The 243,793-nt window shown below is 37.3% G+C and overlaps 1 protein-coding gene and 2 long non-coding RNA genes across 4 annotated transcripts; 1 reads left to right on the top strand and 2 right to left on the bottom strand.

The window, feature by feature from the left end:
- Nucleotides 1-9,439: 9,439 nt before the first annotated feature.
- On the bottom strand, nucleotides 9,440-12,098 carry LOC122447053. Its single transcript, XR_006271117.1, has 2 exons — nucleotides 11,718-12,098; nucleotides 9,440-11,365 (listed from the first exon to the last, which is right to left on the bottom strand). It is a non-coding gene; the product is annotated as an uncharacterized LOC122447053 (long non-coding RNA).
- A 22-nt stretch (nucleotides 12,099-12,120) lies between these two features.
- On the top strand, nucleotides 12,121-216,280 carry TDRD3 (tudor domain containing 3). 2 transcript variants are annotated; one of them, XM_043477357.1, is made up of 14 exons: nucleotides 12,853-13,039; nucleotides 71,611-71,695; nucleotides 76,142-76,207; nucleotides 105,362-105,522; nucleotides 110,306-110,447; nucleotides 116,997-117,068; nucleotides 119,723-119,872; nucleotides 137,402-137,542; nucleotides 141,619-141,775; nucleotides 142,535-142,660; nucleotides 164,007-164,857; nucleotides 171,710-171,835; nucleotides 208,702-208,827; nucleotides 216,024-216,280. In XM_043477357.1, exons 1-13 carry the CDS (start codon nucleotides 12,999-13,001, stop codon nucleotides 208,816-208,818), a joined length of 2,235 nt encoding a protein of 744 aa, XP_043333292.1. In that variant the 5' UTR covers nucleotides 12,853-12,998; the 3' UTR covers nucleotides 208,819-208,827; nucleotides 216,024-216,280. The 2 variants fall into 2 exon arrangements, with proteins under 2 accessions (XP_043333293.1, XP_043333292.1); XM_043477358.1 differs by lacking the exons at nucleotides 71,611-71,695; nucleotides 76,142-76,207 and having other exon boundaries at nucleotides 12,121-13,039.
- LOC122447054 lies at nucleotides 52,583-63,967 on the bottom strand. The gene is made up of 3 exons (XR_006271118.1): nucleotides 63,957-63,967; nucleotides 55,863-55,870; nucleotides 52,583-52,708 (listed from the first exon to the last, which is right to left on the bottom strand). It is a non-coding gene; the product is annotated as an uncharacterized LOC122447054 (long non-coding RNA).
- Nucleotides 216,281-243,793: the final 27,513 nt, after the last annotated feature.

Below are 243,793 nucleotides of genomic sequence, written 5' to 3'. Positions count from 1 at the left end.
CAGCCATTCTGGCTGGCGTGAAATGGTACCTCATTGTGGTTTTGATTTGCGTTTCTCTGATAATGAGAGATGTTGAGAATCTTTTCATGTGTTTGTTAGCCATCTGTATGTCTTCTTTGGAGAAATGTCTGTTTAGTTCTTTGGCCCATTATTTGATTGGGTCGTTTATTGTTCTGGAATTGAGCTGCAGGAGTTGCTTGTATATTTTTGAGATTAATTCTTTGTCAGTTGCTTCGTTTGCTATTATTTTCTCCCATTCTGAAGGCTGTCTTTTCACCTTGCTTATAGTTTCCTTTGTTGTGCAAAAGCTTTTAAGTTTAATTCGGTCCCATTTGTTTATTTTTGCTTTTATTTCCAATACTCTGGGAGGTGGGTCATAGAGGATCCTGCTGCGATTTATGTTGGAGAGTGTTTTGCCTATGTTTTCCTCTAGGAGTTTTATAGTTTCTGGTCTTATGTTTAGATCTTTAATCCATTTTGAGTTTATTTTTGTGTCCGGTGTTAGAAAGTGTTCTAGGTTCATTCTTTTACAAGTGGTTGACCAGTTTTCCCAGCACCATTTGTTAAAGAGATTGTCTTTTCTCCATTGTATATTCTTGCCTCCTTTGTCAAAGATAAGCTGTCCACAGGTGCGTGGATTTATCTCTGGGCTTTCTATCCTGTTCCATTTATCTATATTTCTGTCTTTGTGCCAGTACCATACTGTCTTGATGACTATGGCTTTGTAGTAGAGCCTGAAGTCAGGCAGGTTGATTCCTCCAGTTCCATTCTTATTTCTCAAAATGGTTTTGGCTATTTGAGGTTTTTTGTATTTCCATACAAATTGTGAAATTATTTGTTCTAGTTCTTTGAAAAATGCTGTTAGTAGCTTGATAAGGATTGCATTGAATCTATAGGTTGCTTTGGGTAGCATACTCATTTTCACTATATTGATTCTTCCAATCCATGAACACGGTATATTTCTCAATCTATTTGTGTACTCTTTGATTTCTTTCATCAGTGTCTTATAGTTTTCTATATATAAGTCTTTTGCTGGCCTCATAGAATGAGTTTGGAAGTTTATCTTCTGCAATTTTCTGGAAGAGTTTGAGTAGAATAGGTGTTAGCGCTTCTCTAAATTTTTGGGGGTATTCAGCTGTGAAGCCATCTTGTCCTGGGGTTTGTTTGCTGGAAGATTTCTGATTGCAGTGTCAATTTCCGTGCTTGTGATGGGTCTGTGAAGATCTTCTATTTCTTCCTGGTTCAGTTTTGGAAAGTTGTACTTTTCTAAGAATTTCTCCATTTCTTCCAAGTTGTCCATTTTATTGGCATATAGTTGCTGGTAGTAGTCTCTTATGATCCTTTGTATTTCTGTGTTGTCTGTTGTGATCTCTCCATTTTCATTTCGAATTCTGTTGATTTGATTCTTCTCCCTTTGTTTCTTGATGACTCTGGCAAATGGTTTTTCAATTTTATCTTCTCAAAGAACCAACTTTTAGCTTTGTTGATTTTTGCTATGATCTCTTTTGTTTCTTTTGCATTTATTTCTGCCCTAATTTTTAAGATTTCTTTCCTTCTACTAACCCTGGGGTTCTTCATTTCTTCCTTTTCTAGTTGCTTTAGGTGTAGAGTTAGGTTACTTATTTGACTTTTTTTCTTGTTTCTTGAGGTAAGCCTGTATTGCAAGGAACCTTCCCCTTAGCACTGCTTTTACAGTGTCCCATAGGTTTCGGGTTGTTGTGTTTTCATTTTCATTCGTTTCTATGCATATTTTGATTTCTTTTTGATTTCTTCTGTGATTTGTTGGTTATTCAGCAGCGTGTTGTTCAGCCTCCACATGTTGGAATTTTTAATAGTTTTTCTCCTGTAATTGACATCTAGTCTTACTGTGCTGAGGTCAGAAAAGATTCTTGGAATGATTTCAAGTTTTTTTGAATTTACCAAGGCTAGATTAATGGCCTAGGATGTGATCTATCCTGGAGAAGGTTCCATGTGCACTTGAGAAAAAGGTGAAATTGATTGATTTTGGGTGAAATGTCCTATAGATATCAATTAGGTCTAGCTGGTCCATTGTGTCATTTAAAGTTTGTGTTTCCTTTTTCATTTTCTGTTTAGTTGATCTATCCATGGGTGTGAGTGGGGTATTAAAGTCTCCCATTATTATTGTGTTATTGTTAATTTCCCCTTTCATACTTTTTAGCATTTGCCTTACATATTGCAGTGCTCCTATGTTGAGTGCATATGTATATTTATAGTTGTTATATCTTCTTCTTGGGTTCATCCTTTGATCATTATGTAGTGTCCTTCTTTGTCTCTTTTCACAGCCTTTATTTTAAAGTCTATTTTATCTGATATGAGTATTGCTACTCCTGCTTTTTTTTTTTTTTTGGTCTCTATTTGCATAGAGTATCTTTTTTCCAGCCCTTCACTTTCAATCTGTATGTGTCCCTTGTTTCGAGGTGGGTTTCTTGTAGACAACATATTTAGGGGTCTTGTTTTTGTATGCATTCAGCCACTCTTTGTCTTTTGGTTGGGGCATTCAACCCATTTACATTTAAGGTAATTATTGATAAGTATGATCCCGTTGCCATTTACTTTGTTGTTTTGGGTTCAAGTTTATACACCCTTTCTGTGTTTCCTGTCTAGAGAATATCCCCTAGCATTTGTTGGAGAGCTGGTTTGGTGGTGCTGGATTCTCTCAGCTTTTGCCTGTCTGTTAAGCTTTTAATTTCTCCTTCATATTTGAATGAGATCCTTGGTGGGTACAGCAATCTGGGTTGTAGGTTTTTCTCTTTCATCACTTTAAGTATGTCCTGCCATTCCCTTCTGGCCTGAAGAGTTTCTACTGAAAGATCAGCTGTTATCCTTATGGGAATCCCTCTGTATGTTATTTGTTGTTTTTCCCTTTCTGCTTTTAGTATTTGTTTTTTGTGTTTGATCTTTGTCAATTTGATTAATATGTGTCTTGGTGTGTTTTGCCTTGGGTTTATCCTGTTTGGGACTCTCTGGGTTTCTTGGGTTTGGGTGACTATTTCCTTCCCCATTTTAGGGAAGTTTTCAACTATTATCTCCTCAAGTATTTTCTCACAGTCTTTCTTTTTGTCTTCTTCTTCTGGGACTCCTATGATTTGAATGCTGGGACATTTAACATTGTCCCAGAGGTCTCTGAGGTTGTCCTCATTTCTTTTTATTCTTTTTTCTTTTTTCCTTTCTTCTTTTTTTCTTTTCTGTTTCATTTATTTCCACCATTCTATCTTCTACCTCATTTATCCTATCTTCTGCCTCCATTATTCTAGTGTTGGTTCCCGCCAGAGTGTTTGTGATCTCATTCATTGCATGATTCATTACATATTGACTCTCTTTTATTTCTTCTAGGTCCTTGTTAATCATTTCTTGCATCTTCTCAATCCTTCTCTCCAGGCTATTTATCTGTAACTCCACTTTGTTTTCAATATTTTGGATCATTTTTATTATCCTTATTCTAAATTCTTTTTCAGGTCGACTCCCTATCTCCTCTTCTTTTGTTTGGTTTGGCGGGCATTCGTCATGTTCCTTTACCTGTTGAGTATTTCTCTGCCTTTTCATCTTGTTTATATTACTGTGCTTGGGGTGGCCTGTCTGTATTCTGGCAGTTTGTGGTTCCTCTTTATTGTGGAGGTTCCTCACTGTGGGTGGGGTTGGATAGGTGGCTTGTCATGGTTTCCTGGTTAGGGAAGCTTGTATCGGTGTTCTGGTGTGTGGAGCTGAATTTCTTCTCTCTGGAGTGCAATGAGGTGTCCAGTAGTGAGTTCTGAGATGTCTATCGGCTTGATGTGACTTTGGGCAGCCTGTATATTGATGCTCAGGGCTATGTTTCTGCATTGCTGGAGAATTTGCATGGTATGTCTTGCTCTGGAACTTATTGGCTGTTGGCCGGTGCTTAGTTTCAGTGTAGGCATGGAGGCTTTTGAATGATCTCTTGTCAGTTAATGTTCCCCAGAGTCAGGAGTTCTGTGTTCTCAGGTTTTCGGCTTACGCCTCCTGCCTCTGGTTTTCAGCCTTATTCTTACAGTAGCCTCAAGACTTCTCCATTCACAGATAACTGATAATAAAACTTCCAGGTTAGTGGTGAAAAGATTCTCCACAGTGAGGGACACCCAGAGAGCTTCACCAGGTTACATGGAGAAGAGAAGAGGGAGGAGGGAGATAGAGGTGACCAGGAGGAGAAGAGGGGGAATCAAAAGGGGAGAGAGCAATCTAGCCAGTAAACAATTTCCTATGTGTTCTCCACAGTCTGGAACCTTCATAGAGGTTCACGGAGTTACATAGAGAAGAGAAGAGGGAGGAAGGAGATAGAGGTGAGCAGGAGGAGAAAAGGGGGAATCAAGAGGAGAGAGACAGATCTAGGCAGTACTCTGTTCCCTAAGTGTTCTCTGCAGCCCAGAACACCCACAGAGATTCACATAATTGGGTTGAGAAGAGAAGAGGGAGGGAGGATATAGAGGTGACCTGGGAGAGAAAAAGGAGAGTCAAAAGGGGGAGAGAGTAATCAAGCCAGTAATCACACTCCTGAGTAAAAATGGGTATGACGATTGGATTCTTAAATGCACAAAATTGATATCAAATACTATAAAACAAAGATTAAAAATCTAGGGTAGAGGTTACACTCTTAAAAATACAATATTAAAAAAAAAACAAAATCACAAAAAGTATAAGAAATACATAAAGTTTGTTTTAAAAATAGGGTCTTTTTTATTTTTATTTTTGCAGGGTAATAGTGAGTTATAAAAATGAAAATTAGAAGAATTACAGAGGACTTAAAAAATAAAAAAATTTAAAAAATGATAACAGTAAAAATATATCTAGGAATTTCTCTGGAGCTATTGTGGGCAGTGTGGTGTCCATTCAGTTTCAGATAGTTCCTTGTTCCAGCTTATACTTTGCATATCTATAGGCCCTTTTCTATGTAGTCAGTGCTAACTACAGGGTTTTAATCTGTTGCACTTGTCACTTCCAAAGCGGTTCCCTTTGTTTATTTGGCTTCTGTTTGCAGGTCCCTTCAGTGTCTAATTTCCGCCCTGACACAAGGGGGTGTGGTGGTCACTTGTTTAGGTTCACTTGTTCAGTCGTGCTGTGGGGAGGGAGGAGCACTGCAAACAAATATCACTGGCCTGTGTGGGGAGCACTCGCAGTGTTCCAGCCACTCTGGGTTTGCCCCTGCTCACGGCATGTGCGCTCTCCCAGTCTACACTGCTCAGGCTCCAAGTTGCTCTGCAGGGAGCGGGCTCTGAGTTGTGTGCACATCCCAGATCTAAGCCGCTCAGGTTCAGGTTCTTGGGTACTCCACAAAGGCGCAGACTTGGTTGGGCTTGCGTTTTGTGCCTTCCCCGGCTCCAGCAGCTCAGGCGACCATCTGCTTGGCGAGCACACTCTCTTCAGGTGCATTGAGTCTTATCACCTCCCTGGTCCCAGCCACTCGGTTTCCTGGTGCACCCGACTCTGGTGTGCCGTGTGTCTCTTCTGGGGAGCTTATCTCTGGCTGTGATCCTCCTGGCGGATGTCAACCATCCAGAATCTCAGGAAGTCTTTGGTTAGAAACTGGAAGCCTGTTTGCAGTTTGGCAGGGGATGCCCTCTATGGGGCCGAGTTTGCCCCTTTCCGGCTCTGGCTGGCACACTCCTGCCCCCTGTGACCGGCAGGGGATGGGCCATTCCACAGCTGGCTAGCTCTTCTCTGGTATTGCTCAGTCCCTTGTTCTGTGAGTGGGCCGGCACTGCCTTAGTTTAGGGCTTTTCGCGGGATAATTCTCTCTCTCTGGCTATCCCACAGTTTAAGTTGTTATCTCACATTAGCTCCCTAAGATTGCCCTCAGGGCATTCAGGTCTGGTCCTTACCTTAAGCAATGTCACCCGCTCCTCTCCATTCAGCCCTCACTTGCTGGTGGCGGATGTGAGCGTCTAGGGCACTTCTCTCCTGGGACTTGCCTTTAGGCACATAATCTGTGGGGTTTATTTATTTATTTTTCCTCCCGGTTATGTTGCCCTCCGAGATTCTAGCACTTCCCCCAGACACGCCGGTGAGACGGTTTCCTGGTGTTTGGAAACTTCTCCTCTATTAAGACTCCCTTCCTGGGATGGATCTCCATCCCTAAATCTTTTGTCTCCTTTTTATCTTTTATATTTTGTCCTATGTCCTTTCGAAGACAATGGGTTGCTTTTCTGGGTGTCTGATGTCCTCTGCCAGCATTCAGGAGTTGTTTTGTGGAGTTTGCTCAGTGTTCAAATGTTCTTTAGATGAATTTGTGGGGTGAAAGTGGTCTCCCCATCCTAGTCCTCCACCATCTTAGGATCACCTCATGAAGATTAAATTATCTAATTTGTTTTTAAAATTGTGCTTGGTTGCCATTATCTATTGCCTAACCCATTGTCGTGAAGATTTGCTTTAACATTTTGAGTATTATATTTTTAGCCTTTGCATTTAGACCTATAATCAGTTTTGAGTTAATTTTTACATATGATGTTAAACGGGGTCCAACTTTTTTCTTCTGCATGGGAATACAGAGTTGTCCCAGCACCATTTGTTGAAAATACATATTCCCTTTTTAAGGGAATGAAATTCCCTTTTTAAGACTGAAAATATTTTTTTCTTGTTTACAGGCATGTAGCACATTTCTTGATGTGCTCAGCAGTTCATCAGAGCTCCCTGGCACTGGCTCATCTAAGTCATTCAGAGGTTATTCTAGTATTCTTTGGAATACAAACCGTTTAAGGTCAAAGATTTAATGTGCCTCAGAGGGGCTATAATATCATTTTTTTTTTATTGTGGTTTTTACCTCCTTATCCAAAGCCTTCTATCATTTTCAATCTGAGAAACTTTTCTTTCACTGAAATGAAACAGTTGAATGGATTTTCAGTCTTTCTTCTCTTAACTTATCCCATTGATTCCAAATACATTTAATTCCTCCTTTTTGTCTTCTTATACCTAACACCCTCCTCCAACAACACAAGAACAGACTCTACACATGGACATCACCAGATGATCAACACCGAAATCAGATTGATTATATTCTTTGCAGCCAAAGATGGAGAGGCTCTATAGAGTCAGCAAAAAAAAAGACGGGGAGCTGACTATGACTCACATCATGAACTCCTTATTGCCAAATTCAGACTTAAATTGAAGAAAGTGGGGAAAACCACTAGACCATTCAGGTATGACCTAAGTCAATCCCTTATGACTATACAGTGGAAGTGAGAAATAGATTTAAGGGACTAGATCTGATAGACAGAGTGCCTGATGAACTATGGGTGGAGGTTCGTGACATTGTACAGGAGACAGGGATCAAGACCATCCCCAAGAAAAAGAAATGCAAAAAGGCAAAGTGGCTGTCTGAGGAGGCCTTACAAATAGCTGTGAAAAGAATAAAAGCAAAAAGCAAAGGAGAAAAGGAAAGATATACCCATGAATGCAGAGTTTCAAAGAATAGCAAGGAGAGAAAAGAAAGCCTTCCTCAGCGATCAATGCAAAGAAATAGAGGAAAACAACAGAATGGGAAAGACTAGAGATCTCTTCAAGAAAATTAGAGATACCAAGGGAATATTTCATGCAGAGATGGGCTCAATAAAGGACAGAAATAGTAGGGACCTAACAGAAGCAGAAGATATTAAGAAGAGGTGGCAAGAATACACAGAAGAACTGTACAAAAAAGATCTTCATGACCCAGATAATCATGATGGTGTGATCACTCACCTAGAGCCAGACATCCTGGAATGTGAAATCAAGTGGGCCTTAGGAAGCATCACTACGAACAAAGCTGGTGGAGGTGATGGAATTCCAGTTGAGCTATTTCAGATCCTAAAAGATGATGCTGTGAAAGGGCTGCACTCAATACGTCAGAAAATTTGGAAAACTCAGCAGTAGCCACAGAACTGGAAAAGGTCAGTTTTTATTCCAATCCCAAAGAAATGCAATGCCAAAGAATGCTCCAACTACCACAAAATTGCACTCATATCACACGCTAGTAAAGCAACGCTCAAAATTCTCCAAGCCAGCATTCAGCAATATGTGAACCGTGAACTTCCAGATGTTCAAGGTGGTTTTAGTAAAGGCAGAGGAACCAGAGATCAAATTGCCAACATCTGCTGGATCATTGAAAAAGCAAGAGAGTTCCAGAGAAACATCTATTTCTACTTTATTGACTATGCCAAAGCCTTTGACTCTGTGGATCACAATAGATTGTGGAAAATTCTGAAAGAGATGGGAATACCAGACCACCTGACCCGCTTCTTGAGAAACCTGTATGCAGGTCAGGGAGCAACAGTTAGAACTGGACACGGAACAACAGACTGGTTCCAAATAGGAAAAGGAGTACGTCAAGGGTGTATTTTGTCAGCCTGCTTATTTAACTGATATACAGAGTACATCATGAAAAACGCTGGGCTGGAAGAAGCACAAGCTGGCATCAAGATTGCCGGGAGAAATACCAATAACCTCAGATATGCAGATGACACCACCCTTATGGCAGAAAGTGAAGAACTAAAGAACCTCCTGAGGAAAGTGAAAGAGAAGAGTGAAAACGTTGGCTTAAAGTTCAGCATTCAGAAAACTAAGATCATGGCACCCGGTCCCATCACTTCATGGCAAATAGATGGGGAAACAGCGGAAACAGTGTCAGACTTTATTTTTTTGGGCTCCAAAATCACTGCAGATGGTGACTGCAGCCATTACATTAAAAGATGCTTACTCCTTGGAAGGAAAGTTATGACCAACCTAGACAGCATATTAAAAAGCAGAGACGTTACTTTGTCAACAAAGGTCCGTCTAGTCAAGGATATGGTTTTTCCAGTGGTCATGTATGGATGCGAGTGTTGGACTATAAAGAAAGCTGAGTGCCGAAGAATTGATGCTTTTGAACTGTGGTGTTGGAGAAGACTCTTGAGAGTCCCTTGGACTGCTAGGAGATCCAAACAGTCCACCCTAAAGGAGATTAGTCCTGAGTGTTCATTGGAATGACTGATGTTGAAGCTGAAACTTCAATACTTTGGCCACCTGATGGGAAAAGTTGACTCATTTGAAAAGACCCTGATGCTGGGAAAGATTGGGGGCAGGAGGAGAAGGGGACCACAGAGGATGAGATGGTTGGATGGCATCACTGACTCAATGGACATGGGTTTGGGTGGACTCTGGGAGCTGGTGATGGACAGGGAGGCCTGGCATGCTGTGGTTCATAGGGTTGCAAAGAGTTGGACCCGACTGAGCGACAGAACTGAACTGATACCTAACACAGCTCTGTGTGTTCTTTATGCTCTTGCCCAGCTTTCAGCTCATTGTAGACTTTATATTTTCTTTAATTCAATGATTCATCTTATTAAAAATGGTAATCTAATTTTTTGTCTAGTCAGCTCCTACCATATCACATGGCATTAACTTATGTACATAGAGCATAATCCTAATTCTTGATGTGAAAGAAATTAGTATATTCCATGCTTTTCCCTTCAATTTTTATTTTGAAAAGTTTTAAACTTAGACAAAAATTTTTAAAAATATATAATGAACACTGGACCCTCCAATTAGATTCCCTGTTAAACATTTTGCCACAGTTACCTTCTTTCATAAGCACACACACACATAGTTATAAACACCACAGCTCTTCAGCCATAAATATTTCACATAAAATTTGTAATATTAAGGACTACTATCACATCTAAGAAAACTATAATTCCATTATACTATCCAATATCTAGTCCATATTGAAATTGGTGCATTTGGCCACAAAAACCTCTCCTTCTGTTCCTTCCCCTATTCTTTTTGAATCCATGATTGCATATTGTTGTCATGTCTTTTTATTACTTTTAACCTGGAAGAATTCTTTTTCAAAAAAATTAATTTTTACAAATGTAAAATTTAAATTACATTTGTACAATCCATGCCAGGTTTTTTGTAGAAAATGCCAGATTCCAGATTTATCTGCCTGTTTCCTTATGTTTTACCTGTTAAATTCCCTATGTATCTCAGGCTTGGCACTACTGACATCTTGGACAGGTAGCTATCTTGTGTGTTGCAGGATGTTTACTATTTCCCCGTTCCCACCAGATTATAACCAAAACGTCTCCACACATGCCCAAAAGTGCCCAGGGGCCAGGCGTGGTTAGGGTAGGGAACTAGAAGTTCACTCAAATTCAGGGGAAACAACTTTATCAAGAATATTTGTCATATGACGCTTATTTCTAATTGTATCAGTAAGCACATAACATCCGATTGTCCCATTATTGATTAGCCTTGATCACTTATTTAAGGCAGTCCCTTTTTTTATTTTTTAAAGATAAAGGTATGTTGTTCCCTTTTATAATAAGCAAGGGAAAAACAGACTTTTAATACTTTAACATCTTGATACCTTGATACCAAGTGAACATCCTGTACTCCTACTATCTTTCACCCAGCGACTTTTGGCATTCTCTAGTCCGAATCAATTGTGACTGATTTGCAAAATGGTGATTTTCTAATTCTATTATTTGTTGTACATTTATTCTCTGGCATTTCTATGAAAGAAAAGTTTTCATCCATCCCTTTATTTATTTCTACTGGCACTTTTAAATTCATGCATTTTCTTTACCCAATTTTTAAATTCAATTATTCCAATTACTCTCTTTGAGGCTTATATTATCCCAAACTCCTCCAGTGGAAATCTTCAATCCATTCTTTAAGCATTTCTTACCATAAGATAATTTAATGTTTCATGGAGAATTTTAATAAAGTTATCGTTAAGTATCGTTAAGTAATAAAGTATCATTAATAATGGTAAATTCTTATTGTATACACTGTATATGAAACCATATGTGTAAGGCCTTATATTTAGCCAGTCAAGAATTCTGATTGGGACAACATATTACTTTCACACTTTGACTACTTGATGGAAGAGCAGACTCAGTGGAAAAGACTCTGATGCTGTGAAAGACTGAGGGCAAAAGAGGGCAAAAGAAGGCAGCAGAGCATGAGATCATTAGACAGCTTCACAAACTCAACAGGACATTAATTTGAGCAAACTCCCCGAGACAGTGAAGGACAGGGAAGCCTGATGTGCTGCAGTCCATAGGGCTGCAAAGAGTTAAGGACAGGACTCAGCGACTGAACAACAGAAAATTCTGTTTCACAACCAACAAAAATTATCAGCCATTTAATTGTGATTCATCTACGTGAAAGTGAAAGTCGCTCAGTTCTGTCCCACTCTTTGCGATCCCATGGACTATACAGTCCGTGGAATTCGCCAGGCCAGAATACTGGAGTGGGTAGCCTTTCCCTTCTCCAGGGTTTCTTCCCAACCCAGGGATCAAACCCAGGTCTCCGGCATTGCAGTTGGATTCTTTACCAGCTGAGCCACGAGGGACGCCATAAGGGATATTTTGAATGGTACCTATAAATAAAAATAAACATATAATACGTATCGCCTAAACATTGTATACAATTCTAAAAGTGCTTCAAAATATGTTTCATTAAAATCAGTAACTAAGCAATGTCCTTGGGCACACATTTCAACAGCACCCCAGTTAAGCAACATATCAATTTTAAAACTATGACTTTTGGGAAGTCCAAACGAAATACGCCAGTTAAAATGAAAACAAAATTAAGGAATTTTAGCTTCACTCTGTAATTATCCCCCTCTTTCTGTGAGAGTCGGTTTCCTCCTCAGTCTCAGGTGCGGCTCTGCCCAGTTTCACAGACTCTGCTCTAAGTCCGTGTTGGTGATGATGAAGCAGATGAGGTACCTCCGGTTATAGTGCTGAAGGTTTTAACAGTCTCCCTGCCGGACTTCGCAGCTTGGACCAGCGCCACTCGGAAGAACCTTTCTCCTCAGCGGCCGCAGGAAAGGACGACGGTGGAGGGTAGGGACAACTCTGAGGGAGTGTCCCCCGGTCTCACTTCCCCTTCCGACTGCTCCTTCGATTGGCTGGTGTGAGTCTCGGCCGCCCAATCCCGTTGGAGCGTCTCCCGCGCCCCTCGGCGCCGCCGCGGCGCATGCGCATTCCGGACCCGCCCCTCTGCTTCAGCCCGAGAGGTGGAGCAGGGCACCTACCCGGTGTGGGCGGGAACTAGGCCTGGCAGTACCCGCGCTAACGTCAGAGGGCAGCGCCGGGGCCTGCCCGGGCCGGGTGGGAAGACGGCGTGAGAGACAAGCACGACATAGCTCCCCGAGTTCCTACATCCCTTAGGTGCAGGTCTTCTTGGGTGGACTCATTCACTTTCATTGTAGCGCGCGGGACCTGGACAGTCCGATTTGACTCTGGGGAGTCGGAAAGATTCGATTATATTCTTTTTTCTGCACCCGGGCAGGTTTAAAAGGGGAAGGAATCGTTACAAGAAAGCAGCTTTTCTCCCGTGTTGAGTGGGCTGGGAACACCGTCCATTTGAGCTTCGCTGTCGGAAACGCGGCCGCCTCAGGGCCTAGCTGGCAGCACCTTCCCGCCGCCAAGCGCCTCAGCTCTGCCCTCGGGAGGCGGCCGCTTGTGCGCGCTGGGAACGCAGGCTTCCTTTCTGCCGCACAGAGGACCGCCCCACGGGTCTCCACGGCTTGAGGCTCGGGAAAGTGACCCCGGCGACGCGCAGCCGGCCCTCAGCCTCCGCCGCTAGGCTGCGCTGACAGACCGGCCCTCAGCTTCAGCCGCGAGGCCGCGCTGACAGACCGGCCCTCAGTCTCAGCCGCGAGGCCGCGCTGACAGACCGACCCTCAGCCTCAGCTGCGAGTCCGCGCTGACAGACCGGCCTCGAGCGGCCGGCCCCGGCCCGTCCTCCTCGCACCGCCGCCCCCGGAGAGCGACTGTCTCGCAGCCGCACGCCGGGCCGGCCCCCGCGGCCGCTCGGAAAACGCGGCGAGCGGAACCCGCACGCGGAAGCGCCCGCCGCACTGAGCATGCCCAGTCGCAGAGCCGACCGGAGGAGTTTTTTTCTTTTCTTTTTCCTTTTTCTTTCTTTTTTTTGGGGGTCTCAAGTGGCAGGCCTCCCCCAGCCCCCTAGCCGAGCCCCCCAGCACCCCGGCCTAAGCAGCTACCATGGCCGAGGCTCCCGGAGCGGCGCTGTCCCGGGCGGGTTGGTAAGTGGCGGTCTCCCAGCCGCGGGTGCGGGCCGGGCCCGAGGAGGCCGGGGCCGGGCCCGGGGCCGGGGGCTCCTGGTGCGTGTCGGGGTAGGCGGAGGCCGCCGCCCTCCCCGGCCTCTCCCGGGGTCCCCCGGCCGGCTCCGCCCCCGGCGCCGCGCGGAACCGAGCGAGTCCCCCGGCTCCCTGCGAGGCAGCGGCGCGGCCTGGGCCCCGGGAGGCGGGCGGCGGGCCGCAGGGAGGCCGGGGCCGCGGGGCGGGCGGCGGTACAGACCCGGGGGCTCCCACGGCGCCGCCGCGGCGGGACGAGAGGAGGCGAGGGCTGGGGAAACCGAGCGCCGCCGAGTGGGGCGAGCGCCGGGTCCGAGCCCGCGCCCTCTCATTCCCAAGTACAGCACGGAGCAGGGGAAGCCATCCTCTGCGGCGCACACAACTTCTGAGGCGGAGAATGCCCATACTGGAGACTCGGGTGGATGCTCTCTAGAACTTTTCTTGAAAGGATGATGGTGTTCTGATTTTTAAGGAGGCTTCATGTCAATATTTTAGGATGAAAAACAAAATAAACGAAAGTAAGCAGTTCCTGGAACTTCGGCCATGAGGGTTATAAACATATAGCTTAATTTCCTAACGCTTTTCCAGGCCTGCATAGGCACAGTCTGGGATGAAAGGTGGCAAGGAGGTTGGAAAAAGATTTGCCCCTGATCGCTGTCTTAGCGCTAAGAGAAGAAGGCGTTAAAACAGCGAACACACAAACAGGGGGAATTGTGGTCAACTGTACAGAGGTGCAGGCAAATGTGGTATGGAATTGCAGAGGAAGGAAAGTTAATTTCCTAGAGAAGTGGACTTGGAAGGCTGGTGAGGAAAAGGCTTTCTGGATACAGAACCGCTGGAGATAAGGCAAGGAGGTAGGAAAGAGCTTATTGGCTTACAGTACTGACATTAAATCCCTATGGTTCCTGGAAGTAGAAGGGTGTCCAATGAAGAGTAAGACTTTAAAAGTTTGTGGCCAGATTGTGCAGCCTACGAGTGTCTGAAGGGTGGACTTGATTTTATGAATAAAATTTTTGTTTAGAGTACTGTAACACCTGTGTTTTGAAGACGCTGCTCCTGGCCCCACAGATACCTCATTTTAGAGGTGTACAGATTGAAGCAGAGAATTGTTAAGTAACTTAAAAAAAAAATTGACATAACTGGAAAGTGATAGAGTTGAATGCTGAGGACAGGGGTCTGGTTCCAGCTGTGATGCTTTTAACTCTTCCTGTTCTTGCAGCTTTTGCATAAAACACTGTTACCAACAAACTGTAACTTTAAAAAGTCATCTTTTTTTTTTTTCAGTTTTACTTTTTTCTTCTAACTTTATACATTCATATTCTTCACCTCACAGTGTTGTCTTGAATAATCTTGTATCACTCTTCTATTTGAGTTGTCCCCCATTCTTAGTGAGCCTTAGTTCTTCAACTAGTTGAATGGATTCATTTACAGTCTTTAGTCTGCTATCCAGCATGATGATTCCACCCGTGTCAGAAAGACTAGTGTCCTTATTTTGGTTCCAAACACACACTAAATTGTTGTTTGGACTCCGAAGATTCTTAAATGTGGTTAAACACCATCTTATGTTTCTGTATGTCTGGAATGGTGGGAAACATTGTAGTTTCTTAGTAAAATTGGGTAAAATTGACCTTGGATGACAGTGCTCCTACCAATCAAAATTCTCCAACCAGGGTCTCTACCCCAGCTTAGCATTTTTCTTGTCTTTATTATAATTTCTCAGTAATGTTATTTTGTGACATTTGCCACTTTATGTTACAAATTTTCTCTTTACATGTTTCTTAGTCCAAACTGCTGCTTTTGAATGGCAGGGATTCATAAAGGCAGAAGTAATAGGTGAGGCTAATAAGACTATCTTCCTACGAGTTTGGGGGTGATTCCTGATGAGTTTTGAACTCACAGTACTTGTGAAGAAGACAGGAGGATGTCCTAGGCTATAGTTGGCATGTGTTAGATCTTATATTTAAGTAGAGATTTATTATGTTAATATACAGAATCTCAAATGTATATGTAGAGAAGAGTACTGGAAGGAGAATTTCTGACCATAGAGCTGCTTTGACCAACTCATTCCAGTTCTGACATCTTGAGTTTCCTATGACTCTTGGGCTTCTCTGTTATTGTCACTGACAAAACCTTTTTTTTTTTTTTTTAGTACTCAGTCTATTCACTTAATTACTTGTAGGACCTCAAAAGAAGTAGATGCTAAAACACTTCAACTATTATTATCTATTCTGCCAGCCTCATCTGAAATAGTAGGTTTGAGAAGTGTTTAGTGCTGAGTAGTTTATGTTTCTGAAATTGTGATCTTCAGGAGGTGTAGATGGTCTGTATAGACTGGTCTGTTATTCTAGTTTATATTATTTTTTTTAGCACATTTTTTTAAGCCCTTAATCTTCATTATAATTCCCACAAAAAGCCAGTATTTTAAAATATAATTCCCAATAGCAGCCATTCTGGCAGACTACAGTAATTTTTTTTTCCCCTTAGTGGCCAGTAGCATAGAAAATGCTAGGTTTTGCTGATTTGAACGTAAAAGTTCCAGGAACTACTCCATTATAGTGACTATGTTTAAATATTGCATGAAATTGTAACTTAAGTTGATTTAAGTCACTCAGTCATGTCCGACTCTTTGGGACCCCATGGACTGCAGCACATCAAGCTTCCCTGTCCATCACCAACTCCCAGAGCTTGCTCAAGCTCATGTTCATCCAGTCGGTGATGCTGTACAACGATGTCATCCTCTGCCATCTCCTTCTCCTGTCTTCAGTCTTTCCCAGCATCAGGGTGTTTTCCAGTTAGTCCACTCTTCACATCAGGTGGCCAAAGTACTGGAGTTTCAGCTTCAGCATCAGTCCTTACAATGCATATTCAGGATTGATTTCCTTTAGGATTGACTGGTTGGATCTCCTTGCAGTCCAAGGGACTCTCAAGAGTCTTTTCCAACACCACAGTTCAGAAGCATCAGTTCTTTGGTGCGCAGCTTTCTTTATGGTCCAAATCTCAAATCCATACATGACTACTGGAAAAACCATAGCTTTGCCTAGACGGACCTTTGTTGGTTAAGTAATGTCTCTGCTTTTTAATATGCTGTCTAGGTAGGTCATAGCTTTTCTTCCAAGGAGCAAGTGTCTTTTAATTTCATGACTGCAGTCACCATTTGCAGTCATTTTGGAGCCCCCCAAAATAAAGTCTGTCACTGTTTCCATTGTTTCCCCATCTATTTTCCATGAAGTGATGGGACTGGATGCCATGATCTTAGTTTTTGAGTGTTGAGTTTTAAGCCAGCTTTTTCACTCTCCTCTTTCACTTTCAAAAAGAGGCTGTTTAGTTCTTCTTTGCTTTCTGCCATAGGAGTGGTGTCATCTGCATATCTGAGGTTATTGATACTTCTCCCTGCAATCTTGATTCCAGCTTGTGCTTCATCCAGCCCAGCATTTTGCATGATGTACTCTGCATATAAGTTAAATAAGTGGGGTTACAATATACAGCCTTGACATACTTCTTCCCAGTTTGGAACCGATCTGTTGTTCCATGTCTGGTTCTAACTGTTGTTTCTTGACGAGCATACAGATTTCTCAGGAGGCAGGTAAGGTGGTCTGGTATTCCCATCTCTTTAAGAATTTTCCACAGTTTGTTGTGATCCACACAGCCAAAGGCTTTAGTGTAGGCAAAGAAGTAGAAGTAGATGTTTCCTGGAACTCTCTTGCTTTTTCTATGATCCAACGGATGTTGGCAATTTGATCTCTGGTTCCTCTGCCTTTTCTAAGCCCAGGTTGAACATCTGAAAGTTCATGGCTCACCTGCTGTTGAAGCCTGGCTTGGAGAATTTTGAGCATTACTTTGCTAATGTGTAAGCGGAGTGCAATTGTGCGGTAGTTTGAACATTCTTTAGCATTGCCTTTCTTTGGGATTGGAGTGAAAACTGACTTTTCCAGTCCTGTGGCCACTGCTGAGTTTTCCAAATTTGCCGGCATATTGAGTGCAGCAGTTTCACAGAATTGCCTTTTAGGATTTGAAATAGCTCAACTGGAATTCCATCACCTCCACTAGCTTTGTTCATAGTGATGCTTCCTAAGGCCCAATTGACTTCGCATTCCAGGATGTCTGGCTCTAGGTGAGTGATCACACCATCTGATTATCTGGGTCATGAAGATCTTTTTTGTACAGTTCTTCTTTGTATTCTTGCCACCTCTTCTTAATATCTTCTGCTTCTGTTAGGTCCATACCATTTCTGTCATTTATTGTGCCCATCTTTGCATGGAATGTTCCCTTGGTATCTCTAACTTTCTGGAAGAGATGTCTAGTCTTTACCATTCTGTTATTTTCCTCTATTTCTTTGTGTTGATCACTGAGGAAAGCTTTCTTGTCTCTCCTGGCTATTCTTTGGAACTCTACATTCAGATGGGTATGTCTTTTCTTTTCTCCTTGCCTTTAGCTTCTCTTCTTTTCTCAGCTATTTATTTGTAAGGCCTTCTCAGACAACCATTTTGCCTTTTTGCATTTCTTTATATTGGGGATTGTCTTGATCACTGCCTTGGTCCATAGTTGTTCAGGCACTCTATCAGATCTAATCCCTTGAATCTATTTGTCACTTCCACTATATAACCATAAGGGATTTGATTTAGATCATACCTGAATGGTCTAGTGGTTTTCCCTACCTAAGTCTGAAGTTTGCAATAAGGAATTCATGATCTGAGCCACAGTCAGCTTTCGGTCTTGTTTTTGCTGACTCTATAGAGCATCTTCATTTTTGGCTGCAAAGAATATAATCAGTCTGGTTTAGTTATTCACCTTCTGGTCATGTCCACGTGTAGCATAGTCTCTTGTGTTGTTGGAAGGGGGTGTGTGCTATGACCAGTGCATTCCCTTGGCTAACTCTGTTAGGCTTTGCCCTGCTTCATTCTGTATCCAAGGCCAAATTTGCCTGTTACTCCAGGTATGTCTTCCTACTTTAGCATTCCAGTCCCCTATGATGAAAAGGATATCTTTTTTTGTTATTAGTTCAGAAGGTCTTGTAGTTCATCATAGAACTGTTCAGTTTCTTCAGCGTTAGTGGTTGGGGCATAGACTTGCAGTACTGTGAGATTGTACCTTGGTGTTGCGTGATGCTTACTTATATGCATAGAATAAGTACTGAGAGAAGATATTTGACTAACTTTGTCTGAATGGACAGATTTACGTCTCTTTGTTTCTCTTGAGATTTCTTTAAGGGGGAATTATGCACTCCTACCTACCTTTTATGGTAGGTATGTTATGGGCTTCCCTGATAGCTCAGTTGGTGAAGAATCCACCTGCAATGCAGGAGACCCTGGTTCAAGTCCTATGTCGGGAAGATATGCTGGAGAAAGGATAGACTACCCATGCCAGTATTCTTGGGCTTCCCTTGTGACTCAGCTGGTAAAGAATCCACCCACAATGTGGGAGACCTGGGTCCGATCCCTGGGTTGGGAAGATCCCCTGGAGAAGGGAAAGGCTACCCACTCTAGTATTCTTGGGCTTCCCTTGTGGCTCAGTTGGTAAAGAATCTGCCCACAATGTGGGAGACCTGGGTTCGATCCCTGGGTTGGGAAGATCCCCTGGAGAAGGGAAAGGCTACCCACTCCAGTATTCTGGACTGTTAGTTCATGGGTTTGCAAAGAGTCAGTCATGACTTAGCGACTTTCACTTTCACCTAACTTTTGACTTTTTTAAAAGAGAGAATCAGCCTTTCAGATTTTTCTTTTTTTTTTTTTTTAAATTAACAGAGTAATGTATTAATTGGGGGCAAAAAAAAAACAAATTGAACTGTATAAAGTGAGAAAAGTTGAAAAAGTCCGCTCAGGATCACAAAGCTAAACCTTAAAGTGAAAACTAGAACCCAAGTCTTCTCATTCATGAGAACTTTTTTTTTTTTTAAATAGAAACATGTTAAGGGAATATAATCATCTGTATTTATTTTGGAAAAAGGTATTTTTTCTTTTTATATAGAATTGGTGATTGTATAGCTTAACTCCCTCAGTGTTCAGATCAGGAAGCTGAAACACTGGCATCAATAATTTGCTCAGAGATATAAGGGACAGAATGAAGAATAGAGCCCAAATATCTTGAATAAATACTCAGTACTGATTTTCATTAAGTCCTGGTGAGCACAATTAATTTAAATTGTTGATCAAATAGAACACATTTTAAAATTGAGAATTGGATTTAGCCATTTTTTGGTATGTAAATTTGCTTTCTTCTCTGGGAAGGATTGATGCTTATTCTGAGGAATGATGCTGTTGAAGTCAAAGAAACCTTTACCTTTTGGTGGTTCACCTAATTACTTAGGTTGGACTTATGTAAAAATATGGTGAATTCTGTATTTTGGAATCTAAGAATATCTGAAAGAGTAAGGCACTATTTTCGTATATTTGACGTATCCAGCAGTTTTTGAGTTCAAAACAAAACCATAAATAATCATTAGAAATAATGTGTTTCCATTTTATTCTTGAAAAAAGTGTATTTTCTTAGAAACCCCAGGTTTCTAACATCTGAAGTTTAACTTGGTTGTGCTTTGAGGTGTTTTGTTTGGGTAGGGCAGAGTTGGAGGGAAAAGAGAGGATGAATACAAAGGTCATCTTCTTATCTTTACCCCCTTGAATTTCACTTCCTTTTGGAGTTCTCTCTCCTTGGTTACTGGTGCTACCTCCAAACTGATATCCTCTGGCCCAAGGGTATACCAGACTTCATTCCCTTGATTTCACCTTTGAATAAGAAAGGCTACAAGTATAAATGTCTTTGCCAAGACAGTACTAGAGGAGAGTATTTATGAGTTAACTATTATTTATGGGATAAGCAGAGGAAAAAAAGCACAATGTCAGTATAGATTATAAAGTAAAGGCTCTCTTGTGCTGAGAAGCCTGCTCTATTATTCGTTGTGTTGCTTTGAGATAGCTGCTCGAAAGAGCAAAGAGGTGGGACAATTTCAGGACATTTTGCTGGAATTTGGAATTCCTAGCTTTTGACCTATCCACAGATAGAGAGCTTCCTTTTACATCCTATCACTTAGGAACTTCCTCCAAAGCATATCAAGACCAAAGAAGTCAGATTCTTGTTCAGTAGCCACCCTTGCATTTTTCTCTTGCTTTTTTTTTTTTCTTCCTGAGAGACACACCTATTTCCCAGGAGATTGCTGGTGAATAAGCTCAATTTTCAAGTCAGGAATGATCTTTGTAGCATCATAAAAATAACTATGCCTGCATATAATATACTCTTGGTAATAGTCAAGCATAAGAGTTGACGCAAAGGGTATCATAAGTTTTGGTCCCTCATGCTTCCTTGGTGGCTCAGATGGTAAAGAATTCGTCTGCAAAGTGGGAGACCTGGGTTCCATCCCTGGGTTGGGAAGATCCCCTGGAGGAGGGCATGGCAACCCATTCCAGTATTCTTGCCTGGAGAATCCCATGGACAGAGGAGCCTGGCAGGCTACAGTCCATGGGATTGCAAAGAGTTGGACAAGCCTGAGCGACTAAGCACAACACAGCATTGTTCCAGCATAGCTCTTAGACATAGGTGTCTTTGTGAAGAATTTTGATAGTTCTTTATAAGGTTGTATGCTTAGTGCAGGATTTCTTTTATTTTCTAAAATTTTAAAATACTTCATCATTACCATTTTTTAAATCTGTATAAAATGTCGTTTTTTAAAAAGATGAATATTTTTAATGATAGGTACCATTCACATAGGAGGTAGACATCATAAACCATTAGACATCTTAATAATGAAGATACATAAAGCAAAAATCAAATAGATGTAAGGCAGAAAAGTATATAATCATAGACATATTAGCATTTCTCTGAGAATATTTTGTCAAATGCAGAAAAAATAAGAATAGGAGCATCTTGAATGGTGTCATTAATAATTTACATTTAATAGATTTATATCAGTCATATCCTACACAAATATATTAAAAAAATTTCCATCTCATATGTTGTTATTAGAGGTCCATAGGACATTTAGAAAAACTGGCATAAAGATAAACATTACTAAATTTCAAAAGTAGGATTCTTTTTTTTGTGTGTGATTTATTTATACATATACACATGTTACTTTTGCAGTTATTTTCCACTATAAATTTTTTATAAAATATCAACTATAGTTCCCAGAGCGATACAGTAAATCTTTGTTTCTTGTTGAATATCTGTTTTGTTAAATTAGAAATCTAGCATTCTATTCATATTAAGTAAAATAAGTGGAATCAAAATGTACATTTTTTAGTTAGGCAAAAATTCATAAGTTTTCTAAAATATGCATATTATATATATATATATATATATATATATATATATATATACATACACATACACATATATGTGTGTGTGTGTGTGTATAGATGTGAGAGTTGGACTGTGAAGAAAGCTGATCACCGAAGAATTGATGCTTTTGAACTGTGGTGTTGGAGAAAACTCTTGAGAGTCCCTTGGACTGCAAGGAGATCCAACCAGTCCATCCTAAAGGAGATTGGTCCTGGGTGTTCATTGGAAGGACTGATGCTGAAGCTGAAACTCCAATACTTTGGCCACCTCTTGTGAAGAGTTGACTCATTGGAAAAGACCCTGATGCAGGGAGGGATTGGGGGCAGGAGGAGAAGGGGACGACAGAGGATGAGATGGCTGGATGGCATCACTGACTTGATGGACATGGGTTTGAGTAAACTCCAGGAGTTGGTGATGGACAGGGAGGCCTGGTGTGCTGTGATTCATGGGGTTGCAAGGAGTTGGACATGACTGAGCAACTGAACTGAACTGAACTGATGTATATATGCAAAAGCTTTTCTAGTGTGCTTGATAAAGACTTGGGAAAGAACCTCAAAAAAAAAAAAAAAAAAGTAGATGGAGAAACTAGAAAATATAAACTGAATGAAATGGAAACACTGAATATGAAATAGATAAAGTGAAACAAACTAGATAAAAGTAAAAGATCCTCATATAGTCCAGTTGTTTTTAAACATGGCTGCTCATTAGAAATATATCTGGAGCTCTGATGGGGAAAAAAATAAAAGCAATATCTGGACATTTGTATTTTTCAAAAAGTTCCAAGATAATTCTGATATGCATCTGGATTTTAAAGAGTGATTACAGGTTTTTCTATTAAATGGTAGTTTTGGTGATACAGAATTCTATAATTTTCCTGTTAACCAATCATGATACAGTGGTATTAAGTGAGTAATACTTATGTAATCACAATAGTGAAGTGAAGTGTTAGTTGCTCAGTCATGCCTGACTCTTTGCAACCCCATGGACTGCAGCCCACCAGGGTCCTCTGTCCATGGAATTTTCCAGGCAAGAGTACTGGAGTGGGTTGCCATTTCCTTCTCCAGGAGATCTTTCCGACCCAGGGATCTAATCTGGTTCTTCCATATTGCAGGCAGACACTTTACCATCTGAGCCTCCAGGGAAGCCCACAATCAATAGCCAGACAAAAAATAAAAGATTATTACTGTCAGGAGAGTGTATGCTCCTTGGTTCTGTTTCATTACAACAGAGATTTGGAGTGACGGACATTAAAGCCCTCGGTGTGTCACAGCTGTCGGGTCTTGGACAGACCGTGTTATAGCTCTTAGACAAATCAATGTTACAACTCTATCTTATTTCGAAAATAGCAGGAAAATCCATCCTCAAGGTGTGAGGGCATGCCGACCCAAAGACGCGAAGAGAAGAGAGTGGGGGAGCATGGCAGTGCACGGGAGAGAGAGAGAGCTCTTTGGCTCCTCTTTTTATATGTTTTTTTTAATGTTTTTTCCTCCCCCTGGGCCTGCTCTAAATGAATTGGGCCAGCCAGGAGTGCTGTTTCTTCTACCTGAGGTCTTCACTCCGGTCCTCGGACCTTCCTTTGACCTTCCTTTATTCTATTTTCGAGGGCTTTTCCCTTCCTTATCTTTTAGCCACTGCCGTTCTGGACTCCTGTTTTCTATTTTAACTACCTAACATTACCATTATTGGAGAAGGAAATGGCAACCCACTCCAGTGTTCTTGCCTGGAGAATCCCAGGGATGGACAGCGGAGCCTGGTGGGCTGCCGTCTATGGGGTCGCACAGAGTCGGACACGACTGAAGCGACTTCGCAGCAGCAGCAGCGATATTACCATTGCTAGCCATAATGGAAATGTGATTAACCTAATGATATAAAATAATTACATACAATTTGGAGGGTTAAGCAGCATACATGCCCATGTTTTCATTTGCTCAGCCAGTCTGTGTTTTTTGGTTGGTGCATTTAATCCATTTACATTTAAGGTAATTATCAATATGTATGATCCTATGTTCCCTGATGCTGGGAAGGATTGAAGGCTGGAGGAGAAGGGAACAACAGAGGATGAGATGGTTGGATGGTATCACCGACTCAATGGACATGAGTTTGAGTAAGCTCTGGCAGTTGGTGATGGACAGGGAGGCCTGGCATGCTGGAGTCCATGGGGTTGCAAAGAGTTGGACATGACTGAGTGACTGAACTGACCTGAACTGATGATCTTATTGCTATTTTCTTAATTGTTTTGGGTTTATTTTCTGTAGGTAGGGCTTTTCTGATAACTCAGTTGGTAAAGAATCTGCCTGCAATACAGGAGACCTTGATTTGATTCCTGGTTTGGGAAGATCTGCTGGAGAAAGGATAGGCTACCCACGCCAATATTCTTGGGCTTCCTGTGTGGCTTAGCTGGTAAAGAATCTGCCTGCAATTCGGGAGCCCTGGGTTTGATCCCTGGGGTTGGGAAAATTCCCTGGAGAAGGGAAAGGCTACCCACTCCAGTATCCTGGCCTGGAGAATTCTGTGGACTATATAGTCCATGGGGTCGCAAAGAGACATGACTTAGTGACTTTCACTTCACTCTGTAGGTTGGGCTTTTCCCTGTCTTGTTTTCTACCTAGAGAAGTTCCTTTAGCATTTGTTATAAAACTGGTTTGGTGGCGCCAAATTCTGTTAAACTTCTGCTTGTCTAGAAAGCTTTTGATTTCTCCATCAAATCTGAAGGAGAGTCTTGCTGGGTAGAGTATTCTTGATTGTAGGTTCTTCCCTCTCATCACTTTAAATATGTCATGCCATTCCCTTCTGACTTGGAGAGAATCCACTGATAGCCTGATGGGAGTTCCCTTGTATGTTATTTGTCATTTTTCCCTTGTTACTTTTAATGTTTTATCCCTGTCTTTAATTTTTATCAGCTTCAATACTCTGTGTCTTGGTGTGTTCTTCCTTGGGTTTATCCTTCCTGGGACTCTTTGTGCTTCCTAGACTTTGTTGATTATTTTCTTTCCCATGTTAGGGAATTTTTCAGCTATTATCTCCTTAAACATTTTCTCAGGTCCTTTCTCTCTCTCTTCTCCTCCTGGGACCCCTGTAATGTGAACGTTCATGCATTTAATGTTGTCTGAGAGGTCTCTTAGGCTGTCTTCATCTCTTTTCATTCTTTTTTTCTATATTCTGTTCTGTGGCAGTGATTTTCACCAGTCTGTCCTCTGGGTTGTTTATCTGTGCTTCTGCCTCAGTTATTCTGCTGTGAATTCCTTCTAGTGTATTATTCATCTCTGTTCTTTAGTTCTTGTAGGCCTTGGTAAACATTTCTTGCATTGTCTCAATTTTTGCTTTCTTTCTTTTTCGGAGACCATAAATCATATTCACTATCATTATTCTGAATTCTTTTTCTGGAAGGTTGCCTGTCTCCACTTCATTAAGTTGTTTTTCTGGGGTTTTATCTTGTTCTTTCATCTGGGAAGCCCTGATAGCTCTGTTGGTAAAGAATCCGCCTGCAGTGCAGGAGACTCAGGTTTGATTCCTGGATCAGGAAGATGCGCTGGCGAAGGGATAGGCTACCAACTCCAGTATTCTTGGGCTTTCCTTGTGGCTCAGCTGGTAAAGAATCTGCCTGCAATATGGGAGACCTGGGTTCGATACCTGGGGTTGGGAAGATCCCCTGGAGAAGGGAAAGGCTACCCTCTCCAGTATTCTGGCTTGGAGAATTCCATGGACTATACAGTCGCAAACAGTGAAACATGATTGAGTGACTTTGACTTTACATCATCTGGGGTGTAACTTTCTGCTTTTTCATGCTGATTAATTTTCTGTAATGGGGTTTTGTTTCAGTCCCTGTGGGATTGTGGTTCTTCTTGCTTTTTCTGTCTGCTCTCTGATGGAGGAGGCTCAGAGGCTTGTGTAAGCTTCCTGATGGGAGGGACAGGTGGTGGGAAAAACTGGGTCTTGCTTTGATGGATAGGACCTTGATCAGTAAAGCTTTAATCCAGTTATCTCCTGATAGGTGTGGTTGGGCTCCCTCTTTGGTAGTTTTTTGGCCTGAGGTGACCCAGCCTTCAGGTCTCTGGGCTCCATGGTCCGGTTAATTGCGGCCTCCAAGAAATTTTATGCCAAAGGGGAACTTTCCAGACAGCTGCTGTCAGTCCCTCCGTCCCTCCTGTGGTAAGCCCTGCCAATCCACGCCTCCGCAGGAGACTGTCTAACACTAGCAGGTAGTTTTGGCTCCTGTGGAGTCACTGCTCCTTTCCTGTGAGTCTTGGTGCATGCAAGGTTTTATTTGTGCCCTCCAAGACTGGAATCTTTGTTTTCCCCAGTCCTGTGGAAGTCTTATGATCAAATTCTGCTGGCCTTCAAGGTCAGATTCCTTGGGGATTCCCAGTTCCTTTGTCAGGTCCCCAGGCCGGGAATCCTGGTGAGGTTCTGAATATTTAGAACAGTGGGAGAACATCTTTGGTATTATTCTACAGTTTGTGGGTCACCCACCTGATGGGTATGAGATTTGATTTTACTGTGATTGTGCCTCTCCATCATCTTGCTTCAGCTTCTTCTTTGTCTTTGGACGTGGGCTATATTTTTTCCGGTAGCTTCCAGTGTCCTCCTGTCAATGGTTGTTCAACAGCTTGTTGTGATTTTGGTGCTCTCACAGAAAAAGATGAGCACACATCCTTCTACTCTGCCATCTTGAACCAGAAGCCGTATCTTACCACTTTGATGTACATGCATGCTTGTACTATATTTTGGAAAGTATCAAAACAATTAAGACACTTTTTAGGTGAAATAGAATAACAGATTATGCTGAAGAACTCTAGTAGAAACCAAATAGTTTATATTTGGTTTTCAGGAGAGCTTATTGGAGACATCTTCCCATTTTGAAATATTTCTTGTTTGTTTAATGCACATTTGTTACTGTGTCTTTGGTTTATGTTGTTTGTTAAATTATAATGTTGAAATGTAATAAGTATTGTTGACCTTCTGTCTCAAAATATGTATTACCATGTATTACCTGGTTGCTTCTGTTGATACTGTAAAGTGCCAAAAATGACTGTGTATTCTGTTAAATTACTTAAGTTTTCAGGTTTGAAGGTGCTACTTGCAGTAATTTTTTTGGTGAATAACCTATAAATCTAGTTTCAACTGCCTGTAGACTTGACTGCCTCAAGCATAAAGGGGGTATAAAAAGAAACTTGCTACCTCAGCAAGTTGAAAATAATTTTCTCCTCATGCAGCAGTATTTGCTAGATCGAGTAAAAATTGCATAGTAACATTTAAGAACCATAAAAATATAACTATATCTTTTTTTGGCTTATGCCTTCTCTTTTTGACAAAAGAAGAATATTGGCATCTTGACTTATCATGTTAAGTCCTGTCTGTCTAGAAATTCTGACTTTTTGAAAGGTATAGGATCTGGAACTAGCTGAAGAACAGTTTACTTCTGTATAATTTTTAGAATAGGCAGACTGCACATTTAGCAATGCAAAATTTTTCACGTAAAGTTTGAGAACATTTGTGAAGTCATAAAATGACAAAAGCAGAGAAGAGAGCAGGAGAAGTGTGTGGTGATAAAATAATAAAGTAAATCAAAGATACTCAGAGCAGAAAAGTAGCACATTGGTCATGTAGAGAAAGAACCACATTATGCTCTAGGGCTGGACAGAGCCTACATGTGCCTTAGTACTGTAACCCCTGCATGGATTACACCCGTGCTCGTGGGTGTGACATATGTGAGCACTGCTCATGCATTTTTCAGTTTTACACCCTTTTATGTGGAGACAGTAGCTACTTTAATCTCAGTATAGTGCTTTTGAAGGTATGACATTTTTATGGAAGTGAAGTCGCTCAGTTGTGTCCTACTCGTTGCAACCTCATGAACTGTAGTCTACCAGGCTCCTCCATCTATGGGATTTTCCAGGCAAGAACACTGGAGTGGGTTGCCATTTCCTTCTGCAGGAGATCTTCCCAACCCAGAGATTGAACCTGGGTCTCCCACATTGTAGATGGATGCTTTGCCATCTGAGCCACCAGGGAAGTCCTGACATCTTTATAACAAGAAGTAAATTTATGCATTAATTCGGGGAGATATGTAACCCTGTAGTATTGTGTTGGAAAAGGAAATGGCAACCCACTCCAGTGTTCTTGCCTGGGAAATCCCATGGACAGAGGAGCCTGGTATGTTGCAGTCCCTGAGGCTGCAAAAGAGTCAGGCATGACTTAGCGACTAAACAACAATACTAATGTGTATACTGAAATACAAGTAGTAAATATTTATGCCTCTTCTACAACAAGGCACTGTGTTTGTTGTTAGAATGATGTACTGGACAGAATTTGAACATGTTATACCCTGGTATTTTGCTTCCAGGGTGTTGTTGAGAACAGTTAACCCGCATTTAGAAAGTCTAGAAGGTTTTCCGGAACTAGTGATGTATAAGGAGGGTATGTTATATATGCCAACTCAATTATGGTATCTAGTCTTTGGGAACACAAAAAGGCAGATTCCTTGATGTACACATTTAACAAATAATTATTGAACATCTTGTTGTGGCAGGCACTTTCCTGTAATAGTATAGTCAGATGTAGTTTTATGGGAAGAAATCCATTAACTGCATATTTAAACATATTGAATCTGTAGAATATACTGGAGAGGAGAAAGGACATGACTCCATAAAAGTGAAATTTGATGTCTTCATGGTGATCAGAGCATGCTTCCCTGAGACCTGATAGGTGGGAATTTGACCAAGTTCACTTCCTGGCAAATAGATGGGCAAACAATGGAAACAGTGACAGACTTTATTTTCTTGGGCTCCAAAATCACTGCAGATAGTGACCACAGCCATGAAATTAAAAGACACTTGCTCCTTGGAAGAAAAGCTATGACCTACCTAGACAGCATATTCAAAAGCAGAGACATTACTTTGCTGACAGAGGTCCATCTAGTCAAAGCTATGGTTTTCCAGTAGTAATGTATGGACGTGAGAGTTTGACCATAAAGAAGGCTGAGCGCTGAGGAATTGATGCTTTTGAACTGTGGTGCTGGAGAAGACTCTAGAGAGTCCCTTGGATAGCAAGGAGATTCAACCAGTCCATCCTAAAGAAGATCAGTCCTGAATATTCATTGGAAGGACTGATGCTGAAGCTGAAACTCCAATACGTTGGCCACCTGATAAGAAGAACTGACTCACTGGAAAAGACCCTGATGCTGGGAAAGACTGAAGGCAGGAGGAGAAGGGGACGACAGAGGATGAGATGGTTGGATGGCATCACCAACTCAATGGACATGAGTTTGAGCAAGCTGTGGGAGTTGGTGATGGACAGGAAGGCCTAGCATGCGGCAGTCGATGGGGTTGCGAAGAGTTGGACACGACTGACTGACTGAACTGAACTGAAAGGGAAAGCAGCATAGGCAAAGATTATATGATAGTAGGGAGTATGATTTAGTACCAAGGAATGAGGTACCGGTATTAGTGGGGGTGAAACAGAGAGGCGGTGTAGTGACATGGGGTGGGAGATACCTAGGGACTAGATCATGTATTTTGGGCCTCATAGGTCACAGTAAGTTCTGTTTTTATTTTTAAGCAACAGAAATCAGTTGAAAAGTTTTATTAGATGAAGGGAAGGTTGAAGTAGGAACCATATCTTCATTATGTTTTGAGGTATCCTTGCATTGAAAAAAATGGATTGGAGCTAGGCAGGAGTAAATAGATAGAATGGTGGTGATGACTGAGATAGAGAGCAGTAGATTAATTTGAGAGATATTTACGGGGTAAAATGAATAGAACTTTTTGATGAATTGGATATGGGAGTGAGAGAAAAGGAAGTGTCAAGGGTTTGATTTCTTGATTTCTGGCTTGTATACCTGAGTTGAATACAGTACAGTTAGATAGGAACTGTTAGAAGAGGACCACATTTTTGAGGGATGAATCATGAATTGAAGGTGGACGTTATTTGAGTGTGAGGTGCCTTTGAATCATCTAAAATAAGATGCCAGTTGGACATTAGGAAATACTAATCTTGAACTCAGAAGAGAAGACTGAGTTAAAGGTATACATTTGTGGTCATCTGAGTATAGTTCCTGGTGAAGCAGTGCATGGATGGTTCCAGGCTGCACTGTCCAATATAGCAGACACTAGCCATGCGTGGCTGCTGAACACTTGAAATGGGTCTAGTCCAAATTTAGATGTGATGTGAAGATAAAATACACACTGAGTTTGAAAGCCAGTACAAAAATGGAATATAAATATCTCCAATATTTATATTGTTTGCATATTGAAATAATATTTTCAATATATTGTGTTAAATATATTAATATTAATATTAATTTTACCTATTTCTCCTTTTTAAAATGTGGTTACTAGAAAATTTCAAATTACGTATGTGACTTGCATTATATTTCTGTGAGACAGCAGTGATCTATGATTTAAAGACCAATCTTTGAGAAGGAAGAGGCTAGTTTCAAGCAGTGAGGAATTTCAGCATTTTTAGAAAATAAGCCTTTAAGGAACAACCAGAGGGGGGGAAAAGCATATGAAGTCATTGACTTTTCTAAGAAGATAAAACGGATATAATCTCTAAGAGTTCTGTGACAAGATTATTTGACTGGGTTAGCATTAGTTTATTGACTTGCTGATATTATAGTTTTAGAGCAGTTTTTAAGACATACTTTATAAATTGAAGTTATCTGAAGGTCGTTTAAAAAAATTCTTCCCAAATCTCCCAGAACTCATTTAAATATAAGATGCAAATAAAACTCAGTTGCAGCTTTTCAGAAGACAATCTATCATGAATATAAAGTGAAGATGTTAAGGAAAATCATTTTTATTTTGCTAAATTTCTGAGCAGGACCTTGAGAAATTTGAAAAATATCTAATACGAAATAGCAAACTTGAATATTGATGGGAAAAGTTGCTAAATAAATTTACCCAACATTTTATAATGAATATTGGAATTGATTCTGTTCAAGTATTGTTTTGAGAGAGAGATAGTCATGATAAAGTTAATGGAATAATTTTACCTTTTTCTCTTAAATATATTCTGGTTTTAGAGTCAAACTAAATGAATATTTGGCTTTTCTAATCAGTTGAAATAGTTTGAGTTGTTGTTTTGTAAGCTCCTGTGAGGTGAGGATCAAGTCTATTCATATTTCTGTAGTATTCCTAGCACTTAGCAGGGTGTAAGGTATACAGTGGGAGAAGGCAATGGCACCCCACTCCAGTACTCTTGCCTGGAAAATCCCATGGACGGAGGAGCCTGGTAGGCTGCAGTCCATGGGGTCGCTAAGAGTCGGACACGACTGAGTGACTTCGCTTTCACTTCTCACTTTCATGCATTGGAGAAGGAAATGGCAACCCACTCCACTGTTCTTGCCTGGAGAATCCCAGGGACGGGGGAGCCTGGTGGGCTGTTGTCTATTGGGTTGCACAGAGTCGGACACGATTGAGGCAACTTGGCAGCAGCAGCAAGGTATATAAGTAGGCACTTAAATGCTTGTGGAATGAATGTCAGCACAACCTTAACTATTCTTGATATCTTTCATCATATTATGTTTGTGTTTTCCAGGGACATTAGATTTCTTCAAGCTTTTGTAGAATAGGAAATTGTAATTTCTGAAATGAATGTTGTAAAATGAAAAAAACAGCCCTAGCAGTTTTATGACAAATATAATCTCCACAGCAATACAGGCAATGATCTGTTACACAAATATTTCTCTATTGATACTTATTTCTAAATGAATATAAAAATGTATACTTACAAGTATGTATTTGTACTTAGTTAGATGTAAAGTTTGAAATATGTTGATAAAATTTCTTTGCTTGGGGTGACCAACTTTTTCTGTAGAGGCTTTGAAATCTTCTCTTTCAAAGTAATATTAATAGAAACTGTTTTTAGAAGCTCATTAAGTTAGTATATGTTTGTCCTAGGTCCTAATTATTTCCTCATACATTAAATAATTTCTGAGATATGTTATTAATGTTTATTTCTCTTTTTGATATTTTAGAATTAGTTGTTAGCTCCAGGTCCCTGGTTAGCAAGGTGTTAGGATGACGAGATTGTAATTTATTCTAAGGCCTTTGATGAGGCAAAGAAGTATGCATTTAGGCACTTAACCTAATAAGGACTGGCGTAGGCTCCCAGTCCACCAAGCACACGTTGCTCCTTTATTATTTAAATTATGAACATGGAAAAGGACTATGTCTATGTTACTAGTTAGAACGCAAAGCACATAAAATAGGTTCCTTGTCAGTATCCTGTTTCAGTGGCCCTTCCTGCCTGAGCTGGGAGCCTGAGTTGGTATAAAGGGACTCCTAGTTCTTAGCAGCAGCAGCAGCAGTCCTATGGGTTTACCATGATCTTTTTTCCGTTGCCTGCTGATTCCTCAGTCTGTGCCACTCTCAATTATGAGTAATAATGAGATTTCTTCAGGGTTGTGTTTATTTGACTTCTTTGCTCAATTGAGCTTTTGGAGGAGGGTTGGGGTAAGCTTCCCTGGTGGCTCAGACAGTAAAGCGTCTGCCTACAATGCAGGAGACCCGGGTTTGATCCCTGTGTCGGGAAGATCTCCTGGAGGAGGAAATGGCAACCCACTCCAGTATTCCTGCCTGGAAAATCCCTTGGATGGAGGAAGCTACAGTCCATGGGGTTGTACAGAGTCCGACACAACTTCACTTTCACTTTTGGGTAGACTAGTACCCAGGCCTCATCAGAATCCTCTTTCCTTGCTACATTTTGAAGTTTTACAGGATTGGCATGTACTATTTCCTTATTTTGGTTGCCCTGATGAATTTTTTGTCTTGATTTTTCTGGTTGTGGTTATTTTCTTTGTTTTTTACTTTTTTTCCCCCATGTTCATGTAATTAGTTACACATATACCAGCAGTCCTTATGAGCATATATATTAACTAGGTGTTTCTTCAGTAATTAAAAATTGATAAATAATAAAAGTATTATATATATCTAGTTAATTGCTATACCAGTACTGTGAAATTTCAGTGCTCTTGTTTGTCTTTCTTTACATCCTTGTTGTTACAAAGTGATCACCTAATGTAACTCTTAACTTTGTTGGTAAACATACCTAGCTGCTTTTTGCTGCACTTACACTCATTCAGTTTTCTACCAAAGACAAAATTATATTTGCTTATGAAAGGGTATTGTAAGCCTTCCTGGTTTAATCATGTTGCTAATACCTAATGTGGCATGTCAAAGAAGGATGATCATGTTTGTTATGAAATACCTTTCAAATGTATTCTGTAACTTTCTTATACTTTTATTTATCAACTAATATGAACTAATATTAGTTTACAGTTTGTTATGAGACTTACCTATGTCATTATCATATTAGCTAACATTGCTTGACATGGTTTGAATTATTCTTGCCTCAACATGTTTTTATGAAAAATAAAATTGAATTGGACTGTTGGTGTTCTTTTACATTGTTTTACCTTATCACAGTAATGTTCATGTGTAAATTGAATTATATATAGTTATTGGTAATGCTTAATGCTTTAGGCAAGAGTATATTTAAAAAATGTATGAGTGTATATTTTTATGTATTGAAGACGCTTACTGTTAAAGTGGAAAATAGCCTAATGTTTGACTAAATGTTTTGTTATATTCAGCATGCTTGTTGTTGTTTTGACCTGCCTTGTATTGCCCTGTGGCACCAATTTTTCCTCTCTAAGTACCTTAAATTAATAGGTCAACAGAAAGTCTGAATTGTGAAAATACTGCCTAGGTACATGTTTGCAAGCTTGAACCAATTTATGTTTGAAACTGAGATGAATAAATTACATGGTTTTGAATAGTTAAAAGTTTATATTAGAATTATTAGTTACTAGAATTAATTAGAATTACATCACAAAACTGGATTATCATGAGGAATTACAGAGGAAACAAAGTTATAAAAACACTACTGTGTACTCTTGATCTTCAGTTAGATTTAAAATTTTTTTTTGGCTGCACTGCATGGCTCGTGGGATCTTAGTTTCCCAACAAGGGATTGAACTCTCAGTTCCTTGGCAGTGAAGTGGTATGGTTGGTGTTTAAGAGCATGGGTTCTGAAGTCGTAGTCTCTTGAGGCAGGGTGTGTCTTGTTTCTGCCACTGAGTAGCTGTATTCTTGATCAACTGCTTGCTGCCTCAATTTCCTCATCTGTTAAATGGTGCCAGTTGTGGCACTGACCCCATAGCATAATTATGAGGACTGGTGAGTGAATACACACACAGTTTTAAAGAACATTGCTTGTTGTATTATGAATGCTCGATGAATACTTGCAGTTAGGATTGATTCGTTTGCTCTCCTTGCAGTCCAAGGGACTCTCAAGAGTCTTCTCCAGCACCATAGTTCAAAAGTGTTAATTCTTTGGCATTCAGCCTTCTTTATGGTCCAATTTTCACACCTGTTCTTGACTACTGGGAAAACCGTAACTTTTACTAGGTAGACCTTTGTCAGCAAAGTGACGTCTCTGCCTTTTAATATGCTATCTAGGTAGGTCATAGTGTTTCTTCCAAGGAGCAAGCATCTTTTAATTTCATGGCTACAGTTACCATCTGCAGTGATTTTGGAGCTCTAGAAAATAAAATCTGTCACTGTTTCCATTTTTTCCCCATCTGGTTGCCAGGAAGTGATGGGACCAGATGCCATGATCTTAGTTCTTTGAATGTTGAGTTTTAAGCCAGCTTTTTCACTCTCCTCTTTCGTCTTCATTGAGAAGCTCTTTAGTTCCTCTTCACTTTCTGCCACTAGGGTGCTGTCATCTGCGTATCTGAGGTTATTGATATTTCTCCCTGCAATCTTGATTCCAGTTTGTAATTCATCCAGCCCAGCATTTCACATGATGTTGTGTTACTTTCAGGAAAAATTGTTTTATTTTAGAATACCATACATAATCTCTAAAAGGGTTCCTTTGATAAAGACAAAAATCTTTATGTCTTAAGGATTTTTAATTTCATAATAAAGTATATTTTTATCATTTGGCAATTTTATAATATTAGTGTTTAAAGATAAAAGATACAGTGGTACAGATAGAGTATTTCATGTAATATTAATTATTTCACCTATAAAGGAAGAATAGATGTTTGAGAGAGGAGATTGTCAATATGCAGTCTTTTATTATGGATATGAATTTAGTAGGTGGCTCAGCAGTAAAAAAATCTGCCTGCAATGAAGGAGACATGGGTGCAATCCTTGGGTTGGGAAGATCCCCTGGAGGAGGAAATGGTAACCCACCCCAGTATTTTTGCCTGGAGAATCCTATGGACAGAGGAGCCTGATGGGCTGGAGTTGGACATCACTGAGTGACTGAACAATAATAGCTCAACAATAAGTCAGCAATAGCAATTTGCCTTATATTTTTGTAAATAAGGATTTCATTTAAGGGAAAGTGGGAGTCCTCAAAAGTGAAATGTTTGGATCCAGCTATGTAATATGTAAATTTATGGGACAATGTAAGTGCTCAAAATTCTCCAAGCCAGGCTTCGGTCTGTGAACTGTTAACTTCCAGATGTGCAAGCTGGATTTAGAAAAGATAGAGGAACCAGAGATCAAATTGCCAACATCTGTTGGATCATAGAAAAAGCAAGAGAATACCAGAAAAAACATCTACTTCTGCTTTATTATTTACACCAAAACCTTTGACTGTGTAGATTACAGCAAACTGTGGAAAATTCTTCAAGAGATGGGAATACCAGACCACCTGACCTGCCTCCTGAGAAATCTGTATCAAGGTCAAGAAGCAACAGTTAGAACCAGGCATGGAACAACAGACTGGTTCCAAGTCAGAAAAGGAGAATGTCAAGCCTGTATATTGTCACCCTGCTTATTTAACTTATATGCAGAGTACATCATGAGAAACGCTGGGCTGGATGAAGCACAAGCTGGAATCAAGATTGCCGGGAGAAATATCAATAACCTCAGATATGCAGATGACACCAACCTTGTGGCAGAAAGTGAAGAAGAACTAAAGAGCCTCTTAATGAAAGTGAAAGAGGAGAGTGAAAAATTTGGCTTAAAATTCAACATTCAGAAAACTAAGATCATGGCGTCTGATCTCATCACTTCATGGTAAATAGATGGGGAAACAATGGAAACAGTGAGAGACTTTATTTTCTTGGGCTCTAAAATCACTGCAAATGGTGACTGCAGCCATGAAATTAAAAGACACTTGCTCCTTGGAAGAAAAGTCACGACCAACCTAGACAGCATATTTAAAAGCAGAGATGTTATTCTACCAACAAAGGTCCATATAGTCAAAGCTATGTTTTTTCCAGTAGTCATGCATGGATGTGAGAGTTGGACTATAAAGAAAGCTGAGCACTGAAAAATTGATGCTTTTGAACTGTGGTGTTGAAGAAGAATCTCGAGAGTCCCTTGGACTGCAAGGAGATCTGATCAGTCCATCCTAAAGGAGATCAGTCCTAAATATTCATTAGGAGGACTGATGCTGAAGCTGAAACTCCAATACTTTGTTCACCTGATGTGAAGAGCTGACTCACTGGAAAAGACCCTGAAGCTGGGAAAGATTGAAGGTGGGAAAAGAAGGTGACAACAGAGGATGAGATGGTTGAATGGCATCACTGACTTGATGGACATGAGTTTGAGTAAGCTTTGCGAGTGGGTGATGAACAGGGAAGCCTGGTGTGCTGCAGTCCATGGGGTCACAAAGAGTCAAACATGACTGAGTGACTGAACTGAACTGATAATTGTTTAAGATTAAATACATTTTGAGAGAGGTGTCTTCTGAGTCTAGTTTTGAGGAAAGGTTAAAAAACTTTACCCTAAGTAGAAGGTTGGTAAACTATGTCCCACGGGCCAAATTTGACTTGCTGCTTGTTTTTATAAAACTTTTTGAAACACGCCAGACCATGCTTTTATACAATGAGGTAGATTTGAGTAGATATGATAGGGATCATATGGCCTGAGAAACCTACAGTTTTTACTATATGACTTTTCATAGAAAGTTTGCTGATGTCTGCTCTAAGTAATTAGTGAAATAGATTAGTACATTATTAGAAAACACTGAAGTTTAAACAAGTAGTACATATTATCTCCCCAGTATTTGTCAGCAATAACTTTGCAAAACAATGACAGTTGTTCTTGTCCTCACTCCCAATGATTGGTGTGGTTTTTCCAGTAGTCATGCATGGATGTGAGAGTTGAAAGGACTGATGCTGAAGCTGAAACTCCAGTACTTTGTCCACCTGATGTGAAGAACTGACTCATTAGAAAAGTCCCTGATGCTGGGAAAGACTGAAGGTGGGAGGACATGAGTTTGAGTAAGCTCCGGGAGATGGTGATGGACAGGGAAGACTGGTCCATGGGGCTGGGAAGAGCTGGACATGACTGAGTGACTGGACTGAACTGAACTGAACCTATAATAGGCAAATGACATTAATAAGAAAACCAGGCCTTGCATTTTAGCTATGTTGAATAGACCAAGGCAATCTTTATAGCTCATCCACACACTTATATAATATAATAATTTTGAACAATGCATAGTTTTTCTGTAAAAATTATGATTAATTTTGCATATCAAATTGTGAGATTTAAACAAATAAAAATTGCTTCCTTTTTTAAAATACCCAAGCTTTGTATGGATGACTTGATGAATTTCCTGGGAACCACCCTGGCCTAGAAACCCATTGAAAGTTTTAAATCAGGGCAATGAAAAGAACAGATTTGCTGGGTTTAAAAAGATGTCTCTGGATTTTATTTCAAGCATGGCTTAATTGTTACACAGGGACAGTTTAAAGAAAAAGATTTTTTAGAGGTAAATGTCATCAGTGAATTTATTCCTCCTAATTCCCTTAAGAAGGAAATGGAAAACTCTGGTTGACTGTCAGTGTCCTTGGCTTGTCTCTCCACCCTAGTCTGCCCCAGTTAAAAAAATCAGTTAATTCTGTTTAATCTGTAAGTGTTAGTGCAGGTTGTTTCTTGGTGTCCTTTTATAAGAGTTTCATTAGTTTGTTGGATGCTGAAAAATTGTGCTTTGTAACTTCATAAGTAGCGATGTAAGATTTAACATGTTAAATCATAGTAAAAATGACCTGCTTTATTTCAGTTGATCCCTTCAATAAATAAGGTATTTTTCTTAAGTGCAAAGGAAGATGAGGAGGTCCATAATATGGTTTTTAGATCTAAATTTCTGAAAAGAAGTAGGTCCATTATTTTTCTTAACTGGATCAACCACTAATTCCATTCTTACTTTAGTGCTATTTCCAGTTGAATTATGTGAGAGAGACTGTATATAAAACATTCATTTGATAAGTAGATATTTATTAATAAGCAAGACATTTTTCTTTCAAGATCTGAATTGCCTTTTAAAGAAATTATCTTGTGACTGTCTTTTCTGGTATTTTTCTTTGGTTTGAAAGTTGCTATTTTAATGTTGAGCACATGTATGATTGTGTTCATATGTAGAATTCTTTGAATCAGTCTTTATATTACTTTCTACCTCTTTACCTTTACCTCCTGTTGCATTTGTTGTCTGCTGCAGTCTGGCTTGTGCTTCTTCCACGCCATTGAAATGCATTTGCTGAGGTTAAAAATGACCTTCCAGGGAAGTACATTTCAACATGGGATGGTATTGGTCAACCTACTTCTTGAAATTCACTGTTTCTTGTATTCCCTAATGCTACAGAATTCTTGCTCTCTTCATCCATTTCTGATCATCCACTTACTGGCTTTTATGGTATTCTTGTCCTACCCTTCTCTGCCTTTTCTTACCTGTCCTGTTGGTACTACCAAAATTACATTGTTTCACTTTCTCATTCTTTTTACTTCAACTGATAAACCTCATTTGAATTCATATTTAAACTAATTTATATATGTTAATGATTCCTAAATTTGCCTAGACCTTTATTTGAAAAGGCACCCTTGTATAGGAAGAAAGTAGGGAAAACCACTAGACTATTCAGGTATGACCTAAATCAAAACCCTTATGATTATACAGTGGAAGTGACAAATAGATTCAAGGGATTAGATCTGATAGAGTGCCTGAAGAAGAATGGATGGAGGTTCCTGACATTGTAGAGGAGGCAGTGATCAAGACCATTCCCAAGAAAAAGAAATGCAAAAAGGCAAAATGGTTGTCTGAGGAGGCCTTACAAATAGCTGAGAAAAGAAGAAAAGCAAAAGGCAAAGGAGAAAAGGAAAGATATACCCATTTGAATGCAGAGTTCCAAAGAATAGCAAGGAGGGATAGGAAAGTGTTCCTCAGTGATCAATGCAAAGAAACAGAGGAAGACAATAGAATGGGAAAGACTAGAGATCTCTTCAAGAAAATTAGAGATACCAAGGGAATATTTCATGCAAAGTTTGGCACAATAAAGGACAGATATGGTATGGACCTATCAGAAGCATAAGATATTAAGAGGTGGCAAGAATACACAGAACTATACAAAAAAGTTCCCAGATAACCATGATAGTGTGATCACTCATCTAGAGCCAGACATCCTGAAATGCAAAGTCAAGTGGGCATTAGGAAGCATCGCTACTAACAAAGCTAGTGGAAGTGATAGAATTCTAGTTGAGCTACTTCCAATCCTAAAAGACGATGCTGTGAAAGTGCTGCACTCAATATGCCAGCAAATTTGGAAAACTCAGCAGTGGCCACAGGACTGGAAAAGGTCAGTTTTCATTCCAATCCCAAAGAAAGGCAATGCCGAACAATGTTCAAACTAGCACACAATTACACTTATCTCACATGCTCGCAAGGTAGTGCTCAAAATTCTCCAAGCCAGGCTTCAACAGTACGTGAACCGAGAACTTTTCAGATGTACAAGCTGGTTTTAGAAAAGACAGAGGAAACAGAGGTCAAATTGCCAACATCCGCTGGATCATTGGAAAAGCAAGAGAATTCCAGAAAAACATCTGCTTTATCGATTTTGCCAAAGCCTTTGACTGTGTGGATCACAACAAACTGTCACAAATTCTCAAAAAAATGGAATACCAGACCACCTTACCTGCCTCCTGAGAAATCTGTATCAAGTCCAGAAGCAATAGTTAGAACTGGACATGGAACAACAGACTGGTTCCAAATAGGGAAAGGAGTACATGAAGGCTGTATATTGTCACCCTGCTTATTTAACTTATATGCAGAGTACATCATGCAAAATGCCGGGCTGGATGAAGCACAAGCTAGAATCAATTTTGCTGGGAGAAATATCAATAACCTCAGATAGGCAGATGACACAACCCTTATGGTAGAAAGCGAAGAACTAAAGAGCCTCTTGATGGAAGTGAAAGAGGAGAGTGAAAAAGTTGGCTTAAAACTCAACATTCAGAAATCTAAGATTGTGGCATCTGGTCCTATTACTTCATAGTAAATAGATGGGGAAACAATGGAAACAGTGTCAAACTTTATTTTTTGGGGCTCCAAAATCACTGTAAATGGTGACTGCAGCCATGAAATTAAAAGATGCTTGCTCCTTGGAAGAAAAGTTTTGACCAACCTAGACAGCATATTAAAAAGCAGAGACATTTCTTTGCCAACAAAGGTCCATCTAGTAAAAACTGTGGTTTTTCCAGTAGTCATGTATGGTGTGAAAATTGGGCTATAAAGCTGAGTGCCAAAGAATTGATGCTTTTGAACTGTGGTGTTGGAGAAGACTCTTGAGAGTCCCTTGGACTGCAAGGATATCCAACCAGTCCATCCTAAAGGAAATTGGTCCTGAATATTCATTAGAAGGACTGATGCTGAAGCTGAGACTCCAGTACTTTGGCCACTGACTCGTTAGAAAAGAACTGACTCATTAGAAAAGACCCTGATGCTAGGTAAGGTTGAGGGCAGGAGGAGAAGGGGACGATAGAGGATGAGATGGTTGGATGGCATCACTGACTGGATGGACATGAGTTTGAGGAAGCTTTGGGAGTTGGTGATGGACAGGGAGGCCTGGCGTGCTACAGTCCATGGTACAGTCCATGGTACAGTTGCAAAGAATTGTACATGACTGAGCGACTGAACTGAACTGTATGTGAAACACTTGCTACATAATTTGAACTAGTTATCACAGAGGCACCTCACATTCCCCATTCCTGAGACAGTGCTTGTCTTTCCCACTTCTCTTTATACTTGGTCTTAGTTGGTGGCATATTCATCAGTCATGTTAGAGTCAGTTTTTGACTTATACCATTTTGTTGTATTTAAATTAGGTGTTGGTCCTGCCAGTCATGCTTGTAACTACTTTTCCACTTCAGTCTTTCATTCTTGGGAACATCATTATTGGGAACATTCTTGGGAACCAGTAGCCTCCTCACTGGTTTTCTTGTATCCTCTTTTAAATTCATCTTTTCTATGGCTATTAGAATGAGTTGTCTAAAATAGTCGTCTAACCTTTAGATCTTTTGTTACCTATGGAATGAACACTGTCTTCCTTACACATGTTTGTATGGCTTCTTATTGTTCTTTCTCTGGCCTTCTTTCTTGCTCCTATCTTCCTATAGTATGTGCTCTAACATCAACCTGCTTGTAAATCTTTTGTGTATGTGGTATATTGTGTCCTTCATTGTACCATTTCTCATAATCCTTTCTTCATTTGAGTCCATTCTTGCCTATAATTTTAAGCTGTCACCTGTTACTGGACTTCTTTTCTGATGGGACGTCCTTCCTCTGAACTCCTGTAACATTCTAGCTCTAGCTCATTGGGTTATAATTGTTTATATGTCTGTCTTTTCAGGTCAACTAAACATCACTGGAACTGAACGTATTTGAGGTCAATGACTGTGTTCCTTTCATCTTTAAATTCCAAGGACTAGCACAGTGTCACAGGATAGGCAGTCAAGAAATGTTTATTGAATAAAGTGACTGGACTTATATCAAGTGATATCGCTTTTATGTGGAATCTAACAAATGGTTCAAATGAACATATTTGCAAAACAGAATTGGAGTCACAGATATAGAAAACAACTTACGGTTAGCAGGGAGGAAAGGGGTGGGGAAGGGTAAATTGAGAGACTGACATTGATACGTATGCACTATGATATGTAAAAGAGATGATATAGGTCTGTAATATAGATAGGTAATCAGGACCCACTGTACAGCATGGGGAACTCTTGTCACTGCTGTGAAGTGACCTCGATGGGAAAGAGTCTAAAACAGAGCAGATATATACATACATGTATACATGCAGTATAGTTTACTGCAGCATATAAACTATACTGCAGTAAAAAATAAAGTGATTGGCTTTTTCTTTTTAAATTTCAGCATGATTAACAAACATTAGGGTATGCAGCTTTTAAGTGTTTAGTGTGGTAGATTTTAATAGTTGTTTACATTTAATGCAACCACCATCCTAAACAACAGACAAAACATTTCCATCACTCAAGAAAGCTTTCTTATGCTCTGTCCCTTCCACTGACCTGTGGCCCCAGGTCATCTTTGACATCTGTCATCCTGAATTAATTTTTTCTGTAATTGCACATCATAAAAATGAAATAATTTTTGTCTGACTTCTTAGAAGCTTAACAATGTTTTTGAGATTCATTCATGTTGTCACCTGTAGCAGTAGTTTATTATTTTTTATTATTGAGTAATATTTTTTACATGGTTGAGTATAGCATAATTTTTAAGTCTTTTTCCTGTTGGTAGACATCCTGGGTTGTTTCTGATTTCCAGTTATGAAGAAGACTTTTCTTGTACAAATTTTTTTTGTGGGCATGTATTTCATTTGTTGTGGATAAAATGTCTAGACGTGGGATTAGTTGGCCATATGGTAGATTTATGTTTACCTTTATTTCTGAAGTGGTTGTGACGTTTATACTCCAGCCAACAATCTGAGAGATTGATTTGTCTAGTTCCTCACCAGCATTTTCAGTCCTTTTAATTTTAGCCCTTCATGCTTGTGTGAGATGGTATTGCATTGCAGTTTTAATGTGCATTTGCTTGGTGACTAAAGATGTTGAGTACCTTTCCATGTGCTTATTGGTCATTTGCATATATTCTTTTAAAAAATTTTATTGAAGTATAATTGATTCATAATGTGTTAATTTCTGCTGTACCAAAGTGATTCAGTTAAACATGTGTATATATTCTTTCACATATTCTTTTCCATTTTGATTTGTGCAGGATATTGAATATAGTTCCCTATCCTATACAATAGGACCTTATTGTTTATCCATCCTGTATATACTAGTTTGCATTTGCTAATCCCAAAGTCTCAATCCTTCCCTCTCCTGTCCACCTCCCCCTTGGCACCTGCAAGTCTATCCTCTGTCTCTGAGTCTGTTTCTTAGATATGTGTTTATCTTCTTTTATGAAGTATCTATTTGAGTCTTTTGCCCGTTTCCTGGATTGCTGAACTTTTTCTATTGATTTATAGAAATTGTTTATATGTTCTGGATACAAATCTTTTGATAGATGCATATACTATGAATACTTTTCCACCTATGGTTTTTCAATTTATTTTACTAATGTTATTTTTTGATATTAGAAATGTTTAGTTTTGGTGAAGATCAACTTTATCAGTTTTTTTTTTTTAATGAATATTGCTTTTATGTCCTGTCCAAGAATTGTTGCCTATCTCGTCTGTGAAAATGCTCTAATGTTTGCTTCCAGAAGCTTTATGGTTATATTTTGGTATGTGACCAGATTAATTTTTGTGTGTAGAGTAGGAAGGAGGCTGAGTTTTATTTAATTTTTTATACACTTATTCAGTTTTTTCAGTAACATTTGTTAAAAAGATTTTGTTTCGCTATTGGATTGACTTAGCATTTTGTTGAAGATCTGTTGACCATATTTTATTCATCTGTATTTAGATTCTTTTCTGTGTCTTTGTTCTGTCTGTCTTCATGCCAGTATCACAGTTTCTTAATTAATGGAACTTTATCAATTAGAGTAAGTACTGATATCAATTAGTGTAAGTTCTCATCTCTCTTTTAAGTATAATCTGTCCTTGTTCCTTTGCATTTCCATATGAATTTTAGAATCAGTTTACCTATTTATTGAACAAAGCATACTGGCATACATGATAGTTAGAAAATGATGGTAGTGTGGTAAACAACCTCCAAAATTGCCTCTCAACCTATATTTATGACAATTCTATGTGAAAACATACTCTCAACTTATATGAAGATGAAGAATGCTAACATTGTCAAATAGCTGGGGGTGGAAAAACGTTAACAAACAATGGTACCATGGTTTCACACACTCCCCCCTCAGACTGTTCCATTATGGGGCTGGATGATTCAGGACCATAGGAAAAGCAGAGGAGAGATGCTTGGGGCTTGAGGGGGAACCAGGAAGGTGAAATCTAGTCTAAAGTTGAAAATTTTAAAGTAGCTTGATGTATCAGAAAGGTATTTCAAATTATGCATATCTTTAAGGGACGCTTTCCAAGTCAAGGACCAGGTGGAAGATTTAAAGAGATAGTTGTTGTCCAGTTGGTCAGGCATGAAATTTAAAGAGAGAGATGGTTATATAAAGGAACAAGTATGTGATTTAAAAGGATAGACTTGTACTTCCCTGGTGGTTCATTGGTTAAGAATCTGCCTGCCAATGCAGGGAACACAAGTCCAATCCCTGGTCTGGGAGGATTCCATATGTCTTGGAACAACCAAGCCCATGTACCACAACTACCGAGCGCACACTCCAGAGCCCACAGGCTGCAACTACTGAAGCCTGCACACCCTAGGGTCCATGCTCCACAAGGAGAAGACACCACAGTGAGACCCATGCACTGTGGCTAGAGTGTAGCCCCTACTTGGTGCCATAGAGAAAGCCTGTGTAGCAGCGAAGACCTAGCATAGTAAAAATAAACAAATAAATAGAGCTGATAAAAATAAATAAAGTTATAAAAGAGAGAGACTCTATTTAAAAGATTAAGACTGATTTCAAAGAGCAGGCATTATTTGCAGGCATAAGTTTCCAAATGCATAGCTTCTGGGAGAGAAAAAAGGCAAAAGGGTAGCAAGTAGTTTTCTTTGGCATTTGGATGTGAAGAGGAAAAAAATAAGAGAAAAGATAGAATCTTACAAGGCAGTTGAATCGCAAGTTGGGGGATTCACAAAACTATTTCTGCTCGTCTGCCTTAAGGGAACAGACCAACCAACCACCCCATTAAAGTACCTGGCTGGTATTGATAAGATAGGGTGACATTAGACTAGAAATACTATAAAATGGATCAACAGCACAAAATAAAAAAAAAGGTTTCTGAATCAGGAAACAATTTCCTGCACAAATTAACTGAGAACCCCCACTCCCACCTTAATACACACTGTGAAGTTAGGACAACTGTAAATTGATACTCCAAACAGAATTAAATTAACAAGAATTTGACAATATGAAAAATCTCTTTAATCAGAAATTAAAAATCTGAACACAGAAATGGACAACAAATGGGGAAATTAAAAAACGAATTGATGAAGTTCATAAAATAGAAGAAAGTGTCAAAATTATCCCAGAAATGAAGACTATATTACAGGGCTCCAAAGGGATAATAGACTAATATGAAAATTTAATAAGAGCATCAAAAAAAAAAAAAAAAAGGGCAAGAGAATAACTATGAGAATTAAAATGACATAGAGAAGTAAAAAATGTCACAGAAAAAAATAGTGGAAATGGAAGACAGTCAAGGAAGGAATAATATTTGTCTTCTTGGAATCTCTGAAGAAGAGAACCAAAACAACTGAAAAGAGCTAATATCTGAAACTGTAATTGAAGGAAACTTTCCAGATAGAACCTGAATCCACACTGAAAGTATATCAAGAACCTGGAAAAATTAATTCATAATATATATATATATATATATAATTACTAGTATATATCTTAGTAAAATTTTATTTCAAAGATAATAAAATCCTTAAGACTCCATGCAAAAAACCCAAATAACTTAGAAAGACAAAATAATTATACAGTTAACCTTTGAGCAATGTGGATGTTAAGGGTACTGACTCTACACACAGTTGAAAATCCACAAGTAACTCATAGTACTCTATATCCACAATTTTGGCATCTGCAGATTAAACTAACCACAGATTGTATAGTATTATTGTAGTATTTATTGAAAAAAAAACAAACAAACAGTGTATACCTGTGTATAAGCAACAACCTGTATTGTTCAAGGGACAACTATACTAGCATCAAACTTTAAAACCAACATGTAAAACAAGGTAAAATGGAACAGCATTTTAAAAACTCAATAAAAAAAAGGATTCTGGATTTTATATACAGTGAAGGTGGTTTTTAAATACGAAGATTATGTAAACATAGTTTTTAGCATACCAGAACTTAGAGGAATGTTTACCTCTCAGTACTTGAGAAATCTAGACGATGAGCTTCATCCAACCAGATGATTGGAAAAACTTCAACAGGAGAACTGATGTTGAACATCTTAAAATTTGTAAGTATACATCTAACACTAAAAAAAGATGGGTGTGAGGATGAAATGCTAATATAAAAGTATTACATATTTTGACAGCACTGGAAAATAGGAGGAGAATGGAGAAGAAAAAGGGAAAATGGTGCATTAGGTATTTAAGAATATCAACAGTACATGGTAAATCATACATTAAAAAGTTAAATGAGAAAACAAGACTCAAGGGGATTTAAAAAGAATTATAAGTACAGAAGGCACCACAGAAACAAAAATACATTTGTAAAACCAAAAAATGCCTTTAAAATATCCTGTGGATAAAGAAACATGCTGAAAATAACAAAATACACAATTTTTAGAATATGATGATGAAATTGAGACCAGTGATCACTGTGAATGGGCTTTCCTCAAAAATGAAAACGAAATTTGGTTGATGTAACAGAACCCAATATGCTATTTACAAAAGACTTAGTTAATGTGATTCAGAATAGCTGAGAATAGAAGGATGGAGAAAAGTATACCAGACAAATGGAAATAGTATGAGAGCAGGGACAGTGATAGATAGAGCATATCTATCAGATATGTTAGAATTCAAGCCCAAGAACATTAAATGTGACAGAGAAGGTTAATGCTAAAACCCACATCCCACAATTAAAATGTTATACTTATGAATATTTATATTTATCAACCACCTTTCAGAAATAAAACCCACAGGAGATACATGGACACATAAATAAGAAGCATACCAATAATAGGAGACTGTAATATACTACTTTCATTATTAGATAGGTGAAGTGGACAAATACTAAAAGGAGATAGATGATATAAATAACAGTAGGATTGCTCTTCAGTGCAAACTGAGTGCTACAGTTTGAAAATAAAGAATACATGTTTCTATTGAGTGCCCGTAACACATTGACAAAGTTGGTTATATATTAAGTCTCAAAGAAAACAATAATTGCCATAAAGTAGACATATTACACAAAACACTGATTACAATGCAGAACATAACTAGGTTTTACTACCAAAAGCAAAAACAGCTTCTTTTGCCTGGAAATTAAAAAATTGATTGAACAGCTTCTTGGTAAAAGGGGAAATAGAAAATCCAGAATTAGACCCCATAACAGTGGAAACATAGTATATGGCAAAGGTAATGTATCAGTCTGGTTCCAATAAGAAGAGAGAACCCAACATAGCAACTTGAACAGAGGAAATTTAGTATAAAAATTATGAACTACAGCAGGAGATCGGAATAATGAGGACTTATAAGGAGCAAAGAGAATTTCAAAATATATAGGATTAGAAGATACAGGGAACAGCTGCTATGCCTAAGGAGAAATTTCCCTTATCCTTAGGTCTGAGTGAGAGTCATTCCTTATTGAAGAGGGTACTGAATAAGAGAGAAATTGCTGTGGTCCTGCTCTGGCAGAACTTGCTGTAAATCACTCCTTTGGAACTTCTAAGTGGAACTTCTAAATCTACCTTCTAAAGTGTCAACGAAGGCTGGTCACAGGAAAAAGTTACTGTGATTCTTACTGGAGTCACTCGACCATGCAACCACTGAGGGATGGTGCTGGGTGATGCTATTGGCCATGGTGCCCTGCTGCTTGGATCCTGTTGAGCAAGTGCACTGGAACCTGGAAGCCAAACTCTATCATCACGGAGTCCCTGATGCCCTCTACTGGCAAAGTTTAACAGGGTACCAGTTGGCAAAGAGAAAAAATTTAAAAGGCTCAGATTGAATATCATAATTCAGCAATCAAAAGGTGGATTTGGAGCTGAAAGACAGTAAACTGATAATGGTCCTAGGCAACATCTCAAAGCACTACAAAGAAGACATATTTTTAAAGGCAGTGATACTGGGACAATTTAGTAGCCATTTGGAGAAAGGTAAAATTACATCCATGTTTTAAACCATCCATTGTATAATCTCTAAATGGATTACTATCTACTTGTTATTCTATCCATGTAGTAGAAGAAACATGGATGACTTCCTCTTCAACCTTAGAGTAGGGAAATGCTTTCTAATTCTGACTCAAATCCAGAGGCAATAAAAGATTGATAAATTTGCCTGCATAAAAATAAAAAGTAGTTTGCACAGTGAAAAATACCATGAACAAAATCAAGGAACAACTGCTAAACTGAAAGACTCAATATATAAAACAGATACAGGGCTACAATTTTTAATACATAAAGAACCCTGGCAAAAGACCAATAGTCTGATAGAAAAATAGAGATTCCCTGGTGGCTCAAACTGTCAAGAATCTGCCTGGAATGCAGGAGAGCCAGGTTCGATCCCTGGGTGAGGAAATCCCCTTGGATTTCCTTGGAGGAGAGAGAGAGTCGATCAGAGGCAATTAGGCTTTCAGGTACAGAATGCTGGGGCCAGAGCAGAGTATCTGAGAGGCACTTTCTGAACACTTTAGGCTTTCAAATGCAAATGATTACTGGCAGGATGCTGGGAAAGAATGAAGGCAGAAGGAGAAGATGGTGTTAGAGGATGAGATGGCTGGATGGCATCACTGATGCAATGGACTTGAACTTGGGCAAACTTTGGGAGATGGTGAGGGACAGGGAGGCCTGGCATGCTGCAGTCGATGGGTCCACAAAGAGTCATACACGACTGGGCGACTGAACAACAATGGGCAGGATAAGAGAGAAGATCTCCCCATACTGTCCTGACTCCTGCATCTTCAGGTACCCTAAGCTTTAAAGTATAGGGGGTGAGTTCGGAGAGCTGAAAGAAACTAATAGAGGCTCTCCAGGCTTTAACAGAAAAAATGGGCATGGCAACCCATCCAGTACTCTTGCCTGGAGAAATCCCGTAGACGGGAACCTGGTGGGCTACAGTCCATGGGGTTGGGAAGAGTCGGACATGACTGAATGACTAACGCTTTCACTTTCTGATGAAAACCCGGGGAAAAACACATGCAAAAAACATAAAAAATGGCCTGCAAACATGCCTTTCTCAGCTGTAATGGTGGCAAAAAATTAAAAAATATATGACAGCACTTTTTGTTGGCAAGGTTGTGATAAAATCAGTTCAGTCAGTTGCTCAGTCACGTCTGACTGTTTGTGACCTCATGGACTGTAGCACGCCAGGTTTCCCTGTCCATCTCCAAATCCTGAAGCTGGTTCAGACTCATGTCCATTGAGTTGGTGATGCCATCCAACCATCTCATCCTCTGTCGTCCCCTTCTCTTGACTTCAATCTTTCCCACCATTAGGGTCTTTTCCAATGAGTTGGTTCTTCGCATTAGGTGGCCAAAGTATTGCAGTTTCAGCTTCAGCATCAGTCCTTCAATGAATATTCAGGACTGATTTCCTTTAGGATTGACTGGTTTGATATCCTTGCAGTCCAAGGGACTCTCAAGAGTCTTCTTCAATACCACAGTTCAAAAGCGTCCATTCTTTGGTGCTCAGCTTTCTTTATAGTCCAGCTCTCACACCATGCATGACTACTGGAAAAACCATAGCTTTGACTAGATGGACCTTTGTTGGCAAAGTAATGTCTCTGCTTTTTAATAAGTTGTCTAGGTAGGCCATAGCTTTTCTTCCAGGGAGCAAGCATCTTTTAATTTCATGGCTGCAGTCACTATCTGCTGTGATTTTGGAGCCCAAGCAAAGAAAATTTGTCACTGTTTCCACTGTTTCTCCATCTGTTTACCATGAAGTGATGGGACCGGATGCCATGATCTTAGTTTTTTGCGTTGCTGAGTTTTAAGTCAACATTTTCACTCTCCTCTTTCACTTTCATCAAGAGGCTCCTCCGTTCCTCTTCACTTTCTTCTGTAAAGGTGGTGTCATCTGCATCTCTAGGTTATTAATATTTCTCCCGGCAATCTTGATTCTAGCTTGTGCTTTATATAGCCCGGCATTTCGCATGATGTACTCTGCATAGAAGTTCAATAAGCAGGGTGACAGTATACAGCCTTGACGTACTACTTTCCCTATTTGGAACTAGTCCTTTGTTACATGTCTGGTTCTAATTGTTGCTTCTTGACCTGCATACAGATTTCTCAGGAGGCAGGTCAGATGGTCTGGTATTTCCATCTCTTTAAGAATCCACACAAAGGCTTTTACTGTGATCCACATAGTCAAAGGCTTTAGTGTAGCCAATAAAGCCAAAGTAGATGTTTTTTGGAACTCTCTTGCTTTTTCTGTTATCCAACAGATGTTGGCAATTTGATCTCTGGTTCCTCTGTTTTTTCTAAATCCAGCTTGAACATCTGGAAGTTCTCAGTTCATGTACTGTTGAAGTCTGGCTTGGAGAATTTTGAGCATTACTTTGCTAGTGTATGAGATGAATGTAATTGTGCGGTAGTTTGAACATTGTTAGGCATTTTGGCATTGCCTTTCTTTTGGACTGGAGTGTAAACTGAACTCTTCCAGTCCTTTAGCCACTGGTGAGTTTTCCAAATTTGCTGGCGTATTGAGTGTAGCACTTTCACAGCATCATCTTTTAAGATTTGAATTAGCTCAGCTGGAATTCATCACTTCCACTAGTGATGCTTCTTAGGGCCCACTTGACTTCACATTTCAGGATGTCTGGCTCTAGGTGAGTGATCACAGTATTGTGGTTTTCTGGGTCATGAAGGTCTTTTTTTTTTTTTTTTTTTTATAGTTCTTCTGTGTATTCTTGCCACCTCTTCTCAATATCTTCTGCTTCTGTTAAGTCCATACCATTTCTGTCCTTTATTGAGCCCATCTTTGCATGACATGTTCCTTTGGTATCTCTAATTTTCTTGAAGAGATCTCTAGTCTTTCCCATTCTATTGTTTTCCTCTGTTTCTTTCGTTGATCCCTGAGGAAGGCTTTCTTATCTTTCCTTGCTATTCTTTGGAACTCTACATTCAGATGGATATATCTTTCCTTTTCTGTTTTGCCTTTAGCTTCGCTTCTTTTCTCAGTTATTTGTAAGGCCTCCTCAGACAACTATTTTGCCTTTTTGCTTTTCTTTTTCATGGAGATGGTCTTGATCACTGCCTCTGTACAATGTCATGAACCTCCGTCCATAGTTATTCAGGCACTCTGTCTATCAGATCTAGTCCCTTGAACCTGTGCCACTTGTGATGAAATAGACACTCCCATAAGTGGATGCAAATTGCTCTTCTGGCCCTGCTGCCTCTCCTGATTCTGCACTGAAGAGGTGGAATGCCTTGGAATGCATTCTCTAGTTTTCTGAGAGCCTTAAGCCTTTGGTGACTGAATGACTTGAGCATTTTAGGGACTCTCTCTCAATTCTCTTGCCTCACTCCCTACTTTTAGTAGTTGACAGCCTAGACAAAAAGAACATTACATAATGATAAAGGGATCAATCCAACAGGAACATACACATTTATAAATATGTATGTAAGCCACATAGATGCATCTGAATAGATAAAACAAATACTAACAAAATAAAAGAAGAAATTGACAGTAACACAATGATTGTAAGGAACTTTAATGCCTCCACTTGCATCAGTAGACAGAGAATCCAGACAAAATTAATAAAGAAACACTAGCTTTAAACAATACATTAGAGAAGATGGGATAAATATTAATGTATAAAATACTTGACCCAAAGGCAGCAGAATAAACATTCTTCTCAGTGCACATGGAACATTTTCCATGATATATCACGTTAGACCACAAAACAAGTCTCAGTAAATTTAAAAATCGTTTTAAGTGTTGTTGTTTTTTTTTTCCCTAACCAATCATATGAGACTACAGATCAACTATAGGAAAAAAAGAATACTTCTAAAAACAGAAACGTGGATTTGATCCCTGGTCAGGGAACTAAGATCTCACATGCCACTTGGCATGGCCAAAAACAAAAGAAAAAACATAAACACGGAGGCTGAACAATATGGTACTAAACAATCAGTGGGTCACTGAAAAAAATCAGAGATGAAATTATAAACAATACCTTGAAATAAAACAGAAGCACAGCAATCCAAACTCTAGGGGACACAGCAAAAGCAATTCTAAGAGTGAAGTTTATAATGATACAAACCTACCTCAGGAAACAAGAGAAAAAAAAGTCTCAAATAAACAACCTAAATTTACATCTAAAGGAAGTAGAAAAAGAACAACAAAGCGCAAAGTTAATAGAAGGAAAGAAATCCTGAAGATTTCTCCTAAATAAGTAAAATAATTAAAATAAAGACCAAACAACAGAAAAGATCAAGGAAACTAAGCGCTGGTTCTTTGAAAAAATAAAATTGATAAACCTTTAGCCAGACTCATCAAGAGATAAAGGAGGTGGCCCAAGTAAATAAAATCAGAAATGAAAGGACAGTGACAACTGGCATGACAGAAATATAATGGATCATTAGAGATTTTTATGAACAATGATGCAACAATAAAATGGACAACCTTGAAGAACTGGATAAATTCCTAGAAATGTGTGATCTTCCAAAACTGAATCAGGAAGAGTAAAAAAATGAACCAGTTACCAGTAATGAAATTGAGTCAGTAATTAGAAAATGCCCAGCAAATGTACAGAGCCAATTGACCTCACAAATGCATTTTACCAAACATTTTAAGAAGATTTAACATTTATCTTCCTCAAACTATTCCACAAAATTGCAGAGGAAGAATACTTTTGAAGTCATTCTGTGAGGCTCACATTATCCTGATACTTTCAAAACCAGTGAAAGATACCACACACAAAAAATTGCAGGTCAGTGTCACTGATGAATGTAGCTGCAAAAATCCTCAACAAAATATTAGCAAACTGAATCAACAATACAATAAAAAGATCATAAACAATGATCAAGTATGATTTATCCCAGGGATGCAAAGATGTTTTAATATCTGCAAATCAAGTAATGTGATATATCACCTTAGCAAATTGAACAATAAAAGTTATATATCATCTCAATAAATGCAGGAAAAGTTTTTTGACAAAATTCAACATCTACTTATTAATAAAAACTCTCAAAAAGTGTATGTAGAGAGAACATATCTCGACATAATAAAGGCTATATGTGACAAGCTCACAGCTAATGTCACACTCAATGGTGAAAAGCTAAAAATGTTTCCTCTAAAGTCAGGAACAAGACAAGGATGCCCACTCTTGTCATTTACTTTTGTTATAGTATTGCAAGTCCTGCAAGTGCTGCAAGTCACAGCAGTTAGAGAAGAAAAGAAAATAAAGGAATTAATATTGGAAAGGAAGAAATAAAATTATCACTACAGATGACATGATAATGTGTATAGAAAATTCTAAAGATATCACCAGAAAACTATTAGAACTCAGTAATAGTGTAGGTTACAAAATTAATATACAAAAATTGGTTGTGCTTCTATACACCAACAACAAACTCTCAGAAAAATTAAGAAAACAATCCCATGCATAATTACATGAGAAAGAATGAAATACCTGGGACTAAATCTAAGTCTAACCAAGGAGGTAAAAGACCTGTACTTGGAAATTTATAAGACATTGATGAAAGAAATTGGAGATGACACAAACAAATGGAAAGATACACCATGCTCATGGGTTGGAAGAATTATTGTTATTAAAATGACTGTATGCCCCAAAGCAATTCATATTCAGTGCATTCCCTATGCATACTACTAATGGCATTTTTTCTTGTTACAAAAATGAAGGAAATAATTTCTAAGGTTTGTATGGAAAAGAAAAGATCCTAAATAGCCAAATCAATCCTGAGCCTGGAGAATAAAACACTAGGTATTACATGCACTGATTTCAAACTATACTTTAAGCTATAGTCACTAAAACAGTATGGTACTGGCACAAAACAAGACACATGGGTCAATGGAACAGAATAAAGGAGCCCAGAAATGAACTGATAGTTATATGGTCAATTAATCTCTGACACAGGATGCAAGAATTGATAGAATGGAGGGAAAAAACTGCCTCTTCAACAGATGATTTTGGGAAAACTGCTTCATGCAGAAGATTCTAACTGGACTACTTTCTCAAAGCATATACAGAAATAAACTCAAAATGAGTTAGAGACATAAATGTAAGACCTGAAACCATAAAACTCCTAGAAGAAAACATAGGCATTATGCTCTTTGACATCAATCTTAACAGTTTTTTTCAGACCAGTCTTCTTAGGCAAGGGAAACAAAACCAGAAATGAAGAAATGGGGCTGCATCAAACTAAATAATTTTTGCACTGTGAAGCAAACTGTCAACAAAATACAAAGCTAGCATACTAAATGGGAGAATGTATTTACAGACATTATATCCAAAACATACAAAGAATTCATACAACTCAACATCCAAAATACAACCTGATTAAAAAAATGAGCAGAGGATCTGAATAGACTTTTTTCCATGGAAGACATCAAGTGGTCAATGGACACATGAAAAGATGCTTAACATCATTAGTCAGGAAATTGCAGATCAAACTGCAATGAGATGTCACCTTACATATTTCAGAATGACTGTTATCCAAAACAGCATTTAAGTATTGCCAAGAATATGGAGATAAGTGTCACCTCATTCACTGTTATTGGGAATGTAAATTGGTACAGCTCCTCTGGAAAAAATATGGAGGTGTCTCAAAAAATTAAAAATAGAACTACCATATGATCCAGCAATTCTACTTATGGGTATTTTTCTGAAGAATAAAAAACACTAATTTGAAAGATATATGCACTCATATGTTCATTGCAGCATTATTTATAGTAGCCACTAGGGAAGGATCCTAAGTGTCCAGCAGTAGATGGGTGAGTAAAGAAGATGTGGTTTATAGGATCAATGGAATATTATTCAACCATAAAAATGAAGAAAGTCTTGTCTTTTGTGATAACATGGATGGGCCCAGTTGGTATTAGGCTAAGTGAAATAATAAGAGAAAGACAAATACCATATGATTTCACTTGTGTAGAATCTAAAAAACAAAACAAATGATGCAAGAGAGAAACATACTCTTAGGTACAGAAAAGAAGCTGGTGGTTGCCGGAGGAGAAGTGTGTAGGTGTTTGGGTAAAGTAGAAGAAATGGGTTGGTAGGTAAAAAACTATAGTTACACAATAAATGAGTGATGCACATGAAATATACAGCATAGGGAATATAGTCAATAATATTGTGATAACTCTGGTGATAGATGGCAACTAGACTTACTTTGTAATGTGTAGAAATAGCAAATCACTGCATTGTGCACTTGGAACCAACATAAAGTAATAGGGGAATTATACCTCAATTAAAAATATAAAGAACACATACAACTCAGTTAAAAAAACAACCTGAGTAAAATACTGGAGTGGGTAGCCTTTTCCTTCTCCAGGGGATCTTCTGAACCCAGGGATTGAACCCAGGTCTCCCACATTGCAGATGGATTCTTTACCAGCTGAGCCTCAAGGGAAGTCCCCAAACTGGGCAGGACAGCTAAATAGACATTTTTCCAAAGAAGGTATACATATGGCTAACAGACATGTGAAAAGGTACTCAATATCACTAATCCAGCTTTCCCACTTTAGGCTATCCAAAGACTATGAAAACAGTAGTTTGAAAAGATATAAGTACACCTCTGTTCCCCATGGCATTATTTACCAAGATAATGGAAATAGCAGAAGTACCCTTCAGTGGGTAGATTGATGGATAAAGAAGGTATGGTATGTTTATACAATGTAATTCTACTCATCCATTAACAAGATGAAATCTTGTGATTTCTGACAATATATGTGGACCTGGAGGATATTATGTTAAGTGAAATATGTCAGATGAAGAAAGACAAGCATCATATAGATTTTATTTCAATGTGGAATATAAAACAACCAAACAAACCCCCCAAATAAAAAAACCAAACCAAAGAAAAACATGAAGATTTAGAGAATAGATTTGTATTTACTGGAGAGGAAGGAGATGAAGGAATAGATGGTATCAAGTTTATGGTGAAGGAAGGAAACTAAATTTTTGGTGGTGAGTATGCTGTAGGGTATACAAAAATGGAAATGTATGTATGAAACGTGTGATGTTATAAGTCAGTGTTATCTCAGTTATTTAAAATTGAGATGTATTAATCTGTAACAGTTCCTAATTTGTATATGTTAGATATTATGAAAAAATGCCTTATTGCTCTTTTAAAATTAAAAGTCATACCAAGGCTTCTTTATGATTAGATTTATGAAGATGCAACTATTAGGTGAGTCATGTGTAATTTCTGGGCCGGTTCACAAGCATCAGAATGAATAAACTGATATAAGTATAAAATCATGAGTTTATACTGACAGTTATATTTGTAAACATTTTATATAAGAGACTTGAACATCTGCTGACTTTGGTTTCTGCAGAGATCTTGGAAACAATCCCCCTCAGATACTAAGGGACAAGCAGCCATTGAATAGAATGGGACTGGGAAATCTATGTTTGAAACGGAAGTTGACTGTGATCTGTTCTTAAATGAAAAGATCTATTGCAGAAACTTTTATGTACCTGAGTCTACTTCTATAAACAAATATTTCCTTCTAAAATCTACCCCAGTTTATGTGTATGTGTATTACAGGGATATACCTAACATTGTTAATAATTTATATTTTTTGGAATAATTGGGAAGGGGCCACTTTCACTTATTATTTATCTGTAAAATTGTATTTTATTATTTATTGACTTAAACTGATCAAGTTCACTGAAGTTGATCATTCAGGGAGAGTTAATGAATCAGGACATTTTAAATTGAATAGAGGTTGTTCTTCATAGATTCTATTGTAAAGGATGACCTTTCAAAAGATAGATTTTTATTTAGTTGAATCAGTACTTTCAAGTGGCTTAAATTTGTAATAGGTGCATCATTTTCCTGTGAATGCTGTACCAAATAACCACAAGCAGAGGGATTAAAACCATAAAAATGTACTCTCTTACAGTTCTGGAGGCTAAAAATCTGAAATCAAGGTGTGTGCAGACAGTCTAGGGGAAAATCAGTTATTTGCTGTGTCCAACTTTCTGGTGGTTGCTGGCATTCCTTGGCTTGAGACCTCATCACTCCAGTTTCTGTGTCCATCTGTGTCTTTTCTGTATGTATGTTTCAAAATTCCCTGGGCCTTTTTCTTATAAGGACACTTGTCATTAGATTTAGGATGCACCTGGATAATTGTTTCATGTCTTTAAGAGATCATTTTTTCCAAATAAAGTAACATTCACTGGTCCCAGAGATTAGTACATGAACATATCTTTTGGGGTACCACCATTCAGACTACTACAAAGAAATGGGTATTTAAATTACATTTTCTAAGCTGGAAAAAGAAAATTCTTAATTTATTTGCAACACTTCAATTTCAAAAACTTCAATACCAAGCATTTTCTATTTAAGGTGTATCTTAAAGAAATGACAATTAGAATTATTAATTCATATTTATCGACTGAGGGGGTATTTTACTCTTTTGCGAAAACTTCATTTTTATTTACTTATTTCATTTAGTATTTCATTCACATGCTAGGAAGATAATGCTCAAAATCTTTCAAGCTAGTCTAAAGTATGTGAACCGAGAACTTCCAGATGTACAAGCTGGATTTAGAAAAAGCAGAGGGACCAAAGATCAAATTGCTAACATCTGTTGGATCGTAGAAAAAGCAAGAGAATTCCAGAAAAACATCTACTTCTGCTTCATTGACTACACTAAAGCCTTTGATTATGTGGATCACAAGAGACTGGAAAATTCTTAAAGAGATGGAAATACCAGACAACCTTACTTACCTCCTGAGAAACCTGTATGCAGGTCAGGAAGCAACAGTTAGAACTGGACATGAAACAACAGACTGGTTCAAATTTGGAAAAGGAGAACATTAAGGCTGTATATTGTCACCCTGCTTATTTAACTTCTGTGCAGAGTATATCATGAGAAATGCCAGGCTGGATGAATCACAAGCTGGAATCAAGATTGCAGGGAGAAATATCAGCAACCTCAGATATGCAAATGACACCATCCTTATGGCAGAAACTGAAGAGGAACTAAAGAGCCTCTTGATGAGGGTGAAAGAGGAGAGTGAAAAAGCTGGCTTAAAACTCAACACTTAAAAAAGGGAGATCATGGCATCTGGTCCCATCACGTCATAGCAAATAGATGGGGAAGCAATGGAAACAGTGAGAGACTGTTTTCTTGGGCTCCAAAATCACTGTGGATGGTAACTGCAGCCACGAAATTAAAAGATGCTTGCTCCTTGGAAGAAAAGCAATGACAAACCTAGACGATGTATTAAGAAACAGAGACACTTTACCAACAGAAGTCTGAATAGTCAAAGCTATGGTTTTCCCACAGTAGTCATGTACAGATGTGAAAGTTGGACCATAAGGAAGGCTGAGCTCTGAAGAATTGATGCCTTCTAATTGTGGTGCTGGAGAAGACTCTTGAGAGTCCCTAGGGCAGCAAGGAGATCCAACCAGTCAATCCTAAAGGAAATCAGTTCTGAATACTCATTGGAAGGACAGAGGCTGAAGCTCCAATACTTTGGCCACCTGATGCAAAGAGCTGTCTTGTTGGAAAAGACCCTGATGCTGGTAAAAACTGAAGGCAGGAGGAGAAAGGGACTGCATGGTTGGATGGCATCACTGACTGATGAACATGAGTTTGAGCAAACTCCGGGAGATGGTAAAGAGCAGGGAAACCTGGCCTGTTGCAGTCTGTGAGGTCACAAAGAGTTGGACACGCCTTAGCAACTGAGCAGCAGCAGCTTAATTTAGTAGCGTATTTTAAGTGACTGCCAGTTTTTATTTTAGGCCTCTTCTATTTTCATTTTAATTTTTGGAGAATTGTTAGGCTGTTAAATGGTAACATGTATGCTTACAGGTGCTAGAAACAAATAGGTATTTGTCATAATGGCCTGTGATAATCGAAGTAGGTTTTCATTTTTAAAGTTTTGAATAAGTGGTATTAATTTAAATAAATTGTGAGTGTAAATCATAAAATATCATTTTAAAACATATTAAAATTGTCATTTTTATTTTTTAAAATTTTGAATTTATTTTTTAACTGAAGGATAGTTGATTTACAGAATTGTGTTGGTTTCTGCCAAACATCAGCATGAATCAGCCATAGGCATACATATGTCCCCTCCCTCTTCTTGCTCTTGAACCTCTCTCCCACCTCCCTCCCCATCCCACCCCTCTAGTTGTTACAGAGCCCTGGTTGAATTCCCTGAGTCATAGAGCAAATTCCCATTGGCTAATTTTAATACAATATAGAATATTAAACTTATTACTTACCAAGTGTTTCTTGACATCATTATTTTAAATTTTGACATAAAATGATGGCAATAAAAAAAAAAAAGAAAAATGATGGCAATGTATTTTGCATTGAAAATTCTCTTTGGGCATAAATAGTTGTACAGTCTTAGGGAGTAAGTTTTTTTCTTATTGTTAAAAACTGTGTTTCCAATATGTACAATTGGAAAATATCAACAAATTAAATAATACAAATCTTTTCATCTTGCCGACATCTTCCTTCATTTCTCAGTGAGCTCCATGTGAGGAGCATGTTGGGAATATGTATCTTAGGGTATTTTGGCTATTAGCTGCAACCTTTGAGGAAATTCCCTTTATTGGTTGGTGAATTTCATTCTTTTCTTCTCTTCTCATAACCCTGAAGACTTTTTTTAAAAAAGTTGAACTATAGTAGATTCACTCATTGTATTAGTTTCAGAAGAAGGCATTTTTAAGGATCATTATCTTTTGGAGATATTTTCCAGAATAGACACAAAGGTTACAGTGTTTTAGAAGGAAAGAATCTAGTATTTATTTAGCATCTAACTTCATACCAAGCACATGATGGGTATTTCATTTATTCTTAGAACAACTCTAAAGATCAGCATTTTGTTAGAACAACTCTGTAGACCTTTTTTTTTTTTTTTTAATTTATTTTAAGTAGGGAAGGCAACTGAGGCACAGGTAGATTGAATTAATCGCTTTGGATCCCACATTGATTAAATGGTGAGGCTGAGATATGCATCTAGTTCTGTCTCACTATGAAGTACTGATCAGACAGCCCAAGCTATTCATAAAATGCCTTCTAGTAGTTGTTACCATAGCTCACATTTTAAAGTAACATTTCTCATGTAAACTTAGAATTCAGTCCCTGGTCTGGTGTTGATCCTGGGAGGCCTGTGGCATGGCCTCTGCCAGCTCTGATGCTGTATCACAATAGTCAGTACATGGGACAGTAGTAGGCTTGCAGTGAGTCTTTCCTACTGATGTATGGTTTCATAGCTATCACCTTTGTGCTGAAGTAGAGATGACAGAAATATCAAATAAACTCATTTATGAGTTATTAAAAACTACTTCAGCTCTGCTTCAGAATTTAAAAATGAAAATGTTGAATTAGAGGAAGGACATAAATTATAACCTTCAATGAAAGTAAAAATATCCAGGCTTTCATTTTATACTTTAAAAATACGTAAGGGCTTGGTTTACAAAAATGAATGATAACATAGTTAGATTTCTTTGCTACTATTCCTTGTAATATATCAATTATGGAATTTCAAAGGAATATTTACAAATTTTTACTTGCTAGGGTGTTATAATAATTGGTGGTGGTTTAGTTGCTAAGTCATGTCTGACTCTTGTATCCCCATGGACTATAAGCCTGCCAGGCCTGTCTGTCTGTGGGATCTCTAGGCAAGAATGCTGGAGTGGGTTGCCAACCCACTTACTTATTAAGTAAGTATAATAATTACTTAATACCAAATAAGCCTTCCAGGACTAATGTCTTCATGGATTGGATTATATATAGGAAAAATATTTAAGATATCTGAAAATGGATCATAAAAAATAGAAGTTTGTGTTTTGTTATCACCTTTCTTCTTATGGTTATTATCTTAAAATACCATGTTTATTTGTTTTGATGTCAGAGAAAAGCAACAGTTGAAATGATGTTGAAAGTACTCTGTAATTATTCCACAACAAAAAAGTATTAGTCTCTAGTAATTTATATGTACTATATATAAATCTGTATTTCCAAAGGATGGACATAGGAGGGCATAAGAGAGAAAATTGTCTTTTGATATGCTTCAGTTTTGTTGTGTGTGTGTAAGAAATCTCTTGAGTGTCTGCTAAATGAGTTTCTTTTTTAAATCCTGAGTGATCTTTATAGCAAGCACAAATTTAGCACTTATAAATAGCTCATTTTATTTTTGATATATCTACTCTCCACCAGAAAAACCCAGTAAATGTTGGAAACATTTATTTTAAAGCCAGTTTAGTACATCTTTGGAGTCTTAGATTTTCCAGTAATAGGCTGATAATATTGTACTTGTAAAGCAAGGTTGTCATCTAGTGGTGTTTTCAAGTAGCACATCCTTCAGAATTAGCTCTCTAATACATCTTAAGCATTTTAAAGGAAATGCTTAACGAAACAATTCTAGGTTTCAATTTTTCAGAATTTAAGCACTTTTAAATATTTTACATTATTTATGACTTTACAAAGGCTTATTCCTAGAAACTTTTTAAAAATCTATATTTTAATCTTTAGTCTTGGGCCAAAAATTTCTTGTCTGGCCACTAAAATGTTGGTTTTTCTTTTTGAGTTTTTTTTTTTTGAAAGTCCCTCAGTCACGTCCGACTCTTTGCTACCCCATGGACTGTAGCATGCCAGGCTCCTCTATCCATGGAATTCTCCAGGCCAGAATACTGGAGTAGGTAGCTGTTCCCTTCTCCAGGGGATCTTCCCACCCCAGGCTTTGAACCCAGGTCTCCCACATTGCAGGCAGATTCTTTACTGTCTAAGCCACCAGGGAAGCCCAAGAACACTAGAGTGCATAGCATAACCCTTTTACAGGGGATCTTCCTGACCCAGGAATCGAACCGGGGTCTCCTGCGTTATAGGTGGATTCTTTACCAGCTGAGCTACCAGGGAAGCTTGAGTAGTACAGATCTTAATCATGATGTATCAAGGCATTTCATAATGCTTCACATCTCTATGGAAATTACTTATTTAGGAAAAAAGATCCTTATGGAGTACTAAGTAGTTTCTTTTTTTTTTTTTTTTTTACCTTTTACATAGCTGTCCTTTCAATTTTTGTGCAGGTTAATTTTATGAAATGTTTGCAAATAAAATTTTAAGGTTGTAACGATGATTCTTTGCTTTTGGTGTTTTTATTTTTGTAATATAAAAATTTTAAAACGTAGCATAGAAGAAATTAAGATAGATTTTCCTGTGTGTAGAAAAAATTTAATGTCACGTATTAGCTAAATGATCGAAATCATATACATTTGTGCATCAAAAGAAATCATACAAACAAAAAACGAATGCATTTTTTTTTTTTTTTTAAAGAAAGAAAAGAAAACATTTATTTTCCAACAGGGCAAGAAAGTCAGACTTTGGAAGAACTGGCTGGCCAAGATATTTAAATTTAAAAGCTGCAAATTACCTAGGCTACCAAGTTTACATTAGTCTGTCCATGAAAGAAAAAACAGTAGCTTTCTCATATGATTCTTGTTTTCCAGAGGTCACACTGTATCTTCAGACACCAACATGGCAAATGCCAAGTATAAAATAGTTTACAGGAAATGTTCAAGGTTTTCCTCAGCAGAGGCCAAACCCAGTCAAAGTGACCTTGTTATTTTTGGTGTATATCAGAGTTACATGTTTTCTTTGACTGTCATGTATGAAGTGCTTAATCATATTGGAAGTGGGGCAGAATGTCACTTTTTGCTTCTTCAGGATCAACATGGAATTTGCAGCCAATGAATTTGACACTGGTATTCAGTCAGTTGGTTGAAATGAGCAGAAGCCTCTGTAGATCTGAGCTGCTCGTGTTTTCCAGCTTCACCATGAAGAAGCTAAGGCAGAGGTGTCCACTGAGAGGTTCAATAGCATATCCCGCTGGGCCACAGTGTGCAGTTGACAGCATGGTTGTCCACTTCTCCAGCCCTTCTGATCGAGATGCATTTTTCAAGATAGTTTATATTTGAATAAAGTCAACCTTGTATTGGAAATAGTTTTCTGCATTGATTAAGATGAACACTAATGACTTATTTCTTAGAGCTACTTTTTTTTTTATGTTTTTATTCATCTGCCCATTTATAGATATATAACTCATAGAGAAAGTTAAATTTAAGCTAGTGTTGACTCAGGTCCTTATCATAATTATTGGAATAAAGATTGTGGTATTCATTTTGGCAGAGTAGATGGCCACTTTATCTAAAGAAGTATAAAGAAACTGGAAGTGACAGAAGGTGGTACTTGTTTTTTAGGGAAGTAAAATGGAAGACTGGTTTTTTGATTTTCTGCCATTTGGTGTCATAGGATTCCCTATTCTGAATTACTTGTAGTAGGATTCTGACCCTTCTTTATGCTGTGCTTACAGATTTAGTTGTGGAATCCCATAAAGTCATTGACCTTAATGCTGATGTGTCAAGTTATCTCTTGTGATTGGTGACTTCCCCCACCCCACTCCCTTAATGTATTTATAAATTGTATTAAGTGTATTGTTTAGTCTACACTGGGTTATTTGAAACAAATTGTGCACAAATTTTTATTAGGTTGACTAATCGGGGTCACGGAGAGTTGGACAACTTGGTGACTGAGAAAACAAATCATTACTCAGTGTGGTGTGGTTCATAAGTAGATGTTCATAAGCCATTTTCCTATGCCATAGAAAAGGGAAACTAATTTATTACTTCAGTGTTTTTGACTATGTACAGCAAAAGCCTATAAGAATAAGCAAAAACAATAATTTTCAGGAGGCATGTTTTATTCCACTTACACTATAGGCCTAGAAACAGGATAAGCAGAGTGAATACAGAGACCTTTACTTGGGTAGTTTTTATAAAAAATATAAATATGAAAAATATTTTTTAATGTTCTGGGAGAATGCAGTAGATTGGCCAAGTCCGTATTTGCTAAGATGAAAGATACCCTTTAATATAAGTATTTTAAAAATTACCTGTTATGTTTTATTCTTTCCTGACTCTGTGTTAGCTTGAGTAATTGGGAGTTATTCAAGCTAATATAGAGACAGAATGGGAATGTATTAGAGATCAATAGAATGGGAAAGATTAGAGATCACTTCAAGGAAGTTAGAGATACCAGGGGAACATTTCACGCAAAGATGAGTACAATAAAAGGCAGAAATGGTATGGACCCAACAGAAGCAGAAGATATTAAGAAGAGGTGGCAAGAATACACAGAAGAACTATATCAAAAAGATCTTCATGACCCAGACAACCACGATGGTGTGATCACTCACCTAGAGCCAGACATCTAGGAGTATGAAGTCAAGTGGGCCTTATTTAGGAAGCATCACTATGAACAGAGCCAATGGAGGTAATGGAATGCCAGCAGAGCGATTTCAAATCCTACAAGATGATGCTGTGAAAGTGCTGCACTTAATGTGTCAGCAAATTTGGAAAACTCAGCAGTGGCCACAGGACTGGAAAAGGTCAGTTTTCATTCCAATCTCAAAGAAAGGCAATGGCAAAGAATGTTCATACCATCGTACAGTTGCACTGATTTCACACTCTAGCAAAGTAATGCTCAAAATTCTTCAAGCTAGGCCTCAGCAGTATGTGAACGAAGAACTGAAATCTTGGTGCCTCGGCAAAGGGACCAGAGATCAAATTGAAAACATTTGTTGGATCATAGAAAAAGCAAGAGAATTCAAGAAAAACATCTGCTTCATTGACAGATAAAGGCTTTGACTGTGTGAATCACCAAAAACTGTGGAAAATTCTTAAAGACTGAAATACCAGACTGCCTTACCTGCCTCCTGATAAATCTGTTTGCAGGTCAAGAAGCAACAGTACAGCCAGACATAGAACAACAGACTGGTTCCAAATTGGGAAAGGAGCACATCAGGGCTGTATATTATCACCTTGCTTATTTGACTTATATGCAGAGTACATCATGCAAAATGCTAGATTGGGGAATGTAGAAGCTGGAATCAAGATTTCAGGGAGAAATATCAATAATAGCATATATGCAGATGACACCACCCTTACGGCAGAAAGTGAAGAGCAGCTAAAGAGCCTCTTGATGAAAGAGAAGAGTGAAAAAGCTGGCTTAAAGCTCAACGTTCAAAAAACGAAGATCATGGCATCCAGTCCCATCATTTCATGGCAAATAGATGGGGAAACAATGGAAACAGTGACAGACTTAATTTTCTTGGACTCCAAAATCACTGCAGACGGTGACTGTAGCTCCTTGAAAGAAAAGCTATGACCAACCTAGATAGCATATTAAAAAGCTGAGACATTGTCAACAAAGGTCTGCATAGTCAAAGCTATGGTTTTTTCAGTAGTCATGTATGGATGTTAGAGTTGATTATAAAGAAAGCTGACTGCTGAAAAATTGATGCTTTTGAACTTTGTTGTTGGAGAAGACTCTCGAGAGTCCCTTGGACTGCCAAAAGATCAAAGCAGTCAATCCTAAAGGAAATCAGTCCTGAATATTCTTTGGAAGGACTGATGCTGAAGCTCCAATGCTTTGTTCAGTTGATGTGAAGAACTGACTCATTGGAAAAGACCTTGATGCTGGGAAAGATTGAAGGCAAAAGGAGAAGGGGATGACAGAGGTTGAGATGGTTGGATGGCATTACCTACTTGATGGACATGAGTTTGAGTAAGTTCTGGGAATTGGTGATGGACAGGGAAGCCTGGTGTGCTGCAGTCCATGGGATCAAAAAGAGTTGGACATTACTTAGTGACTGAACTGAATTGATGTGGACTGGTAGTCTTAATGTGATAGCAAGTAATCATGTATAGATGTATAGATCAGAGACTCCCAAAACCACATGTGGCCATGTAATTTGGATTTTATTCAGAGACAGTTAATACTGTTCTGTATCACTCATTGTGCAGATATGTCCTTTATTTTTGATTGAGTCCCTATCCATTTGGGAATAATATTTTCATTCTTGATTTTTTTTCATTGCCATTTTAAAGAATTTTCATGCATCATCAGCCTAGTTTGTGTTTATGTGCAATAATAGATTCTCTTTTGGATTATCTTACAAATTCAGTTCTCAGTTCAGACTTGAATGGGCATTCATTGCTTGGAATGGTAGAGGTAGGTAGAGGGGAAGAAAACTTCAGTGCACTTTTTCAATTATTTTGGACAATTCAAACATTTTTCCCCTAAGAAATATATGTAAAACATGGAAATAATGAGGTAAAGATGAGTTCTTACATGTGCAGTTTGTAAAGTATTTAGGCCAAAGTAAATGATTTGACGATGGCTCTAGTAAGAACATCGTTTCCATGCATAATTATGTTTATTGCTCTCTAAGAGTCATACAAAGTGACCTAAAATACACAATTGTTTTCCTCGTTTGCTTGAAAAGTGTGTCAGCCATGGGTGATATATCATTTGAGAGACACCTATAGCACAACCCTGCATGTCAAAGACAACTTGAAAGTGTATAGGAGCAAACAGGCAGATATAATTAATATAAACTAATATGATTAGTACAAAATATGTGTGTCACATGCAGACTGAAGTCTGTTTTGTTTGGCTAGACATTTCTTTGCAAAAAACTGAAAGCTAAAAATGAGAATATCTGACAGTAGCTGCTTAACCTGTCTTCATACAGATAGTCACTAATCTGCCGCCTTTCATTCAGTTCAGTCGCTCAGTTGTGTCCGACTCTGCGACCCCATGGACTGCAGCACACCAGGCTTCCCTGTCCATCACCTACTCCTGGAGCTTACTCAAACTCATGTCCGTGGAGTCAGTGATGCCATCCAGCCATCTCATCCTCTGTTGTTCCCGTCTCCTCCCACCTTCAGTCTTTCCCAGCATCAGGGTCTTTTCCAATGAGTCAGTTCTTTGCATCAGGTGGCCAAAATATTGGAGTTTCAGCTTCACCATCAGTCCTTCCAATGAATATTCAGGACTGATTTCCTTTAGGATGGACTGGTTGGATCTCCTTGCAGTCCAAGGGACTTTGAAGACTCTTCTCCAACACCACAGTTCAAAAGCATCAATTCTCCAATACCTCAGTTCAAAAACATCACGTAGCTTTCTTTATAGTCCAACTCTCACATTCATATGTGACTACTGGAAAAACTATAGCTTTGGCTAGATGGACCTTTGTTGGCAAAGTAATGTCTCTGCTTTGCTATCTAGGTTGGTTTTAACTTTTCTTCCAAGGAGCAAGCGTCTTTTAATTTCATGGCTACAATCACCATCTGCAGTGATTTTGGAGCCCCCCAAAATAAAGTCCCTCACTGTTTCCACTGTTTCCCCATCCATTTACCATGAATTGATGGGACCAAAAGCCATGATTTTAGTTTTCTGAATGTTGAGTTTTAAGCCAACTTTTTGACTCTTCTTTTTCACTTTCATCAAGAGGCTCTTTAGTTCTTCTTTGCTTTCTGCCATAAGGGTGGTGTCATCTACATATCTGAGGTTATTGATATTTCTCCTGGCAATCTTGATTCTAGTGTGTGCTTCATCCATCCTAGTGTTTCTCATAATGTACTCTGCATATAAGTTAAATAAGCAGGGTGACAATATACAGCCTTGACAGATTCCTTTTCCTATTTGTAACCAGTCTGTTATTCCATGTCCAGTTCTAACTGTTGCTTCCTGACCTGCATAGAGATTTCCCAAGAGGTAGGTGAGGTGGTCTGGTATCCCCATCTCTTAAGAATTTTTCACAGTTTGTTGTGATCCACACAGTCAAAGGCTTTGGCGTAGTCAATAAAGCAGAAATAGATGTTTTTCTGGAACTCTGTTGCTTTTTTGATGACCCAGTGGATGTTGGCAACTTGATCTCTGGTTCCTCTGCCTTTTCTGAATCCAGCTTGAACATCTGGAAGTTCACAGTTCTCGTACTGTTGAAGCCTGGCTTGGAGAAATTTGAGCATTATTTTACTAGTGTGTGAGATGAGTGCAATTGTGTGGTAGTTTGAGCATTCTTTGGCATTGCCTTTCTTTGGGATTGGAATAAAAACTGTCTTCATAGAGATAGTCACTGGAGCTGCCCCCTTTAGATGGACATATACTGTTCAGCTTGTTGCTGCTCTCATTACATGTACATCATAGTCAGCAGTTAAGTTAAACTCAAGGATTTTACCTACTTTCATAGGAATGGATCAAAGGAAAATTGGTGCTCTTTTCTCTTGCAGTTAGGAATCCACTCACTGGTAATGGTGGCCCACTGTCTGGATCTAATAAGTGATATTAAACAGTAGTATTTGTTCTTATCACACTTTACTGTCAGTTGAGATTCTTGAACTGTAGTTTGGGCATGTCTGTTTTATATGTCCAGGTAACTTCAGAACATGAGGTGAAGATAGTTTTAGTAGTGAGACCAAACTTATTTAAATATATACTCAGTACTTGTAATAGGAAACCACCTCTGCCGCAAATTGGTGGATAATAATTAGTTTTAAAGCTTTTACTTCTGAAGTAACAAGAGTTGCTCAGGATTACAAATTAAATGACTGTGAGAAAGACAGGATTTTACCATCTATTTATGGAAACAAGAAACACTTTCTGAAATCTTTTTAAAAAACTTGAGTGTGTATTAAGCTGTGATTTAAAATGGAATTATTTGAAGGTAAAATTAAGGAGAAATCTTAGTATATTTTGTATTATGCAGAAATTTAGCCCTTTACTGCCTTGCTTGTCAATAAAATTTATTTCGGTGTGTTTTTAGTTCAGAATGGTAATGAGTGGTTTTGCACTAAAATCTCCACCAGAGAAGAAAAAAATATGCTTCTGGGCTGGTTTAGTAAACAGGAGCTCTCCACGGTTTGTTTCATCTTTAAGGTTTTGCCCTTCGGTGAGTTTAGTGTCAGAGATCGCCTATGGAAACTGATGATGAGTCTCTTTCCTTAAGGTCCATGTACAGATGTGCCCAGGGATCAGATCTGGCGTGCCTGCTCTGATTTTCAGTGCCCTTTTCCCTCCCAGTGACCACATTAAGGCTGGTGGTTTTTTTTGTTGTTTTACTCTTCTTTCAGTTACTGTGGTATTGTGGTGCATCTTGAATCTGATTTGGGCCTTACACTTTGCTTTTATCACTTGTTTTATTCACTGATGATACTGGAATCTTTAAATGTTTACAAAAACAAAAAAAGATTAATTTTCCAATCTCAAGTTATGTGAAAATGGCTCATTATTGACAGAAGGATCACCAAGATGTTACTAGGTAGACCTGTGAAAGGGGTCTCCTGTTTCTTGATATTTATAGAGTAAAGATGTAAGGCTCAAATCCTCTTATTTTTGAAAAATATTAAGGGTGAGGAAGGGAGACTTGTAAAACTTGGAAATTGAGACTGAGCTATATTTTATAATTTCTTACATTCAGAAAGTCTACAGCCTTCCCTTTTCATATTTTATAGGATAGGTTATTTTTTCATTGTTGTAACAATTTTTTAACTGTTAGTATTAGATAATATTAGTTTCCTGATTTTTTACCATGAAACTAGATCTATTCTTGTTTAATAAATCAATTCTTTGGAGGCACTGATTTAATTTGCCTAGTTGTGCTTTTTTGTGTGTGTTGATAAAGTGCCTAGTTGATTATGAAATTGGTATGTATAGATGTTGGCTTTTATTTATGAGAACAAAGTTATATTTCTGATATTAGCATTGTTTGTTGATAAATAAAAGCAGTATGATTCCCCTGGAGGAGGAAATGGCAAACTACTCCAGTATTCTCTGGAATATCCCATGGACAGAGGAGCCTGGTGGGCTATATAGTCCATGGGGGTCACAAAGAGTCAGATAAGACTTAGCATGCTCACACAATGAGAAGACTGCTACACTGAGAATCTAGAGGCATTTTTAACTTTACCTTACTTAGAAGTTAGACGTGTTGGTCACTCAGTCATGTCTGACTCTGTCCATGGGGTTCTCCAGGCATGAATACTGGAGTGGGTTGTAATGCCCTTCTCCAGGGGATCTTCCCGACCCAAGGAGCAAACCTGGGTCTCCAACTTTGCAGGCAGATTCTTTACCATCTGAGACATCAGGGTATTTTAGGGTAAAGTTTAGATTAACATCTTTGAGAAAAGAGGTGTCTTTTCTTAATTTAAGCTAAAGAGTTAAACTTTGAATATTTTTTTAAGATTATTTCCAGTTTATCTGACATCCTGTAGTCTTTTAATTCTAAAGAGTTGCCTTTTTAGAAGATGAAGTATTTTATTAGTCATTGTATTTTATTTCCCCACTGTAGGAATTTTGAAAGCTGTGTTTTTTTAACTACTCAGTCAGCATTTAATATAGCACCCATATCCCTCTATATACTTTTGCTTCCTAAAATTGGTCTCAACCTATAGTGACCTCTCATCTCTTCCCCATTTTTCCAATGAGAATGTCCCAGAATGTGTTTTATACTTTTTACTTCGTGGAGGTGCCCTTTCCCTGCATTCTTTTCTATTCCCCAGCCACTTTGAGCTCCTATAACATTTTGTTTATAGTTATTTTGGCCTTGTATGGTAGCTATTTATGTGTTATGTTATGCTTTATATGAGACTGTAAATGCCTTAAAGGAGGATATTTATTTTTCTTCATCTTACTTATTACTGGTTCACACGCATAGTTCTTTTCATATAAATCAGGGGTTAATTAATATTTGTAGAACTAAATTTGTAAGATGGTTAGTGCCAGATACAGTCAGTGGCTGTGGATGGTGAAAAATTATCAGGGTAATCAGGAGTGAACTTACTCATTCTGAATTAAAGCAGTGTTTCAGCCATCTACGCTGCCAGCAAACATTTGTATCCCATAGTCACTCATGTACAGTTTATCCCAGCTTCCTAACCACTTATTCTTAGTGACACATCTAAATACTTAGTGCTTTTTTTCCTCTCTCTGTAACCCACTTAACTCCTGGCCTTCATCCATCATTGTAGTTTAGCACTGCCTTAAGCTTTTAATAGTATCTAATTTTTTAAAACACATTCTTGCTTTGAATTTTATATACTTCCCTTTCTTTTACCTCCTTGATCTTATTCACAGGCTTATCAGCTTTAATTTTCTATTGCTTTTTGTACTCTCCTATTTATATTTCTTTTTGCTTGCTCTTTTACTTTTGAGAAATTCATCCTTTATTTCTTAAAGGCAAGTGTTCTTTGATTACTGTCTTCAGGTAAAGGTGTCTTAGAATCAGCCTAAGGTTGGGAGTTGATGGTGGAAGTGCTGACCATCAACTCTGCAAGAGCCAAAGCTAGCTCCCTCAGACTCTCACTCCTGTGTCTTTTCAGTGGGAGGGTATCTGGTGGCAGCGCCAGCACCAGGGTATCTGATACTGGTTACGGAAGGTGCCAGATGTTAATGGGCATCTTTACAGGTGGACTTTTGTGGGGAGATGATGCGTGGATTGTAGAGTTATCAAAGAATTTCAAAATGGTTGTGTTGGGTGTGGGTGAATTAATTGGTAGAGATGATTCCCACCCAGCCTTTGGATTCAATAAATTTTCACCCTTCAGTTAATTATTGCTACAGATGAATGGTTGGTTTGGACTTAATAAAAGAACAAAGGGCAATAAGACAATGAATAAAAAACTGAAAAGAGACAGGAAAAGTAAAAGATGTAAGGTAAAAAGTTGCCTAACTTTGTGCCACTTGGAATCAATAGTGTTTATTAAAAGATTCTTAGGAACATTATGTTAGACAAAGGGGAGTTGAAAAGATAATGTGAGAAAATATCCGAGAGTAAAGTTTTGTTGGATTAAATTTAAAACTATGCTGTTTTTAGTTCTATTTTTATAGCACATCTCTTAAGAGTTTACTCTGTAACTAAATATTTAAGTTGGATATTGTATTTGTGTAATAGCGTAGAGGAGCTCTTTGATTCCTTAAGAAGCATATTGATGTTTAAATAGCTTTTCTTAGAAAGCATATGGATACTTTTATTAACACAATATCCCTTTAAAGATGTAAAAGAGGAAAAATATGCATTCTCCATCCTGTTCTATCAGAGATGGTAAACAGGGAGTATCCAGGACTCTCTGGTATTTGTAGTAGAAACATTTCATAGTAGAGAACAAAACTACTTGTAGACTTAAGAAAATAATTTTGGTTAACTTTGATTTTAGAAAATATTAAGCCATTTATTTTATTTTAACAGGTATCTTTCAGATGAAGGCATTGAAGCTTGCACAAGTTCTCCTGACAAAGTCAATGTAAATGACATCATCCTGATTGCTCTCAATGTAGGTTTTACTTATTAACTTATAAACATTTAAAATCTGGAAGCTATATTTATGAAAAATATCTCATAGAATAAACTGGATTTTATAAAGTGGAGAACATCTTTCATTTTTATTGTGCATTTTAAGTTGCAGCGATGTTTGTTGAATTTGGTAATCTCATATAAGCCAATTATTAGAAATATATATTTCTTTAATGTCTATTATATGGAATCAGTGAAAAAGGGGAAAGTGCAATTAAAACTTTTTCACCTTGTGATCAATTACAGAATTTCATTACATTTATAGTAGCTATATAATAGCAGTAAAAACTGATCATATTTATAGAAACAAATTGACATTTAATTTACATAGAAACCAGCTAGGTTACAGCTTCTTGACAGTTGTATTTTTTATTTTGAAGTAACTTTTCCTGTTGATAAAAGTAGGATATACTGTGCAGTATGACTACTTCAGAAAATACAGAAAAATAAAATAAGAAAGCCCAATAATTACTGTTAATGTTTTGATGCATTTTTTCCCCCTACTTCTCTCCCTTTACCCATCTGTATAGCATTGTCTTTTTTATAATTGAGATTGACGTTTAGATTTTTTTTGAAGAGTTATAAAAATTGTTTGAAGAACAGATGTGACTAAATGAATATTCTCTTTTCAGTCTTGTGGTTACCCCAGTGGGAACTTTTTTCTTATACCTTTACAATCATAGTCTATTAAACAATGAAATTTACATGCTATGATGTATAATCAATGAAATTCAGAAGAGAATTACTGTCTGACAAATCCATTATGTCACTGCAAAGTAGGTTTAGCATAAAACAGAAAGGGAGGGCAACTGATAACAACATATGAAATATAAATAAATATATAACTTTTTCTTTTTTGATTACTTAAATTTATATTTATATAATTAAATGAATTTAAAATTTATATTTTGAAATTTATCATTTTTTTAGCTGTTTGCAATTTTGTTCAGTAAGACAAACAAGTTTTTTAGAAATTATGTGTGTTATCCATGACTACAAATGGTATTATTTGCTAGACATTTTATCTTTCCTTGACTCGCACCCAAATTAGTGAATTTTATTTTCAAGAAATGTTACAAAGAATCCCAGTTCCTTTCTTTGTTCACTAAAAGCAAAAGACCTAAATAGGAAAAAGGCTTTGTGACAATCTTCTCTTCTTATTGATATTTATATATGTAGGTAAATAGCATTGAACTATCTACAAATTGGGTAAGAAACTAAATAAAATAAGTCAACACAAGATATTTGACCTGGTATACATAAGAGGTACATGATGATTATTATCTTAGTGAATTAACTTGTCTTTATAATTTTCTTTAAAATATATAAATACTCCAGTCCAAAGCTATCATGCCATGTAATAGAATTAAATAAATACTTTTAGAAGGATGAAGTCTATACCAGACAAGTAGTCTAATTTTCAAGTTCGTAAACTTTAAGTAAAATCAGGCACATACAGTATTCCTGTTGAAATTTTTTAGCTTTTGAGTGATTGCAGGATGTTAATCCCTAATTGAGAAAGACTTGCATTATTAATTCTTATATATAACTTATTACATATTGGGAGAATAATCCATGCACAAGCTTTCTTACATTCTCTTCCTCTTGTGGGGAACACACTAAGTTTGTTCTTGTATCTAGCAGTGAACAAAGCAAAATAGTATGTATGTAGAGTGTTTCCTGCCCAGGAAAGTCCAATAGGCTTTTATTGGGCAGTTCAAAAAGGTACTCTTTGCCTAGAATGAAATAAAATTCTAGACTTCTCCCCTCAAGCAGGTGTTTACCATAAATCACATTGTTAATACAAATAATTTAGGCAGTGAACCACATTTTCAGTTAGGGAATGGTTCTGGTACCAAGTTCCCAGATGCCAGCTTAGGGCCAACTTTGTAAGTGGGCCCTTCTAAAGGTAGCAGCCTTAGAGCTGCTATGTAACTCTTTTTAGGATTTTTATGTTGAAAGGAGGGAGGTTTCTTAATTTTTACTCTGTAAAATGAGGAGTAAGGATTTTAAGAATAATACAGAAATTCAGCATGTAGTTTTGAATTCCTGCATTAGTCAGAGCAAAATTGATAGTCTAGTCTTAAATTACTAAATAATGTGTAATAGTAAAAATTTTTAAAGAGTATTTAAAATTTTTCTTTAATATTCTGTATAGTATAAAATGCTTTGCCAAATAGATATTCTGCTGAACTTATTTGAAGAAATATATCAGGAATGTTGTTTTGTGTGTGCACACATGCATCTTATGGGTTAAATATTTCTCCTGAATAATTAGTTACTCACTATAAATGTATTTTTGGACCCAGTTTTTCTAGTGATCCTGATATAATGGCATCAGAATCATAGAATTCACTTTGATTTTAGGATGTTTAAAGATTTTGTAGGTCATTTTCATCTTGCTAAAAGAAACAGTGAAATAATCATCCTTATATGGGTGTATGATACTTTAAAAGTTCTATGAACTTTGAATACATTGTTCCTTTCTGCATGACAACAATTTTGGAAGATAGAATTGTTAATATATTTTTGATCTTACAGAGGAATAAATTACCGGGATTTAGAGAATTTCTGACATGTTATATTAGTTAGTTATAGTATACAGTAAGTTGAAGTTTAGAATTTTAGTCTAGGGTTCATTTCTACAGTACTTTATATAAATGCCTCATTTTATTTTACATTTTATAATTAGTGATAAAACCGGAAATGAAGGACCATGATGTATCATAAAACGTGTATATATTCTTTTTCTTATATGTGTTTAAATATTTCAGCTTTTCTGTGACTTTCAAAATAATGACTTTTTATGAACTGTTAGTTGTATTATTCACTTGTTACATGTATTCAGATAATAACAGTATGCGTGTTTTATACTTACTAAACATTGTAGCTAACATTCATTAAATGCTTATTCTTTGTAAGTCATTGTGTTTAGTGCTTCACATGTATTATTTAAGCTTCAAAACAATGAAATGCCAGTATATGAATTTTCCCCCCATATATTGTTTAGTATTTTCAAAGTAAAAATGTGTGCAACTTGAGGTTTGGTTTATAATTCTTTCAGTCTGTTATTGGGTGGAGACTATACAAAGGATAAATCTGGAACATTGTTACACAAGTATTTGGATATGGGACTTAGTTTGCCTGGCAGTTCCATTCAGTGAATTGTACTTTAGGAATGATCCTTGCATTACATTGAGAAATAAATTAAAAGTCATGGTAGTAAAAAGACTGGAAAGGATCTATGAGGGTTGTATAACATGTATGCTTGTTTCTTTAACTGACTATATATGGATATTTCAAGTGAAATTGTATTATTGTAGGTGTTCAAAGAAGACTATCTTGTTTCTCTATGTGTTATCCTTTTATAAATAATACAGTAATTGTAATCATCTATTGATAACATTTTTGCCTTAAGTCTAACATAAATTTCTCCCTTATAATTTTTGTGATTAAATGCATTCTGATTCTCTTTTCTCCTGCTCTTGAGGCAATGAAGAGCTCTGTTTACTATTATTTAAGGAATTTTTAAAAAGTACAAATTTAGTTATTAAACTAACCTCACTGTCTCAAGCATCAAGATAATTTCTTAGCTTAAATAATTAGGCCTTTTTCATGAGTAGTATTTAGTTTTCTTCTGAATAAATTTCTTACCATTCCTTTAGTTTTCACTTCTTAAAGAAGACAGAATCCTTAAAAATTTTATGTAGACTGTGTGTGTAGTTGAAGTTTTGTTTTTGCATCAGAAATGCTACAGCTTTGTTTATCTTAGTCCTTTTTATGTTTTGCTTTGCTTTGCTGAGTAATATGTACATCTGGATTTTTGTGTAGTAAGTCATTTGTTCATCAGCTTCTATTTCTGAAATTTGTTCAATAAGCAAATGAAATATTTTTACTACAGTACAGTCTTATTGTGACTTCTTGCTTTTGTAGTAAAGAGTATTCTCTGGGATATTTGTATGTTATGTAGCTTTATTTTAGGAGTATCACAGCCTATAGAGTAATGTACTTTCATGTCTCTGCATATCAAAGTTATATAGAATTTAGTTGTCGAAAATATGCTATTTATTTGTTCAAAGTAGTCATTTGGTTTTGGATTGTGACATGAATTTCTTATAGTTTACATAAAATCAAATTTTAGATTTTAATAAAAGGGTACCCAGAGAACTATGACCAGATGTAAGTAAGGCCTTATATATTACTGTTCAGTTTACTGGTATACTTTAAACAGTATATATATGGGACTGAACATGGTTGATTTTTACATATATAGATCTCATAATCAGTTGAAATACAAACTATATTTAACATATAGTTAAATTCAGTTACTCAGACCTTAACTAATTTTATCTTTTGTTTGTGAGTGAGATTAGATTTAGAGTCATTTTTCTCTAATTTTATTTTAATAATAATATTTTTATTTTAGACAGACTTGAGAACAATTGGCAAGAAATTCCTCCCCAGTGACATCAATGGTGGAAAGGTAGAAAAGGTAAAGAAAAATGTTAACTTCCTAAATTTTGTTAAGTACAATAAATATGAACATATACTAAATTACTAGAATTATTTTTTGTCAAGGAAGACTGCAACTTCAAAATATTTTGGAGGGAACAAGTCACAAAGTTTTCATTTTAGTGACTTCCTATACACATGGAAAATTGTTAAAACAAACTTTTAAACTTTTGGTGACTTTTCAACATTTAAAAAATACTTTTGTTTTAGGAATTATAACTGTGACACACTTATTTACATGTTAGACTTATCAGATATTATTGGAACTCAAAGAGGACCTTTTTGTATCTTTTTATTTTAGTATCTGTTACCATGTTTATTTAATGAACTTATTGATATAGGAGTATAAGATTGTGAGAGAATGTTAGCAACAGTTTGGCAAAGCTGTGTATTTGGTTACTGCTGTCATTTTGCATAACATGTGTATTTATGTTATGAATTTTTTCAGTGATTTTTTGAAATACAAGGATACAGTTTTTGGATTTTAGACACCAACTAGTCAGTCTTTTACTTCTTATTCATTTATATTCAATTTCTTCTTTTTATTTGAAAATAATGCAAACTATGTCAATCAAAAATTTTATATATGCTGTTGCTCACTTTTTGAATTATTAATGAACATCTTTATAATTTGAAATACTTTGAATGTGTAATGTTTTGAGTTTGAGTAAGTATTCTTATCATTTTAATACTCATGTATTTAAGATAGTTGCTATACCTTAGATATTTTAAATTTTAGATAATTTCAAAAGATCTATAATGTTATAACATTTTTCACATTTTCTAAATGTTGGTCCTCATATGCAATAGGTAGTAATCATTTAGCTGGAAAGAGAACAAGAGTTTATAATCTGCCCTAGCTTTTGAAGCAGATACTCAGAGAAGAGAGTTCTACAGACTCCTCAGCAATTCATTTTAATGTTTAACAATACTCTGTGTCAGCAAATTTAATTGTGTTTTAATCTAAATTTCTTATGGTGCAACTTCAGTCTGTAATATCCTCTTTATCTTCCCTCAGGGAGATGGAGAGCATCTGGTTACCTTCCCTTGTGAATAATTGCTCATATACTTGAAGTCTTGTAAATGTCACTGCTACAAGTTTCTTTTTGCTAAAACCATCTATCTTGATTCCTCTGTGTATTGTGTCTCCGGCATTCTATTCATCTTCATTGCTCTCCTCAGAGTCCTCTCCAGTTCCTTACATTTCGTTTTCTGGTTGTGGTAGTAGTTCTGACTTGAGTGTGCATCTGAATCAACCTGAGGCCTGGCTACAGCATAGAGTGCCAGCCTCCCACCTCGCCCACTCCCATGTTTCTGACTCCATTGAACTGGGAAAGAGCCTGAGAATTTGTACTTTGAACAGGTTTCTGTGGGATGCTGATTCAGCTAATCTGGGAAACATACTTAGAAAACCTCTAGGGTGTAGAACTCTAAATTAGGCAGCAGTCTTGGACAGGTCTGATGAATGCAACAATTCCTCACAGAAAAAGTAACTAGTATCAAAGCAGTGCCTGCATATCCTTATACTAGTTTATTTAAGAAAACTGGCATTCTGGATTATTGATTTTCCATTTTTTCTTTTTATGTCTTTAAGGATTCTCAGAACCTACCACTGTTAAAAGCTCACAGGGAAAGGTACTGATGAGAGTTTTCTCTGCTTTCTCCAACTTCTCAGAGTATTTTTGCTTCAGAAAATTTTATAAGTAGTCTCTTTAGAATTTCCTTTGAATATAGCTAACAACAATACGATATAACTTATAATATTTGAATCTAGAATTTTCTATACCAAATTTTATCCTTTGAATTATTCTTAATGCTCATGTGGCTTTAGTTTGTACATAAAATGAGAAGATATAAAATAAGCCTTTTTCACATGAAACAGAAATTGAGTGAGCCCTTTTCACATGAAACAAACCTCTGCTCCTCAGATTTGATTATATTTTCCCTTTCATTACCTGCTTCTGATACCAAATATAATTCTCTTCACAGTATTAGTGAAGATGTTTTGAAAATTAATTTTAATAGAAATTTTAGAAGCCAACCCACTGGAGTTACTCATTTGTCTTTGGTTAAAATTTCATATATAAAAATGTAACTCCAATGCTTTGACCACCTGATGTGAAGAACTGGCTCATTAGAAAAGACCCTGATGCTGGGAAGGATTGAAGGCAGGAAGAGAAGGGGACAGCAGAGGATGAGTTGGTTGGATGGCATCACCGACTGAATGGACATGAGTTTGAGCAAGCTCCGGGAGTTGGTGATGGACAGGGAAGCCTGGCGTGCTGCAGTCCATGGGGTCACAGAGTCGGACACAACTGAGCAACTGAACTGAACTGCTTTTAGACAATAATAAATGTTTAAGTAATATATATTTTCGACATGAATTACTTGTGCTCTTTCTCTGTAAAGTAAGACTAATACAGTAAAAGTTACTTTATTTGTGCCTTTATCAGAATGCTTTATTACCCAGCGCTTTAGCATGTTATTGGTGACAGAATCATTAAGACATGGCTCTAGACACTAAATTATGTATAACTGTTGTTTAAAATAAATTTTAAATAAAAATTTTAAAATAAATTTTAATCTGTGTATAAGATAAGCAGAGTATTTGAATAAGTAATTTGCCTGTTCCTTGAGCATGTCAGATTTTGGTATTAAATAATAATATTTTCTAATTTTCTTTTAATAATAATAAAAAAATGAATGAAAGAACTGAATTACCTAGTGATCTTCCAAATAGAATATGCTGGAAACTAATTTTGCAAATACTAATATGAAAATTTAAAGTGTGAGATAGATTAGCTATCTCAGGAAGCAGAGAGAGTTTTGATGAGCTTCAGATACAATGTGGAGAGGGGGAATAAAAAAATTCTGGTAACATACTGAACAGATACAGATTTTAGAATTTTTCAGCTGGACTTAAATCCTTATTCTTCCACTTATTATATTTTTGTGACTTCTGGCAAGTTATTTAATCTTGCCAGATTTTAATTTTCTTATCATTCAAATGTTATCTCCCTTATGACATTGAAGTATTAAATGAAAACCTGTGTGACTACATTGTAAATGTAGTGCAATGTGTATGACGAATATTGAGCATTATGAGACATTTAGGATGGTGTTTTTGTCCTGGACATCTAAGAATGCATGAATATTTATTACGTGACTTGGGTATCTTGTTACTGAGAGATCTCCAAGTGAAAGTGAAAGTCGCTCAGTTGTGTCCAGCTCTTTGTGACCCCCATGGACTATACAGTCCATAGAATTCTCCAGGCCAGAATACTGGAGTGGGTAGCCTTTCCCTTCTCCAGGGGATCTTCCCAACCCAGGAATCAAACTGGGGTCTCCTGCATTGCAGGCGGACAACTGAGCTGTCAGGGAAAAAGGGAATCCAGTAAATGAGGTGAGGTGAGTGGATGCTTCATTATTGACTGTGTGTTGGCCCCAATCCCTAATGCAGAACTTCATTGCTTGAGCTAAGTTGATCTTAGTACAATGGAATCAAAGTAGGCCAAAGTCCTTCTCTGACTATTTCCACTAAGTTTCATGCCTGCCTGTGATATTACTACTTATAAGAGTGAGGAAGCCAAAGGAAAAAGAATTGGAGAGCATTTGCCCCAGCTTTAAGAAGCTAACACTTAATGAGCAAAAGAAGAGAGAAGGCTATCTTTTTACGAGCTACTTCCATTAGTCAGTTGTGGGCCCTTTTAAAGGGCTATAGTCCTGTGTCTTCCAGCCCTCTTGGAAGTGTATTTATTAGGTCCAGGGCTCCATACAGTGTACTAGAGATTCCCCAAGACAGAGGAACAGTAATGCTTTTTAGAGGTAAATTAAAGGAATGTAGAGAAGAGTCTTCAATCTTCCTCTCCTGAGAAGTCAAAAGTAAATGCTTATGATGATGCTGTGTATTGTTATTATCATAATTAATAAGACTTAGATATGGCATTTTCAGCATTTGGAAAGGAGGCATGGAGAAGGCTATGGTTTGATAAGAGAGATGGCAGGACTATAGTAAGGAGAAAGTTAATCCTGGAACAATGAATCGACATCTTTTTTTGCACTTAAACTGGGACCTTCAGAAGGGCATTGTTACCTAGAGTTTGAAACTGAAGTTTTAATTCTGTTAGTTATTACTGATTATTTGGGGAGGAAGTAAGATGGCAAAAATTGCAAGTTAACTTTGTTTTTAATTAATGTAATAGTTTTGTGCACATTCTTTTGTCTTCCCTCCCATTCACTTCTTAATAGTATTTTGCAGTTCACATGTTTTCTCAGTAAGGTTGCTTATAACCTTGATGCAGGGGTTTCAGATAAATTTAGAAAGTGGTGAGAGTGAGAAGATGAAACTTTTCTCCAGGCTTCTAAGTCTACGCTAGATTTTCCTGTAGGCAGTTTGTGTTTAATTTTTAGGCCATAAAATTTTTTTAGCATGGAGCAATATGTGCCAGGGACGCCATATACTGCAATTTTTGAATTTTTCAGGAGAGGCTTTCTAGATATGACAGGGCCCTAGAATATTTAGCTTCTGAGCTAAAAATCATGGAAAAAAGTCATGACAGAAAGGAAGTAAAGCATACACTTCCTATAAAACTGTTTAATATTTTTTGTATTCTTTTCCAAGTTTAATATTTTGCTTGTAGTTATTTTCATAGCTTTGCCTTTGAACCAAGGTGTAGAAGTTAATTTTAAAATATAGGTTAATGTAAAAATGCTTTATCACCAGTTCAGGTATGTGAGGACTTTTATGCTTTATTGTGGAACCCTAACAGGAAAGACTTTTCAGATCTGTGGGGTTTTTTTTCATCTAGGTTCTAGGACTGACAGTTTCTATGTGCATTTTTAAAGACCTAATTTTGGGGGTAAAAGTGACCTTCTTGAAGCCTCAGCAACACCAACATCAACCACAAGATGGCTTCACTGGTTTAAAATTCAAACTGAACGCCCTCTCACTGTCAGTATAGAACTTTGATGTTTTTATAAAGAAAAATAATTGAAAAATGTTTTTAAGTTTTCATTTAAATAAATTGCATCATGTTTCATATGTTAATCTATTATGTGCTAAATAATATGATTTACCAGTGTTTCTTTTAGTGAGTTATTAAAATTAAACATGCATTTTTAATTTGAGAAAAAATGATTACTGAAACTGATTTTACCACGCTTTATTTACAAGTGCTTGTTGGTAATTATTAGCAGGACTTCTGTGGAGTTTAAAAACAATGCACAAAGGTATATGTATAGAATATATATTAGACCGATACTCTGATAATTGAAAAACAAACTGTTCACTTTTTTTTAATTCTCTCAGAGAACAAACAGCTGTAGAGGCGAAGGATGGAAATGGGAAAATGACACATTGGGAAGAGTGTTACTTTTGACTGGAGTCCCACAGTGTTTTTCTTGTAATTGATTGGCTGCAATTACTTTGATTGAATAAGAGCAAATTCTGTGTTGTGCTGTTACTTTGATGTATAAATTAATGCTTTTTCAGGCAATCTCAAGGGAAAAACCTATTCAAGATTATGTTGCCTTTTTGTCAGTTACTAGGCATTTAAAATGCCTTGTTTTTAAAATTTCTAAGGGGTAGAAACTTTTAGATCTAGTATATAGCATATTTATGATTCAGAAAGTTTTTCTTTTATTATTATTTATTTGTTTAAACTCTTGATGTGTATGAATATCCCTTGAAAAATTTGAAATCAGTATTAAGGACTACCTTTCCAAAGCTATTTCTTTCAATTCCTTTTGCTTTTAACCTGTTTTCTTCTTGACCTTTTTTGGTACAAGCCCCTAACTTACTTTGGAGAACCCTGGTTTTTGGTAAACACGTCTTCTCCTCTTTCTCTTTATTGAGAATCTATTTTATGACAGGTCCCATGTTAAATAATTTATCTGTAATTTTCAGAACAGCACTGAAAAGTAGAAATTATTATCAACTTCTGTTTTACTTTAGAGATGAGGGAATCACAGCTGTCTAAAATCATAGTTTTTTGTTACTATAGGACTTTAATAATTTCTATGTAAGTGGGATGTTCTCTCAAATGCCTTGCAAACTGCTGTTTAGTCATCAAATTCCCACTTGAATGCCATTCTCTTCTAATTTTCTTGGCCTCTTTTGAACAGAGTGAAATTTTAAGAATTAATATTCCCATTGCCCTTTTTACCTACATGTTTTTAGTATGTAATACATTTTATCATAGTTTTAGAATGTGTATAGAAAGAAGACAGACTTTGGTGTTAAGCATATCTTAGTTTGAATTCTAATTCTGCCTCTTCTGGCTGAGTAACCTCTGTTAAAATACTTGGCTTTCAATTTTCTCATTTAAGACATGCAAATGATCCTAATATACTTTTCAGTTCTGCAGGTAAATTAACTTATGTAAAAATACTGCCACATTTTCTGGTGTATCTGCTAAGTGCTAAATAAATTAGAGTAAAAAACTATAGTTAAAAAAAAAAAAACCAGGAAATTTATTTATCAAGCAGCTTTTGAATGTATATTTATGCTAAGTGCAGAGGCTTTGAGATCAACAGGGCAATCCCTGCCTCCTAATAAGAAATCAAGAAGCCAACAATTACCAGTATGGTGGAACAAATGCCGTTCATGTATAAGGAAGGGATGGCCATCTCAGCTTGACGAGCTTAGTGTGATGAGGTAGAGAGGTTGCTTTTCTTGCTAGATTGTTAGTTTTTAGGCTTGTAATTCTCAGTAAGAGAATAATAGGCAGATTCCTAATTGAGGTTATATTTAATATCTTACAATGGGAAGGTATATTTGGTGTGTGTTTAAAGATTATATATGTATACACATTCATACACCCATTATTTCTATTTCAATAATAAAGCTACCAAAAATAAGATTTTTTTTTTGGATACAAACTATAGAAAATAACATTTGACAAAATCTTCTTGGCTGATAAAAATACATGCAAGATAAATATAGATAACATTTATGATTCCTAGAACCTGAATCTCTTCCTTTGTTTGGGGGAGTTTCCCATTTTCAGAGTCTTCTTGGTGTAGAAGAAAATGCCAGTTGCTTTTCCCCAGCATCCTTTGCACCTATGCTGTGGACGTGGACCTCAGCTCTACTAGTCAGGTATAGCTGCAAGGATATGGGTTAGTTGGACAGAAAAGCAGGAACTGTGGTGAATTTCCTCTGGTAGTAGTAGAAGCTACAGCAAGATTGATGGCTGAAGCAGTGCTGGGGTCAGTGTCCAGGGCTAATGAGATTGATAGCACAAGGAATAGAGCTAGATGCTTGAGTGTGCTGAATCTAGCTTATTCCATCTCATGAATGTTGACTGTCAGCATCTTCTCCCTGATTAGAGGTCAGTAGTTGAAATCAGCTGTGGTGGTGTTGTTCAGTCGCTCAGTCATGTCCATCTCTTTGTGACCCCATGGACTGCAGCACACCAGGCTTCCCTGTCCTTCACCACCTCCTGGAGTTTGCTCAAACTCATGTCCATTGTGATGCCATCCAACCATCTCATCCTCTGTCGTCTGCTTCTCCTCCTGCCTTCAGTTTTTCCCAGCATCAGGGTCTTTTCCAATGAGTCAGCTCTTTGCATCAGGTGGACAAAGTATTGGAGCTTCAGCTTCAGCATCAGTCCTTCCAATGAATATTCAGGCTTGATTTCCTTTATAATGGACTAATTTGAATTTAGCTATGGAAACTGACAAATGCTACAAATTAGAGCTTCTTCTCTATTCTTCATATCCCAAACTGTTTCATCACCATACCACTGCCATCAAACCAGTTCTGTGGTTTGACTTTCAGTTTTTCTTGCTGCGAAACCTACAGACCTAGTTCTCTAATTTTCTTGCCACTTCTGTAAACTACACAATGTCTTACTTTCAATATGTTATGTAAATTATTTGAGCAATTTAAATATAATATTTGATATATGCCAACATATATACTGCTATATATACTAGTAAAAGCCTTTAACTATGTAGATCACAAGAAACTGTGGAAAATTCTTCAGGAGATGGGAATACCAGACCACCTGACCTGCCTCCTAAGAAATTTGTATGCAGGTCAAGAAGCAACAGTTAGAACCAGACATGGAACAACAGACTGGTTCCAAATTGGAAAAGAATACGTCAAGGCTATATATTGTCACCCTGCTTATTTAACTTGTATGCAAAGTACATCATGCAGAATGCTGGGCTGGATGAAGCACAAGCTGGAATCAAGGTTGCCGGGAGAGATACCAATAACCTCAGATACGCAAATGGTACCACCCTTATGGCAGAAAGCGAAGAAGAACTAAAGAGCCTCTTGATGAAAGCGAAAGAGGAGAGTAAAAAATTTGGCTTAAAATTGAGCATTCAGCAAACTAAGTTCATGGCATCCTGTCCCATCACTTCATGGCAAACAGATGAAACAATGGAAACAGTGACAGACTTTATTTCAGGGGGCTCTAAAATCACTGCAGACGGTGACTGCAGCCATGAAATTAAAAGACGCTTGCTCCTTTTGACTAACCTAGACAGCATATTAAAAAAGCAGAGACGTTACTTAACCAACAAATTTTCATGTAGTTAAAGCTATGGTTTTTTCAGTAGTCGTGTATGTATGTGAGAGTTGGACTATAAAGAAAGCTGAGTGCAGAAGAACTGATGCTTTTGGATTGTGGTGTTGGAGAAGACTCTTGAGAGTCCCTTGGACTGCAAGAAGATCCAACCAGTCCATCCTAAAGGAGATCAGTCCTGGGTGTTCATTAGAAGGACTGATGCTGAAGCTGAAACTCCAATACGTTGTCCACCTGATGTGAAGAACTGACTCCTTGGAAAAGACCCTGATGCTGGGAAAGATTGAAGGTAGGAGGAGAGAGCATGACGGAGGGTGAGATGGTTGGATGGCATCACCAACTCGATGGACATGAGTTTGAGCAAACTTCAGGAGTTGGTGATGGACAGGGAAGCCTAGTGTGCTGCAGTCCATGGGGTGGCAAAGAGTGGGATATAACTTAGTGACTGAACAGTTTATCTGTTGTAACTTGCTTCAGATAGCTCTAACATATGTCTGTTTGTAAGTACCTGATATTCATTGATTTTTCTCTTTTGTATAACAGTAAACGATTCCCTGGTGGCTCAGACGTTAAAGGGTCTGCCTCATGCTGGAGACCCAAGTTTGATCCCTGGGTCAGGAGGATCCCCTGGAGAAGGAAATGTCAACCTGCTCCAGTATTCTTGCCTGGAGAATCCCATGGACTGAGGAGCCTGGCAGGCTACAGTCCATGGGATCCCAAAGAATCAGACACGGCTGAGTGAATTTACTTTCCTTTCCTTCAAACTATTTAAACACACATAGTTTATTCGTTTTCCTGTTGATGGATATTTAAATGTGTTTCTTTTTTTCCTCTTTTTTTTCTTTAAATAATAGATGCACTACTACTGATTCTAGGAACAAACATATATTTTTCCTGATGCATGTTCCCTTATAGTCTTAAGGAAATACAATGAGGAATTGAGGCATTGTATGCTAGAATAAGCCAGCATTCAACTTTACCAGATAATGCCAAATTATTTTTCAAAGTGGTTGTACTAATTTGTATTACCATCAGTAGTGTATGCAGGTCCCATTGATCTGTGTCTCTTCTGGCCCTTGATATTATGACATTTTCATAATTTTGGGGTTGTAAAATATGTTATTCTTCTTCAGGCTATTCTGTCCCTAATGACCCCCTTCCCCAAGAAAGATTTTACAATCAAATGATGAAGTTTGTTAAAATGGGTCAGAGTTTTGATTGAAATTGCATTGAATCTGCGTGTGAGCTTAGAGACAGTTGACATCTTTATGATTACTGCTAATAATTATTAGTGAAATGCTGGTTAGCTGCCTTTCTAAAGAGGAAAAAATAAAGCCCATATATGTAGTATTTGCCACTATTTTTAATATAAAAATTCCTGCAATGGATGATTATAAGCTCTACCAGCCAACCTTTCTGACACCAGGGGTCGGTTTAGTGGAGGAGACGGTTTCAGGATGATTCTCTCACAGCCTAGATCCGTCACATGCACAGTTCACAGCTGGTTTCTTGCTTGTGTGAGAATCTCAGGCCCCTGCCAGTCTGGCAGGAGGTGGAGCTCAGTTGGTAATGCCAGTGTGGAGAGGCGCCTCCTGGGTGCATGGAGTCACTGCAGCGCTGGACACCGCGTGGTGACTAAGCAGCATGACTCTCGTTGTGGAGCGCGGGCTCTGGGCGCGTGGGCTTCAGCACTTCAGTACACAGCCTTAGTAGCAGTGGCTCGTTGGTCTGGGTGGGCTCTAGAGTGCAGGCATCTTCCCAGACCAGGGATCGAACCCGAGTCCCCTGCATTGCCAGGTAGATTCTTACCCACTGTACCATGAGGGAAGCCCTTCACAATTTATTGAAAGTATATAGGTTGTGTATCTTTAGCAAGCTTTATAACTGGAACTTCCTATTTTTGTTGTTGTAAATGTTATTTTTAAAAAAATACTGTTTTTTTCTCTGTTATTAGTACACAGAAAGGTAACTGATAGTTGGATGTTAATTTTAAATTTGCTACCTTGTACTTATTATTCTTCAATGAACATGAGTTTGAGCAAACTCTGGAAGATGGTGAAGAACAGGGAAGCCTGAGTTGGACATAAGTTAGCTACTGAGTAACAACAACTTATTGTTCTTGATAATACATCTATATTCTTTTATGTTTTCTCTATAAACATGCCTTTTGACACTTCACATGAATGGAATCACATAATATATACTTTGTTGTATTTGGCTTCTTTGACTTGGTGGTGGTTTAGTCACTAAGTTGTGTCTGACTCTTGAGACCTCATGGACTGTAGCCTGCCAGGCTCCTCTGTCCATGGGATTCTCCAGGCAAGAATACTGGAGTGGGTTGCCATTTCCTTCTCAAGGGGATCTTCCTGACCCAGGAATTAAACCTGGGTCTCCTGCATTGCAGGCAATTCTTTACCAACTGAGCTGTGTGAATCCATGATGTAAGCATGTGTCAGTAGTTTGTTACCATTTATTGCTCAATAGCATTCTGCTGTGTGGGCTTACTACTTCTTTCTTTCCATTTTGAGTTGATGGACTTTGAGATTGGTGTGCATAGGTCTCTTACTGTTTTTTCATTTCTACTGAAACTATGTTTGTGTTTTTATTATTATTACTCCTTAAATTGTTTAATTGCATCTTTACTCTTTGCTTCTTGGTCAGTCTTGTTTAGTATCAATTTCATTAGACTTTGTAAAGAATCAGTACTAGACTTTGTTAACCCTTTTTATTATATTTTTAGTTTGCTATTTCATTAATTTATCTTTATTTTCTTCTTTCTTGTACCTTATTTGAATTCATTCTGTTCTCTTTGCATCTGGTTAGTTTAACTCATTATTTTCCTTTATTTTCTAATATAAACATCTGGAGGCTATTAATTTTTCTTCTACCACTGCTTTAACTATCTTAATGGTTTTATACATGTTATTTTCAATATCAATAAGTCCTAAATATTTTCCAGTTTATATTAAGATTTCTTCTTTAATTGTAGAACATTACCTTTTTTTCTTTCTGTTATAGATTTCTATTCAGTTGTATTGTGACCAGAGAATTTTGACTGAAAGATAGCTTTATTTGCAGTTTATGGCTTGATATATGTTTATGAATTTCATACGCTTGCTTCAGCAAAATGTTTTATTTCCTAGTTCTTAGCTTCACAGTTCTATGTAAATTCTCTAGATTAGGCTTACTGTTTTGTAGTGTGTGTTTTATAATTCTAAATTCTCAACTCGTTGTTAGAGTCTTGAGTTTCTGAAAAAATAACCTTTTTGTGATTCTCAGGTTTCATGGATTATTTCCTTGTGTCACGATATTTTCTTATAATTTTATGTTTTTTTATCTTTCTGCATGGAAATCTTAGGCATTTGAATCATGAAAGCTGGTAGAAGGGATTATGGAGTTACTGTGGTACTATTAATTTACAATGAATTGAGATTCTGGCTAAGGTTAACTTTGTTACTTTTCCACTAGCCCAAAGCTGAGGCTCTCAACTGCAATGTTGTTACTACAAGAAGCAAATATAGATCTTCTCTGGAGGAAAATGTCTTCCAGATTGAGACTTACTGTAGATGCCTACATGGGTGACATGAGGAAAGTTATAAAATTTCTAACATTGTAATAAACAGTTCTTTTTTGTTCCAGGTTTATTGAGTCTGATACCATCCTTAGGATGGTAGAGGGTGTGACAGATAATACTATTTTTTCCTGATCGTTTCCTGCCTTACCTCTATTTTATTATCAAATTTATAAAAATGATACTCAGTTATTTTGACAGAGCAAAGAAGTAGGTAAGAAGGAGGGCATCATAGAAATATATCCTCCAGGCTTTTAAAGCAGCTAAAGGGAGAACCAGTATTTCATATTTCAAGGCAACTTGAATGATTACCCAGATGCTTGGATCCTCAGGTAGGGATGTAAATAGTCTAGCAAAAACTTCTCTTGATACAAATATAAGCCTATGAAAAAATGAGCCTCTCAAAATCTCCACTGAAACCACAGGAAATGCTTTCAGAAGTAGTGACAGAGTAAAGAAAAATAAATTGTGATTTTAACTACTTAAAAAGGACTGTGGAGGATAAAACTTTTTTATTCTCTTAATTTTTGCAATAATGATGCAGTTTGCAATAATGATGGAAGATTTATAAGAACTTAATCACACTGTCTTCAAGAAAATTAGAGATACCAAGGAAACATTTCATGCAAAGATAGGTACAATAAAGGACAGAAATAGTATGGACCTAACAGAAGCAGAAGATATTAAGAAGAGGTGGCAAGAATATGAAGAAGAACTATACAAAAAAGATCTTCATGACCCAGATAACCATGATGGTATGATCACTCACCTAGAGCCAGACATGCTGGAATGTGAAGTCAAGTGAGCCTTAGGAAGCATCACTATGAACAAATCTAGTGGAGGTGATGGAATTCCAGTTGAACTATTTCAAATCCTGAAAGATGATGCCATGAAAGTGCTGCACTTGATATACCAGCAAATTTGGAAAACTCAGCAGTGGCTACAGGACTGGAAAAGGTGAGTTTTAATTCCAGTCCCAAAGAAAGGCAGTGCCAAAGAATGTTCGAACTACCGCACAATTGCACTCATCTCACATGCTAGCAAAGTGAGGCTCAAAATTCTCCAAGCCAGGCTTCAACAGTGCGTGAACTGAGAACTTCCAGATGTTCAAGCTGGATTTAGAAAAGGCAGAAGAACCAGAGATCAAATTGCCAACATCCACTGGGTCATTGAAAAAGCAAGAGAGTTCCAGAAAAGCATCTACTTCCACTTCATTGACTATTAAGGCCTTTGACTGTGTGGATCACAACAAACTGTTGAAAATTCTTCAAGAGTTGGTAATACCAGACCACCTGACCTACCTCTTGAGAAATCTGTATACAGGTCAGGAAGCAACAGATAGGATTGGACATGGAACAACGGACTGGTTCCAAATTGGGAAAGGAGTACATCAAGGCTGTATATTGTCACTCTGCTTATATGACTTATATGCAGAGTACATCATGCGAAATGCCGGGCTGGATGAAGGACAAGCTGGAATCAAGATTGCTGGGAGATACCTCAGATATGCAGATGAAACCACCCTTATGGCAGAAAGTGAAGAAGAACTAAAGAGCCTCTTGATGAAAGTGAAAGAGGAGAGTGAAAAAGTTGGCTTAAAACAGCGTTCAAAAAACTAAGATCATGGCATCTGGTCCCATCACTTCATGGCAAATAGATGGGGAAACAATGGAAACAGTGACCAACTTTATTTTTTCAGGCTCCAGAATCACTGCTGATGGTGACTGCAACCTATGAAATTAAAAGACCCTCCCTCCTTGGAAGAACAGCCATGACCAGCCTCGACAGCATGTTGAAAAGCAGAGACATTACTTTGCCGACAAAGGTCCGTCTAGTCGGAGTTATGGTTTTTCCAGCAGTCATATATGGATGTGAGAGTTGGACCATAAAGAAAACTGAGCGCCGAAGAATTGATGCTTTTGAACTGTGGTGTTGGAGAAGACTCTTGAGAGTCCCTTGGACAGCAAGGAGATCCAACCAGTCAATCCTAAAGGAAATCAGTCTTGACTATTCATTGGAAGGACTGATGCTGAAGCTGAAACTCTAATACTTTGTCCACCTGAATAGAAGAACTGACTCATTAGAAAAGACCCTATCACTGAGAAAGATTGAAGGTGGGAGTAGAAGGGGATGACAGAGGATGAGATGGTTGGATGGCATCACAGACTTTATGGACTTGAGTTTGAGCAAGCTCCAGGAGTTGGTGATGGACATGGAAGCCTGGCGTGCTGCAGTCCCTTAGGATTACAAAGGATCGAACACACCTGAGCGAATGAACTGAGCTGAATCATACTCAGGAAGTTCTTCTTTGTTTACAACCCTATTTTAGGGTTGACAGAAATTGTGATGCTTGTGCTGTTAGGTATTGATAAATTCATTCCTCAAGGAAGTTGATAAAATTATAAAAAGAAATGGCTAGCAGATTTTTCATAGTATCATAGAATGTCTAAATTTAAATAATTTCCTGATCGCTGTGTTCAGACTATAGGTATGTGGTTCTATGTCATCCAAACTTTGGAGAGTCTGATTGTAAATAAGAATATTATTTAACATGATCAATAAATTAATAAATGAATACAGTCATTTAAATCTGATATTCCATATCAATTGACATGTTAGAGTTCAGATGACATAGATGACAAAGACACAGATGTCTATCAACCAAAGGAAAGAAAAGAATGAAGCCTAGATCATTTCTTTTTGGTCTCAGAGAATATTTCCAGTATATACCTCATATTGTTTATTAAAATTAGAGCTCTTCCTTCTTAACTATTGAAATTTTTGCAATAATTTCTTTTACTTGCTCCTTATTGCTCATGTAAAAGTGAATATCAAACGTTAAAGAAATCTTGGGGAAAAAGTAGTCCTTGTTTTTTATTACTTTCATTTAAATTGGATATCTTTTTTTACTTCAGGGTTGCTCTTGACACTAATTGAAGAAGGAGTTGCAAGTTAGTACTCATACAGTTTTGTGGATGCTTTTAGATACAGGGTTAAAGTTAGGATTTAGGATCTTTGCATTTTATTCTTTGTTTTATTTAGATCTAGTACTTCCCTATTTTTTGACTGCTTTGTATAATTAATTGCATATTATAAACATTATACTGAAAAAATCATTTTATCTGATCTTTTATTTATATTTTGGAATCTTTCTGAATTGTGTGGAATTAGTCTTAAGACCTGTTGTTTCAAATTGAGAATCGCCTATAAAAGACTGTGTAATTCAGGAGTTTCTCAGGAGAGTCTAATCGACAGTTCCTCCTGTTTTACTTTGGTTTTGAATTGACTGAGAAGGAAAGAAGTGGCAAATGTGGGCCAGAATGTGCTGTGCATAGTTGCTTAGTCGTCTGAGTCTATGCGGCCCCTTGGTGGGTTGCCATTTTCTACTCCAGGGGTCTTCCCGATCAACTTTACCATTGACAAAAATTAATTTGGAACATATAGCTTCTCGGAGAGACAAATGGATGCATTAATTGAAGCACAAACCTGGCAGATTTATACATTTACTATGGCAATGCCAGTACAGTGAAGAGGCTGAGTAGGTACCTCCTCTTCAGGGTCCCTACTTAGATCCCAAGAAATGAAGGGTAAAGATGAGCCCAACATTTACAGTATATTCTTCCCAATCAGATAAGTAATTCCATAAATGGGTATGTTAGTCTCCTGAAGCTTTTGTATCAAATTCCCACAAACTTGGTGGCATACAATAACAGAGATTTATTCTTTCATGGTCTGTGAGCCAGAAGTCTGAACTCAAGGTGTCAGAAGGGTTGGCTCCTTTTGGAGGCTCTGAAGGAGAGTCTGTTTTATGCCCCTCTCATAGCTTCCAGTAGCTGTGGGCAGTCTTCGGTGTTCTTTGGCTCCTAGATGTGTAACTCCAACTTCTGCCTCCATTTTTTTTCTTCAATGGCCTTTGTACCCAGTGTCTTTGTGTTTATTTCTCCTTCTCTTCTAAAGACACTCATCATTGTGTTTCTCCTAATCCAGGATCATCTCATCTTTAGATACTGATCTTAATTAGATATATCAAGTCCCTTTTTCCAAATCGGACTTTGTTTACAGGTTTCATGTGGACCCATCTTTTGGCAGGGCCACTATTTAATTCATTAGAAGAGATGAAGAGACTGAGAGTTGGAGTGAAAGTGAAAGTTGCTCATTTGTGTCTGACTCTTTGTGACCCCATGGACTAAACAGTCTGTGGAATTCTCCAGGCCAGAATACTGGAGTGGGTAGCTGTTCCCTTCTCTAGGGGATCTTCCCTACCCAGGGATCGAACCCAGGTCTCCTGAATTGCAGGTGGATTCTTTACCAGCTGAGCCACCAGGGAAGCCAAGAGTTGGAGTAATGAAATAAACGTGCTGCTTGCTAGGAAACATGGAGTTGGGAGCAAGTGTTCTTCCCTAGCACTCCTAGCTTTTTGTTCTCATGGTCAGTCACTTGTAGGAGATGAGCAAAACAGTCCTGCTTTGCGTGGTTGTCGTTGTCTTCAATTTGTGTTTCTTTGGCAGAATCTTTTAAAACCACTTTTCATTTTTGTGATCATTAATGGTTAAAACTAGGTCACATTATCAGTATATTCATTTAACTGCGTGCAAACAAATGTCAGTTTGTCAGAGTACATTGGAAACAAACAGACCACTCAAGGTGCCACGTCAATGCCCCTGTGATGGAGATTTTCCCAAATTCTGTTAAGATGCCTTGTGCCTGCAATTCATATGGACTGAGTGAGGGTGCCTTTGTTGCTCCAATTATGAAGTATTAATAGTATTTAATTTCTTTGTTAACTAAGAATTAAATAGAAACAGTTGTTTTCATCCCACACTTAAGTGAATGTACACTCCGTAGAATCATTTTTGTTCACATAGGTCTAGATCTTCACTGATTGTCTAATAGACCTTTTTGCAGTGATGTAGGGTAGTCTGTATTTGTGTTATGCAGGTATAGAATACTCAAAATGAGGCCTGTGTGACTGAAGAATTAAACTTTTAATTTCACTAAATGTTAGTTAATTTAAATGGAAATTGTAAAAGTTTTATATGGTTAGTGGACTCTGTTGGACAGCAAAGGCTAAACATATGTCACTCTCTAGGCTAAAATATTGGGAGTAGTAGAATACAGAAAATGATGAACATTATAAGAACCATAATATGCCTTTGGTTTAAATAACTTTATTTTAATGGCATTAACAAAAATAAAAGAAAAAGCTTATTCTGAATCAGTAGCTTATTGTTGTTAAAGGTTGGCTTATTTCAACTTAGAATTTTATTTCATAACAGAAACTTAGATGTAATTTTTGTCTCTTTTCTCTAATTATATTCTTGAAAGATCCTAGCCCTTCTTCTTTTGTTGTTGTTTTTAGTTGGTAAGTCATATCCCACTCCTTTGTGACCCGATGGACTGTAGCCTGCCAGGCTCCTCTGTCCATGGGATTTTCCAGGCAAGAATACTGGAGTGGGTTGCCATTTCCTTTTCCAGAGGATCTTCCTGACCCAGGGATCCAACTCATATCTCCTGCATTGGCAGGTGAATTCTTTACCACTGAGCCACCAGGGAAGCCCAGTTATATTCTCTAAGGCTCAATTTATAACAGAATTATTTCTTTGTGGGCAAAATACTAGTAAATATAGGGTAGAAATTTGTCAACTTGGGAACATGTATACTCAAGAAATTAAGTGTAAATGTCTTTTCATATTTCTTTTTCTCTTTGTTAAAAATACATATTGAACTAATATTACAATTTACAATTACTAATAAACCAAAAGATATTACATAAAAGTCTTTTTATAACAAAGAAGCTTTTTTTCTTTGTCAGAATGATAGTACTTAAAGGTATAATATTTTATAATGTAGAAAATATCAGCTTGTTAAATTTATTTTTCATACATATAAGCAGATTTTTCTCTCATTCTCCAATTATGCCATAGCATTTTATTATATTTGATTGCTAAGGAAGGCTTTCTTGTCTCTCCTTGCTATTCTTTGGAACTCTGCGTTGAAATGGGTATATCTTTCCTTTTCTCCTTTGCTTTTTGCTTCCCTTCTTTTCACAGCTATTTGTAAGGCCTCCTCAGACAGCCATTTTGCTTTTTTTGTATTTCTTTTTCTTGGGGATGGTCTTGATTCCTGTCTCCTGTACAGTGTCACGAACCTCCATCCATAGTTCATCAGGCACTCTGTCCATCAGATCTAGTCCCTTAAATCTATTTCTCACTTCCACTGTATAGTCCTAAGGGATTTGATTTAGGTCATACCTGAATGGTCTAGTGTTTTTCTCCACTTTCTTAGATTTCAGTCTGAATTTGGCAATAAGGAGTTCATGATCTGAGCCACAGTAAGCTCCCCATCTTGTTTTTGTTGACTGTATACAGCTTCTCCATCTTTGGCTGCAAAGAATATAATCAATCTGATTTCAGTGTCGACCATCTCATGATGTCCATGTGTAGAGTCTTCTCTTGTGTTGTTGGAAGAGGCTGTTTGCTATGACCTGTGCATTCTCTTGGCAGAACTCTATTAGCCTTTGCCCTGTTTCATTCTGTACTCCAAGGCCAGATTTGCCTGTTACTCCAGGTGTTTCTTGACTTCCTACTTTTGCATTCCAGTTCCCTATAATGAAAAGGACATCTTTTTTGGGTGTTAGTTCTAGAAGATCTTGTAGGTCTTCATAGAACTGTTCAACTTCAGCTTCTTCAGCATTACTGGTCAGGACATAGGCTTGGATTACCGTGATATTGAATGGTTTGCCTTGGAAACGAACAGAGATCATTCTGTCGTTTTTGAGATTTCATCCAAATACTGCATTTCGGACTCTTTTGTTGACCATGATGGCTACTCCATTTCTTCTAAGAGATTCCTGCCCACAGTAGTAGATATAATGGTCATCTGAGTTAAATTCACCCATTCCAGTCCATCTTAGTTTGCGAATTCCTAGAATGTTGATGTTCACTCTTGCCATCTCCTGTTTGACCACTTCCAACTTGCCTTGATTCATGGACCTAACATTCCAGGTTCCTATGCAATATTGCTCTTTACAGCATCCGACCTTGCTTCTGTCACCAGTCCGATCCACAACTGAGTGTTGTTTTTGCTTGGCTCCATCCCTTCATTCTTTCTGGAGTTATTTCTCCGCTGATTTCCAGTAGCATATTGGGTACCTACTGACATGGGGAGTTCATCTTTCAGTGTCCTATCTTTTTGCCTTTTCATACTGTTCATGGGTTTCTCAAGGCAAGAATACTGAAGCGATTTGCTATTCCCTTCTCCAGTCAGACCTCTCCACCATGATCCATCCGTCTTGGGTGGTCCCACAAGGCATGGCTAACCCTTATGGCAGAAAGTGAAGAAGAACTAAAGAGCCTCTTGATGAAAGTGAAAGAGGAGAGTGAAAAAGTTGGCTTAAAGCTCAACATTCAGCAAACTAAGATCATGGCATCTGGTCCCAACACTTCATGTCAAATAGATGGGGAAACAGTGGAAACAGTGCGGCTGACTTTATTTTTCTGGGCTCCAAAATCACTGCAGATGGTGATTGCAGCCATGAAATTAAAAGACGCTTACTCTTTGGAAGGAAAGTTATGACCAACCTAGACAGCATATTAAAAAGCAGAGACATTACTTTGTCAATAAAGGTTCGTCTAGTCAAGGCTATGGTTTTTCCAGCGGTCATGTATGGATGTGAGTTGGACTGTAAAGAAAGCTGAGTGCCGAAGAATTGATGCTTTTGAACTGTGGTGTTGGAGAAGACTCTCGAGAGTCCCTTGGACTGCAAGGAGGTCCAACCAGTCCATCCTAAAGGAGATCAGTCCTGGGTGTTCATTGGAAGGACTGATGCTGAAGCTGAAACTCCAATATTTTGGCTACCTGATGCAAAGAGCTGACTCACTGGAAAAGACCCTGATGCTGGGAAAGATTGAGGGCAGGAGGAGAAGGGGATGACAGAGGATGAGATTGTTGGATGGCGTCAGCGACTCAATGGACATGGGTTTGGGTGGACCCTGGGAGTTGGTGAGCGACAGGGAGGCCTGGTGTGCTGCGGTTCATGGGGTCACAAAGAGTCGGACATGACTGAGCGACTGAACTGTGCTGAACTGACTGATTTTATTATATTAAAACTTTTGAGTTAATAGCCTATCAATTTTCTTTTTGTCTTTGATTAAAATATGGCTAGAGAGAACATTTCTTCTCATTGTCAATGCATATAATATTGCATTAGATTTAAACTCACTTGAGGAAAATATGAAAATAAATATAGTTCACACTTCTTAGATTTTATGTAGTTTAAATTTTGGAATTTTTTAACTTCCACAAGAGGGTGTACTTTATTTATTTTTTAATTTTTTTTAGTAAAGAGATTTTATTTAAAAGAATTATTACACGTTGGGGAAATGTCTCTTGTAATACAGGGAAGGGGGCTTTTGTAATAGGGAGAACACTTTGACTACAGATCTGCAAGTATCTCTAAATTCAATTTTAGAACTTACCTTTGAGGATACTGAAAGAGAAGGCATTAGGGGAAGTCAGAGGTCATGACTTCCTGTTGACCCTAGAACTGGACCTGGACAATCAGAGACTCTTCACCCTTTTCCTGTACTTGGAATGTATGTGCTGCCCACCATTCCCACAGTGTGAGCTGGGTTTAAGGATGTAGCCCTGAGAGAACAAAGTGCTGTTGAGGCCATCTGGACAGTATATGTGACTGAACCCAGTTGAAACCTTCATATGCACTTTTAAGATTGTGATGGATGGCCACAGAGATCTGCTCACCTTGTAGCCACACAAAACAAACTTCCTGTGTACAGAATTCTCTTACTTATAAACCTTCCACTTACCTATCTGAAGTGAACGGCCTCTTTTTTTTTTTTTTTTCTTTTCTTTTAAATATTTTTAATGAGTGCATTTTTGCTATCTGGAAATCACAAAATTTTTTAAATTAAATTAACCAATTGCATTAAATAATTAAAAAGAAATAAACCTGCTACATCAAAGAAAGTCACAGCTGGCATTCAGTAATAATCTTGTGTATAATATGATCTATGCTTGAGGCCAACTTATTACCCTCCTCCATACAAATTTTTTAAATTAGTTTATTTTAATTGAAGGATAATTACTTTAAAATCTTTTGGTGATTTTTGCCATACATCAACATGAATCCCCCGTGGGTACCCATGTGTCCCCGCATCCTGAACCCCACTCCCACCTTCCTCCCCACCCTACCCCTTGGGTTGTCCCAGCGCACCGGCTTTGAGTGCCCTGCTTCATGCATCGAACTTGCACTGGTCATCTGTTTTACATACGGTAATATGCATGTTTCAATGTTATTCTCTCAAATCATCCCCCCCACCCCGCCTTCTCCCACATAGTCCAAAAATCTGTTCTTTACATCTGTATCTCTTTTGGTGCCTTTCATAAAGGATCATCGTTACCATCTTTCTAAATTCTATATATATTTGTTAATATATGGTATTGCTGTTTCTCTTTCTGACTTACTTTACTCTGTCTAATATGCTCCAGTTTCATCCACCTCTTTAGAACTGCCTCAAATGTGTTCTGTTTTTATAGCTGAGTAATGAGTTGACTCATTGGAAAAGGCCCTGATGCTGGGAGGGATTGGGGGCAGGAGGAGAAGGGGACAAGAGAGGATGAGATAGTTGGATGACATCACCAACTTGATGGACATGGATTTGAGTAAACTCTGGGAGTTGGTGATGGACAGGTGGCCGGCGTGCTGCGATTCATGGGGTCTCAAAGAGTTGGACACAACTGAGCAACTGAAATGAACTGAACTGAACTGAATATTCCATTGTGTATATGTACCACAACTTCCTTATCCATTCATCTGTCCGTGGACATCTAGGTTGCTTCCATGTCCTGGCTATTGTAAACAGTGCTGCGATGATCATTGGGGTCGCTTTCAATTCTGGTTTCCTCAGTATGGATGCCCAGCAGAGCGATTGCTAGGTCATATGGCAGTTCTTTACCAGATTCCAAGTTTTTAAGAAATCTCCACACTGTTCTCCATAGTGACTGTACCAGTTTGCATTCCTACCAACAGTGTAAGAGGGTTCCCTTTTTTCCACTTCCTCTTCAGCATTTATTGTTTGTCAACTTTTTGATGGTGGCCATTTTGACTGGTGTGAAATGATACCTCATGGTTTTGGTTTGCATTTCTCTAATAATGAGTGATGTTGAGCATCTTTTCATGTGTTTATCAGCCATCTGTACGTCTTCTTTGGAGAAATGTCTGTTTAGTTCTTTGGCCCACATTCTGATTGGGTTATTTGTTTTTCTGGTATTGAGCTACATGAGCTGCTTATTTATTTTGGAGATTAATTTTTGTCAGTTGTTTCATTTGCTATTATTTTCTCCCATTCTTAAGCCTGCCTTTTCACCTTGCTTATAGTTTCCTTCATTGTGCAAAAGCTTTTAAGTTTATTTAGGTCCCATTTCTTTGTTTTTTCCTAAGTATTTTATTCTTTTCATCGCAATGGTTAATGGGATTGTTTCCTTAATTTCTCTTTCTGTTTTTTCATTCTTAGTGTATAGGAATGCAAGGGATTTCTGTGTATTAATTTTATATCCTGCTACTTTACTCTATTCATTGATTGCTGCTGCTGCTGCTAAGTCGCTTCAGTCATGTCCCACGCTGTGTGACCCTATGGACAACAGCCCATCAGGCTCTTCTGTCCACAGGATTCTCTAGGCAGGAATACTGGAGTGGGTTGTTATTTCCTTCTCCATATTCATTGATTAGCTCTAGCAGTTTTCTGGCTATACCTTTAGGGTTTACTATGTAGAGGATCATGTCATCTGCAAACAGTGAGAGTTTTACTTCTTTTCCAACCTGAATTCCTTTTATTTCTTTTTCTTCTCTGATTGCTGTGGCTTCCACAACTATGTTGAATAGTAGTGGTGAGAGTGGAGCCCTTGTCTTTTTCCTGATTTTAGAGGAAATGCTTTCAATTTTTCACCATTGAGGATAATGTTTGCTGTGGGTTTGTCATATATGGCTTTTATTAGGTTGAGGTATGTTCCTTCTGTGCCTGCTTTCTGGAGAATTTTTATCATAAATGGGAGTTGAATTTTGTCAAAGGCTTCCTCTGTATCTATTCAGATAATATAATGGCTTTTATCTTTCAATTTGTTAATATGGTATATCACATTGATTGATTTGTGAATATTGAAGAATCCTTGCATCCCTGGAATAAAGCCCACTTGTTCATGATATATGATCCTTTTAATATGTTGCTGAATTCTGTTTGCTAGAATTTTGTTGAGGATTTTTGCATCTATGTTCATCAGTGATATTGGCCTGTAATTTTCTTTTTTTTTAATCTCGCCTTTGGTATTTATTTATTTATTTTTTATTTTTTTTTCCATTTATTTTTATTAGTTGGAGGCTAATTACTTTACAATATTGTAGTGGCTTTTGTTATACATTGACATGAATCAGCCATGGATTTCCATGTATTCCCCATCCTGATCCCCCCTCCCACCTCCCTCTCCACTTTTTTTGTGGCATCTTTGTCTGGTTTTGGTATTAGGGTGATGGTGGCCTCATAGAATGAGTTTTGGAGTTTACCATCCTCTGCAAATTTCTGGAAGAGTTTGAGTAGGATAGGTGTTAGCTGTTCTCCAAATTTTTGGTGGAATTCAGCTGTGAAGCCATCTGGTCCTGGGCTTTTGTTTGTTGGAATATTTTTGATTACAGTTTCGGTTTCCGTGCTTCTGATTTGTCTGTTCAGATTTTCTATTTCTTCCTGGTTCAGTTTTGGAAGGTTATTCTTTTCTAAGAATTTGTCCATTTCTTCCAAGTTATCAATTTTATCAGCATATAGTAGCTCATAGTAGTCTCATGATCTTTTGTATTTCTGTGTTGTCTGTTGTGATTTCTCCATTTTCATGTCTAATTTTATTGATTTGATTCTTCTCCCTTTTTTTCTTGATGAGTCTGGCTAATGGTTTGTCTATATTATTTATCTTCTCAAAGAACCATCTTTTAGTTTTGTTGATCTTTGCTAGAGTCTCTTTCATTTCATTTTTTCCTGCTCTAATTTTTATGATTTGTTTCCTTCTCCTAACTTTGGTGTTTTTGTGTTCTTTCTTTTCTAGTTATTTTAGGTGTAAAGTTAGGTTGTTTATTTGATGTTTCTCTTGTTTCTTGAGGTAGGCTTGTGTTGCCATGAATATCCCTCTTAGCACTGGTTTTACTGAATCCCATAGGTTTCAGATTGTTGTGTTTTAATTTTTATTTCTTTCTATGCATATTTTGATTTACTTTTTTATTTCTACCGTGATCTGTTGCTCAGACATGTGTTGTTTAGCCTCAGTGTGTTTTTTGTTTTTTTAATAGTTTTTTTCATGTAGTTGATATCTAATCTTACTGCATTGTGATCAGAAAAGATGCTTGAAATGATTTCAAGTTTTAAAAATTTACCACAGCTTGATTTGTGGCCTAGAATGTGATCTATCCTGGAGAATGTTCCATGTGCTCTTGAGAAAAAGGTGAAATCCATTGTTTTTGGTTGAAATGCCCTGTGGATATCAATGAGGTCTAACTGGTCTATTGTATCATTTAAAGCTTGTGTTTCCTTGCTAATTTTCTGTTTTGTTGATCTACTCATGGGTGTGAGTGGGGTATTAAAGTCCCCATTATTACTGTTGCTGTTAATTTCCCATTGCATACTTGTTAGCATTTGCCTTATGTATTGAGGTGCTCCTATGTTGGGTGCATATATATTTATAATTGTTATATTTTCTTCTTGGATTGATCCTTTGATCATTATGTAGTGTCCTTTGTCTCTCATCATGGTCTTTATTTCAAAGTCTATTTTATCTGATATGAGTATTGTTTCTTCTGCTTTCTTTTGGTCTCCATTTGCATGAAATATCTTTTCCAGCTCTTCACTTTCAGTCTGTATGTGTCCCTAGGTTTGAGGTGGTCTCTTGTAGACAGCATATATAGGGGTCCTGTGTTTGTATCTACTTGGCCAGTCTGCCTTTTGGTTGGTGCGTTTAACCCCAAAATTTTCTTTTCATTTAAGGTAATTATTTTAGGTAACTTTCTTTACATTTAGGGTAATTATTGATAAGTATGATCCCTTTACCCTTTCCTTTGTTGTTTTGGGTTCGTTTTTGTAAACCCTTTCTGTGTTTCCTCTCTAGAGAGGATCCTTTAGCATTTGTTGAAGAGCTGGTTTGGTGTGCTGAATTCTGTCAGCTTTTGCTTGTCTGTAACACTTTTGATTTCTGCTTCATATCTGAATGAGATCCTTATTGGGTAGAGTAATCTTGGTTGTAGGTTTTTCTCTTTCATCACTTTAAGTATGTCCTGCTATTCCTTTCTGGTCTGAAGAGTTTCTATTGAAAGATCAGCTTTTATCCTTATCCCCTTGTGTGTTATTTGTTGCTTGTCCCTTGCTGCTTTTAATATTTGCTCTTTGTGTTTAATTTTTGTTAGTTTGTTTAATATGTGTCTTCGGGCATTTCACCTTGGGTTTATCCTGTTTGAGTCTCTCTGGGTTTCTTGTACTTGGATGACTTTTCCTTCCCCATTTTAGCGAAGTTTTTGACTACTATCTCCTAAAGTTTTTTCTTATCCCTTTCTTTTTGTCTTCTTCTTCTGCGACACCTATGATTTGAACATAGTGATGTTTAACATCATCCCAGAGGTCTCTGAGGTTGTCCTCATTTCTTTTTTTCTTTTCTCTTTTTTAACTCTCTGCTTCATTTATTTCCACCATTGTGTCTTCCACCTCACCTGTCCTCTCTTCTACCTCAGTTTTTCTACTGTTGGTTCCCTGCAGAGTGTTTTTAATCTCAGTTATTGCATTGTCCATTATTGATTGACCCTTCTTAATTTCTTCTAGGTCCTGGTTAAACATTTCTTCGTCTCAATCCTTGTCTCTAGTCTGTTTATCTGTAACTCCATTGTGTTTTCAAGATTTTGGACCATCTTAACTATCATTATCCTGAATTTTTTTTCAGGTAGACCCCCATTTCCTCTTTTGTTTTGGTTTGATGGGTTTTTGTCACATTCCTTCACCTGATGAATATTTCTCTGCCTTTTCATTTTGTTTAGATTGCTGTGTTTGGGGTTTCCTTTCTGCAGGCTAGAAGGTTGTGGTAATTTTGAAGTCTGCTCCCTGTGGGTGGGGTTGGACCAGTGGCTTTTCCGGGTTTCCTTGGGGGAACTTGTGTCTGTGTTCTGATGGGTGGAACTGGATCTCTTCTCCCTGGACTGCAATCAAGTGTCCAGTAGTGAGTTTGGGCATGTCTGTGGGTTTGGTATGGCTTTGGGCAGCCCATCTTTTAATGTTCAGGGTTGTGTTTTTCTGGAGAATTAGTGTGGTGCTAATTAGCTTAGTTAGCTTGTTGGCTCTTGGGTGGAGCTTGGTTTCAGTGTAGTTATGGAGACTTTTGGTGGGCTCTTGTCTATTAATGTTCCCTGAAGTCAAGAGTTTTCTGATATTCTAAAGTTCTGGAGTTGAGCCTCCTGCCTTAGGGTTTCTTTCCTGCTCCTACAGGAGTGTCAAGGCTTCTCCATCCATACAGCACAGAAGATAGAACCACTAGGTTAATGGTGAAGCAACTCTGCACAGCCAGGAACACCCGGAGAGATTCACAGAGTTTTATAAACAAAAGAAGAGGGAGAAAGGGGATAGACATGACCGGGAGGAGAAAAGGAAGAGTTAAAAGGGGAGAGAGCAGTCAAGCCAGTAATCAAGTCCCTTAGTGAAAATGGATAATGAAGATTAGATTCCTAAAGGTACAAAATTGATAACAAATATAAAAAAGCAAAGATTAAAAATGAGAGTAGAGATTTGACTCTCAAAAATTCAATATAAAAATATGAATGAAAATCAGTCAGAAAAATGAAAAAAAAAATATATATATGGAATTTGTTTTAAAAAATAGGTCTTTCTTTTTATCCAGAAAGGTAATAGTAGGCTATAAAAATGAAAGTTAAAGGAGCAATAAATAATTTTTTTTTTAAATTACAAAGTGATAATAGTAAAAATATATCTGGGGATTTCTCTGGCACTGTTGTGGGCAGTGGGGTCAGTTCAGGGTCAGATAGCCCCTTGTTCCGGCTTGTACTTCTTCTCAAGGTCTACAGGTGCCCCTCAGATGTGCAGTCCCAGCATTTACTGCAGGGTTTTAGTCTGTTGACCTTGTCCCCTCCAGGGCGTTTCCCCCTTCTTTGTTTATTTTGGCTTCTTCTTTCGCAAGTCTCTTCAGGGTATAAGTTCCGCCCTGGTTCGAGGGGATGAAGGTGGCCACTTTTTAGGCTCACTTGTTTAGCTGTCCTGTGGAGAGGGAGGGACATTGCAAACAAATACCTCAGCGTGTGTGGGGAGTGCTCGCAGTGGAGGGACCACACTTGGTTTGCCACAGGCCAGGGCGGCATGTACTTTCCAGTCTGCACTGCCCAGGCTCCAGGGTGCTCTGCAAGGGCACTGTCCCAAGTGGACCTTGTGTTTCGTACACTTCCCGGGTCTAAGCCGTTGAGGTTCTCGGGCGCTCTGCAAGGGCACAGACGCAGCTGAGCTGTACTTTTTGTGCCCTTTCCAGGTCCAGGCAGCTCAGGTGGCTGGTTGCTTGGCAAGAGCACTGTCCCACGTTAGCTGTGTATCTTATGTACCTCCCTGGGCCCGGCCGCTCGGTTTGCCGGGTGTACCACCGAAGTGCAGTCCCAGGTGTGCCGTGTGTCTCCTCTGGGGAGCTGATCTCAGGCTGCGACCCTCTTGGCAGATGTCAACCATCCAGGATCCCAGGAAGATGTGGTTAGCAACTGGCAGCCTGCTAACCGTTTGGTGGAAGAGTTTGGTGCAGTCTCAACTGGAGCTGAGATTGCAGTGGCCCCTTGCCTTCCGGCTCTGGCTGTCACACACTTGCATCTCTGCCTCCCGGGAGGGAGGGCCCTAAACAGCAGCTGGCTTGTTCTCCTTTGGTATTTGCTAGGGCAGAAGCCTTTGTTCTATGAGTGTGCCAGGGGTCACCATGAGGCGTCAGAACCTTTAGAGGGAAAGGTCCTTTTTCTTTTTTTCTGTTTCCCTGGCAGTGCCGCGGTTTGCGTTGCTATGTCACATTAGCCCCCCTCAGATTGTCCTCAGGGCATTCAAGCCCGGTTCTCACCCTAAGGACTGACAGTGCAGCCCACACCTCCCTGCCCGGCCTCCACTCACTGCTGGCTAACGCGAGTGTCTGAGCTGCTTCTCCACTGGTAGTGCGGTTAGGCGCATATTCTGTGTTTTTTTTTTCTTCCTGTTACATTGCCCTCAGATTCCAAAGCTCCCCACTGACCTGCCTGTGAGAGGGTTTCCTGTTGTGTGGAAACTTCTTCACGACTTTCTCCCCAGGACAGATCTCTTTCCCTAAATCCTTTGTCTCTGTTTTGCCTTTTATTTTTTGTCCTACCTCCTTTCGAAGAGATTGGGCTGCCTTTCTGGGTGTCTGGTGTCCTCCACGAGCATTCACAAGTTGTTTTGTGGAAATTGTTCAACATTCAAATGATCTTTTGATGAATTTATAGTGGAGAAAGTGGTCTCCCTGTCCTATTTGTCTGCTGTCTTGGGACCCCCCCGAGGGTATACTTTAAACTTGATACTTTTGAACAGAAAACAGTCCTTTCCACTGTTGTTGTAAAGTTGATATCCCTTAAAAAATTGCCAACGTCTTTAATTCCAGAATGTCTGTTAATGTACATGGGTGGAAAAGGGAGGCTGTATGTGAACACATAAGATGAAAAACATCTTTTAATATAACATTAATTCAGAAAATAACTTTTTTCCTAACATTTTTTTCCTTTGTTTTCTGAAAATTAATTCAGAATTATATTTTAAAAAATCCTTCAAAAGACCTTTTCGAAGTTTTATCTAAATAAAAAACCCCTAATGTATGTAAAATTTGAGCTTATTTAATTGAAATATTATTATAAATAATAAATTATAACCATTAAGGAAAAGAGAATGATTAAAATGAAAACAGTGCTGTGGCTAAAGGTGATATTTATTCCTTTGTCTTCTGACAGCTTGAAGGTCCATGTGTTTTGCAAATTCAAAAAATTCGCAATGTTGCTGCACCAAAGGATAATGAAGAATCTCAGGCTGCACCAAGAATGTTGCGTTTACAGATGACTGATGGTCATATAAGTTGCACAGCAGTAGAATTTAGTTACTTGTCAAAAATAAGGTAATTGGCTGTTTATTGTGTATATTTGTTGTGTTTAAAAGTACAATTCACAATGGATTTTGTTTCTAAGACCTTTGAAAAGAAGGAATGAACTCTTAAGTACATGTTACAGTTTTTCAGGATTGATTAGAGAGTTTGTACTATATCTATAAAGAGAAATAGTTTAAATTGGATTTAATTGCTTTAATATTAATAACAAACAGAAATTTAAGGTGGTCTTACATGGAAAGTAATCCTGTCAATTTTATCACTAAATTTTAGATCGTTAAAAATTTTCAGAACAGAAAGTGAAAGTGGAGTCGCTTAGTCGTGTCCAACTCTTTGCGACCCCATGGACTGTAGCTTACCAGGCTCCTCTGTCCATGGGATTTTCCAGGCAAGAGTAGTGGAGTGGGGTGCCATTTCCTTCTCCAGAGGATCTTCCCAGCCCAAGGATCTAACCCGGGTCTGCCGCATTGTAGGCAGACACTTTACCGTCTGAGCCAAATTTCTTTAAATATGTTACAATTTCTTCCTTGACAGTTGTGTCCATCACACTGTTTAGTGTTTTAGAAAAGTTATAGGCAAATGAGTTTTCTTGGGGGAAATGATTGAAGCTAGAGAGGTTTGTATGTTACTCCACTGTCTAAAAGGAGGAATAACTCTTTAAGGAAAAATTTCCAAATCCTTTTGCCTGTTTTTATAATAGGCTTTTAGAGTCATGCCTGTTGGAATGGAAAAAAGCAATGAGAAGCAAGGGAAAGTGTCTCCATTATTCTCAGTGTCTCCATTAGATCTGTTTGAACTCTTTTTTCTGAGATGGGAATTTTCAATGGACATTTGCAAACAGTCCCACTCCCATTTTTATTTTCTTAGTCATTTTATTTGCTTATGTTTGCTGCTCAGGGTCTTTTGAGCTTTTTCCATTTCATATTAATACTGAGACCATACTTCTTTCCTGCCCAAGCATTTGTTCTAACATTTTTATCTGGTGCTGGAGGGTCAAAGATAAAAAGAATTTAGATTTTGCCCCCAAGTAGCTTATGTGGCAATGAGATAAGCACACAGCATACAGATTATAATATACATATAATTTGAAATGAATAGAGGTTCAGGAAATTGCCTGTACCTAGGGGAGCCAGGAATGGGACTTAAAATATGAATAGGTGTTTTGAGAGAGATAGGGGGTGGAATAGCACATGCAAAGACAGGGTACCCTGACAACAGATGAATGAAAAGTTATACTTAGCGGAGCTTAGGTGATTGGCATGGTGGTATATGGGAGGAAATACGGTAGATTGAGGCCTTGTATTCCACATTCAGCAATCTCATTCTTTCTTTCTTCCTTCAGCTAGTGTCTGCCTTTGGTGAGGGAGGCTCCTTCCTTAGAAGATAATATGTATGTTCGTCTAAAATGCCGATTTTCATATACAAAGCGGGGTGTATTGACTTTGTGATTATGTTGTCTTTTCTTTGAAGAGTAGAATGATTCCTACTTTTATGGAGAAATAGTCCTCCTTTGACACATTTAGTGAAAAGTGACTGAGAAGGAAAACTTGCTATGTAATGGCTCATTCTCTCATTTTACTGCTGTATATTTTTCTGCGGTAAATGAAAGCACAGATCGGCCCAGAGAAGAGAGTCTCTTATGCTGTTCACCATTTTCTTTTGTTGAATTTATTACATTTTGACAATTGATAAAAAATGTTGCTTCTTTCTCATTTGCACATCATTGAAACAGCATGACTACTTTTGGTTCTATAGAAACAACAGCTTACAGAAGTGTTCTCCCATGTGAACAACTTGGGAAGCTATTTTCTAAGTAAGTTTGGTGGTTAGTGGTTGTCTTAGAAGGGAGGTGTAAGAGCTCACTAGGGAGGATAAACCAGGAGTTGGTATAGAACGTGTTTTCTCCACTGGGCATTGCATTTCTCTGGGGTGCTTCTTTCCACTCATCTATTGTACCTCCAGCCCCACTTTACACCCTGGTTTTTTTGTTTTTTTTTTTAAATTTCAATGAAGAGAGAGAATAAAGGAACTTTGGAGTGCCAATCAAGTATTAGTTAAATTGCAATATGCTCTCTGAGTAAGTTATGACCCTGAAGGTGATATAATAAAAATTACATTAAAATTTTGGCACCTGTTTATTCTTTTGTGGGAATAGAATTGTAATTCAGTGACTATAACTCTTTGTCAATTATCCTAGTGAGATTGTATGTTTGACTTAAAATAATTCACTATCTTTTCCCTCTTAACCTATTAGAGAAAGAGTTTGGAAAGGTACAGTCATTTTACATAAAGATAACTCATTATTTGCTTTCACATTAGCTTTTGGTTTTAAAAATATATTATCATAATGGAAATGCCCCTGTAATTTACTTCCTACTTTTTAAGGTCTTATATAGGTTCTCATATTGCTAGTTTGTGATTTTTACATTTCATTACACTGTGCAATTTTATCAATATGTTAGAAATTATTGGCTAAAAATGGCTCTAAAGAACACATTGGTTTTCTGCAAATATTGTAATTCATTAATAATTTCTTTAGAGGTTAAGAGTAGGGCAGCCTGGTATTCTTGGTGCTTATTTTTTTTTAATTTATCCCTAAATGATGACTATAGAGTTAGAAAATCTGTATCTGCTGTTTACCTGGAACTGGGAAAAACTTCACTTAGTCTATATTCAGTTGTTGCTAATTTTGAAGTTTGATAGGCATTGTGCAATTTCCTACGTTTATCACCATATAGCGCTCTACTTAAGAGTTAAGTTAGGCAAGACTGTCCATGACTATTTGTTTTGTTAAGTTACATAAAATGACTAAGAATGATTAAGCATGGGGTCCTCAGGATAATTTTTACCAAATAATGTTTTACTCCACATGGGATCTTTGAAACCTTAAAAATAGGCACATTCTGTTTCTTCTTGTTAATGACCATTTTATCAACCATTTTTCTTCAAAATAAGCCAGAGATACCAATGCTTTCATTGATTTGCTTTTTTAAAAAGTTAATTTATTTATTTTAATTGGATGATAATTACTTTACAATATTGTGGTGGTTTTTTGCCATACATTGACGTGAATCAGCCAAGGGTGCTCCCCATCTTGGGGAGTAACATGTGTCTCCCCATCCTGAACCACCCCCCACCCTCCCCCCATCCCCCCCACCAATTGGGTTTGCTTTTGCACTATCCCCCACTCCAGTATTCTTGCCTGGAGCATCCCATGGACAGAGGAGCCTGTCAGGCTACAGTCTATAGGGTTGCAAAGCGTCAGACATGACTGAAGTGACTTAGTACACACACACATACCACATGGTGAATTTTATAAATTTTTTAAAATGTGAGTGTGAAAGCCTTTCATCATGATTTTCTAATTTATCGTAAGTGCTTTAGGACTGTCTTTATTCCTCTTTGCAGTTCTTTACCCCTTGCTGCTATGTTTGAAGAGATGCAGCGGGGCTTAGTATATATGCTTTTACTTTAGGATAAACCTGTGTGATGAAATTGATTTCTTCCATTTCTTCCTTTACTGAAAGACTGGTAGGAGGATAAAGAATATTTTCTCTGGTTTTTGTAAAAGGGGTCATGGTGTGATAATGTTTGTCCCAAATCAGATAATGTTAACCTGTTATGGAAAAGTCCTTTTGAAGTCAGTATGCTTTAGAGTAAATAACTCTCATTTGATCTTTAACTGGATGGTTAACAAAAAGACCATTGTTTTATGTGGATTACAGTAGCTTATATAGATGTTAAAGGTCTCAGTTTCTTACGGATTTGTTATCTCTTTTGTATTGTAATTTAATTTTTTAACATAGTATAAAATGAGGTTTGGAAAAATGGGAAATTCTTTCCATTACACATTGCTCTCCACATGTTAACACCTTGTAATTATCGAGGCAGAATTGGTTAACATCCTTTGAGATCATAGACTCCAAGTATCCTAAAAGAAGGAGCTGTAAACATTGCACTGAAAACTTGCTTTAAAGCTTTACCTGACCTGTTAGTTAGGATAACTCCAGGAGTTGGTGATGGACAGGGAGGCCTGGTGTGCTGCAGTTCATGGGGTCGCAAAGAGTAGGACATGACTGAATGACTGAACTGAACTGAATTGAACTGACCTGTTAGTTTGTAGATGAACAACTGATAATAAGCTTTGAATGGTGCCAATAAGAGTTTAGAAATTCTCTCTATAAAAAATGGTTGCCCTTCCTCCCCAGGTGATGTAGTAAATTTAGACTATAGTTCAACTGTTATTAGTAAATGACAGTGGTGTCCGCAAAATTTTGCTTTGTACGTCTCCTTCAAATTTGATTATTTTTGTTGTGTCAGTATGAAGGAAAACCTTTAGATTTTTGATATACCATATTCATTAAAAGACATTTTCCTATTTGTATTGGTAATGTATTAAAAATTGTGCTTAATAAAAGGCTTCTTTTAAACACCTTAAAAAATGAGGTTTGTAAAGCTCAGGGGAAAAAAGAGCAAATCTTACATTTATACAATATGATAGAGTCGAGGAAGTACTTTCACATCTTTTGTTCTCTTTAAGTTTATGAGCTGTGATTTCTATTATCCGTATATTTTTACATGTAGAAAAAATTAAGGTAGAAAATGATAGTCTTGTACCTGGTCTTCTACTTCCTCCCTGATGACCTGTTCACACTATATAGCTCATCACCCGAAAAATAGTTTTCACATTAGTACATTTTGAAGAATTTTACTAGGTTGTAGTATGGGACTGAATTCCAATTTGGGGAAGGAGCTTAAATGTGTTTTAACTCTTTTTTTTTTCCCTTTGCTTTAGCCTAAACACACCACCTGGAACTAAAGTTAAACTTTCAGGCACTGTGGACATAAAAAATGGATTCCTGCTCTTGAATGACTCTAACACCACAGTTCTTGGCGGTGAGGTAGAACACCTTATCGAGAAATGGGAGTTACAGAGAGTAAGTGTAGACTAAGAAGAATGGTTTGAACTTTTAAAATATTACACTCTTTTTATTATAGTCTCTCTTTTAAAGGATCATCCTATAATGAATAGTAAAATTAGTTCTTTATGCTAGAGTTGAATAGAGTGGAATACAGTGATCTGTATAGAAATTATCTACCTTTGTTTAAGCATATTGTTCTTCTAAAACAGATGCCTTTTTTCAATATTTGTTATATTTTATTACATGTTTTATAAGTCAGTCTTTACTGACAAGTTTTTACAACTGCCAGGATACTAGTTATAAGCTATGTATAATATTGCTTTTGTCTAGTCACCAAGTCATGTTCAACTCTTTTGTGACCCCCATGGACCATAGCTTGCCAGACTCCTCTGTCCATGAGATTTCCCAGGCAAGAATACTGGTGTGGGTTGCCATTTTCTTCTCTGCGGGATCTTCCCGACCTAGGGAACAAACCCATGTCTTCTGCATTGGTGGGCGGATTCTTTACCACTGAATCACCAGGGAAGCCCTATGTATAATATACCTGTTATTAATTCTTTCTGCAGAAAACAAGTGTTTGTGCATATGTACGAATAACGTCTACTTCTCTTATCTGTAAACACACATAGATGCAAATGAAAGCAAATTAGAATTTCACTATAATGAAAGGATTCTTGTTGCATTTAACTTTCTAGTCACATTAGTTGATGTTTTCACCATTTTTGTTAACAGTATCTTCATCCTCCTAGTCATCTATGTTATCTAATAATTATCCTTCTACTTTGCTTCTAGCCACCAGTTCTGTTGGTCAGCTGCAGTCAGATCTCTCATCAATGTCTTGCTCTCAGGTTCCATTGATATTACTGTAGTTTAAGTCTCTGGCCTGGACTATTTGTAGTAGCCTTTTAACTGGTTTTGCTACATAACCTTTTTCTATTTTCTAATTTACTGTACTCTGTATCTTAACATAACTCAGACCAATGCTACACCCTACTTTTATTTCACATACCTTAGTCGGGGATTCAGGGTCATTTATAGTCTAGTCCTAGTTCTAGTTTATCTTTTCAGCTTTCTTAATTTTTTTCACATGGGTTTTGTTTTAGCTAAATGGAACTATTTACTCTTCCTTTGATTCTCTAGGCTTTTCTCAGTTGTTCTTTTGGAAAAGAAGAAAGATTTTCCCAATTTTAAGATAATTTGTCTTAGTTTCTCTTTTATTTTTAAAATTATTTTATTATTCTTATTGTTATTTTATTTATTTTTATTTTTTGACTGTAATGTGTGGCATGTGAGATCTTAGTTTCTCAACCAGGGGTTGAACCCTTGGCCCCTGAATTGGAATGGCAGTCTTAAACACTGGAAGCAGGGTAGTCCCAGTTTCTCTCCTAATTCATGCGTGACCATATTGTCCCCATGCTTTTTTTATTTTGGTTTTATTTATTTATTTTTTAAAATTATTTTAATTGGGGGATAATTACTTTACAATATTGTGATGGTTTTTGCCATACATCAACATGAATCGACCATAATTTTAAACTCAAAATGCTTGTTTTTTCACATAGTGAAATATCTGTTCCTTTATTGAATTCTTAGAATACTTTTTTCGTGATATGAAGCATATTATTTTTTTTACCTAGCAATAAAGTTATATTTACTTCTTATATCCTTTGATCGTAAGCTTTTTGAGGTCAAAATTCCCGTTTTATTTTTGTTCAGTTCTACAAATATCTGTTGAACAGTGTGTATGCCTTGTGCTGGACTCTTATATCTGTATATCATGTAATCCACCTAGCAGTCTTATAAGAGAGTGTTATGTCCATATGGATCAGGAAATAGGCTTTGAGAACTGTTAAACTTATTTTATGATTATAGCTAATAGGAGATGGATCTGAGCCTTCCTGTATCTCCAGAGTGATGGCCCTGAGTCTTACATGTAATAAATAAAGTGATTTGATAGTTTCATATAAATAGCCAAGTTTATGAACTGTGAGTTTCCTAGAGAAATCTCACCCATTTCTTGTGATCTTTTCCTTTTATAAGTTGATATATTGTATCCTTAGAGATTTTTTTTAAAGTGTGTTAATATGTTCTCAAGTCACACAAACATATTATACATAATTTTTCCAACCCAGCCAAAACTATTAATAATTAAGCATGTATTCCAATATCAAATGGCAAAAGTTGATCAGTGGAAAACTGCAGTTACTTTTGCACCAACCTACTTCACTAATTGTAAAGTAGATCAAACATTCCTCAGAAATTGCTCATCTCCAACATGCAAACATACACATACAAACACATATACTCACACACACACACACACACACACATACACATGCATGGATCAGTGATAGTTTGACAGTTATCCTTGTAATGTTTTATTATATGTTTTTGCACTTTGTTTTCTCAGAGCCATGCTAGTATTTCTTTTTGTGCTGTGCTTAGTCACTTAGTCATATCCAACTCTTTGTGACCATGTGGACTGCAGTCCACCAGGCTTCTCTGTCCGTGGGGATTCTCTAGGCAAGAACTGGAGTGGATTGCCACGCTTTCCTCCAGGGGATCTTCCCAACCCAGAAATTGAACTGGGATTTCCTTCATTCTAGGTGGAGTCTTTACCAACTGAGCTACCAGGGAAGCCCTATTATTTCTTTCTAAAGCCTTTTGAACAACAACAACAAAAAAAGCTCTAGTATTTCTTCTTAGAGGGCAGTAAAAATTTACATGAAAAAGTTTTAAAATGTCTTAATATGATAATAGTTCTCTTTGGTTTTATAGTTTTTTGATTTTGGTAACCATAGTGATGGAGAAATCATGGAGCGTTCAAATTACTTGAACACCTGGCAGGTGATACCCACAGAAGTCAAATGTACACATAAAAATCCTAAACCATAGAGTAGATTTTGGAAGCAGTGGGGTTTTCTTGTGAAAGTTTTATGGGTTTAGCTCTTTGGCTCTTAAATTTGAGTGTTTGATCCATTTTTAACTAATTCTTAAACATGGTGTAAGTAAAGGGTAAAACTTCATTCTTTTCCATGTGGATATCCAATTTTCCCAGCACCATTTGTTGAAGAGACTCTCCTTTCCCTATTGAATGCCCTTATCACCTTCATCAAAAATCCCTTGACTTGAACAGCATGGAGATCAAACCAGTCAATCCTAAAGGAAATCAGCCCTGAATATTCATTGGAAGGACTGATCATGAAGCTGAAGCTCCAATACTTTGGCCACCTGATGCGAAGAGCCAACTCCTTGGAAAAGACCCTGATGCTGGGAAAGATTGAAGGCAGGAGGAGAAGGGGGCAACAGAGGATGAGATGGTTGGATGGCATCATCAACTCAATGAACATGAGTTTGTGCAAACTCCAGGAGATAGTGAAGGACAGGGAAGCCTGGCGTGCTGCAGTCCATGGGGTCGCAAATAGTTGGACACAACTGAGCAACTGAACAACAACAAAGTGCATGCAAGAATCTGTTTCTGGGTTCTTTATTCGGTTAGTCTGTCTTATTGCCACTGTTTTGATTACTATAACTTTGTAGTAAGTTTTGTAATCGAAAAGTATGAGCTTTTCACAGGATTATTTTGACTATTCAGGGTCCCTTGAGATCCCATATGAATTTTAGTGTGGATTTTTCCATTTCTGTGAAAAATATTCTTAGGATTTTGATAGGAATTGCAGTGAATCTCTAGACCTATTTGAGTAGTAATGATATCTTTACATTAAATCTTCCCAGTCATGACCCTCTCATGTCTTTTCATTTATTGATATCTTCTTTAATTTCTTTTAGCAATCTTTTGTAATTTTAATTGCATAGAACTTCTGCTTCTTTGTTTAGTTCATCCCTAAATGTTTTATTCTGTTTAATTCTAGTATAAATGGAAACCTGTAACTTGCTGTTGTTTTTTGCTTAGCCTAGTTCTCAGCAGTGACTTAACGGGAGATCCTGTGCAGGTTTCTGGAGCATCTTTTCCGTACGGGACTCTTCTTTTTCAAGCCTCTGCCCCAGGGCTTCCAATTATTTCAGTCCGCCTTGAGCTATGAGACTGATTTTCTCAACGTAGGTTTCTGTGCTCTCTGTCTGCATCATGTCTCAGAAAGGCAGATCATCTGTCATTTTTTCTCTTTCTCTTTGGACTTAGATTCCTGCATTACTTCTTGTCATGTGTCATAAAACATTTGTTTCATACGTGTTGTCCATATTCCTAGTTGTAGAGGGAGATTTAAGTCTTAACTCTTACACGTTCATCAGGATGGAAAGTAGAAATCCTGTAATATGCTTTTTACTATATAATGTGTATTGGAAAATGGTATTATTGGCAGCTTATGTGAACTATAAGAAAGTCATAGCATAAAATGACCTTGATTTTTTTGCTTTGGCTGGTCTTTTTTTTTTAATGTCTAAATTAAAACTAGGGAAAGGACCTCTCAATTATTTTACACATTTGTGTGTTTTTTTAAATAGATTAACATCTTAAATACAGCTTATCAAGAAATATGATATTCATATACAGTTTAAATTGTTCTTTAATTAAACTGAATATTATTGTTGTTTTTAGTCTTAGTGCTTTTTAATATAATGATATAAAATGCAAAATATACTATATATAATGCAGGGACTCTTGTTGTTCAGTCCCTAAGTCCTGTCTGATTATTTGTGACACCGTTGACTATAATACACCTGCCTCCCCTATCCTTCACTATCTCCTGGAGTTTGCTCAAACTCATGTCCATTGAGTCAGTGATGCCATCCAACCATCTCATTCTATGCTGCCCCCTTTTCCATTTTGCCTTCAATCTTTCCCAGCATCAGAGTCTTTTCCATTGAGTTGGCTCTTCACATCAGGTGGCCAACATATTGGAGTTTCAGCTTAAGTATCAGTCCTTCCAATGAATATTCAGGGTTGATTTTCTTTAGGATTGTCTGGTTTGATCTCATTGCAGTCCAAGGGACTCTCAAAAGTCTTCTCTAGCCCCACAGTTCAAAAGATCAGTTCTTTCGTGCTCAGCTTTCTTTTATGGTCCAACTTTCACATCCATACATGACTACTGGAAAAACCGTAGCTTTGACTCTTTGGACCTTTGTTGGCAAAATGATGCCTCTGCTTTTTAATACACTGTCTAGGTTTGCCATAGCTTTCTTTCTAAGGAACAGCATCTTTTAATTTGATGGCTGCAGTCACCATCTGCAGTGATTTAAGAGCTCAAGAAATGAAATAAAACAAATAAAATCTGTCACTTCTTCTACTTTCTCCCTTTCTGTTTGCCATGAAGTGATGGGACTGAATATCATGATCTTAGTTTTTTTCTTTTAATGTTGAATTTTAAGCCAGCTTTTTCACTCTCTTACCCTCATCAAGAAGCTCTCTAGTTCCTTTTCAGTTTCTGCCATTAGGGTGGTATTATCTGCATACCTGAGGTTGCTATATTTCTCCTGGAAATCTTGATTCCAGCTTGTGATTCATCCAGCCCAGCATTTTTGATGATGTACTTTGCATAGAAGTTAAATAAGCAGGGTGATAGTATACAGCCGTATTGTACTCCTTTCCCAACTTTGAACCAGTCTGTTGCTCCATGTCGGGTTCTAACTGTTGCTTCTTGACCTGCATACAGGTTTCTCAGGAGACAGGTAGAATGGTCTGGTATTCCCATCTTTTAAGAATTTTCCACAGTTTGTTCTGATCTACACAGTCAAAGGCATAGTCAATGAAGCAATTATTTTTCTGGAATTCTCTTGCTTTTTTTATGATCCAGCAGATGTTGGCACTTTGATCTCTGATTCCTCTGCCTTTTCTAAATCCAGCTTGAACATCTCGAAGTTCTCAGTTTACATATTGTTGAAGTCTAGCTTAGAGAATTTTCATCGTTACTTTGCTAGCATGTGAAATGAGTGCAATTGTGTGTTAGTTTGAATATTCTTTGGCATCGCCTTTCTTTGGGATTGGAATGAAAACTGACCTTTTCCAGTTCTGTGGCTACTGCTGAGTTTTCCACATTTGCTGACATATTGATACTTTAACAGCATCATCTTTTAGAATTATAAATATCTCAGCTATAATTCTATCACCTCCTCTAGCTCTGTTCATAGTAATGCTTCCTCTGGCCCACTTGACTTCACACACAGGATGTCTGGCTCTAGATGAGTGATCACACCATTGTCTTTATCCAGATCATTAATACCTTTTTTGTATAGTTTTTCTGTGTATTCTTGCCACCTCTTCTTAATCTCTTCTGCTTCTGTTAGGTCCTTATGGTTTCTGTTCTTTATTGTGCTCATCCTTACATGAAATGTTCCTTTGATAGCTCCAGTTTTCTTGAAGAGATCTGTAGTCTTTCCCATTCTGTTGTTTTCCTCTATTTCTTTGCATTGTTCACTGAAGAAGGCCTTCTCATCTCTCCTTGCTATTTTCTTGAACTCTGCATATGTTTTATATAGTTTAAAATAATTAACAGGCTTTTTTTTCTGTTTTAGCAATCTACTAAAATAATTGGATTTCTTGTGCATAAGTGTTGTTAAATATATTTTTAATGTATAAATCTATTTTATAACTCACTTTTCTCACAGAGTTTGTCAAAACACAATAGAAGCAATATTGGAACCGAAGGTGGACCACCTCCTTTTGTGCCTTTTGGACAGGTAATGACTTTCATTTTGGCAGATGCATTTTAATCAGCAAAAAGTATTTTTCATTTATATTCACGTTGTGCTCAGTTTTGTGCTGACCTCTTCACTCAGCAGTCATAGGAGTTAGGTGGAAATATATTAATTATACAAAATTGATAATTGTGTTTTTTTCCCTTTATTTTAAAGTTTTGGTGTAGATTCTTTTCTTAAAAGCCGTTAACCCAAAGATTCAAAGATTCAAAGAGTTAAGAGACACACCCGATGTCAATTTAAGACTAAGATAAGATGGTGGTGGGGGCTTTTGTTTTTTGAGAGAGAGAGAAATGCAAATGTAAGAAGACAAAAGTATGCTATGATTTCTCACTTTGTTCATTAAAAACAAAAGAGGGAGGAAAAATAAAAGCATCAACAGAAGAATTGATAGGAGACAAAAAAGTTGGAACAAGGAAGGGCATCATTGCACTTTAGGAGGACCTACTCTCCCAGCTGTCCCTTCCGAGACTCTATTCATCTGCCTTCATCCAAAGACTCATCTTAGTCAAAGACTTAATTTTATTTCCAGTTGGTATTTTCCTTTTCCACTACAGCAGCCCTGATCTTTCTCTCACATAAGCGAAACATTTTTATTTCCTAATTATTTCCTAATTTTCAACCACCTTGCTGCAGAATGTTACCTCAAGGTAGCTCCTCAGCTGGCCAGTATCTTGTCTTTCTGGTTGTGCTAAACATCAGATTGCATTCAAAAAAATCTCCTTTAGCTTGTCCCTGCTTTATACCTGAAGAATCCGAGAGTAATCCCTCTGACTGCTTGTTCTTTGTCATATGATGCTACTAAAATTTAGCACTTGGTAACCTGCCTTGCATTTGAGCTTTATTTCCTTCAAGAGTGCTGACTCAAAAGTGAAGATAAGTTGCGAACACAGCAGCTAGGAAATTGAGATGTACATCTCAGTAACAATTTTAAAAAAATTTGGTATGAGAATCATATTTAGTTGATCAGGAAATAAATGAACAGAATAAGTTGAATGGCATCCTCTTCAAAACCCTTTTTTGGAGGATCTACTCAAAATTAAATAATTCATTCTTGCATCATGGCTATTTTGAAAGTATTTAAAAACATATGCCATTTTTTATTGTGCTTAAGAACATGTGAAATTCAGTATAAAAGGAGGCATGATCTATGCTGATGATATTCTCATTTCTATAGTGAAAAATCCCAAGAATGAAGAGATTCTATTAACTTATATTTGAAAATAATAAGTGCTATTTTTAAAAATGTTCTTTCCTCATAAACATTTTGGGGATAATATTTCTTTCATAAATTGCTAACAGAGACTTTTAATTATTTTCAAGAATTTAAAGTATATATAGCTCTTTTTTTTTTTTTTTTGGAATTCAGTTCAGCCTCTCAGTTGTGACCGATGCTTTGCGACCCCATGTTCTGTGGCATGGCAGGCTTCCCTGTCCATCACCAACTCCTGGAGCTTGCTCAGACTCATGTCCATCGAGTCGATGATGCCATCCAATCATCTCATCCTCTGTTGTCCTCTTCTTCTCCCGCCTTCAATCTTTCTCAGCATCAGGGTCTTTTCCAATGAGTCAGTCCTTTGCATCAGGTGGCCAAAGTATTGGGATTTCAGCTTCAGCATCAGTCCTTCCAATGAATATTTAGGACTGATTTTCTTTAGGATTTACTGGAATTTGTCTCAAGAGACTAAAATCCCACAACTTTGCAGCCTGACTGAGGGAGAAAGTATGTTTTTAGCTTTTGATTTGGTTTATAAGTTCAAAGACATCTTTCTATATGTAAAAGTAGCTATACTTTTTGGAATTAGGAAGTATGTTAAAAGTTACAGTTTCAATAATGTTATTTGTTTATGAAGTCCATTGTGAAAATCTCTTATTCAGCATCTTAGCCTTGTACATTGGTTAAAGACAGAGTATGCTGGCTGTGTGTTGGAATCAGCTATGTTATATGTATATTATTGAACATCTGTATTTATTTGAATTTATTTGAAAGCATATTTTTCTTTTTAAAATTATTGAGTTGAAAAAGGTTCATTTTATAGGAGTTTTGCTGCTAGGATTAAAAGGGAGCATTGAATTCAGGGCTTATTTTAATCATTGAGGGCTTTCTTCATTTGTCTCAAGAGACTAAAATCCCACAACTTTGCAGCCTGATTGGGGGAGAGAGTATGTTTTTAGCTTTTGATTTGGTTTATAAGTTGAAAGACATCATTCTATATGTAAAAGTAACTATACTACTTAACCCTCATGGATATTGTGACATAATGTGGAAATCAGCTCTTAAAAAAAAACCAAATTTTCTTCTTGTGCAATAGTCTAGACTGTTTGAAATTTTAAATTATTTTAAATCATTATCCTAAAATGAAGCTTAGAATTTTTGGTTTAATGAAGGTTTTAAATATGCTCCCCCCTTTTAGATGGCTATATTTAGTGTAGCTTTCATTTATTTACTAGTTACAGTTAAAGTTACTTCAGTTAGTTTTCTACCTTTATTTTAAAATCTGGGGATAGAGTTATATTTTTATGGGCTCTTACTTGTTGTGATTCAGATACTTCTTTTGAAGATATACACTTTCTTACAAACAGTTGAATCCCTTCTGATATTACTGAAGCATTTTGTTTTTATTTGTTACTACCAGAAGTGTGTGTCTCATATCCAAGTGGATAGCAGAGAACTTGATCGAAGAAAGACATTACAAGTGACAATGCCTGTCAAACCTCCAAATGATAATGATGAGTTTGAAAAGCAAAGGACCGCTGCCATTGCAGAAGTTGCAAAGAGCAAAGAAGTAAGAAGCTAAATCATCGCAAATTTCTCTTATTCCTTGCCTTTGTGTTCTATTTAGATTACTCACAATCATTATTGTCTTTTCGCATAAAGTAACTAATTGAACAAACTTTTGACATTCTTTTTCCATATTCTATCAGTAGAGAATATCCTGGTACCTTTTGGAGTCTTAAGCTTACACCATTTTACTTGTAAACATTCCTTTTCCAAGTCTCCTTAACAATTCCATTAAGTTGCTTTTGCTGACAAACCACCCTTCTTTTCTCCCTCTGTCTTTTCTTCTTAACTTAACAGTATACAACTGAACACAGTGAACACAGTAACCTTTTTTTTTTTTTTTTTAAAATGGTAGAGGGGTTCCTATTATTAGTTGGGATAGATGATACTTTCTGAGGAAAGTTTTCTCCTACAGTAGAAACCTTGGAGGGGTTCAGGTAAAAACTAGAAGGTAAATCAATGGCTCAGGATTAACAATTTTGTCAGTTTTCATTCTTAAACCTAATGTATAGTAAAAAACAATTTTTATCTTTGGATTAAATGTGCATTTATACATACCCTCTCTTATTTATCATTATTAGACAAAAGGTTTTCTTTTCATTATTTTTAATTTCTTACTTATTTGAAATAGGTTGTTTCTCTAGTTATTTATTGATTTGTAGCTTTTGATAAGAAATTTTAGTTCATGAATTAGTTGGTTGCTTAGACAGTATTTTCTTAACCAGTGATATTGAAATAAATTTCTTTATTTAAAACCAGCAATAAACTTTAGCTAAAAATTTTTTTCCTATTTAAATTCAAAATTTAAGAGGGGACTTCTTAAGTTTTGGTAGTTCTTCCCACAGTGTCATTCTACTATCTGTTTATGATAGGCGGACAAGAGCACAAATTCTGGAATCAGGCAGCCTAGGAGAATACACTACTGAGAACTTGGGTAGATGACTTACATTGTTTGCCGTGCTCTTTATCTGTGAGAAGGTGATAGCAGTGGGACAAGAGCACAAGCTCTGGAATCAGGCAGCCTCGAAGCATATGCTTCTGAGAACTTGGATAGATCACTTACATTTTGTACCATGTTTTATTTATCTATGAAAGATAATAGCAGTAGTACCTACTTCATATGTTTACTGTAAGAATTAAAATTGCTAATATTTAAAACACTTAGGATACTACATGGCACAGGTCATGATGTTGTTACCAAATTCCTGTTCAGCTGCTTATCATTCAAGAATCCAATACTGAGAGTGTTGGTTAAAAGGAAATATGGCTTTATTGAGGAGGCTGAAAATTCTGAAGAGAAAGGTGGGAGTATGTTCCAAAAAGCCAGCTCCCAACTTGCCAGGTTTTGCTTGGAGATTACATAGGGGAAAGAGGAAAGGGCTACGGTGCTCATAGGGAGGGGGCTGTCTTCTATTTTCAGAGATGATTGTCTTGATCACACAATTCCAAGTAGCTATCAAGTCTCACTTGTGATTGGAACATTATCTAAGTCATAAATCTTTGGTTAACTATTTCTGGAGAATAAGGAACAAGGGTGAGGTTTATAGAACAGCTAACTAATCTTTAGTCTCAGTGAGCACCAACAGTTTTCTTCATTCAGCAAGCTAAGCTAATGTTGAACTAGGGTAGAAGTCAGGCATCGCAAGCATAAGGTCACAGCCATATCCTAACTAAGGAACAGTGCTGGAATGATGCAGAGGAGCTGAGATCCCTAGTTGTAGCTTCACAGCCTCAGTTACAGTGTTAGGTTGTTACGTCACTTCTGTGCGACCCTGTAGACGGCAGCTCCAGGCTCAGGATTCCTTTGCTGTGATCTGCTTCGTCCCTCAGTCGTGTCTGACTCTGTGACGCCAGGGACCATGGGGTTCTCCAGGCAAGAACACTGGAGTGGTTGCCACGCTCTCCTCACTCTTTTCCTAAAAGCCTTCGATAAATGTGACTATTGCTATTCCTCAGTGTTTTCTCTAAGGCATGTTTAAAAATCATTTTAATATCTCTGAAATTAATTCATTTTATCCAGTTAGCATAAAATGTATTTCTTCCTTTCCCAAAAACTGTTAAAATTATGGAGTTTCAGAAGAGGATATTGGGAATATATCAGTTTCTTAATGATTATAGCAAAGGTATTATTTTGATTTACATATTTCTCAGACAAACTTTCTTTCCAAAATTTTGTTTGATGTCTATTTACTGGACTCTAGCTAATATATGGTAATAGGCTTCATTTTTTAAAGTCATAATTGATCACATTTTATTTTCCCATATGTATTTGTAAATAAAGAATCATAGTTTTCTAAAGCAGAATTTCAACTTTTCAGTTTATATGTAAGAGTTGATTGGAGGCTCAAAACTATAAGAACATGCCCAAGGTTACCCAGTGACAATTCTGGGACTAACCTACATGTATTACAGTAGAAGATTATATCTGTGTCTATGTATCTTTCTATACAGATGAGTATACACATACAAATTCATATTTAATGAGTGTCTAAAAAGCAAAATTATATAACAGTGTAATTTACCTGGAAAGATATTTTGTGTCCATCTATTTAACTACTTAATGTGGATTTGGTGAAATCTACTGCAGATGACCAAGTGATGTTTTTCATTCCTTTCTTCCTTTAGTCCTTCATTCAACAAATATTTTTCTGAGAACTTGTAATATGCCAGGAAGTATCTTAAATGCCTTGGTTTAAACAATGACTAAATATACAAAAGATTTCTGCCTTTATCAAGCTTACCTTTTAGTAAGTTAAACAGACTGGCATAGTAATAAGTATGTAAATTATATGGTAGGTTAAAAGTTGATAAGTGCCATGGGCAAAAGTAAAGTAGGATGGGCAGTTAGGAAGGTGTTGGTTGGTGAGGGGAGTTGGGGGGGGTGTGCAATTGAATATAGGATGGTCAGAGGAGGAGTACAAGACGGCAGAGGAATGGGTGGACGTGGAGTACATCTCTCTCCATGGATACATCAGGAACACACCTTCAGACACAGAAGTGCACACAGAACACCAGCTGAGAGCAGACAGGAGCACCTGACCAGCAGAAAAGAATATACAGAACCACACAAAACTCAGTAGGACGAAGGAACTAGGGGGAAAAACAGGAGTGTTAGTAGGACTGGACCTGCCCTCGGCAGGAGGGGGAACTGAAGCAGGGGTCCGATCCCCACATCAGGGCAATTGTCTGAGGCAGAGGAGAAACATTTAGGGCTGAGAGTGAGGAAGCTGATCTGTGGCAGCCTAAGTGGAATGAGAATCAGACAGTCCTTGTCGCAGCCATACATACCCCAGACAGGGATGCAGGTCCCCTGGAAGGCTCAGCTGCTGGGAGATGGAGTCTAGGGATTGTGGAGCAGCCAGGGTAAGGGTTGCTGTTGACTGCAGAGAGACGGATTGAGGAGATAGGAGGGAGGAGATTGTGGTGGGACATGCCTGTGGAGGAAAGCCAGGCAGCCATGGAAGCAAGGGATACGGCTGAGTCATGCGTAGGGGCTACAGCCATCACCATAGCCTCTCTCTCCACACTCCACCATTGGCAGCTGAACAATGGAGAGGCTGGCCCATCAAATACCTGATGCCCTGAACTACAGAGTAGGACCCCATCCAGGGTGCCCTTTAAGTGCCTGATGTGCCAAACTATAGAGTAGCGCCTGACCCAGGGTGCCACTTGAAGTGCCTGGCACACTGATTTACAGAGTAAGACCCCAGCCCGGGAGGCCCCTCTATGTGCCTGACATGCCGAGTGACAGAGAAGAACCCCAGGCAAGGGAGCCCTCTAGGTGCCTGAACAGGTGGAGCTACAGAAAAAGACTGGCCAAAGAGGCCTACTGATCACCAGCTACAAGAGGCTCGAAAAAAGACTCTGATCGGGCCATACCTCCTGCGGCGGAGGCAGTCTGTGTCCCTGCACACTTAGCGCCGCCAGGGTCCCCGAAAGCCAAGCAGCTGAGCCACCTTCACGCCCACCTGTCACGGGCAGAGCTGCCACAGGCAAAAAACATCTTGCGTCTGTGCATGCAGGGTCGCTTCAGTCGTGTCTGGGCTCTTTGTGACCCTGTAGACTGGCCTGCCAGGCTTCTCTGTCAGGGAGTGGGGGGGTTCTCCAGCCAAGAATACTGGAGCGTATTGGCCAATACTGGTTGCCATATCCTTCTAGAGTACTGTATTTCCTGCTGCCCTAGCTGCCAGCTCTCCTAAATACCTGGTGCTGCCAGACCCCTGCGACCCAAGCAGCTGCATCATCTCCACACTTGACCCTCATAGGGGCAAACCCAAGTCCTCTGAAGCAAACCCCAGTGGATGACCCACATGTACGGATGAAAATAAAACCACAGTTGAAACCCAGGGGCAGTGTGGTTAAGGAAAAAAGACCCAAAACCTTCCCACCAGCTGTACAAGCTGTGCATTAAATCCACACGATTAGCTAGGCAGACTCCGTGTCTTTATAAAAGCTCATTGAGAGCTCCCACAAAAGAAATCACTAGTTCTGATAGCTGTGCATTGCAAGCAAGAACATACAGGAGTAGGACCAGATTAGAATCTGAGCTGCCCCCACAGTAGGTCCAGAGATCAGCAGAGTGTTGGAAGGCATGCTAGGGAGGTGAGGTGGACTGCGACTCCCAGCAAGGGAAAGAACTCTTGAGCAGTGATTCAAGACAAATATTTATTTTTCTTGTGTTTTGACTTGTTTTGTAGATTCTTTTGGATTTTTTTCTCTTTTTTTCCCTTCTTTTTGCCCCTCTGTTGCAGTTGTCAATTTTATGGGCACTGTGAAATCTAATTAAGCTTTTGAGCTTTTTTTTTTCCCTCAGTCACATTTTTTACTATTGTGATAAACCTCTGCCTCTTTATTGGACTTTTGCAGTTCTATGGAATTTTCCTCTTTTTTTCCCCCCCTTTTTCTTTCTTCTTCTGTTTTTTTTTTCTCTTTTTTTATAATTTTAATTTTTTTAAACCTATTATATTCTTTCTACATTTATTCCTTTGTTTGCCTTTCCTACTGTTCTTTTTGCCTTGCAGTTAGTCTTTAATATATATAAATCTTCTTAATCTACCTTTATTTAACTTTGCATATCTATTCTTTCTTTCTTTTCTTTCTTTCCTTTCCTCTCAACATATTTGTTAGTTTTGTTTTCATTGCTTTATTCCCCACTTGGTGCCTTGCTTTAGTTTTGTTTTCCAGTTTGTGCTTTAGTTAGTTTTGTTCTTACCTGGTAAATATAATTTTTATTTCCTTTGTTCACTAGGTCAATCTATTGTACTTTATTTTTGTTGGACTGTATTGACTTTGCTCATGTGTGTATATGCATATGAGTATATTCCATTTTTTAAATTATTATTTGTCTGATTTTGTAATTGCCATTTGTCTGGGATTCATATTTGGTTTCTCGTTTTTGGATATTTGTTTTAATCTCACTTAATGCCATAACAAACCACTTGTAGAATCTTCGTTCCTGACCAGAGATCAAGCCTTGAGACTTTGGAGTGGGAGCACTGACTCCAAAACCCTAGACTATCAGAGAACTAACCCTAGGGAGTATCAAACAGTGAGAACTCACACAAAGGAAACCACTTGAATACAAGACCTGGCATCACCCAAACACCGGTAGCACCTGTGCAGGATGCCTAATCTAAACAACAAATAAAACAAAAATACAAACCCAATCATCAGCAGACAGAATTACCACCTCACTCAGCTTTGCCCATCAGAGGAAAAACAAACAAACAAAAACTCACCACAAATATCACCCAATAGGAAGCTTTCACAAATACTGGACCAGCCGTAGGAGGGCAGAAACCAAAAGGAAGAAAGAATTCAACCTTGAAGCCTGGAAAAAGGAGATCTCAAACACAATAAGTTAAAAAAATAAAAATAAAAAGGCAGAGAAATACTACACAAATGAAGTAACAAACTAGAAACACAGAAGTCCAAATAAATGAAGAGGAAATAGGCAAACTACCTGAAAAAGAATTCAGAATAATGATAGTAAAGATGATCAAAAACCTTGAAAACAAAATGGAGAAAATGCAAGAATTAATTAACAAAGACCTAGAAGTATTAAAGAATTAGCATACAGAGACAAACAACACAATTACTGAAATTAAAAATACTCTAGAAGGAATCAGTACCAGAATATCTGAAGCAGAAGACCAAATCAGTGAACTGGATGATAAAGTGTTGGAAATAACTTCTGAAGAGCAGAATAAAGTAAAAAGAATGAAAAGAACTGAGGATGGTCTAGAGACCTCTGAAACAATATCAAATGCACCAATATTTGAGTTACAAGGGTCCCAGAATAAGAAGAGAAAAAGAAAGGGTATGAGAAAATTTTTGAAGAGATTGTAGTTGAAAGTTTCCCAAACATGGTAAAGGAGATGGTCAATTAAGTCCAAGAGGCACAAAGAGTCCAATAGAGGATAAAACCAAGGAGAAACACACCAAGACACATACGAATCAAACTAGCAAAGATAAACACAAAATATTAAAAGCAACAAGGGAGAAGCAACAAGTAACATACAAGGGAAACACCTACGCTGATCTCTCAGTAGAAACTCTACAGGCCAGAAGGGAATGGCAGGATATATTTAAAGTACTGAAAGGAAAAAATCTACAACCATGATTACTGTACCCAGAAAGGGTCTCATTCAAAATTAATGGAGCAATAAAAAACTTTTCAGACAAGCAGAAGTTAAGAGAATTCAGTACCACCAAACCAGCTTTACAACAAATGTTAAACCAACTTATATAGTCAAGAAATACAAGAGAAGAAAAAAGATCTACAAAACCAACCCCAAACAATTGAGAAAATGGCAATAGGAACATATATATCAATAATTACTTTGAATGTAAATGGATTAAATGCGCCAACCAAGAGACTCAGACTGGCTGAACAGATACAGAAATAAGACCCATATATATGCTGTTTACAAGAAACGCACTTCAGATCTAAGGACACATAAAGACTGAAAGTAAGAGGATTGAAAAATATATTCCATGCAAATGGGAAGCAAAAGAAAGCTGGAGTAGCAATCCTCATATCAGACAAAACAGACCTTAAAATAAAGGATATTACAAGACATAAGGAAGGACACTACGTAATGATCAAGGTATCAGTCCAAGAGTAAGACATAACAATTGCAAATATCTATGCACCCATCATAGGAGCACCTCAATACATAAGACAAACACTAACAGACGTAAAAGGAGAAATTGACGGTAACACAATAATAATAGGAGACGTTAACACCCCACTGACACCAATGGGCAGATCATCTTAACAAAATAAGGAAACACAAGTCTTAAATGATACATTAGATGAGATGAATCTCATTGATATCTTCAGGACATTCCATTCCAATGCAGAATACATCTTCTTCTCAAGTGCACATGGAACATTCTCCAGGATATACCACTTCTTGGGTCACAAATCAAACCTCAGTAAATTTAAGAAAATTGAATTTGTATCAAGCATCTTTTCTGACCACAACACTATGAGACTAGATATCAATTACAAGGCAAAAAACTCTAAGAAACACAAACACATGGAGATTAAACAACACGTTTCTAATTAACCAACAGGTTACTGAAGAAATCAAAAGGGAAATCAAAAAATTTCTAGAAACAAATGACAATGAAAACATGACAACTCAAACCTATGGGATGCAGCTAAAGCAGTTCTAAGAGGGAAGTTTATAGCAATACAATCCTACCTCAAGAAATAAGAAAGACATAGAATAGACAACCTAAATTTACACCTAAAACAACTGGAAAAAGAAGAACAACCCCCGCCCCCCAAAATTAGTAGAAGGAAAGAAATCATAAAGATCTGAGCAGAAATAAATGAAAAAGAAATGAAAGAAACAGTAGTAAAGATTAATAAAACTAAAAGCTGGTTCTTTGAGAAGATAAACAAAATTGACAAATCTTTAGCCAGACTCATCAAGAAAAAAAAGAGAGAAGAACCAAATCAACAAAATTAGAAATGAAAAAGGAGAGGTTACAACAATCCAGAAATGTTAGACAATGTAGAAATACAAAGGATTATAAGAGACTATTTTGAACAACTATATGGCAATAAAATGGACAATCTGGAAGAAATGGACAGATTCTTAGAAAAGTTCAGTCTTCCAAGACTGAACCAAGAAGAAATAAAAATTATGAACAACCCAATTATAAGCACTGAAATTAAAGCTGTGATCAAAAATCTCCCAAGAAGCAAAAGCCCAGGACCAGATGGCTTCACAGGACAATTGTGTCAAACATTTCAAGAAGACCTAATGCTTATCCTTCTAAAACTCTTTCAAAAAATTGCAGAGGAAGGAACATTTCCAAACTCATTCTACAAGGCCACCATCACCCTGGTACCAACAAGGACAACATAAAAAAAGAAAACTACAGGCCAATATCACTGATGAACATACCTGCAAAATTCCTTGGCAAAATTTTAGCAAACAGAATTCAGCAACACATTAAAAAGCTCATATACCATGATCACGTTGGATTTATTCCAGGGATGCAAAGATTGTTCAATATATGCAAATCAATCAATGTGATACACCATATTAACAAACTGAAAGATAAAAACCATATGATAATCTCAGTGGATGCGGAAAAAGCCTTTGACAAAATTCAGTACCCATTTATGATTAAAACTCTTCAAAAAATGGGCATAGAAGGAACCTACCTCAACATAGTAAAGGCCATACATGATAAGCCTACAGCTAACATTGTTCTCAATTGTGAAAAACTGAAAGCATTCCCCCTAAGATCAGGAACAAGACAAGGGTGCCCACTTTCCCCACTATTATTCAACATAGTTCTGGAAGTCCTACCTATAGCAGTCAGAGAAGAAAAAGAAATAAAAGGAATCTAGATCGGAAAAGAAGTAAAGCTCTCACTGTTTGCAGATGACATGATACTGTACACAGAAAACCCTAAAGATAGTATCAGAAAATTACTAGGGCTAATCAGTGAATTGAGCAGTGTTGCAGGATACAAAATCAATACACAAAAATCACTTGCATTTCTATATACTAACAATGAAAAACCAGAAAGAGAAATTAAGGAATCAATCCCATTCACCATTGCAACAAAAGGAATTAAATATCTAGGAATAAACTTACCTAAGGAGACAAAAGAGCTGTACACAGAAAATTATAAGACACTGATGAAAGAAATCAAAGACAAACAGATAGAGAGAGAGTCCACGTTCCTGGGTAGAAAGAATCATCAGTTCCTGATGAAAGAAATCAAAGACAAAATAAACAGATAAGGAGAGAATCCACGTTCCTGGGTAGAAAGAATGACTATACTACCAAACACAATCTACAGATTCAGTGCAATCCCTATCAAATTACCAATGGCATTTTTCACAGAACTAGAACGAAAAATTCCACAATTCATATGGAAACACAAAAGACCCTGAATTGCCAAAACAGTCTTGAAAAAGAAGAATGGAGCTGGAGGAATCAACCTTCACAACTTCAGACTATACTACAAAGCTACAGTCATTAAGACAGCATGGTACTGGTACAAAAACAGAAATATAGACCAATGGAACAAGATAGGAAGCCCAGAAATAAACCCATGCACCTATGGGTACCTTAATTTCAACAAAGGAGGCAAGAATATACAATGGGGCAAAGACAACCTCTTCAATAAATGGTGCTCTGAAAACTGTACAGCTCCATGTAAAAGAATGAAATTAAAACACTTCCTAACACCATGCACAAAGATAAACTCAAAATGAATTAAAGACCTAAATGTAAGACCAGAAACTATAAAACTCTCAGAGGAAAACATAGGCAGAACACTTGATGACATAAATCAAAACAAGATCCTCTATGACCCACTTCCCTAGAGTAATGGAAGTAAAAACAAAAGTATACAAGTGGGACCTGATTAAACTTAATAGCTTTTGCACAGCAAAGGAAACTATAAGCCAGGTGAAAAGACAACCCTCAGAATGGGAGAAAATAATAGCAACTGAAACAACTGACAAAGGATTAATTTCAAAGATATACAAGCAGCTCATACAACTCAATAGAAGAAAAACAAGCCAATCAAAAAGTGGGGAAAAGACCTAAACAGACATTTTTCCAAGGAAGACATACAGATGGCTAACAAACACATGAAAAGATGCTCAGCATCACTCATTAGAGAAATGCAAATCAAACTACCTCTCACCAGCCAGAATCACCATCATCAAAAAGTCTACAAACAATAAATGCTAGAGAGGGTGTGGAGAAAAGGGAGCCCTCTTGCACTGCTGGTGGGACTGTAAATTGATATAGCCACTATGGAAGATGGTACGGATATTCCTTTAAAAACTAGGAATAAAACCACCATATGATCCAGCAATCCTACTCCTAGGCATATACCCTGAGGAAACCAAAATTGAAAAGGACAAATGTATCCCATTGTTCATTGCAGCACTATTTATAATAGCTGGAAAATGGAAGCAACCTGGATGTCCATCGACAGATGAATGGATAAAGAAGTTTTGGTACATATCCACAATGGAATATTACTCAGCCATCAAAAGGAACAGATTTGAGTCAGTTCTGATGAGGTGGATGAATCTAGAGCCTATAATACAGAGTGAAGTAGGTCAGAAAGAGAAAGATAAATATTGTATTCTAACACATATAAATGGCTTCTAGAAAAATGGTACTGAAGAATTTATTTACAGGGCAGTAATGGAAAAGCAGACAGAGACTTGTGAGCATGGGGAGAGGAGAGGAGAGGGTCAGCATCTGGAAAAGCATGAAGTCACTGAGTTCAGAAGGATCACTGCTTACCTCTTCAAAGGCAATAATCGCTGGAAACAGCGTGGAGCTGTGTGAGAAAGATAGCATGTACACGGACACAATGCAGTATGCCTCTGAATCTGAAGATACTAAATTGGCTGAAGAGCTCCTACAGTGGGTTTTGCAGGAAGAAAAAGAAAGTGCTCTGGAGTGTGTCTCTTTGCTGGTTTTGGTCTTTTAAGGCCAGATGTTATCCTGGAAATTGCATGGAGGCACAATATTATGGCTTTTGCCATGCTGTATTTCATCCAAGTCATGAAGGAATACTTGACAAAGAGTTAGATGCTTCAAAATCACTGAGAAAAGGAGGAACAAGCTACAGCAACGCAACCTATTGTTTATGGTCAGCCCCAGTTGATGCTGACAGCAGGACGCAGTGTTGCAATCCCTCCACAGGCAGCTTTCGCTTGTGGTTACTCTGCACCACCCTACGGGCAGCCACAGCCTGGCTTTGGGTACGGCATGTGAGATGGAAAGCTGATCTGTAGTCACCTGTTTTCATACCGAAACGTCGTCTCTACCCACTTCTCAGTTTATAACGGGAAAAACAGGTCTTAACCTTTATTTCATGAAGGACTACTTTTTGTTTCTAACTATAAACTCAGATCACTTATGTTAAAAGCTTATTTCACATTCTGCATCATTGTAGAATTTATTTTCAACGGGGAATAGTTTCAATGTTTTATTCACTTGGGCTTTTCTTCTTCCTACCTCATTCCTTGAAGAACTACTTAATACTCAATCTGTTGTGAAGAACCTGATTTGCAGTCTGTAGTGTTTAAAGAAAAAAAACCTCTAATTAATCGAATCTCCTAAATTTAGTGTATGTGAACAGCTTGCAATATGTATTGTTTAAGTGCATTTAAATCTCTTTTATTCAAAGAAAAGCTGAAGCCAAAACACTCGTATATGACCATGCAAGATTTTCAGTGTCAACAAAGACAACACAAATGAGCATGTACTACATGGGATCGCAGTGCTGTCCAAATTGTTTGAAAAATGCATTACAGACAACTTGGCTGACTTTTAAGTGAGCATAAAAGGCCCTCTAACCTATGCAGGTTTCCTCATGACGCATATAGAAGACACTAGTGTGTTTCTGCTCACTTCATATGTAACAGGCGCCCTTATGTTATGCTGTATCCAGTGCTTTTTCTGTGGGACCATTCCATTCAGGAGCAGAGCACTGTGATTCCAATCTGTGTGTATTTACTAACCCTTCCCTGAGGTTTGTGTATGTTGGATATTATGGTGTTTTGGATCACTGAGTGTACAGAAGAAAGAATTCAAGCAAAATATTGCTGTTCTTCAGTAGTTTTGTTTGTGGAATTAGAAATTATTCAAATTTAAAATAAATTACTGGTGTGTGGAAATAAAAAAGATAAAAATAAAATAGGATGGTCAGAAATTGAGAATTCTTTGAAATTCTTATATAGTTTATATTCTAGTAAGGACAATAAATAATAGAAACATACTAAATAAGTAAATTGCAAATTTCAGCCTTAAATAGAGAAATTTGATTAGGCTTCAAGATGATGAAATTTGTGTCAAAAATTGAAGGCGGTAAGAATTAGTGACATGGTTATCTGAGAAGAGTGTTCCAGGGAGAAGGAAAAGCTGCTGCAAAGGCTCTAAAGCAGGAGTTTATGTTGAAGGAATAGCACTGTGACCAGTAGAAGCAGAGAAGACAGAGGGACAAGTTCTAGAATATAAAATCAGAAGTGATAATGGAGGTTAGCTTATGTAGGGCCCTGTAAGCCATCTTAAAGACAGTCAGAAGGAAATGAGGAGCCTTTGGAGGGTTGTCAGCACATCAATACATCAGCTGACCTACATTTAGAAAGCCTAATTCTGGCTGTTGTGTTCAGAAAGGGAAGATGGGAATCATACAAGTTAGGGAATTATTGAAATAGTCCAGGGGGAGAAAAAGTTTTGGTAGTGATGGCAGCTGTAATAGGTAGTGTGAACTGTTCAGATTCAGCTATTTTGAAAAATACAACCATCAGAGTTTCTGAGAGATTAAATACAGAGCTTGCGAGAAGAGGTGTTACAAAAGACTTCAAGGATTTTGCACTGAAAAATTAGCAGGTTAAAGTTGCTTACTTTGAATTGGAAATGACAGGGTTTGAACAGGGTGTTCTGTTTTGAACGTGTTAACACTGAGGTGCCTTTCAGGCATCCACCTGGCAATGTCTAATAGGCAGTGAGACAGTAAGGTAAAGGGTGAGGTTTGGGATGGATGTATGCATTTGAGAGTGAAATGCATATGAATGATATTTAAAATCATGAGGTCACATGTGATCCTCAAGGGAATGGGAGCTGAAGGGAAGGGAAGAGGATAAGGAATAAACCCTTTAGCATTTTAACCTTACCAGTTGAATGAAAGAAGCTGAACCAGCCAAGGTGTGACCAGTAAGATAGGAATTAAACAAGAGAATACAGAAATCATATCATGGAGTGTGATGTATTGAATTTATCAAGGTCTGTTAAACATTCTGTAAGATGTGGCTTGAAAATTAATGTAGAGTTAGGGAAGTCATTCATTCTCTTCACATTCTGTATAGATGGTGGTAAGATAAACTATAGATGTACAGATGAGTGGGTTGATGTGGTAAAAATCTATGTAAGTTCTTTAATGATTATTTTAGTTTTTCCAGTGAGGTAGTAAGCATGGTCATACAGTCACAATGAGGGAGAAGATGTTTGAAGTTTGAGGAGCTAGGAGACATGTGAAATAGTGGTTGGGAAGATTGGGAGGTGAATGGCCTAGGAGAATGTACTACGATTGCTAGGCCGCATGAAGGCCCACTTAGGTTTCATGGTCATGATGGTCTCACAGATGCCTGATTCACATCAGTTACCTTATGGGTAATGTTTATGTTGTGATGTCTTTAGATAGTTGTATGTTTAGTGAGGAACAACTATTTTACAGCAATGAAAAGCAGTTCTGAAAATGCTGTTTATCTTGTTCCTTAATCCATAAAATGGAAAGAAAATAAAGAAATGTCTCCAGAAGATGGAATTATTTCACTGGCACCAAAAGAAAAGGCACTTTTGGAGTTACAGAATTTAAATTCTGGAAATACATTTAATTTGGAACAGGTCAGGCTTCAGACTTTTCAGGTAACTCTGTTCTATTATATTAAAACAGTAATGTTGCCATCTTTCTGTTATGAGTGTTTACCATGTGCCAGTTACTGAATTCATTACTTGATGTGATGATGTTATTTAACCCTCCCATTATCCCAATGAGGTTGGTTTTTTGTTGACAGTGCAGTGTGACATGTGGGATCTTAGTTCCTGACAAGGAATCAGATCTGTACTTTGTGGAGTGGAAGCGTGCAGACTTAACCACTGGACCAGCAGGAAATTCTCTTATTCCTGTTTTAAGGATGAGAAACCCAGAGCTTATGGAAAGTAGAAGTTAAGTGACTTGCCTGAGGGCTGGAACTAGGAAGTGGCTCAGCAGAGATTTAAATAGAGGAAAACAATAGAATGGCAAAGACTAGAGGTCTCTTCAAGAAAATTAGAGATACCAAGGGAACATTTCATTCAAAGATGGGCAGATAAAAGACAGAAATGGTATGGACCTAACAGAAGCAGAAGATATTAAGAAGAGGTGGCAAGAGTACAAAGAAGAATACAAAAAAGATCTTCATGACCCAGATAACCACGATGGTGTGATCACTCACTAGAGCCAGACATCCTGGAATATGAAGTCAAGTGGGCCTTAGGAAGCATCACTACGAACAAGCTAGTGGAGGCGATGGAATTCCATTTGAGCTATTTCAAATCCTAAAAGATGATGTTGTGAAAGTGCTGCATTCAACATGCCAGCAAATTTGGAAAACTCAGCAGTGGCCACAGGACTGGAAAAGGTCAGTTTTCATTACACTCCCAAAGAAGGGCAATGCCAAAGAATGTTCAAACTTCTGCACAATTGCACTCATCTCACACGCTAGCAAAGTAATGCTCAAAATTCTCCAAGCCAGGCTTCAACAGTACGTGAACTGTGAACTTCCAGATGTTCAAGATGGATTTTAAAAAGGCAGAGGAACCAGAGATCAAATTACCAACATCCTCTGGATCATAGAAAAAGCAAGACAATTACAGAAAAACATCTACTTCTGCTTTATTGATTACACCAAAGTCTATGACTCTAGATCACAACAAACTGCTGAAAATTCTGAAAGAAATAGAATATCAGACCACCTTCCCTGCTTCTTGAGAAACCTGTATGCAGGTCAAGAAGCAACAGTTAAAACCGGACATGGAACAATGAACTGCTTCCAAATTGGGAAAGGAGTACGTTAAGGCTATATATTGTCGCCCTGCTTATTTAACTTATATGCAGAGTACATCAAGCAAAATGCCAGGCTGGATGAAGCACAAGCTGGAATCAAGATTGCTGGGAGAAATATCAATAACTTCAGATATGCAGATGACACCACCCTTATGGCAGAAAGTGAAGAGCAACTGAAGAGCCTGTTAATGAAAGTGAAAGAGGAGAGTGAAAAAGTTGGCTTAAAACTCAATATTCAAAAAACGAAGATCATGGCATCTGGTCCCATCACTTCATGGCAAATGGATGGGGAAACAGTGGAAACAGTGAGAGACTTTATTTTGGGGGGCTCCAAAATCACTGCAGATGGTGATTGCAGCCATGAAATTAAAAGACACTTGCTCCCTGGAAGAAAAGCTATGACCAACCTAGACAGCATGTTAAAAGCAGAGACATTACTTTGCCGACAAAGGTCCATCTAGTCAGCGCTATGGTTTTTCCATTAGTGTGTATGGATGTGAGAGTTGGACTATAAAGAAAGCTGAGTGCCGAAGAATTGATGCTTTTGAACTGTGGTGTTGGAGAAGACTCTTGAGAGTCCCTTGGACTACAAGGAGGTCCAACTCGTCCATCCTAAAGGAAATCAGTCCTGAATGTTCATTGGAAGGACTGATGCTGAAGCTGAAACTCCAGTACTTTGGCCACGTGATGCAATGACCTGACTCATTGGAAAAGACCCTGATGCTGGGAAAGATTGAAGGCAGGAGGAGAAGGGGCGACAGAGGATGAGATGGTTGGATGGCATCACCAACTCAATGGACATGAGTTTGAGCAAGCTCTGGGGGTTAATGATGGACATGGAAGCCTGGTGTCCTGCAGTCCATGGGGTTGCAAAGAGTCGGACACAACTGAGCAACTGAACTGAACTGAAGCCTCTATTCTTACATATACTACATTGTTTCTCAGTCTGATAAACTTTGTATCACATTAATATAAACTCATATTTTTCCTTATCGTTGCATAAATAATGACTATCAAGACATTTCAAATGTTTTGTTTTGTTTTTTTTTGCTGGATTGCAGGTAACAAAATTTGAATGAATCCAATAATGAATCTCTGAAGATGTGGTTTTAATTTTGATTTGAGTTAAATTTAAATATTGTGATGTATCAACTACCTTATAGAGATATTTAACGTGTTGTCCATTGATGATCATATTACATCATTTTTCTGTTTTTCAGGTTCTGTTTCTTTATATTTTCATATGATTCAAATAAATTTCTCAGTCTTATTTAAATGTATATCTGAAATGTTTTCTTATTGTAGTCATTGTAAGACACTTTAAGACTATTACTAGTTACCCTAATAATAATCAAGTGTTGGCTTCTGCTTTTATTAGGTTTTTTAGAAAACTATAAAGATATTATATAACCAGAAGCATAATTTGATATTGTACAAATAACAACCGTGAGGTGCTTTTCAATCATGAATTTGTATCTTTCTAAACCAGTGTTCTAATGTTTCCACAGTGGTTTTGATAAAACAGAAATGAGATCAGATTTCATTACACAAAGAAATATTCAAATAAGTCAGACAAAATAAGAACTAGGACTACAAAAGTTTTATACATGGTTGATAAGGTGTAGCATGGCGCAGTGTATGCATGCTCGGTCATGTCTGTCTCTTTGTAACCCCATGAACTGTGGCCTGCCAGGCTCCTCTGTCCATGGGATTTCCCAGGCAAGAAATACTGGAGTGGGTTGCCGTTTCCTCCTCCAGGGGGTCCTCCCGACCCAGGGGTTTTCCCTGCCTCTCCTGCACTGGCAAGCTGATTCTTTGCCACTTGTGTCATCTGGGAAGCCCCCAAGATACAGCATACTATGCAATTAATATAGATAATAAATCAGTAATTAGACTTTTAATCCAGTATTAAAATTTGTATTATTTGTTTACATTCTTCGATTATAGAATATAGAATATTATTCCTGTTACTGGATCATGGGTGTAATGTAACTGATTCCTAAATAGGTTTGGTGCCTTGCTAAAGAAAGCCTTGACATGTAGCTGGACTTGTAACATGTGTATCATTATATCAGTCAAGTATTTTACTGGAATAATTTTTGACATCTCATCTCCATAATACTTGTATTATTTTCTATATTGCTGTCTACTTAAGTTTATTCTAATGATTTTCCTTGAAGATATAAAAATTATAATCATATAATTTTTTTAATTCCCTCACCTGGACTTGTGGAAAGAGGAGGTTATGACTAGTAGATGTTTAGAAAGAATTAGTTAGCATTTCACTTTTTTCCTGTTAAACATAATTAGGAAACTTAAGTACTTCAGTTTTACTAGATGTTTTTAGTCATAACTTAGACTTTAAAGCTTTTTAAAATTCTGTTTATTTATATTTATTTTGTCGTTTTCTTATCTGAAGACCAAGACATTTGGAGGCGGCGGTGGTGGTGCTAGAAGTAATCTCAACATGAGTGCTGCTGGTAACCGAAATAGGGAAATTTTACAGAAAGAAAAGGCAAACAAATCAGAGGGAAAACATGAAGGTGTCTATAGAGAACTGGTAAGACTGAAGAACCAACCACAAAGTTTGCATCTTTTTTTCTTCAATAGTGTTGTTTTTAAATTCTCAGAACCACCACTAACTTTTTGAGTATATTATAGACAGTGTCACAAGTCTAAGAAGACTTTCATTAAGGATTCCATTTAATTCATGGAAAATTTGGATTATTTGAAAAATAATTTACTTAAGTAAAATTTACTTAACTTTCTAATGTGTGAATGATGTCTTTTGGAGTGGACTGATAAAAAGTCATCAAATTACACAAAAAACATTCAATGGAAATTATTTTCTAAAAGATGATGCATCAAAAACATAGTTATCTGTCCTTTCGTCTCCTTTCCCACATCTTTTCTCAGATTTTGTCTGAAGTCATTTTGTTTTGTTATTTGTGGAAAATATTGAAACAGTAGATGTATATTATAGACTCAATTGCAAAATATTACTAGATTTTTAAGATAAATGGGAAGTCAGATGTTGCTGGGTATGCCACAGTGTCTTCAGATATAAGGGAACTGACAGGAATTCATTTTCCTCTACCTTTCGAGCTTGAATGACTTTGGGTGATTTTGTCTAGAGAGTTCTAAGATTAGCTTAAATAAGAGGGTTTGTCATCTCATATAACAAGAAATCTGGAGCTGGATGGTTGTAAAGATTGGCAAATTAAGCAATATAACAATGTTGGAACTCTGGTACGCATCGCTCTAGTTTCTTGGCTTTCTTCTCTGGGTTATAGGGTTCTCTGTGTGTTAATCTTCATGAAGAAAGTTCAAAGGCAGGAATGAAAGGGGACATTTCTCTGTGTGTGGGTGTTTTATCAGATAAGAAAATAATTTTGGAAATCTCTGGTAAATTCCATCTATGATTCATTGACTAGAACTAGGTTATGTGTCCATTCCTAAATCAATCACTAGCTAAGGAGAATGGGTTTATAACAGAGGTAGACTATTGCTTCCTTGAATACATGACCATCTCATTGTAAAAAAAAGTCAGTTTTCAGGTTCGAGTGGATATAGCAAGTTGAAAAAGACACTGTCTCTTACTCAAGAAGTGCTTTAACTTAAGTGCATTGAGAACCGTTTTCTGGGAATGTCTTGCCATAGAACACTAAAGACCAACAGTTTGGGATTGTTTTGAGGATTAAAAGCATAAGAAGGGAGTGATATCACAAAGATGGCAAAATGGAAAGTTCCAAGAATTGTCTCCTCCACCAAAACAGCTATTAAGCTGACAAACGTCTGAAACAACTATTTTACAACTTTGGAGTCAAGTCAAACTCTTGCAGCATACAGAGTGGTGATGGATGAAGAAAGAGGCTGGTCACTGGCTGATTACGGAGATAATGGAACAAAGACTCCAGTGATCACAGATCACAAAGAATATAATCCTTACCAAAAAGGTTTGGAACAGTTACTAAACAAACTTAAAACTGCAGTCTTCATCAAGTAACACCACCAATCTCTGAGGAGGAGGGAGAATTTGATTTCCAAAATTGCCACCAGTACAGTATTCAGAATTTTCAGTTCTCAGCAGAAAATTATAGAGCATACCAAAAAACAGAAAGTATGACCCATTCATAGGAAAAAGAAAGAAATTGAAAGAAACTATCCCTGAAGAAACCCAGGCATTGAACTTATTAAAAAAAAGACCTTAAATTAACTGTCTTAGAAATACAGGTCTGAAGGGAACCATTGGCAAAGAGCTAAAAGAAATCAAGAGAACAATATATGGACGATATATAAGGATATATCAATAAAGGTAAATTATAAAAAAAGAAAATAGGATTTCTTGAACTAGAAAGTACAGTAGTGGAAATAAAAATTTTTCTTAGGTTCAGCATCAGACAAGAGCAAGCAGAAGAAAGAATTACTGAGCTTTAATAGAGGGCAATTGAAATTACCCAGTCTAAGATGAGAAAGAGGGAAGAATGAAGAAAAATAGAGCCTACGGGATCAATGAGGCACCATGAAATATACAGTATATACATTACAGGAGTCTCAGTTGAAAAGAAAAAGGGATAGAAAAAATATTTGAAGAACTAATGCCCCCCCCCCCCATTACCAAATTTGATGACATCTACAAATCTGAGAAGCTCAATGGTCTCCTATAGGCTAAATGCAGAGACACACCAAGACACATAATCTAGTTGTTGAAAGGTAGAGACAGGATATCTTGAAAGCGATGAGAGAGAAGTAACTCATCAAATAGAAGGGATCCTCAATAAATGGCCAATTTTTCATTAAAAACTATGAAGGCAAGGAAGCAGTGGGGTGAGACATTGAATGTACTGAAAGGAATACTCTTCATCTATAATTCTATTCATAAAAACTGTCATTTAAGAATGAAGGAGACTAATCAAAAGGACAGTTTGAAATTCTGATGACCAGGTACCTAGTGCTTTTGCCTGTTGTATGGTTTTCAGTTCTTTATTTTCAGCAACTGAAAAAAAGACTTGATTGGGATGTCAGTGGATAGTTTCTTTAAAATATTTTTGACAATAAATGATTTTATAGGTTGAATTGTGTCCCATCCATCATCCCAACCCAACCTACCACCTAACAAGATAGATTGAAGTCTTGAGCACCAGTACCTTAAAATGTGACTGCTTTTCTTTGGAAATAGAATCTTTACAGAGATACCAAGTTAAAAAGAGGTCGTTAGGATGGGCCCTAAGCCAAGATGACACTAGTTTAACCTGTAAAGAGGGGAGATTTAGACACAGAGAAAAGTTGTCATGAAGATGCACCGTGAGAAGATGGCTGTGTGACTGGAATGATGCATCTATAAACTAATGAAAGCCAAAGATTGCCAGTAAACAACACAGACTAGAAGAGGCAAGGAAGGTTTTTTCCTAAAGCTGTCAGAGCATGGACCTGCCAGCACCTTGAATGAGAATTTGGTTAACTGCAATTCAGGTTAACAAGAAAGGTAGAATAAGTTATACCAAGGTTGGATATGAATTGATTCTTAAGAGTGTTTTTTGGTTAAATTCTATATAAGAGACAGTATTCTTAATTAGATATTTACTTGTGAAATAATTGGGAGAGGGAAAGCCTTTGGAAGGATTTTTTTTTCACATTTAGATAAGTTTTGAATAAGAAGGGTGGATTATAGTTTTAATGTCCAGGCCTTTTTACATTTACTTTAGGATATCTACAGCAGGGATGTAAAATTTCTCTTATATGTAACTCTGACCTATTAATAGCTATTACTATGTTTAAAAAGGATTTTGTGTTTTGAATTCACAAAATCAGAGTTTTTAAAGAAGTCAGAGTTTTAAAAACAGGTTTTTTTTTTTTTTTTTTAAAGTCCTGTGCTTTTATCAATGCCTACGTGGGTATGAGTGTAGATGTCAGCAACATGCATGCTGTCTTAAATACTATCTTAAAGCCTATCCATCTCAACTCATAAAAGTACAAAAGTTAGTTGTGTATTTCTCAGCTGGTTATGGTTTGATAAATGTCTTCATGGGATATGTTTATGTTACTTAAACAGTCCTTTAATTCTACTCAGGTCCAGATTTTTCAAGATATGGGATTCTGACACTTGTAAAGTAGATTTTTTAAATTTGAGGTGTAGGCTGTCAAAGCTTCATAGATAGTATTGCTTATAAATATAAAGCAGAATATTGAAACAATAGAGAGTAGGAAAAAAAACCAAGCTACTGAGATGGTACCATTTTGTTAGCTTCTTTTTATACTTTGTATTTTTTGAGAGGTGCTATATAAACTGTATTTCCTTAGGACAGAGAAGTATTAACCATGACAATTTTTCATTAGGTAGTTTTCACTGCCTGTTTTTTTTTAAAAGCTTTATAGTGACATATCATAAAGTTTCTTTTTTTGTTTGTTTGTTTTGCATTTGTAATGGTTCAAAGAAAGTACTCAAGGCACAGCCTTGCATATCACAGATCTTTTCTTGACTATTGGTATGAAAAAACAGCAAGCAAATAATATATTAATATCACATTTTCCCATAAACATCAGATGTAATTTTTGGTTAAAAAACAGTATATATTTAAGAACTTATACTTTGCTTGTTTATTGGCTGTTGGCATAACTTTACTTTGTTGCTTATAGGTGGATGAGAAGGCTCTGAGACATATAACAGAAATGGGCTTTAGTAAAGAAGCATCAAGGCAAGCTCTCATGGATAATGGCAACAACTTAGAAGCAGCACTGAATGTACTTCTTAACAGCAATAAACAGAAACCTGTAACAGGTCCACCTTTGAGAGGTATAATTCTTTAATCAATATGCCAGACAATATTGTTTGCTTTTCATAGAAATGTATGTTGTTGACAAAAACTGGGTTTTGTTGCTGTGAAGTCTGTAACTTCATTTAGCTTTATGGTAAGTGGAGGTAGCAACCGTTTTGGAACCAGAGACATATAGGTTATTCTTAGTCTCATAGTCTTCATCTTTATATAAAATAAAGTAGGTCTAATAAAACAAGGTCTTGAGTAATAAAATATAAAATAACTGGCTCTACTTAATCTATTTCTACCACTAGGCCACTTTTATAACTGACTAAATAGTCTACAAACATTTAATAATTAACAGGAACATGACTTTTATTTAGTGTTATTTTTAAATTACTGTATGGCCAAGCATATCATGTGATTTTTCAAGTCCTAACCATATCTTCTTTTAAAAAAATAAGTATTTGCTGTATAGCAGAGATTACCACAACATTGTAAAGCAACTGTATTTCAACTAAAAAAAGTGGTTAAAGAAAAATCATAAAAATGATTTATTTCCTTCAAACACAATTTACATGAACAAATTTCCAGGTAGGCCATTTAGAAGATTAAAGGTGCTAGTTAGTATAGTCATTTAAAAACATTTTTGCTATAAAGGATATAGGTCATACAGAAAAATATGAAAAGAAATACGTGTATGAGGTTTTACTTAAGATGTCTGCTGATCATATTTCAGTGTATATTCCCCTTTTGTTTTGCATGTATACTGTATGTGTCTTACTTCACGTCTTCAGGTAAAGGGAAAGGCCGGGGCCGAATACGACCTGAAGATGAAGAAGAACTAGGAAATGCTAGGCCATCAGCGCCAAGCACGTTATTCGACTTCTTGGAGTCTAAAATGGGGACTTTGAGTGTGGAAGGTAGGCTAAACTTAAAGTAGATTTCTGTTTAAAGCACCAAACTTTGTTTGGAATTATATAAAAAAAGTATAATATACTGACAATATAAACATATATTCTGAGTTTTGTAAATTTATTTAATCACAAACTTCCTGTTTGACAAAAGCACAGAATAAAATTTTAATTGTTGCATTCTGATATCATTGAAGCTTATTTTGCCCTTTATCTGTATGGTGGACAATATCATCAAATTCTTTATCCCAGTTTACTAACTGACAAGATTAGCTATGAAAACAGATTGTTATTTTGGATAAATTATTAATATCATTATTATGTAATTTCATATGACTTTTTTGATTCTGAAATTAGCCTCTTTTTTCTCTACATATTAACACACTGTATGAAAATGTGTGATTGGGGTTAGGATTAAATGAGCACAGTGAGTGAGTATGCTCTCACATTGTGGTATATTTCTTAGTATGATGTATTTTAGTGATTAACATAATACTGGAAGAGATATAATTATGTTAAATGTTTATTTTTAAGCATGGAATATGATAAAGATTTACTAGAATTAAAAGATTTTAATATATGATCCCAAAGATTTAGAGAAATTATTTTTAGGGTTAATTTTCTCTTTCAGATATATTTTGAATTAAATTTAAGCTCAAAGATAAAATGCTTTTATAATAAATTTTTAATGTACAAATTTCATGAAAATGGAATTTCTCATTAGGGTGCAAAGAAAAGATAATGCATTGTCTGAAAAACAAATGTTGGATGTAGAATGTAGATGATTTGTAAGTAGACACATGTAAGATCAGTATTTCCTTTTTTCTTTTTGCTTCCTTTTTAAAGCATGATGAATTCATTTTCTAATGCTATTTCACAAAATACCAAAAGTTTAATAGCTTAAAACATTGCAAATATGTTATCTCATAGTTTCTATGGTTCAGGAGTCTAAGTGTAGCTTAGTTGAAATCTCTGATCAAGGTCTCACATACTGAAATCAAGATTTTAGCTGAGCCTGTGATCTTCTCTGAGGTTTGCGGTCCTCTTACAGGCTCATGGTAGTTAGCAAAATTCACTTACTTGTGGATATAGGATTGACATATATTGCTTTCTCATTTAATACTGCTTTTTCATTTAATATTTCCTGGATAGTGCTTTCAGCTCCTAGAGATCCTCAGGTCCTTGCCACTTGACCCCATCTCTAGCAGTTCACATGTTTGTGTCTACAAGGTTAGCAGGAGAGCCTCTGTTGCTTCTTAAAATCTCTCTGACTTATAAATATTTTTGTCCCAACTTCCCTTTATACTATCCCAATCAGAGCTTCCTTGATTTCCTTTTATCCTTCTGTTTCCCTACATTTTGGGCTTTCCTTGTAGCTCAGTCGGTAAATAATCTGCCTGCAGTGCAGGAGATCCAGGTTTGATCCCTGGGTTGGTAAGATCCCCTGGAGAAGGAAATGGCAATCCACTCCAGTACCCTTGCCTGGAAAATCTCATGGACAGAGGAGCCTGGTGGGCTGCAGTCCATGGGGTCGCGGAGTCGGACACGACTGAGTGACTAACACTTCCCTACATTTATTTGCTTCTGACTCCTAGAGTCTCTTCTAACTCATAATGAAGTTGAGAGTGAGAATAGTAATTCAACTCTGATCTGTGTGTCTGTTATCCTTCAGTTCTCACAGAATACATCCTATACCAACAAAATTTAGTAATGTAAGCATTCCACTTGGGAAAAGGTATTAAAGTTAATTAAGATACTTGACATGAATAATACACTGAAAACTGAGCATCAGTGTTAGACTTATTTCTGAGGGGACAGATATTTATGAACATATGTTAATATTGGATATTGTTATAGTGGACTGTTTTGTATTTGCTTTGTTGTTATTAACATGTTACAGAGGAATGTGGAATGTGAGAAAGAAATGGACATTATAATGGTATTTCATACCCTTGATTTTCACAATGAATATAACCTATAACCTTTATAAATCCCCAAATTCAAAAATTAGGTATTTCCAATATTTGTACAGATTCTTAAATTTTATCAAAATTCACACTTTCCGTTGATCATCCTAATGCTGGAAATTACCCCCTCCAACTTACATTAGAGTTGTCTGTCCTACTTGATAACCACTATTCTCAGCGAAGCAAATTTTTATTCTTTCCTAGAATATTGTGTGGAGAGGCCAGCAAACCAAGATGAGAGATGGGCAGAGGCTTCCTAGAGTGGGTGGCATATAGACAGGTTAAAGAGGGAGTATTGAGGGAAGGATATCCTAAATGTAGGGAACGCTGAATGGTCAGGCTTGGCAGCATCAAGAACGTTGGTTCCTATGATTCGGAGGTTATGGGAGAGGTGGAAACAGAAGGCTACAGATAGAAGTGGTAGGCTGCAGACAGACCAGGAGGACTTTGTCCTAAAAGATTTTTGTTTGTTTGTTTGTGTTTTAAGTTTATTTATTTTTAATTGGAGGATAATTGCTTTATAATATTCTATTGGTTTCCACCATATCAAATCCCTTACAGTTATACAGTGGAAGTGACAAATAGATTCAAAGGATTAGATCTGGTAGAGTGCCTGAAGAACTATGGATGGAGGTTCATGACATTGTACAGGAGGCAGTGATCAAGAAAACCCCAATAAAAAGAAATGCAAAAAGGCAAAATGATTGTCTGAGGAGGCCTTAAAAATAGCTGAGAAAAGAAGAGAAGCTAAAGGCAAGGGAGAAAAGGAAAGATATACCCATTTGAATATAGAATTCCAAAGAATAGCAAGGAGAGATAAGAAAACATTTCTCAGTGATCAATGCAAAAAAATAGAGGAAAAGCAATAGAATGGGAAAGACTAGAGATCTCTTCAAAAAAATTAGAGATACCAAAGGAACATTTCATGCAAAGATGGGCACAATAAAGGACAGAAATGGTATGGACCTAACAGAAGCACAAGATATTAAGAAGAGGTGGCAAGATTATGGACGAACTATACAAAAAAGATCTTCATGACCCAGATAACCACAATGGTGTGATCACCCATCTAGAGCCAGACATTATGGAATGTGAAGTCAAGTGGGCCTTTGTTCATCACTGTGAACAAAGCTAGTGGAGGTGATGGAATTCCATTTGAGCTATTTCAAATCCTAAAAGATAATGCTGTGAAAGTGCTGCACTCAATATGCCAGCAAATTTGGAAAACTCAGCAGTGGCCACAGGACTGGAAAATGTCAGTTTTCATTCCAACCGCAAAGAAAGGCAATGTCAGAAGAATGTTCAAACTGCTACACAATTCCACTCACCTCACATGCTAGTAAAGTAGTGCTCAAAATTCTCCAAGTATGTGAACTGTGAACTTCCAGATGTTCAAGCTGGATATGGAAAAGGCAGAGGAACCAGAGATCAAATTGTCAACATCAGTTGGATCATCAAAAAAGCAAGAGAGTTTCAGAAAAACATCTACTTCTGCTTTATTGACTATGCCAAAACCTTTGACTATGTGGAGCACACAAACTGTGAAAAGTTCTTAAAGAGTTGGAAATACCAGACCACCTGACCTGCCTCCTGAGAAATCTGTATGCAGGTCAGATATTGAACAACAGTTAGAACTGGACATGGACCAATAGACTGGTTCCAAATAGGGAAAGGAGTATGTCAAGGCTATATATTGTCACCCTGCTTATTTAACTTATATGCGGAGTACATCATGAGAAACACTGTACTGGATGAGGCACAAACTGACATCAAGATTGCCAGGAGAAATATCAATAACCTCAGATATGCAGATGACACCACACTTATGGCAGAAAGCGAAGAAGAACTGAAGAGTCTCTTGATGAAAGTGAAAGAGGAGAGTGAAAAAGTTGGCTTAAAGCTCAACATTCAGAAAACTAAGATCATGGCATCCAGTCCTATCACTTGATGGCACATAGATGGGGGAACAATGGAAACTGTGACTGACTTTATTTTTTGGGCTCCAAAATCACTGTAGATGGTGATTGCAGACACGAAATTGAAAGACACTTGTTCCTCAGAAGAAAAGCTATGACCAACCTAGACAGCATATTAAAAGCAGAAACATTACTTTGTCAGCAAAGGTCCCTCTACTCAAGGCTATGATTTTTCCAGTAGTCGTGGATGGATGTGAGAGTTGGGCTATGAAGAAAGCTGAGCACTGAAGAATTGATGCTTTTGAACTTTGGTATTGGAGAAGACTCTTGAGAATCCCTTGAACTTCAAGGAGATCAAACCAGTCAATCTCAAAAGATATCAGTCCTGAATATTCACAGAAGGACTGATGCTGAAGCTGAAGCTCCAATACTTGGCCACCTCATGTGAACAGCTGACTCACTGGAAAAGACCCTGATGCTGGTAAAGATTGAAGGCGGGAGGAAAAGGGGACGACAGAGAATGAGATAGTTGGATGGCGTCACCGGCTTGATGAACATGAGTTTGAGTAAGCTCCATGAGTTGGGGATGGACAGGGAGACCTGACATGCTGTAGTCCATGGGGTTGCAAAGAGCCAGACATGACTGAGTGATTGAACTGAACTTCCACCTTATATCAACATGAATCAGCCATAGGTAGATATATGTCCCCTTCCTCTTGAACCTCCCTTGTTTTCCTCCCCATCTCTCTAGGTTGTCACAGAGCACTGGGTTTAAGCTTCCTGCATCATACAGCAAATTCCCACTGGCTATCTATTTTACATATGATAATGTATATGTTTCTATGCTACTCTCTTAGTTCATCCCAAGCCCACCTTCCTCACTGTGTCCATCAGTCTTTCTCTATATCTGTGTCTCCATTGGTGCCCTGCAGATAGGTTCATTGGTACCATCTTTCTAGTTTTCATGTATATGCATTAATATACAATATTTGTTTTTCTCTTTATGACTTTGGTACTGATGCTGTAAAGAACAGTATTGCACAGGAATCTGAAATCTTAGGTCCATGAATTAAGGTAAATTGGAAGTGGTCAAATAGGAGATGGCAATAGTGAACATTGACATTTTAGGCATCAGCGAACTAAAATGAACTGGAATGGGTGAATTTAACTCAGATGACCATTATATCCACTACTGTGGGCAAGAATCCCTAAAAAGAAATGGAGTAGCCTTCATAGTCAACACAAGAGGCCAAAATGCAGTACTTGGGTGCAATCTCAAAAACAACAGAATGATCTCAATTTTTTTTGGATGCAAACCTTTCAGTATCACAGTAATCGAAATCTGTGCCCCAACACTAATGCCAAAGAAACTAAAGTTGAACGGTTCTATGAAGACCCACAAGACCTTCTAGAATTGACACCAAAAAAAGATGTCCTTTTCATTATGGGGAGTAGAATGCAAATAGAGAGTCAAGAGATACCTGGAGTAACAGGTGAGTTTGGCCTTGGAGTACAAAATGAAACAGGGCAAAGCCTAACAAGAGTTTTGCCAAGAGAACACACTGGTCATAGCAGACACCCTCTTCCAACAACCCAAGAGATCACTCTACACATGGACATTACCAGATGGTCACTAGCAAAATCAGATTGATTATGTTCTTTGTAGCGAAAGATTGAGAAGCTCTATACAGTCAGCAAAAACAAGACCAGGAACTTGGATCATGAAGAACTCATTACAAAACTAACTGGAGCCCATTATACAGAGTGAAGTAAGCCAGAAAGATAAAGAACATTACAGCATACTAACACATATTATGGAATTTAGAAAGATGGTAACGACAACCCTATATGCAAAACAGAAAAAGAGACACAGAAGTACAGAACAGACTTTTGAACTCTGTGGGAGAAGGTGAGGGTGGGATGTTTCGAAAGAACAGCATGTATATTATCTATGGTGAAACAGGTCACCAGCCCAAGGTGGGATGCATGAGACAAGTGCTCGGGCCTGGTGCACTGGGAAGACCCAGAGGAATCGGGTGGAGAGGGAGGTGGGAGCGGGGATCGGGATGGGGAATACGTGTAAATCTATTGCTGATTCATGTCAATGTATGACAAAACCCACTGAAAAAATAAATTAATTAATTAAAAAAAAAAAAAAAAGAAAGTACATCTAGAATTTCAGAAACTGAAAAAAAAAAAAACAACTAAGACTTAAATTGAAGACTTTGGGAAAACCACTCGGCTATTCAGGAATAGATCATATCCTTTATGATTATACAGTGGAAGTGACAAATTCAAGGGATTAGATCTAAGAGAGTGCCTAAAGAGCCATGGATGGAGGAAAACATTGTGCAGGAGGCGGTGACCAAGACCAACCACAAGATTTCACAAAGAGGCAAGCTGATTGTTGAGTAGGCCTTACAAATAGCTGAGAAATGAGGAGAAGCAAAAGGCAAGGGAGCAAAGGAAAGATGTAACCATCTGAATAGTAAGGAGAAATAAGAAAGCCTTCTTAAGTCAGCAATGCAAAGAAATAGAGGAAAACAATAGAATGGAAAGACCAGTGATCTCTTCAAGAAAATTAGAGATATCAAGGGAGATGAAGATACTATGCAGAGACGGGCACAATAAAGGACAGAAATGGTGTGGACCTAACAGCAGCAGAAGAGATTAAGAAGAGGTGGCAAGAATGTAGAGAAAAGCTATATAAAACTGTACAAAAAAGTCTGAATGACCTGGATAACCATGATGGTGTGATCACTCACTTAGAGCCAGACATCCTGGAGTGTGAAGTCACGTAGGCTGTAGGAAGCATCACTATGAACAAAACTGGTGGAGGTGATAGAATTACAGCTGAGATATTTATTATCCTAAAAGTTGATGCTGTGAAATTGCTGCACTCCAAATTTGGAAATCAGAGATCACAGGACTGGGAAGGGTCAGTTTTCATTCCAATCCCAAAGAAAGTCAATGCCAAGAATGTTTGAACTACCTCACAGTTGTTCTCATTTCACATGCTAGCAAGGTAATGCTCAAACTCCTTCAAGCTAGGTTTCAACAATATGTGAACTGAAAAATTCCAGATGTACAAGCTGGATTTAGAAAAGGCAGAGGAACCAGAGATCAAACTGTCAGCAGTTGGATCATAGAAAAACCAATAGAATTTCAGAAAAACATCTGCTTCATTGACTATGCTAATATCTTTGACTATGTGGATCACAACAAACTGGAAAAATCTTAAAAGGTGGTCTGGATGAGAATACCAGACCACCTGATCTGCCTCCTGAGAAACCTGTATCAAGGTCAAGAAGCAACAGTTAGAACCAGACAGGGAACATCAGACTGGTTCCAAATTGGAAAAGGAGTACGTCACCCTGCTTATTTAACTTACATGCAGAGTACATCATAAGAAATGCTGGGCTGGATGAATAACAAACTGGAATCAAGATTGCCGGGAGAAATATCAATAACCTCTGACATGCTGATGACACCACCCTTATGGCAGAAAGTGAAGAAGAACTGAAGAGCCTCTTGATGAAAGTGAAAGAGGAGAGTGAAAAAGCTGGCTTAAAACTCAAAATTCAAAAAGCAAAAATCATGGCATCTGGTCCCATCACTTCATGGAAATAGATGAGGAAACAATGGAAACAGTGAGACACTTTATTTTCTAGGGCTCCAAAATCACTGCAGATGGTGATTGCAGCCATGATATAAAAGACACTTGCTCCTTGGAGGAAAAGCTATGACAGACCTAAACAGCATATTAAAAAACAGAGACATCACTTTGCTGACAAAGTCCAGTCTAGTCAAAGCTATGGTTTTTCCAGTAGTCGTGTACAGATGTGAAGGTTGGACCATAAATAAGACTGAGCGATGAAGAATTGATGCTTTCGAGCTGTGGTGCTGGAGGAGACCCTTGAGAGTCCTTTGGACTGCAAGGAGATGAAACCAGTTAATCTTAAAGAAAATCAACCCTGAATATTCCTTGTAAGGACTGCTGCTGATGCTGCAGCTCCACTACTGAAAGGTTGTTGCTGAGCCACTAAAGATGCCGGGATTCTTGGCCTCCAGAGGAGAGGAATTCAATCTGGGGCCAGAGACGAGGCTTGATCACTCAGAGCTTTTGTGTAATTAAGTTTTATTTAAGTGTAGAAGAGATAGAGAAAGCTTCTGACATAGACTTCCAAAGGGGGCAGAAAGAGTGGTGCCCTGCTAGCCTTTAACAGTATGTTTTATACCTATCAGCAAGCTGCTAATTAGAGAATGGAGATGTTTCAAAACTCAGAGTGGCATCAGGCCCCTCACCCACAACATGCGTTTTGAGATAACATTGGCATCAGGTGAGTCATCCCGGGTCATAAAACTATTGACATGAATGTTAAAGAAAGGCAGGTTTCCAAGTAAATATATAGTTTCATTAACATAGATTAGGAGAGAAGTTCAGTTCACTTCAGTTGCTCAGTCTATCTATCTGCCATCATAGCTTTAGGAGAACAATGTGTGAGTAAAAGATACTGGTTTGTTGAGCCCTTATGGGTTCTGAGTCTTAAGCAGAACTGATGTGAAGAAAGAATCTAGGGTAAATACATAGCTCATTAACATAGCTTAAGAAAAACATTTCCATAAGAAAAATGCATTGGTTAGATCAAGGTCTGAGAAAAGTTAAGTTCAAGTGGAACTGGGTGTTGTCATGGCAAGACAGAATTTTAAGAGAAACCTCCTTTTAAATTTGCATAGAGAGGGGAAAGAAATCTGACACTTGTAGCTTGTTTCCTCCTGCCACTTAGAGATAAAAAAATGTCTAACACTCGCAGCCTATTTCCTCCATTTGGAGACCCCTGGCTTTCCTGCCTGTTACCCTCTTACCACTTCAGCCACCTGACGCAAAGAGCCGACTCATTTGAAAAGACCCTGGGAAAGATTGAAGGCAGGAGGAAAAGTGGGCAACAGTGGATGAGTTGTTTGGATGACATCATTGACTCAGTGGACGTGAATTTGAGCAAACTCGGGGAGATGGTGAAGGACAGGGAAGCATGGCTTGCTGCAGTCCATGGGGTCAGAAACAGTCCATCACAGCTGAGTGACTGAACAACAGCGATACAGTATTTGTTTTTCTGACTTCACTCTATACCACACTCTAGTTTCATCTACCTTGCTAGAACTGAATCAAATGTGTTTATTTTTATGGCTGAGTAAAATTCCATCATATGTACCACAACTTCCTTATCCTTTCATCTTTCAATGAACATCTAGGACATGCTTACGTGTCCTAGTTATAAAGCCACTATTTGGAACCATATGAAGATTCCTTAAAAAGCTATTAGTAGGAATAAAACTCTCATGTAACCCAATAATCCTACTACTGAGACAACCATAATTGAAATATACACATGTACCCCAATGTTCATTGCAGTACCATTTCCAGTAGCTAAATGAGTTATTATTTTATCCAAATGCCAGTATAGAGCCCATGAGAGTAACAAGTTTGGTGCTTTCAGAAAAATAATTTGTCCATTGGCAAGGTGGAAAATGGGATTGAGACTGAAGTGAGGCTACAATTGAATGCATTGTAAGAAACTATTCATTTTCAATAGAATTTTGTTTGTATCTGATCTATCGTACAAATAAGTGGTAGGGATACAAAATTTATTAAAATGTCTCATTCAGAAAATTCAGGGAAATAAATGGATTATGTAGCTCTTACCCCAAATAAACTTACTGTTCATTTATGAGACCAAAGAATGCCCAAACTTAAAACGTCATAGGAATACTTATTAATAGGAATATTATTATTTATTTAGTGTAAACTTTTTTATCATTTAGTCTAAATGATGTACTTTTTATCATCTCTTTAGTATAAGCAACACTGAACAAAATACAAAGACTTAGCAGGAGGTATTCTGAATACAATAATCAATATATGATCTGGCATTTTTGTAATCCATAATAACATTATAGTCTTTATTTCAAAGATTTATTTCCAAAATAAGACTAACTAGTTGTTTTGAGTGGCTGAGAAATCCTTGAAACAGACAAACTTGAAAATATGGCTTGGTTTGTTGTTTCATTGTTTTAAATGTTTGACCGGAGAAATGTACCATTTCTGTAGATGCTCTTCTCACCTTAAATTCTTTCTTTGGTGATGTTGACAACATATCAGAGGAGATTGATGATAATGCACATGAGCACAAACACCTGGACAATAAATTGATACATAAATGGACTGAAGATTCTCGTACTTGTAGATGTCTCATTCAGGCATACCTGGAAGATATTTCAGGTTTGGTTCCAGACCACCACAATAAAGTGAATCTCGCAGCAAAACAAGTCGCACGAAATTCTTTGGTTTCTCAACGCATTTAAAAGTTATGCTTATCCTATACTACAGTCTGTTAAGTGTGCCGTAGTATTATGTCTGGAAAAGTACATACTTTTATTAAAAATACTTAATTGTTAAAAAATACTAACCATCATATGAGCCTTCAGCAAGTCATAGTATAACATTAAAGATCACGGATCACACATCACTATAACAAATAAGATACTAATGAAAAAGTTCAAAATAGTGCCTGAATTTCCAAAGTGTGACACAGAGAATTTTGTTGTTGTCCAGTCACTCAGTCATGCCCAACTCTTTTCGGCCCTATAGACTGCAACACGCCAGGCTTCCCTGTCCTTCACTATCTCCCAGAGTTTGCTCAAACTCATGTCTGTTGAATTGATGGTGCCATCTAACCTTCTCATCCTCTGTTGCCCACTTCTCTTCCTGCCCTCAGTCTTTCCCAGGGTCTTTTCTAATGAGTCGGCTCTTTGTATCAGGTGGCCAAAGAATTGGAGCTTCAGCTTCAGCATCAGTCCTCCAGTGAATATTCAGGGTTGGTTTCCTTTAGGATGGACTGCGTGGATCTCCTTGCAGTCCAAGGGACTCTCAACAGTCTTCTCCAACACCACAGTTCAAAAGCATCAGTTCTTCAGCACTCAGCCTTCTTTGTGGTCTAACTCTCACAGCCATAAATGACTACCAGGAAAACCATAGCTTTGAGTATACAGATCTTTGTCAACACAGAGAATGGAAGTAAGCAAATGGGAGTAAGCAAATGCTAGTACCAGTAGGCTTGCTCAATGTAGGGTTGCCACAAACCTTCAGTTCTTCTTTAAAAAATGAAAAATCTGCAAAGTGCAGTAAAACGAAGTACGCCTGTATTCTCTTGGCTCTGTCTTCACATAACCCCGTTGCAGTAAAGGTGACAGGATTAATATGTGTGGTCATCCTCAGGTCTCCTTCAGAGATCTTTCTGTTACTCCTTCTCTTGTTAACCCTCATACTGTTGGTATGCTCCTGGAGGAGTTGAGGCTCATAATAAAACAAACAGTTGAAGCAAACTACTGAATTGTTTTTCTTTTTAGTTTATGACTTCATATTTCTTTTTAACTGAAAATAAAGCTCAGAATAAATTTTTACTTTTGTAAAATTGAATCTCCACTTTGGGTTTCCTTCAAAATTTGTCCTTGTTCTATAAATCTTATATGGTAAAATCAACTCTTCATTGATGGGTAACTCTTTATTTAAGAAAAACGTAGAAAGCTTTTCAGGATCGAGTCTCCATAAATTTTATTGGTTAAATGGGAAGAATTATGGGCTTTTAATTTTATTCACATTCATATCATCAGTATCATTATTTGGGTCTGTTACAGACCTAAGTTGATTATAAGTAATCATGATTAAGTGATGTGTATGTTTGTTTGTTTGTTTGTTTTTTAATGTTTGTTTCTAATTTAGTTGAGTCACCAAACCTCTCCTGCGTCCGAGTTTTGTGTCATTTAAGCTCTCTGAGGATTTTGTTTAGTTTGGGCATCCCTGGAAGCCGTGTTTAATTTAATAAGCCCAGGCCTGGACACACTTGTTATGTCATATCAAATTCTGTGTAATATGTTAGGTTTGTTGGGAAAAAATAATACATCCTCTAAGAATGTGTTACTGACAGATTTAATGCAGGTAAGTAACACATTTACTCTCACATTGTATTATATAATTTTCTGTAAAAGAATAAAACTATCATTCTTTTATTCTGATTTTTAAAAACTCCCATCAGATGTACAGATATGCATTGGAGATGATGTGAGTTTGGCTCAAGCCACTAGAATAAAGCAAACATGTCAATAAAGCAAGCCACTTTTTTTTTTTTTTTTAGTTCCTAGGGCATGTAAAAGTTAGGTGTACCTTATACAGTAGTCTATTAAGTATGCAATAACACTGTCTAAAAAACAATGTATATACCTACCTTAATTAAAAATTACCTTATTACTCAAAAGGGCTAAGCATCATCTAGCAATTCAGAGTTGTTTCAGATCTTTAATTTGTAGTAAATGCATATTGGCAAAGTACAAGGAAGCAAAATGCAATAAAATAAGTAGTGCCTGTAGCTGTTCATCACATGTACTTTTCCTAGAGATTTTCCCATATCAACTTTTTTGTTGTGCCTTTTGAGTCAAATGTAATTCTAGCTGACATTATTATCAGTATTATGAAAAAATGAGGTTAGATTACACTGTTATCTGAGAGTAATCACTAAAGTGTCTGTGATATCTAACAGTTTGATGTCAAGTTGGTAATATTTAGTTGATCAATTTGTGATAGGCTTGTGTTCTGAAAGGCTTTTATATATAGGCTTTTAAATTTTTTTTTTTTTGGTTTTTATAGACTAGATATAGTTCCTGGCTAGATTATTAGGCCAGCTCTCAACTTTACAAACCTTAAGTTTATCAATATATTACTTCAGTAATATGTAATTACCATTTAAAACAATGCCCACTAGAAATATGTATTTTAAGTGTCAGCTTGGGACAGAAAAAGTAGGTTTTATTCTTTCTGTTATCATGGAAGATATCTATGTTGGCCAGAGATAGAGGGAAGGGATGCCTTAAGATAATAACTTTACTGTTTTAACTTTCTACATCTTAAATAAGACCAAATAAACCTTAATTTTTCTGAATAGGGAACAAGGGACATTGAGAAAAGTGGACAGGGTAACTTTCTTAAATTTATACTCCTCTGTTTCCTTGTTTATGTAGCTTATTTTGCAAGGTAAATATGTGTTACAAGTTTTATTTATTTTTCTCCGTATTTTTTGTCAAGAAGCATAATTATCTGAGTCTCAGTCCTTTAGGCTTACTGGTATAATTTGAAAAGAACACCTCATAGCTAGTGGCATCAACTTCAAGCTTACCTTTCTACTTTCAAGCTTGCCAGCTTGTTACTTTCTTATAAGAGTTACTGAAGGCAGTAAGAAGTAACCAGCACCTTTCATCACCCTTGCATTTTCATACCAAGTTCTCTAAATCATTGGCCTCATTAGTTAGGTGCTCCCAGTTTCAAGACAATAGACTGTAGTTTAACCATTCAGTGAGGAGTGCCAACTTCTTTTAGCGGATGCAACATCTTTCACTACCCTGTACCCTTCCTTTACTAAACAAGTTTTACATTTTAGGTTCTGTCACTCTTTCTCCTGGCACTGATTTCTAAATTGGGGCTTCCTAGGTGACTCAGTGGTAAAGAATCTACCTGCCAATGCAGGAGACGTGGGTTTGATCCCTGGATCAGGAAGAACCACTGGAGAAGAAAATGGCAACCCACTCCAGTATTCTTGCCTGGAAAATTCCATGTACAGAGAAGCCTGGCAGGCTACAGTCCTACAGTCTACGGGGTCGCAAAAGTGTCAGACAACTTAGTGACTAAACAATAATTTCTAAGTTAGTTTGCTTTAAGCTGTGAGCCACAGAGATCCAAACAAGTAAAAAGGTATTATATTGGCTCATTTAACTAGAGTCTTTCTCTGTCTTTAAATTTTGTATTGACAGACTATGTCATGTGGTAGCAAAGACTGGCCCACGAAGCACCAAGTATAGCATATGGCCAACATTTATAAGGGTGTATAAGGGGGCATAATGACATGTATAGATAGACAGGTAAAAAAGCTCATCTTAATTTTGCAAGCACATTTTTTTTTGAAAAAAATACCTTTCAGCATATAATTATTGATTCACCAAGCTCAACTGAGTTCCACTGGTGATTTTGGCATTGGTGTGTGTGAAGCAGCTGGAACAGGAGTACAGAGAGACTTGGATAAAACAGCACTACAGGTGTTGGTGTCAAATCTCCATTCATAATGTGAAAAGGTAATTAAAAAAATATTTCTCAGAAACAGACAAATGGACCTGGAAGATCTGGCAGAAAAAGACCTTCATCTTCTAATGTCTGTATCTGCCACCTTCTTAGGAGAGCTAAGACATCTTAATTGATTCTGGATTATATGTAAAAGGAGGGAGTAGTTCCCATCACTCAAAGCAGAGTTCTGTTACCAAAGTAAGAGGAGAACTAAATAGGTGCTGCAGCAGGTATATACAACTGATTCTACCACTAACTTAACTGACAGCTCTTGTATTTGCTCGTTGTATGTCTTTGGGCAAGTTATATAATCTCTCAAATCTTTATTTCTTTATTGGGAAATGGGAAAACAGTAGCACCGCCTAAGTGTGCAGCTGTTGGGAAGATCAAGTTAGATTATGCATGCTCAGTGCTAAGCACAGCGTTTGGCACACATAGGCCTCCACACAATGGCCGTTCTGCCACACCACTACCACTATCACCATCATTATCATTTTTTAAATTTATTAATTTTTTAATTGAAGGATAATTGCTTTACAGAACTTTGTTGTTTTCTGTCAAACCTCAACACATTATCGTCATTTTGATTAACAGTAGTAGCAACAGCATCCTCCACTCACTGTCTCTTCATATCCTCCCTTATCCTACTTTGGGCCCTCATCAGTTCTCCACTGACTCTTCACAGACTCTTTGCAGAACTTTATCATCTCATCTTCCGTACTGCAAACAGTGATGTTTCAGAATACAAATTTGATCCCACTACCCCCTTGCTTAAAATGTTCCATTGACTTCTTGTTGACAGAATAAAATTCAGACTATAATACATATACTATTTTTGTGCAGTTCCAGTTCTTTATTTTCTGTGGATTTTGTGAGAATTTATCTTAGCATTTATCTTGGTTAATATACTGCATAATTTCAAATTCTACATGATATTCAGATATAAATAATTAGATATTAGCAGATATAGTATTAATGGTTGATGGTTAATGCACATGAAGTTTCAGGCTTCTAATGGTTGGTAGGTGTCTTTTTGTTTTATTTTCATTTAATCAAGTTTCAAGTCAGTTTAAATAGTTTGACTTATAGCTTGAATTTTGATGACTCGAAAGTAGGGATACAGGAAGGAAATGTGATAGAACGGTAGTAGTTGGAAAGTCAGGAAACTAGGTCATGAAGAGAGAGAGAATATATTTGTGTTAGACTGGATGTTCTTGTACAGGGTTTCCTCAAGAAAGGATTGCCCATATTATGCATGTTTATATCTGATTACACCAAACAACATTCCTCCTCATTTCCCCATGCAATTGATTGATTAAAATTGATGGTGGAATTCTTCCCTGGAAGCCAGGAGTGAAGGGTTGCTATGTGAATAGTCATAAGCTGTTAGCAAAATGTGTCATTTTCAACCCACTACTTTTCACTTTCTCTCTGTCCCTAGCCACCAGTATGACTTTCCCAGTCCTTGACTTTTTCTTATAGGATTGATTCCTTTCAGACCATTCCATTTTTTTAAGCTGCACATTTACCTCACATTTTTAGATAGTGGTTTGCTGTTAAACTTGAATTAACTGTTTCTAATTCTGTCATGTGGACTTGTTACCTTAACAGTGAATACTCTATACCAATGTTACTGTAGTCTATAGTTCTTGTGTCTGATCTCATAAGTACAGATAAATACTGAAATTGTAAGTTTTATTCAGAAGGTCTTTTAGTAGTTTGTCAAAGCCTCAACATTTGTTACTGCATTTTAGACAAGTGACAGTCAACAGTTGATTGGAAATTAAAACTAGAGCCAATAACTGGAACAAAAATCCTGGTCATTGGTTAGAGTTCTTTGAAGTGCTCTGGTCTCTGTTGTTATATGACATTACGGTCCCTAGATTTGCAAGCATTCTGACAGCATAGGATCTGACATTATCCTTTTGTCAGGGCAAGGAACCAGGAAGTTTAAGGTGTTAGATAAATACCAGGTAGGAAGTAAAAATATTCCACAGTGCTGCACAGGTAATATCCTGCTTATTAAAGTTAGTAGTTATTTGAATTTAATAATTACTAGTATATAGACATTTACATATGGATTCAGGGATAACTTCAGTAAAAATTTTAAAGATAATATATAGAAAGTTGGTGAAAATTAGCTTATCATAAATTTGAAATACATTTTATGTTGAGTTTTTTAAAAATCAAGGAGATATACTAAACAGGCAATTGAAGTTAGAGATCAAATGGAGATGGAAGAGCCAATGAAAGAAACTGATAAAACAGCTACCAAAGAAGCAGGAGGAGTAGAAACAGAGAGAAGGAAGTGAAGTGTCCATTGGGTTACACGGCATTAATAGCGCACACGCTGGTGAGTGTTTAACGCTGACCCTGGAGAAGAGGGGGGAGGCAGGGCAACGATGCTCTACTTTTTAGCTTTTCCTCATTTCTGTGGTATAAATATTCCACTATGGCTAATTTCAGATTATCAGCAACTACTTTCAAGTTAGTTTAAATTTGCAACCAGGTTGCAGATTTTCTGAAAATTTGATAATCAGTTTTTATGCAATATTCAGACTGGCTCCAACACATCACTGATTGGAGACCTTGACAAAAATAGTGTCAGCGAAGTAGTGGGGTTAGAAGAAAGCTGAAGGATATCCTGTAGATAAATGATCAATGGACATTAAAATGATTATTTTGAAGAAAGTGGTAAGAAAGAACATATTTAATATAGCATAAAAAAGTTATACTTTAAGCTTGGAGTGATGAGCAGTATCTCTTCATATCACATAATATTTTTAAAAGACTACATTTTATTTTTTACTATGTGGAGAATATTATCATTTAATAACCACTTGTGTTTATATGTACCTGCTAAGAATGAGATATATTTCCTTATTTTAACCTTTGTAGAGTCAGAATTCATACAAAATAAATTTATAGAGGAAGTAATTTTTTACAAGAGGAACCAAAGCATATAAATTTTGAGCTGATAGATAAACTTTTATAGCCAAAGAGTTTTGTCATCATAAGAGAATATCTAAAGATATTTTAGATATTTAGAATATCTAAAGATATTTGGATAAAAAATATGCAAAGATATTTTACACATAAGCCCTTATTTGTATAATTGGGAAAAGTAGTTGAAAATTTTGATGTAAAAAAAATGTAACCTGGTCTATATATAGACACAGAAATATTAGAAAGTGTTATGCTTCTGTTTTAATCTGATTTCATGTACTAATCAGTTAATACCATCTTTTTGTAACAAATATCTTGGATGATTTGTTTTTATTTTGCTTTACTTGTTGAAAGATTACTCAGCAGTGATTTTAACTACTCTACTTGAATTAATATAAGCATTAGTTGGTAATCTGTTTTACTGTGGTACTATGACATTTTAAAAATAATATCTAGCTGATAAATAGGTATTCCTTTTGTTTTGCATTAATGGAAAGAGGTTATTAGTTTCAGGTCAGAATTTTGGCATTCCTAGTATCCAAATTTATATTTTTAGTTCATCAGAGATTGTGAAAGAACTTTTGCTACTTCTGCATCATATCAGGAATGAACAGATGTAGGTGATAAAATTGTAGCTAACACATGTTTTGTTACATTCTGCTTTGTTTCTCCGGGCAGGCAGCTTGCTAGGGAGAAAATTATGGTCTTTTTCTTCAGTTAGACCTGAGTTCAGCTCTGACGCTAATATTTTCTAGCTGTTAACTCAGCTTTTTGTTAATTCACTTATAAAGTGGGGATAATAATATTGCCTTTCAAGGTGGTTGGGAGAATTACATGAAGTAGTATAGTCAGAAAACCTTTAAAGTAGAGTCAGGTACATAGTAAAATATTAATTAAGCCATGTCTTCAAGTAGGTGTCTCAGAATAAAATGAAGGATCATCTTGGGAAACAAAATGTACCTGTTTTTCTACTATAAAAAGCAGGTACAGCTGCAACTGGAGAATGAATACTCTGCAAAGAAGTATTAATATTTTAATACATTTTATTAAAGCACATTATAATGTACAAACCCAAATAAGTTATGCCAATTAATAAATTCACTCTTAATGATCCTTGCATTTCAGAACATGGGGCTGTAAAACATTGTAATCAATTATTTTGCAAACTTGCATTTTGAAACTCATGAGCTGATATAACAGGTACATTTTATTACAAGTCAAATAAAACTCTTGTAGTATCCTTTGATTAATTTTATCATATAAACTTTTATCATTTTGATCTTTTAGATGTTTTTACAATTTTATCTATTTTGTGATGAATTTTTGTCATTTCTTTGCTAATTTTCTTTTTCCATTTTTTCTCCTATTTAATATATAATGTTACCGATTTCTGTTTGTGCTTTTCTTTCACCTTTCTCCTTCAGTTCATTTTAAAAAAGAAGAAAAAAAAGCAATGCATTTTATTCTTCTTCCTGTACAGAAAAACTGTCTCAGTGTATTCAGTTAGTGACTGTAGACCTGGCCTGTGTTGTCAGTTACTATTTTGGTGGTTTGGAATCATCCATGCCTCCTCAGGAAGAGCAACAGAGAGCAACTAGTTTCCATCTGCAGAAAGAGGCTTTCTATTTGACTTTGGGCTATTTCTATATTTAAAATCACCTTTCCACAATTTAGTGATTTACTATATTCTATTGTTTAATAGATTAATTCAGTTTAAAAATACTTACTTTACTTCTGACTTCATTACTTAACTGTCTATTCTAAGATAAAATGTCTAAGGAAATACAGGAGTGGTGAAACCTTTAAGGACCTTCCTTGGCTTACTGTTGTTTTGATTTGTATGTATATGAAAACTGTGTTCTTTTAAAAGCACAATTTTATCTTCTGCTTCATTGAGTTTATTTTTTTAAGTGTAGTTCTTATTTTAAAATCAGTTTTCTTTATAGATTCTTCTCTCACTGTATTGTCTCAGCATAATAATGGGGATGAAGTATATTTATTAATAGTAAAAATTACTTGTTTTATTCTGTAATGTACATCATCAGTTAAGTAGATTAGGAAATCTTTACCTTTTGTCTTCTTTTAGAAGAGCTGTAATCAAATTCTCCCACACCTACCAAGCCTAATTGAAACCTTCATCCTGTATGTATGGTTATTCAAACTGCCATTTGAGGTCCAGGATACTGACTGATAACTTAGTTATTCCCATGATGACTTAAGTTGTTTGTACTTTCTGATCATCATAGATTTTGTTGTCCCTAGCTGGAATAATTTTGAAAAATTGATCTCTAAACACAGGAGATCTAAAAAGCTTTAACTTCACAAATATCTTAAATATCCCTGCTGGCTCAGACAGTAAAGCGTCTGCCTACAATGCGGGAGACCTGGGTTCAATCCCTGGGTCAGGAAGATCTCCTGGAGAAGGAAATGGCAACCCACTCCAGTATTCTTGCCTGGAAAACCCCATGGACGGAGGAGCCTGGTAGGCCACAGTCCTGGGGTCACAAAGAGTCGGACTCGACTGAGCGACTTCACTTCACTTCCCAAGTATCTATTCAGACTTTGTTGTCAGCAAATACCTTCATATTTGACTTACTTTGGAAACTGAAAATTTTCTTCAATTCAGCATATATTACATCCCTCTATTAAATAAACCCTGTAACACTTGTATGTTAAGCCAGCTGTAGGGACTATAGATAATGTGTATAAAGGGCTAGTATGGGGTTCCTAACACATAGCAGATAGTCAGCAAGAGGCGGCTGCTACCTTTGTTAACAAGTGCCAGAGCATGCGTACTGCTGAAAATGCTCATTTCTGTCTATTTTTCTTCTTTCTAAAGAAAAAAATTAATATTGACTATAGTGATCTAAAATAAGATACTATTTTTTTGTGTGTTATATTGGTAAAGCAGATCTTGGGAAAAAAGTGATTTTGTAAAAGTATCTCTGTGGATGGTCTTGGCTAGTATATGAGATCTTGCATATTTGAAAAATCTTTGTTCTTTGTTGCGATCAGTGGGTGGTTTGGCTAAATGTAGAGTGCTTAGAAAATAATTTTCCTTTAATTTCAAAGTGATTTAAAGTCTATTAGGTAAACTTCTAGCTTCCAGTGGCTCTGCTGAGAAGTTTCTTTTCATTTTGAGCCTTGATCTTTAGTCTTGACTTGCTTTGTCACTTGGGACCTTTTAAAGACCTTCTCTTTATTTCTGCTGATCTGAACATTTTACTTGATACCTTTTCTTTTCCAGTGGGTGTTTGGAAATGTATGGAGACAATTTAGGTAGTCACAGTGACTAGGAGTGCTAAGGGAGACTGCTTTGGCATTTAGTAGCTAGAGGTCAAAGAAGTTAATTTACTTGCAAATACAGGAAGCATTCTCACCCAGAATTTAGTAATATTAAGAAGTATTGTGACCTCAGGAAAATGTAAGAATAATCCTAATGTGCATATTGATTATAGTGTTTGGCAAGAGAAACAAGATGTGTGCACCAGGACCAGTCAACTTGATTGGTAATTGTGTTATAGACATGCTATGAGAAACAGTGGAGGAAGAAAGAGTAAGTGACACAGTACAAATTGAAGGAGAATAAAGATCGCTATGTGAAATATAACCGTCAGATTATTTGTGAGGTATATGCATATATGCTATGTTACTGATTTGATTCCTGGTTGGACATTTTCTACACTATTTTGCTTAATCAGATTTTGACACTTTTCCCCCTGTATTTCCAAGTAGTACCTGTTCTTGATAGGTTTATGTTGTTATTCAGTCACTCAGTTGTGTCCACGTCTTTGTGATCACATGGACTGCAGCACACCAGGCTTCCCTGTCCTTCACCAGGGAAGGTTTATAATAGATATCTAATTGTAATCCAAACACTTAGCAATTCCAGATCCAGAAAGAACTGAGAATTTTTTTTTTCTGCTAAGACTAGAACTTGACTGACAGTGAATGAAACATTTTAAATGGGGTGGGGATTCATAAAAGAACTGACTTAGAGGTATACTTGCACAGTTTCATAGCAGCTTCTGTGGTTTCAGTTTGTAGTTCTGTTTCACCAGTCTTGGGAAATGAATTACCAGAACAGCATGTATAGATAGCTACAACAATGCAACTATTCAGTAACAAATACAACTTGCTTTTGAATTATCCACAATTTTTTCATGGTTCATATCATTGCTTTACTTCACTAATGTGGCTAACCAGGCAAACTGTACATTAGAAACATGAGTCTAACCAAGCAAAGAGGGATTAAGATAATGAGGTAGGAAGATAGTAGTAGATGTTAAATGAGTAGTTTTATAATTAAGTATTAATGCAGTCTTCATTTTAATATGCATATGATTACTTTTACTTTTCAGAACCTAAATCACAGCCGCAGCAGCTTCATCAAGGACAAAACAGAATGTCAAATACTGAGCAAAATGGAGTAAAAGATAATAATCAACCACGATATCTTCCTCGAAATGATACCAGACAGCCAAGAAATGAAAAACCTCCTCGTTTTCAAAGAGACACCCAAAATTCAAAGGCAGTTTTAGAAGGCAGTGGATTACCTAGAAACAGAGGTTCTGAAAGACCAAGTACTTCTTCAGGATCTGAAGTATGGCCTGAAGAGAGAATCAAAGCTGATAGACCATATTCTAGATATGATAGAACTAAAGATACTTCTTACCTTTTAAGTTCCCAACACAATGATACTGTATTTAAAAAAAGGGATAACTCTATGCAAAGCCGATCAGGAAAAGGTCCATCTTATGCAGAGGCAAAAGAAAATCCATTTCCTCAAGAATTCATAGATTATAATAATCACAAACGTGGGAAAAGAGAAAACCAAACAGCAAATTCGGATCATTTTTATGACAGGAAGCCACGAACAATAAATAATGAAGCTTTTAGTGGTGTAAAAATTGAAAAACATTTTAATGTAAATAGTGATTACCAGAATCCTGTCCGAACGAATAGTTTCATTGGTGTTCCAAATGGAGAGACAGAAATGCCACTGAAGGGAAGGCGACTGGGACCTATTAAGCCAGCAGGACCCATCACAGCTTCATCCTGTGATGATAAAATATTTTACAGTAGTGGTCCCAAAAGAAGATCTGGGCCAATTAAACCCGAAAAAGTACTAGAATCATCTATTCCTATGGAGTATGCAAAGCTATGGAAATCTGGAGATGAATGTTTAGCACTTTATTGGGAAGACAACAAGGTATGCATGCTGTAAAGTTATTGAATACTAATATTACTGAATGGAACAGTCTAGTGAGACCATGGAAAGCCATTGCTTTGGGACAGAGTTGCAGTCTCTGGTTATACTTGTTTATAGTCTTTGAACAGATGTATGTGTATGTAACTTATCAAAGGAAGAGCAAAATATTTAATATTTTTTATGGATGATTAGGAGTCCCATAATATTTGATTGTTAGGTTTGATTTTCACTTGCATATCAGAAAAGTATTGTAAAAGTGAATAAATGAGGTTGATAAGTTACTTTAGTTATCATCTACTGAGCTATTAATATTTGCTTTTCTTTCTAGTAAAATTGTACTGATTCACAAGGAAGCAAATCAGTTGAATGGCACACAGTTAAGTTCTGCAGATGTCATTTAATTTAAAGATAATATACATAATTAGCCTACTTTAAAAAAATTATGAGCAGGAAGGTTAATTATTTAGCTAATAATAAATAATTTAAGAATTATTAAACAAATAATTTAAACAGCCTTGTGTTCTACATTATATACTGGCTAAAAGGAAAAGAGTAGGGAAAATGGAAAGGGAAGGACACAAGATGAGGTTGAGAAGGAATACAGTTAACAGATAAAAGAGCCTGACAAAAGGGAGAAGACCGACACGGTGAGAACAGGGGGGGAAGAGGCCAGAGGGACCCTCAGACAGGAGGGCCTTTGTTCGTGTCTCCATTGCTGCCCAGCATGCTCCTGCACTAACTGCTCTTCTGATCCTTGAAGACTTGGCTCAGAGACTTCCTAGAGGAAGCCTTCTCTGTCTGCACCCTCCTCCCTTCTACATTATTGTCTTTCTCAGTCAGTGCCTTGTTCACTTTCTAAAGCTCATCACAGTTTGTAAGTATTTCTGGTTTTGGTTCCTGTATTGATAACTCTTTCCCCTGCCATGATTTTAAGTTCCTTGAAGATAGGACCACACCTCTCTCGTTTTCCTCTATTGCCGTGTTCCTCTCACAGTGTAGGAGTTTCATAATTATTTGTTAACTTTGTTAACTAGTTCATTCTCCAGGAGGCACTGCGTAGGAAAAAAGTTGAGTGGTCAGGGGACTGGAGATTTTGTTGTTATTGTTCAGGCACACAGTCATGTCCCACTCTTTGCGACCCCATGGACTGCAGTCCTCCAGGCCTCGCTGACCTTCCCCATCTCCCGAAGTTTGCCCCACTTCATGTCCACTGCATCAGTGATGCCATCCAGCCATCTCTTCTCTGACGCCCTCTTCTCTTTCTGCCTTCAATCTTTTCCAGCTTCAGGGACTCTTTCAGTGAGTCAGCTGGAGATATTCGCAAGGTAATAAAAACCAGAGGTAGTCATACTAGGAAAACTATTGTGAAGGACCTAGGTGAATGTGAAGATCAAGTAAAAAAAAAAATATTTGAAACAAATATTTTATATATAGAGTAGATTCAGTTGAGATGGATGTGCCCATATGTGTGACTGGAAGGAATAGTGGAGATAAGGTTACCTGAAGATTTCAAGGAATGAAATTTAGGCTGGGAAGTGTGGTTGGATGTTTTAAAAGATGCTATAGGGCTTGGGATCAGGAAACAGGCCCCATTGTGTTCAATGAATGATGAGGAATAAACAGGGTGTTAGGTGTTACCTAATGATAGCAGCAGGAAGGGGTCCAGGTACAACTAGATGGCGTAGTCTTTTAAGGTTTTTGTGTGAACGTGGCTAGTAACAGCTTCTCTGCTGTCAAGTTTTTATTCAAGGCTGAAAGCAGAGGAGGAGACTGCACTAACTGTGTCTTTTCTTTTTTTCAAGAAAAGTAAAAGCCTTCCCACAAATACCAACAGACAATCTCATTGGTTGGAACTGTTTTACATGGCTACTCCTTGGTTCTTATGGAGACTTGGAAAGCAAGTACAGGTGTTCATCACTATCGGGACTCTTACTCTTGCATCTGAGACCACTCACTTTCCAAAACACAAGAACTATTTGATTTGGCTAGTGGGGGGATTACTTACGCTTCGCCATTTCTCCATTAAGATAGAGCCAAGAAGTAGTTGGAAATTAGAGTTAGTTTATAGAACTAACACTGTCTGCCTTGGAGGGTTCACTTCTGTAGGGGGCTTCCCTGATGGCTCAGTTGGTAAAGAGTCCACCTACGATGCAGGAGACCCCAGTTGGATCCCTGGGTCAGGAAGATCCACTGGAGAAGGGACAGGCTACCCACTCCAGTATTCTTGGGCTTCCCTTGTGGCTCAACTGGTAAAGAATCCGCCTGCAATGCAGGAGACCTGGGTTCGACCCTGGGTTGGGAAGATCCCCTGGAGAAGGGAAAGGCTACCCGCTCCAGTATTCTGGCCTGGAGAATTCCATGGACCGCATATGTATAGTCCATGAGGTCACAGAGTCAGACACGACTGAGCGACTTTGACTTTGCCTTTGTCTTTTTGTCACTTCTATAAGATACTTCTGTGAATGGTAAAGATGAAGGTGGAAAAAAATTTTTTTTCGCATTGAACAATGTGGAGTTGGTGACCCTGACAAACAGAGGAAGTGAATAATTTGAATTCAAGTCCAGTAATGTTTGAAAGGCTTGGTAAGAAGACTCAGGCTTTCCATTCAAATCCTGTAAGGATCATATCCTAGTACTAAGTGCAAAATACAAGCAAGCCAGTATAGAGCCTAAAATCACCCCTGCACATGATCAAGGATATCTACTTGTACTCTGTCTGCCAGCTTCCCAAAATATAATCCTCTTTGAGGGAAAAGTAATATTTTTTAGAACCTCCTCATGGCATTTCATCTATTAATACAGTGTCTGGCATCCTAAAAAAATTATGAGGCATGGTTAAAAATATAGAGAGAATATGAATGACTAGAAACAAAGCAACAGAGAATAATGACAGTCCTAAGATATTCAGATATTTAAACTTAGATGAATTCTTTAACAAATATTGAGTATTCAACAAACCATAATTGAGTAGCTGCTAAGTGTTAGGTGCTTGGGATATATCAGATAATTTTGCCTGTGCTATGAACCAAGTATCTTCAAATACCTGATCAGATTGTTATTAAAGCTTTACTTTCAACTCTAATTTTCTCAGAAAATAAAAAATACTAAATTCATATATTGTCTCTACTGAATATACTCAAAATAATCTCATATAGCTTCTGAAAGGTGGTGCCTCATATTTCCCAAAATATTTTGAGCTTTTAGAGGATTGTTAGAATAATTGAATGATCTCCTAAGGGGACTATTTTGATTTTATGTGGATGTTTTTCAGTTTAGAATGAAGGATTTTAGGCTCTGTATAGATATACCATTAAGCAAATAAATAATACTTTGTGAAAGAGATGGCATTAGTTATCTTATAAAACCACCTAATTTAAGAGAGAACTTTTCAGTGTCTTGTCAAGAACAGGCAACTTTCCAATTTTCTAACCAGAGACTAGGGTAATGGCTTAAGAACAGCGTTATCTATAACTCCTTAAGAAACCATAATGTTAATTGCATTATAAATGATGTTCTGGAAGCAGTCAGTTAGTACCATTTAAAACATTCCTCCTGATATCTTGCCTTCTCTCCAGCTTCACTTTCATAGAAAGACTGAGAGTTCGGAACAGTCCCTCTTCTCCCGGTACATCTGCCATGACTAGTTTAGCTCTTCCAGCCCTATCAGCTGGGGTATTGTAGCAGCCTCTAAAGTGGTCTCCTTGCCTTCTGTCTTATTCCTCTTAACATTGTCACTGGAACTGCCATCACTGTGATCTTGTCATTCTTCCTAGTTAAAATATTTCTCTTGTAGTCTAGCATGCCTATGGATCCTCTATCAGCTGACCCTTACTATCTTGCCCTATTGGCTGACCCTTCTCACATCATGCCATAGTTAATTTAAAACTATTTGTTGTATCCTGTACTCTTCTCCATGCTTTGTGTCTCTGTAACTCTTACTGGAACACCTTCCTCAGTTCTTAGCTTGGCTAAATACTCTTCATCCTTGAAGACTGTACCCACTGTCATTTGCCCCAGGAAGCTTTTTCTGCACTCCTAGCCTCATCAAGTGCCATATCACTATACCTTTACTTCCATGGTATGTAAAGTCATTTTTACACAGGCTATTTTTAATAAGTTCCTAAAAGAATGTCAGTTGTTTTCCTAGGGTATATATTATGATTGTTTGTCATTGTTGAACTTACCTGAACTGACAAAATTGTCTAAAAAGCTTACAGTTGAAGTATGCCAGAAATACAGCAATTTACAGAACATGGAAGTGTAAGGCTAAGAGATAAAGGAGGAAAGGAGAGATGTGGATGTATAACTAGATCTCTAAGATAAGGAAAAATTCTGGCATGGTATCTCTAATCTTCTTGCATCCAGATCTGGAAAAGAAATACCATGGATTAACTTAGTAACTTTTATACTGTGGCGTATAGTTGGGCTTCCCGGATTGTGCTAGTGGTAAAGAACCTGCCTGCCAATGCAGGAAGCATAAAGGACGCAGGTTAGATCCCTGGGTCAGGAAGATCCTCTGGAGGAGGGTATGGCAACCCACTCCATTATTTTCGCCTGGAGAATCCCATGAACAGAGGAATGTGGCAGACTACAGTCCATAGGGTCACATAGAGTCGGGACACAACTGAAGCGACTTGGCAAGCACACAAGCATACTAGTAAAAGCAGGTTCTTTCCTGGTACACCCACAGTAACAGCTATTTTAGAAGGTTGTCAAGAATAAGAATTTTTGTTGTCTTTAGCATTTTTTGATTCTGGTGAACCCATGAAGGTTACTGAACTCAGGCTTGGCTGCTTGCTGTTTGAAAGCCAATTTTTGAGAACCAAGTGTTGGGTAAAAGGAAAGACGGCTTTGTCGAGGAAATTGGTGCTGTTCTGGGAAGAAGATGGACTCATGGCCCAAAAAACTAGCTCCTCTAACCAGCTCCCTGTTGCTGATCAGGGGCAAGAGCTTTTAAAGGAGATATTTAGGAATGTACAGGTAAATGGAGGGGTTGGTGGAGGGAGGCTACATGCAGAACAGCTCCACAAAGATCTTGAAATTGGTCATGTTATGGTCTGATGAGCATCATATAATTGTTTTAAGTACAAGTATTGTTCCCATTTCCTTGAGGCCGGTTCTTGAAATTGTGTAAGATGGAAGAGCTTATGTCATAACTACAGTCTGGTCATCACATGGTTAACTTCTGTCTACTGGGGGTTTCAGTATCTGCAAAACAGCTCAAAGGATTTGACTCAGAATATGTATCTGTAGCTCTTGAGGAGAAACTGAAGGTCCTTAACTTTGCTTAATGGCTAAACCATTATTATTTTTTCTTGCTTGACTGTTTTCCTTTGTTTCCATGGTTTTTCACTTCTCTGATTACATTTATTCCTTGGCTGAGCTTTTCTGTAGACCAGCAGCAGATGGAGGACATGAGGGAGAAGGAGCGTCTGTCCCAGCAAGGTCTTGGGGGGTCCCGTTACACTGAGTCACTGTCAGAGCAGACATTAGGCAAGAGCGTCCAACTGCCCTTGTTTGAAGAAAAGTTTCCTTGAGAGTAAATTAGAATTTTAAGAGTTTTTTGTTTCTATTTCATGTTCATTAAGCAACATTCAGACCTATAATTTGAGTCCTAAATGGGTTGACCTATAGTGAAGGGAATACTCCACAATCAATTGATCTACTCCAAGTTGCCTTAACAGATAAATTAAACATTGAAGTTGTCATGTGAATTCAGTTCCTGGTGACTTTGTGCATTGGTTCCCAGAGCCAAGTGATACTAGATAAACTGAAGAGATAAAAGGGTTTGGTCTTACAGTGTCTTAAATCCTATAAATCCTGGATATAACTAGTGTGCTTACTTCTTGCCTGGGAACTCTGCTTCACCACAGCTGCCTGTATGACTATAGCCATGACAATGAGCCTTTGAGGATTTTTTTTTTTGTCATATATTTCTGTTTTTTAAATAAATTGCTTTATACTTATGTACTGTAATTAGTACCTAAGAACCGTTTTACTAATGTCAGAGGGCTTCAGTGGCTAACAAGGAGACATTGAAGAGCACTAGTTCTTTTTGCATCCATTAGCATGTGAATATTCTCTACTGATCCTCTTAGTTCTGAAATCTTACCGCTGCTAAGTGTATGTCAGAGCTCACATGGATAAGAGAATCTCTCTTTTTCTTAGCCAATTTATGATTATCCAAAGGTAAATTTTGGACTCTGTGGGAGAAGGTGAGGGTGGGATGATTTGAGAGAATGACACTGAAGCATGTGCATTACCATATGTAAAATAGATGACCAGTGCAAGTTCCATGCATGACGCGGGCCACTGAGAGCCAGTGCTCTGGGACAACCCAAGGCATGGAGTGGGGAGGGAAGTGGGAGGCGGGGGCTCAGGGTGGGGAGACACATGTGCCCCTGTGGCTGATTCATGTCGATGTATGGCAAAAACCATAACAATACTGTAAAGTAATTATCCTCCAATTAAAATAAATAAATTAAAAATGCATTATCTTAAAAATCATTTTCTTTAAAATATTATATATATCAAAGTTGCTAAGAGAATTTATATCTTAGCTAAGAGATTTATATCTTTAAAGTTTTCATCCTAAGGAAAAAATATAGCCATGTGTGGTGATGGACACTAACTAGACTTATTGTGGTGGTCATTTCACAATATATACATATATAAGATTATTATGTTTCCCACTTAAAACTAATACAATGATATGGCAATAAAATTGATTTAAAAATTAGCTTTCAAAAAATACTAACATTGTAACATTTCGAGTATTTATATTTCCATCATGTATCACCTTATCTAGACAATGTTGATTATATCATTTAAAACTCCTTTTTGTCTCCTCAGTTTTACCGAGCAGAAGTTGAAGCTCTTCATTCTTCAGGTATGACAGCAGTTGTTAAATTCATTGATTATGGAAACTATGAAGAGGTGCTACTAAGCAACATCAGGCCCGTTCAGTCAGAGGCATGGGTATGTGATCCAAATTATGTACAGACATAAGCTGTTTTGAAGGAAATACATAGCTCTGAAAGATTAGTCATAGTAATACTAAATTTTCCAGTGGAAAAATGTTTTGTTTAAAACTGGCTACTCCTAAAGTAAGATTTTAGTTAATAATTACCTTAAACTACAGTAAGAATGAGTGCATTGCAATTGCTTCTCTTATATAATGCTTTGTTATATTATGTTTGGCAATAAGTGCCTTTATTTATATGTTTGCCAAAAATGTGTATGTGTTTTTATGAGTCTATGCATATTTTATTCTTTCCAAGTTTGTTACTATTTAAATTTGACCAAATGATGTTCAGCAGTTGTCAAATTTAAATCTCTTTTGAAAACATGTACATTCTTTATTATTTTAGTTAAATGTAAAGTTAAGAAAAACACTTTAAATTATATATAAATACATCTGCATTTACTACACATATATATGTATGTGCAGATTAAATTTAAATATCTTTGTTTAATAATATTTAATTTTGTTGCCAAATGTTATGTCAAAATTGACAGTTTTGTTGATACAATTTAGACAGTATTGACCTCATGGAATCTATTGTATACAAGATCTATGTAACTTTACATATTTAGGCAAAAACAAGAGGAGAAAGCATGTTAGAATTTGTTTTATAGAGATTTTTTTTTACAAATTTCTTTCTCTAATTTATGGGTAGCTATTGGTAAACTTATTACTAGAAACCTGATTTGTTGCTGTTTCCCTAAAATATAAAGATATACTAGAAAATTATATCATTTAGACAGTAGCCTTCATCATTGAAGCATTCTTGTTTTCCCATGAACTGCTTTTGATTTAGTTTTGATGCTTCTAGATTTTCCTGTCATGACCTCAGTGTCATTGTCCGCTTCACCCCCCCAGAAAAGAAGATAAATAAAGCTACAACAGAAATCTAGTAGCAGTAATCATATTTGGGCCCATGGATATTTTTTCTTGACCTTTTTATTCTAGAAAATTGATGATTTTCTAGGTAGCTTATTGTTTCATATTTTACAATGTAACATTCATATCTTATACTGTATAATTAAGTAAGAGATCCTTTCTCTCATTCTCTAAAGTTTAGCTGCTTATTCCCTAAAAGATTGAAATACCATTAATGTCTAATTTATATCTTTTCTTGGAGAAACTTGGTATAACTATATCTTTTGCCCTTTTGATTCCCATATGATGGCTATTTTTATTCTCTTTTTTAAAGTTAATACTCAACGTCTTAATGTAGTTATAATGGTAAAAGTATTTATTGAGTTTGTATTTCTAGAAGATGAGCCCAGGTTTGTTATTCATCATGTGATCCCAGTGTTAGCCATTACAGAGTCAAAATAAAATTTTTACATTTAGTTTTTTTAGGAGATTTAATAAGAGATTAATTTTATTCTTTTCTCCCTAAAAAAATTTTAAGTTTCCTTACTTTGTTTCCTCTCTACTACCTTTTTCTGTTCCAGAGTGGACATAACTGTTGAGCACCTTTCTTATTCCTCACTGTAGCTCTTCTACTCAGAGGTGTTTGGTGCCAAGTGATCTTTTTCTTTCTAAGTCAGTGACATTTCCTTTTTCCCCTTTAATGGTCCTCATTGCTTTATTGATTTTAGGCCATTGTAAACTTGGCTGAACAATAAATGTATCACATGTGACAGCCCATGTCGTGATTCTGAACCACAGCAGTACTTTCATGTTCTCTGTACCTCATCTAGGCTTTACTATGCTGTTTTTTTTTGTTTGTTTTTTACCTATTTACTTTTTCTGCAGTTAACTTAAAAATCTTTCATGCTGTGCTAAGCCACTTCAGTCATGTCTAAGTCTTTGCAACCCCATGGACTGATAGCCCGCCAGGCTCCTCTGTCCACAGGATTCTCCAGACAAGAATACTGTAGTGAGTTGGCAAGCCCTCCTCCAGGGGTTCTTCCCAAAAAGCTCCATGAAATATTTTACAGGAAGAGGCAGGATAGTATTATTAACTCTTTTGGAGATTCTGGTATTTCTTTTTTCCTAATTACAAATAATCAGGTGATTATTGATGTTTTATGCTTTTGCATAAATTAATATAACAAATATTTTTGGATCATGAACAGTTTTATTGAGGATAAGATCATCCTTTCTTCTTCATCTATGTGAATAATTGACTTAGTTGTAGATGCAGCTCCTGTTCTCACTCATCTCCATTAAAAAAAAAAAGTATGTGTCCATATACATAAAAAGCCTCTGAAGAAAAACAATCAGTGTGATTGTCAAGTACATTTAACATAGAATTAGTGTATAGTTCTGTTATCCTCTGAGAGTACTAATATTGGGGTCTGTGAGTACTTTTTCTTTTGTAACTTTGGAATTGTAACAAGCTTTAAGTTAATCAAAGTAAAACATTCACTTTACCAATAAGAAGGTAACTCTAATTAATGTCATACTAGAAAAATTTAAGGTCTGCAAAGGTAAGGTGAGGCTGATAGAAGCCTTAGTAGAGTTATTTACTCACACTGTGGATTGTGTAGTTTTTTATTTTTTTAACTCTTGTGCTACATATGTACATTACTGTTTTTAGTTGTGAAATGATTTCATGTATTTAATTAAGGTTTATATTTGTTATTACCATAAGATTTTGGAAAACCTCTTGTCTTTCTAAGTATAGCAATGAGCATTCATTGAGATTTTTTTAATAGTTTGCAGGAAAAATAATACAACCAAGAATCCTGCATATGCACCAAAAATCTTTATAGAAATCAGTTGCCTGTATTTTCTTAAAGGTGTAAGGATGAATTATTAAATAAAAGCATGAAATATTAGGAGACTCAATGACTAAGTTAATAGTCTCTTATGTGGAAAATTAAGACAAAAATAAAATTAATAGCTTAATGTTAATTTTTTTCTTCATGAAGTTTAAGAACTATTTGCCTTAAATCTGTGTGTAGACAAATTTCTAGTTTCCCCGTCTATTTGTATATTTTCAGAACATACTCAGTGATGATATATTAGGTGATGAAAGTATACGTTCTGATTATGATTAAATACTTTATTTCCTCCAAACTGATCTACTGAACTTTCTGTTCTGTCATCCTTGATTTTTTTCTCCTAGCTCAATTTAACCTGTTTTTTTTTTTTTTTTAACTATGGTAAAATAGTCTATCTTAATTTTAGTGTCTTTATTATAGTAGTAAATTATCAACATAATGTGAGATCACAGCTCATTCTTAACTGGATAAATTCTATAATTTTTAATTTAATGTTCTTTGTATGTTGCAGGATTTTCCTTATTTTACCAAAGGAAATGAATCATTATGCAATCTCATATTTGTAAAACTATATAGGGAGAAAACTATAATGCCGTTTTATTTTCCTGACCACTGTATATGAAACATTAGGGGCAAAGGAAACCTATTTATGTTTCTTGCAGCCATTTCCAAATTTACTCCTTTTAACTCTAAAACTAATACAGGAAAACAGTAAAAAGATGCCACAGGCCACTTGGAATTACTCTTTAAAATACCCTGGTGCTGCTGCTCAGACAAATCTTTTGTGCTTTTGGAGTGTTGTTCCTTATGAGTTACTTATCTAAATCTGGAAAGATAGTGTCAAGTCCTGATTTTCCAAGAATATTTATGACTTTTATGCCACTGAGACTTTTATATCCCAAGAAATATTTTAGAACATGCTGATTTCTAAACTTTTTGAAGTTTCATAGTGTTTTACTATGAGGAAATGATCTTTGTTCAGCTATTCTTCCAACTAGAAAATTTATTGTATAGATTAGTTTTATTCAATAAACACTTACTGCATATCTGTTTAGGTGCTAGGCAGTGTTCTGTGTGAGGGGTATATGTTAGTACTCAGAACACACAAAAGTCCTGTGTACTACACAAAGTTAGTGAAAGTTGTATTTCCAATTGTGTGAAACAAACTTAAATATCTTGTGGGAGTCTTCATTTACCTCTTGAAGCTTTAAAACAAGATATAAGTGGGAAAAATCTTGTTTATTGATGTTTTAATTTTAATAATGTTTAAGGTCTATATTTTAGTTCTCCTTATTTGAAAATAAATTATGGAAGAAGAAAGTGTGATTTAATGAATTTTATGTGTTTAAAATTTCTTATTGATTTTATCTGTTTAAAAAGTCAATTTCCTTTTAGGTGAGTTTGGATTTCTTTTTAAAATAATTATATTTTTTCAATTTTAGCATACTTTACAAAAAGAACTATTAATCTCAAGTTTTACTTTTGAAGTAACTTTGTGCAAAGTTTATATTATAATGTCATCCTGGGAAGCAAATTTGAAAATTACCTTTCCAAATTCAAATAATGTTCATAAAAAGCCATAAAGTATTCTTCCACTAATAAAAATATTAAAGAGAAACATTTAACCCCCCATTCCTAACCTATTTAATGAGGAAGGAGATAGAGAATTGTGATATGCAAATTAATGAGTTAAACATGAATCTTAAATGTATTATAACAAGGTCATGTTAGAAATTTTAAAGATATAGGGATAAAGTTAGGCTATATCTCATTTGTATTTGATATCAAAAGATCATAATAAATATTAAAAAGGGGACAATTGTTATAGAAACCATTAACTTCAAAGAGAAATTAGAATTATGTAACAGTGAGATTTTGCCAGTTAGTATCCAGTAAAAAGTACAGGCACGTATTTGATCATAGTCCAGAAGGTTTTTCATTTCTGCTAATAAATTCTTAAATAAATTAATGGGTATAATTTACCATGCTTAAATTTCTGCATAATTTGAGTAAGGTCAGTGAAATACTGTAATACATTTTCTTCCACTATACATATTTTTGGGATACTTTCCTTTCAAAAATTTCCATGTAAGCAGTGCTCATTCTCTTTTGCAATATAAACACAGAGTAAATCAAAAAGAGTGTAGCTGTCTTAGCTGCATTTAAGAACATAATTTTCAGATTATAGGTGGTAGAATTTGGACATTTCCATGCAATGTCTTTTAGCTCTGTTTTAATAAAATTTGGTTGTATTAGATATGCTTTATTTATTTCTTAATCTACCATTCAGCTTTTCACAGTTCCCACAGGAGATTGTGGATCATACAAAAGGACTTTACTGGAGATATGAAAACTTCTGCATAGAGGGAGAGATGATTCATTCATAAATGCATGCCATATACATTGATATATCATATATATACATTGATATATATATATCAACTTAGATATAAATTGATGTCTATTTCCTGAATCCCAAATTCAGTTTGTGAATTTGAGGTTATTATGAAACGTAAGAGATTATTATGAAAATCTTCAGAATCTAGTTTTGACTGGGCTACATTATTCAAGAGATACTTTATTTCACCATTTTAATTACTACTCAGAAAATAGTATGCTATCTGAAGAACATGTACTAAAGTACCACTTGAATTTTGCTATCTGATAATTTAATTTAATATATTATAATCTATTCAAGATTAAAGATGCTATATAAAGCATCTTTAAAAAGTTTCTGGGTGATTTGAGTTTTCCTTTATTAAGCAATGAAAGTACATCATGTGATTATTTCATGTTCCTTTTTACTGAAAGTAAAAATAACAAAGTAAAATAACATGGTAGGGGATTACCTAAGATGTGCTATTTTGTTTCTAACTTTAATTATAATTCATAAAGCACTTTAAACCTTGTATTATTTAAATATTAAGAATCAAGTTAGCATAATTGAAAAATCTACAGCATTTTTTTTGTATACAAGAATAGTATCAGTAGATATGTTAATTTTTTATCTGCTAAGTCTCCCCTTTATTAATAGCAACTTAAAGTATGGTAGTATGGCACTGGTCAATGGAGAAGTAAATTTAAGGTGCTTTAGATTTATGCTAAATAATGTGTAACTTTGATTTTTCTTCAAAGTAATCTTAAGGAGGCATCATGGAAGTAATCTACAGCCTAAGAGGGCTAGCTAGGATTGTCAGATGAACTTATCTTTTCCTTTGACATTTTTATTTCGATTGGCCCAAAATTTGTTCTCTTTCAAGCACAAATGTTAATTGTTTCATTTACTTTATCAGGACTTTTAAAACTGTAATTTCAAACTGCACTCAATTTTACCATTCCTTAATGTATATATGCAGAAGATTTACTAATACACTGGTAATAAAGTAGTAAAATAAATGAATTTGAGGAATATTTTTGTTTTGTTTTATTTCTTATTCCCAAACATGTTATTTTTACATTGGGCATGTGCCTTGACTTGGCACTCATGTCAGGATATTTTAAAGATTTTTATAAATCTGAAGAGGCATCGATATTGAATTAAAAAAAAAAAGAAACTGGACACAGTTTTGTTTTTGATTCTTCCCTCTATACCTAAAAGGCACAAAAATATGTTGCTCATTGCAATACAGAATTTATTCCCTTTCAATTGGAGCTCCTGCAGGGTATCTTTTCAGTTCTAAAATCAGTAGTTGTGATCCTTGATTGGTGATGGGCTAAAAGGGGACTTAGGATATATGTTTGATTGCACACCATAATGAGTCATCAGTTGTCCATTTTCTTTTTTTAACCTTACATAGTCATTTGTGTTCTTTTATACCCTTCCTTTTTCACCTCATTTATTAGTTATCTCTATGTGTTTTAATTCTATTTCTTAAACATCATTGTATTTTTGACTTTGTTTTTTAAACTTTATTTTCTTTTTACCTTTAGTGGGTGGTATCTCTTGATGTATTTGGTCACCCTTCCTACTGATCCTGATTTCCTGAACTTTATTGGACCTATACTGTTTATTATAGAATCATGTGCAGTAGGCTTCACTATCACACCTCTAGGAAAGGAGTAGAGTTGATCTGCCTTGTGAGAAGCTCTCTGGTGTGGTAGCTTCCAGTTCCATTAAATTTGGAAACTACTGGCAAGAGTTTTATATGTTGGCTTGAAATAACTCCCTTAGTAGTGGCCTATCATTGGCTAAGAGCCCCATTCGGAAGGGACAGGAAGTACTACAATAGTTAGAATTTGCCTTAAAAAAATGTAGTTTGTTAGGAGTAAACATAATGATGATGTTCTAGTTGAGCAGCTCAGATCATCATAAGGATTAAAAAGTTATTGTATTTTTGTACATACGTCTTCATGCCTAGTCCATCTAGCTCAGGGTTAGTTCTGCTTCCTGGTTAAATAAATTTAGAAAATGCTGGGTTAAAAAAATTTAAGTACATTTTTGATTATAGAGTGTCTTTGAGCCTGTAGCAGGTTAATAGGTATTTTAAATTTCCAAGAGAGAGACATATGTAGTGTCTATTGCGTCACAAACTTATTTGGTCATGGAGCCCCCCTATTTTTTTCCTGTATAAAATCTGTTATATAAAGTCTACAAGAGGTACTTTGAAAAACATCATAGCTCTTCTTTCTAGTTTTCAGATTTTCCATATAAAATAGATTGAAGACTTATCTTAAGAAACATTGTTTTGGATGTTCCAGACTTCTTAATAACATAATAGTATATTTTTATATTACAGATAGAATAAAAGGCAATTTCTCTTCAACCTTACTATGAATAGAGGACAAAATATATTTCTGAAATTTTATGTCCCTTCTAAGCACATATGCTTTTAGTAGTAGTGTTTTATTACATAATGATAAAATTGAGATCCTTTTTTACTTGTCATTATACACAACTCACTGGTCTTTTAATTTTAAAATAAAACTTAATTCTAATTCTAGAAGCTTTCATGTGCTAAGTTAAAGACTGTTTAAAATTATCATTTATGAAGACTCACATTGTAGCTTTTATAATGTTGCTGGGTTTTCTTTTTCTATAATTTTTGCCTAATAACCCACATGATATTTATATGTTCCAGCAGTAAGGCAATTTCATCATTTGTTAATTTGTTATTCTCCAGTAAGCTAAAGCAAAATCTGAAATCCCTGTTTTTGTTAAGCTGACAATTGACTACTGAATCAAAAGAAAGTATCAAAGCAAGTTAATTTCACTGAGCATGTAGACATTAAGTGACAAAGAAGACTCCTAAAAGATAAAAAATTCTGTTTTGTTTCAACGTTTATATTGCTCCTTTACTAATAGGCTTAAAATAATGTGGAGAAGGGTATTCTCGTGTATTTTTTCCTCATAAATGATCAGGTAATATAAATCTTATTAAAAAAATTCCTGGATTTGATCATCAGTAGTCAAATGAATTACAGATCAAGAACTTGTATTAGTTCAGAAAGGCTCTAAAAGCTTTGGTCACAAATAAATATATCCGTGATCTTTTTATGTGCCCTTATTAGTATTAATGCTTACTAAGAACTTGGCCTTACTGATAGTTGTTCTCATAAATAGAAAGCCTATTAGAGACTGAGATGTAGTGGAGCTAATTACAAAATGATCTAGAAATGATAAAACATTGGTCACATACGCGGTCCATTTAAATCATATGCTTGCATTCTTAGGAAATAAGCAAAACAAATAAAAAACTTTTCACTGTGTTTTAAACTTAAATGTAAACAGTCCAGATGAGAAGTTAAAATATATAATTCCCTAAGAAAAATTAAAGAAAAACATAAGAAACTTGAGACTGAGAACTCTAAATTTTGTTATTGAAGATTTCTTATAAAAGGCTACAATAAAATAATTTTAGATATAATTTAGAAGTGAATGTAAGATTTATATTTCAAGATATGCACATTTTCCCATTGATTCGTTGAAAACACTTAAAATTGGCTGTGAAAAGGCTGAATATTCTTTTAATTCTAATGAGTAGAATTGATTTAATGAAAGTAATGACTGAAAAAAAAAAGAAAGTAATGACTGAAGGAAGATATTTAAGGTGGAAAAACAGTGACCATAGAGAAGGTAAAATGTAGATTTGGTATCTTGGTTCTCAAAAATTTTTCAAAGTACTTTTCCTAATAGTTTCAAAGGTTTGACTGAAACTATTAAACAAAAAAATTTGAACAAAACAACTTTAAACAATTTCAGTTATATAAGTTTTGCTTTCTGAAATGAGAATTGCTATGCTTTGAAGTTCTAATAAATTTCACATAAATGGCAAACTTCAGCCAAAAGTACTTCTGACATTGCTTACTGCCGATTGCCATTCTTGGACCCAAGGTTGAGAAACATTTTCAGATTCTGTGTGCTTTATCCTGAAATAATTTTATGTGAAGGGGTCCCTGAGAGAGTCAAATGTCTCAGCGTGGCTTTTGAAAGAAGGGGAGAGGGCAGGGCTGGTCTCGGGCAGATTACTCCCACCTCCCTTTTTGCCCTGCTTCAGCTCCAGGGGAGCTGGAGATGCACAGGAGAAGTCAGAAGACCTGGGTCACCTCCCGGCTCTGCCACTTAACTTCCTGTGACTGACTTTGGGTAAGTTGTTTACTGTCTCTGGGTCTCAGTTTTAGTACAGTTATAGTGAGGATTAGGTAATATGATCATTGGACGTGTGCTTTGTAAACTACATAGGTCTATAGAAACTGAAAATTTTATTGTCATAACCTGGCCTCCTTCTTCCCAGTTCTTCTGTAGTCTAGTATCCTTGCCTCTGCATTTTTAAAGCAGCCAAAAGTGACAGCTCCTTTTGCTTTCCCCTATGTCCTCTACATATTGGAACTCTCATTCCTATCCTCTGCATTCTTCAGAGTTAAGTATGCTAAGGCTATAAAACCAGACTGGTTAAATTAATTTTCACTGTAGAGTATGGGTTATGTTACCCCTTTTCACTGTTCCCACTCTCACCTTTCTTCTTTAATCTCAGAATTATGTGCTTAGAAATGTCAAAGAATCTCCAGTGCATGGAATTTTGGAGATAGTGTTGGCAGAAGGAAGTCCCTTAAATCACGTTACCCAGATCACTTCTCCATTAGTAATGTTGATTGAGTACATGAGAGTATGACTGTGCCTCTTGTCCTCTTTTTCTCTATGGGAAAGGAGATGGAAACAGTTCAAAGATCTTCAGAAATGTCTTTGAATGCCTAGATCCTAACTTGAAGAGTAATCATAGGGAAGAGACAACGGATATAGTGGCCTTTTCTTTGGTCAGCTCTTTGAGTTCGCATCATCTTTGGTTCTCAGTAACCTCTAGCCTCCCTCAGCCAAACTAAACTGATAACACCTGTTATCTTTACTGGGTGCTCAGTTGATAGAGGCTGCATGGAGCTAAGAGGAAAGAGAATCTGCCTTCTGTGTGACATCTGATTTCAGATCAAGGGATCTTTAAGAGGGCATGAGAGCTTCTAATATGATCTAACCTTCCCCATAATCTCAGAATGCTTGACTTGGCTATGTGTCAATAATAGTAATAATAGCCCCTTATGTGAACTGCTTGCCGTTAATACCTAATTACAATGGAGCACAATAACCATTACTCCTATTGTGATTAGATTAACTGTCTTAAAAGTTGTATTCATTTTATTTTTATAGTCTTGAACCATTGACTTGTGCTTAACGTGGTTTCTTGCTGAAGTAGCAGTGTCATCTTTCATGACTAAAAATTAGAAATATTGAATTCTGGTAGTAATCAAATGCAAATTGGAACAGTTAACAGTGTTAAATGTGTGAATTAATGGGGAAAAAAATCAAATGATAGTGTTCATGCTGGCAAAGATGAAGTGACATGAGTACTCTTACATATTGCTAATAGCAGTGTAAATTGATGTAATCATTCTGATTTTTTGCAGTCTTAAAAGTGTTTATGCTCTTTAAACTAATAATCTCACAGTTGTTAATCTCTGCTAGGACAAGAGAAAAGGAACAAGTGCATTTTTGAGAGATGATCATTGTAGCAATATGATAATAGGAGAAACTAGAGTCTTCCTAAAGGACTTGAAAATACACTCAAAGTAGTGTTAGTGTATGTAGTAGAATTATGTACAGACTCTGGATATGTGTATATACTTATTTTTCAGCTTTATAGCCTTTCCATAATTTTGTAGTACATTTTTTTATTTGAAAAAGTAACAGCAAGCAAAATAAAATTAGCATGAAGAAAGTTGATCATGAGTAGGAAATTTTAGTCTAAAATTGTTAAACTTTGCAAAAAGGATCTGAAAATAATGGGAGTTAAAAGAGTAGGATAAATAAAAACATAAATTCTTTCTAATTTTGCCTTCATTGAGGTTAACAGCAACATGATTATGGTTTTCCATGATAAATTACCATGATCTTTGAGCTTGTTTCTGTCTATAATTAATACATGAAATACTCCTACAAGTAAACTAGTGCAAATTACCACCTTCATTCAGTTTGTCCTTACAGCCTACTTTGCAATTCATTTCAAAATTCTCTATTGATGACACTGTTCCCAGAACACTTAAACACCTTCAGAATTCTGTCTCTCCCACATGCTTTCAAATACTTAGAAAAATACATTTCTTCTATGAAATGTTTATTTAATTGATACAGGCATACCTTTTATTGCACTTCACTTTATTACACTTTGCAGATACTACATTTTCCCCCCCACAAATTGAAGGTTTGTGACAACCCTGTTCAAACAAGTCTGTTGTTGTTCTGTTGCCAAGTTGTGTCTGACTCTTTGTGACCCCAGGGACTTCAGCATGCCAGGCTTCCCTGTCCCTCACCATCTCCTGGAGTTTGCCCAAGTTCATGTCCAGTGAATCAGTGATGCCATCCAACCATCTCATCCTCTGTCGCCCACTTCTCCTTCTGCCTTTAATCTTTCCCAGCATCAGGGTCTTTTCCAGTGAGTCAGCTGTTCCCATCAGGTGGCTGAAGTATTGGAGCTTCAGCTTCAGCATCAGTCATTCCAAAGAGGATTCAGGGTTGATTTCCTTTTAAGATTGACTGGTTTGATCACCTTCTTTTCCTCAGGACTCTGAAGAGTATTCTCCAACACCACAGTTCGAAAGCATCAATTCTTCAGCACTGCCTTCTCTATTGTCCAGCTCTCACATCTGTACATGACTACTGGAAAGACCATAGCCTTGACTATATGGACCTTTGTTGGCAAAGTGATGTCTTTGCTGTCTAACATTGTCTAGGTTTGTCATAGCTTTCCTGCCAAGAAGCAGTCGTCTTCTAATTTCATGGCTGCAGTCACCATGGCTGCAGTGATTTTAGAACCTTAGAAGAGGAAATCTGTCACTACTTCTACCTTTTCCCCTTCTGTTTACCAGGAAGTGACGGGACCAGATGCCATGATCTTAGTTTTTTTAATACTCAGGTTTTAAGCCAGCTTTTTCACTCTCCTCCTTCACCCTCATCAAGAGGTTCTTTAGTTCCTCTTCACTTTCTGCCACTAGAGTGGTATCATCTGCAACCTCAGATATGTGGATGATGCAAAATTTCTCCCAGCAATTAAATGATTGCTTAAAATGATTCTAAGTTGTAACTCACCCAGCCCAGCATTTCCCATGATGTGCTCGGCATATAAGTTAAATAAACAGGGTGACAATAATCAGCCTTGTTGTACTCCTTTCTCAATCCTGAACCAGTCGTTCCATACAGGGTTCTGTCTCTTGCTCTTGATCTGCATACAAGTTTCTCAGGAGACAGGTAAGGTGGTCTGGTATTCCCATCTATCCAAGAGTGTTCCACAGTTTACTATAATCCATACAGTCAAAGGCTTTAGGGTAGTCAGTGAAACAGAGGTGGATGTTTTTCTTTGATTACCTTGCTTTCTCTATGATCTAGCAAATGTTGGCAATTTGATCTCTGATTCCTCTGCCTTTCCTCAACCCAGCTTGAACATCTGGGTTGTTCTCTGTTCATGTGATGCTAAAGCCTAGCTTGAAGGATTTTGAGCATAACCTTACTGGTATGGGAGATGAGTGCAATTGTCTGGTGGTTTGAACATTCTTTAGTACTGCCCTTCTTGGGAATTGGGATGAAGACTGACCTTTTCCAGTCGTGAGGCTGCTGCTGATTTTTCCAAGTTTGCTGACCTACTGAGTGCAACACTTTAATAGAGTCATCTTTTAGGATTTTAAATGACTCTGCTGGAATTCCATCACCTCCACTAGCTTCATAGACAGCAGTGCCCTCTAAGGCCCACTTGACTTCACACTCCAGGATGTCTGGCTCTAGGTGAGTGACCACACCATTGTGGTTATCCAGGTTGTTAAGATCTTTCTTGTGCAGTTCTTCTGTGAATTCTTTCCATCTCTTCTTGATCTCTTTTGCTTCTATTAGGTCTTTATGGTTTCTGTCCTTTGTATTGCCTATGTTTGGATGAAATATTTCTTTGATATTTCTAATTTTCTTTTTTTTCTTTTTTCCAAACTGATGCAAAATATTTATTCCAAGTTAGTTATTTTATGCAGTAGTTTTCCCCCTCAACAGACTTGGAATAACCACATCTTTTAAGTCTGTAAATAATGTTGTCAAAATAATCTTAATCTTTGAAATCTCACAAAAACTTATATTTTCTTGATAGATCTCTAGTCTTACCCTTTCTGAATTTTTTCACTGTATTTCTTTTTGTTGTTAAATGAAGAAGGGCTTCTTGTCTGTCCTTGCTGTTCTCTGGAACTCCTCATTCAGTTGGGTGTACCTTTCCTTTTCTCCCTTGCTTTTCACTTCTCTTCTTTCCTCTGCTATTTGTAAAGCCTCCTCAGACAACCACTTTCTCTTCTTACATTTCTTTTTCTTTGGGATGATTTTATTCGCTTCCCTGTATAATATTATGGACCTCTGTCCATAGTTCTTCAGGCACTCTGTTTACTACATCTAATCCCTTGAATATATTCATCACTTCCACTGTATATTCATAAGGGATTTGATTTAAGTCAAACCTGACTGGCCTAGTGGTTTTCGCTGCTTTCTTTGGTTTAACCCTGAATTTAGCTGTGAGGAACTGATGATCTGAGCCACAGTCAGCTCCAGATCTTGTTTTTTCTGACTGTATACAGCTTTTCCATCGTCAGCTATAAAGAATGTAATCAATCTGATTTCACTGTTGACCATTTGGTGATGTCCATGTGTAAAGTTATCTCTTGTGTTGTTGAAAAGGTGTTTGCTATGACCAGTGCAGTCTCTTGGCAGAATTCTGTTAGCCTTTGCCCTGCTTCGTTTTGTACTCCAAGGCCAAACTTGCCTGTTACTCCAGATATCTCTTGACTTCCTACTTTTGCATTCCAGTCCCCTGTGATGAAAAGGACATCTTTTTTTTTCTTTTTTGGTATTAGTTCTAGAAGGTCTTGTTGGAGAAGGCAACGGCAACCCACTCCAGTACTCTCGCATGGAAAATCCCATGGACAGAGGAGCCTGGTAGGCTGCAATCCATGGGGTCGAGAAGAGTTGGACACGACTGAGCGACTTCACTTTCACTTTTCACTTTCATGCCTTTGAGAAGGAAATGGCAACCCACTCCAGTGTTCTTACCTGGAGAGTCCCAGGGGCGGCGAAGCCTGTTGGGCTGCCATCTATGGGGTCGCACAGAGTCAGAAACGACTGAAGTGACTTAGCAGCAGCAGCAGCTAGAAGGTCTTATAGGTCTTCATAGGACTGATCAGCTTCAGCTTCTTGGGCATCAGTGGTTGGGGCATAAACTTGAACTACTGTGATGTTGAATGGTTTGCCTTGGAAATGAACCGAAATCATTCTGTCATTTTGAAGATTGCACCCAAGTACTGCATTTCAGACTCTTGTTGACTATGAGGGCTACTTCACTTCTTCTAAAGGACTCTTACCCACAGTAGTAGATATAATGGTCATCTGAGTTAAATTCACCCATTCCAGTCCATTTTAGTTTATTGATTCCTAAGATGTTGACTCTTGCCATCTCCTGCTTGACCACATCCGATTTATCTTGATTCATGGACCTAATATTTCAGGTTCCTATGCAATACTGTTCTTTACAGCATCGGATTTTACTTTCATCAGCAGACACATCCACAAATGAGCATCGTTTCTGCTTTGGCCCAGCCGCTTCATTCTTTTTGAAGCTATTAGTAGTTGTCCTCCGCTCTTCCCCAGTAGCACTTTGGACACCTTCTGACCTGGGGATTCATCTTTCGGTGTCACATCTTTTGCCTTTTTATACAGTTCATGGAGTTCTCACCGCTAGTATACTGGAATGATTTGCCATTCCCTCCTCCAGTGGATCACCTTTTGTCCGAACTTTGCACTATCCTGTCTGTCTTGGTGTCCCTGCATGGCATAGCTCATAGCTTCATTGAGTTACGCAAACCCCTTTGCCTTGACAAGACAGTGACCCATGAAGGGGTGAGCAAGTCTACTAGCACCATTTTCCACTAGCATTGCTCACTTTTTGTCTCTGTGTCACATTTTGATAATTCTCAAAATAATTCAAACTTTACTAATATTATTATATTTGCTGTGGTGATCTTTGATGTTGCTATTGCAAAAAGATTTCAACTCACTGAAGGCTCAGATAATAGCATATTTTAGCAACAAAGTAAGGTATGTGCTTTGTTTTTTTTAGACATAATGCTATTGCACGTTTAAAGACTGCAATATATGTATAAATATAAGTTTTAATTGCACTGGGAAAGCAAAAGTTATGTGACTCTTTATTGTGATATTCACTTTATTGCAGTGGTCTGGAACCAAACCTGCAGTACCTCAGAGGTCTGCCAGTGCTTACTTAGCATTCTTCATTTTGGAAATATGTAATAATGATACTCTGACTCTTTGTCTCTCTTTTAGTTTCTGATACATTAAGTGTAAAACAAAATTTTTATATTGGAGATTTTTTATTAACTTACAATTCCAAATATGTATTAATCTATTTCAAAGAGCTTTTTGAGCACTTATTATATGACTTTATCTCTCCACCCAGAACAGTGACCAGCACAGCACATTTCCTTAGAATGATTATGTGTTAAACAATGGGAATGCATAGATGAGCAGCCCACACTAAGAGAGTCAGACTAGCAAAGGAGCCCAGCAAGTAAAGCACCATCAGTTCACTGTAAACAGAGCAGAAATAAGTGGAAAGTGCTTAACTCGGTCAGAAACTGACCCATAGAAGAGGCCAGGCCTTCCCCAAGTGTTGTATTATAAAACAGCAGTGAACCATCACACAGCCCCTCTGTCCCCTTTGCCCTGTTTTATTTTCGGTATATCCTGCCCCTGCCTCCAACTCCTAAGTGAAATCTCTGTGAGAACAGGGACTTTGTGTCAGCTAGTACTTCAGCATTCCAAACAGTCCCTGAAACATAAGGCTTTCAATAAATGCTTGTTAAATCTGAATGAATGAAGTTTAATGTAAAAGTTGAAAGTTTTGAAGGACTTAGCTGGGGGAAGAAATGGAATCAAGTGTGAGAGAACAGCAAAGAGTGTAGGAGAACATGGGAGGGTGGGGTATTTTGGCAGCAGTATGGGCTGGGTGTAGCAAGTGTCAGTAGATAAGGCTGAGTACAGAGGCAGGTAAGGTTGAAGGATGAAGAGTCAGGTGGGTTATAGTAAGTATCTGGAATATTATGTCTCAGGATAGGGACCAGTGAAGAATTTTAGGTAGAGTGTCATGATGTTATTTTACTTTAAGAGATTATTTCCTGTGGTGTAGAAAATGGACATCAGTGAAAGCAGAGAGCATGGAAACTCGTTATTGCAATAATTAAGGCACGAGATGGGGACTTTGGAGTTATCAGAGTTAGGCAAAAGTGAAGAGTATTGGTGAGATTGCCTAAGAAAGTGTGTGAAAAGAGAAAAGGCAAGGACAGGGGTCAGCTTTGGAGGAACCTTGCAGTTGAGGGGTGGGAAGGACATTGAGAAGCAGGGGTAGCCTGCGAGCACGGGGCTTGGGTGATGAGGAAGGGCGCCTGATCCGCAGGGTAGAACACTAGGGAGGCCGAGGCGGGTGGGGTTGGAAAGTGCTGTTGGATTTGGTAGTCAGCAGGTACGGATGACTGTTGGAGTGCACTTTCAGTGGAATGCTAGATGTGCAAGGCAATTTGTGGTTTTTTGAGAGTAAGTGGGAAATAAGAAAATGAGGTATAAGCTTCTTATAAGAGCTCGGTTATGAAGATAAAGAGGATAGAAGATGAGAAGAAGAAGTAAAGGAACTTACAGTAAAAATCCAAACATGTTTATATCAAAGGCAAAGTGAAGAAAAGAAAGTAGGAAAATTGGTACAATAGGGGTAAGGATTAAAGAAAGTCCAGGCTGTGATGAGAAGGTGGGGCACGACCGCTTTAGGTTACTCTGGGTATGTTGAGGAGTGCTAAGGAGAGGAGAGGTAGGTAGTAAATACAGGTGCGGGTGATGTCATCAGCTGGGTTTCCAGGAAGGAAAGTGAGTAATTCTTCACTAATACACTCTTCTCTCTCAAGTAAAAGCAGGTCATCTATTCAAAGTAAGACGGTCAGAATAGAAGAATTTTGAAGAGAGATGTAAAGATATATTTTTTAATTTTTATTTGAGTATAGTTGCTTTACAAAGTTGTGTTAGTTTCTACTGCACAGCATATTGAATGAGCTATACATATGTATATATCTCTCCTCCTTTTGGGATTTCCCTTCATTTAAGTCACCACAGAACATTGAGTTCCCTGTACTATACAGTATGTTCTCGTTGGTTATCTGTTTTATAGATAGTATCGATAGTGTGCAGGCTTCCCTGGTGGCTTAGTGGTTAAGAATCTGCCTGCCAGTGCAAGGGATGAGGGTCTGACCCCTGGGTTGGGAAGATCCCCTGGAGAAGGAAATGGCAACCCACTTCAGTGTTCTTGCCTGGGAAATCCCATGGACAGAGGAGCCTAGCTGGCTATGGTCCACGGGGTCGCAAAAGTGACTAAACAACAATAACAACAATCTATAGTGTATATATGTCAATTCCAATCTCCCACTTCCTCTTACACTCCCCTCCCCCCTTGGAATCCATGCAGTTGTTCTCTGTATCTGTGTGAAAGAGATATAAAAATTTAGACACCACCCAGGAGAATGGGAGAAGCTAACCAAGAATGTTTTTATTTTCACAGCAGGAGTTTTCTGTAACAGTTCATCCTCAATATCTAGTCTTAATAGCTACAAGAAAAGTTTGTTAAGTGGATGTACAAATGAGAAAAACTTTACATGTTTATTAAGCAGAAGCTAACAAGTTAACCACTCAGTCGATTTTCAGTAGAGGTTCTCATTAGAAATCTGATATTTGAAATTCTGTACAGTCATTGTGATTACATTATTGCCTCAGGACCTCAGCAGAATTCAGCATTGGAAAGTGCCCCGAGAAGATGATTGTAAGCTCTTGCTAGTAACATTAGTATAATCCTAGGAATGTTAACAGAGTTTCAGCTCTTCTTGACTTTGTCTTCATGCCAGGTAGTAATACATTAAATAGATAAGAATGTTAATTGGGTATTTGAGCATTCTAAGACACACTGATTCTGTGTGTGTTTGGGTGTGAACACATGCAAGCATGTGAGAGATATTGTTTTAAAAACCATGATAGTTACTAAAACATTCATTTAGAGTGGGTTATCTAAGTAAGGAGAGAAGAAAATAAGATAGAAAGTTTTAAAACTGCTGCTCAATCTCTCAAAACTTAATCTATGGACTGTTCTATCTCTTAACAGACCTATTTACAGAGAGAGACCTAACATGACCAGTTTTAAATAAGGAAAATATTTTCTAAATGCTCATCATAATTTTTGCGTGACAGAGAGTTGTCTAGCTATGGAATTATAAAACAAAATTCAAATATGAAACCAGTTAAGAACATATGCTGTTCACAATCAGAGTTAATTTCTAAGCTGCCATGAAATATTCTTGTTCTGCCATTGAAGTGAACAGCCCTTTTTCATTGCTTCTATCCCAAAATATTGATAAAGGTTTCTGAAAAAAACAGCATCCACTACTTATTTTCAACTTTTCCTAAGAGAACTTAGGAATCTGTCTCTGTGTTTATGCCATGGAATGTGATGGCACTCATTAAACAGAAACGATACTGTGAGATTTACCAAATTATGAAATTGATAAACATCACTTATTTAAAATGTATTATAGTCATAAGTTCTTATGTAAATTTAGGAACTTGCCAATTATATATACAAAACAAAATTATTTATATTCGTCTAAGCCTCTGAGGAGAAATGTCTTGAAACATGCAATAGTTAATGTGAAGAGTCTTGTATGGAAATATTTGTATTTTTACAAATATTATTTGTAAAATATTATTTATAATATTTATTTGTATTCTTAAATTTGTGAATTTTACTGCATTATTATATTTTCCTTCTCATTAGTAATATTTTCAGTAGAGTATCCATGTCTCTAGATACCAACTGGGGGGAACATTAAGTTGAATGAATTTTATAAAGATAATTACAATGAGCCTTCTGTATCCACAGGTTTCACCAACTGTGGATCAAAACTATTTGAAGAAACTTACAGAAAGTTCCTAAAAGCAAAACTTAACTTTGCTACATGCAGGCAACTATTCACATAGCATTTATATTGTAGTAGATAGTATAAGTACTCTAGAGTTGATTTAAGGTCTACAGAAGGGTGTGTCAGTTTTATAAGGGACTTGAGCACTCATAGATTTTTATATGAAGAGGCAGTCCTGAACCAGTCCCCCATGGGTACTGAAGAACAAATGTACTGTATTTGGTAAGCTAGTAGGCTTTGTCTCAGTAGAGAAGATCGCCTCTGGGTTCATTTTATTCTACAAAGGGAAAATGAACATGTTGCTAATTGATCAGATTCTCAGCCTCACTTTTGTCTTACATTGGTATTAATGCCAATAATTGTAAAATCACTTTGTAAATGTAAAGTGCCACATAAAGTCTCATTTAGGCTTATGTGTTTTCAGTGTCTATAACTCACTAGGATAATACAGTCAAATCACTTGACTCAAACCAGTAAAAGAAAAGCTGTGTTGTATATGGCATTATAAAGAATACACTTTACACTTATGAAGGAGTAATCAGAGCTAACTTTCAGTTCAGTTCAGTTGCTTAGTCATGTCCGACTCTTTGCAACCCCATGGACGCCAGGCTTCCCTGTCCATCACCAACTCCTGGAGCTTGCTCAGACTCATGTCCATCGAGTTGGTGATGCCATCCAACGATCTCATCCTCTGTCATCTCCTTCTCCTCCTGCCTTCAATCTTTCCTAGCTGCAGGGTCTTTTCTAATGAGTCAGTTCTTTGCAAAGTATTGGAGCTTCAGCTTCAGCATCAGTCCTTCAATGAATATTGGGACTGATTTCCTTTAGGACTATCTGGTTTGATCTTCTTGCAGTCCAAGGGACTCTCAAGAGTCTTCTCCAACACTATAGTTCAAAAACATCAATTCTTCAGCCCTCAGCTTTCTTTATGGTCCAAATCTCACATTCATGCATGCCTACTGGAAAAACCACAGCTTTGACTATAAGCACCTTTGTCAGCAAAGTAATGTCTCTGCTTTTTAATATGCTGTCTAGGTTGGTCATAGCTTTTCTTCAAAGGAGCAAGCATTTTTTAATTTCATGGCTGCAGTCAGCATCTGCAGTGATTTTGGAGCCCCCAAAATAAAGTCTGTCACTGTTTCCATTGTTTCCTCATCTATTTGCCATGACGTGATGGGACTGGATGCCATGATCTTTGTTTTTTGAATGTTGAGTTTTAAGCCAGCTTTTTCACTCTCTTCTTTCACTTTCATCAAGAGGCTCTTTAGTTCCTCTTGGCTTTCTGCCATAAGGGTGGTGTCATCTGCATGTCTCAGGTTATTGATATTTCTCCCTAACTTTATGGAGTTAACTTTAATGAACTAACTTTATTGAACACTTAGGTTGTACCCAGCATTATTCTAAGTTCTTTACTTAACACTTATTCGTTTAAAGTATAGTAGCTGCTTATTCATAGTGTAACCATTACAAGGTAGTTCATTCTCTCACTGAGTCATTCATAGTAGGTAGGTAGTGCTCAGAGTAGATAGCATTGTGGATAATTTATGTTTTACAGTAAGAACTATAGCACCTAAATGATGTACATTCCTTTTGTTTTATTAATTTCATGATGTATTTAAAATGTAAATGAGACTTGATTTTGATCTATTTATATAAGCCTTTAAAAGTTTAACACACTCTCTCCTTTGTCCTCTGTGTCCACTGGGATATGTGGAAAGAGCATGGATTTTAGAGTATAGCCTAACTTGGGCAACATACATAATCTTTTGATTGTCATAAAGAACAGAGTAGGTGCTCAATAAACATTTTGTTCATTGATTGATTGAAATGCCTGACATATAGGTTCTTAATTACTGCTGTTGCATTTCTCTCATTTTTCTTCAAGAATTTAGAACTAGCAGCCTCCCTTATTGTTCACGTCCTCAAAGTGATGAATTACTGACTGCAGCAGCAATTACTTACTGATCAGAACTTCCAAATCAGGAGTTGCATATCTGTCCCAAGCTGTTAAAAGGAAATTCACACTGCTTCCTTGCACCATATTTTTCTTCAAATTAATTTTTTTCCTTTTATGTTTTCTGTTAAAATTTTCTGTTTGAATATTAGTAGTATAATGAACTTTTGTCTTAAGAATCTTACCATGTAGCCCTAATATAAAAATCCACATGTCTTTTAAAGTAAACTAGTTTTCCTTATAAAGTATAAGAATTCAATCTTTTAAGCCAGTAGTGTTGACTGCAAAGTTATAAAAATTTCCATCATTTTCTTTCACACTTTTGAAATCCGGTGGTTTGTAACTGCCTTCATAAATCGGCAACTTGTGTCCCAGCTCTGACACAGAGCTTTTCAGCCTGTCCTGACGTCGGTGTACCTGCTGCTTGACGTTGACAAGATTCTTATCAAAACTGGGGTTTTGCATAAATTAGTGTTTAACCCTGGACAGGTTTTTCCTCCTCATTTCAGTGCAGCTTTTAAGAGACCATCTTGCTCTTATCCATAGATGATGAAAGTGAAATTTGACTATTATATCATACATTTTATACTCTTGAGGGAGTACCATAAACTTTTTACTAGTCTCATTGATTTTTTATTAAGTCTTAATTAGTAATCCTCAGTTTTACCAATTCTTGTACAATATATTAATAGACATCATCACTGATACCCTACTATTCTTTCCTTCTCATCCAGAGGATCTATTTGCCTTACTCTTTTACTTTAATAGGCAGCTTACGTTGTATGTGGGGAAGAAAGTGAGAGGAAGGGGAAGGAGTTTCAAGTTGCCTAAAGGAGTATACTTTAAATAATCTTATGAATTTAGCATTTAAAAAAAAATTATTTTAAATTTAGAATTTTTTGATTGTTTTACCTTAATGCTTTCCAGAAGGTACATACTAAGCTTTGTGGGTAATTTGTGTTTTACAGGAAGAACTGAAGCACCTAAGTGATACTACATCAATTTTGCTTATGATATATTTAAAATGTAAATAAGATGGAAAGCACTTGATTTGGTCTATTTGTATCAGCACTTGATTTTGATCTATTTCTCGGTATTTAAAATATGCAAAAAGATCTTTTGACTCTGTAATGTGGAGACTTTATACCTACCTAATTTGTTCTTACCATCATTGTTTCAGCCATGGTTGAATAGAGGAGGAGAAACAACTTCATTCTTGAACTAGAGGGATATTTTCATATTTGGTAGAAACAAACATTTATTATGCTTTTAATTTGGGTCTAATGATGTGCAGATTACCCTCCAAGGGTATATTATCAGTTCCCCTAGCCTCTGTTGAACATCTCAAATGTTTCGGGTGTGAAATGACATGTGACTAGAAACATGGTTTCCAAATTTCAATAAACCTAGAAATAGTATTATTATAGCAAAACAGGGCTATGACAGTAGAATCCACCTGCAATGCAGGAGACTAGGGTTTGATCCCTGGGTCGGGAAGATCCCCTGGAGAAGGGAATGACTACCCACTTCAGTATTCTTGCCTGGAGAATTCCGTGAACAAAGGAGCCTAGTGGGCTACAATCCATGGGGTCTCAAAAAGTCAGATACGACTGAGCAACTAACACTTTTCACTTTCATGATATGTTTAGTAGCCTTAATTAAATCAGGTGATACATACTGACTAATTTTACTTTACCTAAGTTCATGGAAATGTTTGCCACTGAATTATTCTTGGAAAATATCTTTGTGATGCCTTTTTCTTTCTTCAACAATCAAAATGATGGTTCATCCAAAATGATTGAGAAAAGAAGCTAGGCTTGGACGGAAAATGATTTCTTTTTTTTTCTTTTTTTTAAAAAAAAGCTGACTCTCATTTACTGAACATTTTGAAATCTTAACATGAGGGGGAAAAGCTCACAAATTCAAGCACACTAAGAGTAATTTATACTTAGTTATAGCAAGGTTATTATGTCTTATTTTACCAACTTAATGAAATAGAATGAATGATAAGAGAATGTGAAGATTGAAGTCCCTTCTATACGAAACCTGCATATAATTGGAATTATACACCAGGTACTATATATAAGCCTAGACTTGTGTTAGCTGATTTAATAACTACAGGGACCCTATGATATAATTATTCAGATCAGTTCAGTCGCTCAGTCGTGTCCGACTCCTTGCGACCCTATGAATCATAGCACGCCAGGCCTCCCTGTCCATCACCAACTCCCGGAGTTAACTCAAACTCATGTCCATCAAGTCAGTGATACCATCCAGCCATCTCATCCTCTGTCGTCCCCGTCTCCTCCTGCCCCCAATCCCTCCCAGCATCAAGGTCTTTTCCAGTGAATCAACTCTTTGCATGAGGTGGCCAAAGTATTGGAGTTTCAGCTTCAGCATCAGTCCTTGCAATGAACACCCAGGACTGATTTTCTTTAGGATGGACTGGGTGGATCTCCTTGCAGTCCAAGGGACTCTCAAGAGTCTTCTCCAACACCACAGTTCAAAACCATCAATTTTTCAGCGCTCAGCTTTCTTCACAGTCCAACTCTTACATCCATACGTGACCACTGGAAAAACCATAGCTTTGACTAGATGAACCTTTGTTAGCAAAGTAGTGTCTCTGCTTTTTAATATGCTATCTAGGTTGGTCATAACTTCCCTTCCAAGGAGTAAGCGTCTTAATTTCATGGCTGCAATCACCATCTGCAGTGATTTTGGAGCCCAAAAAATAAAGTCAGCCACTGTTTCCACTGTTTCCCCATCTATTTCCCATAAAGTGATGGGACCAGATGCCATGATCTTAGTTTTCTGAATGTGGAGCTTTAAGCCAACTTTTTCACTCTCCTCTTTCACTTTCATCAAGAGGCTTTTTAGTTCCTCTTCACTTTCTGCCATAAGGGTGGTGTCATCTGCATATCTGAGGTTGTTGATATTTCTCCCGGTAATCTTGATTCCAGCCTGTGCTTCTTCCAGCCCAGTGTTTCTCATGATGTACTCTGCATATAAGTGAAATAAGCAGGGTGACAATATACAGCCTTGATGGACTCCTTTCCTATTTGGAACCAGTCCAACCATGGACTGTTGTTCCATGTCCAGTTCTAACTGTTGCTTCCTGACCTGCATACAGGTTTCTCAAGAGGAAGGTCAGGTGGTCTGGTATTCCCATCTCTTTCAGAGTTTTCCAGTTTATTGTGATCCACACAGTCAAAGGCTTTGGCATAGTCAATAAAGCAGAAATAGATATTTTTCTGGAACTCTTTTGCTTTTTTGATGATCCAGCAGATGTTGGCAATTTGATCTCTGGTTCCTTTGCCTTTTCTAAAACCAGCTTGAACATCTGGAAGTTCGCAATTCACGTATTGCTGAAGCCCGGCTTGGAGAATTTTGAGCATTACTTTACTAGCGTGTGAGATGAGTGCAATTGTGCGGTAGTTTGAGCATTCTTTGGAATTGCCTTTCTTTGGGATTGAATGAAAACTGACCTTTTCCAGTCCTGTGGCCACTGCCGAGTTTCCTAAATTTGCTGGCATATTGAGTGCAGCACTTTCCAGCATCATCTTTCAGGATTTGAAATAGCTCAACTGGAATTCCATCACCTCCACTAGCTTTGTTTGTAGTAATGCTTCCTAAGGCCCACTTGACTTCACATTCCAGGATGTCTGGCTCTAGGTGAGTGATCACACCATCGTGATTACCTGGGTCATGAAGATCTTTTTTGTATAGTTCTTCTGTGTATTCTTGCCACCTCTTCTTAATATCTTCTGCTTCTGTTAGGTCCCTGCCATTTCTGTCCTTTATTGAACCCAACTTTGCATGAAATGTTCCCTTGGTATCTCTAATTTTCTTGAAGCGATCTCTAGTCTTTCCCATTCTGTTGTTTTCCTCTATTTCTTTGCACTGATCACTGAGGAAGGCTTTCTTAGTATTCCCATTTTACACACATGAAAAACTACAAATCCAAGTTCAGAGCTATTAAGAAACTTGTGTAAAATCTTTGGGCTGGTTGACATTGTAGCACATGATTTATGCTTTACCTGTAAAAGGAGATAAATGATACGAACCTACTTGAAGGTTTTTGTATAATGTATGCAAAAATTTATCATAGCAGTGTTTGTACTCAATAAAGTTTGATAAAGTATCTTTCAGTCATTTAGTTCATTCAGTCTTTTTTTTTCATTTATTTTTATTAGGTGGAGGCTAGTTACTTTACACTATTGTAGTGGTTTTTGCCATACATTGACATGAATCAGCCATGGATTTACATGTGTTCCCCATCCCGATCCCCCTCCGGCCTTCCTCTCCATCCCATCCCCCTGGGTCTTCCCAGTGCACCAGCCCTGAGCACTTGTCTCATGCATCCAACCTGGGCTGGTGATCTGTTTCACCCTTGATAGTATACTTGTTTCAGTGCTGTTTTCTCAGAACATCCCACCCTCCCCTTCTCCCACAGAGTCTAAAAGTCTGTTCTGTACATCTGTGTCTCTTTTTCTGTTTTGCATATAGGGGTATCGTTACCGTTCTTTTAAATTCCATATATATGCGTTAGTATACTATATTGGTGTTTATCTTTCTGGCTTACTTCACTCTGTATAATGGGCTTCAGTTTCATCCATCTCATTAGAGCTGATTCAAATGAATTCTTTTTAATGGCTGAGTAATATTCCATAGTGTATATGTACCATAGCTCCTTTATCTATTCGTCTGCTGATGGGCATCTAGGTTGCTTTCATGTCCTGGCTATTATAAACAGTGCTGCAATGAACATTGGGGTACACGTGTCTCTTTCAGATCTGGTTTCCTCAGTGTGTATGCCCAGGAGTGGGATTGCTGGGTCATGTGTCTTAATTCTCACAAATTTAGAAAATTTTAAATTGTGAAGCAAAGATGTATACGGAAGACGTATCAGCTAGTATCTCTCAAGGGGCTAGAAAATATTTTACAAAGGGTATTAAAAGAAAAAGAACCAACCTATTCCTTTAACCCACATTTCTATTCCAGAAAGAGCTTAATCTTGTAATGTGATTCTCTTTTTAGCTTCTAAAATTCACTGGAATCTAGTTTCAGGCTTAAAATGTATTTTAGCCACCCATGTACCTTTTAGGTGGTAGTCCTCCAGTTTCCACTATGTAAAGGAAGAAAAAGAAACACTGGCAAATTACCAAGGTAACTTTTCAGAGAAACGGACTTAATATTAGATAGTCATTCAGAACACACCAGTGATAACACTGGGTCAAAGCAGTATCTTTCAGTAGTGCATAGGCTTCAGTTCCAGTCAAATTTAAAGAAAATAGTTCCCTTCAAATATATGACGAAATAGACCTGGGCGTGGGTTGTAGACATTTTGCTTGATGACAAATGCAGTATGAGCAAGCAGTAATCAAGTAGCCGCAAAAAACATTGAAGCAGGGTCAGATTGCACTAATGATTTTTTGGAGTTAGCTCTTCATGGGAAATAGTATTATGTTCCAAGCAGACCTTACTTGCAATATTATTCTGAATACTAAGTTATATAGAATAGTAAATATTAAAATGTATAAAGATGATCAAGATGATGGGAAATTCAGGAAATAATGGCATTTGACAAATAATTCCAAGAACTTAGTCTTTTGATTTTAGAAAATAGAAAGGTATAGTACTTGTTTTAAAATAATTTTAAATCTTTCATGCAGCAAAGGAAATAGACTTAACTAGAAAGCCCAGGTAGTTTATACTTTCTAGAGAAGGAAACAGGCTGTTTGAGAATGCCTGAGCATCCTTCACCAGCTGTTTGAAGGAGACAGGACCATCTCACCATCTGCGTGTGATATGAGGGGATGAATTTTGTACCTCAAAGATGAGATCATTGACTCCTGGGGCACCTCACATTGCTAAAGCTATGGCTTTTATTAACTAGCCTGATAACTGGTAAGGACTCTTAAGCATCTGTTATCTTTATGCTCACTGAAAAAAAGTAATTTTAGTTCGTTATGTAAATATTGTTAATATGGGTTGCTGGGTATGTATGGATTTAAATGTAAACATGATGTTTGTTACTTTGTAATCTTACAGATAACTGGTGTAAGTTTCAAATTTTTTATTCTTTTCCTATCAATCTTACATTCCGTAACTTTCACTTAGAGGGTGAAAGCACTGGCAAATGATTTTATTTTTATACTGTTTGGTATTGCAACTTTTTTCCACACATAAAGCATGTCAAATCATCTTCCTTTCCTACTCCAACACAATATTTTTTAATGGCAAAGATCTGGCCTGTATTTTATCAATTTGACATGGAGATTTTTTTCCCCTATTTCTGTTTCTTTAGTCTGTATTACAGGTCATTGAAGCACACCATAACTTTTTGTCTTGAGTAGTCAGTTACCTAGAAGGTACTGGGCTGACTGCTGTGGGATAAAAGGGAGTCTGGCATTATGATGTAGTAATTACAGGCTTCTCTGCTAGTTCAGATGATAAAGGATATGCCTGCAATCCAGGAGACCCAGATTTGATCCCTCGATTGGGGTGATCCCCTGGAGAAGGGCATGGCAATCCACTCCAGTATTTTTGCCTGGAGAACTCCATGGACAGAGGAGCCTGGGAGGCTACAGTCCATGGGCTCACAAAGAGTTGGACATGACTGAGCGACTGACACTATCAATTAATTACTGTAGAAAAAGAATCAGTTAATCCATTCTTAAAGTATGTTATATTAGCTGCCACTTTAAGATGTAAAAATGATAAATTCTGAGGGACTGAAATGATTAACCATTTGTGATTAGTGCTCATAAGTTTTAACTATAAAATATTCTAAAACATATTTGCTCAATTAGCATATTTGGAAAAGGACTTACTTTTGCAAGAATAATTTATAGGCATTGTCTTGAAAACATATCACCAGAAATAGATAGGCATTTTTCATTATTAATCATCATTGCTATACTTCTACTTTTTAAATAGTGTTCTAACTGGTTTCTTTTTATGGCATTTGATAAAATTTTAAGGATATGGTATTGATATTTAAGGCAAGATGTTCAAAGAAGTTAATCATGTTAGTTTATTTCTAGCTTTTTTTAAAGCACTCATATTTTATGTGAATAGTGTCTTTAACTTTTAATTGATCATTTTTAGCAATGTGTCTTTGCTAATTTCCTCCTTCTCTTTGTTCTATTTGCCCTTTTAATCTATAATTAAGAAAGAAAAAGACCTCTTCCTAAAAGAAAAAACACAGTTAACAATGGAATGATTTATACTGTGAAAACACTACTATAGATATTTTGTAAATCTCTGAAGAAATGAAACGCAGGCAGGTGACAGGAGTCTCCCTGCATTGGCGCTTTCATTTTCTACAATGACTTCACTTCCCTTATCTGACCAAAGCAATTTTAGAAATACTTTTACAAAAATCTTTCTGATTTTTAGCAAAATCTGTGTCTTGATTGTTTAATTGAAGTGGGCATGTATATATAATTGTCAATGAATTACTTAATTCCAAATAATAGATAACATAGATGGTTTACTTGCTAAACTCTTTATAGGTATTATATCATGTAATTCTCCTTGTAAACCTGTAAGTTGATTACTGTTGTCTGTGTGAGAAAACTGAGATATAGAGAAATAGAGTAATATAGGTGCTGGAGTCTAAACTCAGATCTGACCTAAAAGCCTGAGGTCTTAAATACCAAAGCCAAAGTTAAAGTATCTCTTAAGGAAATCTGGATAGATGGGCATCTTTTGAAGCAGAAATAGGCTTCCTACCCTGACTTCTGGACAAGCTTTTGGAGTCTATTTAACCTTTAGCTTTAGAAGAGGAAATGCATTGGAGAGAGGTATACTGCTGCTGCTGCTGCTGCTAAGTCGCTTCAGTCATGTCTGACTCTATGCGACCCCATAGATGGCAGCCCACCAGGCTCCCCCATCCCTGGGATTCTCCAGGCAAGAACACTGGAGTAGGTTGCCATTTCCTTCTCCAATGCATGAAAGTGAAAAGTGAAAGTGAAGTTGCTCAGTTGTGTCTGACTCTTAGCGACCCCATGGACTGCAGCCCACCAGGCTTCTCTGGGATTTTCCAGGCAAGAGTACTGGAGTGGGGTGCCATTGCCTTCTCCGGAGAGAGGTATACATTTATACCAATTATATATTCATTCTTTGGATTTCACTATAGCATTTTAACAAAAATGCTGGCCATTAAGTGATGTTTATACTAGCCTAAGGGCAGAAGCCATCTATTTATTTTAAATTAATCTTAAGCTAGCTATTAGGAAAAAATAAGCAAAACTATATGAAGCAGTGTAAAACAAACACTATGTGATGCCGTGGCAAGAGCTTTGCAGCAGACAGCCCAGGGATCTTACTGAAGCATGGCCACTTACGTGACTTTGGGTAAGTTACTTCTAAGCCTTAGTGTTTTCATCTGTAGAGAGATTGTTGTTGTTCAGTTGCTAAGTCGTGTCTGACTCTTTGTGACCCCATGGACTGCAGCATGCCAGGCTTCCATGTCCTTCACCATCTCCTGGCGTTTGCTCAAACTCATGTCCATTGAATTGTTGATGCCATCCAACCACCTTGTCCTCTGTCGTCCCCTTCTTCTCCCGCCTTCAATCTTTCCCAGCACCAGGGTCTTTTCCAATGAGTTAGCTCTTTGCATCAGGTGGCCAAAGTATTGGAGCTTCAGATGGGATTAAGTATTTCAAAGCATTGTTGCAAGGATAAAATGAGATAAAATGCCAGGCATATAGTAGAACAATCATTCATTCCCCTTTTTCTATTCCAAGTTTTAAATAAAATTGGATGTATTTTTGAATGGAAGAGTATCTATATTTCTGTATCGAACTTGAAGTTTGCTAAGGGGTAACATGTTTCCTCCTCTCTTTTTGGTACTATATTCTCCTAGTTGAAATATGGATGCAGCCTTCTGATATTGAGTTGCATTTTCTTGAGTGTGTAAGCAGCCAGAAATAGCTTGTCTACTTTGTATTAAAAGGTAGAAGATCTTAATGATGTTAGAAGAAAAACAATAGTGATTAGTATTATACTTGCTTTGCATGCATGTATGCACAATCATGTCCAACTCTTTGCGACCTCACGGACTGTAGCCCGCCAGGCTCCTCTGTCCATAGAATGCTCTAGGCAAAAATATTGGAGTGGGTTGCCGTTTTCTCCTCCAGAGGATCTTTCTATTATCATTTAAACATCCAGTTTTCTTCCATGTTGAAATTTAATTGCCTTATTTAGGTAGTACTTTAGTTGGCAGAATATAGAATAAAACCCTTAAGCTAAATAATCAGATGATTTCCTGATATCTAATAGAATCATCAATAGTTCTTATATAATTCTTATGTATCTTTAGAGAATATACTCGTTTCTAAAAAGAGAATGTCAGAACACAGTGAAATGTCTTGGCGTTATCCTGAAATTCTACATGATATAGGAATGAAAACATTATATTATGTCAGCCATGTATCTAAGACCAGTTGGTTAGTTAACTAGGCTTTGAATCAGATTTTGGGTTTTATTTGAATGAGTGTGCTTTTTTTTCCTGCCATGAAATGTTTGGTTAAAATAAATTATTACTGGACATGGTATGTTAAAGAGGTGATCTTAGAACTGCTCTGAGGGAAAAAGAGATTTATGATTCTGCATTATACTTTATTCTAAAATGTTTTCTTATTTCACTCAAAGCTTCAAAAACAAATAAATTAGTTTATTATAAAATTTGCTTATTTTGCTTTTATATAATGAAGACTGAGATTGTTTTTTTCCATTTAGGTATAGAAGGTGAGTTTGTATTGTCAAATGAGAAATTTGATTCATGGACATTTAGATTTTCTCTGTGATAACATCCTAAGGACTCTGAAGTGAGTCGGAGACTGATGTTCCCCTTCCTTTTCTTTCACTAGCTCATTTTCTTATACTAATCAAGTTGTTCAACCTAGTGTACAACAGAAGGTGAAGTTGGGTTTTTAGTTTTTGTGCTTTAGTTTTACAGAACTTGAAAGGACTAAAGAAGAGAAAGCCAGGGAGATACTGCTTGCATACATGTTTTAAAAGACCTACTGTAACCTGATCCATCAATCTTTTTGGAATTCATATGAAATTTCACTTGAAAGTAGAGTGCCCTATTTACCCCAGAAATGATGATGGCAAAAAATGGCAGTTTTTAAAATTTAAATCTGCTCAACTAGATTATCCCTAAATCCTCTTCCAATTCTGACATTGGCTGTCTGTGTTTCTTGCCCTCATTGCAGGACTATAAATCAGAAGACCCACATTTTAACTCAGGTTATCTAATCAGGTTATGCTAATTATTTGAGCAAATAATAGCTCCTTAGTTATTTGGACTAACTGTCCTTTACATAAACTCTCTGTTTTGTAGTCTGTGGTTCCAGACTACTACAGACCCAGTTTATTTTGTGCTGGAGTTATAAATATTGAATTGGAATATATTTTTTAAACAAGAATAATTGGTAAATAAGGGTCATTGTTAATGATGATATAAGGCTTCTGTAGGCACAACTGTTATCCATAATCTTTAGTCACTATTCAATTTTAAGTTACTCTAATAGAATATTAGTATAATTGATCTAAAATAGATTACTTAAAATAGTTTAAGTTCTACTTTTGGAATCCATTACGTGATTTTTTTGTTTTTGTTTTTGAATGGGGCAGAAGTACTTTATTTAAATACTAGGACTAAAAAGTAAAATCAAAGGTCAAAATTTTCCAGTGGAAACCAAGAAGAAATGTTATGAATACCCAAGGTATAGTCAAAATTAAACACAACCTTGAGCCAATTCAGAAAGCTCAGTAATCTTCAAAGTGATTTTCATACATTAATTAATCCTCATGGCATCCCAAGGATGAAAGAAATTTAATTCTCATATTCTAGTTACTGATAACCACAGGAAGAGTCTGAATGGATTTAGATGAGCTGTTTTAATAAGGCAGGTCAACAAATATTTCATCAAATATTAAGGATCTACCACATCAGCTATGTATGAGTCACAAAGTATCCCACTGAGGCGGCCTACTTTAAAGCTTTTTTTTTTTTTTTTTAAATTTTAAAGACTTTATTTTTTAGAGGAGTTTTAGACTCCCAACACAACTGTGAGAAGGTACAGGATTTGCCATATACTTTTCATCTCCACACATGCTTTGCCTTTCCCAGTTATCAACATCCCCCACTAGAGGAGTACATTTGGTACAACTGATAGACCTACATTGACTCAATAGTTTCCAGAGTCTTTAGTTTACCTTGGGATTCATTCATGGTGTACACTGTATGGGTTTGCACAAATGTATAGTGACTTGTATCTACCATCACATTATCATAAAGAATAGTTTCACTGCCCAGAAAATCTGTGCTGTGTGTATTCATCCCTCCATCCCCACAACCCTTGGCAACCAGTGATGTTTTTACTGTCTCTTTTAATTTTGCCTTTATTATGTGATGTTTTGGGAAAGCAGGTTTGTCTTTAAAATTACTGTTTGATTAGGTTTTTTATTAAAATTAGTTTCTAAAAACTAACTACATAAGCTAACTAGACAGGTAAAGGTAGTCTAGAAATTCATAAAGTAGTTCATATGTGAATCACTCAAGGAGACATGTACTTATTAATATTGCAGTTCGAAAGACACAACCAAATGTCTATATATTTTTAAAATAAATTTCTTATTAAAGAAAAAAATATTTCAGTGTTCAAGATGCTCAGAGTCCAGGGATTATTTTTGAGGCTACCTGGTATATATTTCATAAGCTGACTTGTGTTTTTGTGAGTGCTGTACAAATTGTTAAAATGAACAGACTAGAAAATTTTTTATTAAATTACACACAAAATAGCTATTAGAGGTGACTATTAGTTAAGTTTTTTTTTTTTGTGAAGAGAATTGCTATCCCTGTTCCTTACCCCCACCATTAATCAAGAATCATTTTCTCATAATAAAGTCATGGCTGTGTGAAAATGCTGAAGAAATGGTAATCTAAGATAAGGCAATTCAGTAAGTTAATATGAACATGTTGCTGAAGCAAAAGAAAACAAAGTATTGTCAGCAAATAGAGCTCTCATCACAGAAGTTCCATAAAGGCAGCTTTTAGGCATTAGAGACAGAGGCAGAAGAAATATCAAAAAGAAAAAGGGAAAGGGTGGCAAACCCAAACTTCCTGAGTTTCATAGTTATTTTCCAGGCTACCCTGGCACTTAGGCGTAGGAAGTTTCCTCCTTCTTTGCCTAGCCCAGGGTTTCTCAACTGTTGATGTTAGGACTGGTGGATTCTTTGTTGCATGGGCTGTCCCATGCATTACAGGGTATTTAGAATAGCCTCTACCTATTAGACCTAGTAACAGCTCCCCCAGCCCTACCCCTTCAGCTTGTAACAACCAAAAATGCCTCTAGAGCCTCTAACTGCCAGTAGCGCCCCTCAGGTACAGCAACCAAAAGTGTTTCTAGACATTGGCTTCCCACCCCCACTCCCCTGGTGGAGTAGGGTAATCACTGCCAGTCGAGATCTGAGAGTTCAGGACCACCACCTTCTGGAGAATACTGGTTTATATGCTTAGCTGCACAGACCTTAATTTGTGGCACTGAGAACCTGACCTGTATTTACTTGTGTTTCACATCGCCTACTGAAGTATGTTCCAGGTTCCAAGTAACTGATTTAAAATGAACTTTTCTATCCCAGCTCATTTATAAACGAGGAAATAATGTATTTGCCTATATTCTCACTTGAGATGTAGTTTGTGCTAGTAAAAGACTAAAAATGATACACAGGAAGGATGTAGTTGTGACCCATCAAGCATGTTTTATAGGTGAAGTTGTGTATCTCATTTTTGCATTGGTGCTCTGACTCTTTTTTTCCTTTCAGAATATCAGTTCATTCATGTTGGTGTCACAATGACTATTGCATTATGTATCTTTTCATTAAAAGGAGTAATCTTCAGCAGTTTAAATATTGGCATAAGAAGAGGGTACATTTTGAATATTAAGTATTTTAAGACCAGGTAAATCTGATAGCATGGCTCAGGTGAGCAAAAATGTAAGTCCCAATAAAATGGCTCTAAATCTCAAAAGCTTCAGTGAGGATGACAATTTTTATGAAAATTGTCACCATTCTTTTAAAGACCTTGTCTGAGTCAGAAATAAAATGGTCCTGCTCTGGGCTCTTCCTCTAGTGAGCTCTGTGACTTGGCAGAATCACCTCTCTGAGTTTCGAGATTTTCATGTCTGTCAAGTCTAGGGGGACAGACCAGATAGCTTTCCAAGAATGTACCAGCTCAAAACAGTGTCAGATTTTTTTTTCAAATATTCATGAACTATGAAATTAAATTTTTTTTTTTAGTTTTAAAGCTGTACAGACTAGTGAAACTAAAATAAAAGAAGATAAAGTTATAAATTTCATCCAAAGAAACTGATCTATTAAATTGATCTGTGTGTTATATGGAAACAATTGCTCATTATGTGCTAAAAATTACTAGCTCTAGACTATATGAAGTGATTTTTGTGGGTAACCAGGTTTTCCCCAACTGCTCTGTGGGAGGAATATTTAAAAGGTATAAAAGCAAGATTGTGCCTTTGATGAAAACTGAGAACCAAGCTATCAGAATCTATTTTATTTTTTGCTTCCTTTTTATATAAAATGATTGTGAAGACATCAAATAATATGAAAGAAATCCCATGGTTGGCCATCTCTATAAAATCATTTAATTGACTCTGGCTAGTATAGTCTGAGAATCTTTTAAACAATAGAGACAGTTTTTCAAATAGCAGCACCATATTTATTACATAAATCTGGCTCACTCTGCAAATGTAGTGTCCTACCTTTAGCACTGTATTTTACTGATAAACTATATACATTTTTAGACCTAACCAGTTCTACAGTTCTGGATGTGGAGAATAATAATATTCCATTCTAATTCCTGAAACAATTACTTTACCTTCTACAGCAGCAAATATATTTTCTTCCTTCTCAGTTAAAATGCAGAGCTTCACATGTCATATGTCATAAAAATAAATAGTTTCTTTTCAAATTTAGCTATAATATTTGAAAATAATCATTCAGAGCAGTGACCGTATTAATAAAAAATAATTCTCCCATGAACACTTTAATTTTCCTAACTGTATTTTAATTGCTTTACTAAATTATAAATGTTTATCTAATGCTTCTAGCCATTTTGAGGTTGATTATTAATGAAAGGGGCATAGAGGAGGGAAAACTAATCTGGAAGTTTGTCTGTAAAATGTTGTTATTGAGTTAGTTATGCCAGATATATTGTCAGATTTATTTATTCTCTTATTTAGGTGATGATAGCGCCTTAAGGGTAATCATTAATTTTTGGCTCTTGGTTTATTTCTTTTACGTGCAGACCAAGACTTAAAGTAGCCATGTCTGAATCAAAACTCAGATTTACCTTTGAAATATTAGGGCAAAATTACAAAGCTTTCCAGGACTTCAGTGTCCTATATATAAAATGGAAAAATGGTTCTTAAGAATACTGTGGAGAATGCCTATTAATAAGGGATTTGTTCATGCCAAATATTAAATATCATTTATAAATAATAGGATTTGGTCAAATTATCTTAGCATCTTCCTACTTGCATCAAGTAAAATTGCAATAGTTTGATCTGTAAAAATTAAAGAATAGAACTCAGTCTTTCATGTAACTCCATTTGGTTTTAGCGTCAAAGGAAAGTTATCCTTGGGGATGGACAATTCAGTGATAAAGTAAGGAGGAGGAGGAAGTAATAGCATAAATTTCCTAAATCATGCAAATTATTATGCTCAGATAATTCAGAGAGCCATTTTTTCTGTCTCTCTCCAAAAGGAACATACTTTATAGTTGCATTAATTTAAAACACTAAAATAACAGGGTGGCAGCACTCAGTAAGAAACCAGTGTGACTTTTGGCTACATTTCTGTCGCTGCTAAGTCCTTTTCAAATATTGTAATTAACTTTACTGTTTCTGCTGTTTATTTTGCCTATCTTTATTTATCCATGCTATTCCTTGAGCTGCTAGTTCTCTACCCTTAGTAAGAAAGAAGAGGAGAAGAAAACAGTTTGTGTCTTATTGTGGTGATTGCTATGTCTCGCATGACGCTTTCTTTCTACATAAATTATATTTCTCTCTTCATTCCAATCCATTATTTTTTCCTGTCTCTAGATATAAGGTTCTTAATGATGTTGAACCTTTCATCAGATGAAGACTAACAGCTGGTGAATGTTCTCTGGCTCCTCAATCCCTTTTCCATATCTTGCCAAAATCCCCTTCCATGATAAATGCCCAGAAGCCCAAATATTCAATTAAAATTGTGTTATAATGTTGCTTTTCTGTGTTTTCACCACATCATGTCAAGTCATTTGAGAAGATAACCATAATATTATGTGGAAATAGTTTCCTTTTCTAGATTAAATTTGATTCTGATGTTACCACTATAAATTTCATTCTTCTATTAACAACAACCAAAAGTTTTTACAGTGTCCTTGCCTTCTTTTTCCTCTTTCCCCTGCCACCCTTTATTATAAAAGTTGACAAATGTAAATCCCAGGGCAGCTTAATAGGGTATAGCAAAATGGAGACCGTAAAATGTATTTAATGTAGGAAACATGGAACTGTTTTGAACATGTTAAATCACTACTCTTTGCAAACAGGAGGAAGAAGGCACCTATGACCAGACTCTTGAGTTCCGTAGAGGAGGTGACGGCCAGCCAAGACGATCCACTCGACCAACTCAGCAGTTCTACCAGCCTCCCCGGGCTCGGAACTAATGCGACAAGGTACACTTGACGTTGTGAGAAGCTTTCCACTTACAGAAAGATGCTATTTGTGTTAAATATATAAGCATAGTTATTAATATTTCATGATAACATACCGGCATGCTTCATTTTATTGTGCTTCTCCTGATTACACTTCACAGATATTTTCATTTTTTACAAATTGGAAGTTTCTGGCAACACAGTGTCAGGGAAGTCTACCAGTGCCATTTTTTCTAACAGCATTTGCTCCCTTTCTTTCTGTCTTTGTGTCACATTTTGATAATCCTTACAATATTTCAAACTTCATCATTGTTATATTTGTTATGGTGATCTGTGATCAGTCATCTTTGATGTTAGTATTGCAAAATGAGTATGATTCACTGAAGGTTCAGATGATGGTTAATAGTTTTTAACAATAAAGTATTTTTAATTAAGGTATGTACATTGGTTGTTAGACATAATGCTATTGCACACTCAGTAGACAGCAGTTTAGTGTGAATAAAACATTTATATGCACTGGGAAACCAAAAACTTAGTGTGACTTGCTTTGGTACAATATTCACTTTATTGTGGTAGTCTGGAACCAAACCCTCAATATCTTGAGGTTTGTCTGTAATAGAAGAAAACTGATATTTTAAAACTACTTTCAGTTATAAAGTATTTAAGATAATACCACAGTTACAAACTACTTTTCCTCCAGACCTTTCCCCACAAACGCTATCCTTAATCCCCTTTTTTCTCTATACCTACTCTTTTCTATTGAAGGTGATGACAATCAGTGAAATGACTATAGGTTTGAAAGCAGGAAAAAGATAAAAGAAAACAAAGAACCAGATAATTATTAACCTAGATAACTGAGTTTATTTTTTGTTGTTTAATTAATTTCCATCCTTTTTAAGAAAGAGAAGGTGTTTCATATATATCTTTAGGAATTCAGTGAAGACAACCTTACTGCTTATTGAGATGTAATTTAGGAGCCTTATGCTATCGATCCAGATTCTTTCATCCTAGAGTTTCAGAAAGAAGGTTACTATCTGAAAATCATCTTCAGTAAGAAGGAAGATATAACAAAGAAGTCAGCAAATTATGGGACCAATCTAAGGCATTTCATTTTGATGAACAGAGACCTTGTTTCTTAGTATGTTCTTAGAAAGAATACTTTTGTCATCTTTGATAACATTTCTATTTTTTCCTTATGCCAGGACTTTTGAATATTTCTTTTAATACTTAGAGTTTTCACATTACAGCTTTTGCTATATATCAAATACCCTCTTTTAGACTTTATATCTTTTTTCTTAGTCTCTTCTCAGTAGCAAGACTACTGAGAATTTTTAAGAAATTGTTCCCAATCCCTTCTTTCAGCTGTTCATTCTGACAAAGCTGTTATCCACCTTGTGTGTGTCCCCTACTCAGTGACTCTCTCAGTTCCTCACAGCAGCCAAGACTGTTTAGCACTGGAAATGCAGCTAGCCTGAATTGAGATGTGCTGTAAATAAAGAATGGATACCATATTTCAAAGACTTAGTTTGAAAAAAACTCAGTAACTTGTATTGATTATATGTCAGAATGATAATATTTTAATAGATTAGGCTAAATAAAAAGTTACTACAATCAATTTCACCTGTTTAATTTTACTTTTTAATGTGGCTACTAGAAAATTAAAAATCACATATGTCTCACATTATATTTCTGGACACCATTGTTCCAGGATCTTTTGCAGCTTCCCAAAGCTCTTTCATTGGTTCAATATTAGTTGTGTCATCCTAAGTGAAGAAATGTTTTCTTATACTTTCTAGCCCTTTCCTCCTTATGTAATAGTTTGCCTGGAGCAGAAGCCTAATGCTGTTTAACTTCTGATTTACCCCAGTGAGCCAGGATAGGACCTTTTCCCTTTTATTATTGGTTTTTCTTTGCACTTATTAAAAGACTGTCAAGTAGACAGACGTGTCCATGGTATCGCAGAAGAGCTGCTTCTTGACTTTGGGCATTTTTCTGTAGCATGTGAGAACTGACCAAAGCAGAATCAAAGTATACGTAAGGACTTCAGCAACTTTACATTGTGCACAGTCAAGCATCCACTTTTAAAATAAGCTCAATGTGCTTATAATTAAATCTTATTTAAGGTAAATGAAAACTGAGACTTCCCTGTTGGCTTTCCAGTGTCTTCTGAACTGTTTAAAACAGGTTTTAAAATGCGGCCAAAGGTTTTCAACACCCTCCCCCCAATTGCTGTAGGACAGGAGATGCAGGACTCCAGGACACTTCAAGGATGCCTGGGGCTGTTGAAAGCAGGGCGGAGTAGAGAGATATGAGAGTGAGGAAGGGTGCAGCCAGATGGTAGAACTCTTAAGTCCTCTGGGCCCTTCTTTAGTGTCTTTCATGTTTTCTACATTCAGTTCAGTTCAGTTCAGTTGCTCAATCGTGTCCAAGACTCCAGCCAAGACTCTTTGTGACCCCATGGACTGTAGCACGCCAGCCCTCCCTGTCCATCACCATCTCCCAGAGTTTACTCAAACTCATGTCCACTGAGTCAGTAATGCCATCCAACCATCTCATCCTCTGTCATCCCCTTCTCCTCCTGCCTTCAATCTTTCCTAGCATCAGGATCTTTTCCAATGAGTCACCTCTTCCCATCAGGTGGCCAGATTACTGGAGTTTCAGCTTTAGCATCAGTCCTTCCAGTGAATATTCAGGACTGATCTCCCTTAGGATGGACTGGTTGGATCTCCTTGCAGTCCAAGAGACTCTCAAGAGTCTTCTCCAACACCACAGTTCAAAAGCATCAATTCTTCAGCGCTCAGCTTTCTTTATAGTCCAACTCTCACATCCATACATGACCACTGGAAAAACCATAGCTTTGACTCGACGGACCTTTATTGGCAAAATAACGTCTCTACTTTTTAATATGCTAAGTTGGTCATAACTTTTCTTCCAAGGAGCAAGCGTCTTTTAATTTCATGGCTGCAGTCATCATCTGCAGTGATTTTGGAGCCCAAAAAAATAAAGTATGTCACTGTTTCCACTGTTTCCCCATCTATTATCTATGAAGTGATGGGACCAGATGCCATGACCTTAGTTTTCTAAATGTTGAGTTTTAAGCCAACTTTTTTACTTTCCTCTTTCACTTTCATCAAGAGGCTCTTTAGTTCCTCTTCACTTTCTGCCATAAGGGTGGTGTCATCTGTGTATCTGAGGTTATTGATATTTCTCCCTGCAGTCTTGATTCCAGCTTGTGCTTCCTCCAGCCAAGCATTTCTCATGATGTACTCTGCATATAAGTGAAATAAGGAGGGTGACAATATACAGCCTTGACGGACTCCTTTTCCTATTTGGAACCAGTCTGTTGTTCCATGGCCAGTTCTAACTGTTGCTTCCTGACCTGCATACAGATTTCTCAAGAGGCAGGTCAGGTGGTCTGGTATCCTTATCTCTTTAAGAATTTTCCAGAGTTTGTTGTGGTCCACACAGTGAAAGGCTTTCACATAGTCAATAAAGCAGAAGTAGATGTTTTTCTGGAACTCTCTTGCTTTTTTGATGATCCTATGGATGTTGGCAATTTGATCTCTGGTTCCTCTGCCTTTTCTAAATCAAGCTTGAACATCTGGAAGTTCACAGTTCACATACTGTTGAAGCCTGGTTTGGAGGATTTTGAGCATTACTTTATTAGTGTGTGAGATGAGTGCAATTGTGTGGTAGTTTGAGTATTCTTTGGCATTGCCTTTCTTTGGGATTGGCAGGAAAACTGACCTTTTCCATTACCTTTTCCTAATGTTTTCTACATTAGGGCTCCATCAAAAATTTCCTTTGAAAAAGAGTACACTGCTTAAAAGTAAATTATGAATGGTAGCCCTGTGGTAATCATGGCTTATTTGTATCAGAATATACAATGCAGACTGTTCCTAGTCAACTAAAGCATTACAATCTTAGTGGTTCTTTATGTACCCTGAGTTAAAACTCCAATCTTTCCCAGATGTTTGTTTTGGATTGTACTGTTGACATGGAAAGTCCTCACAGTAAGAAAATTAATTTTGGCAGAGAACAGTCCCATAATGATATCACTAAAAAAGCCTTAGTGCAAAATGTATCCTAAAAATTAATTAATTAAGCAGGACACATGTGATCTTAGTTGAAAAACTTTATTTATTCATTTTTTAAATTTATTTTTCTTTATTGAAGGATAATTACTTTACAGAATTTTGTTGTTTTCTGTCAAACCTCAGCATGTATTGGCCATAGGTATACATACATCCCCTCCCTTTTGAACCCCCCTCCCATCTCCCTCCCCATCCCACCCCTCTAGGTTGATACAAAGCCCCTGTTTGAGTTCCCTGAGACACACAGCAGATTCCCATTGGCTATATTTACATGTGGTAATGTAAGTTTTCATGTTGCACTTTGTTGAGACATATGTTGTAAAAGATTATGAAGTAGAATTAAGTATACTCTCTTTGAATGGGAAGTTCAGCGACAAGGATTATACTTTTTGCTTTTGTCACACAACTGAATATATTATTTTCTTCTGCAGTGAAAAGATACTTTAGTATTTCCTCATTCTTAGTTTCCATTTAACTTAACCATTTAAAAACAAGATATATATTGTATCCAACCATTTGACTGGACTTCCAGCAAATATAAACATGAACTTTTTGTCACTTTTTTTTTTTAAAGTTCATAGTTGTTTTTCTTTTTATGTTTTGAGAACTTTGCCAAATGATGAATGACATAGTAGCTGCTCAGTAAATGTTTTTTAAGTCAGTATATTTTGATAAAGTTGTTTATGTGTAATTTACATATTCTTCGGTTGTCCTAAGGAGTTTTTTTACAAGTCTTCTACACCAGCCCCCACCCCCAACACATTCACATACTTCCCCAGAGGTGGAAAGGGAGTTGGATTCTGTTTGAGCCTGGTACTGACAATATCAGTGATTAGCAAAAGCACGAGATACCTGTGAGTTAAGACTCAGTGAGAGGAGGAGGTCTCAAGAGAGCAATATGGGAAATAGGCCTAGGTCTGAGAAAAAGTGGTGACAAGTTAGATACAAGCCCTGAGGGAGGAGAGGGCCCAAACCTCTATTATCTGGACTTGTCATTATTACAGACAACTTAGAAGTAAGAGCAGTTATGGATAAGGTGTCCATAGTTCTTTAACCAGTGAGAGGGACTAATCTATGTGCATTTGAAAAGGTTTCTGACATGATTGGTGCTTAGAAATTAGATACCAATTAGTAGGGGCAGGGCTTAGAGATTTTTTTTTTTAAGTAGAGTTGGTTCAGTTTTCTTTTGCAATACTTTGGCCACCTGGTGCAAAGAGCTGACTCATTTGAAAAGACCCTGATGCTGGGAAAGATTGAAGGCGGGAGGAGAAGGGGATGACAGAGGATGAGATGGTTGGATGGCATCACCTACTTGATGGACATGAGTTTGGGTAAACTCTGGGAGTTGGTGATGGACAGGGAGGCCTGGCATGCTGCAGTCCATGGGGTCGCAAAAGAGTCGGACACAACTGAGCAACTGAACTGAACTGATTTAGTTTTATAGATGAATTTTAAAGCTTCACTTTCATGGTGGGGTAGAGACCTCTGAAGATAATCTAAAAGCTGAGGAAGATTTGAAGAAGGGAAGAGGCAGTGGCTACAAGAGAGTGCGTGAACCAAAACAGCGTTGCTGGTGGTGGCAGAAGAGTATCACTTTAGACTCATTGAGAGTTTGACCTTGATGTGTTCAGTGCTATCATGAACTTCTAAATAAGAATGATATGATCAAAATTAAGCTTAAGAAATACTGCTGTTGAATATAGGGTGGATTAAGCACCAGAAGGGAAAGAATCTAGGAAGCTATTGCATTGGTCTAGCTGAAGAGTGGTTACAGCTTCGAGTTCCACTGTGAAAAGAGAGAAATGGCAGACCTGTGTAGACTTTGTTTGACACATCAGAGGAGGTTCCTTACTGCCATGGAGGTTAAGGCTCAGTATGTAGAGTGGTTTAGTAAATGGTGACTCACTTTTAATTTCACTTCTAGTTCCTTTGATGAAAGAATAGTCTTCATAGTTTTACATATTAACCAAAACCTTGAAACTGATCACTAAGCATAGTTGTTTAGTCGTCCGACTCTTGTGACCCCATAGACTGTAGCCCTCGAGGCACCTCTGTCCGTGAGATTCTGGAGTTGGTTGCCACTTCCCTCTGCATGGGATCTTCCTGACCCAGGGATTGAACCCATGTCTCCTGCATTGCAGGTGGATTCTTTAGTGCTGAGCCACCAGGGAAGCCCCTTTGAAACCAATAGCTAAGCATGCATTACTATATAAATATCATGACCTTGTTTATTTTCTAAGGTCCAGGTTTTAACACCATTTTTAGCTAGTAAAAGATGTATTTTTAGATGGCTTTCTGTGTGTTTGGTTTTTTTTTTTTTTTTGGACAGTCTAGACCAGCATCCTTTTGTAAATTTTTTCAAATCAAGGTCAGGGAAGTGATCACTATAAAGATAGATGTTATAGAACCCCATGAAGCCAGCAGGATAGGCATCATGTGAGGATAATAGGACCCAAATCTCTATTTTCTAATCAGGAGACTGTTTACCTCAGAGGATTTTTGAGCTGTTTGCATGCAGCCATGGGAATGCTTCCCGTCCCGGCCCACCCAGTTTCTTTCATTCATGAGGCTGAAACAGGATTGGAGCAAACAGGGCTTCTCTCACCACCTCGCTCAGCCTTTTCTGTTGTCACTACCCAGAGCGTTTTTCTAGAGTGGTGTCTGATAAGGTGGGGAGCTGACGGGAGGCAACAGGCGTAGGTGAATTACCTGTGAGACTGAACCAGCTCAGAGGTGTTCATAGGGGAAGTGGAGGTGGGTAGGGTGGGGGTAGATGCGATTCAGTGGCAGACTGCATCTTTTTTAGGTCACCCTCTGTTAAACTCTTCTCAGTTAATCCAGATTCCTGAAGCAACGTGCTAGCAATAAAGGAACTAACAGTGACAGAGATGTACTTTAAAAATTTCTAGAAGGAAAAACTATTTTTAAAGACTTTGCTTGTTGTTTACGTACTGATTTATAGATTATGTTTATGTTTATAAATTAGCAGTGTCCAGTTTTCTCTGCTGTGATCTATTGATCTTTGTATAAATACTTCACAGTTACAGGTAAGTTTCAGCACTGTATGTATGAGGAAGCCAAGTTGAGGTGCCAATTTCACTCTCTTCTTCTCTTCTTAAATAGAGTCTTTATGAAGAAAGGAGCTGTTGACTGAACCATCCTGGTCAGAACCTGTTGATAGACCTCCTGCTTTCCCTTTGGAGTAAGATGCAGACATGGTGGATATTATTATTTGGAGAACTAAAAGGCAGATTTTAGGGGAAAAAAATTCAACCCACATAAAGAATGGGGAAAAAAATACAAAGTTAAATAAAGCAAATAACTTTTACAAGTGGAAGAATTTTTTCTTCTGCCATCAATAAAACCAATGCACTATTAAATACATTGTTTTGCTATATGTTTTATTTGCTGAATGTTATTTTTCTTGTTCATCTGGTATTAACCCCATACTAATTGCCTTGTGTAGAATGGCAATTACAGCATACTGAAGCCCCACTGTAATTACAGAATAAACTGACTGACACAGTTTGCCACATTTCTTAACAAAATAACCTGAAGCCAAATAGCAGTTCTTAGTATGTTAACACTGCTAAATATGACAGCAAAAAAATATTCAAAACTTGTATATGTTGTTTTAGCACTCTATTAATGTAATTCAATCAAAAAACAGGCATTCCCTTCCTTATAAAATGTGTAGTGGATCTTTTAAGATGCATCTGGTTGCAGATTACAGAAAACCCAGCTCAAACTGGTTAAACACTAAAGTGCTGGCTTATTTGACTTACCAGAAGCACATTAAGTTTCCGTTGGTTTAATTCAGTGACTCAGAGTTGTCATGAAAGATCCTGATCCTTATTCTTTTCATCTCATTTCTGCTTTCTGTGACATAAGCTTCATTCTTCAGCTCCGTGTGACCCCAGGACGGCTACAACTTCCTGAGCTGTTCAGTGCAGGAATGGGGTCCCTTCCAGAAGTGCACTCAGAAGAGAAAACAAGCTTTCCCTCTTAGGCTGCATTTACCTGTGTTGTGTGACTTTTCAGCCTTTGAACCAGAAACTTCAGCAAGGGTCCGTGGGTGAGTTTAGGCCTGATTCAAGTGGGGGCAATCTGCTTTCCTGAAAGCATATTCAATCTGAGGCAGAGGATATATATGTGAAAGTCAGGGTGCTTGCCAAAATGAAAGTGAGACAGATTGGCAGAAGCAATCAATCTTCATTATAGAGAACCAATATATCTGAGCTATAGATTCTTAATAGGACAAAAATAATAGCCTCATAGTCTCAGTCTTATGAAGTCAGAAGTGAATGGTTAAAAAATAAGGAGAAAGAGGAATGAAGGGAGGGAGGGAGGGAAGGAGGAAGGAAGGAAGGGGAAAATAGAATTCTCTGGTCAAAATAATTGACAAAATTAGTACTTTGATAGAGAAGGCCTTAGGCATTTTCTCAGGGCCTATTAACTCTAAGTTTTGTTTATTTGTTAGCCCAGTCAATTGTTTGTTTTTACAGTATCTTAATAAGTGAAAGAGTACAGGTGAGAAAAATATGGCTGATAGCATGGGGTTTTTTTGTTTCTTATTTTTTACCATCGCTATGCTTCATAACAAGAAGTGGAGTGACCAGGGCATTGGTTGCTTTTTTAAGAAAGATCTCCAAGTAATTCTAATGCATATCCTGGGTTGAAAACCAGAGGAAGGGCCATGATAACTTTGACAACTAATAAGTTAGCCAGTAAAGGAAGAGGCAGAAGAACGTAAACTGAGGTCTGAGAGTAGCTTAAAGGACTGGTTCTCTCCACTTTCTTGTTGGTAGATGAGGACAGTAGTCCCTAGGACAGTGATAAGCATAGAGGAGTCTCTAAAGTGGATGGCACTAGTGTTGCCTAGTGATTGGCATGGTAACAATCCCTGAGGATAGTTCTGTGCAATAGTATGAGACATACATGATTTGACCTGAAGACATCAAGGAAAAGTTTAGGTTGGAAGGCAAGTGAGGCCAACCTATCTGCCCTGGTGGCTGCTGGGGCACTGAAGGTGACAGCAAGATGTATTTGACCAAGTAAAAGCTAAGCTCCACCATGAGTTTCTTTACTAAGGGCAGCTGCAGGCCTGGATGTACAATAATAAAATAATTACTAGTTTGATCAAGTTTTTCTAAGAGCATGGTGGTAAGTATTTTTCATTCATTATCTTTGTCACCTTCACAACTCTAGGACTTTCTTCCCCCTTTTCCCTTCTTACTCTTTGTTTTTGTTTTGGTTTGGTTTTTGTTATGGTTATATTCTGTCAAGTTGATCAGCCCCTTAGGTTTGTTTCACAGTTTGCCATTGCCATGATGTGTGACGTTTGTTTGTGTTGTTTGCTCCCAGTTCTATGGCAGATCCATCCCTTCCTGCTTGTGGCCTCTTCCTCTCCCCACCTCCTACTTCCTCTCCCTTTTCTCTCTTCCTTTTGTTTCAAACCTTACTTTTCTTTTACTTTTCATATTTATACTCTTAGCTCAAGTTCTTACAATTTTTTTTCCCCTTTCAAAAAGTGGTTCTATTTATCATTCAAAAATTATTCAGTAAATATGTACAGAGTACTAACTGTGTTCTAGGTGCTGTGCTGTGAATAAGGCCAGCAGGATCTCGAGTCTCCCCAGGCTGTAGGTGTGGCTCCTTTTATCACTTTGTTTCAGTGTCTAATATATTATCCTCTTCATGTTCCTTTTCTTTATTATCAACTTCATTTCTTAAATGTATTTCATTGACTTTTTCTAGACTTCTAATATCAATTTTTAGTCTTAATATTTTACCTTCAATTCTGCTTTTCAAAATGTTGTTAATTTTAAAAATGTTTTTCACCTCTGAGCCATGGACATGGACATGGACATGAAGAAAGTCCTCAAGATACAGGAAAGCACCTGAAGTTGTCTCCAAACTTTGGCCACTTCTCCAGAGCAGACCTGACCTGAAGGTCGGTTAGCACTGATAACCACTTTTCCCTACCCTATACCCACTCCACTTATTAAGATACTACAGAAATAACTGTGGCCTAACTGAAGAAAACTAAGAGGTAACAGGCTCCAAGAGAATTCCTAAGACACACTCCTTCAAAGCAAAGTAGTAAATTTTGTCAGTTGTTTTGGCCAAAGGATTCCCCCGTTCCTCCCTCCAACATTTCCTCCCTCCTTCTCGCTTTCTTTTTTTCTCTCTTTCTTTCTTTTCACTTCTAGCTTCACAGGACTAAGATTGAAGACACTGTTTCTGTCACATTAAATGGTTTGTCGTTCACTGGACCACCCAGGTTTAGGCCATGGACAACCCCTACCCCTCTCCCTGGCATTATGTGATTGTCTACTATTTTTATATAGATTCATCTCTCAAAGGCCTTTCTTTGTGACTCTGCTCATCATAGCTAACCCCACTGCCTGCAAGGAGTAAACACAGATGGAGCAAACAAGGGAAATATGACTGACGGGTGCTAAGAGGGGTGCTTCCACTGTGACCAGGCTGGAGCGGCCATCAGACTTACCAGCACTGACCCTTCACTGGAACATACAGGAAAACAAGACCTTGTCCCATGTGTGAACAAGCTGGGGTGTCAGTGCATGACATAGAGGACCTTTAGTAGGCCCTGTCTGTAGTCCCATTTTAGGTAGATAGATATATTATGCTATTTTTTCAAGAGTAAAAAGTGTGTAAAAATGTTTTTCACTCTTTTCTATCTCGTGTTTTATCTTTCCAAAGCAACTGAAAGGATGGTAATATCATTTACTAAGATGGAAAATACTGCAAGAAACCAGGTTTTGTGTTAGGGGGCAGAAATCTTACTATTATCCTAGCTTTGTCACCTGGATAACCACATGGGTAGTTTAATCTGTGGAAATAACATTTATTTATGTGTTTTTTCAAAATATCAAAAAATTCTTGAGGTGAAATGCTATAGAAAGTTATCTTCAATAAAATAGCAAACTTAGGGCATGTGATGCAAAGAAAAGGCCCTTATGACTCCTTAGAAAAAGACCCTGATGCTGGGAAAGATTGAAGGCAGGAGGAGAAGGGGACCACAGATGATAGCTTATGGTGAACGATGTCGGATTCGTGATCTCCACAGAAGATTTAGCTTCAGGACCAGGGACCAGGCTTGATCACTCAAGAGCTTTTGTGTAGCAGAGTTTTATTAAAGTGAAAAGGGACAGATAAAGCTTCTGACACAGACATCAGAAGGGGACTGAGAGTGCCCCCTCGCTAGTGTTAGCAAGGGAGCAGTATAGTTTTTTAACTGGTTATTACAGTAAATCAAAAGAATGGCTCAAGGTTGTCAAGATATAACTAGACTCACTCTCACAATTTACGTTTTAAAGTAACAGGATTAGTCAGAAGGTTCTCAAGAAGGAGAAACATGTCCTCAAGCAGGATACATTGTTGTTATATAATCATTAGTACAGAGTTTAAGCTGAGTTGTTTTGTTGTGTAATTATCAGCTCTGGGCTTAAAGAAAAAAAGTTTGTCCTTTTCTCCTCCTTGAGAACCCAAGACCCCTATCTACTCCTTGAGAGCCCCAGACCCCATTCTCCTCCTCAGGGACCCTGGACTTATCAGCCTGTTTAGGACTTGACTCTCTCACAGAGGATGAGATAGTTGGATGGCATCACCGACTCGATGGAGTTTGAACAAGCTCCGGGAGTTGGTGATAGACAGGGAAGCCTGGCGTGCTGCAGTCCATGGAGTCTCAAAGAGACACAACTGATTGACTGAACTGAACTGAAGATAGCATAATATGCTTGCATAAAGGATAAGACAGGGCCAGAGACATCAGAAATGATTTTATAGGAATAGGAAAGAGAACACATCTATGGTTAAAATTGTTTTCACTGGAGAAGGAAAATCTTGAATTTGGTGAATAATTTACATAAAATACCAGATCACCTGGCCTGCCTCCTGAGAAATCTGTATGCAGGTCAGGAAGCAACAGTTAGAACTGGACATGGAACAACAGACTGGTTCCAAATCAGGAAAGGAGTAAGTCAAGGCTGTATATTGTCACCCTGCTCATTAAACTTATATGCAGAGTACATCAGGAGAAACGCTGGGCTGGATGAAGCACAAGCTGAAATCAAGATTGCAGGGAGACATATCAATAACCTCAGATATGCAGATGGCACCACCCTTAAGGCTGAAAGTGAAGAAGAACTAAAGAGCCTCTTGATGAAAGTGAAAGAGGAGAGTGAAAAAGTTGGCTTAAAACTCAACATTCAGAAAACCAAGATCATGGCATCCGGTCCCATCACTTCATAGAAAATAGATGTGAAAACAGTGGCTGACTTTATTTTGGGGGGGCTTCAAAATCACTGCAGATGGTGACTGAAGCCATGAAATTAAAAGATGCTTGCTCCTTGGAAGAAAAGTTATGACCAACCTAGACAGCATATTAAAAAGCGGAGAACTTACTTTGCCGACAAAGGTCCGTCTAGTCAAAGCTATGGTTTTTCCAGTAGTCATGTATGGATGTGAGAGTTGGACTATAAAGAAAGCTGAGCGCCAAAGAAATGCTTTTGAACTGTGGTGTTGGAGAAGACTCTTAAGAGTCCCTTAGCTGGCAAGGAGATCCAACCAGTCCATCCTAAAGGAAATCAGTCCTAAATATTCACTGGAAGGACTGATGCTAAAGCTGAAACTCCAGTAATCTGACCACCTGATGTGAAGAACTGACTCATTTGAAAAGACCCCAGTGCTGGGAAAGATTGAAGGTGGGAAGAGAAGGGAGCAACAGAGGATGAGATCGCTGGATGGCATCACCAACTCGATGGACATGAGTCTGAGTAAACTCTGGGAGTTGGTGATGGACAGGGAGGCCCAGTGTGCTACAGTCCATGGGTTGCAAAGAGTTGGACACGACTGAGCAACTGAACTGACTGCCTTACATACAATGGGAAGAAGAAAGTACAATCAAGCGGATCAGGTGTTCAGCCTACGGAATAGATTACATATGCCGAGATATGTCCTCTCTGGGATTCAAACATACTCAGGACTGTCTGTTGTTTAGTGCCAGTGAGTGCCTGGCAGACAGCAGGTGGGTGGCAGCACAGGGCTAGTTCCAAGAAAGATGTGGACAGGAAGTCGGTCACACAGCACCCACAGGGTCCAACACTGGGAGAAAGGCAGGGCTCAAGATGCAGGCTTGAGTCAGGCACAAGAACTCAGTCCTCTAGGATCCCCCTTTTGCCACATTTGACAATCAGTGCATAGAGAGGGCCTGACACATTACTTAAAATAACGTCACTAATAAATATTTCAAGGTGATGGTCATAAAGATGTTCAAAGAATGAGGACTAAGAATGGATATACAAGTGAAAAATATAAAGAAGAATTTAAACAGAGTTGAAGATACAATACCTGAAATAAAAAATACACTGCAGAAAAATCAACAGTAGATTAGATGGTATAGAGGAATGGCTCAGTGAACTGGAAAAGTAGTAACAATTATCCAAGCTGAATAGAAAAAAAGAATTTTCTAAAATAAGGGAAGTAGACTGTCAGAAGAAGATGGCAGAGGAGTAAGACAGGGAGATGGCCAGCCTCCCTACAAATACATCAAAAACTTATCAAGATGTGGGACAACTCCTACAAAGCAACCTCTTAAATGACAGCAGAAGACCTGAGGCTTCCAAAGAAGCAAGCTAAACTTCCTAGAATGAGGTAGGAGAAAAGATAAAAACATTAAAAAGTGTGCATGAGAGAGAACTTCAGGAAAGGAGCTTGTGCCCCAAGGGAGGGAGAGAGTTGTGAAGGAGGAAAAGTTTTCATGCACTGGGAGATCCTTCACAGGCAAGGAAATCCTTGTTCCTACAAGGGAAAACTGCAGAACCTCAGAGAGCCATGCAAATCAGGGACCCAGAAGGCAAAATACAGAGAGAGCTGCATTTCTCAACCCATGAGCAGCTCACAAGTTTTAGCCCTGACCAGAGGGTTGGAGCGGGGAGCTGAGACACATGCACACAAGCCTCCACTGAGCAGAAGGTGGACTCTGTGCCAAGAGAAGTACACAGGAGCCTCCACCAGACAGCGTGGGCCAGGGGAGCCAAGAGACCCACATAGAAGCCTCCAGCTAGCAAGCTTTGGCCTGCAACACAGGGTGAGACCAGGGGGCAGAGGCTCTGGGAAAGACCCCGGGGAGACGTAGGGGGCTGGCTACAGTGAGGATGTGCTGCGGGGCTACTTCGACGTGGCTGTGGAAATAGATGTGTCCATCACTGCCAAAGCTGAGAGGGCTGCCCAAAGCCATACTGAACCTATAGACACCCCAAATGAAACCTTCTACTGGACACTGTGTTGCCCTTCAAAGAGACAGGATCAGCTCCATTGACCAGAACACAGGCACAAGTCCCTCTAATGAGGAAACCATCACAGAACACTAGTCCAACCCCACTCACAGAGGGCAGACACCTAAACTAAGAACTATGATCTAGGAACTGGAGAAACTTTTTCTTTTTTTTTCTTTTAAATCACACTTTTATTCCCCCTACATACTTCTACCTTTGTATTGGCCTTTTGCGATGCTGTGGGGTTTTCCTTTTCTCTCTCTCTCTCTTGTAAAATTTTTTTTAAAAGATTATTTTTCTTCCTTTTTTGTGATTTTTAAAAATTTTGTTTTTGTTCTGTTTGACCATTTTTCTTATTGTTCTTTTCCTACTGTTTGTGTTCTTAGTTGTTCAGTCGTGCATGACTCTTTGTAAACCCACGGACTGTAGGCTGCCAGGCTCCTCTGTCCATGGAATTCTCCAGGCAAGAATACTGGAGTGGGTTGCCATGCAGCTTCTCCAGGGGGATCTTCCCAACCCAGGGATTGAACCCAGGTCTCCCACATTACAGGCGGATTCTGAGCTATGGCTCAGTTGGTAAAGAATTCCTTAGTATATAAAAATCTGTTTACCTTTGCCTTTCTTTTTTTTCTTTTCTCCCACTTTTTTCACCATGTATGTTAGTTTATTATATTTTCTTTGCTATATTCCGCAGTTGGAACTCTGCTCTGGCTCAGTTTTCTGGTCCATAAAGCCTGGGAAAAGAAGACCTCAAATGGAGTAAGTGGGTGGGGGGGTGGGTGGGGGAGATGAAAAGACAGAGAAATATACCACAAATGAAGGAACAAAGTAGAAAATCACTAGGCCAAATAAACGAAGAGGAAATTACATGCAAAAGAATTCAGAATAATGGCAGTATAGATGTTCCAAAGCCTTGAAAATAGAATGGAGAAAATGCAAGAACCAATTAACACAGTTAATAAAATTAACAAGGACATAGAAGAAATTAAAAAATAAATGGATGAATAACACAATACTGAAATTAAAAATACTCTAGAAGGAACCAATAGTAGAACAACTGAGGCAGAAGAATGGATAAATGAACTGGAAGATAGAATGACAGAAATAAATGGCGAAGAGCAGAACAAAGGAAAAAAAGAATGAAAAGAATTGAGGATAGCTCAGAGACCTCTGGGACAATATTAAATGCAGCAACATAGGCGTTATAGCTGTCCCAGAGGAAGAAGAGAAAAAGAAAGGCACTGAGAAAATTTTTGAAGAGATTATAGTTGAAAACATCCCCAATATGGGAAAGGAAATAATCAAGTCCAAGAAGTTCAAAGAGTTCCATACAGGATAAACCCAAGGAGAAACATGTTCAGACACATACTAATCAAGCTAACAGAGATTAAACACAAGGAAAGAATATTAAAAGCAACAAGGGAAAAGCAACAAGTAACATACATGGGCAGAGAAGACAATGGCACCCCACTTCACTACTCTTGCCTGGAAAATCCCATGGACGTAGGAGCCTGGTGGGCTGCAGTCCATGGGGTCGCTAAGACTCGGACACGACTGAGCGACTTCAATTTTCACTTTCATGCATTGGAGAAGGAAATGGCAACCCACTCCAGTGTTCTTGCCTGGAAAATCCCAGGAATGGGGGAGCCTGGTGGGCTGCCATCTATGGGGTCACATAGAGCCTGACACGACTGAAGCAACTTAGCAGCAGCAGCAACATACATGGGAAAACCCATACGATTAACAGCTGATCTTTCAGCAGAAATTCTGCAGGCCAGAAGAGAATGGCAGGATATATTTAAAGTACTGAAAGAAAAAAAATCTACAACCAAGATTACTCTACCCAGCAAGGATCTCAATCAAAATAGATGGACAAATCAAAAGATTTACAGACACGCAAAAGTGAGAATTTAGCACCACCAAACTAGCTTTACAGCAAATATTAAAAGGAGTTATACAGGTAGTAAACACAAGAGAAAGGAAAGACCTACAAAAACAAACCCAAAACAATTAATAAAATGCCAATAGGAACATATATATCAAAAATTACTTTAAATGTAAATGGATTAAATGCTCCAACCAAAAGACACAGACAGGTTGAATGGATAAAAAATAAGACCTACATATATGCTGTCTACTAAGAGACCCACTTCAGACCTAGAGACATATACAGACTGAAAGTAAAAGGGTGGAAAAAGATATTCCATGCAAATGGAAATCAAAAGAAAGCTAGAGTGGCAATTCTCATTTCAGACAAAACAGACTTTAAAATAAAGAATATTACAAGAGATAAAGATACTACATAATAATCAAGGGATCAAGCCAAGAAGAAGATATAAAAACTGTAGATATGTATACACCCAACACAGGATCACCTCAATACATAAAGCAAATAATAACAGACATAAAAGGGGAGATCGCCAGTATCACAATAATAATAGGGGACTTTAACACCCAACTTACACCAATGGGCCGATCATCAAAACAGAAAATCAATAAAGAAACACAACCTTAAATGAAACATTAGGCCAAATGGACCTAATTGATATCTTCAGGACTTTCTATTCCAATGCAAAACAATACACTTTCTTCTCAACTGCACATGGAGCATTCTCCAGAATAGACCACATCTTGGGTCACAAGTCAAGCCTTAGTAAATTTAAGAAAATTGAAATTGTATCAAACATCTTCTCTGACCACAATGCTGTGAGACTAGGAAAAAACTGCAAAAAACACAGACACATGGAGACTAAATATATTTCTAAGTTATGAAGAGGTTACTGAAGAAATAAGGGAAATCAAAAGATCCCCCCAAAACAAATGACAATGAAAACACTATGACCCAAAACCTATGGCATGAAGCAAAAGCAGTTCTAAGAGGGAAGTTTATAGCAATACAGTCCTACCTCAAGAAACAACCATCAAACAGACAACCTGACTCTACACCTAAAGCATCTGGAAAAAGAAAAATAAAAAACAGATAGTAGAAGGAAAGAAAAATCAGAGCAGAAATAAATGAAAAAGAAATGAAGGAAACAATGAAGATTCATAAAACTAAAAGTTGATTCTTTGAGAAGATAAACAAAATTGACAAACTATTAGCCAGACTCATCAAGAAAAAAATGGGAGAAAAATGAAAACAACAAAATTAGGAATGAAATAGGAGAGGTTACAACAGAAATACAAAGGATCATAAGAGTATTACAAACAAGTCTATGCTAATAAAATGGACAACCTAGAGGAAATGAACAGATTTTTAGAAAAGTTCAACCTTCCAAGACTGTGGTGATTTAGTCGCTAAGCCGTGTCTGACTCTTGCAACTCCATGGACTGTAGCCTGAAAGACTCCTCTGTCCATGCGATTCTCAAGGCAAGAATACTGGAGTGGGTTGCCATTTCTTTCTCCAGGGGATCTTCCTGACCCAGGGATTGAACCCGGGCTTCCTGCATTGCAGGCAGATCCTTTACCAACTGAGCTATGAGGGAAGCCCAATTATGAATAAGCCAGTTACAGACACTGAAATCAAAACTCTGATAAAAAAAAAACTCCCTAAAAACAAAAGCCCAGGACCAGATGGCTTCAAAGGTAAATTCTATCAAATTTAGAGACGAGCTAATGCCTATCCTTCTAAAACTCTTCCAAACAATTTCAGAGAAGGTACACTTCCAAAGTCATTCTATGAGGCCACAATCACCATGATATCAAAATCAGACAAAGATATCATGAAAAAAGAAAATTACAGACCAATATCACTGATGAACATAGATGCAAAAATCCTCAACAAAATTCTATCAAACAGAATTCAAGAACACATTAAAAAGATCATACCATGATCAAGTTGAGTTATCCCAGGGTTGCAAGGATTCTTCAATATTTGCAGTTGAATCAATGTGATACACCATATTAACAAGTTGAAAGATAAAAAGCATATGATAACTTCAATAGATGCATGAAAGGCTTTTGATAAAATTCAGGGCCCATTTATGATAAAAACTCTTAAAAATGGGCATAGAAGGACCCTACTTTAACATAATACAGGCCATAAACAACAGACACACAACAAACATTATTTTCAATGGTGAAAACTGAAAACATTCCCTCTTAGATGAAGAACAAGACAAGGGTGCCCATTCTCACCACTATTATTCAACATAGTTTTGGAAGTCCTAGCTGCAGCAATCAAAAGAGAAATAGAAGGAATCCAGATTGGAAAGGAAGAAGTAAAACTTTCACTCTTTGCAGATGACATGATACTGTACATGGAAAACCCTAAAGAAACTATCAAAAAGTTACTAGAACTAATCAGTAAAGTCAGGCAGGATACAAAATCAATACACAGAAAGCACTTTCATTCCTTTATACTAATAATGAAAAGTCGGGGAAATTAAGGAATCAATCCCATTTACCATTGCAGCAAAAAGAGTAAAAATACCTAGGAATAAACTTACTTAAGGAGACAAAAGAGCTGTATACAGAAAACAATAATACACTGATGAAAGAAATCAAAGATGACATAAACAGATGGAGGGATAGTTCACGCTCCTGGGTTGGAAGAATAAATATTGTGAAAATGATGTACTACCAAACACGATCTACAGATTCAATGTGATCCGTATCAAATTACCAATGGCATTTTTCACAGAACTAGAACAAAAAATTTCAGTTAGTATGGAAACACAAAAGACCCCAAGTAGCCAAAGCATCTTGAGAAAGAAGAATGGAGCTGCAGGAATCAATTTACCTAATTTCAGACTATACTACAAAGCTACAGTCATCAAGACAGTATGGCACTGGCACAAAAATAGAACTATAGACCAATGGAACAAGGTAGAAAGTCCAGAGATAAACCCACACACCTATGCACATCTTATTTTTGAGAAAAGAGGCAAGAACTTACAATGGGAAAAAGATAGTGTCTTCAATAAGTAGTGCTAGGAGAACTGGACAGCTACATGTAAAAAAATGAAATTAGAACACTTCCTAACACCATACACAAAGATAAACTCAAAATGGATTAAAGATGTAAGTGTAAGACCAGAAACTATAAAACTCTTAGAGGAAAACATAGGCAGAACACTCGATGACATAAATCATAGTAAGGTCCTCTATGACCCACCTCCTAGAATAATGGAAATAAAAACAAAAATAAATAGGTGGGATCTAATGATACTTGAAAGCTTTTGCACAGCAAAGGAAACTAAAACAAGGTGAAAAGACAACCCTTAGAATGGGAGAAAATAACAGCAAATAAAACAACTGACAAAGGATTAGTTTCCAAAATATACAAGCAGTTCATATGACTCAATACTAGAAAAAGAAACAACAAAATCAAAAAGTGGGCAATAGACCTAAACAGACATTCTTCAAAGAAGACATGAATGGCTAATAAACACATAAAGATATGTTCAACATCACTCATTATTAGAGCAATGCAAATCAAAACTACAATGAGATATCACATCATACCAGTCAGAATGGCCATCATCAAAAAAAATCCACAAACAACAAGTGCTGGAGAAGGTGTGGAGAAAAGGGAACACTCTTGTATTGCTGGTGGGAATGTAAATTGATACAGCCACTATGGAAGACAGTATGGAGATTCCTTTAAAAACTAGGAATAAAACCACCATACCACACAGAAATACCACTTCTAGGTATATACCCTGAAGAAACCAAAACTGAGAAAGGCATGTGTACCCCAATGTTCTTTGCACCACTATTCACAATAGATTGGACATGAAAGCAACATAGGAGTCCATTGACAGTTGAATGGATGAAGAAGCTATGGTACATATATATGATGGAATAATACTCAGACATTAAAAGGAACACATTTGAGACTGTTCTAATGAAGGAGATGAACCTAGAGCCTATTACAGAGAGTGAAGTAAGCCAAAAAGAGAGAAACAAATATAGTATATTAACAAATATATGTGGAATCTAGAAAATGGTACTGATGAACCTATTCACAGCATAGAACATGTAAGTAGATAACCAATGGAAATTTGCTGCTTACTTGGGGAAATCAGACTGGGGATCTGTAATAACCTAGTCAGGTGGGAAAGAGCAAGAGGTCGGAGGGAGATTTAAGAAGGAGGGGACACGTGTACACCTATGGTTAATTCATGTTGATGTATGACAAATCAAAACAATGTTGTAAAGCAATCATCAATCACTTAAAAAAATAAATATATTTTTTAAAAAGTGTAGAAGTAAAACTGACAAATATGTCAGAACAATTAAATTCCAACAGTGTTCAAAATTTTAGACAAATATTCACAACCAATTTCTCTTGCATATGTACACCAAAAAAAGAACTCAAAATAGGTGGGAAAGAATAAATTTTTGAATCATTTTAACATCACAAAAAAAAAAAAAAAAAGAGGGAGGTTTGACTTCTAGGGTAACATTCACATTATAAGGGATGGACAGATACAGCCTGCTCATGGAATGGAGGAATTAATACTGTTAAAATGACCGTACTACTCAAAGCAATCTACAGGTTCAGTGCAGTCTCTGTCAAAATACCAACGACATTTCTCACAGAACTAGAACAGATAATTCTAAAATTTTTATGAAAACACAAAAGATCTCGTAGTCAAAACAATATTCAGAAACAAGAACAAAGCTAGAGATATCTTGCTTCTCGATTTCAACCTAGACACAAAGCTAATCCAATCAAAACAGTATGGAATTGACTCATAACAGGCACATAGATCAGTGCAACAGAATAGAGAGCCCAGAGATTAACGCACATCTGTGACAAGAGAGGTAAGAGTATGCATTGGGTAAGACAGCCTCATCAATAAATGGTGTTGGGAAAACTAGATAGCTACATGCAGAAGAATCAAAGTGGACTACTTTCTCATGCTGTATAAAAAAAGAAGTGAATTAAAAATAAACGATTGGGTTAAAGACAAGTATGAGACCTTAAACCATATGAAACTTCTAGATGAAAACAGGCAATACATTCTTTGATATGTATATAAAACAATTTTGGAATTTTTTTTTTTTTTATCTGTTTTCTCAGGCAAGGAGAAAAAAGCAAAAATAAACAAGTGGGACTACATCAAACTAGAGTTTTTACATGGGACTTCTCTGGTGGTCCAGTGACAAGTCACATGGTGAGGCCAAAAAAATAAATAAAAACTTAAAAAACAAAGAGCTTTTGCACACTGAAGGAAACTATCAATAAAATGAGAAACTATCTTCTCCTGAATAGGAGAAGATATTTGCAAGTGATACAATATATATACATGTGTGTGTGTATATATATATATATATATATGTATATATATATACACAATGTGTATATATATATATATACACAATATATATACATGTGTATATATATATGAGTTAAGATCCAAAATATACCAAAAATTCATGTAACTCAGCATCAGTAATCAAGCAACCCAATTAAAAAATGGTTAGAGGACTTGACATTTTTTCCAAAGATGGTATGCAAAATGGCCAAGAGGCACATGAAAAGATGCTCAACATCACAAAGCAACAGGGAAATGCATATTAAAATCACCTTACATTTGTCAGCATTATTATCAAAAAGTCAATAACAAGTATTGACAAGGATGTGGAAGAAAGGGAACCATCATGTACTGTTAGTGGGAATGTAAGGTGGTACATGTACTATGGGAAATAGTATGGAGATTCCTCAAAAATCAAAAATAGAAATACCATATGATCCAGCAATTCCACTCTCAGGGATGTTTATCCAAAGGATAAAAAAAATAGTTTCTAAAAGATGTATGCCCTTCTATGATCATTGCAGTATTATTTATAATAGCCAAGTTATGGAGGTAACACAAGTGTCCATCAATAGATAAATAGATTTAAAATGTGGTTTATAGATTCAATGGAATATTACTCGGCCATAGAAAAGAGTGAAATCTTGCCATTTGCAACAATACAGGTGGATCTAAAGAGTATTATGCTAAGGGAAATAATCCAAACAGAGAAAGACAAATGCCATATGATTTCACTCATATGTGGAATCTAAAAAGCACAACAAATGGATAAATATAGCAAAAGAGACTCATAGATATAGAGAACAAACAGGTAGTTGCCAGAGGGATATGAATCGGGGGAGAAAGAAATAGGTGAAGGAGATAAAGAGGTACAGACTTTCAGTTACAAAATAAATCAGTCATAGATATGAAATGTACAGTGTGGAGAATATAATCAATAACTATGTAATATCTTTGTATGGTGACAAATGGCAACTAGACTTATTATGATGATCATTTTAAAATGTACAGAAACATCAAATTACTATGCTGTGTACCAGGAACAAACACAGAGTAGTAGGTCAATTATACTTTGAAAACAAACTAATAAGAAAAGAGATCAGATTTGTAGTTACCAGAAGGTTGGCAGGCTTCTCTCATAGCTCAGATGGTAAAGAATCCACCTGCAATGCAGGAGACCCCAGTTAGATTCCTGGGTTGAGAAGATCCCCTGGAGAAGGAATAGGCTATCCACTCCAGTGTTCTTGGGCTTCCCTTGTGGCTCAGCTGGTAAAGAATCTGCCTGCAATACGGGAGATCTGAGTTCGAGCCCTGGGTTGGGAATATCCCCTGGAGAAAGGAAAGGCTACCCCCTCCTATATTCTGGCCTGGAGAATTCCAAACCCATGGGGTCACAAAGAGTGGGACACAACTGAGTTATTTTCACTTCACTTGGGGTAGGTGAGGGAGGTTGGGGTAATTGGATGAAGGTGGTCAAAAGGTACAAACTTCCAGTTATAAAATAAATATGTACTAGGGATATTATGTACAACATGATAAATATAATTGATACTGCTATATGTTATTTGTGAAAGCTATTAAGAGAGCAAATCCTAAGTGTTCTCATTAGAAAGAAAAAAATTTTCTATTTCTTAAATATTGTATCTGTATGAGATGATTGATGTTCACTAAACTTACTGTGGAAATAATTTCATGATGCATATAAGTCAAATCACTACACCTGAAACTTACACAGTGCTTGCCAATTATATCTCAATAAGAATTTAATTAAGAAAAATAGGGTTATAATCAACAGCTTCAGTAAGACAGGCCTCTGAAAGGCCTCTTGCATTCACAAAGCAAAGCTAACTAATCAAAGATCAGTTTTCATTCCAATCCCAAAGAAGAAAAATGCCAAAGAATGTTCCAACTACCATATAATTGCACTCACTTCACAAGCAGGCAAGCAAGATTTTTATCCTAAAAGCTAGACTTCAGCGGTACTTGAACCGAGAACTTCCAGATGTACAGTCTGGGTTTTAAAAAGGCAGAGGAACCAGAAATCAAATTGCCAACATTCATTGGATCACAGAGAAAGCAAAGGAATTCCAGAAAAGCATCTACTTCTGCTTCATTGGCTAGGCTAATGCCTTTGAAAGTGTGGGTCACAACGAATGGTAGAAAATTCTTAAATAGATAAGAAAACCAGACCACCTTACCTGTCTTCTCAGAAACTTGTGTACAGGCCAAGATGCAATAGTTAGAACTGAACATGGAACCATTAACTGGTTCAAAATTGGAAAAGGAGTATGACAAGGCTGTATATGGTCACCCTGCTTATTTAACTTATATGCAGAGTATATCATTCAAAATGCCAGGCTGGATGAATCACAAGCTGGAATCAAGATTGCTGGAAGAAATACCAACAACCTCAGATAAGCAGGTGATACCACTCTAATGGCAGAAAGTGAAGAGGAACTAAAGAGCCTCTGATGGGGCTGAAAGAGGAGTGTGAAAAGGCTGGCTTAAAACTCAACATTCAAAAAAACTAAGATCACGGCATCCAGTCCCAACACTTCATGGCAAATAGAAGGGGAAAAAGTGGAAACAGTGGCGGATTTTCTTTTCTTGGGCTCCAAAATCACTGCAGACAGTGACTCTAGGCATGAAATTAAAATACGCTTGCTCCTTGGAAAAAAGCTATGGTCAACCTAGACTACAGAGACATCGCTTCACTGACAGAAGTCCATATAGTCAAAGCTATGATTTTTCCAGTAATCATAGATGGATATGAGAGTTGGACCATAAAGAAGGCTGGGCGCCAAAGAATTGATGCCTTCGAATAGTGCTGGAGAAGATGCTTGAGAGTCCCTTGGACTGCAAGGATATCAAATCAATCAATCCTAAAGGAAGTCAACCCTGAATACTCTTTGGAAGGACTGATCCTGAAGCTGAAATTCCAATACTTTGGCCACCTGATGCGAAGATTCAACTCATTGGAAAAGACCCTGATGCTGGGAAAGATTGAAGGCAAAAGGAGAAGCGGGTGATGGAAGATGAGATGGTTGGATGGCATCACTGACTCAAAGGATATAAATTTGAGCAAACTCCAGGAGATAGTGAAGGACAGGGAAACTTGGCATGCTGCAGTCCATGGGGTCGCCAAGAGTCGGATACAACTTAGCGACTGAAAAACAAAACCAAATATGAGAAATGACAAGATTGAGAAACAGACATATGTGGGAAACACTTGTTTTCCTCTCATTCAGTTTCTCTTCTTTGACAACGTAGACGTGAAACACACTGGTAGCATAGTGATTGCTCTGAAAGATTTGGGATCCTTCTGGGATAGAAAAATACCAACAAAAACTGGGCTGTTATTTAGAGAATACGGAGCTGACAAAGGTGCTATTAGTTTGTTTATATTAGAGATTCTGCCCACAAGAGGGTGAAACAGCAGTCAAAGGGAAAATGGAAAGCTAAAAATAAGGATATCAAATAAAGGAAAGCTCTTAGGGAAATACTTGGAATTGAAGAGAGGCTCTTTCAGCCTCCATTCTCTAAGATGAGGTCATCTGCATGATGGAGAACTCCCACTCCCACTCAGAACACATAAATTCTATATTAGAGCTTCTTGAGTTATGAGGTTTTTTCTGAGTGATCTGAGGGTGGTCTCTGGGCATTAGCATGGATTCTCCTGGCACATGGTAAGGCCTTTTTCTTCCTTGCTAATTTTTCCACTTGCCTTCTTTCCAGATAATATAAAGTCAATTTTATGTTGATGGTTAGACTGACCAAGTAGGTTAAAAATATCAAGAAATTTTTTGCTGGTATTGTCAGGTCCACATTATATAATCCAGGGTCGTAGACATTATAACTTGAGAGAATTTTGGTTGCATTATGTTTAGATTCACAATGGGATGATCTTAACTGAAGTTACATAATGAGTCAATTCAGAGATTGTAGGAACCAACCTAAAAAAACTTTTATAAAAGGCTTTGAGAGACTAGCTGCCCATCCTTCAGGGTCTAGGTAGTGTTTTTAAAAACAACTTTTGAATAGTAATAGTAAAGAAACTGTAACTTCTGCCTCATTAAAGAGTAGCCAGAACTCTTTTTTGGATACCTCTTCTTATGTAATCTGGTTTGAGGGGTACAGAAATATCCACAATTTGCACAGACTATTAAATGTTTTGAGATTTACTGGAAAAGTACAAATTTAGAGGAATGTGGTGACATATTCCAACTTCAGGTGGTATACTCTTGCCTTTCATCACTAAAGAAAGGCAATTTTGTTCAAGTTTACAAGATTTCTTTTTGTGTCAGGATAGTATAACAGAGGATGATTTTACCTTCCTGCCTGAAATACATAAATAACTGGACCAGACACATGACACACTGGACCTTAAGACATTGGACATGGGCAACAAGGTATAGTGACCTTGAAAGATGGAGAAGCAACAGGGTAAGTCTTATAATTGCTTCAGCGTATTGCCTGGAGGATGTCTTGACACATGGTGAAGGAAAGGGGAACCCAGGCTGTTCCTGTCAGTCTCCATTAGTTGAAAGATGAAGGTGGGGAGTTTAGGGCAGACAATGTGGTAGATTTTGCAGGACAGAGTATCTAGAGAAATGGCTGATTGACATAAATCTAATACCTAAAACTATAAAAGATCTGGGAGAAGACAGGAAATCTTCATGACCTTGTGTTTAGACAAGAGCTCTTATGTGTAACACTGCTCGTGAGAACATAAGTGATACAAAGTGTTTGGAAAACAGTTTTTCAGCTTCTCAAAAAGTTAAACATATATATATGCCCATTATATGACCCAGTCATTCCACTCCTAATTATTTGCACAAGACAAATGAAAGCGTATACTCAGACTTGTAGTCACCCCAAACTGGAGACAACCCAAATGTCCTTTAACATGTGAATATATAAATAAGTTGTATCATATTTGTAAATAAAATACCACTCAGCAATAAAAGGGAATAAGTTGATGAATAGTTCATTCATCAACAGTAAATGAATCTCAAAATAATTATGCTAATTGAAAGAGGTTAGACCCCTCCTCCTGAGAGGGAGAGACAGGGAGAGGGGAAAAGGAATTTCTATACTTCAGTTATACCTCAATAAAGCCACTTTTAAAAAAACTGTGAACCCAACATGGATGTTTTCTTGCTTGTTACCTAACTCATTGAAATAATACTGGACAAAACTACTGCTGCATTCAATGAAAAGATCACATTATAACTTTTCACTCTTCACTCTGTTGTGGTGACAATATTCTGACATTTTTCTTCATTAGAAAATATTTAACCTCAAAAATATTCTTTTTGATCATTTTAGAAATGTGGAAGTTTTAAATCGCTGCTGTCACTTTTAAAGCTCTAAATTCTCAGAGGGAAGATTTTTTAGCATGTGTGCTTAGTCATGTCCGACTCTTTGTGACCCCATGGACTGTAACCCACCAGGCTCCTCTGTCCACGGAACTCTCCAGGCAAGAATACTGGTGTGGGTAGCCATTCCCTTCTGTAGGGGATCATCCCAACTCAGGGATCAAATCTGGGTCTCCTGCATTGCAGGCAGGTTCTTTACTGTCTGAGCCACCGGAAGGAAGATATGTCATCATAATTACTGTTATTTTTGTTACGTTATTACTACTAAGACTTTTAAACTAGCTCTTTTTGGGTTCTGGGCTTTATATATGTGTTGTGTGCCTAAATTTTCTATTTTCAGATTGATATCTTTCAGAAGCCTCAGGCGTTTTTTTAAAAGGACTAGGATTTTGTTAGGAAACATTTGCACATCTCGGCCCTTTTGTATGTGTCCTCTTATTTATTATACAGTTTTTAAGTACTGACCAAAGTATCTCTAGTACCTGAGGCCTAATTTGCTACTTAACAGGTTCAGTTCAGTTCAGTTCAGTCGTTCAGTCATGTCTGACTCTTTGCGACCCCATGAACCACAGCACGCCAGGCCTCCCTGTCCATCACCAACTCCCGGACTCCACCCAAACCCTGGTCCATTGAGTTGGTGATGCCATCCAGCCATCTCATCCTCTGTCATCCCCTTCTCCTCCCACCCTCAATCTTTCCCAACATCAGGGTCTTTTCAAATGAGTCAGCTCTTTGCATCAGGTGGCCAAAGTATTGGAGTTTCAGCTTCAACATCAGTCCCTCCAATGAACACCCAGGACTGATCTCCTTTAGGATGGACTGGTTGGATCTCCTTGCAGTCCAAGAGACTTTCAAGAGTCTTCTCCAACACCACAGTTCAAAAGCATCAATTCTCTGTTGAGTAAACTTAACAGGTTACTTGTTTTAGTTTCATAAATCCTTGAGATCTTTGTGTGTGCTTAATCTTCAGTTGTGTCCAACTCTTTGTGGCCCCATGGACAGTCGCCCTCCAGGCTCTTCTGTTCATGGGGTTCTCCAGGCAAGAATACTGGATTGGGTAGCCATTCCTTTCTGCAAGAGATCTTCCTGACTCAGAGATCTAATCGGGTCTCCTGTATTGCAGATGGATTCTTTACTGTCTGATTCAACAGGGAAGGTAAAGAATCTTGCTGAAATGCAGGAGATCCAGGTTCAATTCCTGGGTCAGGAACACCCCCTGGATAAGGGAATGGCTACCCACTCCAGTATACTTGCCTGGAGAACCCCATGAACAGAGGAGTCTGGTGGATTATAGTCCATAGGGTTGCAAAGAATCTGATATTACTGAGTGACTAACAATTTAGATCTTTAAGGAAAATACATAAGTGAATAACTGGCATTTTTACAGTACATTGAATTCTTCTAAACTTTATATGGCATTTTTCAACTTGAAGTAGGTTTTCCCCAACCTATTTCATATTGGATCTGTATGACATATGCATGCTAAAATAAATACACTTACATGGTAAAATTTACACATTATTGTAACTTTTCCATTCTTGGTACTCAGGTTTACCTGCACTGAATAAATAACTTTCACATTTTGTCTTAACCTGTTGCTTTGGATGTGTAACATGCAAAACTTGTAAACTCAGATGCATATGATAACCACAAGATAGAAGATTTTTATAACAATTTTATAGGAAATGCTGTATTTTGAGATGGAACATGGTAATTGTTCCATGTCTTCATGGTATTTGCAAAACAGTATGCTTTATATACAATTGCTTCCATGTAGGTATTATATACAATTCTTCATGTAACAAAATATCTTTGAGAATTAATTTCTTTGTCCTGCTGAATAACAATGTGCAGGGAATTCAGGCCATTTACTATTTTCTTGTTCATGAACAACATGAACAACATGGGTGGAAACAGATTCTAAGTAGGCCAGATTATGGTTTAGTCATCTCCTAATGTAATTTCCACTATGAATTAATTTGATCAACATAATTCAAGAAAATTGTAGTGTATGCTGTATGTAAATAATCTGCTTATATGAAACCAGCTTTCCCCAACAGGAATTATTCCTTCCAAGTACCATTTCCACCACTTCTTGGAACTTAATTCTTCGACTCTTCATGGTGAGTAGATCCTACCATCGTCATGTCCAATTGCTCTATTAGTATTTCCTGGGTTCAAATATCTCTCCTTCAACCTCTGAATCTGATTCTTTCCTTAGATTTTAGACACCAAAAAAAGGAAGCTACTTACATTATCAGAGTAATACTAAAACTTTGATGTACCAGTGGAATTACTTACTAATTCACATGTGTATGAAAGTGGACAGCTTTTAGATTGTTTGTCTAGCCACATTCTCTCAGCATTGCTTTTTCCTTTTTCATATTTTCAGAAAGAACCACTATGTTTACATATTATTTACAGCAGAGAGTAAGTAGAATCATGAACTAGCAGGGATCAAAGTCTCTGCTGATTCTTGATCTTGTGAATGTAATCAAGTAGCTTGACCTTTCCAAGGTTAAGTCTTGGCTTCCCCATTTGGAAATGAGTAGGACTTACTTTGTGGGATTATTGTGGGGCAGAGAGAAGCAGCCTCTGGCAGCCAGGTGCTCTCCTGGAACTCCGTTCAACTCTCTTGTTGCTCGTAAACAATTTCACAGAACATCAACATCAAACGAAGTCACTATGAACATGATGAAACAAGAAAATAACAAAAGCACTCTATATAATCATGTCTGAATACCAAAACAAAAACAGAGGGAAAAAAAAAAAACAATGAATTTAAAAAGCCAAAACCAAGACGAGAATTTGTCCAAACAACAAAAATGACTGAACACCTCCCTTTCTGGCAAATTTGAAAGACTGCTGCTCCTTTACCAAGTAGAGTATCAGCCCTGCTTACTTCAACCCACCACCAAGATAACAAGTATGAATATATCCAGTCATTGAATTTTCCTGCTTCTTGACAACATCCAACGTGGAGCAAAGCCCACTCTTCTTGTACTGTTCCCTAAGTCCCCTAATACAAGGTTGAATCTTAGTGGGTTAACCACATTTTCTGTATGTTCTGATCTCTGGCACCTTGCTTTCACATGAAAACTAACCAATCCAAAGCCCACTTACCCTCATGAGACATTACTCCCCTATCCTTATCTTCCCAGGGCTAGGCACCAGTCAAATAGGGGTGGCCTCTCATGTGAAGAGTTGACTCATTGGAAAAGACCCTGATGCTGGGAGGGATTGGGGGCAGAAGGAGAAGGGGACGACAGAGGATGAGATGGCTGAATGGCATCACCAACTCTATGGGGATGAGTTTGAGTAAACTCCGGAAGTTGGTGATCGACAGGGAGGCCTGGCGTGCTGCGGTTCATGGGGTCGCAGAGTCGGACACGACTGAGTGACTGAACTGAGCTGAACTGAACTACACCCCAGAGTCCACTGAAATTATTTAAACTGTCCTATCCTTGTCAGCCTGTTCCTTCCTTGGTAAGCCACATTAAAGGCCCTTTCCAGTTTCCCTCACTCTCTCTCTCTCTCTTTTGCTGTTGTTGTTCAGTTGCTAAGTCATGCCTCTTTGAGACTGCATGGATTGCAGCATGCCAATCTTCCTTGTCTTCCACTATCTTCCAGAGTTTGCTCAAACTCATGTCCATTGAGTCAGTGATGCCATTCAACTACCTCATGCTCTGTCACCTACTCTCTTCCTGCCCTTAATCTTTTCCAGCATCAGGGTCTTTCCAGTGAGTCAACTCTTCACATCAGGTAGCCCAAGTTTTGGAGCTTCAGCTTTAGCATCAGTCATTCCAGTGAATATTCAGGGTTAATTTCCTTTAGGACTGACTGGTTTGATCTCCTTTCAGTCCAAGGGACTCTCATAGAGAGCACCACAATTCCAGAGCATCAGTTCTTCATCACTCAGTCTTCTTTATGGTCCAACTCTCATATGTGTACATGCCTACTGGAAAAATCATAGCTTTGACTATACGAACCTTTGTCAGCCAAGTGATGTCTCTGCTTTTTAATATGCTGCCTATGTTGTTTTCTTCCAAGGAGCAAGCATCTTTTAATTTCATGGCTGCAGTCACCATCCATAGTGATTTTGGAGCCCAAAGAAATAAAACAAAATAAATAAAATAAAATCTGTCACTGCTTCCACTTTCCCCCTTCTATTTGCCATGAACTGATAGGACCAGAAGCCATGATCTAAGTTTTTTTTTTTTTTTTTTTTTAATTTGAAAACAATGTATATTAACATATCCCACCAGGCTCCTCTGTCCATGGGATTTCCCAGGCAAGAATACTGGGGTGGATTGCCATTCCCTTTTACATTAGTTTTTTGAATGTTGAATTTTAAGCCAGCTTTTTCACTTTCCTCTTTCACCCTTATCAAGAGGCTCTTTAGTTTCTCCTCAATTTCTGCCATTAGAGTGGTGTCATCTGCATGTCCGAGGTTGCTGATATTTCTCCTGGCAATCTTGATTCCAGTGGGTGATTCATCCAGCCCAGAGTTCCTCATGATGTACTCTACAGATAAGTTAAATAAGCAGGGTGACAATATACAGCCTTGACATACTCCTTTCCCAATTTTGAATCAGTCTGTTGCTCCATGTCTGGTTCTAATCGTTGCTTTGTGACTTACATACATGTTTCTTAGGAGACAGGTAACGTGGCCTGGTATTCCTATCTATGTAAGAACTTTCTACAGTTTGTTGTGATCCACACTTTGATGCTCTCTCCTGTGGTGTGTCCCCTACTCTTGCACACTGTGCATAATAGACTATCTTTTCAGTGGCACTTGTATTCTGGTCTGCTGTTCATGGAAAAAAATTTGTAAAACCAAAATACCAGGTACATTTTAAAATATCTATAGTAAGTCCTTTCTAGCATCTTCCTACTTAGACATAACAGTTCTCCATGGCATGTGGTCTCTTTAATTGCAGTGAGCCAATAAACCATGTTTGTTCTGGCAGTCTTTGACTGGTCCTTAGTTGATCATCCAAAGAAAGATCTCAATCAAAGGGAGAAATGTGAAAGAAAAATCAAATTGAAGTTGGTATTGCTAAGGATGGTATTTCTCTAAAATAAAGCTGGGAGGCCACTGAACATCTCCACCTGGATAGAATCTGAACTTTCCACTTATCATCTTAACAAGGGCATCTAGAACATCTGTCCAAATTTCCATAAACTAAAGATATTTATTGGATCCTTACCCCAAATAACTCGTGGTAGCCTATCTTTAAAGGCAAATATTTCCTTTTTGCATCACAACCAATAATAGTTCTTGCAAAGCAACTTTAACAATCTTGTGGATTTGCCTTTATAAGCCCTTGACTCTTTCTGTTCTCCAGAACACTCTTTTGGTTTTGCCCAAGTCTGTGTCTCCCAAACTGCAATTTCTAAGACTCCAAGTAAAACTCTTTGTTCTTTGCAACCTTGGTTCTAACTGCTGTTTGACAATACACGACATCAGAAGTGGCGTCCTAATTGACTCATCTCTACCTCTGATGCTGCAGTGACTTGCATGAGGTACCAAGAGTCCCTTGCACTTGGTTATCATTCAGGCGGCCTTGGGTAGTGGGAATAAGTCCTTTCACTTTGGAAACTCCCATTTTTGTAGAAGTTCTGAGCCTTTATTTGAGTGTCCTCTGTTGCTGGGTTTATATGGGGAAAGAATACCTCATTTGGGTGAGTACTCAGTCATGAGGAATTTGGATTCTAAGGGCACTGGCAACAGGCGGTGCTGTCCAGAATGCCAGTTCATTTTTTATTTAAGGCTTATGGAACCTCCCCTTATCAATTTCTGTCACATTGGACTAAAATCACCCATGATGACGAGGAACTCTCTTTGCTCACTTGGAGCTGGAGATTACTCAATTAGTTTCTTTAAACATTTGGTATTCTGAGGCTTCCAAATGTAACAAAGAATCTACGACTGCTTCCCTCAGACAAACTAACTCACATTATTTCAAAAGATTTTCAGATTGGGAAAATCCTCTGAGGATTCTGAGACCTCTTTCTCCCACTGGCTCCTTCTGCTCCTTCCTTTCCCTCCAAACATCCTCCACAATTCTCATTCCTTTGCATCCATCTCTCTCTGAACTTCCATTTTACAACAATGAGACTGATCCCCTGCAGAAAGCTAGCCATACTGTTCCTCCTATAATGGCAGGCCCTTTGAAAACGTGGCCCAATGAAGATGGCACCAAAACCATCACATATGGCCCTTGGACTAAGGTAGAATTGCATACCCTAGTTGCCTTTCCCAATGTTAAAAAGGATTCAATGGAGTTTGCCAAACAATTTGACCTCACTGAAACACATCAGCCTAACTTCTCAGATTTATGTCAATTAATGCATGTGCTTTTGGGAGAGATTATGGCTAAAGAATGGATGGAAGCTGTTGATTGGAAAGAGCCTACTGATGATTTTTCTGGAGTAGGCACAAGAGGACAAGAGGATACTCAAAATTTGGCTAAAGAGCTCTGCAAATTCCCATTCTATTTCCTAAATGCAGTGACTGGCATGTTAGGCAACAACACATCCAATAGCCTGACGAAAATGTCTATGATTATTATAGCCATTTAAAAAAAAAGTGTTTCCAAATTCTGGCAACCAAGACCTGACATGAAAATGCCTGTTTACTTAACTCTACCTTTATGGCAGGATTGTAGGTTGACTTAGTTAAACCACTTTCCTCAACACGGATTACTCTAAGGCCCCATGTGCTGGTTACTCTAGAATAGCTTTCTTGTACTCTCCTCCATGAAACTAGACAGAAACCTACGAGATCTATGGATTCTCAGATCCAAGTTGCTCAATTTATGAATCTTTAAATGAATAATTGTCCAGTCCTCTGAATTGGTAGGATATACTAATGGAAAAATTTAGACTCAGAAAAATTTAGGCTCAAATTTAAGCTGATTTGGCTCAAAGTACTACCTTTGGTTTTACTTAATCTCAGATCCACTCCATCAGAAAAAAATAGACTATCACCATTTGAAATTTATATTGGCAGGCCCTTGCAACTAGATTAAGAAATATATGGATCTGCTATCATTAAAGGAGAGCTCCTCACCTACAGCAAAGAACTAACTAAAGCCCTTGAAATTAATGCAAAAATCTTAGAGCAATATTTTCACAGCATGCTCCCAGGAGAGGAAGACCTACCACATCATGACCTCCAACTGGTCACTCTGTTTATTGGAAATGACACCTTCACAAAGATATCCAACTTTGTTGGGGGAACCTTACCACATGTTGTTAACTAACCACCACACCTATAAACCTAAGGGCATTGACTTATGGATTCATGTTTCTCATTTAAAGAAGGCATACATCCTGCCTGGACTTCACAACCATCTACAAACCTGACGCTAAAATTAACAGATCAAAGGCCAGGATAATTAAGCAGACTGCTGTTGTGAAGAGCTTTCCCAAGATTCAGTACCAGGCCTGTGAAATCTTCCTTTTTATTGGTTTTTCCACATATCAATTATTTTGATTAGAATGTTTTCCCCCTTATGGGCACAGCTGTATGCTGATTTTAAAAATGAATCCAATTGGATTTGTGGACAACTTCTGGGTTACCTTGTGGCTATTTCCACTATAAAGATCCAACTGGTTGGCTTTAAGAAATTTCATTTTAGAAGAAAGAAAAACCAGCAGTACTCTGGAAACCATATATTCAACAATTGGAATCCACATGAATGGCCCATCAAATAAAACTTTAATGACCTTAGACATTAGCATTTGTTTTCTCTTAATGCCCAATCTCAGGAAAGTACTAGATCAGATCCAAAGAATGTCACTTCTTATCTTTTGTGGGTATTGTTCACCAATTATGGGATGGATTTATATAATTAACACTGGGTTAAGGACAGAGTCCCTGGTACAGCAAGTAGATCAAGCCAGTTAATCCTAAAGGAAATCAACTCTGAATATTCACTGG

Source organism: Cervus canadensis, chromosome 9, assembly GCF_019320065.1.
Source record: "Cervus canadensis isolate Bull #8, Minnesota chromosome 9, ASM1932006v1, whole genome shotgun sequence".
Classification (NCBI taxonomy): domain Eukaryota; kingdom Metazoa; phylum Chordata; class Mammalia; order Artiodactyla; family Cervidae; genus Cervus; species Cervus canadensis.
This window is presented reverse-complemented; position numbering and strand designations above follow the sequence as displayed.

Excerpts from the sequence above, each read along its gene's own strand:
- TDRD3 (XM_043477357.1), top strand. The coding sequence starts at position 12,999 with ATGGCCGAGGCTCCCGGAGCGGCGCTGTCCCGGGCGGGTTG. Across the intron at positions 141,776-142,534 it reads AACAGGTCCACCTTTGAGAG|GTAAAGGGAAAGGCCGGGGC; the intron begins GTATAATTCTTT and ends TCACGTCTTCAG. Across the intron at positions 164,858-171,709 it reads TTTATTGGGAAGACAACAAG|TTTTACCGAGCAGAAGTTGA; the intron begins GTATGCATGCTG and ends TTGTCTCCTCAG.